A 288,358-nucleotide genomic window follows, 5' to 3' on the forward strand; every position below is an offset into this window, starting at 1 on the left:
CTAGGGAGATGAGATACTAGTAGTTTTCACCTCTATGCAGCGGGCCGACGACCAAATGAATGTTCGAGCGGGTTTGTGTGTCTGTGTGTGTACGTGTGTAGTTATGTGGTGCACAGCAGAGTGAGAGGAGCATCTAGCACCGATAACTACACAAGCAGTCAGACGCACGTACGTTGACGTGACAGTACACCCGTGTAGTGCAACAATAAGACTAGCTACACCGACATACAAACGTACAGCTAAACAGAGGCACAGCACAGCAGCAATGCTTAGCACACTGGATCATGCAAACGTACATTATATGTACGCAGAGCGAGCTAGCTAGAGAGCTGTGTAGAGTCGCGGCAGCAGATGTATCTTATTGCGGAGCTGGAGGAAGGGGCAACTCTCAACCAAGATTACAGCGCATGAAATGTCGGATATTCTGACTCAAATCAGCTTGGGTCAAAACAGCTCAAAATTTTCCGGCGGAGTGGTGTGCTTCAACTAGATCAAGAAAGGAGTAAACAGACAACGAACAGTATGTTAGTTAGCCCCTCTCAGCTCAGACTTCAGGAGCCTAAAACATCATAACAATGCACCAGTAGCGTAGGCCTACGTACAGACACGGTGTGTATCCAGACTCCCGCCCGAGCGAGTGCTAGGATAAGGGATGGATGTGTGATGATATTGAATTTATGCGGATGGACATTTGCATTTTCTCCTGCTTCCAAGAGCTGCCTGCTCTCTTGATGGTACCAGAAACCAGAAGAGAACTGACGAGTTCATGCTGGAAGCTGATGTTGTTGTGTGTGCAGATAGTCTATGCTATGGGTATGCAACCATAAAGTTGATACCGATACCGCTGGCGATACACCATCAGTCATCACGCCACACCAGTCCAGTGCAGTGAACTTTTGCTTGCTGGGTCCACGGACCGAACTGCAGTCAAGCAAAGTGTCTAACAGTGAGTTAGATATAGAAACATCTCAAGACGAGACAAGTGGGCATTTTGGAGTGAGTGAACTGAAGGTAGACTACGAAAGAAAGCACCTCCAAAAACAGCGTAAAGAAAAGTCGGTCAGATCCAGCCAGCTAATTTGTAAATTGCACCACACCTAGATCACTCTTTAGCTAGCTAGCCAGTCCAGTTCAAATATGGATGAAGACGAAGGCTTCATGATGGGTGAGGAAGATGAGCTTGAATACGATGATGATGATGATGATGCAGGATCCAGTGACTTTGGTGACCACTTTGAAATGGAGGAGGATGATGCCTCCTACAGCAGAGAGAGAGAAGAGGAGGACGATTTTCAGTATCAGGTTTTAACACCAGATGACATTGTGCAGCTGATGGTAGACACTATACGTGAAGTCAACAATGTAGTGAAGGTAAATGTGGGCGCTGATAATGTACGGTTGTATTCATGGAGATGTCTTAAATTCTACTTTTACAAGACAAAATTGCACCAAAAAGCACAGGAAATACTTCAGAGCTTATTTCCAGTCTCTCTGGTAAATCTTAACCAAGATTGTTACCAATTGCCATTGCGGGCTTTGATTATTGATGTTGACTTGCGTATCGTCACTCAAAACGACTCGCTCTTTTGGAGCTTTGCTGTGTATGCTCGCTGCTGCTGGAAATAAGGCAAGCTCTTGTATTTCCTGTGCTTTGGGTGCAATTCTGTCACTGCAGAATTCAAGATATCTGTTAAAAGGATGGTATTACAGTAGAATCTGGTGGAGGCGAGGATTGGGCTTTTAACTTTTTGTGAGATACCCAAGAAACCACTTATGAAATAGTGCAGAGGGTTCTCCCCCTTCCCCCCCCCCCCCCCCCCCCCCCCAGTGCAGAGCACACCATTCTAAAACTCAAAAGATAAGTTCAAAGTTTATTTGATGAAGATTGGTTTTGGAATGGCTGAGACATCCAAAAACAAAGTAAAATAAAGCGATCTTAATGAAAGCTGGGTCCCACCTTTTATTAGGATTACTCTGTTTTGGGTATCTCCCTCAGCCATTTCAAAACCAATTTTCATCAAATGAACGTTGAGTGCCTCTTGGAATTACATGATCTTTCATATTTCATGGGAGGTTTCTCATTATCTCACCCAAAACTGTGAGAAACCTGAAGTTAGGTCTCTACCAAAACTATATGATCCCTTTAATGAAGCCATTAAATACAAAAGTACATTCATGGCACCAAAATGTATGGAATTACATGTAGACGTTGCCTACAGTATGCCATTTAGTAGATAAGCAGGTCCTTCACTGTATATTCCCTATACTATAGGGCTTTCAAAGTACCATCTGTGATATACTGTAGTGATCAAGAATCATTGCAGGTAATGTACAATGTATTGTACAAAGTCATTTGTAAATGGTTAGTACTTCCACAGGAAAGATAGAAAATCTATACTTGTACATGTGTACATTTTTTTTTTTTTCAGGATTTAATTTCAAACGTAGACTTGTTATTGAATGTCAATTCAGTAGAGGAAGGAAAAGCTAAGAAAAATGCAGCACAACAGATGGGGCCTGTTTTTCCATTTTTTACTAGTCCATTCCTGAAAAAGTTACTGGTCCAACAGTGATTTTTACTGGTCAGGGGCCATCGGACCAGTGCCAGTGTGCAGCCTTGACTAAACCAAAATAGAATAGAAAAAAACAAACAAACAATGATACTGTACATGTAGAAGGCAATGTGATACAATGTGCAGTACACATGCTTACAAAAATCAAATTAATGTTATTTGTATTGCCACAGGGGGTCAATTTCAGTTACCATAATAGACTGTTGACCTCTTGTTGATTCTGATGTGCATTGTGCAATGTACATTGTACATGATGAATAGTATGATGGGCATGTTACAATGTTGTATGCCTGTGTTTACAGAGTATACATCTGTACTTTCATGACTCATCAATGGTACCAGTATTATTAGAGCTAGTTATGTACACATTTTGTACATTGTATGGTAGACTTGCAGTACTGCAGACCATTTACAAAATTGTAGATCTGGTGTAGGCCCTACACAGTTTACACTGTACAGTTTTATGCAATTTTACATGGACTGTACACTGCATGATGAATGTCTCCATCCTTCGAATGCACACATTGTTGCTATGGACATACTGTTGCATGTTTGTCTGACATCCATATTGTGTATGTACAGTACTGTATACTACCCGCTGAGTCAAGAAGTGCTATAAAATACAATGTTCAATAGAATTTTAGAGCTGCTACATTCTGTATGATCTTTTCTTATCAATATTATGCCATTTGGTCAAAAAAGAGCAAAGTGTCAGTGAGAATTCATTACTTTACCGTCATGTACATTGTACATGTATGTTATTACAGTACGTGTATTTCGATGTCTGTCCAGCATTCCATACGTTGCACTAAAATTTTTCATTTTGGCAAATATTCTAATAGATTGCTTCTTTGAAGCAATTTTGGGGACAAAATTATATTTCATTAAAGTGTTCTAAAAGATGGTATTACAAGTATAATGGGGGTTAATGCACATTGGAAACAGAAAATAAAGCAACATCCCTGAAATGTACTCTTTTACTATGGAATTACAACTGTACATGTACCATGTACAATGTAGATTGACTCAAGATGCATTCAAACTGTACTCATACACAGTTTATTGTTTACAATGCTTGAATAACATAGAAATGAGGGCACTTTATTTGTTTTTATGTCTGTGAGACTGTACAATGTTGTACATGACTTGATGTGGGTTTAGTAACTAGAAGACATTTCCATAAATGCAATCGATCTTTGCAAAATATAGCCTATATACAATGTATAATCATTCTGTAACATCTCAAATGGCCTGTAAACCAAAACTGTTGTTGGCAGATACCAGCACTTTCGAGTTGGACAGTTTTAAACTTCATGTACATTATACATCCTATGTTGTGCTTAAAGTGCTCCTACATATGTAAAGCTCCAGAATGTGCATTGCAGAAATTTATGGTCATATGAGATTTTATGACAGAAAAGTCAAGTATGTATACCATGTTATGTGAATTTTGAAAGGAGGAATATTTACACTTGTACCAAAGTGAAGGTGATATGATTACTGAAAACCTGTTGACACGAAAGAACTATCACATACAACTGTAGGAATACATACTTGTATGTACTTGTAGTACAATACAATACAATGTATGAACTCTACATGCACAACGTGTTGTATGTCACAGAATGGTGTGCATGCTCTGATGTTCCAACTGACAGTGTAACTGTTTTGTGGTTTTCTTTTGTTCGTTCACAAAGATCCCAGCCACTGTCACCAGGATACTCCTCAACCACTTCAAATGGGATAAGGAGAAGCTCATGGATAGACTGTATGGGGGTGACCCAGATGCGGTATTCACCGAGGCTCATGTCATCAGCCCCTACAGGAAAAACCATGCCAAACAACCCAAGGTATCACAATGGCATGGCAATTAACAATCCTCTACAACTTGAGGGGAACCTGCCCCAAATGTCTAGTAAATTTAAAGATTTTTTTTTTCTGAATAAAAGAAAAGAAAATGAGAAATTTTGTGTGTGTGCTTGAAGTCATGAGCTACTAATGTAACTTCTTTTTCTTTATTTTTATGCAAAAATAGTGACAATTTAATGTGCAAAAACAGATGAAGACTTTTGTCCTAAAAATTACTTCACAGTCACATGGCCCAAAACATTAATGTTGAAATACATACATTAATGTAGTACATTGTACCCGAAGAAAAGAACTGCAGAGCAGATGTAAATCCTTTCACATTAAAATTGTCATTACTGTTTTGATATAATTTGTTACAATTTTCTCTAATGTATTAATGTTGCATCTTTTTTTTTCTTTTCTTTTTTTGCCTCTCTGCTAGTACAACAATACAATGTACAATATGTTATTTGTGATTATTAAATCCTGTCACTCATCATGTGAACTACGTAATATACACAAAACAGTATTGTTTACTATCATAGTGAACTTATATGATATACAGTACATTTACTTTTAGTAGTACAGTTGTAGTTAATCCCCTTAATTTTTCAGTCCATGCAGAAAAAGGGTTAGTTCATCAACATATTTCAAAGTCTTTCACAAGCAGTCATCACAGATTGTAGTTAATGAAGGATAAAATGTGAAATGTTTTACTATAGATTAGATCTGCCAAGAAGAGTACAATGTACTCTGTATGCACGTGTAGTCTAGAAGCACATGTTTGCTTTGTGCTCAAAACAAATTCTGCATGAATTAAATGTACATGCATGCATGTACAAACTGTATGTACATTGTAATGTCACACTGGTTCTGTTATTTCAGAGCACACAAAATGTTGTAAGAGCATGAAAATAACGGTGCACTGTTCTTTGTATTACGCTGTAACTGTTGCAATGAGAATTACAGCTAGAGAGAAGACCAGTGAAATACCGTACACTGTACGTTGTACTGTATGTGTAGATATCAACATTGTATAGTACCCTATGCCTATTTCATTACAAGTACAGTACCCAAGTGTCAACATGAATGATTGCACAGTGAATTTAAAGTACATGTATCTATTCATCAGCAGACTTCATACATGTAAATGCTTGTTTTATATTTGGCTGGCATGCTGCGAGTTTGTGTGGTTTGTGTTTGGATTATAATGTCACTTGTTCTGATTCCCATTTCCAGTATCATGCACCTGTAGCATTGCCACCTTTGATAGCTCATACCACTTTCGTATGTTATCAATTTTCAAGAAATAGTGCAGTGCCATTATGATCTTTGTACGTAATTGTGTGTAATTCACTGTGACATTCCATAATCGCAATACCGACATGTACATGTATAGAGGTTTGATGAAATTGGTCAATAATTACACTGTTTACAGTGTATGTCAGATACATATTTTTGTATAGTGTATGTTATACAGTGTATGTCAAAATGTGAAGGGGTCATGTTATCAAGTACCAATCTATACAATACAGAGTGGGTATTAAGCAGGATGTGATACACAGTAAATTGATTTTGAAATTTTATATTGTATTAAAGCTTTGTCTAATGACGTTCCACTCTGTAAATATTCTTGAAATATTTATGTCCATTGTCACTGCAGAGTGGAACACTATTAGACAAAGCTTTGTACAAAGTGGCAATGGACATTAACATTACAAGAATATTTGCAAGCATGTACAATTTGTAGATGCCTCCTTTATTATCCTGCTTAGTGGTTATAGCAATTTCAGTAATAGTGATCAAATTGTAATGTACCCAATATGCAAAGTGAAGAACATTTATAGGGACAGCATACCGCTTCTTTACTGTACATTGCAACATAAAGCACTTTGCATCCCGAAGCCTCTGAGAAAAAAAGATGACAGTGTTTGGGGTGGTGTTTATTGTTGTTGTTGTTGTTGTTGTTGTTGTTGTTGTTGTTGTTTTTTGTATTTGCACTGAAAGTTACCATGAATGCATTTTGTTGGTATGCACTAACAGCATTAAAATTACATGTACGTTGATAGTGCATTCGACAGCTTTCTGTCATAAACCTCCAAAGGCTACACAACCCATGTACATTGTACAAGTACATTGTAGGTGTGGCTTGAATGATGAACAACTACTGTAAAAGTGGATATTTTCGCGCGACTAATTTTTTGCGCTCAGCGGGGTTAGAATAGTTTTGCGTGTTTTTAATTCCGCGGAATCAAGTCATCAACTGCTGGAACATATGGCAAACAAAAATATTCGCGTGCTTTTATTTTCGTGCTAGTTTCGGGTTGCGCGAAATGCACGAAAATTTCAACACCATGAAAATTTCCACTTTTACAGTAATGAAGCCTATTGTATGTACTTGTGCATCCATCTTCCATCAAAGTGAATGACATCGAACAGATGAATATATCCATCTCGTATGTAAATATTGATCTCTGTTGATATTGGTGGTTTCCATTCACTAGTAATTGGTGTTGCGTGATATACATGTACAGTTGATTTTTACTGTGTATCTATGCATACTGTGTGTGTATTATGTAAATAATACACACACACGTAATTTCACCTTCACTTCCATGAATAGTGCCAGATCTCAGATATTTGTGTACATGTCAATCATGTACATTGTACATTCATTGGAAGTTACCTGATATTCAGTATGCACAGCCATTTCCAGTGTACCCGTAGGTGGTATGGGAGAATTTGCAGCATGTGTACTGGGTGCAATATACAGGTACTGTACACACACACACACACACACACACACACACACGCACAACACAGGAGCTGCAAATAATGCAATGCACGCATAATGTCCTTCAAGCTGAATGATTAAATTGTATATTCCCTCTAAGTGTTATGATGCTGAAAGTATGTCAATCACAGGCTTCATTATGGTTGCACTTTGTAAGCATTCTGCATAATGTTTCTGTTCTGTCTCTTGTATGCAGGCATCTACAAGATCATCACAAGCAGTGATGGATTACTGTGAAATCTGCTTCAGGACCGTTCTAGGAACGGTAAGTGTTTTTATCAGCGAAAGCTAGGCAGAGAGGGGCCAGGGTAGATGCAGCTTTTATACAATATACAGTCATTCAAAATGGCAGAAATTATTCACAGCATAGAAAGGAACCAAAAGCACTGCAAATATCAAATGCAAGAGTTGTGCCTTCATCCTTTGAATGCTTTGTGAATATTAGTGTGATATAATTATGGCAAGGTGATGTTGGATAGTGTGATTCCCTTGCATTTGTTGTAGTACGACTGTAAGTTTAGGAAATTGATGTCATGAAAAGATTTAGCTGCCTTTGGATGTTCAATCAAGATAGAATTACACAGGTTGGATGCCCTTTTTACCCACACATACATGTACAATGTAGGCTGCTACACATAATCTCTCCATTTCTCTAGCGCTCTCTACAATGTATCTATGGGCAAGTCCAAGATAATGCGCGCGTTACGTATGGGACATTCAGAGACTTTTATGACCTGAAAAATAGTGTTAATGGCCTTTGATCATATTGAACTTCATCATGGTGATTGATATCTAGGAGAAGTATAAACATGTAAAAAATTGAGAAAAATGACCTTGACAATTATATTCTAGAAGAGAAAATATGTGCCGTTACGTATGGGACCAGAAAACTTTTGTTTTTTTGAACATTTTTTTCAACCTCAAAACTCTCTGAAAGGATTTCATTCTATAACTTATAACTCACTGTGATGAAAGTCACAACACTCAAGATTATCACAGGTAAGTTTCATGTCATTAGGCAAAAAGCTCTAATTACAGGTTCTAATTAAAGACAGACATGACGTGTTACGTATGGGACAGTTACGTATGGGACAGTTTGTCCCCCATTCATTTAGTGTGTGAAGAACCATGTTTATGGGTATTTTGCATAATTATTGTAGTAAAATCAGTTGAAACTACTCAAATACTGATCCAGATTGTCAAGGAAACATTATTCCCCGAATATTCACCATCATAATCATATTCAATCATATCTTTATATTTTTATGACCAACCTGAGTATGCATGCCCTTTGTCCCCCATTCATTTAGTGTGTGGAGAGCCAAGTTTATATGGGTATTTTGCAAAATAATTTTGCAAAATACCCATAAACAAATTTTTGCATAATGATTGAGGTAGAATCAGTTGAAATTACTCAAATGCTGTTCCAGATTGACAAGGGAACAATATTCCCCGTATATTTACCATCATAATCATATTTAATCATATTCTATATTTTTTATGACAAACCTGAGTATGTATGCCCTATTTTTATCAGGATAGTTACTACTGAAAAATTGAATAGTTTAAAGTGTTTACTTCCATTGATGAAGGGCAGTTTGCCATTTAGTTTCAACAAAAAATGACTTGACACAAGAAATATTAATTTTAATAAATAAGCAATACCTGCTGCGTGGAACCCCAGTGATGGAGTAGATATATGATGTCTGTCTAGCAGTCAGGTCATTGATTCGTGTCACACCTCGGTATGTATACCCATGAATTTTGTCGTGGCTACTATTGAAACTGAATAAGGACAATTTGTGTATCGCTTGCAATAAAAAGGAATCATTTTACTTTATATATTTTTTTGTATATATATCACAACCATTTCAAATTGGATCTCCATCACATAAACTTTGGAATCCTCTAGTCTTAGGATTGTATGCTCTTTAGTAATTCATATAATTGGTTTCCAATCATCTCATTAAATGTTGAAAACTGAATCCCCATTTCTACAAAAACTATACCATCCCTTTAATGCTGATTTTTCATTGTGTATTTTGCCATTTTCCCCTCCCCCTTTCTGAAAATTGTTCAGTCAAGTACATGCATTGTTTCAAGTGTCTAAAACTCAAAAAGTAGCTACAATGTTGGGATGCTTTCTTCAGGATGATTGACCATTTGTGTACTGAGAGACCTTCCCAGCTAGCTACATGCATTCACATGCAATATGTATGAGGATGTCCCATACGTAACGCATTTGTCCCATACGTAACATTATTTTAATGCCTAATAGAATATATTTCTTTTACTGTTTTTTTCTTTTTTCTATGGTATTTAGTTTCTCTAAACAATAAATTAGAACTTTCCAAAAGGGCATTAAAATATCCATAGCAATTTCAGAAAAAACCTAAAAAAATGACCTCAATTTGTTACGTATGGGACATCTCATGATAAGACACGAGCTAATTTGCATAATCATTTGCATAATCCCTAAATTTTTATACCAAGTTAAACTATTTGATGAACTTCTTATGTCCACATATTAATCAAATATCATTTGCTTTCCTTTGAATTAATATGAATTTTTATAAATGTCCCATACGTAACGCTGTGTTTCACATTTATGCAAATGAAGCCCTTGAAATTTGCATAAACTTACATAATATCATTTTTTCCTCCATGGAAATCAAAACTTCAACTCATAAGCTTCAAAATGATACCAAACACGTCAATATTGAGCAAAGATGAAATTTTGCCTTCTGAGGGGACCTTATCTTGGACTTGCCCCTTGATCCATCTCTATCTCTGCACATGTACAGTGTGTATGTATCCATCTCCCTCTCTCCATATCAACATAAAAGATGAGATTACTGCAGTAGAAATGATAAGAAAGAGACAGCAGAGTGACACAATGCACTGTGGTGCCCAGTAGATGTACTGTAAGAATTCTTTTATTGTCCATTCATTTCAAGTATCTAGATACCTTTGTGATATTAGCAGGCCTCCACCTTTTGATGACAATCTCTGGTAAATGTGGTATGATATGCTTTTCTGATATGTTTGGCCAACCAAACAGCTGAGTACATTGTAAATAAGATCCAGATCATTGACTTAAATTATCATTTTCGACCCGTTTGCATCTCATGTGTAGCACTTTTAACGTTTTGTGGAGTGAATTCCACCAGCATTATTTTTGTTGCCATTAATGGAATACCACTTGCCCGGTTGGGCAAGCAGATTTTCAAATTGTTGCCCGAACTTGCTGGAATATGAATTTTGCTTGCGTAAAAGAAAGTCTGAAAAATATAAGAAAATTATTTTTAAAAGGGCTTTCATCAAAGTCAAGGGCTTAAAAGAAACACAATTATTTGAATTTAATATGTTACCATTGATTCACAAGCTTCAGTTGCTAAAATGAAATTAAAGTATGTTGCATCACTGTAGTCATTATCTCTGGGCTTCTGTATTGTTGACTTCATGGATTTGAAGGGGGCTTCAAAAAGGTGGCTTCAAAACTGTTTTGCTTGCTCAATTCAGGCAAGCATTTTTTTTTTTTTCATTGTTCCAAAACACTGGCCCGACTTTGACTTTCACCTGCCCTGGGCAATCCCATCTGCATGTATGGATACATGTGTCTAATCCTTTGTTCATATACCTAGTTTGTGGAGGATCATAGGGCATTTACATTGTACAATATTCTCAACTAAAATATTTCAACAGAGTCATGTTTATAGTAATGATTTCATCCTCATTGTGATGCATTGTTTTTAATTTCTTGCCTTTGATCATCAGAAATTGCTGCATTTCATCATTTCTCCTGTGTGTCTCTCAATCTTTTCCTCTCTTGCTGAGCTTTTCCTCTCTCCTTGTGTTTAATACCGAACCCAGCATTTGTGTTGAACAAGTATACTGCAGGGAAATGTGTTTTCTGTAAATGTCATGATTTATATTTTGTACCGATAGTCCTCGAACAAGGTATCCAGTGAGCACAGAAGTGCTCCTGGTGATCATGCAACTAGTGTACATATTGTGTGTTGTCACTCAATGTAAAACTCCTTTCTCTAGCTGCATGTAAACTGACAATGATGTGACAATTTCTTGGTAGACCTGCAACTTTGTATGTTCTTCATAAGTCTGCACAAGAAATGCTTCAAATATTACACTTTATGCAAGGTGGTCCACAACTTGAAATTTTAGCGTGTTGCAAGCTCAGAATCTGAGAATATAGCAGAAATTGAATATGCGCGGAGCGCACACGATGAGTACGTAGTATGCAATATTTTGCTGCTTATCTCTCCTTGTGCTGCTTACATTCAATGTTCTCTCTCATGTTTTGCACACAAATATCTAAAGTACCTGGTAGTTTGATGTTTCTTATGTTATGCACATGTTTTGCACATTTTTGAATACTTTTACTTTGAGCTTGTTACAAATTCTTGAGGATGTTGCATAGCAAGTTGCTGGCTTTTTAGGATGTTGCACAAGAATTTTAGCATGTTGCAGCGACATGCTAAAACCCCTCATGGACCACCCTGTTATGTTGAATTGTAGGTTTTTAAGAATCTGTTGAAATTGATTCCTTCTAACAGTTTCAAGAGGGATCATATATTTCTCTCTTTAATGCGCAATCAAAAAGAAAAAAAAAATCTGTGCAAGCAAAACCATTGTCATGTGACCATGACAGCAAATTTGAGGGTCCCATATGCCATTCTATCAGTTGGCTTCCTACACATGTGTGTACCTTTAACACTGTCTTACCTTTTATTTATACAATATAGTCTGATTCCACTTGTTATATCACAGATCTGTAGCCTCAATTCAACTGATCTCATTTGAGCAACTCTCATTTGGATGATTTTCTATGCAATGGAGAGAGGGTGTTTTGGATTTCTCCCTACAGCCACACACAAAACGTGCTGCTAACTACCCAAACAATGTTATGGTAAAGCTGTGGGTTACATGAGCAGACTGCAGTGCCAATTTCGCATGCAGATTATGGTAGTAATCACTCGCAATATTTCTACCTTGATTATTTCCCAATGCTGTTCGAATGGTTACAATTTTTTGCAATGAAAGTGGGTGCAGGGACACGCAGGCAGTCTGTATTTTACTTTAAATAGGTGTAGAGGTGTAAAGCATCTGCATATGTGCCCCATTGATATGGTCTGTGAAGGATGCCCTGCTGTACTGTCCTTTCTGCCTTTTTCCCCCACAGTCCATGACGGGTATTGAGTGCAACCACAAATTTTGCGCCGACTGCTGGACGGAATATCTCACCACCAAGATAATGGAGGAGGGCATGGGTCAGGTACGACATAGAGCAAAAATATTCCAAGTCTTCTCGGTCACATGAGATTATACACATCCATACAATTGTAGATATTCTTGCATGATTGTGGGCAGTTTATGATTGTTGTGAATATGATTCAGATGTGTTAATTCATATTGTCATGTTTAGTTTTAATCTTTTCTTTCTTCTTGTTTCATTATTTGTTCAGTCATTTGTTCCTATGAAGATGTATAATTTCAGAGGTCTGTTTTAAAAGGCCAATATCAGTATTAAAATATTAACTGATTCTATATGCATTTAGCTGTCAAATTAGATCATGGCTTGAGCTCAGGCATGATATTCCATTGTCATCTATATAGAAACTTGAATACTGACTGAGAAACTGTTTATAGAAATGAATGAGAGATCATGTTCTTATTCCTACATCATGCCTGACAGTTAATAGGCTTTTGTATTCAAAATCTCTCACAGGCTCTATTGCATTCCAAGTTGATATGAATGAAAATTGATACATGTGTACATTTGTTTGTGTAGATGAGGGTTTTACCTTTAGGTAAACTTCGCCTGGATATCATATTCATACATATGTGCTCTTGTTAGCTTTTGTCGCATTATCTACAGCTGTATACACTAACAGTGTACAATGAAGCAATGTTAAACCTCTCCTTGTTCATGTACCCAAGTCATGGGTTTATAGGCTCAGTAAACAACACTAAGAACACAAGTTCTGTCTAGAGTTAAGTAAACATACAACATGCAAATTGTATGCTGCACTGTGACAGAGCTGATGAAAACTCTGCCCAGAAGCAATACACATCTAGACATGTTAATGACGACCTTCAAACATACTGCTAACATTTAGATTGTATTAAAAACTTTACCAAAATCAGAAGGCGAAATATTCAACCTGAGATGATATTACCTCACACACCGTACACAAGACTGTTTACCATGGTAGTCACATTCTTTACTTACAGCTTGTATACGTACCCCCTTCAAGCAGTCAAGCATTCTACAGTGTACAACGTACCTGACTCCAGTACCAGTACCTTCTTCTGTTTTTTGGTGTGTGTTGGTTTTTTTTTTTAGTGATTCTTGGATAATCTCAGCCTTTTGTGCATGGACAGTAAAGGACATCCTTGGTTCATGTATGTCCATGGTTACCTCATTGAATACTTTGCATAGAAACAACTGTAGGTACATTTCCAAATATAGTACAGTGGTCACCGCTTAATCGAGAGGGATCTCAATTAAATGTTCTCCCATTTAAAGTGGCGCTCCCACTTAAGCGGTGGCTGGTATTGACCTCTGCGAACCACACAACATGAATCCCAATATGTGGGTATTACACTAAAACATGCACAGTTATCAAACTCACTGATAACCACAGCAACAAGTACACACGCGCTATGACACGCAGGCACAAAATGGCGATGAAAAAAAAACAGCAGTCTCATAATTTTGACAGAGGCATCATCGGAACAAACATTCATTCATTGAATTTATGATATAACCCTTTGTAGAGTTCTTAGTAGACCTATATATCAAGTCACGATGCCTATCAACCTGTCAATGCCAGAGAAAGAGACAGCACTAATAACTTTAATATGTTAACAACATGAACATTACGACACTGATTGCAACGAACACATTTTTCTCATATCCATGCCTCTTTCTTATGCTGTCACTCACACACAAACACACACACTACATGTATACTATGCACAAACAAGGAGAGTATGGGCCGCACATGGAGAGAGTGACTTTCCATATTGCACTGAAGGGGTGGTAAAGTGCATGAGTAGAAGCTGGCGATACTCATTATGACCACCTCCACTACATCCTACTGCGCATCAGCAAATGTTTTGACTGTGCAATCGGCATAACCTATCTGGAGTTTGTTAGAAAATATCCCTCCTGGTAGGGAAATGAAATCCCTGTGATTATTTCTAAGGCTTTTTCTTATAATTTTAGGCATCAATAGTGAACAGTGGAAGTGTTTCAGCCAGAATTTACCCGATAAAGTGATTTACAAAGTGTATGGTTCCGATTAAGCGGTGGAAATTACATGTGAAAATTATGTAACATCAAGTTTTGTTGCACTTAAGCGGAGTTCCCGCCATAGCGGGTTTCCATTTATGGGTGAGCACTGTATATTAAATGTGTGTGCTTTGGAATTCATTATTGTACCAAGGACATGAATGAGTGATGGAAAAGCATTACAGCATAGTACATTCTGTAGCTCACAAGAATGTGAGGATGAATATATTCAGATCATGCCCACTTACGAATGTTTTCACCTACACAGTGTAGTTGAATGTTTTTGTCCCTTTTTTTGGGGGGGGGGGGGGGGGTCTCTTTTCCTCATGACTTTTATTTAAAACACATTCCTGCCTTAAACATAAAAGATGTGAAACAAAAAAATCATCAAAGTCTCTTTAATAAGTACACAATAAACAGATCCAAAGACAAAAACTAAAACCCTATCACCCCCTCAAGTGCCAGTCACAGGAACCCAAAGCATCAATGTGAATCACATTTGGATGCGGGGTATACAATTTGTGGATGGGTCTGTTCAAAAAGTTGGGACCCAGGGTTTTTGAGGCACAGACTCAACATGCCCAACATTTTGTGTCTCAGTGCTCTGTTCTTACAGAACTTTTTTTTCATTGAGTATAAATGTTATAGGAGGGCTTATACCATGAAATACTAAACATGCTTCCCCTGTTGGTCATTTGGTCAGTTGGTCAGTTGGTCACTGTCATTTCAGCCTCTTTTTTGGGGGGAAAATTTAAGCAGGGTGTTGTGATGACAGAGTATTGAGCACATTGTCCGAGTTACTAGCAGTTCTGCAATAATCTTTAGAAGCAAACACCATTGCTTGGCTAATTTCTCCCACAAAATAATTCATACCGAACAAAAACATTTTTTTTTAGATATGTCTTAAAATTGTCAATACCGATGTTACATGTGGTGTCCAATGATAAAAAAAGGATGTAACGATGGTATTCTGCTACATATATTTATTTCAGCTGTAAGAAGGGCCAAAGTGGTTATAAATTCAAAGAATTTCTTCATTTTTGACACTAAATACATCTATTATGAAAGCAAGAAAGTCCGAGTATTTCCACACTTCGTGTTCAAACTCTGCTGTGTCAGGATGGTGTCCAGCGTAACGACAGTATTTTTGGGATCCATTTTGATAACTGTCAATTTTTTAATGGGGCAGCTTCTCCCAATCTGTTTGTAACAATATCTGTATGTATTGATTAATTACTTGTATGCAATTCTTCTGGCATTCAACAGTAACAGTTTTCATCAGGCATTGACTTTTTCTTATGACACCGTCTGTAACGCCGGTATGGCTTGTATTGGCCAAAGTGTCATAGAAATCTATAATTTCCCGTTGAATTGTTCCCAATTATATGTTTGTAGAGAGGTTTTACATTTATCTATCATGTTAGAAATAATCACTAAAGGTAGATGTCAATAAAAGCTGTAACTGCACAAAACTTGTCATTTGGCAAGTACCGAGGTTACATGGACACGGTGTCCATGTAACATGGTATATTTTTGCAGAATTATGCTACACACAATTTCAGAGACTTATAATGATAATACATATTCCTTGAGTAAGGGTCGCTTAGCATCCAAGGTAAAAACTCTTCTACATCTTCAAGAAAATAAACTTTTTGGAGATGATACATAGTACATGTGCCAGTGTTACATGGACACCATGTCCTCTGTGTAACACTGGTATGAAAGGGGTACAGAAAATTGTATGAGATGTCATTGAATAATTCTGTTTTTGGCTCAAATACTTTATATCAACATGGTATATTATGAACATATCTTTAAAATAATCCTTTTGTTTTAAAAAGGCCCCCTTTTCTGCTTTTGAAATTAAGACACGGTGTCCATGTAACATCGGTAGATCACTCTACTACTGGAGCCACACAAAAAAACACACAAGAAATTTGCTGTTACTTGGTGCAGGAATGTAGAGTTCACCATAACCTACATGTATTACCACTGTATCACATTATCAGATAGCATAGGACTGTCTTGCCTTATAAGAAAAAAATATTTTTGTAACGGCAGTATTTTTACACATTCTTTGAGTAATAGATCAAATTTTCCCTAAAAACGATAATTGAGGACATGAGCATTTGATTCTTGGTTCATTGTGTGGATGGTATTCATTTGTGATATTACTACTATTAAATTAAAGTTCTCATGCCATTTCTTGGAGAAAAGGAGAAAGATACAAAATATTTTCAATGTGGTGTCCATGTAACATTGGTATTTACAATAAATCTCATTCTCATCCAAGAAAATTATATTTGATTTTCAAGCAAATCATATATGGAATATATTATAGTATGGCTAGTCTATGTAACTATAAATGTCAGTCATTTTCATTAATTTGATGTTTAATTTTGGACCTATGTGTCAAATTTTGGGTCCCAACTTTTTGAACAAACCCATATAAGAAACAGTTACATTAAAGCTTTATTTAGGTGCAAATTTGATGTTTGCTGAAAGCAGGTCGTACAGTACAGTACACGCAGGTCATGTCCCAGATCGCTTTGTGTACCGTCTATCAAGCAGAGAAAAAAAGGAAGATGACTGTGCTACATACACACATCCCTGTCATTACTCATAGTTAACCTTTGTTCATTAGTAGACAATATGCATATTAAGGTGTGTGTGTGTGTGTGTGTGCATGTGTGTGCATGTGTGCATATGATGGTAATGGTGTGGGTGTGTGGTGTGGTAGTGTAAGCACGTATGGGGATAATGATCTCATCACATTATTGCCCAGTTTATCCTACAATACAATGTATGTCTCTCCCTGCATTCTATGGGCAGTGTCCATACATATTAGCTGTAGGACAGTATTGAAGTACATTGTATGATATTCTCTCTAGTAACACCTCCCTGCTATCAGGTAGGGGGTATGCAGGATCAAGTTTGTGCTTTGATACATCTCCCTAACCCTTCAAATCTTGAACCTGTGGCACAGCTCTTTGTTTAATTGATATCCGTACGGAGTCTGTCAATGTCAGCATCAGAAAAGGCAGGTTTAGATGTGTGAGGGCAAGCCACAAAGGCAAAAGAGTGGTCCCCCCCCCCCATGTCAGACACGCAAATGGGTCACCCTTGAGCCAGACAAATATGGATGTCATTGAGAGAACATGATCATAATGGCTCATGTTTAGTCATATTATTAGTGTAGACTAGTACCCTTTTGCTGTCAGCACTCATACACTGTATGCACAGGTACTTGGCAGATGTGTGATTATGGGCTCTATGGTTCTTGCATTGTAGTGCTGAATGAAAAGAAGCAACTCAAAACATTCGCAATCTGTTTTCATTCATGAAGTACTATACTTGTACATGTTGTCAGAATGGGTTTTTAGTTTAGGTTGTTTACTAGTTGTAGTTTAAAGTGGTACAAGTGTATATGTGATCACAGTGGCAAATCTTTATCAGGATACGTTACGATCCTTAGCAATCCAAACGCTTCTACATTTGTACAAGACTTGTGTAAGATTTGCCTTTAGAACCAATAGGTTTCTAATAAATAGGGTTCTGTCCCACATGTCACTTTTTTTTTGTGCTGTAAGTTTTGTGCTTGTGTTTTGTGTGTGCACAGAGTTAGAGTTATCATTTTTACATTTCCTTGTATGCCTCATAATTGTTATTCTTCGAAAGTGCATATTGCACGTTAGAAACTTTCTATCAGATAAGATACATGTAGACGTCACAGTCAGCACTCTGCCCAGACTCTCAAGGGTCCCAAGGTACACAGTATCATATCGACAATGAATGCGCACTTGCGTAGTAACCTCAGTATGATTCATTAGGATTCAAACTACATTGTACAAGGTCACAGTGTAACATGTAATCCACAATGTAGATTACTTTGTCCCTTCACAGTGATGCCAACTTGAATTTGTTAAATTGAAGCAGAATCCCGAAATGCCTCTACTTATATTTCTTACAGCAGGAGTAAAGGTTGGTAATATTTCAAATGCTACATGGTAATTTTTGCTATTTTCATGCCACTTGCTATCTTTACATTAAACTTTGTTAGAATGGGAGACAGCAAAAGTACAGACCTTTGACCTTTAATATACCCTTACTGTTTTATGAAAATCATTGTCTTTATACATATTTTTAAAGGTAACATTACTACTTGATGTGCCTAGATGAAGTAGTTGCTGAAAAGTATAACCTTTCACCTTGAGGGATTTGCCCAAGTCTAACCAGCCCATCTACACTTCGTGTAGCATATTTGGGACAGGTACTATAGGAAGAAATTCTATGGAGCAGTTTTCTTAAACAGAGATAACAAAATTTAGAACAGATGATTAGACTACCCAAAAACAGTTATGCCTCCAGCACCCTTCAGAGTGGAAGCATATCAGGAATATATATAAACATATACAATGTACAGTAGGCCTATAGTTGAATAGCTTCTTCCTTTATAGCTGTCACTCTAGACATTTTTAGAGCTGATTTTATATTTGCAAAAATGCACGTGTATACTAGATTTTCAGTTTAAAGTGACCTTCACATCCCTAACTTAGGAATTATTCCTTGAAATGGTAAGTTTGTAGTTTTCCCTTCAAAGAAGAAAATAAAAAGTGTTAAAAGATAAGGGGATCTATTATCTGAAAGGAAAATATTGCATATTTCCACTTTATGAACCAGATAAAACCTTTGCTGTACATTCAACGTGTACATGCATACTTTTAATGATAAACACTAGTACATGTACATACAGTTGAACCTCTCTTATCCGGCCTCCCTTTATCCGGATCTCTCTATTATACGGACGCATTCTCGCCGTGATTTTTTTTTTTTTTTTGATAATTATGGGAGGAAAGGGGGATTCCCAACTCCTTGAGAACTCCTACACAAACACACATGAATTACATATTACTTCCAACATACATTACATCAAATTTCCTTCCAAATTGCTTACCTTCAGACATTTTAACATCCCCAAACATCCCCAAATCATCGCAAGAACATGGACACAAGATTATGCGCTTGAGTCCTCTCACATGTATTAAACAATGAAAAGGTTGCAGTATACACATTACTACATGTGGTACTACAATGGGCTACATCAGTACATGTGTATGTATATGCACATGTATAAAGCATTGAGTCTCCCGTATCCGGCCAAATCCCTTATCCGGATGAGCCCCGGTCCCGACTTGTCCGGATACGAGAGGTTCAACTGTATGTGTACGTATAGCAGTAAGTTCTTAGTGTACCAGTTGAAGTTGTGTGCTCTTGCAGAGTGCTGGTAAACCTGTTGTATGCTATCGACAATGACTGAAATGTAGCGCATTTTGGAGTTGTGCTCAGTTTTGTTTTGTTTTTGCTTTGTACGTGGACCTCAAAACATATCCTATGATACAAAACTTGGCAAGGGGTTTCATGATTTCATAAGAGGCAAGTAGGCCACTTTATGAAGTTTGAAGTGTGAATTCAATAGCGTGATATCTCACAGGTTTGCTTGTGTGACACGGCAACACTTTCTGTTCACCCGCATAAAGTTGCATTTCAAGGCACATACGAGCCACTCATTGCCACCGGTCGTTTGTCATGCTCCACTCACAACGAGGAAATTTGAGCAGCAAGCTCAAGACGGGCAGAACGAGTCCTCTGCACAAGCACAGTAATGTGTACGTGAGCAAGGAGCAAGTGGGTAGGACAACAAAAGAGTAGATTCTCATCTGTTTAATTCTCGGGGTGTTTATAAGCGAGAAAAGGCATTTTGAGTTAAGCCCACAATCCTGTACACTGAAGTGAAGAGTCGCAACTCGTGGATATCGCTTCAGATTATCTAAAGTGCAGCTCCACTCCATGTTGGGGTCAGTTTTCAGACAGAGGCCGCGTTCATGCGAATTTCGTAGCCAGAATCACAAACATGAATCATGATTCAAAACGTTCATGCGGGCTTTCGCAATGCTGATTCTGGCTCAGCTCATCATTTGCCATTGCGCAGCGCACTGCGCAGTTTGACCTTGTCTCTGCAACTCGAGCCAGACCTCCTTATTCCAGCTGTACAGGCCTTTACGTTTTTATTTCGGTGAATACTTTCCGATTAGCTGTGGCATTCAGGCTCTGCCCACAGATCGAGGAACAGATCGAGGAATAATCCTAATTCTTCGTCTCTCCAATTGTTTCCCTTGGTAGACACAGCGCTGCAGCTATTACTTTTATCAACTCAATCGGAGAGTAATTACATGTATTATTATGTTAAACAGTTAACGTTAGATACTAGCATAGAATCGGTGTATGGCGTTGATGTAAACAAACAAGTGCAAGTATGGTACCAAAACACATGATTCATAAGACGTACACAAGCGCGCGAACAGAACTAGAAGCTGTACATGGGATACCCCATGAGACACGCATGCGCACAGCGCATAATGACGTCATAGAATCATGATTGAAATCACGGTTGCGTTCATGCGGTTTCTGCGATCGTGATTCTGGCAGAATCATGATTCAAAACGCCCTTTTTTCCGCGTTTCAGATCGGCGTTTTGAAACGCGTTTAAATGGAAAAATCGCATGAACGCAACGCAACTAAACACGTTTAGCGACTAAACGTGTTTAGAAACGCAATTCTAGTTTCGCATGAACGCAGCCAGAGTGAAATCTAACAAACAGAATAGTAGAAGAATCATTAAGATTGGATAATATGAAAGAGGTGAGACTTCAAAGTTTCACATGATTCCAGAAAACTCCCAGATTGTAGTCTCAGCCACATCTAAGAAAGTCAAATGAGGTGTACTGATGATGTCATTACCTCATAAGTGTCCTGCATGAAGCAAAATACAACATTTCTTGTGTTTTTATTAATTCATAAGCTGACAAGGATTTATTATAGGAAGAAGGGGTTGTAGTTTCTGAGGTATTGAGCAATATCAATATGAAAAAGAGAAGGTAATTATGCACAAGCCATTGCAGAGGTAATTGCATCATCACCTAACATAACTTGTACATGATCATAAAATGTTGCTGCAGCCAAGGTAAACACATGATCTACCATTCTAGAGATTTGATGTCACTTTCTGTATGAAATTCAATGTGAAAAAGGAGAGTGGCTTTGCACTTTTATTCAATGCATCACTTCTCAAATATGCCAGGCAAGTACGTACATTGTATTGGGAGAAAAAAGAAAAACACCCATGAAGGTTTTTTTAATTCATTTATTCAAGTATTACATGTAAGTGGCAAATGTGTACATGCATTTTATCCTCAAAACCAAGCTAGTGTACATGTACTGTCCATATTTGGTATGGAGGATTTTGACACTTCGCGGTAGTCACCTTTCATTAATCATATTCTTAACCACCGGTGAACAAGCACTTATTCTATCATGACTTCTTCATGGAATTAAAGGGAAACTTATCCCATTGAAACAGATAGTGAGTGCAGAAATATTAGTATGTCCACATTCAATAGTGCAGTTGGTGGATAATAGGACAATCCCTTCAAAAGTTATGAAATTTTGAATTATTTGGTGCCGCCATCACTACAGAAGAAGACTGCAATTATTTGTGATGTCACAGTAGGGCAACGATTCTAGAACTAATCTAAAGAGAATTTAACATATTTTCATTTTTCTGGCATAATGAAAGAACGCTTGACTTTTTCATCTTTCAGAAGGCAAAGGGAGTTGAATACCATTGATAACATTGTGTCATTAAAGAATGTATACTTTTCAACAACAAAAAAAGATGATTTAATAATTTTCAGCCTGGCTTGTTATCGAGAGCAATGACAGCGCATGGATTTACACTATCCCAAAATTTGAAAATTCATAACTTTTTAATGGACTGTCCCAGTTTCCACAAACTTCATTTACATGTATGTGTACTACTACAATGTAGTACTTCTGCATTCACCATACCTCCACATGTATATTTATGGTAAATTACCCTCCCATTCAATCTGGGTGGATCCTACACTTTTGGTATTATCTGCTCTGGAAGTTGTGCAATGTGTGGAAGTAACGAGTCACATTTTTGCTCTTTCAGGCACAAGCTCTGACACAAAACCAAACACAGGCACACAAACAGACAACGGTCGGTCGCAGACTTGACGGCATTAGCAACTAACCACAAAATGTTTCCTCTTTCTCCTTTCAGACCATCACATGTGCAGCCCATGGGTGTGATATCCTGGTTGATGACATCACTGTGATGTAAGTATTTCTTAAGACTGGCCTGGACTTTCATTGCTGTGAATCACCCCCCTTCTTGTGTTGTTTGTTGGTGTGGTTTTTTTTTTCCCCTTTTGCTCTGATTTGTCTCTTTCTTTCTGTCTTTCTCCCCCCCCCCCCCCCCCCCCCCCCCCCCACTGGAGGAGAAGGAGGAAGAGGATTTATTGTGTTTTGAAAGAAGAAATTGTATCTTTCTTTTACTTCAGCAGGCCAATGAAGTGAGGAGATACAACTCAAACTTAGTGAATTGTTACTGAAATAGAAGTTGTTTTCCATCACTTGTATTTGACTGCTTGACTTGTTTGTGTTCCACATGGAAATAAACAGGCATAGCTTTTATAAACACAGTTGTGCAGTGGTATCAATTACAGGAGGTATGCATGCATTGAGTATATGCTTTTCAAGCACAGATTCAATGAAGGATATGTTTTGCTAGTTTGAGAGATGGACATGTCAATGTTTTCATAACAAATTTGCGATGTAAATATGAGTATCATATAAGAGCTGTATACTAGATGAAGCATGCACATATGTCAAATATTTAAGGACATATAACTGCATTCAGTGCTGTGAATTTACTTCTCGTTGTTCAATAACAAATCTGCATCATTCATTTTTGTTTGTTTATTTAGTACGTGAATTATAGGAATTCAATTTTACTTCATACTCTAATTAAGTTTTTGCATTGAAAAAAATTAGACATTTTGACTAAGTTTGATTTAGTTTCTATAGCCGTAAGGGTATCATCTTTTCAACTTTTGTCAACTCTAAATGTAAACAAGTGATTGATTTATTTGTTTATTGCCATGAAATGAACAACATGACTTCTTTGCCACTATTAGTGACAATTTGTCCCTTCAATGAACCTCTGCTCTATTTAAGGCCTCTCAAAATGAATTTAGAGCAAGCAAGGACTTGCATGATATAGTGCTGCTACTTTGCAGTCTTACGGTGACCAATAAAGTGGTGCAATGTACAGTCTTTTTGTTCCCACAGTGTATTTGTTTGTACAGGACATGACTCAGAGGTCGCACATACAATTGTTATTGGTAAAGCTATCCCTACTTGAGCAAAGCCTACACCATTCATAGGGAGAAAGACACATCGCTCCATCTGTGTTGGTTCAAATATAGTCATTGTCCTCTGTAATACATTCATCAGAGAGAGTTGTATCATGTTCTTTTGTTTCTGTTATGAGTTTAGTTTGTTTGTTTTTGTATGTATGTTTGTTTGTTTGTTTGTTTGTTTGTTTGTTTCTCTTTAGTTGTTCAGGTTGTAAATAATTAGGGTCAGTAATTACAGCTGTAATTGTACCATTGGTACTCAGAGCAATCAAAGAATTTTCAAGCTTTGATGCAGGCCTCATGGTGTGTATACTGTGTCCAATCAATTTAAAGCCTTGATATGATAAAGTGAAAGGTACAATGATAGACTCATGCTACTAGGTGTGTAGTGACATTGTATAAGAGCTACAAAGTAAAACTAAATGTTGAACTTTAGCTATAGAATTTGTGAAAGGCAGGTCAACAAGAATCTTAATACATTTGTGTATCACACAACTTTCATCGGTCAGAAGTAGCTAGTAGTCCATCAGCCAGTACAAAAGTTCCAAATTCCAACTTGAACTCAAGTGATGCCAACAAATTCAATTTCTTCTAGTTTTGTCTGAATAAATGCACATAAGTCTGCCTCCTGGGCAGATACGAAACATGTTCAACCAGCATCTGCTAGTATGCTATTATTGCACTGTGTTTGTCCTATCGTGACATTGTCAGTCACCTGCCAACATATCGGTATCATTACCATAAAACATATTGTCATTTACAATGTACATTCTGTGAGGTATTAGCATTCTTGCTGGGTAGTGTATTTTCTGAAAGGTTGATAACTTCATGTTGTTTTTACAGCAATTTGTGTTTGTGCCAAAATTTTGGATATGATATTAAATAATGTCCTGCTGTACGGATATTGAACTAAGTGTATTTTGTGAAAGGTTATTAACTTATGTTGTTTTTACAGCAATTTGTGTGTGTGTGCCAAAATTTTGGATACTAACATAATAATGTTCTGCTGTATGGATATTAAGCTTAGATAGGAAAGAATGGCGGGGGGGGGGGGGGGGGGGGGGGGGGAGAAACAGTCCCTGAACACTGGTGACAAACTGGCATAGGTTGCTACTTAAAACCAGGATTGCTTGATTTGAAAGTAGCATTGATGAAATAAGTTCCAGATAGGGAACAGAGTCATTTTTCTAAGGTACAATAATAAAGATGCTACACTGTATTAACTGTTTTACACAAGAAGTTGTTACACTGTACATACTTATGTATAAGTGAATTTGTGAAAAATTAATGTTGTCATGACATTTTGGCATAATACATATAATTTGAATAGCAACTGAACCACAGGCAAGAATATGGTTCATCAAAATCGAGGTGAACTTTGATGACATTTAGATTCCTTTGATGATGTTGGGATGACTTCTTTTGGGGGGAGGGGGGGGGAGGGCAGTTTTATGTGATGTGCAAGTTCAGTTGAAATGATATACTGGTACAGACTACGGTCCGCACAATTCAGGCTATGAGTTTTTAAACTTTTTTTTTTGGTGACAGTAGTTTTGCGTAGCAAATTTTTTGTGAGAGTTTTCTGATGTCCTTAAACTTTACAAAGAAATGATTGCTGTAGATAAAAAAAAAAGAATGTTTTGTGAATCAATATTTCAAGGATCTCTTTTTTAACATAATGTAATACACCATGTCCGTGTTCATGGCTAATTGTGGGAAGCTCATTTGATATGAATATGATCAGTTTAGAAAATTGAGTTTGTATGATTCAGATGAAATAATGCACCTGTCACGCAACATGACACGGCAAGATGAATCAAGGGGAGTGAGAGAAGCCCTCAATAGACACGTTTGACATTAGCACTCTGTCAAATCAGGGCAGATAACACAGAGGCTCACGGGAAGTCATGCCAGAAGAGCGTTGCCTTGAATTTACAGTATGTTTTCAAGGAAATACCTCCAAAACTCATCCTTTCCGATATCTCTGTGTCCCTCCTGTTGCTCCCGCGCATTGCAGGAAGCTGGTGAAAGAGGCCAAAGTGAAGCTGAAATACCAGCATCTGATCACCAACAGCTTTGTGGAATGCAATCGACTCATGCGGTGGTGCCCCGCCCCGGATTGCCCCAACGCATTCAAGGCCAACCATGTAGAACCTCGTCCCGTTACCTGCATCTGTTCAAATACATGCTGGTAAGTACCATTTCAAACTGTAGGTTTGTAATTCATTGATTGTCAAAATCATCATCTGTTTTATGCAAAATACATCATAAACCATTCTTGGCACCTGTAATACCTTCTTTACTACAAATTGTCTTCTTTACATTTCTGCCACATTTGGTTTATTGTGTACTGGGCAATTGTATTAGAAGGTGAGGAAAGAGAAGAGAAATTATGCATGCTGGACTGTGTTTGCAGATATTTGATGTAGGAAGTTTTTATCCCGTAAAAGCATATCATGATGATATTTGTTTCTTTTTTAAAGATGAAATGGGAAGCTATTCAGTTTTATTGTAGTGAAATGAAAATGTATATGATATTGTAATGGGATCCAATGTATTGAAAGCATAACAGTTTGCTGCTAGTGCCATTTAGGATTTGAGATCTCATAAAGGGTTCTTCCTTTAAAAGTTTGTTTTCATCCTTTCGAGTTGTATATTGGCACTGTACTTCTTCTCTACTTTTTAGTTTTTGTCTTCTTCTTTTTTTGCAAAAAAAAAAAATGTTTTTCCTGGAAATATCTGTATACCCGGATCTTATGAAATTACCACACATTTCTGGCTGTTGTTTCTTTCTTACCGAGACCACTGATCTCTATACAGTCGTAAAAGTCTCTTCTTTCCCTCAATTGGATGGATCTACCGCTTGGTGCAGACCGTGCCTAGCGAGCTAGAAGCAAGGAGCTTCAAGCTCCTTGCTAGAAGAGGTCAATCAATGGCAGTCTTTTATGGATGTTGCGTGATCACTCTGATGGCTGCACCACAAATTGTGACCGTGCATCACAAAACCAACAAAAAGTTGCACCCTTTGATTTTATATGAGGACTCAAAAAAGGTGAAATGGGTCAACCGAGTCAATCTTGAGTTTTCCATATTTTCTGAAAGCTATCCTTCTACGTTATTCTTTAGTTGGGATCATAACATGAATGGGAAAGTGTGTATTCAGCAGTTTTTCTACAATCCTTTTTTGGGGGAGAGTAGAATGATCAGGTATGTCTTAGAGGCCCAGTCTTGAAATCCTTTGCACACTCTTCACTTTCAAGTCTAATAACTTTTGAAAGGATGATGCTACTGCTTTGAAAGTTGGCATTAATCATTGACAGAATGTGTTAATAGAACATGCTTGAATACAGCTTAATCTGACAATCCCTTTTTTGTTGTTGCTCCAGTGGTTTACATCCTGTGCTTTGTCCCTTTCATCGCACAGCTAGCATGGCTTGGTAAAAAATAACCCATTGAGGAGGGACTGATAGTGCTACAACATGCATTTTCCATAGACCCCTGCCCGAGTATACCCGGGACTCGTCCTCAACAGGTTAAGCGCTTGAATAGACCCTGTACTTCAGAACCTCTTTCCTCAGTTCACACTTTTCCAGAGTGTGTGCTTTCTTTTCAGTATTTAGATAGGTTAGGGGAGTCCATTTGAATCGAGTTAAACATCATTTTAAAGCCTATAGTCTGCTCTTTCAGAATCTGCCCTTAACTAAAAATCCATGTGTGGCGACTTTTTATTGGTTTTGTGATGCAGGGTCACAAATGGTCTGTTGGATGGACTGTGCAGAATTGATTGGTTTTATTGTACCACATGTCCTATCAATGTGAGATAGGGTATATTCTCTTCAAGAACCATTGTGGACTTAAGTATGGTGCAAAAGGAACAGAAAACAAAATGTCATTCAGAGATTTATTTTCGCAAAAGGATAAACAGGACGATGTATTTATTATGGACATCACAGTGTGATCACTCTGCCTGTAGTCTTATATGCTCACCTGTGTATACAGTATACTTTGCTGGACTTTTTGAAGTAAGGAGTAGTGCACAATGTTTTCAACCGGATACACTGGCATTGAATGCTATGCTGTGTTCTCTAAATGGAACTATACTGTAGTTTTGTTTGGAAAGTATACCTTGTGATCTACAACTCAATGAAATCCTAGTATCTCTGGGTTTGTCAGTCTTGCCAGTGAGTTCAGTTTTGCCACAAAGTTTGCGTTGATATTGATGTGGTTTCTCACACTCATCAGTGTGGCCTGTTCTTTTGCTTTGCTGTGGCATTGTGCCAAGTTGTGAATCCATCACATTGTTCACCCTCAAATTTCCAGTGCAGGGAATAATTTTCCAACTCAAATTTTATTAGCAACTTCAGCTGATGAACAATATTTCAAATGGTATCCTGTACACTTCTATGAAAGAAAACTGCTACACAAAAGTTAGTTTGTGTAGCATTGGTGTAAAAATGCATGGCAAATCATGATGCAATACCAGGAAAATTATTCCCTGCAGTATAAATGGACTTTTGTTGAGAGAGTGCTAATTGTTGGACTTTGTGTACTTGAAACGAAATGTGTCACTAAAGCTCATATTGCTTTTGATAAATAGGGGAAAGTTGCAGAAACAGAATGATACAAGTTTCACTGAAATTGAATCTTATGCAAATGAGAAAGGGGTGTTATTCTAAGGTAAGGCATGTTTCTAGAACAGTGATGTTGGTCATAGTCACATGCATATTTTATGAGATGATAATGGTTTCCTGGCTTCACAAATTGTCCTTTGATTGGCACAGTGATCTTCACAGAATTTCCTGTTTTGTAGTTAAATAACAGGGAGTAAAATACCTCATAGTCCTATGCATCATTTTTTTTAAGGCATAGAAAAATAACTTAGCACCGATGACTTTTATGGGAGGAGCTGAAGTGCTAGATTTTTTAAGTAGAAATTAGAATTGTCATAATGTTTTTGTGTGCAAACCATTTTGAGTGTCATTTCACAATGTCATCATCACATTATATAATTTACATTACATATATTGTAACATAATAGACAAATTGGGAGCTTTGAAATTCCAAGACTATCTTGGTTTATATGTTTTTGGTAGTGATTTTTTTTCTGTTTTGTTTGTACTTTCAGTTGTTATATAAAAATGGACTCAAACATGGAGTGGTAGACCTACATCAAGCTGTAGCATGGAGTTTAGGCTGTAGTGCTTTGAAAACCAAATTGAAGTATTTCCTCAAGAGCAATCTACATTGTATGAAGATATTTGTCTCACAAATCTCAGCTCCCCACTCAAAAGTAAATCTTTGTGCTAACAAACCTCAAACAACAGGTAACCAGAGTGTCATCTTTGAAATCATGGAAGTTTCAGTTGCTCTATGACATTACAAATTGATTCTTTCACACTCATAGCTTTACCAAACATAGCATTGCTATGACCTTCTTGTGTATGTTTGATGAATGACTAAAAGATATTAGTTTTGTGTTTTTGTTTTTATTCTATTTTTGCTTCCTCAAACAGCTTTGTCTGTGGCGAGAACTGGCATGATCCAGTGAAATGCATGGTGAGTCTCTTTGATCTTTCTTCTCTGGACTTTGTGAGCTGGTTATTATTATTATTATTATTTATTCGGCCTTCAAAACAAGCATCATATTACACTTCTCGAAATCAAAACGTACACTGGAGTGGTAAGGGTGCACCAGGTTGGGCAGCCTGAGTCTGGAATGAGCCATCTAAATGACTTGGGGCCCTCAGGCCATCCTCCCCAACCCACCTGGTGCACCCAAAACAGTCTGTCTACAATATATAAAAAAAAAGGCTGGTCGCATAAAGTATGTGAAATGCAATGGTGTTTGTTTCTTGGATTATCTGTTCTGTTTTGGTAAAGGATTATGGAAGCATTACTATTAACTTTGTCATAATCCTTCCAGAGTGTACTACCCCCATGTCCAGGTATTCAGCCATTTTATACATGTCTTTATTCACAAAGATGCAGGTGATATTTAGCTTGCTGACTTCTGTAGTGTTTGTGTGATACTTTACTTTGAAGTATGCTCCTACAAGTTGTACTTTGATAAACTGTGTCAGTTTGTACATGTGCGGGGGGGGGGGGGGGGGGGGGGGGGGGGGAAGCTGCTGAAAACTGCCTGTAATGACCACTAATTGTTAGTCAGTAGAATTACATTGAGTCAAAAGAGGCCTATTAAAGCTCAGGCACATCATACATGTACTACAGAATAATTAAGTTTGATAAGGACCAAAATGCGTCAAAACTGCAGACTACTTCAGACTACAACCCAATTATAACAATACATAGAATACCGTCTTCGTATCTCATCAATGATTAGAAGTCTAATATAAAGCGGCATGGGTTCTTATTTTCTACACAGTGGCTCAAGAAGTGGATCAAGAAATGTGACGACGACAGTGAAACATCAAACTGGATAGCTGCCAACACGAAGGAATGTCCCAAGTGTCACGTGACCATCGAGAAAGATGGCGGGTGCAATCATATGGTCTGCCGCAACCAGAACTGCAAGGTAGGACAGTCCCACCCCTTCTTCAGCCACTTGGCAGGAGCTTGACCACTAGGCTGGTGTCCGTAGTGTTCTTACACACAGACAATGGCTGACCTTCAGTATTATCACCAAGAAAAGAAAAACAGGAACAGTGTCTTGTCAGACAGAATGATATTTCTGCTGCTGGCACGCATATTATCATTTTTCGACTGTGCTAGCCGAATGATATGTCTTTAAAGGACTCCCCTTTCTTTGCACTGTCTACAGTTAAGTGTGAGTTTGTTTGCCTTTCCAATGATTGGTATTATCAGGTCATGGTAGCCTCTGCCATGGTTTTGGCAGTGTCAGTATTATCCTTGGATGCTATGAATGTTTGGATTGAGGAAGTCAGCAAACAACAGGATATTGAAGGAAAAGCATGACCACTCTTGTCAATATATTATTTCCCCTACTGCTTGCAGCATAAGTCATAGCACAACTCTTCTTAGGTAAAGCTTGTGGTGTATGCCATGTCATTTTGTGATTTATTAGTTGTTTGTAGTTTTGATTTCATCTTGATTCCCATGTTCACGAGGATTCTGTGTCTCTACTCGCCTATAGATTCCATTCTGTTTTCTCTGCTTTTAGGGGCTTACTTTTGTAGTCTGAAATATGTGTAGAATGCTGCATATAGTCTGTGCACAGTATGATGCTCTGTAAATGCTGAGTGTCAGGATGCCTTTATTGCTACATGGTAGAATAATGTTTTCTATGATGTGGTACAAAATTGTATGTTAAATACAGTATAAAAAAGTCTGGAGTTGAACATCCCTACATAATTAACATTTTTCTCACTTGTTTCAGGCTGACTTCTGCTGGGTGTGCTTAGGTCCGTGGGAGCCCCATGGGTCTTCATGGTGAGTCATGTTACCATGCTAGACTGAGAAAACAATTGTTCAAGTTGTATTGTTCGTTACAGAAGTTTACAAGACAGGTCAGGAATGTGGCCATTAGCCAGTGTGTATTCAGGTCACATAATGTGCCATTTGCGTTACTTTTCAAAATGTGCACTTACTGCAGGTATTATGCAAATATGCGAGGCAGCCATGAATACCATGTACATTGGAGGGCTTGATTCAATCACAACATGTTACATTGCATAAAATGTCGTGTTCAATTTTCTCATGTGTAATCTCACTGCAATTGGTTGACATCGACCCCATTTACAGTGCAGGGCTGGGCTGAGCCCGGTGGGCGGTACTCGGCCCCACAATTCTGTCCATTTACAGTGGAGGGCTCGGCCCAGGCTTTCAATTCAAACCTTTCAATATTTTGTCGTAGTGGCACTCTGCTTGTAAACAAACGATTATTATTGGGAATGTGCCAGTCACAATTTGGTACCGCATTTGGCCCAGTTTGCGTTTACAGTGAGAAAAGGCCAGGCCGAGACTACCTCCAGAGCTTGGCCAAATGCACAGCAGTTTTTGGTACCGCATTTGGCCTTTTGAGCGTTTACAGTAAAAGGAAGGCCGGGCTGAGCCCAGCCTTGTCACTCGCTGTTAACGGGGTCATAGACCACAATGTTACAGTAGTGTTAAAGTGGACATGTTCGTGCATTTCAGTCAATTAAAAACTAGCCCGAAAATAAAAGCACACAAATGATTTTGCTGGACCTACGTTCCAGAAGTTAATGTCTGGATTCTGCGGAATTAAAAGCACACAAAATTCATCTTACGTGGCCAAGCATGAAGAATTACTCATGCGAAAGTATCAACTTTTAGAGTACTTGATTTTGGTGCATTAGATGTACAGCAAAATTTGATTGATTGACATCTATTACATTTCAAAGCTGAGAGAAATTCTAGTACAGTAGACCTGTCTTATACATCAAATAACCCACAGCTTTATGTTCGTGGTGTCAAGGCGACTCAGTGCACTATTAGATTGTGTACATTGACGCAAGGCACAGTTTGCAGACTGATTTTTTGCACCAGCCTGTTACCTGTTGTAAATAGCTCTACACATGCGCAGTGTAACCCCAACACACTCACAATGAAACATAATTTGCATGACAATGCACCACCACCATCACATGAAGGTCATGAGGTACAGCAGAATATGAATAAATGCAAGCAATTCAAAAAAAAAAAAAAAAAAGATCATTTACCAGAGCTGCTACTGCTGCTCCTATTTATGCCGCAAATAGGAAACTGGCTTCTGACACAAAAACAAAGACATACTTGGATACATACAGACATACAGCCCATGTAGGTGGTAGGTATGTCTGTCTCCTTGCAAGTAGAATTTTGTTTGTTTGTTCGTCTGTCTGTTTTACCTTGAGCTCTCCTTTAGTAAATAAAACAGAAAATTATAATTGTGGTGATAATCCTTCTCTACTGCGTATTTGTTTGTATTGATCTGTGCATGCTTTTACTTGATTGCTCACTTTACTTGCATTCTACAGGTATAACTGCAATAGGTATGATGAGGATGATGCAAGGAAAGCAAGAAACAACCAAGCGGTAAGCTGCAAATATTTTTGGAGAATGAACAAAAATTGCTGCAAATTCCAGATTTTATGCATGAAGAGAATAACCTCATCCTTTTTTTAAAGATGTGTGATAATTTTTTTTTCTTTTGTGTTTTTGTTTTTGTTTCTCTTCATCTTGAGGATAGATTCTACAGAGATTATTTGTAATTGTCTACATTATATGTGTGTGTGTGGAGGGGGGGGGGGGGAATGGGTAGTTTTTTTTATTTTTTTTTTTTTCAGGAATAAGACTGGCTAGGATTTAGGCAGCTCATAATTGATTTCTTTGAATTGACCAGCGGTGTAACATTACTTGAAAATGCATGTAGTCCATGTAGTTTTCATGATATGGAAAAGGATTTGTGTAATTCAAATACTGAGGGGTACATTTAGTTGTACATTATCAACTCTTCTTCCTCGAGTAAGATGTTAAAATCAGTGTTATACAAAGTTTATATTTGCACTTGCATCATAGAGTCTACAGCTTCTACTTCTTTTCCTCTTTTTGTTGTCGAGCCCTCCGGAGATGCGGGGAGACGAAAGGGATTGCCTGTGGCGTCTGTCCGTCCGTCGTCCGTCTGTCCGTGACGCTACAAAAACTTGAATAACTCTCTACTGAGGACTTCAATTTCAATCAAACTTGGAAGGAAGAGTGGTTATACAAAGTTAGAGATTTTACCAAACATGAAGGTCACCTCAAGATCAAAGGTCACAAGCAGGGTCAATGAACCTTAGGGCCCAATGTTAAGTTTTTTCGGCGCGTTTCGATTATGGCTCATAACTTTTAATGTATATATATCAGTTTGTGACCAAACTTGGATGGTAGATGTCCCTTGGAGAGTTGAAGGTCACCACAAGGTCAAAGGTCACAGACAGGGGTCAACAAACTTTCAGGGCCCAATGTTAAGTTTTTACGTTGCATTTCGATTATGGCTCATAACTTTTGATCCCTATGTCCGTTTATGAACAAACTTGGATGGTAGATGTCCCTTGTGGAGTTGAAGATCATCACAAGGTCAAAGGTCACAGACAGGGGTCAACGAACTTTTAGGGCCCAATGTTGGGTTTTTACGGCGCATTTCGATTATGACTCATAACTTTTGATCCATATGTTTGTTTGTGATGAAACTTGGCTGGTAAATGTCCCTTGGGGAGTTTAAGGTCACCACAAGGTCAAAGGTCATAGGCAGGGTCAATTAACTTCCGGGAGTTAGAAAAACATTAATTTTTTTACGCGAATGGGCAAGACACAATTTGGCACTTGCCTTGTTTTTGGCAGAGGGGGCAACCTTTATGTATCTTTGTGTGCATACATTCTATGCATACATAGTACGGTGTTGTGCGACTGCTAGCCGGTATATGATATCAAACATTTGTCTGATAGTGTGTTCCCATGTCTCCACTCTATCCACAGAGATCGAGACAGGCTCTGGAAAGGTACCTGTTCTACTGCAACCGCTACATGAACCACATGCAGAGTTTACGCTTTGAAAACAAGGTGAGTCTCTCTGGCCATACCATCTTGGCTAGCCAGTGTTCTCATTTGAGACAAATGTAACCGCCCAGCTCAAAACCCACAAAAAGTCGCAGATAAGGATTCTCTGTAATGGACCAAAATTTGGGTTGACCAACTCAAATTTTAAAGTTTGTCCTACCTGAGAGAGTAATCTTTTCTCTACCTACTGTCAAGAGACAAAGAGAACTAAATGTGCAGGAAAACATGTGGCTTATAGTTTTTTTGTGTTTGTTTGTTTTGGGTTTTTTTTCGGGTGGGGTTGGATGTGTTGTTGCTGAGATTTGTGAGTTATGCTAACATGTGGACACCACCCTCACTCTGACATCCTGGCAACTCATCACTTAAATTCATTCTCATGATTTTCAATTGCCCCACACACATAGCTGTACGCCCAGATCAAGCGCAAGATGGAGGAGATGCAGCAGCACAACATGTCGTGGATCGAGGTGCAGTTCCTAAAGAAGGCCGTTGACGTGCTCTGCCAGTGCCGCAGCACCCTCATGTACACCTACGTCTTTGCCTTCTACCTGAAGAAGAACAACCAGTCCCTCATCTTCGAGGTAGGCGTGGCAGCTTCTCAGAGGCTCCGTAGGAGCACTGATGCTCAATACTGGTGTCAGTGCCCAATCTTTTATTTCAGAAGTTAATAGTTTCATTATTACCTTCCTGCTGATGGTATTTTTATCCCTCTCTCCAGAATGATGCTCAATGCTGCTTTGTCCTTTGTTGTGAAAATGCTGATTGTTCTGTAAATGGGAGAAAGCAATACTGAATATATTAAGAACAAAGAATATGATATGTATGGTGAAAAGGAGAACAGTTTTTTAGACACAGCATTTTCGTCTTTAAGAAAAGAAACATGGCCACAAACAAGGCATATCACAGATTTTAGAAACTGTTAAAATCTTCTCTTGTTCAGTTTTTCTGTTGTGCCTTAATGCATTATCTTGGTTTCTGGCATATTATTATTGAATCATGGATTGAGTTTTCTGTTAAGATTTCTTTTCTTTTCTTTTTTTTTTGGGGGGGGGAGGGGGGAGGGGGAGGGGAGATGAAGATATCTTCAGTGTTCACTTTTTGTTGATGTCTGACATGCCATAAAAACCCCAAGCCATGATTAATGACAAGCTTCAGGGCAAATTTCATCTGCAGTTGTCTATCGTTTAAAAACTGTGTATGAGATTACATGTCTCAATTTCATCCCATCTACAGGAGAATCAGAAGGACTTGGAAAATGCCACCGAGACCCTCTCCGAGTACCTGGAACGAGACATCACCTCAGACGCCCTAGCTGAGATCAAACAGAAGGTGCAGGATAAGTCAAGGTGTGTTGAAGTCTGTGTGTGCTTCTATGTAGATTTTCTGTGAGCAAGCATTGTTTCCCTGAACTTCAGACTCACTGTATTACCAAGACGTCAGGGTAACCTGTCAGGATTTTGCAGTGCTCTATAAAATGTTTCTAAGCACTTTGATTTTGAAAGGGAAATTCTACTTCTTTTCAAGAAGTCGACTGACATAAAAAGAATCAAATGTATTAAGAACTTAAAGCGGTAGTGGACTGTCGTCGAAACAAAAGTTCTACGGAATGGTACAATTTCATTTGTCGTCTTCACCAAAGAGCAATATCAGTGACAATCACATTTACATCTTAGATGGAGAGCTGATGCCATGACCTTACAACTCTCCCAAAAAGTTATATATGAAAAAGATGTACACCTACATTATATCCCTTCTTTTTTTTCTCTTTTTTTTTCAAATTGCCTATTATTGCTACATCAATTCTGATGCTGTAATTCTTTCCAAAAACATCTTTTTAAAAAAAGGAAATATAGTGAGGACTAGTATTCAATGCAGGGCAATGAAGAAATTGTATGTGACCATCCAGCTCAAAACTTACAAAAAGTTGGATATTAGGATTCTCTATAAAGGACCAAAATAGTCAATTGTGTTGTTTGTGTTGATCGACTCAAATTTGTAAAGTTTGTCTTACCCTGAAGAATGATCTCTTCTCTACCTATTGTCAAAATTTGGCAGCTTAAAACAAGACCACAGTTGAGATATTAATAGGTTTTCTGGACCATACTTTTTCAGACATGTGCTGCTTTCACTGTGATTTTCAGCAATACTTCTGCAGAGAACACCCGAGTGACCCTAATCTTGAAATCCTCTTTTCTCCCATTTCTGTGAAACCACATCTTTTCTCCCATTTCTGTGAAACCACGCCTCTCGCTTTCTTATTTTAATTACTTTTTAAATGGGTTGGGATTGCCCAAATTTAAAATAAAAAATTGAACAAGTTATTTGTCATTTTAAAGCTTAAAGGGTGTGTACAGTTCTGGTCGAGGTGAAGATTTAGCTTTTAACGTTTTGTGAGATATTCAGAAACCATTCTATGAGATGTCAAAGAGCATGCGATTCTAAGGGGTATCAAAAGTTTATTCGATGAAAATCGGTTTTGAAATGGCTGAGATATCCAAAAACAAGGTGAAACAAAGAGTTACTAATAAAGTTGGGGCATGTCGCCTTTTATTATTAGCACTTTTTTGGATATCTCAGCCATTTGAAAACCAATTTTCATCAAATAAACGTTGAATCCTTCTTAAAATTACACGCTCTTTCATATTTCATGAGAGGCTTTTCATTATCTCACTTAGGAATGTTCAAAACATGAATCCCTACCTCAACCAGTACTGTACAGTCCCTTTAACCCTAAAAAGACTGGGCTATTTTGGTAGCTCGAAAGACTGGGGGGGGGGGGGGGGGGGGCCTAAAGGGCCCCCCCTTAAGATCTCGGCCGTGGATCGCGCGATCGCCGCGGAAATTTGCACAATGGTAGTGTGCGATGTAATCTACAAGATCGTATATTTGAATTTTCCAAAATAGTCTTCTTTTATTTTATTTTGATTAATTATGCTAATTTATGCGAGAAATCAGACTTTTTTATCTAAATCAGTAAATAAAGCTCTAAAAGTGCTCATTTTTGGTCTAGATATTCTTTGTAGCATTCTTAGCAAATGTACTTGAAAAAAAATTCGGTATCAAAATTAATTTCTTATTTATTTTATTGTTTTATGAATTTCTTATGTATTTCTTTGTTTTTTCGACATTTTGTTTTTGTTGTTTTTTTCAGCAAAATTTGTGGCAGACCCTTTTTGAAGCATAATACTACTAAGACAAATTGATTTTAGCCATTGAGAGTAAAAATAAGCATATTTTTATGAACCATGTGATAAAACTCAATTTGTATTGACTTTGTACACAAAATCACATTTTGGAGCCATTTTCGGTCTCACGTGCATATACAAAAAGTTATGTAACTTCAGAACCGTACCCCCGGGCGTCACAAATTTGGTGTCAAAATGTGCGGGAAACTCGAAAGAAAAAAGTCATAGAGCATCGCGGCGAGAGCATTGCGTGTTGCTGAGTAATCGCGCGAAATGTCAAGGGGGGGGCCTTTTAGGCCCCCCCCCCCCCCCCCCCCCAGTCTTTTTAGGGTTAAAGATTGCTCTTTCAAACTATGTAGAAATGTTAAATTTCATTTTTGCCTACATGTACAAAATGTACTTTTTTTTGGCTTTTTAGGCGGGCAATCACATTTTTTTATTTATTTTTTTTTTTTTTGCAATGTAATGTATATGTAGATTTTTTTTTCATTGTATCGCCACACAAACACCTGATAGCAATTAAATGGACTTACCAAAATGGTGAGTAGCTGCTGGTAGTGGGAAAAAAAAAGAGAAAAGAAAAAAGAAAACATATCCTTGTTTCTCAGCGCAAGACAAATGAGGGTAGAATTCTTCATCTCATTTCATTTGGCACGCAGGTACTGCGAGAGCCGGAGGAAAGTGCTACTAGCGCATGTCCATGAGGGCTATGAAAAGGACCTGTGGGAGTACTACGATCAATGAACAACGAGAAGGAGCGGGATTCAGTCAGTAGACAGTAGAAGCAGCAACAAAAAAAAAAGAAAAGAAGAAGAAGAAGAAGAAGAAGAAGAAGGAGAAGATGACAACTTTTGATAACTTCCATCTAAACTTTCCAAACAGTGTTTTGTTTTTGTCCCAAACACTCACCTTCTCTTATTCATTTAGATAATTACCTGTTTATGTTGTCCTCTCATGTTTTTGTTTCGAATCAAGTTTCATGCTAATGTTTTAATATTTGTGTCTGTATTATTCTTAGAAGCAAAAGAGGAAATAAAAAAGGAAGACTGTGTTTATTTTGGCAGAATGGACACATATTTATGAATCATGATGATGATATATATATGAATATATATACATATATAAACTTATGAACAGTGAAAAGATCAACATTTTCTTTTTTTGATGTGTTCTCATGTATGTACAAATAAGGTCGTAAAACACCTGCCCTATACTCCTGTTTTTGAGATAAGGGATTGGGCATGAGGTGGCATAATCCTCGAACACCAGCAAAACTGAATGGGGAATGGACTGTGTTTGTAAGCAAGTATGCTTGCTTAAAAATGAAGGGAAAAAAAGGATAAAATGTAGGGAGGTTTGGGAAGGGGTAGAGTATGTGGCTACATTTACAGCTGGAGGGTGTGAAGGAATTACTTCCCATGGCATGTCACTTTCAAACTCAAGGCAAAGACATGCCGATGTGTTTCCGATAGTGAAGTCACATTTTATGGATTTCCCTGGATCTAGTGGGTGTAAATCTTCTATATCGTCGTGCAGTTTTGTGATAAGATCAGGGAAGAATTGATTGCTATGAACATTAACATGGCATTACTTGTGCATGTATCAGTGTAGTAGGGAATCCGTATAATGAGACACTTGGGACTGCATGAGCTTTTCTTGTTATAGCAAAATATTTTTAAATCAAACGGAGATGTGTTTGCCTACATATAGGAAGGTAAATCAATGTTATATGGTAAGCCCCACTGAAAAAAAGTGGAATTATCATGTTTGTTACTAAGTAGTATCTTACCCATAAAATGTGTAATTTTGTGTATTGGATTAACTCACATTGGAGAAACACATATCGAAGTCGACCAACTTTACAGTGTCAAAAATTTGTGTGTATGCCTTCCACAAGGGATGCAAAGCATAGCCTGTCCACATACTCTTTTTCACAACTAAGCAATGCGCCGATTGTAGCCAAATTAATGACTGGTCACATACAGCTGTGCTCGATAATGGTAGACACACTCTCTTCTCCACGCTACTGTAGTGAAGCTAGCACCCTGGTACAGTACACTGCCAGTGTCTCGTCCCAGCCTCTCCATGTGTGGTGAACACCCACGCAACACACGCCACATATTTGTGGTTATGCAATGTGTACGAGATCTGTGCCTGATGGTGAATCCTCACAGGATGGGTACGAAATCAGGCATTTGCAATGTGCGCCTTGTGGTAGTTTTTTGTGATGGTAGCGGAATTTTCTGACTCGTGTTGGGAAGATTATTTTCTCTCCCTTCTCAAAGAAAATTGTGACTGTTCCTATCATTAAACACCCAAGCAGTCACGGCATCTCTCTATGTGTTCCATAAATAGGGCCATGTGGATAGGCATGTTAAAGAGTCTGAATAGGTGAATGCTTCTTGCTACAATTGAATCTTTTTTAAACTGTATTCTTTATAACAGGGTTCCCCTGTAATAGTAACAACAGAAAGATGATGATAATTGTGACAGTGATGATGATCTTGATGATTATATTGTGACAATGATGATGATAATTGTAGTGATGACAGTAATTGGGAAGTAGAATGTAATATATTAAACTTACTATGAAAGTATGACTGAATGGGATGTGATGCACCCTGCCCAAGATGCGCTTCATGACAGGAACCAGTCTCACAAACTGAGCATGGGAAAAGCTTGATTATGAATGAAAAGTTCTAGAGTTACATACAAGCAGACCTCATTGTTATGCTTACGACACAATGCATGTTTGCATGGCTCAAATGATTGTGATATCTGTTGATACGGAAATGAGACACTTTCACTGATCCAGGTCTTGTGCTGTACTAGCTGATTTGTGTGCCTCAGTAGTGGAGCTACCTTTCACAGAGAAACCTACTGACTGTATGTATGAAACAGGCTGAGATAATGTCTTTGGCATAGTTGCAATAATTCATCTGATCTGTAGTGACAAAAGTTTGTTGTGTAACTTTGTTTGTGATGTTAGACAAATGGCTCTACTTTTGAACCTTTTTGTTAGCCTGGAGAAAGGGACTCGTGGCTGCTTCAGTGCACTGCAATAGTTGCGGTTAGTGCACCTGGAGCATATATTAGGGGGCATGTGAGTGAAGAGACTGCACTCTGCAAGCATACAGTAGGCATGAGGTGACACTTCGTGAAGCCTATTGGGTATGCAAGGCCCTACTGGTCTCATGGGATGTAGTCCAAAATTATGCTTGCAAAGCTGTATGAGGGAGCTTGGTCGTAGTACTCAGCAACTGTGAACTGGTATTTGTGTAGACTTGGCATGGCACAGGGGCGCAGCTGCTGTAAAAGTCTATCCCCTCTGTGGGTAGATGCTCAGTTGGCGACAGGAATGGACACAAGATCTTAAACAGTGAAACTACCAATGCGAGGAGTCTCTGCAGATGAATAGTGAGAATAGCGAGCAGATTTGCAATTGTCAGCGAGTCAAAGTGCTGCAGTATTACACCGTTCACAGGCTGGAGAAAGAATCTGGACTCACTATTGTATTTACACACATGCACAGCGAGGAGCCAAGCTGAAGAACTTGTCCATCAGCTGGCATGTTTCACAAAGGATATATTGACTGAATAGGAAGTCCACTGCCCTTTTCCTTGGCACTTCTTGACCATCAATATGTGATTTGAAGTTAATCTGTAGCATGTGGCTGCTAGACAGTGTCGTGATGAATAAAGGAAATGAAACTTTGGTTTTTATGGCTTTTGAGTCAGGAAAGGAAGTATGACAGTGATTTTGCTGCATTTTACAATCATTTTAAACATGGTCCCACCTTACCCATTGTCATACGGTATCTGCATATTGTCCTCAGTGTAGAGAAATTTTGGAGCATGGCAAATATATTTCACTTCAGCAAACACTGTAAAACATACCACTGACTGCTATGTTGGTCATGCGTTACAGGGCTTATGCAGACACTTTAACTTTAATCCCCAATGTACTGCATTATTTAGCCTTGATGTGGGCATTGCGCCTGGTTGTGAATCCACCGAATTGTACATATTGTTAGTCAAGGAATAGCCGTTTCATATCTGGTCAGTTAGTGCACAGGTTATGAAGTCGTTGCTTTTTTCCCCTCGAAGGGGATTAAAGGAGGTCTCGTGATTTTATTAGCATATATTGCTGCAGAAAGAGACAAAGGTACACTTGTAATTAATTTTGTGTAACTTGCCCAAAAGCTAGACGATACTATAACGAAGGGATTTTAATGGTGCTTGCAGGCCTGGTAAATTCAAATGATGGATTGCGTTGACTGCCAAACTTCAGTTCTTCACCTGTACAATAGACCTGTAGGTGTAACCTTTCACTATTCTGTTTCGTCTCCTCCTTTTGTGCTCTCCAACTACTCATGTAAATTCATTCCTAATTCTTTGTCTTTTAATAAGCAAACATTCATCTTTATTTTTCACTGAGCTGGAAAAGGAAGGTGGTAACGTTCTAAATTTTAGAAATAAAGAAATATAGAAAAGAGAGCAGAAAGTGTGTTGCCTATGTTATGATATTGTTTTCTGATTTAATACAGACTTGACAGGAACAGATATGAAGATTGTGCTGTTGCTTTATTTTTCAATGCCATGAACCCATCTTTCCCATATCAGAAAACTTTTCTTGTAGGCATTCTTGTAGAGAGAGAGAAAGAGACAGGAGAGTGAAAAGGGAGAAAAGTAGCAAAACATGGAGAGACATCGACAGATGCATGTACATGTACATACACATCCACATATATACACACACATCCGTTCAAATGTGTCCTGCTTTTACTCTCAGCACCAAAATCAGAAATGAACACATAGATGCAAACTTTGGGATGCAAATATGATCTGAAATAACAATGTAAAATGAAGAGCTGAATTCTCCACAAAGTGATCTGTATTCTTTGCTGCTGAACTGGTACTGAAAAAAAAAAAAGGAAAATAGGGGAGGTGGAAAAAAAGAAAATTTCCTGTAAAGTGTGCATGTTGTCAAATAAATGTGCATATTCTATTCTGTCATGTGTTTCTAATCAGAGATTAAATACTGTATAAGATAATCAGAGCATTAGACAAATGTGCCATATTATTTCTGCCTCTTATCACTGTTCTTCCATTCACAGGAGGTGAATTTCAAACTGTAAGGCCCCATTTTGCAAAGGTAGTCCAAGTCCAGTCTATCCATGAGGCAAAATTTTGACCACATTATTATGCTGAATATGCATGTGATGTGCAAACAAGAGGTCCAATTATGAATGCATGTGGACAGGTACATTAGGGAGGTATGCTCATTTTACTCTTGATTTAGTCCATTGACTAAATTTTTACCATGGATTTGATTTATACAATCTTGGTACATGTACATTTGGGTAAAAGATTCATGGGCTCTGGGCGTTATGCTGCATTCTTAATATTTGAGCATAAGTCAAAGGTGATATCAGTTCATATACTAGCTGCTTCTTATGAGGGTACCTAAATAACTCTTGAGGGGGAAAAAGATAAATAGATACAAAATTACAATTTCATGTATTCTTTGGAAGGATAACAGATACTTTACACAGATTTGCAAGCCATTTCAATAAAACTGGTACAAAATTTATCAGGCATACATCATTAATCCAAATTTGTAATTTACATGCAAAACTAACAACTATTTAGATTAATTTTTTGTTTGTGTCACTATAATATTTCAAATGATCTTCATAACAAGTGCACCAGTGGTATTGGGCCCATGTCTCCATTCTGTAACGTTGGACTTCTCATTGTCTATTGCTGGATATGCTACATAGGGAAAATATATTGTGTCATTGAAGTATAATAGAGGGAATATAGAGGGAAATTTTCAGCCAGATAAAAATAAAAGATTGATTGATTGTGTGTTTCCTGTGACAATATCACATGACTGTGAGCATTATGTGCCTCATATCCCACCATGTGATGTTCCCTTCATCCACAGACAAGAATGAATACATTGCTTTAGAGGCAGACATGCCCTGTGTCCTTCCCACTCGATTATGGCACAGACAAGTATTGCACTCTGTATAGTGCAGTGCTAGGATATATGTACTGTTTTACTTCTGGAGTCCCCCGAAAGAGACTACATTGAGAGACTCGCTCTATACTGTTACCTTTTAGTGATGGTGACTTCTGTAATCTGATTGGTCAATCAACCACAAAATATTTCCTATATTTCTTGAATGAAATCATTGCTCCCATTGTATTTCATGTTTTGCATTGTTCATTTGCGCACATCAAAGCTGCGCACACTTGAATTGTATGATTTGCTACAAGTGTGAAGAAGGGGTCCATCTTTATGGTTTTGTGGTTTCATTAATATTATTGCATTCTAATGAATGGTAACCCATTTCTCTTTGGTCACATCATACAGTGGCGGATCCAGAGGGGGGCGCAACCGGCGCACGCCCCCCCCCCCTTTAATTTTCGTTAAAAACAAAGAAAATAAAAAGAAAAAAATGAAATGAAACCCGGAAGTGGCACCAGAAATATTAGTCACGCCCCCCCCCCCCCCCCCCCTTTACAGAATTCCTGGATCCGCCCCTGCATCATAGCAGTTCATTCAAAAGGAGTAAACATAGATATTATGACTGCTATACCGATTAACCCACAGTCAAGGCAGTATGTGAATGGTTTCACTGACTGAATAGCTCAGATGCCAAAAATTGAAGGATGTATGGGGACAGGAAATTGAATGTGACCAACATTTGAAGGTGAAGACCCGTGTCCTGTGCCGGTGCTTTCTCTTCTAACACAGAGTGACTTGGTGCGGTACTCTCTGCTGATTATAACGTAAGTGTGACTTAGAAAGTCTGATGGCATTATTCCATTGGTCAGCTGGTCATAGTGATTGTTTCTTGAGTCGGGATGTATGTTTCGTCATTAGTTCTGTCAATCATAATTAGTGGTCATCTGAAAAGTAATTCCAGATATTGTGACACTTTTTTCTTTATTTAGGTAAATGTGTGATTAGCGTGGAACCAGAAAGATAGCACAGTGCTCTTCAAGTGATGATATTCAGTATGTGAGACTAACTGCCATCCTACAATTGTACATCCTCTGTCTGCATATGTACTGGTAGATAGGAAACCAAGTTAGTCCTATTTCACATTTTGAAATCAATTGATGAAATCTGAAATGTTTATGGATTTTTTTTTTCTTTTATGTCATATCTCATGCCAGTTTTGCAGTCTGAAGAACTGAATGTCTTTGGATTTCCTGTGCATTGCAGAAAATTACACTTACCTTTTTTTTTTTTTAGGTGTGTGACCCTGTGTTGCTTGGAAGGCAGTGAACATATTGACCAATGACTTTGGGATGTTTTGTGGAAGCCGTGTTCCAAAAGGAGTTGTGTGAGATAATTGTTTATATAGAAAGCGAGGTCACATGTATGCAACAGGCCAAAGTTTTACTGTCATGTAATTTTTGTCTCTAGGATCAGGTTAGCCTGTATTTCAAACATGTTTTCATCTCTGATGTAGCAGTTAGACGACAGTAAATAATCTGTTAGGGGAAAATACCTGCATGAGTTGAGTTATTTGGCAGAGTTTTCCACTTGCCTGCAGATGCTGTTAAAAGAAAAAAGAGAGAGAAAAAAAATGTGTAAATCACCAGCTGTAGAGATAGCCAAACTTAGCAAATAATAGACTTCTAGTGTGTGCATACGTTTATGGGCTCTGTTTACTACCAAATTTGTGTTGCGTGCGTGTGTGCACATGTGTTTTGCAAGATAAACCACGTTGCAGATTCATGCATTGTAATAAAAATGAAACTTAGACATTTCAACCGATCATTTGTGTTGTGTTGTGAGTTATTTCTTTGTAGACCCATGTGTGATTGCATTGTAGCTGTCAGCCAGCTTGGATGTAGTGAAAGTATTACTTTTTAAACAATAAACAAGATTGTTTTACTTTAACTAAATGTTAGCACGGTGTGATATGACATCAAATGTCATTTTAAAAAGAAAACCCAAAAGCAGTTGTAGTAACGAAGGTATCAATGCAGACAAGATCCTAGGTGGAGGGTGACTTGCTGTATCATTAACTAAAAGAGGGATTTTAAAATCATTTTTCATTTCAATGGAATCCAGAGGGAGAGTAGTTAGATAATAACATGAGCACCTGGTCTAGTTTGCATGCATGTGATGCATTATTTTAAGTAGCTCTTTACAATATTCTTAAAGTGCAAACCAATGAGACAGAAGGCAATGAGATCAACAGTTCGTATGATCTGCATATCGGTTTGTTGTTTTGTCTCATTTTGGAAACCGAGTTTCAAGAAGGAGAAATGTAAAGTAATGATGATGATGATGATGATGATGATGACGGTGATGACGGTGATGACGGTGATGACGGTGATGACGGTGATGACGGTGATGACGGTGATGATAATGATGATGGTGGTGATGATGGTGATGATGGTGATGATGGTGATGATGGTGATGGTGATGATGGTGGTGATGGTGATGATGGTGATGATGGTGATGATGGTGATGATGGTGATGATGGTGATGATGGTGATGATGGTGATGATGGTGGTGATGGTGATGATGGTGGTGATGGTGATGATGGTGATGATGGTGATGATGATGATGGTGGTGATGAAAATGAAACCGCTACGCCTATAGCACTTGAAGAGTTTGTTTGCAAACACCAATAAGTCCATATTTGTCAAATGGAGATATTTGCGATTAAAGGTCAAGAAAAATAAAGAGAATAATAAGGAAAATTTTGCTTCTTTTGACCATAACTTCAAAAATATACCTTTATATGTAGTGACCGATATATCATTTAAAAGGTATTACTTGGTACTTTAGGACAGAGACCGTACTTCAAAATCTTCAAAAATGGACTTATCGGTTTTTGCAAACAAACTCTTCACTTGCTACTAAATAGTAACAACAATGAAAAGAAGGAGGGAGAGAAGGGGAAGTCAGGCAGTCTTAAACATGTGCAGTGGCGGATCTACGGGGGGGGGGGGGGGGGGGTTTAGGGGGTTTAAAACCCCCCCCCCCCCCCCTTGGGCTGCCAAGTAAAAAATATAATGTGCATAGGAAAACGCCACTATAATGTCCAGACGCATACAATTTAATTTCCAAAGCGAAAGATATAGCTACAAACGGGAGTTTTTGGACTGTAACATGTCAAAATTTTCAAGCTCGCTCGCTTCGCTCGCTCGCATCGAATCGTTATGCCACTCTCCTAACGTTACTGCCAGTAATTGCCAGCAGTTGCGCCCGATGCCCCCCCCCCCCCTTAATTTCCAAAGCGAAAGATATAGCTACAAACGGGAGTTTTGGGACTGTAAAATGTCAAAATTCTCATGTCCAGACGCATACAATTTAATTTCCAAAGCGAAAGATATAGCTACAAATGGGAGTTTTTGGACTGTAACATGTCAAAATTTTCAAGCTCGCTCGCTTTGCTCGCTCGCATTGAATCGTTATGCCATTCTCCTAATGTTGCTGCCAGTAATTGCCAGCAGTTGCGCCCGATGCGCCGCCCCATTAATTTCCAAAGTGAAAGATATACTGTAGCTACAAACCCCCTTTTGGGACTGTAGAATGTCAAAATTTTCAAGCTTGCTCGCTTCGCTCGCTCGCATTGAATCGTTATGCCATTCTCCTAATGTTGCTGCCAATAATTGCCAGCAGTTGCGCCCGATGCGCTCCCATTTATTTCCAAAACGAAATATATAGCTACAAAACTCCAGTTTTGGAACTGCAGAATATCAAAATTTTCAAGCTCGCTCGCTTCGCTCGCTCGCATTTTATTGTTATGCCATTCACCTTATGTTGCTGACAGTATATAATTTGTCGATCATTTCACACCGTCATTCCATAATCCATAAGGAAAACGTACAATGTTCCTCAATGACTGCGTTGTTGAATGTATCACATTCCGTAATGTATTGTAGTCCCATTATTGCTCACGCACACACGCACAAGCATCACAGACCGTCAAAATTACTTTATGGTTCCCCCATGTTTCGACCCACCGTATGCCACTTTACATATATATATATATATATAATATATATATGTGTGCGTGTGCGTGTGTGTGTGTGTGTATGTGTATATTGTGTAACATATGCATGGTCTAATCTTGAGCCCCCCCAATGTTTGCCCCCCCCCCCCCAATCCAAAACTGCTTCCGGCGCGCCTGTTTTAAACTGTTATTTGATCTTATTCTAATAAGACGTAATATCATGGACTGCTTTTTATGTTCTCCATTACGTTAGTAGATGCCAGGAAAACATCACTTACGGGGTTCAAATAGCTAAAAGAAAAAAAAAAAAAAAAAAATCGGCGCGACGCCACGCGGCTCCACGCGGCTCACAGACATCGCCTTGTGGACGATGCTCTGCATCGCCATTGGGACATCACAAACCCAGGGACCGCGGAGCCAGGGTCGGCAAAAAAGATAAAAAAATAGAGCATGCAAGTATGCTTAAAATCGCAAGCTGGCAACCCTAAAAATGAAAAATCTCCCTACTGTGGGAGGGGGGATACCCCCCTCCCACACCCTCCCCCCTCGCTCGCTTCGCTCGCTCGGGCTTGGTCGCTACGCTCCCTCGCAATACCCAAACTCAGCCCCTCAACCCCCCCCCCCCCCCCCCCCCCCTTGGAAAAAAGCTAGATCCGCCCCTGATGTGCCTTTAAGTACTGCCAAGAATGAAGTAATGTTTACTTTAATTAATATATAAATTTGAACAAACCAGTATGAGACGAGTGCTGCAAAATATAGACATACCCAAACATCAGCATTAGTTAATGTTCATAATCATTTCATTAATCAAATAAATCTACCTTGAAAAAGTATTCTTTGTTTGAGTTTGTGCTGGTAATTTCTTTTTTTTTTCTTCTTCTTCTTCATTAGGGATATTCATTAGGGATATTTTCATAATATCTCTATTATACCAGTTCACTCGAGTAACAAGACTTCCATCACATAATCCCTCCCTTCAAAACTTTGCCATAGTTGTCGCTGCATTACTATTCTTAGCCATGACTACGTTGCATGCTGCAGATTTTTCTTCCTGAATACAAGAATGTCAGGATGTCTATTTACTTGTCATTGTTGTCCCATTTCTTCTACCTCTTCTGACTAAAGGGCTCGATCACACTTGAAACACTATCGATCATCAGTTGTGTGATATCGATCAAAGAACCGTGGATTCCGATTAATCTTAGGTGAGGTCAAAGGTTGTGTGCTTCCATGTCTAGAAAATCTGTTTGCACGTCGGTGCCAGCACAAAATTGCCATCGGTTTTAGTGACCCTGTTTCGTTGTTTTCTGCAACTATGTTTCGCCAAATCACATGCAGAATAGCTGGCTTAGCAAGATCTGCAGTGCTACCGAAGCAGATGCACCAACCTCTTGGTAAGTTGACGAAAAACGGTGATTGTTTTACATGTTCTACATCAAAAAATGCCGGTAGCCGGAATCTTCCATTGGCCTCCGTATTAGCGTACTAGCTTCTTTCTGCACATTGCGTAGGGCGTGCGGGGGCGATGAGCCTCGCGTAGTCAGAGCAACAATGGTCCCAGCATATAGATTTTTGTGTAGTGGAATTTGTTGAGACGGTCGTTCGCCGGGGCGCGTTTTTTTGGTGTCGGTCGATCGTTTTTCAAATCAATGTAGATTTCTATCTTTCAGTCTTATGAATATCTTATCTTAATAAAAGTAACCAAGAGGGCTAGACCTACTTACTTGAATTTATTATATTGCTATTGAACTCATAAACCCAGGATTGCCAAAAAGATTCCTCCAGACAGACAGATTTTTCTGTCATTGCTGTAATCAAACTTTTAGAACCTCAATTGGTGGGTGCTAACTCCGTTAGACCCAATAAAATTTTAAGTGTAGCAGAGACTCCAACTCTCCCGTTTTCGACGGGAGATCTCCCGCCGAAAACCCATTTTTGCAAAATCTCCCGTTCACCCGTTTGAGATTTAATTTCTCCCGCCCTGGCTCTTTGTCTCCCGTTGGAAAGGATTTCTTACATATTTCTATCGTATGTTGAAAAAATAAGCCTTAGATAGCACCAGAGAACATCTAGAACCCTGGGAATTTCGCGCTTCGCACATATCAACTTTGAGTCTCCCGTTTGCTAGGGGTTTAAGGCGGGAGAATCTCCAGATCAGAAGGTACTTTGGGTTGGAGTCTCTGGTGTAGGCCTAGACCTAAATTTAAATTACTTTCGGACCTCCTCGTCAATCGATCTCCAAACATGCACAAAGCTAAAGTCACTCTAGAAATATCCAACAACCATGAATATTTGCATCTGAGTGAGACCCAAGTCCAGTAGAAATTGAATTTTTCTCATTTTGACACTTTAACGTTTGTCAGAATATGTCGATCGCACTCGCATCTACTTACTTAGTTCGCTGTGCAATAACTGTGTTGCATAGGAGCAGATGGCGCAGCATGGTATCCAAAAATAGGTTCACTGCATGGCAGCGAGTACAGCGATTAGTCTAAATGTAGCGATCTCATAATAAATTTTACTTCAAGTTCAAAGCAATCGATATCACCGCAAGTTCTTCTACTATGGTATCTTTGAAAAAAAAAATAACTTTTTATCGCCTTTTCCTCAGCTTGTACGAAGTCTTGCAGTTTTAGTAGCAATTGATTTGGGTTCTTGTTCATGCTGTACAGTTGTATGTGTATGTGTGTGTGGGGGGGGGGGGGTTGTTGCCGTGTGTGAGGGTGCGTGTGTGAATCAAAGAAGATTGTGCAAAATGTGGTTATGTGACAAGGATGAAAGAAAATAAAGAGGAAGGATAAGAAAATAAAGAGGAAGGATAAGAAAAGAGGGGCCAGGAAATGAATGAAAAGATACTAAAAAGGTAAACCAGGAAAAAATGAAACAAAAGGTATAAAAAATAGAAAGTACACTTAAGATAAAAACAAAAGATAATGGAAGGAAAGAAAGACAAGAAACTGTCATTGTAAAGGAAAGCAAGGGAAAGATGGATATAATGTTTGGAAAGAAAAGAAGAAAGCAAAAAATAATTAAAGATTGGAAATGAAAAGCACTAAGTACAATAATAAAATGAGAGATGAATCAAAACTGGATGAAAGCAAAGATGAACAGGAAGGAAAGAAAGAATTATTTAGGTTGAAAAGGAAATAAAGAAAAGGATATTGTACATCAGAATGAAACATAAGATAAGGATATGGGAGAGTAAAGAAAGGAATGGTAGATGGAAGAAAAGATAACTCATGAAGGAAACAAAAAATACCAGTAATAGGCAGAAGATTGCATAGGAAATTGAGAAAGTTAGACAAGAGGAGACCCACAAAGAAATTAAATTAATAGGAAGGGAAGAGAAAGTTAGGAATACCTGAAAATGAAAGAAGAAAAGATAGAAAAGAAAGAGCAAGATAAGAGGCTGCACCCATGCACGCTCAACCATTTTGTATAGAAGCTATAACCACTACCGCAAGACTAGGCTGACGAAAAGGGACAAAAATTGTAAGCTTTTCAAAGACACCGTAGAAAAAGCCATTGTGATTGCTACATTCAGGTCAAATGATGAGCATAATGGTACTGTTCTGATTGCTTGTGTACAGAGCAGCATGTCAAGTGATTAGTTTTCTGACACTTGTAAAAGTGTTAAAAACTTCTATTTGACTTTGGAGGTACTCAGATGCAATTTGTTTAGGTTACTGAATAACTAGGGTGAGTTTGTGCATGTTTCGAAATGATTTGACGAGGAGGTGCGAAAGTACACTGGCGCCGATGTGGCCGCAATGGCGGATAAGCCGCCCGCATTCCAACTTTGTTGATGAAAAGCAGGGGAAAGAATAATAAATCTGAGGGATTTGTTCTGATCGAAAGCTTCATTACTTTCCTACATTATTTTTTATAAGAAACCGTGTTATTTCAACATGTTTGACTTTCCAGAAGTTTCCCAACAATACTTTTTCATGTTTGTTTCATCTTAAGTTTTTCCCACTGCTGCAAATTGTGTGTCAGGATTTTGAATGATATTTCTTTGTGTACCTGTAGGACCCTAATGTGAAGAATGACTGAGCGTGTGTCTTTAAATTCGCGAATAGCTCCTTACTCGCGAAATTCGCGAAAATAGAAATGTCGCGAATTATTCGGCGTATACATTGTACAGTATTCAATAGCCGAGTCCTGTTGTGTCTGCATCCCTGCAAATTTCAAAACAAGATATTTTGTATATTTCCCTATCTGCTTCAATTTATTGAAATGTATTATTTTGCAGCTGCCACACAAGTCAGGGGTTACTCTGCCAAAGTTGAAGAAACCGACGAACAGTTTGATGCCAGATGGGAGGCCTACTTTGAACGAACAGACATCGATGACTGGGAATTGCGCCGGGGTCTCAATGAGCTCCATGGTCATGACTTAGTGCCAGAACCAAAGATCGTGGCAGCCGCCCTGAGGGCGTGTCGCAGACTGAATGACCTCGCCATGGCAATCCGTATCCTTGAAGCAATCAAGGTTAGTTTACTCTGTGCTATGACCCTGGCCGCAGTAAAGCCATTGCAGAAAGAGACAAGAAATTATTTTTCTACGCAGTGCCTTGTGGACTAATAACTTGTAGGGACATAATGTTTAAGATGAAGACAACATGACATTAGTAATGAATGACAGTGCCAGTTGATTTGATGTAGAATAAAATTGTAGATATTTAGTCGCAAACTACATGGTGTATGCTGATTCGAATGTGAGGTTTCAATATTCATACCTCTAAGTTTGCTGTACACAGTGATTTGGATTTCAAATACTTGAAAATGATGCGTTTACCTCTGCAAGTTCATCTCTTACAGTAATTTAACTATTTAAAATTTCCAATGCAGGGTCTGGGTGCCATTAACAAACTTTTAGTTGAGTGTCTAAAGACAAGAAGGCATTTCTGTGTTCATTACTTTGGCTGCTTACCTTAAAGTCCAAGTTTGAAAGTGAGAAAACATACATTACATGTTGTTTTCTAATGCCCTGCTTCATTATTTCACAGGACAAAGCTGGAAGCCACAAAAACATCTACCCATACATCGTGCAGGAGATCACACCCACACTCAAGGAGCTAGGCATCAGCACGCCGGAAGAGTTGGGCCTTGACAAACCAGAGGAAGACAAGATTCTATAGGTGAGGAGCTTATGAATATCAGACAGGCGTTTGAATGCTTCATCCATGGCATTTAGACAAACAGATCATTTGCTGTTCAAAACATAACTAAGTAATGTTGAAAGAAACAAACCATAATGTATCGCCATGAAAACATGTATTCTTGCGTGTATGTCATGGGTACACGAGTATTTTGTGACCATTATTTTGAATTTGACTACTTTTTGTGTGTGTTTATTCTGTATTCTCTCAACAACAGTTAATAATGAAATTACTCGGGGTCTCTCAAGTAACCGTCCTTGTCAAAGTTCCTTAATTCCTTCAATTAATTTTATAAAGTTTGATGCAAGTGTGTATTGTAGTATCTGTGGGGTGCAAGAGTAATTTCTCTCCTTTACCCCAGTACTCTTAAAAAAATCTTTTTGTTAAAAGCTCTGTGTGTATCATGTGTTGTATTTATTTCTTATTTTTATGTGTAGTGTCGAGGGAAGTGAGAAGAGAAGTGAGAGCAAATAATTCAAACTTCTTGTGGCATCCTGCATTAGTTGATAGTAACATCATCATCCCGAGATTAACTTTGTTCTTTTCACATTACAAAAACGATGCACTCCAGTATTCACAATGCAGATCTCAGGCACAACAAGAATTGAAAATTTGTGCAACCCTGTGCTTTTTAAAAATGTCTTTGGCCCTGTCATGCTCGATTTCTGCCGAAATGCTGATGCCAACTTGTCACCCTTGATCTGTTAACAAGGGCATTATTCAGTGATAAAGAGAGTCTAAAGAACTCTTCTCTCCCACCCCTCCTTCCTATTTCTTTCTGACCGTTTCTCTATGACCGTTTCTCTCTTTCCTCCACCTTCCCCACAGATACCCACCGAGCTTCAATGTTGCTGATATCTCTCAGGACTTGCAGCTCCGGCAAGATTATTTGAGATGTGTTTCATAGTGAAATAGAATTCACGGTGTGTTTTATGTATACAAGATTACAGTCCAAGCATAACTATTCTTGTATTGTACAGCAGAAATTGATTCCAGGCAATTCCTGACAAAGTGATTGTGCAGGGAGTTGAATCTTTCAAATTTGATGGAAAGCAGGAATAGATATTTATGAAATTGTAAAAGCAAATATATGTGTGCAGCTTTGAGTTACAACACTGCAAACTGCAAGTATACAAAACAGATTCTGTGTCACAAAAAAAAACTGAAGAGGCATGGGCAACAACCATGTACGGTTGTAAATTATCCAAAGTTTTAAATCAAGAGTCAAGAAATGCACATATTTCGGTTTGTTTGTGTAGTGATGAACTGAGCTTGACTTGACCTGTTTCTCTGTATAAATGTTTGCTCTTTTCTTGTGAAGACTGATGTGTCAGATACTGCAAGAAATTGTTGCCGTCAGAAAATACATTGAAATAAATGTGTGAAAAATAAACAATGCCACTGATGTCTTACTTCATATTGGTTCAAGTTATGAAGGGATAATCTGGTACATGAAATAGTGCCATGAAGCATATGAGGAAGAATGTATCAGGGAGAGAGAGTCCCCAGGCATTGAATTGAAGAATCAGTATAATTTTGGCAATATTATGGAAGTACATGTACGTGTGCTGTTTAAAGTTAATATAATTACAGCATGTATAGGGCACAACTCAACTACATTGTTTACCTCCATTATATAGGCTCTGTGGTCAAGTGCCCATGAATACTCTAGCTCAGTGCTCTGCACAAGTGCTGAACAGCTGGTCTCCCATATTGATCTCAGCAGAAACAGATCATTCAAGTAACCTGTTCCAAGATATTTGTAAGTTTTCTTTAAAGACAGAAAGTCATGTCCTCCCAGCAAACAACAGACAAATCATATTTTAGTTCTGTGTTTACCCAACGCTGAGCACTGGCACTGGACTGATGGTCCGAGACCGGTAAAAATCACTGTCGGACCAGCAAATTTTCAGGTACTGCTAGATTTACTGGTCCGACATGGCAAATGAAATAACAAAAATGACATTGTAGGGATAAGTTGAAAAAAAGAAATACAGAACAAATAAATTTAATGTTCTGACAAGTAGGGAAAATGGGTATTTGCACAGCGCCAACCAGCCAAAAAGGTAAGACTTGAAAGACGTTAATAATTTTCAGAACAGAACCTTTTCACGTGAAGTGACAGTGCACCTAATTGACTAATCTGGCATGAACTTGATAGCTTCAAATTGCGAGGCATCATCATACAGAGCATAAAAATTGCTTTACCGAACTTATTTTAAAAGTTGAGAGAGTGGTTTATGGAGCTGTTAAGAAAGTGTAGAACTGAGGGGTTGTGCATTTTTTTTTCTTTTATTGTGTGTGTGTAATTGTTTCCATGCAATTAGCCAGCATTGTTAATCCTCATTATTTCATGAAATACACATTTCAGATGCCCTCATCCATCTAGGCTGAAAACACACTGCACGCAGATGGGACTGTTTGAAATGATTGCACAACATTCATCAAGTTCAATATCACTGTGCACATCTGTTGAGAAAAGAGTGGCAAAACACTCAGTCTTCATTCCACAACATTGCATCCAACAGTGATACTGTATGAGCTGTTATTTTCGCATACAGATATTTTTGCGAATGAGGAGATCATAGACATTTTCGCAAGATGTTGTTTCGCGAATTGGCACCGACGCTAACATTAATGCATTATCACCCAAGGGCATTGAGACATAATAAACCCTTGCGAAAATAACAGCTTGTACAGTATTTAACATTACTTAAAACTATGTGGCGATACGGTTTGTACCAGCTGTCTTTACAACTGTGTTGCCAACTCAACTGGGTGCAAAGACCTTACCTCTCTGTGCTTTATGGCATGTGCCCAGGAGTTTTGAATCCACCATACTCTGAGAGGACTTCATAACGAAGAAGCAGATATGAAGAAAAAAAATAGGTTTGTTTGTTGTTGGTGGTCTTGCTTTTATTGATCATTTCATAATGCATGATGCAGATAGGCGTTGACAACCCCAAGAATTCAAATCATCTATTACAGAGATGTGATGGTTTATTCATGTATTAGAGTACAACGTATGTGGATTAGACACACCATAGTACACAGAGGCCTCTGACTCAGCAGTGTTACAGTAAGTCAAATTGGCTGTGTGTTGGGCTATTTCTTAAAAACAAACAAACAAACATGTTCAGTGTACCGAGAAATACTGTATACGCCGAATGTTTTGCGAGGTTTTTTATATTTTGCGAATTTCGCGAGTCAGGTGCTATTCGCAAAATTAAAGACATGCAAAAATATTGACTCTGATCCCGATATGAATGTGTACATTTCTCCGTTCAGTACAGGACTCCATGATTGCGAAATTAACCAGTAAGTCCCGATTCGAGAAAATTTAGACTCGCTAAAAATATGGCGTATACAGTATTTGGAAAACATACTGTTTGCTTTTCTCTGCCAAGACAGTGCAGTACACAGACAAAATTTGTGTGTAACAGTACATTGCATTCCTCTTATAACCCACACTGTTATACATGTATAAGGAAATTTCCGATACAGCGAAGTAAAATTCAGGGTCCAAAATTATAATCTAGATATGTTTATACCTTTTATGTGTACTGATATAATGAAATTTCCATATAGCCAAAGAAAACTGCCGGTCCTGATGACTTCATTATTAACGGTAGTCACCTGTATTTACAACAAAAATACTTATGGAACTCACATCATTTCAGTACATTGAAGCACATATCCCAAGTCAGTTAATATTGATTAATATGCTTAACAGTCACGATGTGTACAAGTGCAACAACAACAAAATGTCTAGTAGTCCAGTCAATCTAGCGATTTTTAGGGGGTAACCCACCACTAATTGCAACAGTAGGAATTTCACTGCAGAGCAAGTCGTTGAGGCCTCCTGAACACCATACTAAAAGTCCCAAAAAATCCAGCGGGGCAAAATAGTAAAATTTGCATAATATGCAAATTAGCACCTGAAATGAGAGGAAATTGACAGATCTCAGCTTCCCGTTATCCAATTTTAAAGATTTAAATGTATAAACTTATATTTTGTAGGACAATGAACACGATAGATGCCTTTTCGAATTGGTAGTACAAAAATAATTTACATAAAATGCAAATTAACGGTAACTGTAAGAGTACATCCATAACAACAGTACTCACGTTGGCATAATGCACGTTTTGCATATGGGGACGCGGGGTTGAGGGGGTAACTTTGGGCGCCTCCCAAGGGGCCGCTTTAAATGTGCACCACTTTTTACTAAATAAGTATTGTAAAGCAATGTCTCCTGTATTGATTACATTGCATTTCTTGAAAACAAAAATACCCTTGCTATAAGGCACGATCGAATTTTGACAGTATTTACTTTTGGAACATATATATTCGCGTTATATGATATTATAATTATGTTTTCTATATTGCCAAGAGGATAAAGGGCATTTCGGGGGCACACGTCACAGGGTCGCCCTTCTATAAGCACCCTCTTTATTGTGTAGATCTTGTAAAGCAAATCTTCTTCTATCATAATTATTCATGACTTTTCATTTATATAAGAGTGTATTTGCTGTATTGCTGGACCTACATTTAAAACCATTCACGCTAGAACAACTGCATTTGCGTTGCTAATATCCGTATCTTGTCACAAAGGGCGTGAGCGTAGGTGTAAATTTAGACACCTCCCCAGGGATTACCTTTGCATGTCCACCTTTTTGACAATGTAGTTATTGTAGAGCAATTTTTCCTCTACTAATTAGTTGCATTTTTTTGGGGAAACAAAAGTGCCTTTGCTATACGGCACGATGGACTTTCGAAAACATGTACGTTTGGAACATATATATTCGCGTTATATGATATTATATGTTTTCTATATTGCCGTGAGGGTGGAGTATTTTTGGCACATCCCACAGGGTTGCCATTTGATGCGCACCCTCTTAAGTGTATAGATCTTGTAAAGTTAAGTTTCTTCTATCATTTTCATAAATTGTCATCGATGAAAATTGTATTTGATGTATTGCCGGAACTACTTTTACAACCATTCACGCTAGAACAACGGTATTTGCGTTGCTAATATGTGTGTTTTGTAATAAGGGGGCGTGAGCGTAGATGTGAATTTGGACACTTCCCAAGGGATTACTTTTGAATGTTCACCCTTTTGACAATATAGTTATTGTAGAGCAATGTCTCCTCTATTAATTAGTTGCATTTCTTTGAGACAAAAGTGCCTTTGCTATTCAGCACGATGGAATTTTGAAAACATGTACGTTTGGAACATATATATATATTCGCGTTGTATGATATTATATGTGTTCTAAGTTGCCATGAGGGTTGAATATTTTTAGCACATCTCACAGGGTTGCCATTTAATGTGCATCCTCTTCACTGTATAGATCTTGTAAAGTTAAGCCTCTTCTATCATTTCCATGACTTTTCATTGATAAATAGTGTATTTGCTGTATTGCCGGGACTACTTTTAAAACCATCCACGCTAGAACAACGGTGTTTGCGTTGCTGATATCTGTGTTTTGTCTTAAGGGCGCGTGAGCGTAGGTGTAATTTTGGACCATTCCCAAGGGATTGTCCTTTAATTTTCACCCTTTTGGCAATATGGATATCGTTAAGGGATGTCTCCTCTATTAACTACAATGTATTTTTGAAAACAAAAGTGCCCATGCTGCATGGCATGATCGAATTTTGAAACATGTACGTTTGGAACATGTAGTATATTCGCGTTAATGATATTCAATGTTTTCTATATTGCCGTGAGGGTGGGGTACTTTGGGGCACATCCCACAGGATTGGAATTTAATGTGCATCCTCTCACTGAATAGATATTGTGAAGCAATGCTTCTTCTATCATTTCCACGACGTTCATCGATATAAAAGTGTGTAGCTGTATTGCCGGAACTACTTCTAAGACAATGCACCAAAGAACGTCAGTATTTGCGTTCATAGTATCCGTGTGTTGAGCGGAGGTGTAATTTTGGACACTTCCCAAGGGATTGCTTTGAAATGTTCACCCTTTTGACAATAAAGTTAAGGTAGAGTATTGTTTTCTTCTTTTAATTATATTGCATTTCTTGAAAACAATAGGGCACTTGCTGTACAACCGTTGGAAAATTGGAAAATATTCGTGCTAAATGATAGTGCATGTTTCCTATATTGCCCTGGGGGTTGGATGATTTGAACACATCCCACTCGGTGGCCTTTGATTGTGCACCCCTATATGAATATTGTAAAGCAGTGTCTCTACCATTTAAAAATCATGAAAAGTAAAGTGTTTTTATTTACAACCCGGCAAAACGACTTTCTACGTGCATGTACAACTGAATTTGCTTTGGCATATAATGCATGTTTTAATGCAGGTTAACCTGTTTTGGGACCACGAAGGTCAAGGTATGGGTGATTTGGGCACTTCCCAAGGGCTTGCGTTTGAATGTCCAACTTTTTGACAATATAGATATTGTAAAGCAACGTCTCCTGTATTCCCTGAATTGCATTTTACGAAAATAAAAGAGTATGTGCTAGACAGGCGGAAAAACTTTTCAGAGGCATGTACCCATGGAACATTTTTTTTTTTCGCTGTTGTATATACTGCATGTTTTTCATTGCCTTTAGGATTTCACCTTTTCATCTTATAGATATCGTAGAACAATAATTCTTCTATAACTTCCACTGAAATTTAATGGAAATGAAACGAAAAGGACGTTATAGAGGGTTGTTTGTTTGTTTGTTTGTTTCGCTTCAAACAGCTGTATTCACGTGTATATACTGTGTTTTGTACCGGGCTGTGACGGTATAGGGATAAATTCGGGTACCTCCCTCCGAGTCGCTTTGACTCATGTGCACCACTTTTTAAAGGTACTACTTTCATGGAAATAGTCTTTGCTAGACGGCCAAACGACTTTAATAAAAAAAAAAAAATCTTGTACGCTTAGAACAACGGAAATCGCGTTGGTTGATGCATGTTTTGCAAATGGCCGTGGGGATATGATCGATAGGGGTAACTTTGGTCACTACCCACAGAGTTTCCTTTGACTGTGCTATCTTCAATATCTCAAAACCCTCAAGGGTGCAAGAGCTGAATCATCCAGGTTCGAATAAGCAACTCTCCAAATAGAGTTCATTAATTACAAAATTGGACAAGTTATAGATGTTGACAGTTGTTTATATTCGTACTTTGATTCTACGTAATTAATGGATAAGCTAGCATTATCTGTCTGATAACAAACTATTATTCGCTTAAAATTATTCATGCTAGGTTTCTAATGCTGAAAAGTTTGTTTTTGGTGAAGAGAAACTGAAATATCACATTTGAACACTCTTGATATGCTCATATCGGGCACTTTGGTGCATTTGAATATTCCGTTGGCTCGGTACCCTTTGCATATTATGCAAATGAGGCCCAGATTATGTACATGGAATTGTTTGCATCGCACTAAGTGACATTGCAAACATATGTTTCAACACTTTCGGTGTTCCAATCTGAAACCTAGAAGCATAGTTTTCATGGAAACACTGTATTTTTATCATTGTTGGAGCTAATTTGCATATTATGCAAATGAGGCCCAGAATATGTACATGGAAATGTTTGCATCGCACTAACTTACAGTGCAAACATATGTTTCAGCACTTTGGGTGTTCCAATCTGAAACCTAGAAGCATAGTTTTCATGGAAACACTGTATTTTTTATCATTATTGGAGCTAATTTGCATATTATTCAAATGAGGCCTAGAATATGTACATGGACATGTTTGCATCGCACTCACTGACATTGAAAACATAAGTTTCAACACTTTCGGTGTTCCAATCTGAAACCTAGAAGCATAGTTTTCATGGAAACACTGTATTTTTTATCATTATGGGAGCTAATTTGCATATTATGCAAATTTAGCCACTTTACCCCATTGGATTTCTTGGGACTTTTAGTATGGTGTTTAGGAGCCCATAACAAGTTGCACTGCAGTGGAATTCGTACTGTTGCAATTAGTGGTGGGTGAAACCCTATTTTGACTGGACTATAGTGTTCATGAGTATTTTGTTCTCCTTTCCCCTCCCCCACCACCAAACACACACAAAGTGTGTATGAATTCACAATGCAGTTAAGCCTTGCATGCTACGCATTGATATTGAACTTTCGTACCACTATAATTATGATGCTCTTTGGACACTGCCGACCTTTGAAATAACAACGCATTCTTTAATGCACACACCCGTCTTCAATCAGTACAATCTGTGCTACATGGTGCACATGCATTTTCAAAGCCTAACAAAGCCATAAACATGCACAGATGTCGCTATTCGAAACATATTCAGCAGCAAGCACACAGCATACTGTCCAGAATAAGCAGACTTGTTGAAGGAATTAATGGATTTTCTAGAGATGGGACAAAGTTACTAGTTGGTGCAAATTTCTTCCAGCAAGAGGGCCTGAAAACTGGAGAATTTTGTAGTATATATTCATTCTAGTGTATATGTCCCTGTGTGTGCATGTGTGTATGTGTTTGTGTGTGTGTGTGTGTGCACTTACCCATGGTGGAAAACGAGGACACACACACAACTTTACATTTAAACTAAAGACACACAGAGAACCAAGGATGTCCTCGGTTCGCATACCATTCCACACGGTCTGCTTGTGCATGTAGGGGGTGTACATGTTTGTAGGTCGTCGATTAGCATTATTGTAATAAGTCCTTAGTTGTATGGTAATACATGTATACGAATGAGTCCTCGGTTGACAAGAGTCCTACTTACACACAGGCCCTTGGTTATGTGGTAAAATACTTGTGGATAAAACAGGTCGTGTGTGTGTGTGTGTGTGTGTGTGTGTGTGTGTGTGTGTGTGTGTGTAAGTCTCCATGACTAGCTGTGTCTGTTAATTTCTCACAATTTGCTGCATGTCCACTTATGCAAAATACTGTATCACTGCATTCATGTGTGGAGGTCTAGTCTTCCTTGTTCTATCTCGGATCTCTTAGAAACTACGTAAATACCCCCCCCCCCCCCCCCCACACACACACACACACACTCACAAACAAACACATACATACATACACAGACAAGGTGCCTACTTTCTCTGACCATTTTCTGTTGTAAATACTGCACAAGTGTCACATACTCATCCCCAACATAACAAACATGAACCTCCTCCTGTAACTTCCCTTTCAAATACCACATTCACCCTGCCTGTGGGGTGTCGGTATATTCTAATGCCTGGAATCCAGCTTGTATGGAATAGTTGTTGCCTTGGTCCGTCATGTCTTGAGCAATCCTCATGGCTATTGGGGACAACCGTCATCTTAAAGGTACACATTAATCACCTATGGTACTACTAAGCTGGCATATTTTACTTTATCTCAATTTAAAAAGAAAAAAAAAGTCACTGTGAGACATTGAAATTCACATTAAAGGCTGCCTATTCATTTTTTTTTTTTTATAATTTATACATGTACCTTCAAAGATGGAGAAAATCATAAACTTCATCATGTCAATTAGAATAACATCATTCATGTTGTTCAGTCATTATGAGTACACGTACAAAGCAAGAGAGATCTACTCTTGTGCTGCATGAAAGACATGACAGTTTTAGAGGACCACAACATTCATTTTAAGCAGCTGTCACTTTGGCCTATTTGCTGAAATACAGTGTACTCTCATAAAATAAATATGTCTTTTTGTATACAATTTGCCTAATTTTGCTCTGCTTTTTCACTGATAGGCTGCTTTTTGCAGGACGGTCTCAATTGATCAGTTCATGACATCTATCACATTTTTGACATACACGTACACATGTAACTTGAATAAAGGCTTATCCCTGATGAGAAAGCTTGCCTGAGTATGGCCCAACATCGAAACAGCTGATCCATTAGTCTAGGTAATATAAGGTAATAAATAATCAGACACAATGAATTTAAGTACTTTCACAAAGAATTGCTTTACTATGCCATTTGGTAATGGACAATGACATACACTTTTCAAAATGACTGTACTCATTTCAGTATAAAAAAAAATGACATGATAAAACATTTCATTAAGAAGTTGCTTTACAATAATATATGTATAATACATGTACATTTCATAGGGATAATATTATGTCTGGACTCTTGGGTATGTGACAAGAGCCTATACAAAATAAATTCAAAGACTACACATGACTTGTAACACAACTCAAATGTTTTGAAATACTCCAATAATTTAGAAGCTGTTGTACATCAGTGGGCAAGACCATAGACTTCCAATTGTGAGGTCCCTGGTTCAAGTCCCCTGGCTGCAGTGGTTGTGTCCCTCGGCAAGGCACATTATACTCATTACCCGGTCTTTTGGAGGGGACTTTTAGCCATAAGACCCTCGGTTGATTGCTTACTAGTCTAGCTCTGGACCCTTTTTATTGATTCTTTTTTTCACCTACTATAAGCGTTATTCAAAGCCGAGTGATGGCGCTATCCCGAAAACTGCTGTTCTCAGGGGCAGCAGTTATCGGGATCGCGCCATCACTCGGCTTAAAGTCGGACGATCGTCACCCCTAATGGTACGTTATTGTGTATCTCCTCCGAACGAATGAAATTTGTGCATGCAATTGCGCAATGCCAGACTGCAGTGCTATCCATAAACGTGTGGGACAATGCTGCCACTGAGACATGTGTGTGTGTGTGTGTGTGTGTGTGTGTGTGTGTGTGTACACATCATACACAAACATTGTGACCGCGATCTGCAGTGATTGGAGGAGAGAGGCCAGAAGACGCTTGCCTATTTTGGCCTCTCTTCATGCGCATGCGCACTGTGAGTGTGCGTCCATTCAGATCCCTTCGGAAGCTTGCGTGGCTCGGACAGCCATTTTGGGTCAGGTGATTTTGAGACCAGTGTGTGTTCGCTGACCCATTGAGCCAGCGCTATTCTCATTCGGTGTCATGACATTTGATACAGAATGGGGGGAGGCAGCGTGTTGCGTTCGTCTCCGTGCCGCACAAACCACTCGCCACGATTGTAAGGCTTTAACACTGAAAAAAGAATCGATAAATAAGGTCCACAGCTAGACTAATTGCTTACAAGCATTGGTACTGCTTCCTTAGAGAACACATACAAATGATAAAGTCACTTAAATTGAATTCAGTTCAATTCAGTTCTTACAGTGCATGCCTCATCATATCTGTTGATTTGCTTTTTTCCAGGGTGGTTTATGATTAATTTGGAATCAGTGACCAATGTCATACAAAGGCATGTTATGAGAAGCTTTTTGGTTCAATTTTTACAACTTGCTACCTCCGGGAGGTAGAAACCCTCAATTCATGAGTCTCGTACACAGAACAATGAGATGCGGTTACATTCAATAATAGCTTGTGAAAATGTCAGAATGCTTTCCAGCCCATTCATCATTCACATAGATATCTTTGCTCTTTTATTACAAGTGTACAGACCTTACAGTATACACTATTTCAGTCAAAACACTAACAGTTTTCCAAAGGTGCAGAAGCAAGTGCTGACGAATTCAAATTCAGCTATCCATGAAAACTGACTGTGGTTGTACATACAAGTATTTTAGTTCATGTATCCTCTCTGCATGTCGAAAACAGATTTCTACACACACACCTCTGCAATACATGGAATTGTAAAATATTTTAGACACAGCTCATTATTATACAGTAGTACATGAACTCAGAATAAAGTCACACCAGTAGTACACTTCCAACCCAAATTGTCCCAGTTCAATGCACACGGGTCACTTAGAGGGTGAGTTGTCATAATGCATAAATTGCAAGAGATTCAGTCTTTTTTATAAACTTTACAAAGTATCAATGGCTATAAAGTCTGGCATATGATATAATCACACTAATTTGGGGGCCCATCCTGAAATAGCCATGATGCTCACATTTTTCCTTTTCACCTGTAATTCATATATGCTCATATTCTTCAGGAAGACAGAGCAAAAAAAGTAGGTAAAGACCGATTGGCATATCGTACGCTAGCGGCTGATGTGCAGTCAGTATCTCACCAAGCTTCTCTCAAGAATAATTTGACACTTCATGCATCTTCATGCCATGCTCTGCATAGATTTTGAACAAAATACTGACTCAAAAATTCATTTCTAATGAAGCAATACACTAGTAAGTCAGAGGGAGAATCTCCACAAACATTATACAGTCACCACCATTTGATTGGGACTACTCAGGATGAGAGTATTACTGTAAAAGTGGATATTTTCGCGCGAGTAATTTTTCACGCCTGGCCGGGTAAGATGGATTTCGCGTGTTTTTAATTCTAATTTTAATTTAATGCGCGAAAATTTCCACTTTTACAGTATTCTAATTCAGCAACTGTCCATTCAGATTATTAAAAAGATGTCAGATATTGAAAGATCTAAAACCATATACTTCACAAAACTCAATATATGGGCCTACACATGACACCATAACCTGCGCACACTTGGATATCTCTATCAAACTGGCTTGCATTTACCCGTATACATTTATCGAGACTAGTTTTCAGCAATTTTGACAGCAGAGTTTGTCGTGATACACTTGTAACGGGAATGGACATGTATGGATGTAAACAATAGAAACATATTTTATCAACATTTCTTACAAAATGTGATTGCCTCTTAAACCAGTACATAAAGAAGGTTCATGGTTGTGTTATTTGTTCCTTCAATAGTGTTTATCAATGCAACACACTAAATGTTGAATGCATCATCAGTCTGCTAGTGCTCTGAAAATACACCTACTGTTTAACTTTGGATTTCACACCATTATGTGGCGAGCTGGAGTTGGAGCCACGGTGGCCTCATCATGCATAAATATCAAGTTCAAAATGGCGACTGACTGCTACAAAGCACAACCCTACCAATGCGCATGCGTGCAAGTGGGATCTCATATTAACAAACTACGGAGATTACGAAAAATAATAATGTGCCTTGGAAATCTTCTGCAGGTTTTTCTTGTTTATCCAATTCCTGATTGACTGGTGGCCATTGTTTACGTGGAATCAGCAAATGAAAAAGATTTGTGAAACACTCCATAGAAATTCAAGGAAAAATAGACAATTCAGTTATGTACTGTATCTTTGAAGTTTTGGTTTAAGCACATACACTGTCATCTCTACATAACTCTGCAATGATTCATGATGTCACAATAGTAAAACTAAATAAAGAAAATAAAAAAGGAATTATCACACAAATCTTCATTTCGTAGAAGGTACACTTTCTTGTGACTAGGCTTTGACTGACAATGTGAGAACAAATATACCTTTTTATGTCTCTGGAGAAGTAATATCAAATGCTCTTTTAATTTCCAAGAATTCTTGTGTTTGTTCGTTTTTGTTTTTTGTGAAACCTTGTATATTATTACCTCCGCCAAGGGAGGAGGTTGTGTTTTCATTGGCATTGGTTTGTTTGTTAGTTTGTTTGTTTGTGTGCTATATTTTGGCAGGAAGGGTCAATGAACTCGGGAGTTCAAGCAGCGCGTATTTGAGGTTTGCATGCACGCTCTAAAGTGCATGCTCTCATTTCTGCTAGGGCGAGGCCCCACGCAGCTGAAAGTTGATGACGTAACAAAAGGCTTCTATATTGGTAGAGTGGGCTATTTTCAGCATGCATGGTATTCACTGATCTATATGGAAGAACAAGATCAGTGGTGAAAAAACCTGCTTGGCGGAGGTCTGCACGCTCAGAGTGCTTTTCTAGTTAGGTTTTTGTTTTGGTTGTTTGTTTGGATTTTTTTTGAGGGAGGGTGGTTTTCTTTGTTTTTTTGTTGGGGGGAGGGAAGGAGATCTGGCATACATGCATAACAGCATTACATACCACACATCTGTCCTCAAAAATGTATAGTACAAAATCCTAGAAAATGAGGACAGTTTAGGTATTAACATGTCAGAAAAGTCAGATACACCAAATTATTGAAGCATTCTCTGCATGATAATGACATTGGACTTGCTAATACAGCCATCTCCAATCTCATTATTAGGCTCTTCTCTGTTAACTTTGGAAAGTTGCTCCTGAATGCAATGTACCCTTTAAATGTCAAGTATTAAGGCTACATCTTAGACTCATGGTACGATAAAAATACACATCTCCACCCATTCATGTTTTCTTTACTTAGTCTTCTGCAAGAGCCAAGCATAATTATGTCTTCATATTGTCGTTTAATTTTTCCCATAATATTGTACAGTGCACTCCCGTTATAACGAAATGCTCGGGACCGGCTGTTTTCTTTCGTTATAACCGAACAAATGCAATATATAACAAAAACAAGCAAACCACTCATATATCATATTCTGTTTGTTGAATACTCATCATACAGTGGAAAGCTATATGAAATGGGATGGTACCTTTTTGATTTTATTTGGATATTACATTTAAAAGAGAGCATAAAGTTGTTTGTTGTCCCACAATAAGTCGAATAGAAAATGATGGTTTAGGATTCCGTTACAATTCGTTATTCCAAAGATTCGTTTTTCACTAAAGTTCGTTACTCCGAAAGACTCTTTGTTTCGAAGTTTCGCCATTCGCGGGAATCCGAAGGTTTGTTCGTTATTTTGAAGCTTCGCTCTTCCGATGATTCGTTATTCCGAAAGTTCATGATTTAGTTATAAATATATTGTTCGTTTTCCGATGGCTCGTTTATCGGAAAATGAAATGAGTTCGTCATTCCGAAGGTTTGTAAATGAAAAAAATGAGAAAGGTTCACTGTTCCAAAGGTTTTTTAATCCGACAATGAAATAAGGTTTGTTATTCCTCCGAAGGTTTGTAAATCAAAAAAAAAAGAAAAAAAAGAAGAAGAAAAAAGAAAAGAAGGTTCGGTTATCTTAAGACGATTATGAGGTTTGCAATTCCCACGTTTTGTTAGTGGGCACACCTTTTTCACCTTTGGATTAACGAAACTTTTTTTTAATGTTCCGATTAACGAAAGTTTAGAATTCCTGTCATTTTCTGACTAACGAACCGTCGTAATAAGAACCATATCTCATTGTCGGTTTAACGAACTTTAGTGATAACAAACTGTTTGAATAACTCCAAAATGTTCGTAATAACAAACCCTATTCCATTTCCGAACCAACGGACATTTAGTTGTATAAGAATCTGTGTGTTTTGTGATAAAGTACCTTCGGAACAATGAAACAAACCTTGTTTAATTTCAGATTATTGTATTACAATAATGCAAGTTTCCCTCGGAAACTGTGCAGGACACAAGGAGCGAACACGTACACGGTGATGAGAAGCGTTCGCCCATGCAGAGACGCTATAAATGCTTGTTCCGCTACATATTTTCGGAAGCGATTCGCATTTCGTTATAACGGAGCACATTTCTTTTGTTTTTCTTTGTCAGTGGTGCTCAGAAAATACTTCGTTATAACGAGAATTTCGCTATAACCGTGTTCGTTATAAGCGAATTTTCTACCATAGACTTCAATGGCGATAATTTTGGGACCAGAAGTTTTACTTCGTTATAACGAAATTTCGTTATAACCGTGTTCGTTATAACGGGAGTACACTGTATACAATACAAGGTATACATTAAATTGTATACACTACAATGAACTGCTCCTTTCAGAACATCAATGATCATATCTAATTGATTATAATTAATGATAATCCTGTAACATCATAGTTTCATCATAAAATTACTTTTGAATGTCAAAAATCTTTATTCTAGGATCCTCTATGATGCAAGCACATCATAATAATACTTCGCAGGATTGATATAAGATGTAGATGTAGATTGACATAACAGCAGTCACAATCAAATGTTCACCATGAACTCCATATCTTTCCCCACGCAGGTGGAACGTACTTCAGACTTTCAGATATTGGTAACAAACTATGGGTTTCCTCCCATTCTCCTCTCTTCCGAAGCGGAATATTCTCACCAGATGCAGTATGTTTGTCTGCTGAGCAGCAGATCTCGCCAAACAAAGAAATGAGGAGTACCCCCGGGGCGAATGGTTTCACAAATGCAACCACCTATCCTCCAGAGCCTTAATGCGCTTCATCCCTGGGAATGGAGAGCATCTGACCATTGCACTGAATGGACTTCATCTCATCTGATTCCTGCAGTATGCGTGAGATCTCTCTGTTCACGTTCTGTCGAAGGAATGATCGACACTCTTATACTGCAGTGCCAGTGTTCCTCACAGTCATCAGTAGTCCTCTATGCTGACACATTTTTCCACAAGTTTCCTGAGATTTGGATTCTCCATGGCAGCTGCAATTCTTTCCTTGTCATTTATCTGCTTGTTAACTGGAAGGAAAAGGGGAAAAGTATGTTAAAGGCAACATCCTACGAATTGACAGTTTACTAGTATCTTCAGGCAGTGATAGTGGTCTTTGATCCCTTCACCTTTATTTTTTCTCTGTACATCACAAAAATAAGTACAAAAAGTTATTGCAAATGGGGGGGGGGGGGAGATACAAAACTGCAACAAATCTGAAGTCCCACATGTATAACTTTGTGCAGGTCTTTGTAATGATTTTATTAAACCAAGGGGGAAAATAAAAACTGTGTATTACAAAAGACAAATTTGTTTTTCCATCCTTTGCATCCTATTACAGCAGACCATCTGTCATCAACTTCACACCATGCAGCTTATATAACAGGTCTATTCGACAGGTATGTTACGATGCCAGTCTATTTGGAAATAAAGGGCTCCATCTATATGTTCTTCAAACTATGTGGAGCCCACAAATGACAGTGTTCGGGTCCCTACACTTATATCTCCCCTGGATGGGTCTATACTTACTCTCGTCTTCTGTTGCATGAGTTCCTTTCTTCACCACGATATCAATCTGTGTATGGCCATAGCAGAAACAAGGGAACATGACACGAACAGCTCCAGAGCAATACAAATGTAAGAGCGAAAAGGCTGCACACATTCAATCAAATACAGTGCAATACCAAAAGAACTTTCCACTAAGTTAAGCTGTATGTAAGTGTGTCATACATGTAATTCAAATAATGCACACATAGTACAGGGACCTCAACTACTTGAAAAATAAAATTTTCTCAATTCTCAGCTTACAAGTTAATTAATCTGGTTGAACAGTGAGCCGTCCACTGAGCATTCAATCAAAAACAATGGCTAGAAATTTAATCATCATTTGCCTATAAAGAAAAAGTAATGAAAAGATTTGAGTGATGTATCACATTATGACAGCTTTTTAACATCTGTATGGAGGCAATGAAAGCTACAAATATACAATCATTCACTTTGTGTGGGATGATAAGGAAAATATGGCTGTATTTTGTAATTTTAGTCAAATGTCTTTCACATGCTAATTTTTTCCCCTACAATTCCTTCTGATAATTAATAATTTACTTATACCTCTCAATAATATCTCAACTGACTAATATGAATAAGCTCATGTACAAATTATAATTTACTGAGGGCAATACAATGCATAACAATACCACATAAAACAAAACAAATACACACACAATCCTAGGAAAGAATATCTAAGAGCATCACATAGCAAGATAATGAAATCAAGTCAAACAGATTTTTTGTTGTCCATGTGTTGCCTTATTACATATCTTTCTCTTTGTGTGTTTAATTTCCAAAGACTTATACATACCTTATGCTTGTTTGGAAGACTTCTGTCTAGCCTGACACGTAAACACAGCCCTGCAAAGATGAAGCAATCCAGGAATTTCACAGGGGATTTGAACTTAATCTTTTGTATAATTATGTACTTCAATTCTTCTTCAGCTGTTTGTTTTAGTTACATGGATGACATCTCAAGTTTGGTCTACAGAACTTCAATATTCAAGTCTAAAGTTAATCTACTGTTCAGAAAAAGATATCAAAATGAACACAACTATGTTTGTTGTAGGGGTTTGAGTTGTGCAGTTTCATTTGTTTGGGGTTTTTTAGAAGCTGGTTGGTTGGCTTCATATTTGTTATGTTACACAAAGGAAAGCTCTAGAATTATGTGCTGACCAAACCAAGGAAATAGAATGATGGATGATAAATGACATGACAAAAAGATATTCAGCAAATAAAGGTCACTACACTTAAGTCACCTTGTCAAGGTTTGTGTTTGTGGTCAACCAAACAAACTTGGTCCTTGATGGGATATTCAATTTACCTATCAATGTTGCTAGGGAGCAGTGTGGTACAGTTGGGGTGAACTCGATATTGATCATGTGACCCTGCTCTTCCGTCTCAAGGGCAGAAACTATGACGCCATCTTCGTAGACTACCTCCAGCTCTTCCAGAGAGTTTGGTTTTTCAGGATCTCTGATGTCTCGAATCAAATCTTTGGAAACAAAAGGGAGTAACTTCTCACTAAATGCACCCTGTTTGAAATTTCAAAAAGTATAAACGAAGGTAATACTGTTTGGTAATACCGTTTGAACAAACAAGTTGAGTAAAACATTCCAAATATGTATACATAGCCATTCTACAAATATGAATTCCCTATCCATTTGTTGGCAGCAACAGAGTAACACACTTTCGGGTGGATTTCATGTCATTTGGTTTTCTGACAACTTCGATTAGCAGAAGGCAAAAAAAAAAAAAAAAATGGCTAGGGCACAGAATCCACACACGGGTATCACTTCACTTCATTTCTTAAACTTATGCATGTTTGCCACGTAAATATGTTCAAAGTGCTTTCCTCTGAAAAAAGAAAAAGAAAAAAATACATATATTTATATTTACACTATGTAAACTCTCAGAGCATCAGGAAATTACTATAACCCTCTGTCATTACACTAGTAAGACAATCTATCATATCAAAAACGTTATTTTTTGGAGGAAACTTATCAGAGTACTCTTGAAAAGATTTTGAGATATGCTGTATCAGGGTGCAGTATTTTATTTCACTCATACTACGTATCAATATTAATGTCAACCTACCAACCTGCATGAGTGGTAATGAATCAACTTGCTGCTTCACCACTCAACCTCTGACCAATAAGGATGTGTGTAATGGTACACAATCACATCAGTTCATTGATATTTTTTCAGTAGAGTGAAAAAGAAATACATCATTGGTGAAGATGTAATTTCTTATGAGAGAAATTACTTTCTTTTATCATTTCATTTCTTAATCCTGTACATCAAGAATCATGATGAGAGATTGGTGCTTAAATCTTGTTGATTGTAGCCTGGGAGATACACCCACCAACAGGATGTGCATAAATTACTGTAAAACACAATATTTTTGTGGCATGGAATTTTCACAAATTGGAGCAGACAGCCTTTTTTCGCAGCATGAAATTTTTGCGAGTTGCCTCAAACATTCGATGCGTATAGCAAAGTATAGCGTAGGCAAGAATTTTCATGTGCATTTTAATTTTGTGAATCCTGGCTCTCGCAAAATTCGCAAAATCAAAATGCACGCGAACATTCCTTGTTTTATAGTATGTCGCCTGCATAATCTGTAGATATTACTTGTCAGTGTCAAGGTGTGTCTGCTTTTGACGTAAGTTTTCCAAAACCTGTCTGTAAGCATCACAAGTAACAGATACATTTGATGTTCCAAGTGAACAGATCAACTTGACAGAAAATACTTCCTCACACTGAAAGTGGGATTGAAGCACTGGCATTAATGCAGTTGCACTCTTCCTATACTATTATCTCATAGTATATTGTTCTGCATGTATGCACCTCCCAGCTGAGTCCTAGGAGTAAGGGTTAGGGTTAGGGTAAAAGGGTTTGTTGTGGCATGATTAAAGGAGTACAAAATTGCATGCAGCATTTGATAAGCACAGAAGCACTCACCATACACTGCCCCTGCCATTTCGTCCAGTTCTTCCTGTGTGGTCCAGTCTGGGCAGGGTGACGGCACACTGTTTGGGACACTTTCCGTTTCATCCATTTGAACCGTCCCGGCCACCCCAGGCCCATTCCCCTCTTCTTTGACTGCAGTTTCACCAAGACGTCCTTGAAGGAACATCTTAGCCGCATACAGGGTGGTCAAGAGAGTCATCAGCATTGGGTTAGGCTGGTTTTGATGCCCTCTGCAGTGATGAGAAACCAGCAGGTAAAAACTTTGATTCTCTTGAAGTAAAATAATCATTAATCTAAATAGAATCTAGAGTGAACCCAGACATTAAATGGTAAAATCCGGAAGTGAGTTCCTCATCTTGACGTTGGGACATATCCTAGGAGGAGGAGCATGCCCTACAGGGCGGGCGGGACCAGAGGGGTTGGGTGGTGGGGAGGCTCAGCCCCCCCCCCCCCCCCCCAATTTTTTTTTTTTTTTTAAACCCCGGAAGTGACACTACTGACTACAGTACTAGAAAAAGAAAAAAAGAAAATGAAACCTTTGAGCATAGTAAGGCGTTTGCTTTTGCACTGGAGACCTCTTTTTTTTTTCATATCTTCTTCTTCTTCTTCTTCTTCTTTTGCTTGTCAGCTGAAGAAACCCGAAATGGAATGAGAAAGATGAGCTGAAGACTTTCTTGGGGCACTTGTGAATGTTAGCTATAAATTTAAGTCAATAACCCTGAAAAAGGCCCCTATCCCACTTTTGAAAACGTGGCACTGGCCATGCTCATGCTCTCAGTTATATGTGCTGCTGTTAGTGTTAACTTCTCTGATTCGTCTGAACTGATCCCCGACAAGAGTTATTTTATTGACCAGTGTTTTGTCAAATTTGTAGGGTAAAAATGGTCTTAAAATCTTTAAAATTTGGGTCTAGTATTTAGCAAGCACTTTTCGCTTATTTTCACTCTCAAATTCTATGCAACAATTATATTTACGGGAAAAAGTGTTAAACATGAAATGAGTGAAATCTACAGTACAAAATGTTGCAAATGTAGATATAAACATACCTCTCCTGGAAGTTGAATTGAATTTAATTCGGCATTTAATTCAACAATTTCGTACTGGCAGGCAACGAATAATCACACGTGTGGGACTTAACCGACGCAACAACGTTACTACACGTTTAGTTTGGCTGCTTCACTGTAATCATACGTAACTTTGAGAAAATATAAATACACAACTGCATTACACAGCTCTGAATGTGAATATACAGGTTGAAAAAAAAAACAACAACACATAATCAAAGAAGTTTCGTATAACTACCATCACGAAGCAGAGGAAGAAATCACATATCGCCTACCGATGTTTACTACACCACCGATCCCATAACTTGGCCCAGAACGCATTTATATGCATGCCTAGCGCATACTGCTAGTGGGTAAGCATCGCATAAAGTGGCACAGAACTCGTTCTGTGATAAGTGGTGGTCCGATGGTTCCGTGTGGCTGCTCTTTCTGCTGGTGACTTTAGCGCCATCTATCGCCGTGCGACAGCCGACAGCGTAACTGTACCGCCGTTGACGGTCAGGGAATTTCGAAAAACGTTTGCATTTAACATGATATTTTGTTGCCCCGGTATCAGATTGTCAGGGATATTTTTGGTTACACAAATAATTGAAGAAGGGAGAAGGGAGGGGAGGCTGTTTTGAAGGGAAAAAATGAATAATGCAAATTGTTATTATTGCTATTCTCTTGTATACAACAATTAAGGGACCTGTTCCACGAAAAACACGTCAAGCTTTACTGAAACTTTTTAATTTTCTCATGTCCGTTAAAAAACAGTTTAAGCCATTCTGTTTGTTTTATCTTATTATTTCTGTTGAAGAAAAACAGGCTTCATCCACAACGATGGTCTAAATATTCCTTTCTGGCGACGGCATGGCAAGTAACTTGGAACTAAAGCAGTGTATTACCTTGACAAGGAAGGTGCATGGCGGACATTTCTTTGATATGCAAATCTGCTTTCGCTTCTCTTGATGTAGGGGCAAGCATGGTGTCACCGGACACCATGGTATTACCGGACACGCACATTTTTGCGTACTAATGACATTCTGTACGCGCGAGACTTCGTAGATTAGCCTCAGAGAACTTTGTGTGGACCGAAATCGCAAAAAACGCCACATAAAAATGTAAAAACACGAAAAAATTCACATTTTACCTCAAATTTATAGTTGAGTGACCCGCACCTCGTTTATAGTTAATATTTATGCATGTTTGAATCACATTTCGCGACTGAAATTCCATGAAATCCCACTCACATACAGGAAAAATGCTGAAGATTCTATTAGAACCAAAAGTTCACTGATCAATATCGGAAAAATTGTAGCTATCGTCCTCAAACGCGAACGATGCGGAATAGTTGTGCGCTAAGGGGCACGCAACTCATCACCCGCGCGTGCAGCTCCCATAGACAAAGCACGTATACTCTAACCAGTTGTCGATTTCTCACAAGGTTTTATTGCGTGAACTGTTCGAAATGGTCAAGACAGACATTTTACTGTAAAATACGAAATTTGAGCTTCATTTGCAGATTTTTTGTGTGTGTCATCCGCTCGGTGAGAATGTGTACGGTGATTTGTGGGATGAATTGTGATTCTGGTGCAAGGATTAGGTGCGAAAGACCTCGATTATTCGATTACGAAAATAGCGTCCGGTAACACAATGCGATTTTGCACCGCGCAAAAAACCACTATTTTTAGAGGGGTATGTTTGAAGCATATTTTCTAAAAACTGGAACGAAGAAATGACGTAAGTTGGCTGAATTCGTAATTTCCATGAGTCTGTGAATAAGTGGTGTTGTTTTTAGCCGAAATTTCATTCTATGAGTACGGAATTCAAAGCCACAAAGAAAAGCGTCCGGTAATAGGATGTTCCACCCTACAAAAGAGATTCGGACTGATATATCATGTTTAATACCAGGCCTATATAAAAGGTTTGTACTCCGTTCTTTACAGTCCTTATCAGGACTTTTGAGTTACGGAGGGGGCCTTTGAAATTTAAATTTAAATATTTTAGAAAGAGCTAGGTAAGAAATTACTGAATACCTTTTTCATTGAGTTCGCTTGCTTGCGCGTCTTATACTATCCTATTCCCGTGATCTTTTTGTTCTTGGTAATGTTGTTTTATTTATGACCGTTGTGAAGACGTAAATGAGATCCTCCTTGCTATCAGGGCCTGATACAATTTCATTTTATCATCTTCATCCAGCCCTGGGACTCGACTGTATCGCCAGGCGAAGTTTTATCCATTATTTTTATGCCGCTGATGTAATAATAATAGTTATGAGCAGTAACTTGTACCCAGGGTTTGCAAAACGAGGTGTCTTTTGTTGCTTCCTTTAGGCCTTACCATTTTAATACTACCAGTACCATCCGCGTCTGGTATGAAAAGGTACTGATATTCTTCTTCTTTTCCTTCTATTTCTTCTTCTTCTTTCTTCTTCTTCTTTTCTTCTCTTCTTCTTTTTCTTTTCTTCTTCTTCTTCCTTACTTTGTTTTGTTTTGTTTTGTTTTGTTTTGTTCTATTTCGTTTTCAGGTTTTTATTTTTGTTTTTGGGGTTTTTTTTTTGTTGTTGTTGTTGTTGTTTTTTGGTGTTTTTTTTTTGGGGGGGGGGGGTCGTGCACAGGTCCATATTGCCCTGTGACGGGTCAGAATCTTGACTCCTTAAGTCAAACCGCAAAGTTACTACAAGCTGCAGCTGCAGCACCGCGGCAGAGCGTTTGCGACCGCAAATCAAGATCATGCTAGACAGTGCGCCAGCTTGTCACGAAATGGCGTTCAAGTTCATGTTCCCGCTTACAGCCGCCACTGAGCCTAACTCTCTCTCTCACTCTCCCTCTCCTACATCATCGACTGCGGCAAATAGAAGAATGAAGGATTGAGAAACTTTTCTGAAAACCAAACACGCTTTTATATTCTTCATATCTTGTGATTATTTTATCTTCATCAACATTGTGTGTGATGTTTCACTGTGTTTATACGTTATGTAAAATTCTTCATGTGCTATCATATTTTTTCATATCTCTAAATGTTTCACATTTCTGAGTTGGTCAGTGACATTTCATTTTGATGTAATCTAATTTCATCTTATTTTATTTTTTAAATCTGTACAATTTTAAGGGCCTTTGCTACTTTTTTCCCCGCGATATTCCAAGAAGACTGATAATGATTTTCCATGCATGGTAGATCATAATAATAATAATAATAATAATATATATATATATATATATATATATATATATACATATATATATATATATACATATATATATATATACATATATATATATATATATGTATTATATATATGTACATATATGTATATATATGTGATATGAGTGCGTGTGTGCGTGTATACAGGTAATAACATAATAATCATTATGATGGGTATCATGATATTATGATATAAATACAAAAACTTTGCGTTGAGAGTTTCTGCGTAGTTAAAACTATCATTGGTAGAGATGACTCTTAACTATTAGAGGCACCGAGGCCCATAGGCCCATATGTAGTTTTAGCCAGAAACTCGAAATTAGACAGAATACTGTATATTTGCATTATATTTTTGACTGATAATAGTAAAACAAAAGATGGGAGAAATGAGGCGAAATGTCCTGTGATGGATGCCATGTTGTGGAGGGATCCTATATGACCGTAACAAGCAGGGGTGAGATGTCAGACACGATGCAGCGCGCGGTGTCTCAAATTCTTTGCGATGTCACTTGTGCTTTGGGACAACATTTCACAGATAATCATGGAGTGTTAAACATGCCAACATTATAAAATAACCGAAATAAGCATAATCTCGTGAAGCTCTTTCCTCGAATCATTGGGGTAATGTTTTTTTATCCAAAAAATAATATCATATTATGCTATGTTATATTATATCACATTATATTACATTATATTATATCGTATTAAATCATATTATATTGTTATATCATATTGTATTATATTATACTATATTATATCATATTATATCATATCATGTTGATGATGATCTACAGGTAGTCAAATGTGGCTTGATCTATATCATAGTGTATAGCCGTATTCACATATTTTCCTAATTTACCTAGGGGATAGGTAATAATTATGATATTGACTGGCCTTGAGGGAGATACCAGATAAATATTGCCCAAACTGAAAGAATATTGCCCTCGTCTTCGACTCGGGCAATATTCTTTCAGTGCGGGCAATATTTTCTGGTATTTCCCTCGAGGCCAGTCAATACTATATAAATATTATATCATCTTGTATTATATTATATTATATTATATCATATCATGTTATATCATATCACATCATGTTACATTGTATTATATCATATTTTATTTTGGATCAAAAACATATTATCCTATAGTAATTGGTTGAAAGACCTTCATGTGGTTATAGATTCTATGTTTCAGCTATGTCAGAATATTGACATACTTGACACTCCATGCGTACGCCTACTACTAGTATTTGCAAAATAACGTCACTTTTTATTACATTTTACAAATAATATACTACGTCTATTGTGAAATGATGTCCCAAGACAATTGTGACATCACAAAGCAATTCTGACATCGCGCGCTGCTTCGTACCGTCACTCTCTGAAATTATTACAATTCTTAACAATACAACTCTGACATCACAAAGCAATTCTGACATCGCGCACTGCTTCATCCCGTATACTGGACGTCGCTCTGTGAAATGTAACAATTTCCAACAAAACAATTGTGACATCACAAAGCAATTCTGTATCAATTATTAGCCAAAGGTTAGGTGTTGGCGTTGCAAGCCTCCCCTCCCGCAACCCATCATTCCGGTTCCCCGTGGCCCCTGGCATTAGTGATATTAGTAGTGTATAGTAAGTGTAGTGGTAATAGTAGTAGTAGTAGTAGTAGTAGTAGTAGTAGCAGCAGCAGCAGTATAGTAGTAGTATAGTAGTAGTAGTATAGTAGTAGTAGTAGTAGTAGTAGTAGTAATTAGTAGTAGTAGTAATAGTAATAATAGTAGTAGTAGTAGTAGTAGTAGTAGTAGTAGTAATTAGTAGTAGTAGTAATAGTAATAGTAGTAGTAGTAGTAGTAGTAGTAGTAGTAGTATGTCATGCAACAAATCTATTGGAGCACAAATTAATTCGTATATAGTTGCCAGTCATCGCGATTAGTTCAAGCATGTGCTTATGGCAATTAGTTATGACAGGGTTATTTATGGAAAGTGTGAGAGTATTCGCAACAACCGAAAATGAAATGAGATGTTGCGATATTTCTGTAACGTGTCCGGGTCACGGACGGTTCAAGTTTGGACGTTTATCACTGGCATACTATCATCCGTAATTAGACTTCATTATCCACAATGAGGATTGTGTTTGTTTGACCACTAGTTCAAAAAGCCGTAAGCTAACTACATGTCAACAATGAATTGAGTTAATGGCAAGATTCAACCGAGGAGGTTTACCTCTTTGATTCATCCAAACTGGAGGAAGGTGGCAATTTCTTGAGAGATATGAAGAGGTATCATAATATTGAAGCCGATTGGCCAAGAGTGTTGAATGTGGTAGGTGCCTATATATTACATGGCGGATCTTGTCACCAGTGTAACGGTTAACTCTCGATACATGGCAGAACAGCTTGATTGATGACTGCTTGACAATAATTTTAGTGGTACATGGTCCATCTTTCCTGTAACAAATTGGTATACGTATGAATGTGCGTGATTCGCGATGTCCGCTTTCTAAAGTCAAGTTTTGTCTTAAAAGCGCGTGCCGAACTGTTGTGCCAGTATGCTATCATCGTTGTCGAATCCGTGTAATTTTTGCCTGGTGGTTTCTACTAAATTAGAGAGCAAAAGTGGGCTATTGATTCATTAGAATTGATTGTTCTTTAATTTTCCTTAATCTTCCCACCCGACCACACGAAATAAAGGATGAAAAACAAAGGCCACGAGCCATTAAAGGGATGGCATAGTTTTGATTGAGATGGGGATTCAGGTTTTAACTTTTTGAGAGATAATAATATTCGAAAACACTTCAATGAAATATTAAAAAGCATCCAATCATCAGAGGAATTCAAACTTTACTATATAGATGAAAATCGGTTTTGAAATGGCTCAGATATCCAAATACAAAGTTGTCCTAATAAAAGATGGGTCCCATGCACCTTTTATTAGGACAACTTTGTTTTACTTTGTTTGTGGATATCTCAGCCTTTTCAAAACTGATTTTTATCAAATTAAGTTTTAATACCTCTTAATTGTATGCTCTTAAGTATTTCATATAAGTGGTTTCAAATTATCTCTCAAAAATTAAAACTTGAATTCCCATCTCAACCAAAACTACATCCCTTATTAAAGTGTTAAGGGGATGGTATAATTTTTGGTTGAGATGAGGATTCAGGTTTTAACTCTTTGCGATATACATTTTAATTAGAAAGCACTTAGATGAAATATTAAAGAGCACATCATTCCAAGGGGTTCGAAGACGAATTAAAATAATGTTTATTCGATGAAAATCGTTTTGAAATGGTAGAGATATCAAAAAACAAAATGATCCTATAATAGGGGATTGCCACCTTTTATTTAGATCACTTTGTTTCAGGTCTACTTTCTTTTTGGATATCTCAGCCTTTTCAAAACATCGAATAGACTTTTAATCCCTCTTATGGTATACTCTATGATATTTCATCCAAGTTGTTTCAAATTATCTCGTAAAAAGTTAAAATCTGAATCCCCATCTCAATCGAAACTATACTATCCCTTTAAGAAATGGAGTCAAGAAGCGATTCATTCTTGAGAGGACCGTATAATTGCTGATTTTTTTTTTCAATTGCTGTCTTTTCGTCGACAATTCTTCTTCGCTCCTCATGACCGGGGGTAGGAAGGGGATGAATAATACGTTTCCCCCACTAAAAACAATGTGTCCCTGCCCTGTACGTCTTCTGGTTACAAGTCAAGGGCCGCGAAACTCGGGGGGGGGGGGGGGGGGGGCTGGGAGGGGCTGCAGCCCCCCTCCCCGTACACATCACACCACACACTTTTTTGGCTCGTGTTAAAAAAGAAAAGCAAATAGAAATCTAGAGATTGTAATTTGTCATCACTGACAAATTAAGGTGATCCGATTTTTTTTTATCAATGATTCGAGTCCTGATCGCAATAGGCATGACCATACAAGTTTCATCTCTGTTTAGAGACATTGGCCGTGTGATGTTTGCATTCTCATTTAGAAAAGGGAGTCATATCTGCCATCTTTGGTACCAAATTCTGTATACACTGAATAACGAAGATACAGCAATGAATACATATGACCTTTGACCCACCTTTGCACTCCCAAGATTGCATCTGATGAAATAGTGGTTATTTTGTGAAATGATTCTCGCGACATCGTCTATACGTGTGAAAAATATGGGAAAGATAGGACAGGTATTCACTAAGATACAAGAGGAAACATTTATGACCTTTGACCCTAATTTACATACCCAAGATGTTGTCCGATCTAGTAGTTGTTATTTTATGAAATAATGTACGAGACATGAACTAAATATGTGCAAAATATGGGGGTGATAGGGCGTGTTTTTCTTGAGTTATTGCAAAGAAAGTTGCAGAAAGAAAGAAATATCTCAATACATAGAAGATAAGCTTTAATTTCAACCAATTTTTTATCGTCATCCCGACATCGTATGAAAAAACAAAGGAGACAAAACGATAGCGCAAAGTCTCAGCTACAACATATTAAAATCTGGGAGAAATTCACCGAAGGGTAAGTGAGCTAGTGCTCGATAAAGACAATCATGTCAATTTTCACATTAAAGAAAATTCCCTCCCATAGAGATAACACGTCATAACGAAGATACAAAAAGAAGTACATATGACCTTTGACCCCACTTTGCAGACAAGATGGCATCTGAGCAAAAAGTGGTTATTTTATGAAATGATCCCTGTAACACGGTCTTTACGTGTGCAAAATATGGGAAAGATAGGACAAGTATTCACCAAGATACAGGATGAAACATCTATGACCTTTGACCCTAATTTACATACCCAAGATGGCGTCTGATCAAGTAGTTGTTATTTTATGAAATAATGTTCGTGACATGAACTAAACATGTGCAAAATATGGTGGTGATAGGGTATGTTTTTCTTGAGTTATTGCACATAAAGTTGTAAAAAGAAAGAAATATTACAATACATCGAAGATAAGCTTTAATTTCAACCAAGTTTTTTCACGTGATTCCGACAACGTATGAAAAAACAAAAGGCACATCTACGATAGCCCTACGTCTCAGCTACAACATATTAAAATCTTAGAGAAATTCACCGAAGCATAAGTGAGCTAGTGCTCGATAAAGATAGTCATGTCAATTTTCATTTCCAGAAAAACTGCACTCCCATAGAGATAACACGTAAACTGGTCAAATTTGACAAGATTACTTTTAATCCATTTTTACGAGGTGATACCGTTATCCAATCAAAATATTGTAATTTAATGTTTGAAAGAACATTAAATAAGCTACATCATACTGAAATCTGGGTGAAAATTGACAAAAGACTAGTGAGATATGCTCGAATGAACTTGAAATTTGATGACGTCATTTTGAAAATTTACTTTTTTTACTTTATTAAGAAATTTGATATCTTTTAATCATTTTGTCAGCATTGCCACCCCATGAAATGACATGTACAACTCATCAGCTTTCAAAATATGTACAGAAAATTGGGGGTCACCGTCCATCCTGACGAGTAAAATCGGATTTAAAATTGGCAGTTTTTTGGCATAGTTGCACTGTATATCGCCATTGACGCGCGCGCGGAATTTCAACTTTGACGGGCCCGTATGACGTCATATTGAGTCGGATTGATTTGAAACTTGGTATAAATATTCCTTAACATTTCAGACATCCGATCAAAGTGAAAAAACTGGAAATTTCAATTGCACATGAGCTGTGCGTGCGTATATGCGCGCGCGCGTACGCGTCCGTCCGATTTTTTCAATTTTTCAAAAAATGCTCCAAATGGTCTGAAACGTGTGCAAAAAAATTTTGAGCTCGATTGGAGCATACAAATATTTCAACGCGCGCGTACGCGCACGTTTTAAGAGAAAATATGAATTTTGAGAACATGAGTAGAATGCGCATAATTTGAAATATATGTGACGTAAATTTCATTGAAAAATTTCATTCCATTAATGAGATATGATTGAGAATGTGTTTTCATATAATGACGTCATAGTGACGTCACGGTCCACTGATCACAATGATACATTAGATTTGTCGTCTTTGGGACATGATGCATACATGGTATAATTTTGAAATTGATAGGCAGCGGACTTTCTGAGCTAACCTCTGCACAACTTTTGCGGAGAAATAAAGAAACAAAGAAGACTAGAGATTGTAATTTGTCATCACTGACAAATTAAGGTGATCCGATTTTTTTTTATCAATGATTCGAGTCCTGATCGCAATAGGCATGACCATACAAGTTTCATCTGTGTTTAGAGACATTGGCCGTGTGATGTTTGCATTCTCATTTAGAAAAGGGAGTCATATCTGCCATCTTTGGTACCAAATTCTGTATACACTGAATAACGAAGATACAGCAATGAATACATATGACCTTTGACCCACCTTTGCACTAGTCCCAAGATTGCATCTGATGAAATAGTGGTTATTTTGTGAAATGATTCTCGCGACATCGTTTATACGTGTGAAAAATATGGGAAAGATAGGACAGGTATTCACTAAGATACAAGATGAAACATTTATGACCTTTGACCCTAATTTACATACCCAAGATGTTGTCCGATCTAGTAGTTGTTATTTTATGAAATAATGTACGAGACATGAACTAAACATGTGCAAAATATGGGGGTGATAGGGCGTTTTTTTCTTGAGTTATTGCAAAGAAAGTTGCAGAAAAAAAGAAATATCTCAATACATAGAAGATAAGCTTTAATTTCAACCAATTTTTTATCGTAATTCCGACATCGTATGAAAAAACGTGGGAAATGAAACGATAGCGCAAAGTCTCAGCTACAATATATTAAAATCTGGGAGAAATTCACCGAAGGGTAAGTGAGCTAGTGCTCGATAAAGACAATCATGTCAATTTTCACATTAAAGAAAAATTCTCTCCCATAGAGATAACACGTCATAACGAAGATACAAAAAGAAGTACATATGACCTTTGACCTCAATTTGCACAGACAAGATGGCATCTGAGTAAAAAGTGATTATTTTGTGAAATGATCCTTGTAACATGGTCTTTGCGTGTGCAAAATATGGGAAAGATTGGACATGTATTCACTAAGATACAGGGTGAAACACCTATGACCTTTGACCCTAATTTACATACCCAAGATGGTGTCCGATCAAGTAGCTGTTATTTTATGAAATAATTCACGTGACATGAACTAAACATGTGCAAAATATAGAAGTGATAGAGGCCGTTTTTCTTGAGTTATTGCAAAGAAAGTTGCAGAAAGAAAGAAATATCTCAATACATCGAAGATAAGCCTGAATTTCAACCCAATTTTTTGACGTGATTTTGACATCGTATGAAAAAACAAAGGGCACACTTACGGTAGCGTAAAGTCTCAGCTACAACATATTAAAATCTGGGAGAAATTTACCGAAGCTTAAGTGAGCTAGTGCTCGATAAAGATAGTCATGTCAATTTTCATTTCCAGAAAAACTGCACTCCCATAGAGATAACACGTAAACTGGTCAAATTTGACAAGATTACTTTTAATCCATTTTTACGAGGTGATACCGTTATCCAATCAGAACACTGTAATTTTATGTTTGAAAGAACATTAAATAAGCTACATCATACTGAAATCTGGGTGAAAATTGACAAAGGACTAGTGAGATACGCTCGAATGAACTTGAAATTTGATGACGTCATTTTGAAAATTTACTTTTTTTACTTTATTAAGAAATTTGATATCTTTTAATCATTTTGTCAGCGTTGCCAACCCATGAAATGACATGTACAACTCATCAGTTTTCAAAATATGTATAGAAAATGGGGGGTCACCGTCCATCCTGACGAGTAAAATCGGATTTAAAATTGGCAGTTTTTTGGCATAGTTGTACTGCATATCGCCATTGACGCGCGCGCGGAATTTCAACTTTGACGGGCCCGTATGACGTCATATTGAGTCGGATTGACTTGAAACTTGGTAGAAATATTCCTTGACATTTCAGGCAGCCGATACGTGTGAAAAAACGGGAAATTTCTATTGCATATAAGCTGTGCGTGCGTATATGCGCGCGCGCGTACGCGTCCGTCCGATTTTTTCAATTTTTCAAAAAATGCTCCAAATGGTCTGAAACGTGTGCAAAAAAAATTTGAGCTCGATTTGAGCATACAAATATTTCAACGCGCGCGTACGCGCACGTACCAAGAGAAAATGTGAATTTTGAGAATATGAGTAGAATGCGCATAACTTGAAATATATGTGACGTAAATTTCATTGAAAAACTTCATTCCATTAATGAGATATGACTGAAAATGTGTTTTCATATAATGACGTCATAGTGACGTCACGGTCGCCTGATCACTTTGATTTTAGTTCGATTGCCGTCTTTGGGACACGATACATACATGGTATAAGTTTGAAATTGATAGGCAGAGTACTTTCTGAGCTAACCTCTGCACAACTTTTGGGGAGAAATAAAGAAAGAAAGAAGAAGAAAGAATCCGTACAGATACAATAGGTGATCCGAGAGGATACTCGGATCACCTAAAGAAAGAATCCGTACAGATACAGAAGGTGATCCGAAGGATACTCGGATCACCTAAAAAAATCGGCACGAATTTGCGAAGGTTCCGTCTTTTTTAGGTGATCCGAGTATCCTCTCGGATCACCTTCTGTATCTGTACGGATTCTTTCTTCTTCTTCTTCTTTCTTTATTAGGTGATCCGAGTATCCTCTCGGATCACCTTCTGTATCTGTACGGATTCTTTCTTCTTTTTTAGGTGATCCGAGTATCCTTCGGATCACCTTCTGTATCTGTACGGATTCTTTCTTCTTCTTTGTTTCTTTATTTCTCCGCAAAAGTTGTGCAGAGGTTAGCTCAGAAAGTCCGCTGCCTATCAATTTCAAAATTATACCATGTATGCATCATGTCCCAAAGACGACAAATCTAATGTATCATTGTGATCAGTCGACCGTGACGTCACTATGACGTCATTATATGAAAACACATTCTCAATCATATCTCATTAATGGAATGAAATTTTTCAATGAAATTTACGTCACATATATTTCAAATTATGCGCATTCTACTCATGTTCTCAAAATTCATATTTTCTCTTAAAACGTGCGCGTACGCGCGCGTTGAAATATTTGTATGCTTTAATCGAGCTCAAAATTTTTTTGCACACGTTTCAGACCATTTGGAGCATTTTTTGAAAAATTGAAAAAATCGGACGGACGCGTACGCGCGCGCGCATATACGCACGCACAGGTCATGTACAATTGAAATTTCCAGTTTTTTCACTTTGATCGGATGTCTGAAATGTTAAGGAATATTTATACCAAGTTTCAAATCAATGCGACTCAATATGACGTCATACGGGCCCGTCAAAGTTGAAATTCTGTGCGCGCGTCAATGGCGATATACAGTGCAACTATGCCAAAAAACTGCTAATTTTAAATTCGATTTTACTCGTCAGGATGGACGGTGACCCCCCATTTTCTTTACATATTCTGAAAGCTGATGAGTTGTTCATGTCATTTCATGCGGTGGCAATGCTGACAAAATGATTAAAAGATAGCAAATTTCTTAATAAAGTAAAAAAAGTAAATTTTCAAAATGACGTCATCAAATTTCAAGTTCATTCGAGCGTATCTCACTAGTCCTTTGTCAATTTTCACCCAGATTTCAGTATATTGTAGCTTATTTAATGTTCTTTCAAACATAAAATTACAATATTTTGATTGGATAACGGTATCACCTCGTAAAAATGGATTGAAAGTAACCTTGTCAAATTTGACCAGTTTACGTGTTATCTCTATGGGAGTGCAGTTTTTCTGGAAATGAAAATTGACATGACTATCTTTATCGAGCACTAGCTCACTTACCCTTCGGTAAATTTCTCCCAGATTTTGATATGTTGTAGCTGAGACCTTACGCTACCGTAAGTGTGCCCTTCGTTTTTTCATACGATGTCGGGATCACGTCAAAAATTTTGGTTGAAATTCAGACTTATCTTCGATGTATTGAGATATTTCTTTCTTTCTGCAACTTTCTTTGCAATAACTCAAGAAAAACACGCCCTATCACTTCTATATTTTGCACATGTTTAGTTCATGTCACGTACATTATTTCACAAAATAACAACTACTTGATCTGACACCATCTTGGGTATGTAAATTAGGGTCAAAGGTCATAAGTGTTTCATCCTGTATCTTAGTGAATACATGTTGTATCTTTCCCATATTTTGCACACGCAAAGACCATATTACAAGGATCATTTCACAAAATAACCACTTTTTACTCAGATGCCATCTTGTCTGTGCAAATTGAGGTCAAAGGTCATATGTACTTCTTTTTGTATCTTCGTTATGACGTGTTATCTCTATGGGAGGGAATTTTTTTAAATGTGAAAATTGACATGATTGTCTTTATCGAACACTAGCTCACTTACCCTTTGGTGAATTTCTCCCAGATTTTAATATGTTGTAGCTGAGACTTTACGCTACCGCTAATGTGCCCTTCGTTTTTTCATACGTTGTCGGCATCACGATAAAAAAACTTGGTTGAAATTAAAGCTTATCTTCTATGTATTGAGATATTTCTTTCTTTCTGCAACTTTCTTTGCAATAACTCAAGAAAAACACGCCCTATCACCCCCATATTTTGCACATGTTTAGTTCATGTCACGTACATTATTTTATGAAATAACAACTACTAGATCGGACAACATCTTGGATATGTAAATTAGGGTCAAAGGTCATAAATGTTTCATCTTGTATCTTGGTGAATACCTGTCCTATCTTTCCCATATTTTTCACACGTATAGACGATGTCGCGAGAATCATTTCACAAAATAACCACTATTTCATCAGATGCAATCTTGGGAGTGCAAAGGTGGGTCAAAGGTCATATGTACTTGTTGCTGTTTCTTCGTTATAGTATATGCAGAATTTGGTACCAAACATGGCAGATATGACTCCCTTTGCTAAATGAGAATGCAAACATCACACGGCCAATGTCTCTAAACACAGATGGAACTTGTATGGTCATGCCTATTGCAATAAGGACTCGAATCATTGATAAAAAAAATCGGATCACCTTAATTTGTCAGTGATGACAAATTACAATCTCTAGTTAGGTGATCCGAGTATCCTTCGGATCACCTTCTGTATCTGTACGGATTCTTTCTTCTTCTTTGTTTCTTTATTTCTCCGCAAAAGTTGTGCAGAGGTTAGCTCAGAAAGTCCGCTGCCTATCAATTTCAAAATTATACCATGTATGCATCATGTCCCAAAGACGACAAATCTAATGTATCATTGTGATCAGTCGACCGTGACGTCACTATGACGTCATTATATGAAAACACATTCTCAATCATATCTCATTAATGGAATGAAATTTTTCAATGAAATTTACGTCACATATATTTCAAATTATACGCATTCTACTCATGTTCTCAAAATTCATATTTTCTCTTAAAACGTGCGCGTACGCGCGCGTTGAAATATTTGTATGCTCCAATCGAGCTCAAAATTTTTTTGCACACGTTTCAGACCATTTGAAGCATTTTTTGAAAAATTGAAAAAATCGGACGGACGCGTACGCGCGCGCGCATATACGCACGCACAGCTCATGTGCAATTGAAATTTCCAGTTTTTTCACTTTTATCGGATGTCTGAAATGTTAAGGAATATTTATACCAAGTTTCAAATCAATGCGACTCAATATGACGTCATACGGGCCCGTCAAAGTTGAAATTCCGCGCGCGCGTCAATGGCGATATACAGTGCAACTATGCCAAAAAACTGCTAATTTTAAATTCGATTTTACTCGTCAGGATGGACGGTGACCCCCCATTTTCTTTACATATTTTAAAACCTGATGAGTTGTACATGTCATTTCATGGGGTGGCAATGCTGACAAAATGATTAAAAGATAGCAAATTTCTTAATAAAGTAAAAAAAGTAAATTTTCAAAATGACGTCATCAAATTTCAAGTTCATTCGAGCGTATCTCACTAGTCCTTTGTCAATTTTCACCCAGATTTCAGTATGATGTAGCTTATTTAATGTTCTTTCAAACATAACAGAATTAAATTTTGATTGGATAACGGTATCACCTCGTAAAAATGGATTGAAAGTAACCTTGTCAAATTTGACCAGTTTACGTGTTATCTCTATGGGAGTGCAGTTTTTCTGGAAATGAAAATTGACATGACTATCTTTATCGAGCACTAGCTCACTTACCCTTCGGTAAATTTCTCCCAGATTTTGATATGTTGTAGCTGAGACTTTACGCTACCGTAAGTGTGCCCTTCGTTTTTTCATACGATGTCGGGATCACGTCAAAAATTTTGGTTGAAATTCAGGCTTATCTTCGATGTATTGAGATAGTTCTTTCTTTCTGCAACTTTCTTTGCAATAACTCAAGAAAAACACGCCCTATCACTTTTATATTTCGCACATGTTTAGTTCATGTCACGTACATTATTTCATAAAATAACAACTACTTGATCGGACACCATCTTGGGTATGTAAATTAGGGTCAAAGGTCATAAGTGTTTCATCCTGTATCTTAGTGAATACATGTCCTATCTTTCCCATATTTTGCAAACGCAAAGACCATGTTACAAGGATCATTTCACAAAATAACCACTTTTTACTCAGATGCCATCTTGTCTGTGCAAATTGAGGTCAAAGGTCATATGTACTTCTTTTTGTATCTTCGTTATGACGTGTTATCTCTATGGGAGGGAATTTTTTTTAATGTGAAAATTGACATGATTGTCTTTATCGAGCACTAGCTCACTTACCCTTTGGTGAATTTCTCCCAGATTTTAATATGTTGTAGCTGAGACTTTGCGCTATCGTTAAATTTGATTTTGATTTTTCATACGATGTCGGGATCACGATAAAAAACTTGGTTGAAATTAAAGCTTATCTTCTATGTATTGAGATATTTCTTTCTTTCTGCAACTTTCTTTGCAATAACTCAAGAAAAACACGCCCTATCACCCCCATATTCTGCACATGTTTAGTTCATGTCACGTACATTATTTCATAAAATAACAACTACTTGATCGGACAACATCTTGGGTATGTAAATTAGGGTCAAAGGTCATAAATGTTTCATCTTGTATCTTGGCGAATACCTGTCCTATCTTTCCCATATTTTGCACACGTATAGACGATGTCGCAAGAATCGTTTCACAAAATAACCACTTTTTCCTCAGATGCCATCTTGGGAGTGTAAAGGTGGGTCAAAGGTCATATGTATTTGTTGTTGTATCTTCGTTATCTAGTGTATACGGAATTTGGTACCAAAGATGGCAGATATGACTCCCTTTTCTAAACGAGAATTCAAACATCTCACGGCCAACGTTTTTAACAACAGACGAAACCGGCAGCTGTATGGTCATGCCTATTGCGATCAGGACTCGAATCATTGATGAAAAAAAAAAAATCGGATCACCTTAATTTGTCAGTAATGACAAATTACAATCTCTAGTTAGGTGATCCGAGTATCCTTCGGATCACCTATTGTATCTGTACTGATTCTTTATTTCTGGACAAAAGTTGTGCAGAGATTAACTCAGAAAGTCCTCTGCCTATCAATTTCAAAATTATACCATATATGTATCATGTCACAAAGACGACAGATTTTGTAAAATCATTGTGATCAATGGACCGTGACGTCACTATGACGTCATTATATGAAAACACATTTTCATTAATATCTCATTAATGGAAAGGAATTTTTCCATGAAATTTACGTCACATATAGTTCAAATCAAGCGCATTCTACACATTTTCTCACATTTCAGTTTACACTCAAACCGTGCGCGTACGCGCGCGTTAAAATGTTGACATGCTCCAATCGTGCTCAAATTTTTTTTGCACACGTTTCAGGTCATTTGGAGCATTTTTTGAAAAATTGAAAAAATTGGACGGACGCGTACGCGCGCGCACATATACGCACGCACAGCTCATATGCAATAGAAATTTCCCGTTTTTTCACACTTATCAGCTGTCTGAAATGTCAAGGAATATTTCTACCAAGTTTCAAGTCAATCCGACTCAATATGACGTCATACGGGCCCGTCAAAGTTGAAATTCCGCGCGCGCGTCAATGGCGATATACAGTGCAACTATGCCAAAAAACCGCCAATTTTAAATCCGATTTTACTCGTCAGGATGGACGGTGACCCCCCATTTTCTGTACATATTTTGAAAGCTGATGAGTTGTACATGTCATTTCATGGGGTGGCAATGCTGACAAAATGATTAAAAGATATCAAATTTCTTAATAAAATAAAAAAAGTAAATTTTCAAAATGACGTCATCAAATTTCAAGTTCATTCGAGCGTATCTCACTAGTCCTTTGTCAATTTTCACCCAGATTTCAGTATGATGTAGCTTATTTAATGTTCTTTCAAACATAAATAACAAAATTTTGATTGGATAACGGTATCACCTCGTAAAAATGGATTGAAAGTAATCTTGTCAAATTTGACCAGTTTACGTGTTATCTCTATGGGAGTGCAGTTTTTCTGGAAATGAAAATTGACATTACTATCTTTATCGAGCATTAGCTCACTTAAGCTTCGGTAAATTTCTCCCAGATTTTAATATGATGTAGCTGAGACTTTACGCTACCGTAAGTGTGCCTTTTGTTTTTTCATACGATGTCAGAATCACGTCAAAAAATTGGGTTGAAATTCAGGCTTATCTTCGATGTATTGAGATATTTCTTTCTTTCTGCAACTTTCTTTGCAATAACTCAAGAAAACCGGCCTCTATCACTTCCATATTTTGCACATGTTTAGTTCATGTCACGTGAATTATTTCATAAAATAACAACTGCTTGATCGGACACCATCTTGGGTATGTAAATTAGGGTCAAAGGTCATAAGTGTTTCACCCTGTATCTTAGTTAATACCTGTCCTATCTTTCCCATATTTTGCACACGCAAAGACCATGTTACAAGGATCATTACACAAAATAACCACTTTTTACTCAGATGCCATCTTGTCTGTGCAAATTGAGGTCAAAGGTCATATGTACTTCTTTTTGTATCTTCGTTATGACGTGTTATCTCTATGGGAGGGAATTTTTTTAAATGTGAAAATTGACATGATTGTCTTTATCGAGCACTAGCTCACTTACCCTTCGGTGAAGTTCTCCCAGATTTTAATATGTTGTAGCTGAGACTTTGCGCTATCGTTATGTGCCATTCGTTTTTTTCATACGATGTCGGAATTACGATAAAAAAATTTGGTTGAAATTAAAGCTTATCTTCTATGTATTGAGATATTTCTTTCTTTCTGCAACTTTCTTTGCAATAACTCAAGAAAAACACGCCCTATCACCCCCATATTTTGCACATGTTTAGTTCATGTCTCGTACATTATTTCGTAAAATAACAACTACTAGATCGGACAACATCTTGGGTATGTAAATTAGGGTCAAAGGTCATAAATGTTTCATCTTGTATCTTAGTGAATACCTGTCCTATCTTTCCCATATTTTTCACACGTATAGACGATGTCGCGAGAATCATTTCACAAAATAACCACTATTTCATCAGATGCAATCTTAGGAGTGCAAAGGTGGGTCAAAGGTCATATGTACTTGTTGCTGTTTCTTCGTTATAGTGTATACAGAATTTGGTACCTAACATGGCAGATATGACTCCCTTTGCTAAATGAGAATGCAAACATCACACGGCCAATGTCTCTAAACACAGATGAAACTTGTATGGTCATGCCTATTGCGATCAGGACTCGAATCATTGATAAAAAAAAAATCGGATCACCTTAATTTGTCAGTGATGACAAATTACAATCTCTAGTTAGGTGATCCGAGTATCCTCTCGGATCACCTATTGTATCTGTACGGATTCTTTCTTCTTCTTTCTTTCTTTATTTCTCCCCAAAAGTTGTGCAGAGGTTAGCTCAGAAAGTACTCTGCCTATCAATTTCAAACTTATACCATGTATGTATCGTGTCCCAAAGACGGCAATCGAACTAAAATCAAAGTGATCAGTCGACCGTGACGTCACTATGACGTCATTATATGAAAACACATTTTCAGTCATATCTCATTAATGGAATGAAGTTTTTCAATGAAATTCACGTCACATATATTTCAAGTTATGCACATTCTACTCATATTCTCAAAATTTACATTTTCTCTTAGTACGTGCGCGTACGCGCGCGTTGAAATATTTGTATGCTCAAATCGAGCTCAAATTTTTTTTGCACACGTTTCAGACCATTTGGAGCATTTTTTGAAAAATTGAAAAAATCGGACGGACGCGTACGCGCGCGCGCATATACGCACGCACAGCTTATATGCAATAGAAATTTCCCGTTTTTTCACACGTATCGGCTGCCTGAAATGTCAAGGAATATTTCTACCAAGTTTCAAGTCAATCCGACTCAATATGACGTCATACGGGCCCGTCAAAGTTGAAATTCCGCGCGCGCGTCAATGGCGATATACAGTACAACTATGCCAAAAAACTGCCAATTTTGAATCCGATTTTACTCGTTAGGATGGACGGTGACCCCCCATTTTCTATACATATTTTGAAAACTGATGAGTTGTACATGTCATTTCATGGGTTGGCAACGCTGACAAAATGATTAAAAGATATCAAATTTCTTAATAAAGTAAAAAAAGTAAATTTTCAAAATGACGTCATCAAATTTCAAGTTCATTCGAGCGTATCTCACTAGTCCTTTGTCAATTTTCACCCAGATTTCAGTATGATGTAGCTTATTTAATGTTCTTTCAAACATAAAATTACAGTGTTCTGATTGGATAACAGTATCACCTCGTAAAAATGGATTAAAAGTAATCTTGTCAAATTTGACCAGTTTACGTGTTATCTCTATGGGAGTGCAGTTTTTCTGGAAATGAAAATTGACATGACTATCTTTATCGAGCACTAGCTCACTTAAGCTTCGGTAAATTTCACCCAGATTTTAATATGTTGTAGCTGAGACTTTACGCTACCGTAAGTGTGCCCTTTGTTTTTTCATACGATGTCAAAATCACGTCAAAAAATTGGGTTGAAATTCAGGCTTATCTTCGATGTATTGAGATATTTCTTTCTTTCTGCAACTTTCTTTGCAATAACTCAAGAAAAACGGCCTCTATCACTTCTATATTTTGCTCATGTTTAGTTCATGTCACGTGAATTATTTCATAAAATAACAGCTACTTGATCGGACACCATCTTGGGTATGTAAATTAGGGTCAAAGGTCATAGGTGTTTCACCCTGTATCTTAGTGAATACATGTCTTATCTTTCCCATATTTTGCACACGCAAAGACCATGTTACAAGGATCATTTCACAAAATAATCACTATTTACTCAGATGCCATCTTGTCTGTGCAAATTGAGGTCAAAGGTCATATGTACTTCTTTCTGTATCTTCGTTATGACGTGTTATCTCTATGGGAGGGAATTTTCTTTAATGTGAAAATTGACATGATTGTCTCTATCGAGCACTAGCTCACTTACCCTTCGGTGAATTTCTCCCAGATTTTAATATATTGTAGCTGAGACTTTGCGCTATCGTTTTATTTAATTCGTTTTTTCATACGATGTCGGAATTACGATAAAAAATTGGTTGAAATTAAAGCTTATCTTCTATGTATTGAGATATTTCTTTCTTTCTGCAACTTTCTTTGCAATAACTCAAGAAAAACACGCCCTATCACCCCCATATTTTGCACATGTTTAGTTCATGTCTCGTACATTATTTCATAAAATAACAACTACTAGATCGGACAACATCTTGGGTATGTAAATTAGGGTCAAAGGTCATAAATGTTTCATCTTGTATCTTAGTGAATACCTGTCCTATCTTTCCCATATTTTTCACACGTATAGACGATGTCGCGAGAATCATTTCACAAAATAACCACTATTTCATCAGATGTAATCTTGGGAGTGCAAAGGTGGGTCAAAGGTCATATGTATTCATTGCTGTATCTTCGTTATTCAGTGTATACAGAATTTGGTACCAAAGATGGCAGATATGACTCCCTTTTCTAAATGAGAATGCAAACATCACACGGCCAATGTCTCTAAACACAGATGAAACTTGTATGGTCATGCCTATTGCGATCAGGACTCGAATCATTGATAAAAAAAAATCGGATCACCTTAATTTGTCAGTGATGACAAATTACAATCTCTAGTTCTTCTTCTTCTTCTTCTTCTTTATTTCTCCTCAAAAGTTGTGCAGAGGTTAGCTCAGAAAGTGCATTGCCTCTCAATGTCAGACTTATACCATATATGTATCATGTCGCAAAGACGACAGCGCAAGTAAAATCATAGTGATCAGTCGACCGTGACGTCACTATGACGTCATTATATGAAAACACATTTTCATGCATATCTCATTAATGGAATGGAATATTTCAATGAAATTTACGTCACATATATTTCAAGTCAAGCGCATTCTACTCATATTCTCAAAATTCATTTTTATCTCAAAACGCGCGCGTACGCGCGCGTTGAAATATTTGTATGCTCAAATCCAGCTCAAATTTTTTTTGCACACGTTTCAGACCATTTGGAGCATTTTTTGAAAAATTGAAAAAATTGGACGGACGCGTACGCGCGCGCACATATACGCACGCACAGCTAATATGAAATAGAAATTTTCAATTTTTTCACACGGATCGGATGTCCGAAATTTCAAGGAATATTTCTACCAAGTTTCAAGTCGATCCGACTCAATATGACGTCATACGGGCCCGTCAAATTTAAAATTCCGCGCGTGCGTCAATGGGGATACACAGTGCAACTATGCCAAAAAACCGCCAATTTTAAATCGGATTTTACTCATCAGGATGGACGGTGACCCCCCATTTTCTTTACATATTCTGAAAGGTGATGAGTTGTACATGTCATTTCATGGGCTGGCTATGCTGATAAAATGATTAAAAGATATCAAATTTCTTAATAAAGTAAAAAAAGTAAATTTTCAAAATGACGTCATCAAATTTCAAGTTTACTCGAGCGTATCTCACTAATCCTTTGCCAATTTTCACCCAAATTTCAATATGTTGTAGCTTATGAAATGCTCTTTCATAAATGTAATTAAACAATTTTGATTTGATGACGACATCACCTCGAAAAAATGGATTGAAGGTAACCTTGTCAAATTTGACTAGTTTACGTGTAATCTCTATGGGAGTGCAATTTTTATGGAAATGAAAATTGACATGACTATCTTTATCGAGCACTAGCTCACTTATGCTTCGGTGAATTTCTCTAAGATTTTAATATGTTGTAGCTGAGATGTAGGGCTATCGTAATTGTGCCCTTCGTTTTTTCATACGTTGTCGGGATCACGTTAAAAAACTTGGTTGAAATTAAAGTTTATCTTCGATGTATTGAAATATTTCTGTCTTTCTGCAACTTTCTTTGCAATAACTCAAGAAAAACAGCCCCTATCACCTTCATATTTTGCACATGTTTAGTTCATGTCACGAAAATTATTTCATAAAATTACAACTACTTGATCAGACGCCATCTTGGGTATGTAAATTAGGGTCAAAGGTCATAGATGTTTCATCCTGTATCTTGGTGAATACATGTCTTATCTTTCCCATATTTTGCACACGTAAAGACCATGTTACAGGGATCATTTCATAAAATAACCACTTTTTGCTCAGATGCCATCTTGTCTGTGCAAAGTGGGGTCAAAGGTCATATGTACTTCTTTTTCTATCTTTGCTATGACGTGTTATCTCTATGGGAGGGAATTTTTTAGATGTGAAAATTGACATGACTCTCTTTATCGAGCACTATCTTACTTATGCTCCGGTGAATTTCTCTCAGATTTTAATATGTTGTAGCTGAGACTTTGCAGTATCAGGACTCGAATCATTGATTAAAAAAAAGATCGGATCACCTTAATTTGTCAGTGATGACAAATTACAATCTCTAGTTAGGTGATCCGAGTATCCTTCGGATCACCTTCTGTATCTGTACGGATTCTTTCTTCTTCTTTATTTCTTTATTTCTCCGCAAAAGTTGTGCAGAGGTTAGCTCAGAAAGTCCGCTGCCTATCAATTTCAAAATTATACCATGTATGCATCATGTCCCAAAGACGACAAATCTAATGTATCATTGTGATCAGTGGACCGTGACGTCACTATGACGTCATTATATGAAAACACATTCTCAATCATATCTCATTAATGGAATGAAATTTTTCAATGAAATTTACGTCACATATATTTCAAATTATGCGCATTCTACTCATGTTCTCAAAATTCATATTTTCTCTTAAAACGTGCGCGTACGCGCGCGTTGAAATATTTGTATGCTCCAATCGAGCTCAAAATTTTTTTGCACACGTTTCAGACCATTTGGAGCATTTTTTGAAAAATTGAAAAAATCGGACGGACGCGTACGCGCGCGCGCATATACGCACGCACAGCTCATGTGCAATTGAAATTTCCAGTTTTTTCACTTTGATCGGATGTCTGAAATGTTAAGGAATATTTATACCAAGTTTCAAATCAATCCGACTCAATATGACGTCATACGGGCCCGTCAAAGTTGAAATTCCGCGCGCGCGTCAATGGCGATATACAGTGCAACTATGCCAAAAAACTGCCAATTTTAAATCCGATTTTACTCGTCAGGATGGACGGTGACCCCCCATTTTCTGTACATATTTTGAAAGCTGATGAGTTGTACATGTCATTTCATGGGGTGGCAATGCTGACAAAATGATTAAAAGATATCAAATTTCTTATTAAAGTAAAAAAAGTAAATTTTCAAAATGACGTCATCAAATTTCAAGTTCATTCGAGCATATCTCACTAGTCCTTTGTCAATTTTCACCCAGATTTCAGTATGATGTAGCTTATTTAATGTTCTTTCAAACATAAAATTACAATATTTTGATTGGATAACGGTATCACCTCGTAAAAATGGATTAAAAGTAATCTTGTCAAATTTGACCAGTTTACGTGTTATCTCTATGGGAGTGCAGTTTTTCTGGAAATGAAAATTGACATGACTATCTTTATCGAGCACTAGCTCACTTAAGCTTCGGTAAATTTCTCCCAGATTTTAATATGTTGTAGCTGAGACTTTACGCTACCGTAAGTGTGCCCTTTGTTTTTTCATACGATGTCAGAATCACGTCAAAAAATTGGGTTGAAATTCAGGCTTATCTTCGATGTATTGAGATATTTCTTTCTTTCTGCAACTTTCTTTGCAATAACTCAAGAAAAACGGCCTCTATCACTTCCATATTTTGCACATGTTTAGTTCATGTCACGTGAATTATTTCATAAAATAACAACTACTTGATCAGACACCATCTTGGGTATGTAAATTAGGGTCAAAGGTCATAAGTGTTTCACCCTGTATCTTAGTGAATACATGTCCTATCTTTCCCATATTTTGCATACGCAAAGACCATGTTACAAGGATCATTTCACAAAATAACCACTTTTTACTCAGATGCCATCTTGTCTGTACAAATTGAGGTCAAAGGTCATATGTACTTCTTTTTGTATCTTCGTTATGACGTGTTATCTCTATGGGAGGGAATTTTCTTTAATGTGAAAATTGACATGATTGTCTTTATCGAGCACTAGCTCACTTACCCTTCGGTGAATTTCTCCCAGATTTTAATATGTTGTAGCTGAGACTTTGCGCTATCGTTTTGTTTCCTTTGTTTTTTCATACGATGTCGGGATGACGATAAAAAATTGGTTGAAATTAAAGCTTATCTTCTATGTATTGAGATATTTCTTTCTTTCTGCAACTTTCTTTGCAATAACTCAAGAAAAACACGCCCTATCACCCCCATATTTTGCACATGTTTAGTTCATGTCTCGTACATTATTTCATAAAATAACAACTACTAGATCGGATAACATCTTGGGTATGTAAATTAGGGTCAAAGGTCATAAATGTTTCATCTTGTATCTTAGTGAATACCTGTCCTATCTTTCCCATATTTTTCACACGTATAGACGATGTCGCGAGAATCATTTCACAAAATAACCACTATTTCATCAGATGCAATCTTGGGAGTGCAAAGGTGGGTCAAAGGTCATATGTATTCATTGCTGTATCTTCGTTATTCAGTGTATACAGAATTTGGTACCAAAGATGGCAGATATGACTCCCTTTTCTAAATGAGAATGCAAACATCACACGGCCAATGTCTCTAAACAGAGATGAAACTTGTATGGTCATGCCTATTGCGATCAGGACTCGAATCATTGATAAAAAAAATCGGATCACCTTAATTTGTCAGTGATGACAAATTACAATCTCTAGTTTTCTTTATTTCTCCCCAAAAGTTGTGCAGAGGTTAGCTCAGAAAGTGCATTGCCTATCAATGTCAAACTTATAGCATATATGTATGGTGACCCAAAGACGACAAATCTTGTAAAATCATTGTGATCAGTCGACCGTGACGTCACTATGACGTCATTATATGAAAACACATTTTCATTCATATCTCATTAATGGAAAGGAATTTTTCAATCAAATTTACGTCACATATAGTTCAAGTCAAGCGCATTCTACTCACATTCTCAAAATTCATCTATATTTTAAAACGTGCGCGTACGCGCGCGTTGAAATATTTGTATGCTCAAATCGAGCTCAAATTTTTTTTGCACACGTTTCAGACCATTTGGAGCATTTTTTGAAAAATTGAAAAAATTGGACGGACGCGTACGCGCGCGCTCATATACGCACGCACAGCTCATATGCAATAGAAATTTCCCGTTTTTTCACACTTATCGGCTTCCTGAAATGTCAAGGAATATTTCTACCAAGTTTCAAGTCAATCCAACTCAATATGAGGTCATACGGGCCCGTCAAAGTTGAAATTCCGCGCGCGCGTCAATGGCGATATACAGTACAACTATGCCAAAAAACTGTCAATTTTAAATCCGATTTTACTCGTCAGGATGGACGGTGACCCTCCATTTTCTGTACATATTTTGAAAGCTGATGAGTTGTACATGTCATTTCATGGGGTGGCAATGCTGACAAAATGATTAAAAGATATCAAATTTCTTAATAAAGTAAAAAAAGTAAATTTTCAAAATGACGTCATCAAATTTCAAGTTCATTCGAGCGTATCTCACTAGTACTTTGTCAATTTTCACCCAGATTTCAGTATGATGTAGCTTATTTAATGTTCTTTCAAACATAAAATTACAATATTTTGATTGGATAACGGTATCACCTCGTAAAAATGGATTAAAAGTAATCTTGTCAAATTTGACCAGTTTACGTGTTATCTCTATGGGAGTGCAGTTTTTCTGGAAATGAAAATTGACATGACTATCTTTATCGAGCACTAGCTCACTTAAGCTTCGGTAAATTTCTCCCAGATTTTAATATGTTGTAGCTGAGACTTTACCCTACCGTAAGTGTGCCCTTTGTTTTTTCATACGATGTCGGAATCACGTCAAAAAATTGGGTTGAAATTCAGGCTTATCTTCGATGTATTGAGATATTTCTTTCTTTCTGCAACTTTCTTTGCAATAACTCAAGAAAAACGGCCTCTATCACTTCTATATTTTGCACATGTTTAGTTCATGTCACGTACATTATTTCATAAAATAACAACTACTTGATCGGACACCATCTTGGGTATGTAAAGTAGGGTCAAAGGTCATAAGTGTTTCACCCTGTATCTTAGTGAATACATGTCCTATCTTTCCCATATTTTGCACACGCAAAGACCATGTTACAAGGATCATTTCACAAAATAACCACTTTTTACTCAGATGCCATCTTGTCGTTGCAAATTGAGGTCAAAGGTCATATGTACTTCTTTTTGTATCTTCGTTATGACGTGTTATCTCTATGGGAGGGAATTTTCTTTAATGTGAAAATTGACATGATTGTCTTTATCGAGCACTAGCTCACTTACCCTTCGGTGAATTTCTCCCAGATTTTAATATGTTGTAGCTGAGACTTTGCGCTATCGTTAAATTTGATTTTGTTTTTTCATACGATGTCGGGATTACGATAAAAAATTGGTTGAAATTAAAGCTTATCTTCTATGTAATGAGATATTTCTTTCTTTCTGCAACTCTCTTTGCAATAACTCAAGAAAAACGCGCCCTATCACCCCCATATTTTGCACATGTTTAGTTCATGTCTCGTACATTATTTCATAAAATAACAACTACTAGATCAGACAACATCTTGGGTATGTAAATTAGGGTCAAAGGTCATAAATGTTTCATCTTGTATCTTAGTGAATACCTGTCCTATCTTTCCCATATTTTCCACACGTATAGACGATATCGCGAGAATCATTTCACAAAATAACCACTATTTCATCAGATGCAATCTTGGGAGTGCAAAGGTGGGTCAAAGGTCATATGTATTCATTGCTGTATCTTCGTTATTCAGTGTATACAGAATTTGGTACCAAAGATGGCAGATATGACTCCCTTTTCTAAATGAGAATGCAAACATCACACGGCCAATGTCTCTAAACACAGATGAAACTTGTATGGTCATGCCTATTGCGATCAGGACTCGAATCATTGATAAAAAAAAAAATCGGATCACCTTAATTTGTCAGTGATGACAAATTACAATCTCTAGTTTCTCCCCAAAAGTTGTGCAGAGGTTAGCTCAGAAAGTGCTATGCCTATCAAGTTCAAACTTACACCATGTATGTATCGTGTCCCAAAGACGGCAATCGAACTAAAATCAAAGTGATCAGTTGACCGTGACGTCACTATGACGTCATTATATGAAAACACATTCTCAATCATATCTCATTAATGGAATGGAGTTTTTCAATGAAATTTACATCACATAAAGTTCAAATCAAACGCATTCTGCTCATATTCTCAAAATTCATCTATACCTTAAAACGTGCGCGTACGCGCGCGTTGAAATATTTGTATGCTCAAATCGAGCTCAAAATTTTTTTGCACACGTTTCAGACCATTTGGAGCATTTTTTGAAAAATTGAAAAAATCGGACGGACGCGTACGCGCGCGCGCATATACGCACGCAAAGCTCATATGCAATAGAAATTTCCAATTTTTTTCACACGGATCGGATGTCTGAAATGTCAAGGTGTATTTCTACCAAGTTTCAAGTCAATCCGACTCAATATGACGTCATACAGGCCCGTCAAAGTTGAAATTCCGCGCGCGCGTCAATGGCGATATACAGTGCAACTATGCCAAAAAACCGATGATTTTAAATCCGATTTTACTCGTCAGGATGAACGGTGACCCCCCATTTTCTTCACATATTTTGAAAGCTGATGAGTTGTACATGTCATTTCATGGGCTGGCTATGCTGACAAAATTATTAAAAGATATCAAATTTCTTCATAAAGTAAAAAAAGTAAATTGTCTAAATGACGTCATCAAATTTCAAATTCACTCGAGCGTATCTCACTTTAATTTCGCCAATTTTCACCCAGATTTCAGTATGTTGTAGCTTATGAAATGTTCTTTCATTAATGTAAAAACAACATTTTGATTGGATAACGTCATCACCTCGTAAAAATGGATTGAAAGTATCCTTGTAAAATTTGACCAGTTTACGTGTTATCTCTATGGGAGAGCAGTTTTTCTGGCAGTGAAAATTGACATGACTCTCTTTTTCGAGCACTAGCTCACTTATGCTTCCGTGAATTCTTCCCAGATTTTAGTATGTTGTAGCTGAGACTTTGGGCTATCGTAAGTGTGCCCTCCATTTTTCCATACAACGTCGGCATTACGTCGAAAAACTTGATTGAAAAATGGCACGTGGCTTCGATGTAACGTCATTTTGCTTAATACACAGGGCCTATGGAGCATGAAATAGGTCATTGCATAGCGCATCCGACTCGTAATCCTAAGGTCCCTGGTTCGAGGCTCACCCCTGCCAATATTTTTTTTTAATTTTTTAAACACTTTTTCTTCTTCTTTTTCTTTAGATAGTCTTAATCTCCTTTCCTAACTTTATCTTTTTCTGATTTTTTCATGCTTCTCCTTCAAATTTCTATAACAATAACATAATTTTTTCTTTATTTTTCTTTCTTTCTAATACTTTCTGTGCAATAGACGAACAGCAACAATGACTATTAATCCCATATTTTGCACATGTTTTGTTCATGTCACGTACATTATTTCATAAGATAACAATTACTTGATCGGACACCATCTTGGGTATGTAAATTAGGGTCAAAGGTCATAAATGTTTCATCCTGTATCTTGGTGAATACATGTCCTATCTCTCCCATATTTTGCACACGCAAAGACCATGTTATAAGAATCATTTCACAAAATAATCACTTTTTGCTCAGATGCCATCTTGTCTGTGCAAATTGGGGTCAAAGGTCATATGTACTTCTTTCTTCATCTTCGTTATGACGTGTTATCTCTATGGGAGGGAATTTTTTTAAATGTGACAATTCACATGATTGTCTTTATCGAGCACTAGCTCACTTACCCTTCAGTGAATTTCTCCCAGATTTTTATATGTTGTAGCTGAGACTTTACGCTATCGAGAATGAGCCTTTGATTTTTCATACAATGTCGGGATCATGTTAAAAACTTGGTTGAAATTAAAGCTTATCTTCGATGTATTGAGATATTTCTTTCTTTGTGCAACTTTCTTTGCAATAACTCAAGAAAAACAGCCCCTACCACCTCCATGTTTTGCACCTGTTTAGTTCATGTCACGTACATTATTTCATAAAATTACAACTACTTGATCGGACACCATCTTGGGTATGTAAAATAGGGTCAAAGGTCATAAATGTTTCATCTTGTATCTTGGTGAATACATGTCCTATCTTTCCCATATTTTGCACACGCAAAGACCATATTGTGAGAATCATTTCACAAATAACCACTTTTTCCTCAGATGTCATCTTGGGAGTGTAAAGGTGGGTCAAAGGTCATATGTATTTGTTGCTGTATCTTCGTTATCTAGTGTATACAGAATTAGTACCAAAGACGGCAGACATGACTCCCTTTTCTAAATGAGAATCCAAACATGACACGGCCAATGTCTCTAAACACAGATGAAACTTGTATGGTCATGCCTATTGCGATCATGATTCGAATCATTGATTAAAAAAAAAAATCGGATCACCTTAATTTGTCAGTAATGACAAATTACAATCTCTAGTTTAAATTCTCCCCATAAGCGGAGGGGAGGGGGCGTAACCATTGACCTTGACTCCCCCTTCCCCGTCCCGCAGCCCCTCACTCTGAAAAACGTTCCTCGGCACCTCGAGCTGCTAATTGTGAACTCCATCTAAAGTTTTAGGACGCAGGGTGTCTTATCATCAGTAACTGTTTCTTCTTTTGTGGGTCAAGTTATACATTATTTTTCATTCAAATTTGAAGAAGTGAGTATACCAGTATGTGGAAACAGTCCTCCTTGGTACATTATACTTTCTATTTATGGCATTATAGGAGGGAAAACACACTCAAAATAGAAAGATTGTCTTGTTGCGATTCCACATCGAATGACCCTAGTTAGAATTGTCCACGTTCCACTATCGATTGGGATTAATACGGAGTTTGATTGCAACGAACCCGGGCTATCAACACTCATCGAAGTCTAATTGCTCCCCGCATATTTCGCACTTGTTCTCGGGCTGCAAGACACGTCACCGTGATCAATCATAATGTAAATACTATCAGGGAGGCTCGCAGATGGCTGGACAAGGGGACGGGAGCCGTGTCTGCCAATAACCCCTCCTCATCATCTATATTAAACATCTCATGAAGACATAGCACAGTACTGCATGCTAAAGTCATGACACAGCTGATAACCACAACAACAACAACAACATCCGAATATTACAATAAACATCAACGACAACATGCCTTGACTACCACGGAACCTATACCCTGCATGTATATATAAATACTACCCCATGCCTTACGTGCCAATGACACGTGTTGGAGTAATCATAATTCTGCGATATTGTTTGGATTACCTGTGCATGGCAAACATAACGTGGTTATCAAATTAGATTAAAAATAGCCCAATAATGCGAGATGCAAGAACACAAAGAAAGTAGCGAAGGGATGGGGGTCCCCTCTGACGTCAATGTTGAGGTGATGAAGTTTCTCACTCCCTTTCTTACAACGTTTGTGTGTGTACACGTGCGCGCGTGTGTTCATGTTTGTCTGTCTGTGTGTCTGTCTGTGCGTGTGTGCGTGAGACACAGAGAGATGGAGAGAGAGAGAGAGAGAGAGAGAGAGAGAGAGAGAGGGAAAGATAGTTCGCAGTTCGGATGACCGTTTGATGAATATCTTTCATTTGAATAGAGCATGTCCTGAAATTGAAGAGTGCAGAATTATACCTTTTCCCCATTTCATAAAACACCTGACAGTGTTTAACATCAACACGCATTTAAAAAAATTCTGCTCTACAGAAATCCTATACAGTCAAAAAGATACCATTGCGTCGATGCATCTGTACACATTCCTTTAATTATTACTTGTGGGGAAACAGAAATAAATCGAAAACAGGTGTGCGATTATCATGCTAAAGAAAACAGTTCTGCACATTATTGTGGATAGATCTCTTAAAGCGATTCTCCCAGCACATTTTCCCCTTTTATTCCCGGTTTTACGTTCTCCATGCCAAGAAACTGGTCGTCGTTTTATCATAATACTTCGTCGGCGTCTCAGTACATAGAGAGGAAGAAGAAAACAATAGATCCAAGTCGTTAAATTAGATTCACCCACCATTATTTCTAACGTAACATGATACCTAATTCAGTCGTATATCAGTTCCAAGTAAACAAAGTTTGTGATAGTATGGTCACCACAGTCGTCTTTTGCTCTCCTTGACATTAAATAATAATAATAAAAAAAAACCCTATAGTTTTGTGTATGATGAACTCTCAAAAGTGCTTATTACACTTATTCTTGGGCAGGTATTCTAGGCATGTGTCTTTTTGAAATAAAAATAATACAAAATGTGGTTTCCATTAAGTTTTAGGCAAGGTTCATATTAAATAGATACGGGGCACTTTTACTGTAACTCCTTTATATTGAATTGTTACAGGTAATAGACAGTCGTCACATATCTATTGTGCATGGCAATCTCCAATTTTGCGGAGATGTGTCAAGCTTGAACAAGTAAAAGTCAACCGATCCCTGTTGTTGTCATTATGGATCAGTCCCCCAAGTCTTGTTTGTTTTAACTTTTTGCTAAGTTATATAGGGGGCCTTATAGTAATGGCTCATACTAATCTTTTTCCAGAGGCCAGAATTAACAAACAGCAGGTGGGCTGCATGCACATCCGAGTGGATGGTTTTAGGGAAGTTTAACAAAACAAATAAACAAAAAACATTTAGGCCTAATCAGTGTACACATACGTCTAATTTAACCGATTGACGAAATAATTCTGTAGAACGCGTTATGTTTTATTCTGATAAGATTGGCGCATAAAAACAACAGAAATGGCGAAATTATACAGATATTTTCTCGTCAGAGCTTGTCCGCTAACATTGAGTCATCCATTTCAGTGCAGAAATCTACTACCGGAGAAGATATCCACCAACGCATGCCCGATTACGGGCGGATCGTATAGGGGCGATCACACATCGCCGGTTTAGATGGCGGTTCATGGCGGTTCTCAAACCGCTGTGAACCGTGTCCCAACAATGGCGGAAAGCACTAAAACGCGATGTGACTACGTTCTCAACACGTTTTGAACGCGTCGCCAACGCGATTGGCGCGGTCTAGTAACACGGATATCCCCGAAAGGTGGAGGAGTCCATACCAAGCCCCTGTGATAGTTCGATGTAATCAGAGTTTGGCCAACTTGTCTGCACTGGGTTACAACAACGAGGGTATTGCTTTGTTAGGTAAACACAATTAAAAAAAAAATGCGAAACGTTGTAACCCCGGTGCCCTGTGTATTCACAGATTGACATAAGTGATGTAATAAGCAATATAATGATATTATCATAAGTATGATAAGTCTTCAAATTTCAACATGCTTCTCTCTCTCTCTCTCTCTCTCTCTCTTAACTTTTAAGATATCTTTAACTGTCATTAAAAAGACATACATGTCAAAGCAGAATCCAACATAGTTTACGAAGTTTCCTGTTCATTTGCAGGTTTATATATCAAGTGGTGTACAAGTATACTTGCATGTTTCAACATCCCTTTTTTCTCTTTCTTATAATGAAGTTTTTACATATCTCTAACAACAGTCAATAAAAAGACATACATGTCAAAGAAGAATACAATATATCTACATAGTTTCCGGTTTATTTACGGGTTCACGTAACATAATAATGGAGTAATTTTTTTTTAAGTTTCAACATCGCTTTTCCCTCTACTCTCTTAAGTTTCAACTTATCTGTATCAATATGCAGTCTTACAAAAAGGCATACATAATCACGAAAGCAGAACCTATATATTTACATAAGTCTTCTGTGTATAACTTACAGGTTCACGTAGCTGTCCATTGCAAAATTACGAACGCACATTTTGATATAACTGATGTAGGCCTACTATTCAACATACATACCAACTTTTTGAACATTAAACTTTCTTTGTTACTCTATGTGTTAAAGTTAAAAAAAAAAATAGTGAAACTTTAGCCTTCAATGTGGATTATTTACCCGATCTTATACTGTGGGTTCATCTTTGCTTTTTTCCCCCCATTTTTTTATTGCTCCGCCACGATGTGTCCGCGCCGGAGGCATTATTCTCTTTTAAGTTCAACATTAGTCGTTTTTGCAAGAAAACTTATGGCGGTGTCAACACGGTATTATCACGGATCTTGCGGTGCAAACACCGTTGCCGTTCTTCACATGGTGAACTTGGTTTTGAACACGGTCCATTTCAAACCGCCAAGACCGCCACGAAAAATTGAACATGTTTGATTTTTCTGGCGGTTCCCCGCGGTTCTTGGGGTTTATAGCGGATGAGTGACGGATGACCAGGGTTTGTGTACGGTGTGAACACGGTCTTTGGCGGAGCACGGCGAATTGCCGAACCGCCATGAACCGCCATCTAAACCGGCGATCATGGATTGTGATCGCCAGTACCTGGCGCACAATGGAAAATAGTCACATACAAATGCGGTAACCTGCATTATAGCAACACAACTCTTACATAAAAAGCAATCACTGATATTACAAACATTCTGAGACTCATTTTACAACTTTGAGATGGCCTCTTGCATTTTTCAACTTCAGACTTCATTTACCCCTTTCTAATATACAGTACTCTCTAAAAAAAAAAATCGAGTGAAAATATTCACTCTTAAAGGAGTGAATACAAAAAAAGAGTGAATTTCACTCGTTTTGGAGTGACGTCAGGGATCACTCCTAAATCTTCGAGTGATCCCTGAGGTCACTCCATAACGAGTGAAAATGAACATTTTCACTCAAAATTCATTCCAATTTCACTCTGAATTCACTCTCTTTTGTATTCACTCCTTTAAGAGTGAATATTTTCACTCGATTTTTTTTTTAGAGAGTAGACTTGAACATTAACTCATGAAGTGATTATCCCTTTCAGCAGCCCCTTGGAACTATCCCGGGGTGGTAAACTAATTTATATACCCTGTGCTCGATGTGCAATGTATCGATTTGTGCTGTTGTATACAATAACTGTTGCTAATGGGAATAACTTCCTTCGTATTAGCTATCGTATATAACAATCATATTCACAATAAAAACAATATGGGGATAATTGCAATATATATATATACCAACGATATCGACCGATTTAGGGGTATACAAAAGATTTACAAAAATACCGGAAAAGTATAAGTGAAAGAATAACAAAAAATTGTGTCATTACGAAAAGCGAACGATCATCTATCCAAAGTTTGACACCTCTCTCCCTCTCCCTCTCTTTCCTTAAAAAAAAAAAAAGTTTTCGTCGAATTAGAATCATATCAGTAGTCATATCAGTAATTTTGCTATGAAATCCCTATATGATAATATGACAGTCTTCCAGTGATGAGTTTTGCCGTTGTTGTTTAACACGCATATTGCAGAGGACAGTGAAAGGAGATATAAAAAGAGGGTAGAAGTTAGTGAGTGAGTGAGGGGGGGGGGGGGGGGGGAGTGCACAAGTTGTAAGTGTTTAGTAATGACATAGGTCTTCATCGCAGAAGAACGTCTTGGAAGATCAAAACATCCAGGAAGGCGTGCATGTCTGCGCCTATATCAGGTGCGTGTGTCAATCGGCGAAGCGCAGAGCCTATGGGGCATAAAATTCGGTGACCCCCTGACCCTCGCCGTCAACTTGAGCCGATGTTATGCCGGTCCCTGGATGTCATTATACGCCAAATGAGTTCGCCAAGAGGAGTCAATCGACTTCCATGGTATATCTACAGTTCGGTGTCGACCTCCTGCTGACGCGTTCCTCTCAAATTATGGAGTAGTTTCATCCAACCTTTTTTCGATAGAATACTGGTACTACAGGATATAAGAGGTGCATTTCTTTTCTTTTTTTTAAAGAAAAAAAAAACACCCACTGCAGTTACATTTTTTTTTTCATTTTTGACAAATGTCTGTCTTTTCATATCCAAACTGTCTGAATATAGAAATTCACGAGTTAAAGAGTGAAATTAATCATCATTTAGGTGGGATTCAGATAGCTACAGGCGAGCATTCTATTATCACTTGAACAGTCTCTCTACGGTTAATTCTGAAGGTCATGCATTTTCCATTCGATACCTGTATAAAATGTCTTCTTTTTTTTTCAAAGCGGATGGAACTCTAAGCCATGCTTGTATACATTATTCTCGGTGATTAGCTGATATCTGAGAAATAAAAACGATATCATCTTGATATTACGACAAATGAATTAATAGCAAACTAGAAAGGACTGGACCGCGAGAGGCGATTTCCCCGTTTTATCCTGTCCGTCCCCCTTTTGAAAAGACAACACCTTCAGGCGATACCCAAACACGATGAGCTCAAAAGAATAACACACATACACAACTTTAAGGCCGACTCCTTCCTTTTTTTTTACTTGTGCGCATCAATACTTCAGGACACAGCTTATTATAATGGAAAATGGCCAAACGATAGTACTCTTCACAGTCTTGAGTTCCGCCTTCGAAGTTTCACTTGACTGTTCTAATGGCGCTTTCCAAATATGGGTCATCCGACGTCACCGCCGTAACTAATGACGTCAATCGGTTGCTAGCCTGGCAGATTTTCCTCGGGAACCCCGTGAAGCCTCGTTTTGCCAATCTTTGGAGCTGAGGATCCACATGGCCTGGCCTGAACGTACGGAAAAGCAGTTTACCACCATATCTGGATATTAAAACCTGTGTTATAAACGTATGAGCGCATTCGATTCTATAACAGCCTTTTGGATCATAAACAAATACACGTGTGACACTGCGTACACATTTTGTATGTACGCAACGAACCGACGGGGAAACCACCTCCTCAAAATAGCACTAGTTTGTGTGTGACTGATAGCAGCCATATTCTGACGCAAGTGGTGGTATAAGGTATGTAGTTCGAATTAGTATATCATTATAAAACCATAGTGAAATCGAAATAGTTTGTTATACATTCCAAATTGATGATTTTTAATAATTCACTCTAAGCACAGACGAGAAAGTGAGCTTTTTTGTGTATTTTAGGGGAACTCGTGCGACGTGCGTAGGGATATCATGACGTAATGTAAGTGTTAGTCGGTCGCTGGCTGGGCATACCAGAGGAAAGCTCGGTTCCTCCTAAAAATAGCTCGACCACTCGGGGAAAACATCTCGCCAAAGCCGTGCTTCTGAAATTGGTCGGTGAGTAAAAATAGATATGTGCCGTTGACTGCTGTCTAGCGGTATGGTTGATTATTAGAGAAGGATATGTTGGCTCTCATGGCCTCAACAGAAGCTATCAACTTCATGCTGTGCTTTCCCGTCACAGTGTCTATCGTGCTTGTTTCGTTTATGTTACAGTTCCACGGGTCCATTTTACGTAGATGTAACACCAATGCAATGGCTAATACAAGTGCTCTGTTCACTGTGTCTTGTACAGCATAAATCGCAGTAGGAGAGAACGTACGTCGTGCAGTGGACTGTGAACGGCACTGTGTGAGGATCGTAAACATACATGCGATCGTGATTAGATTAGATCCTGACTGGATCGGAGACGCAATTCACGTTTCCCAGTGAAGCGCAATATTTGAATTGTTCGGACATAGCCTCACGTAACGTTGACGAAAGGAGTAGAATTTTTCAAGGTCAATAAGAGCAGTCGTGTTTTGTCGACATGTTAGAAAGTATTAAATTAATATTTTATAGTTATTTGTCCAATGAGAGACTATTTAATAGCAACACAGTTGTCAAGCAATTAACCTTAAAAATTAAAAATCGCGCACCAAGGTTCTACCTCCCATGCCAAATTCGATGTTGCGCAAAAGCATCTTCTAACATTGTTAGACCTCGGGTTTCACATGTAACCGATAGTCGAATTCTGGACAGCGTTATGGGCGAATTTTAAAGGGCGGCGTGCTTTACCAAAAAGAGTGCCTTTTCAAAAAGGTTTAACTTCTTCTTCTTCTTCTTCTTTGTTTGAATTCCTCCAGTCAGGAGAACTGCTAAAGTTGCAGAGTGAGGTCGAGAATGAATAGTCACAAGGTCATAGGATAACAACAGGCTAACAACGGGATAACAGTTAATAGAACTACATAGCTGTGCGTTTGTTATGTATGTCGAAAAGAAAGCTCAGAGATGCATTATGAAACAGAGAGGGGTTTTTCCAGTCAGAGAGGGAGATAGTGGAGTTGCAGCAGGATCCAAGAAGAGTGAGTCTGGTGAAGCATTCGGGTGGTGTTGCAGTTTTGGTGAGGTGTGTTTTCCATTGCTTTGGCCACTTGGTGAGGAAGCTGTCTCTAAGGGTTTGGTACAGTGAGCATTTGCCCACCAGGTGGGTCACTGTTTCATCAGTGTAGCCACAGAGGCATCCTGGGCTTGTTTTGCTCCTTATGGTGTGAAGGCGAGAGTTGGTTGGGTATACCCCGCTGAGCAGTTGGGCTTTGACTGGTATTGCTGGTCGGAGATGTTGTGAGGGAATGATGGAGGGAAGGAGATTGTGTTCATGACTCAGGACAGTAGAGAGTAGGTGTAGTGATGGTATCTAACATTATGTCGTTAAGTCATTATTGTAGATTTGTACATTGTGTGTAAGACACTAATGTATTTTCATGAAATAGAATCCAGAGGACCTACTATCTAAAAAATTCCAGTCACTGAACCAAATTGCACCAAAATCATTGGATATAGATCTGTTTTAGCATATTTCCAATTGCGTAATGTAAATTTGAACCAAACCAGTTGTCATGTGAGAAAGGGTCAATATCAACATCAACTTTCAAATCATCACCTGGAACAATTTAAGCTCTTGTGATGCTGCCTGCACATTCTAGAGTAGAACTGAAGTACAGTGTGTAGCTGCCTAATGTTAATGCAAACAAAACTCAGTGCAGCAAGAGCTGAAAAAATTGCAGCAAGTTGAAAGAAGCTGGTTATTGAGAAATGCATGTGTGTAGGCCTATACTAATGTGTGTGTTTGTGTGCCTGTCTGTCTTTTTACGTCTGTCTGTGTTTGGTCTTGTGCAGTCTAGGAACTGCATATCTTCATCCAACATGAATCATTTGTGTTGATTTTTTTTTGATTTTTTTGCTCCCGGTTAAAGATTTGTAGATGGCTATCTCCAGTTTTAGATTGTGCAGGCAGCGTACTCACATTTAACTCACATTAGGTCCTACATGCAATTACAAAGAGTGAGTTGTTTTGAGCGATGACATGAAAGTTGACATCGATATTGATGCTTCCACTTGACTGATTTGGTTCAACTTTATGTGAGTGATTGGAAATTTGCTATTTAGTATCATATGTGATTTTGGTGCAGTTTAGGTTGCCGGAATTTAAGATATCTAACATGGATGCAAAAGTACATTTACATACATGTAGAAGTGCTGTATAGTACCCACTGGTTTCAGTAGAAAAGAGGTCATACCAAAGTTGTTCTACTGTAACATATGAAAATGATGAACGTCTGATTCTGATGCTCTGATATGAATTTACTGATACTATGCTCTGATATGAATTTACCTGATGTAGATCTAGAATTGTCGTCCACCATCAAAGAATTTCCCAGAGAATAAGTAGTTTTGTGACATAGGAAACAACAGTCATAAAGACTGTTTTTGTAGATCATGCATTATGTTACAAATATAGACAAATCTATTTTGACTCCATGAGCTATTGAGGCATGGCCAGTGGGGTGATTGAAGAATATTTTCTGAGTTCTGTTGATATACTCGCGGAAGAGGCCAGTTGACACTAATGGCAAATAAAACTGATATAGCGTGAGATGAGAAAATGAGAAGCATTTGATAAGTGAGGAGGATTTATACTTGATATATTATGCCCTGTAGAGCATAAGATTGTAATGTCTTGCATTAATGTTGAGATTCTAGTATAGTAGTCACATAAATGTGTAGATTTACTTCTACAAGTAACTCTAGACAGTTGACTGAGCTCATAGTACGTATATCTTACATTATATAAGTTTGTTTGTTTGTTTGTTTGCTTGTATGTTTGTTTGTTTGTTTTTTTGCATATGATTGATAATACGGTATGTCCATGTGTAATGAATATAGTGGATCACTTGCCATGCTAATGATTATTTGGTCATTTGGTACAAACACATACTGAAATAATGGCTGGACTAGGATTATTTAACCTGGCTTGATGAATTAACTGGCATTTGTACAAATTATGGGAATACATTGTATACAGTGTGCCATTGATGGATTTCTCAGCTCCTGATATATTATTTTAAATCCTGAAGCTAAAATAGTCTGTGTATTCCTACTGTATGATAACAAAAGTCATCATCTTTCATATTATATGGCTGAGTGAAAGTAACTTTAGAAAATTGTGCATACACTCTACCTTGGACTTTATAGTGAATTTCATGTGTGGGTTGTTCACTGCTCTGTCATCAATAACCCCTCAGCGTGTGGTCTTGCTGTATAGCATGTTACTGTATGCAGAGCTTCATTTTGCATCTCATGTCTGAACTGAACACCCCAACTGTACATCCTATTAAAGTGATATTAAAGAATGATGCTTGTCTCACATCTCCTAAGGGAAAGCCATTAGAATTATTATCAAGTGAGTGTGTTACAAGTATGTAATACATTAACTTCCTTCTTTTAAAACTTGAAAATATGAACAACTGTTGCCCTTGAAAATAGTGGAAGGAGAAAGACTACACGATAGTGTAGTCTGTGCATTGTGAAATATTACTGGTAATGAGATATTGTAGGTTTGAAGCAAACATTACCTACAAATATGTAGCATATTGATTTGAATGTACAGTATTGACACCACTATTTGGTGGAATCTGCTTTTGCAAACACCACATGATTTGAGGTCATGTACTGCTGACCATTATTTTGGCATTTCAGTTTTCAGACCTTTCTCCTAAGTGCAATCAAGATTGTCAGTAAAATTTGAATTATTGACTTGATAAAAAAAATAATGAATGGGTACGAATCAATTTATAAAATTTGAAATTTAGAAACCTGCCAGATCAGTACATTTTCGCTTAAATCTCGCAGGATGGCGATTTTTATCTATTCAGTGGTAGGATTCTTGACAAGATTATGTGTTGTTTTCTTTGATAAGATCTGAATTTAAAAAAAGAAAAAGGTTTCACAAGATGTGTAAAATCAAAATAAACAAGCAAAGTTAACTGAAATTGGCCCAGCACAACAGTGGTTCAAAAGTCTCTACTTACTGCAATCAAATTACAAGGTTCACCTCACTTGGTTTTTATGGCCCGAATTCATGAAGGTGGTACAATTGAAACCATGGTTTAGGCAAATTTCTTCTGTGTAAATACGATTGACAGATTGTGTGCGCCAACAGACGTCCTGTAGCAAACGCGCATTGATACGCGCATGTCAAAGGTATGCCTCTTTCACGCTTATATTAGACCATGGTCTAAGTTTAAACCACCTTCATGAATTCGGGCCTATACATTTCATGTTGATGTGATGTACATGTACCAACAAGGATTCAAACTGTATAGTATGGTGGGCTAATGTAATACAAAATTTAATGTACGAATATGTCAAAAATTTGATTAATAGGATTTGGTCATATTGATCTCTCCTATAATGTATTATAGTTAATAATTTCATGTGGACATTTTGATATTCTCTTTAGTTTATTGTTGTCATGATTGCTATGGAAATGCAGTTTCTCCAATAATGGTCAGTTCCCAAAGTTTTGACAAACAAATTAACAGCAAGAATTTTATACACCCAAACTATATTTGTGATACCCACCCCTACATTCTCACATCCAAATTGATATAGTTTTCTGCATTAAGTCCCGTTATTAATTCTTTTACATTTCTTCGCATCTGTGTGCAGTAGGGTGTATCAGTGCATGTCATCAAATATTACATTTATGTGATGACTAGTCAACCAATCAGATTTTGAGATTTGAGAATATTAAGTGTCTCCTACCTTTTATTTCCATCATCAGTAGGGAAGGCGTCAACATAAGCTGATTAAGTGCTTTTGAATAAGTGCAGACATTACAATTAGAATGCCGTGATGTGATAAAAGGAGATGTTCATTGTTTAGTAATACATGAAGGCTGAATAAGGACTTACATTCTGGCATTTGTGTGAATCAATAATTGCTATGATATGCTTAAAATCTGCCATCCGCTTGTCATTCAAGAAGAAATAAAGAGTCACAACACTGCTTGAATAGTTTTGTCCCCATGACAAGTACATTTGAAAAGTGATAAACCACTACTGTGTGAAGTGTAGAAGTACTGTAAAGCCAAGGTGATAAAAAGTGGTATGGAGTTATGACTTTAATATGGAATAGGATACTGTGTCTGAACATTTTTTCTTACCAGCAGACTGACACAAGTGCTTACTACTAAGCATTACTGCTGCCTTTACGTGCCTACAGCGTTGTACATTGTATGGTTAGCTTGTTATGAAAATTTTGTAGCACTGTCTGTGATCAGAGAACAGTGAACCAGAGAATCATACCATTATTCTTGGAAAGTGCACCTGAAACTGGATGTTTGAAGCCCCAGTAACTTTCTTGTCAAGATCCATCCCAAGAGAAACTGGCCAAACTACACCAGTGTATAAATTGTGAATTGTTCATTACACACTCTGTTGATGTTGCTTATACTGAAAAATGGGGGGGGGGGGGGGGGGGGAGCTATTTACACCAATATTCAGGGAACATGGAGACCAATTGAGATTTTGTCTGCAAACGGGAACATGTACAAAATGTGTTCATGTACAAATTTTGTACATGTTCTTGTTTGCAGACAAAATGTCATATGGTCTCCATGTTCCCCGGTGATGTTGTTGCCTTGACTGTCAAAATTTAGGTCTTGGTAGTTTTGTTAGGAAAACTATTCGCCTACACGTTCTGTCCATGTCAAGTGACGTGTGAAGAAGGGTGATGCAAAAAGTATACATAACTGGTCAGTATTTATGTACATTGTAGGTTGACCCTCTGCTGTGTGTGATAAAACCAGGTTTTTGTGTTTCAGGAACAACAGTGTACTGTAACTCAGTCATACAAAATACATGTACATGTGTGATTTCCATTATCATTTACTGGGTATTCTGTTTTGTATCAAAACTTGGTATCTCAGTTTTGTCATGCTTTGTTTCATGTGTGTAGACAAACAATTTTGTAGTACCATTCCAACTCTGGAAAACAACATTTACTGTAGATAATATGTACAAATGAAGTTATTTTGTACACACAATTTAGAAAGATGTGTGAGGGAAAAACTCCAAACAAGTGCATCTGAAGCTTTATTTCATATCTTATATCTTCTGACTGATTTCATTTTTAGTTGATAAGATTGAGTCTGACCTTCCAGAGGCCCTAGACATGATGAAATTTGATTTGCCGAAATTTTGAAAGCATTAGGTCCTGGTCATGAGACAATGTTTGCAGTCAGCTTTATTGATAGATCTTTTGTGAAGGACAGAGATATTAAAGCTTTTCTTATGATTAGTAATTGGTTGATTTTGAAGCAATCAATGATACTTCATGATGTTATTGACACTATTGTCAATAGACACCTGTAGCATCAGTGTGGAGGTACCACTGGAAATATTAGTGCTTTACATATTTATACATGTAGATCCTTATGTGTGTGGTGGTTTGCCCTTTGTCTATGTGTCTGTTCTTCTATGCATTATATCATCTTAAGAGAATGATGTGTAGTGTTTGTGGAATCTGATACATGTGGATTGAATACAAATGTTGGGTCATGACCACACATTGATGAAGTCAGTGGACTGAAAGGTCATAATATGAGGTCAAATTTGGGTAATGATAGTTAAAGCCTTAGATTTTTCTGTCCCCCCCCCCCCCCCCTTTTCACACTACAACAAGGGTTCACAATATACTTGTTATTTCCCACAAGGAAGTTTAGTTGAACTTTGTGCAAGGATGCCATTTCAGGGCAAGTCTCTCTTACATTTGTATGACATCGAGGTCAGGGTCAAGTCCTAAGCCCTATTTTAACAAAGCTTTTCCAACTAGATTTACCATGGCAACGCCTGGGTAGCGTCAGGGTAATCTTTTTCCACCCTGCGTGATAATAATGGTCCCTGCAGAACGTTGCTTGGATGTTGTCACAGTAACTTTTGCTAAATTCTACCCTAGCATTACCCTGACATTTCCGCGACACTACCCTGGAAACCCTTTAGAACGCAACTGTGGTAACATCCGTTTGATACCCTCAACCCCTTATGCACAACATTGCAGACAGAATATGATTGACACGCCGATCACGTGCATGGATTGTATAAACCACTCTTCTCTAGTTGAGATCAGTGATTGTGGATGTGCACAATCTAGAACAATCTATAGGCGGTGCTGGCCAGTAGGCGTGCTAGTCGCATCAATGGACACACCCCCTTGTGGAAGCCTACCCGGGTAAGCTTTTTTGTGTGTGTCTGTTAAAATGGTACCCCTTGCTCTCCTGCGATTTTATTGAAATTTTACAGGAATTTTGTTCTCCGGTCATTATCATGACGTTGCCACGGTAAGGTCCGTAAAAACAGGGCTTTAGATGTTAGTCTATATTTGTAATTACCATCATGACATTTGTTACTTGCTGTATTTCCTGTCAGTAATTCCTGGGCTTTATAGTTATGCACCTGCATTTTTAAGAACCCCTGATCTATGATGCACCAATCAAAAGAGCAAGTGGTTTGTTTTTGATGAAATCAAATCAAACCTAGCACAAGCATAAACTGTCATAAGGTTATTGAAAAGATCGCAGTATACAAATACAATGAAGGTCGAACCAAGAAGGGTACAGTTGTAGGTCAAATTCTGTTCGAGTGATATTGCTTGATATGAGATAATGCCGGGAACATATGAATTTCAATCATCCTCGGCACTCCGACAAACTGACGAGTGAATTGCCATTGATAAGATTTTCAGATTGCTGCACAACAGGGTCAAATGCCCAGATAACACATGTAAAGTCTGTGTACATTTGTAGCAAGTAACTATGAAGTCGGCTCCAATTCGCGAAAATTTCATGCTGCGAATATATCATGTTTTACAGTAATGTAGACCTGTGAAAAACCCTGGAGGAAAAATCCACTCCCCCTATAAGGGAAACTCGCAAGAAATTTATTTTAGAGGTCAAACTTAAATAATTTTATGTCACTACAAATAGTGACATTAATACTTGAGTATCAGACTCTTCTCGATACTACAAGTGAAACAAAAGTAGCAGATCTGAATAAAAACTTTGAGCCAATAGAACACTCTGAATAAAGGTTATGACCATCTGAAAGGAAGTCATCCAAGATCAAATACTGTGATGACTTTGGATCATGTGGTTGTGATATCAACCATGTGATAACTCCTTTGTTTTGAGTTTTATCTGTCAGTGGTTTCACATACAGTGGGGAGACATGTGTTAATCCAGACTGTAGTGTAAACTTTCTTATTCATCTTCCAAGAGAGAGAAAGAGGATTGATACAGGAATAAAGCATTGTTATGTGTTGTGTGGACAAGACCACCACTTGAAAGCCATTAGAGGATGCCGCAGGTGATTTCACCACGACACTGAAACTGTCAAAACTCTTACAATGCGTGTTACTTTCATTTCCAAACACAGTAACTTTTTTACTTATATCCTTGTAACTAGACTATGTATACTATAATATTTCAAACCTTTCATACAAGTGTAAATTTGAATTGCCTGTCTATCATTGGCCCTATCATTGTGCGTGTATTTCAACAGGTAAGACAAATACATGAAATCAGGACCCTATTCCATATACCTTCATATTCTTATCACTAATTATGCATTTATGATACATGTAGCTTATTAAAAATGCAAACTTTTAAAATCTATACCTCTTGACTGGATTATAGAAAAGTGCTTTGTAAAATTGTTTTATTTTGGAGATTTTATGTGAAGGTCCTATATAATTTGCATTTAACACTCACAGTGAATAGAGATTTCTATTCATGGAAACCCCTCAATACTTTTCTGTTATTCCAGAATTACATACAGTACAATGTATGTGAGTTTAGTTTCCTGTACTCAGTAGAAAATAGAATCGCTGTCTCGCCAAGTGAGGGTGTGCAAGTGAGGCATCATCAATGCTCAGGTGGAAGAGTACACAGAAGTGCACTCCCCAAATTGAGTGAGAGTGTCTAATCAATCTGTAAACAATAGAGTGCCCAATGGAAAGTCACTTCCAGTGTACACCAACTTGGCGCTGAGTAAGGTCACTGTGCGGAGCTTCCTTCCCTCTTTTACTGTAGTCCAGATAGGCCGGATGGCTTCATAGTGGAGATCTTTCACTTCCTGGTGTGTCACAGTTCTATGGCAGGTTCTGTCAAGATTTAGGAGGTCCTCCTTAAGTGCAAGACCTAATTTACAGTGTGAAGACAAAACAGTACCGGTACATATTAAACAGGATATGGGGAAATCATGAAACCAGGATGAAATTGGATTGACAAATGATGGGCCCTTCATTTAATGTTGGGTACTTTGCATTTCTGTGCTTTCTATTTTGCCTTGTAAAACATAGTCCCTTTGTACATGTAGCAAGACTGAAGCCTCTTGCATTGACATGGTGACATTGACAAGTACAATATGTGCCTCAAATGTAGCAATGGAATTTTTTATTGGTATGCCAATCATTTGGATTTGAGCTGCTCTCCTCTGTCATCACAGACAACACTTCGTGGACATTTGCAGGACATGACAATTGATCACTTTTATTGTCCCCGCCGAACGAGTTCGAGCAGGGGACTATGAAACGGGCTCCGTACGTGTGTGTGTCCGTGTGTCCGTGTGTCCGTCCGTCCGTGTGTCCGTCCGTGTGTGCGTCCGTGTGTGATCAAAATGTTCAATTTGCTACTTCTCTGTCATTTTTGAGCCAATTTTGATTCTGTTTGCTTTATATGATAGCACTACATGGGAGCTTTGAAACTCTACACAGAATTTCAGTCGTGACCTTTGACCTTGACCTTTGACCTATATTGTACATTTTGCTACAAAATGCTACTCCTTCGCCATTTCTAACCCAATTTCGATTCCGTTTGCTTTATGTGATGGCACTAGGTGAGGGCTTCAAAACTTCTACACAGAATTTTGACCTTTGACTTCTTTGACCTTTGACCTTGATTTTTGACCCATTATTGTACATTTTGCTACAAAATGCTACTCCTTCGCCATTTCTTCCCCGATTTCGATTCTGTTTGCTTTATGTGATGACACTAGGTGAGGGCTTCAAAACTTCTACACAGAATTTTGACCTTTGACTTATTTGACCTTTGACCTTGATTTTTGACCTGTATTGTACATTTTGCTACAAAATGCTACTCCTTCGCCATTTCTTACCATGATTTCGATTCCGTTTGCTTTATGTGATGGCACTAGGTGAGGGCTTCAAAACTTCTACACAGAATTTTGACCTTTGACTTCTTTGACCTTTGACCTTGATTTTTGACCCATATTGTACATTGGCTACAAAATGCTACTCCTTCGCCATTTCTTCCCCGATTTCGATTCTGTTTGCTTTATGTGATGGCACTAGGTGAGGGCTTCAAAACTTCTACACAGAATTTTGACCTTTGACTTCTTTGACCTTTGACCTGAATTTTTGACCAACATTTTGTTGTACATTTTGCTACAAAATGCTACTCCTTCGCCATTTCTAACCCGATTTCGATTCCGTTTGCTTTATGTGATGGCACTAGGTGAGGGCTTCAAAACTTCTTCACAGAATTTTGACCTTTGACTTCTTTGACCTTTGACCTTGATTTTTGACCTATATTGTACATTTTGCTACAAAATGCTACTTTCGGCGGGGACATATATTACGCACCGCGTAATTTCTACTTTTCCTTGTTCAATTTCATACATTGTAGAGCTGAATTCTTTCAAAATGTTCTAGATTATGAAACTGTTGGCAGATCATCAGTTGTATACTGTATATGAATAATAGAAAAGTGTAAGAAGACAGCAAAATTAATATCAGAACAACTGACAAATACTACATGCATGTACCATGAGACAGTGTTGGGAACACCACTGCATGTAGATCAAATTTTAAATGCAAAATGCATTGCACACTTTGATCTCTTGATCATGATCACTATGATGTAAAAATGATTTAATTGAAAGGAAGTGAAGGAAGTACTTTATCTCCTTGATGTAATATGTTGATAATTTGCAGTCTTCATCATCTCAAATTCCAACAAAGTTTATTGATTAAATATTCGAATGGAATATTGGCTAAAACCCCATATGGTATTTTGTGTTTTACTTGACCTCTTCAAGTACAGTAGTTGATTAGTGGTAAGAGTAAACCCCGTAAACATATGAGAGTTTATGAAACAATTTCTTTCTGTGAGGAAATTACACAACTGCAGATTACAAACATTTTTATCAGTGATCACTTGCACCTCAAAATACAAATTGTAGGGCAATCATATGTACAAAGATGTAGATTTTGATTTTGTTCCTACAAATTTTTCCAGGAAAGCTTAATTGCAGCATTGTCAGTAGTTATGGTATCTAATTTGACTTGGCAGTGGAGACTGTTTGTGGTTTAACATAGTATGTTTCTACTGGATTACTTTCTAAAGAAACTGGCTAGCAAGGAGTCCAAAAAAGCATTCATGCACGCAAGCAGACATGCAATAAAACAACTAACAACCCCCCCCCCCCCCCAATTCATCCATTGACCATTCTGCCGTATTACAGTATAGATGTGAAGTAACAAAAGTGAAAAACAAATTGAGATGGCATGATAATGTGAATGAGGGGTATCAGACTTCCTTAATTGCCCCAAGCCTGTATCAATTTAAGGGATGCGTGAGGGGAAGGCATCATCTGCCATTCGCTATCCAACATCTTTGTTGATTTGTCACTTCACCTACATTTCCAAACTTGTATTAGTGTCCTCATAATTCATTTGTATGATGCATGGTTACGTTGCTTCCCTCATTGGGCAGCCAGAGGTGTTGCCAGACCCTAATGTTATCTTTTGCACTCCTCCACAAACGAATGTCTCAAGTAGTGCATGTTGATAACTGTTGATGTCTTTAAGGGGGGCAAAATATAGAAGTCAGGGATGCTATTTTAGGGGGTGTCTGTGGAATTAAGAGTCTAAAAATAGTATCAAGCCAGTAGCCTTGCTATATTTGGTTGCATCCTTGGTTGGGCAGGAACAGCCTGATTATGTACAGACGTCATAATGGTAGTGCTTGCCTAGCAACAGGAAGTAGAGCAGAGCCTTGCGCGTGCGAGAGAGAGAGAGAGAGAAAGAGAAGGAGGGAGAGATGGAAAGAGGAGGGCATTGCATGTATAGGATGTGTGTGTTGAAGTGCTGCTCACGTATCAGTGTGTATCTGTGAGGAGCATATATGCCTGCGTCATGCACGCATCACTCTTTCGCATTATTGTGGCTGAGGACTGGCCTTAGAAGGTCCTTGCACTACGCTGGACCCTCCCGAAAGCCTCACTGCTGTCACTGTGCTACGCCCGGCTACGGGAATCCAGACATGAGAATTTGATACTTGATTAGTTTTCCTGATAAAATTGTGCCTTGTCACATCGTATAATTGCAAGAATTCTACATCAAGTGCCAGCATCCCCATTATGTGTTTGCTATATAATGTTGATGTGAGGCATGGAGATGTCCCATGAATATCATTTTCTCACAGTTTCTGACTCCCAATTGATGCTTTATAAAAGCTGCGTCTTTAAGGTACTTGAACTAGTCATCATCTCAGACAGTGACTACATGCTGGATGGTCTAAATTTACCTGTTACATGCTGTATATTCCTCTCGTTAAACTTTGTGTGTGCACATGCTTACTCAGTTATATTGGTACATCGTATGTACTTCCGTGGAAATTGAAAGTGAAATTTTTCATTTACTTCCTTCTTGTAGGCAGAGCTTCATTCATGGGAAGTGAAATGCTACGGTCTAATTATAGTTTCTGAGTAGGTCTCGAAAGGAAGTTTTTGAAAGCTGCACTGAGTGGGTGGAAACGTCCGTCTGTGTAGTGTTGTGGTCATCATGGCTGTGATGAGTTCTCTGTTGAAACCTATCGCAACTTAGCACTCAAATACTGATGTTGCGCAACCATGCATACAGTGTATTATACATATAGGCCTACCAAGTTTCAAAGTATCGACTTTTATCTCCCATGCCAGAAATTTATTCATTATCAACAAAGTGCATTCAGTTTTACATTGTCATATACTTTCAGCTATTAAACATGTACAATGTAGATAAGAAGTAGGCACCCCTACTGTAAAACGAAAAACGTTTGCATGCCTTGATTTTGCAAATTTGGCAAGAGCCAAGATTCGTGAAATGAAATTGCACATGAAAGTTCTTGTCTGCAATACAAATATGCATTGAATATCAATGACAATTCGCGAAAATTTCATGCTGCGAAAATATCTTGCTTTACAGTATGTGTAGGCCATCATTAATCAAGCATCATCGATATGATGATGAGTAGAGACATGAACAGAAAATTGGGTGGACTAAAAGGGAGATACTGTACAGATGGTTGCAGACTTACAGTGTTTGTGAAGTTTGGGTAGTTGTGCTATTAAAACCATAGATGGTATTCGCAACCACTGCAAAAGGGATTGCACATTGCACACCTGAAATTGTTTTCCTTTTATACAAAGCACTGTATGAAAACGGTTCATTCACAGTTGCAGCTTGAGATTCAAGTATTGTAAATATGGCTTTTTTTAACTCATGAGGAAACAGACTGCTTTTTACTGCACAGTAAAATGTACTTACATTGTACTGTAGTTCACTGTACACTGTGAAATGAAAAAATGTGTCTATTTTGCTAGCTGTTTTTCATTGTGGTCTTGTCAATATGAAATAATTTATGAAAGAGGAGCTTGTATCCAAGGCAATGCTAGTTGATCACAAATTGACACTATTTGAACACGTAGCAACAAAGTCTTGCATAGTTTACGTTATATTGACATTCAATGTGAATTGTAGCAAGGAATGAAAAACTGTTAGAAGCTAAATGTGTAGCCAATTGATCTCCTAAAATAGAACAATTCTGGTAGAGGTATACCCATATCATTTGAGGACTGTTTCAATTATTCTCCTGATTAAAGATATAAAAAGGCATTGCAAATTTTTGTCTTTTACATTGTAGCTACAAGATATTAGTCATTGAGTGTAGTGATGACCAAACAGCATGGATAAAGAATGAAGCATACGAGGAATTTGATGAAAACAGCAGCACACTGTTGTTATGGATCCGGCAAGCCTCTTGTCGATACCAGTGGTATTTTACTACCTGTTTGCGGTTTTTAATTCATCATCCATTAATGTCTTATTAGCAGAGTAGTGTAAAGCATCCCTTTGCCGGCTGCCTTGTGGTTTGTTTGTTCCAGGCTGATAATTTGATTATCTGATTAATTGATGTATCAACAATCCAACATGGACTTTATGACCTATGTACTCTGTAGGGATAGGGCTTTGAGAAGTGATGCGAACCGCGACTACCCATGCCATGCACCTGTATTTGCACGCTAGTTGGCTTCAGATTTTGCCCTATAACTGCTTGTTGCAAGACATTGCATTAGAGGTGTTAGGCATACATACAAATGTGAGCCATCCGAGGAATAGGGGAATGATTTTCATCATTTTCACATGTTTCAATGTGGAAATCATAGCATTGATGGCTAAAGAAAATATGCAGTGGTAATGTTCTCAACTTGCATTGCATGCAAAAAGTTTGCTGCCTAATAATGATCAGCTTGTGGTGTATTCTGTTTTTTACATTTCAAAGCATGATTTCTTCCAGGCCTCTTAATCAACACCTTCAGTATTTCCTAGGGCATACAAAACTTCTTAGCTGTCAGTGTCAAGTGATTTAGATAGATCTGACAAAATGATGAAAAGTGCTAGGGGTGGGGGGGGGGGGGGGTTCAGAGAATACACTGTACATTTTTTTTAAATGGGGAAAAAATTGATGATGTCACATAAAGAAACCATGCATTCATAATGAGACACTTTCTTATAAATCATACAGAATTCTGTATGTTCCACGATTAAAGAATCACCCGATAGATTTGCACCGAAATTGTGAGCAGTGGTTCATCAAAGATTAAAACAAGCTCCAGTTGTACTCATACATATAACAGTAAGCTATTAAACTTCTTTCCATGTTGCTAGGCTGATATAACTGTGTCCTGTTAATCTCTCATTTGTTTACATTCCTCTTAACTGGCTACAGTTGGTCATTCAGTTGGCCATGGCTCCAATCCATAGTTTGCTCAACTTGCGCACCCATTGTGAGCTCATGAGTGAGGTCAGGGGGCTTTTTGTTAACTGATGTTTAAGAACATACACTACCCACAGAAGTGTTATCCAACTTCTTGTTTTTATTTTCTTATTTGATAAGCTATATGATATGCAGTAGGCCTACAAATGCATACAGGCAGAGAAACAGAGAAAAATACACCAGTATCGAAGTTTACTTTGCACTAAAAACAACATCCTCACTATGATTGTCCTGTGTATGTTGCTAAACACCATACATTAATTATGATGTTTAAACTATTTTAAGTATATATTTCCATCCTTTGCCTTATAAGTGAATATTAAATTTCCTGTAGACTTCCTGGACCAAAATTAGTGTTTGTTCTGATGACATCGTCTTCCAAGGATTTTTGCTTCAGCATGCACTTATTTTTGGTACTTGCATGCAGCACACAAACTTTAAAGTTAAGCTCTCTTGTATGTGAAATAATGTTCAATGTGTCTTCTGTTGCTAGCACTTGTTTCAGTGTACAAGTAGTTTACTCATGTCATCTGGGGATTACCATTAGGATATGTAGGATTCAAAGGAGAGCAAAATTATTACAAAAAAGAGGGGAGGAAATTAATAATGTGAAAAATTAATGCAGTTTTTACATGTCATTGAGGTTGCTGTAAACCTCATAACATAGAGGAGGCTCAGTGTAGGAACAAGTGGGAACATGAAGGAACTGATTCTGACGATGACTTTTTTGGAAAAAAAAATGGTGGTACATTGTAATTCTTTCTTATCATTATAATGCTATATCCACTTGTAACTCTGGATTGTTTGTTCGAGGAGAAAAAAAAAAGCAATACACAAAATTTACATTAAATCTCATGAGCAAAGGCATGATACTATAAAACATAAAGCACTGCCTCTTGCTTCTAAACAGAAATGAAGGAAATTTAAATCAGGGAAGGAAAAGTGAAAGGCAGAGAGAGAGAAGAGCCACAGCACCAGGGCTTGCTGTACCCCTTGCTCAAAGGAGGAAAGCCTGTCTCGCTAATGCACATCCAGAGAGCATCAAGGAGTTGGGCCTGTCTTGCCTTTCATGCAGGAAGACAGACTGGCGTTGCATTTCCTGCACGCCCCCCTGTGCCACCTTCTTGCCCTGCTACGTGGAACTGGCCATGAGCCACATGGCTTTGCATTTACATGTCTGCCACTGCAAGGGAGTGGAAAGGGGAAAAATGAGAGAAAGAATAGAGATGAGAATAAGGATTCATCAGGTAGAAGAGCTCATTGTGATAGTGATTTCTGTTTTTTTTTTAAATATATTTTCTTTTGTAAAGCAAAATGATTGTCTATCAACATTTCATAAAGCAAGATTGCCATTTCTTTCCTCCCCCCCCCCCACCCCCACCCCCAAACTGCATAGTGTGAGTGGACTTGTGAACTTATGGAATTATTTTGTGCAAAGTTAGCCGACACAATGCTAGACAGAAAAGGAGCCGAAAACAAAAGAAATGCATGATCTAGGCAGTTGTTCCAGATCACTGGTTATGGTATTGTGACTGGGAGTCTTTATGTGAACTCTTTATAGTCGGGAGGTACATGTATAGCTGGCTTAAAAGCATGTGGAGGGTGTTCTGGTCCATGTCATCTGAAAAGGCTCTTTGTTTCAGCTAGCCTTCTCACGTAACGCTCTTCAGAGTTGAATTTCCCAGCTCACTAGGCAACCAATCTCACCGAAGTTTGTATGTGTTGTTGGTTTTGAGGGAGAATTTTAAGGGTAGAATCCCTTTCTCAGAAAAAAAAAAAAAAAAATGGGGGGGGGGATAATGAATTGACCAAGCAGCAGTGGTAAGTGTTACTGTCCATCACTTTCTTTTTATGTTCTTTAGACCACATAGTGACATACAGTAACAGAGACCATCTTCCAGTTGACTTGAGATAAAAAGGATGTGTAGGCCTACTTTATGAGAAACTAAATTTAGCAATTATCATTTCTGTGTGCACCACTTATGTTAACTGAATCAACCAATATTTATTCAAAAACTGAGGGTTCTCTCAAAGCATAATTCAGAAATAAACACTCATGGGAAATTATTCTGGAAAAGGTTTTCATTTTCATTGCATACAAACTGTTTGTAGTTCTTTATTGTCATTTTTGTAGGCCACCATCTACTTTCTCAATTTTTCCACAGTATGCAGATGCATGAAAGCAAAAATGTAAACTTTTTCAAATCTATGTGATTAATCATTCGCTTGTCTTGATCAAGCTTTCTCACCTGTTCGACAAGGGATGCAAAGGGATGAGATTTATTTTGTAGTTTGCAACGTGAAGCCTGTTTTAACAGAGCCTTCCTGCAGTAACGTCCGGGTAATGTCAGGGTAATCTTTGTTCACCCTGTCCCCGCAAAATGTTACTCGGACATTGTCACGGTAAATTTTGCCAAATTCTACCCTAGCATTACCCTGCCGGTCCTTTGATACACTCAACCCGCATGTGCAACATTGCAGACAGAGAATAATTGACACGCCACACGCCAATCATGTGCATGGATTTTAACAACTGATCTCTATGTAGTTAAGAGCAGTGATTGTACATTGTATGTGCAGAATCTAGAACAATAGGCGGCGCTGGCTGGTAGGCATGGTAGTCACATCAGTAGACACACCCGCTTTGTGGAAACCCACCCGAGTAAGGTTTTTGGTGTGTGTTTGTTAAAACGGTACCCTCGCTCTCTTCTGTGGTTTTATCGGAATTTTAGAGAAATTTTATTCTGCGGATGTTGTCGTGACATTGCCGCGGTAAGGTCTCGACATAATAGTATTGAGCCAAGAAATAAAAAGACATGGCCATCCAGATAATCTTTTCTCTGTTGTTGTCACAGCAGATCTTGGTGTTCATACGTTATACCTACTGCCCGTAGACTTTAAAAATCAACTTGCTTTCCGGAATTATTACCGCAGTGGAATATTACGGAAGGGGGAGGTGCCGATTAGTTGTCTTGCGTTCCATTACCAGACACTTGCTTGCCAAATTAACTTTGACAGATGCTAAGTATTCACAATCCTCCTGAGATAATTTGCAGAAAATGGCCCACAATCCCCTTAATCCTGCTCGTGTCCTGTCCTTTTTGTTCCCCTGAATAAATCCTCACTAGTATGAATTCACTCAATTCCCAAGATGGTGTTATGATTTTCTTTGAGATAATGCCTACATCCAAGTTGAAATGACATTCCTTGTCAAATATTAGGATGATGGAAAAGCCATGAGGGCCTTCAGTTTTTGCAAACCACAGGAAGTAAATGTTCCGTACCCTTTAATTATGTCATAATTGTTTACCCGAAGGCATTAAGAAATAATAATATCAAAGTTAAGGTTATGATGTTAAAAAAGTTTAGGAAAAAAAAGAAAAGATGATAATCTAATTACAGAAATGTAACAACCACATTATGCACTAGAAGTCATATTTTTTCCCTATTACCCTTGTAATACAGTTTTAGAAAGGTTGGGGGATATTGTCTTTGCCGAATTTTATTACCACTTTGAGATTAATATTCACTGATATTAACAAACCTCAAAAAAACTGACAGTTCACATCAGCTTCCTTTGCAGTTATTCAAAGGAAAGTGAAATTCTTATCAACTCCTTCCCTAACTATCAGAGTACAACGTACAATATACACATTGTTAAAAGTAAAACATAGTTCTGGTATGCCTGCGGAATTGTCAAATTTTGCTTAAAAATACATGTGTATGCATAAGAATTGTGTGAAATAATGCGGTAATAACAAGATATTCATTGAGTAATGACAAAAATGCGAAATATCAACCAAAACTCGGAACTTACCCGATTGGGGTCAGGCTAACTCGGACTCGGGGACAACTCGGCCTCGCTTCAACGGTGGGCTGAGTTGTCCCTGTGAATTTCACAGTGGTGAGTAATATGGGAGCGCGTCGCGTTATGGTTTGTCGCAGTTACGGGCCGAGTTGATTCAACTCGTGCATCAAAGAACCTCTTTGGCGCGCCTGCAAAATGAACATGTGCCTATGTTATAAAATATGGCGATCACGAACTACGTGTGAATTGTCTGAATAGGGAGATGAGACTCGCCTCCCTGGTCTGAAATAGGACCGAGTTGTCCCTGAGACCGAGTTAGCCTGGATCTTTCTGGAATAAAAGCCAGTATACAGACTTTTATTTTTGATCTCCAAATACTCCAAAACAGCTCATCATCCCGGCAAATCATCTCAGCCAGGTAAGTTTCTTAGCAGACTCTTGATGTATTGCAAGCAAATATGAAATGATGCAAGACGGGTTCTCAAGCCCTTACCAGAACTATGTTTTCACTTTAACACTTAATGATAAAGAACTTTACAAACTGTAGTATGAGCAATACAGTGTACAACTTTGGTCTTTTGGATGTATCAACAAATCAGCAAATTATCATCTATATACACACACACACACACACACACACACACACACACACACACACACACACACACTATACCCGCAAAGCAATTAACAATGCTTGAACAACAGTGGTGATTTTCAGCATGTACAGGGTGCATGTACACAGAGACTCCAACTCTCCCGCTTTCGACGGGAGATCTCCTGCCGAAAGCCCATTTTTGCAAAATCTCCCGTTCTCCTGCTTGAGATTTAATTTCTCCCGCCCTGGCTCTGTATCTCCCGCTTGAAATGATTTCTTATAATTGTACTTTAATAGTGTCATCGTATGTAGACAACTAAGCCTTAGATACACTTGTAGCACGAGAGAGCATCTAGAACCCTAGAGCTTCCAGGGCCCTTAAGCGGGCCCTGGACCCCGGCCGCAATGAACTTCGTGCTCGTGACGTGCACTTCGAGCACATCACAGAGACTCCAACTCTCCCGCTTTCGACGGGAGATCTCCTGCCGAAAGCCCATTTTTGCAAAATCTCCCGTTCTCCTGCTTGAGATTTAATTTCTCCCGCCCTGGCTCTGTATCTCCCGCTTGAAATGATTTCTTATAATTGTACTTTAATAGTGTCATCGTATGTAGACAACTAAGCCTTAGATACACTTGTAGCACGAGAGAGCATCTACAAATGTAGAACCCTAGAGCTTCCAGGGCCCTTAAGCGGGCCCTGGACCCCGGCCGCAATGAACTTCGCGCTCGTGACGTGCACTTCGAGCACATCAAATTGGAGTCTCCCATTTGCTAGGGGTTTCAGGCGGGAGAATCTCCAGATCAGAAGGTCCCTGGGGTTGGAGTCTCTGTGTGCAAGTCCCGTCAGTGTGTAAAGAGAGCCGAACAAGTAGGGGTATATAGAGAGGGATCACAATGACAGAATACGTTGCCTCCGCACTCCAGCAAGAGGCCCATCAATAGCAGTATAGAGACAGATACATTGTGCATGCGCTAGAACACATTGTTGGATCTTTAATTTGCCATTGCCTTGACTCCCTCTTGTGTGCTGCTTATAAGATGCTCTCGTCTCCTTGATGAGACATACAGTGATCTGTGGGCGGATGAATCACCATGGGAACGTGGGATTGATGGACAAGGAGGGGAACCGGGCAGAGCTCCGGGGAACATGGCCAAAGTGGTTGACCGGATGCACATTAGACGAGGGGGGGAATTTCCTGCTGCAAGGAATGCCCGAAGACTCCACTCTGGCCAGTAACTGACACACTGAGCCTGGGTGCAGTGCACTCCATGCTGCTTTTCCTATTGGACTCACAGCCGCACCTTGCATTCAGGCACAAGCGTATAGTCTGCCGTTAGTGATCTCTGTTTGAATTTTGATGTTCAATGTCCTTTTTTCCATTCATTTCTAAAATCTATGGATTGAACAATGCACTTGTCAATGTAATGACTCACCCCACTACCCCCGGACATGGGTGCGTCATTTCCTCGTTTGGTCCGTCAAATTTGTGACCCAGGTGTTCGTCATTTTACCAGCTTTGTCCGTCAAATTTTTGACCGAGGGGTGCGTCAAAATCCCATCATTGTCGGTCAAAATTTTGACCGAGGGGTGCGTCATGGTACGTCACTTGGCTATGGAAAATAACACGCATTTTTGCACGCTGGATACACGTACCGCGAGTGAAATTACAGTGAGCGCTTTCCCGCGGCAAGTGAAAATCAAAGTCGGGAAGCGTTTTGGAATAAGAGGAAAAAATGCTTGCCAGAATCTGGCAAGCAAAGAATTTAAAAGCCACCCTTTCTCCTTACATTTTCCCTCCAACAAACCCATGAAATCATGCATACTCAATCTCAAACCAGGGACTGTTCAGCGATGTAACAACTTAGTTAAATCTTTCCTGTCGAAACGGCAGCAGAAGAACTGCTTGCCGCATGCCATTTTCTGCTCGCGGGATAGCCCGACCAGCTGGCCAGACGCGCGCGCGACGCTGTTAGCTGTGCGAATCTCTACGTACCGCGACTTGGCTGTAGTTACGCAGTACTCGAGCGGGAATATGAATGCCGTGGCGTGGTGTGTACCTACCTGCGCTGCAGCAGTATGCATCCACCGCACTAGCAATGGCCGCGCACACACAGCGCATTCTGCACACATGTGATTGTCATGTATGGATTGCATGCACAGAATACATACTACTGCACGGAATATCGTAGCAGCAGCGTGATGTACGGTGAATGACAATACGGTGCTTACATGGTAAGGGAAACTTGCCGAAACTTTTACAAATTATGTGTACGAACCAAAAGAAAATGAAATTGCTTGAATAAAACGTATGCAAAAATCGTTTCAGTATTTACGGGGGTGCGTCAAATGTACCAAGGATGTCCGTCACAAAAGTGACCGAGGTGTGCGTCACTTTCAACGTGTTGTCCGTCAAAAAAGTGACTGTGGTGTTCGTCACTTGCAGCGTTATGTCCGTCAAAAAAGTGACTGTGGTGTCCGTCAAAAACCCCGTGTGGTTAGTCAAAAAATGACCATGACGCACCCATGTCCGGGGGTAGTGGGGTGCGTCATTACATTGACAAGTGCATAAGAGACGGAGCCTCTCAAGTCAACATTGATTTTTCATAGGAAACAGGCAGGTTCTGTCAAAGAGGGACAAGAACCATCATGGTTGCTGTTATCTATGTTGCATATATGGTAATGCAGACCTTTGGAATGGACAAGCAGTCAGACAGACTTGAAAACTAATGCACATGGGTTGTGCTTAAAGAAATGGACAGAATCATGTATCTAGAGTTGAGAAGGAAAGTTGTGAGCTGAGTGCATAAGCCAATGAAACAAAGAAAGAGAATTGTTCAGATTTCAGTGGCCTGGGCTAATGTTGAGCCCTGTGATATGGGGGTGCATATGAGGGCCCAAGAAATAAGATAATGTTTGTTTTCAGTGAAGTGTGTTGATGTATCCTCAGCCTGTGCTCATGTGATTAATACTAGTTTATTTCTTGCAATGATGACTCTCAAAGCAATTCATTGTAGTGTTTTTGTGGTCACTTGCAAGGAAACATTCATGCTCAAAAAATCAGTTTTATGAGAAGGAGTGGACTCTAGCAAATTCACTTCTAAATGAACTGTACAATGTAGGAAAGGTATTGCAATGTTCCTTGTCTACAAATATATATCTTTCATAAGTGAATATGATAAACAGCACCATAAAATTGTGTATGTGCCAGCCCAAGTACAGTTGGCTTTTATAACTACCTGTACAAAATGTGTTTACTGACATCAGGAAGGTTGATGCTTATTTCCATGAGTTTATATGTGTCATAATAAGTTTGCCGTTTTTATTCTAAAATTGCACTTATTAAGAATTTGCATATATATACACAGTTAACAGCAGTTTGTTTGCATTCTAGCACAAATTGTGTGTGAAAAGCTCGTAAAATGCAAGATGCGATTAGAAATCAGATCTCCTGTCCATTGCACCTTTGCTGTTCTACGTTGGCTGAAAGCGTGTTTTCTTTGATTTTTTATGGTGAGGATCAAATGATGTTCATTTTAGCAATATTTTATTATTCCCAGTACTCAATTTTTAGTATCAATAAACACAATGGGAAGAGTTCAGTTTGCTGTCATTTCACCATGCAATTCTTTGTTTGTGGAACGAAGAGATTTCAAGAAGTTCAAGGTTATAACACTGTATAGCCCATATATTCAGTTTTCCAAAGGTCTGAAGGAAAGGATTGCTTGCATGCAGGCATCTTGTCAAGGTTATAACACTGTATGCTTTCACGTCGAACTCGCTACTGTCAGTGCAGTGCTATCTCTGCATACCATGAACTTTGGAGCTAGTTGCTTTACCTCGAGGTTTCGCCTGAAGATGCAGCAGACATTTTGATGCCATTGTAGAGACTGCAGGTGATATACACTGCAAGTGATTTTATCACTCCTGTGTGATGGGTGGCACCAGGGCTTTATTGGAGTGAATACATACTCTTGCACATCTTGGTCACAGAATACAGAATTTTGTTCTCGATGGTATGGATGATATCCAGTGTGAATTCCTCGATTTATGTACAGGTAAGGGAACAGTTTCTGGGAGTAAAGGCAAAAAAAAAAAAACGATGCTTCCTGAGATGCCTGATAATATTGTATTTTGATCATAAATGTATGCCAGCAATTTCTGAAAGTTTTCCATGTCTTGAAACAAGCATTGATTTTTCGTACTTGAGGGCAGTGTGTGGATGTATCAGACATTTGATTTACAAAAAGGATGTACAGAGTATGGTCTGAGCAGGGAGGTCTTCCACCTCCCTGGTCTGAGTGATTGTGTGAAGTTGTTGTTCAGCATTCTTTATTATATCAATAAACAATGTAACATGAAAGGCCTAGGTTGTCTCCTGGATTGAACAGGAGGCATAAGGCAAAGACAAAGGACAATACAGAAAAACATGTAAATGGGTAATTCCGTAAAGTTGGGGCACAAAGTGTGACATTTTAGCATAACTCAATACTAATTATGCTATACATATATTGTTTATAGGCTTTACATTTGTATTGAGACCATACATTTTCCTGGAAATTTTGTGCCATTCAGACTCAATTTTGATGAAGTTATCAAAAAAAATATGTAACGGTGTCCTGTAGCATCGTGACGTGTCCATGTAGCATCGTGATAGTTAAAATCTGGTCCTAAAAGACAAATTAATGCAATTAGCTTGACCAAAATTTGATATAATATGCATAGGCCTAATTACTAGTAATAGGCAGATAGCTAAATATCTTAACTCTCCTTTCCACAGTTTTACTTTTACAAGAAAATTACACAATGTGTCACTATGCTACGCGGTGTCCACCAAATGTCACAAAAAAGGACGCCGCGTAGCATCGTGATACATTTTGTAATTTTCTTTTAAAATTAAAACTGTGCACAGGAAATTTGAGATATTTAGCGATCTCATTCATATCTTGTAAATATGCATATTGCATCAAATTTTGGTCAAGCTAATTGCCATAATTTGTCTCTTAGGACCAAATTTTAAAATATCACGATGCTACATGGACACGTCACGATGCTACAGGACACTGTTACATATTGTTTAATAACTTCATCAAAATTGAGTCTGAATGGCACAAAATATCCAGGAAAATGTGTGGGCTCAATGCAAATGTAAAGCCTACAAACAATAAATGTATAGCATGATTAATATTGAGTTATGCTGAAATGTATTTTTTAAATATCACGATGCTACATGGACACTGCCCCAACTTTATGGAATTACCCAAATACATCATACATTGTAAAAAAAACCACACTCAGTTACAGTTACGTACTCACTTAACAAATTTACCAAAGATACATTTATTCACAAACAAATTAAAATAATACAATACATGTACTCAGTAATGTCCATATTATGCTTAGGGTGGGGATGATGTACAAGTGTAGGGGACCGGGCATTATTTCATGCTAAGCGGCCATTCGGTGTTTGTAGGCCACTCAAGAGGTAGTGACAACAGGCCATGCTGTGATAGATTGATCAATCAAAATAAGAATTGTATGTCCCTAACACCTGTGCTGTGTTGTAAAGTATGAATTCTTCTTCCAGGCCTCTCCCTGGTACTGTTTACTTGCATCTGGATTCAATTGACCTACCTGTACTGTCATCCTGTGTACAGGACATAGTGAACCAACTCTTTGACAAGTTATTTAAAGCATTTTTTACCATTTGCAGATGAAACAAAACTATAGTGCTTCAAAATAGTTCTGAAATGTGAGTTAGGGATAGAAACAACCTATGTATAGAATGTTTACCCAGTTTAATCAATGTTAAATATTGCTTTGTACAGGCACACTTGTATAGAGTAAATGAAATGATTATGGGACTTCAGTCTGTGTTTTTTTTTTAGCAGTGCTGCTGAACTTGATTGCAGGGATTATAGTTTTTGTTATTATACTGTATCAACTATACACAAAACAAAGATTTTTCTAGAGTGTGTGAACTCAAAATTCTCAGATTGTATGGAAAGAAATGTGTGTTAGACACAAGATTTCAGAGATGAAGAAATGATAAGAGGCTTCTTCATTGCAGTACTTCTAGTTCTACAACTATAATCATGAACAGATTATGGCAGAACTTTACGGCCTCTCGTTAAAATAACTGCCTATGGGTATTAGCTTTCAAATTTCAATCTAAGAAATGCTCGTTACAGGTAGATATGTTTTCTGGTCCTACAGATAATATGTGAAACGTGACTGTTACTCTACCTGTATGATTTTACGTGATTTTTGATATATGATGGTTAAAGTGAAATTAAATCTGCTCTGTATCTTTTAGCTGTCTGAATAACCCAGCTGTTGTGGGGTGACTTTTATTTCAGCTTCAAGCTTGAATGAGGCAAAGTTTATGTAATATGCATGGTAATGCTGGAAATAATTCATGTCTGCAGCAATTCATTAGACTGTGTCCCAACACAACAGAGGCTGCAGCTATTTCAGTTACTGCTTTAGAAAGTCAGTGGAGCAAGATAGTACCAAATTGCAACAGTTGAAAAGCATTGTGCACAGATTTGGTTAAAATAATTCTTACAATCTAAAGTTGGAGTAATCCAAAGATTCCACGTAAATTTAGGAGACAGCAAATATCAACAGTGTGAGGCAAAATCCAGTTAACAAAAAAAAAAAAGTTCCCAAAAGTATTTTGTGTGTAGGCTTATGTACATGATAGCCTTACCAATTACAAATGTTAAAGTTAATTTCTTAGTCACAGTTTATGCTGCAAATAAGCTGTGGAGCAAAAAAAAAAAAATGAATAAAAAAAAAATTGAAAATGTAGTGATAGTTAAGTCACATTGCACCTGAAATTAAAAAGCCAAGACACAAGCAATAGACTAAGTTACATACTGTAAAACAAGGAATGTTCGCTCACATTTCAATTTCGCAAGAGCCAAGATTTGCAAAATTTAGATGCACGCGAAAGTTCTTGTCTGCACTATATGCATTGAATGCCAATGACAATTTGTGAAAATCTTGTGCTGCGAAAAAGGCTGTTGGCTCCAGTTTGCAAAAAAAAAAAAATCATTTCACGAAAACATCTTGCTTTACAGTACACTCGTAAACTTGATACACAGCTGAACTCTTATGATAGGAATTGCTAAAGCTTTCTTCATAGGAGGGTTGCCCTGCGTTGCAGTTGTTGACAGGTGGAGTGAGTTTGCTAGGAAAATGGTTTCAGAGCAGTGAACAAATTACTGAGTAAAACATGACATTGCCTCTGTTTACTGCATCTGCTGCAATATATTTCCAGGCAGTTAACCTTTTACACTCAATACTGTTGCAAGAGAGAGAGAGAGAGAGAGAATTAGCATACATGCAGGGCCAGGGGTACGGTACATTCTCTTAAATAACAAGAGTACAAAACATTGTATGTACATTGTAATGCTGCATTAGGGCTACTTGCAAAGAGAATTGGTTGCATTGCATGGTTGCATCAATCCATAAAGCACAGGCTACTAAAGCTGTACCCATCGTGGAATTGTGGTCAGTACCCAAGGCAATTACAGCTGACCGATGTAACAGTCTTTTAAAACAAACAAGCAAACAAACAACAGCAACAACAAAAACCTGCATTTAAGTACATTATGTACTTGTAGAATGTATCCAAATTATGTCATGCATTGATAACCAGTAGGCCTATATATTTTGCATACACAACTTCTGCAAATTGTGCTTCATGTGCAGGCATGATTTGTATACAAAATTAATTAGTGTATAAATGTATATTGTCAAGTACCATAATGTTCATTGATTTTTACAGAAATCTGTCTTTTTCCGTGAAACTCGATAATAACTGCAGAAATTGTGCAGTTTACGTAGAAACTACTTGTACCAGGATGTACAACATGTACTAATGTCCATTATGTAGCCTGTAGTTCATGGGACAATATCCTAGTTTGCCCACTGACTCTCCCACCCCCACTCTTCCCACTATTCAACAAAACTGCAGAAATGCATCGGTTTCAATTTCCACTTTAGATTTGTGCACTTCACTTCCTAAATCTTCAGTGTATGTTGCTGTAAATTGAGGGAAATACATCATTTTGTGGTTATGAAAATGAGAGGTGAAGTCAAAGGAAAGTAATTCACATTCGAGTGGCTGCTGGGGCGTTGCATTTAACATTTTGTGATTAATGACTTGTTCTTTTTTTCCATAATTATTGCACTCGAGAAGAGAGTTCAAGATATTGTATCATGACCAGGAGATGATGTCATGTCGTGAGACAGATTTCAGTCATTTTCCATTGTTTGGTTTTCTGACACTGTACACCATGCAACAGGTTAAAGCATGATGCAGACTTTTCAACACATTAACACAACAGGAAGCAGTGTTCCATACATCCTTACTCAGTGTTTTGTTGTTGTTGTATTTTCATTTAAAGTTGCCTTTTAGTTCCTCTTGTAAGAGAGGAAATCCAACAAAAAAAAAAACCTTAAACTTATCCTCATCCTCCTCTCTTCTTTCTTCAAGGCATTTCATAGAAAATTCTGTATTGATGTTGAGTTTGACAGTCCAAGTTGCCAAGGGATTGGTCTAAAAGACTGCCCCAATAGGCACTGATTATGCCCACTCTGTCACCAGGTATGGTACATACAGAGTAGCATCTGATTTCTGTTACCATAGTGCAGCTTTATAATGAGGAATTGCGTGGCACGTACTGGTAGTCCTTTCACGGCAACTGACAGAAGTCCTAGGGCAAGTGAAGGAATTGAAAAGACATTCGTGGAATATTTTTATTGTATCTGAATCCCAAGCCAGGAGTATGTCTGAGCTATAGTTCAGCACACATTGATTTTAATGCCATTGCAATCTTCAGGTTAGAATCAGCTGAAATTGTAAAGCCTTGTACAAATCTTGAGTGGACTGGTAGTACACTGACAAGTAGACCAAATGCTGGAGGTTTTCTTTAACCTGTTGAGGACGAGTCTCAGGTTATACTAGGACAAGTATCAGTGGGAAATGCATGTGTTGTAGCAAAACCAGCCTGTCCTCTAGGGGTTGAAGGTACTATATTGCTTGCATACTGTACCAGACCTAAAAGGGGAACAGTTTCTCTGAATAAACGCTCCTAGATTTTAAAACTTCAATTCTAGTTTCGGAATCGTAAAAACAAGCCCTTGCAACTTTGCACAGTATGCAGTAAGGCCCACTCAGCATATTGGAGTTTTAGGATAGCATTATCTGCCACTGTTTCTTGGGGGGGGGGGGGGGGGGGGGGGGGGGGGTCAGGAAGAAGCATTACTGCTTCTTTGTTGTCCATAGCCAATTTACATGTTTTTATTCTATAAATGCATTTACTATCCTTATTCCTTTAACAGTTTTAGTACTGATATGGTTCTCAGGAAGGACAAATTTTTTCGATGAAGACTAACAGGTTTCCACTGTATTTTATGTTTCTTATTTTAGAATTGTTTGGCACTTACTTTTCAATTAAAGTGGTGTTAGTGTCTGAAATCAGACCACTTGAAGAAATTATGCGTTCCAGATGATCAAAACTTACCTGCACAGGTAAAAGACATTCTTCACTCTTTTTGCAATGGCAATTAGACTGGTCTTTGCAGCTCTTTCTGTGGTTGCATTTGTGATGATGTCATTATACTCTGCACGCAGTATGTTTTATAGAGCCGTGTGTGTGTGTGTTTATTTCTTTTATTAGATAAGAACTATGCTGCTCTTTTGCAGGTATGTCACAGACTGTATCTGTGATTTGCTGGTAACTTTGCACTGTGCACCCATAAAATATGATGCTGTAAGAGATGATAATGAAATGACATACTTTTGTGTTACATACATGTACTCCAGTCCATTCAGATGGATGATTTGAAAATATACCCTTGAAGATAATGTATTGTATGAAGATGTTCCTGAAGAAAGAATAATGTTTGATAGCTGTTTGAGAATTGTATTAATTAGCAATCACAGTACAAAGATGAAATATATTTTGTAATTTTGATAATATTAGTAAACACTGGAGTGTTGACATTATGAAGGATAAAGATTGAAATTATCATAGATTTGAGTGAGATTTGATATTTCTTTTTTTTTAGAAGAAACAATTAATATTATGCTCTTTGTAATTGATGACATACTATGTGAGACAGTTATTTTCTAACACATTATTATGATCTTGTTAGACTTAGATATTGATTTGTACTCAGCTCTGGAATAGTAGTTAGTTCACCACGTAAAATACACTGTAATTCATGAGTGTTCAGTGGTATTTGGATGTTGAAATATTTCTTGAGTGTTTTACAAGTGTTATTTGGATATTATTCTGTTAAAAGATGAAGAACCAACCACAGTCACAGTCACAGTAGGAAACACTCAGTAACATGTGGTTTAAATGGTTTGTATCTTTATTCCTACCCTATTACATTGATCTCAATCATTCAGCATGCTCTGATGTATGCCCATGCTGCAAAACCAAGGCATATGACCTCATTATCTATGCAGTAATTGCCTGAAGCTGGAAGGAAGTTGTTGAAAAACTAACTCTCGCCATGACGCTTGTCTGGTTGGTCCCGAAGCTATGTTCACTACACACATGCACAATGTAAACACGTTACTGGAAGCCAGACACTGCCACGGAGGAAAAGACATTACCTTCCTGCCTCCACACAGATACAAGCCAGGCCGCACACAGTTTGCCATTGCCTGTCACTAGCAGGAGGTTGGTTCATGAATTCACTGCAGTGAAGCGTCATCACTGGATTTTTCATACTCCCTGCTTGGGGTGCGATCATTCGCAGAGCTTTGTTTTGGGTGATCAGCCATGCAATCAGTGACGCAAGAGCAGACTTCTGCATGTGTGCTGGGTCCGTGCTCTCTCTCTCTCTCCACATTAGTGTCAGAAGTGATTAATGTTTTATCCGCCAGGAAAGTGTGATTCTTACACTTGCTATCAGAATTGTCTCTTTCTTCTTCTCTTTTTTTTTTTTAAACAAAAAGAACAGAAAGAAGAACTTTGTGCAGGAGTAGATCCGTGTCGACACTGTTTTCACCCAATGAGATCGTTGCTATCAGAATAAGCAGTTATCCGATTTTTGGATTCCGAATGTGGTCTGGTGCTGTGAAATCCATTCCAGTAGCATCATTGCCATGCTGTAGACCAAAACCTGGAGTGTCAGCATGCACACCAACATCGTTGACGTCATCAATGGTGAAGGAAGAAAAACAGAACTTGCAATAAAAACGAAGGTAAAACGTTGACCTTCCATTCGTTCTTTCTGTCTGCACCCCGTACGTGTACAGGTGAATGCCAATCAGCCAGAATGTTCCAAATATAGTCGAGTTACATTATTGTCTCTCAAAATTCCACCACCCTTGGCATTTCCTTGGTCAGTTTTTCTTCCAGGTTGCATAGGAAGAAAGAGAGAGAGATAGAGACAACATCTTGAGATGGCCGCCATCAAACTTCTCTGACTGAAGTCCCTTTCTGCACTTCGAGTTTCCATGGAGATGTGACTTCATTCATGCAGCCTAAATGTCGTGATGCTCAGGCTGAATCTTAAATGACGGGGAAGAAGGATGCAGCGTCATTTTTATGGAGCAACACCATTACGCATGTGTAATATTGGGAATGAGGATCTATTTGTGGCACCAAAAAACTATATATAATCTCATTTATTATGCCACATTTGATTGATTGTTTTTGCGTGGTTTTGCCACTTACTGTATGTTCCTTTATGTAGCTTAGTCACAAAACTTATGCAGCTTTTATGTTGGCAGTGACGAACTACGCCAACGACATCTGCATTCAGTGCTCATGTGCACTGTGCTATAAACTCAAAATCGTGGAGAGAGTATTGGCTGTCCAGTCTGTATCATGCACTTGTCAAGCGACAATATGAGATAAACACGAGTTGAAAAGAAATAGAATAAGAGTAAAATCTCTGCTCCACATGTTATATGTGTTTGTGCAGAGCTCACTGTGATGTACACAGATACACATGCAGGCAAATGCATTGCACAAACACACAACTATGTATAGGCATTCAAAATCTTCAAAGTCAAGTCCAAGAAATGGCTGCAGTATGTTTAAAACAAAACAGTCTTGCTTGTCACGGGCTCCATTGTTGCCTCTTTGGAATAGGCCCTAGATAAATTCCAAAGTAGATGAGAATGCACCTCAAGCCTTACATCATAATTTAAAAAAAAAAAAAGATAAACCAATGTAGTGAGTGATTTATCTATTCATAACAAGAATATTGATACTGTATATGATTTTTTTTTTTTGCATTCTCTTTATGGTGATTATAGATTTTTCAAGTAGCATTTGATACTAGCAATATTCATCATGAATGATTATTTTGTACGATTTTTTGCATTCTTCTCATGATGATTTGTTATAGATTTTTCAAGAAGCATTGATTGAACGCTGTTAGTATTCATTATTTGTTTATCCAGCTGAATTACCACGTGTATGGACAATATGCTTTCACTCTGTTCAGGAAAATCATCATTTAGCATTGAAGAATTGTCTCAATTGAAGACTGTGTTTCTTCTTGAGCTGAACTCTGCATCCAAATCACCCTCCATTGTGTTAACTGATTGTACATTTTATGCGCTTGAGGAGGTTGATTGTACCATCATCATCATCTAGATTTTACAAGGGCTTGATGGTGTAACTGGGTATTCAAGGCATAATTTACCGTTTGCAGATGAAACAAAAACCCAGCATTAGTGCTTTTAAAATAGTTCTAAAATGTGAGTTTGGGATAGAAACAACCACTGTAAAAATTTGAATCCGTATAATCAATGTTAAGTGTTGTTAAATCCACAAAATGTGAACAATAGTTATAATAAAAATGTTTCCAGACTAAACCATCTACAGTTACAGTTTATTGGGAAAAACACTGATATCACCTTATATCTTGGGCCTTTTTGCGAAAATTTTATATGTAGGATGTTTTGTGATAACAACAGACCTACACATATGCATCAAATGTGATATCTTGAACATTTTTTAAAACACTGCTCACAAAGGTAAACAGGACCTTTAAAGTAATTTGAGGGGTTCCTCTAAGACATCAGATGCAAGGGGCATCAAGAAACCAACTCAGCGAAATGGCCAGGCACAAGTCCAGTGGGATATATAGGGTTCTATGATTGAAAAATAATTGTATGTTTTTGCTAGTGTTGCCGTATATATGGCAAGTCGGAATTATGGGTTTGCCTGGTGTTATCAGCTATTTACAATGCCTTTATGTGTTTTGTTATAAAATGGTTATTTTTTGTTCTCCCTCATGAAACTAGAAGCTGTGGGGGGGGGGGGGAGAAGCTGTTATTTTTCACTTGAGAAACTGTGTTATTTGATCACAAAGTATATGGGGAGGGGGGACCAAGTTGTAATGTTTTACATGTATATGTGGAAGGAATGGTTTATGCTTAAAGATTTTGTGCCATTGTGCCATATAGGGCTTTCAGGGTACATGTGCAGATGTGTTGTGGGATATTCATTGTTACAAACCATGGGTGCATCATTCATGTATACATGCATGCATCTTGGCCTCAAATAGAAGTATAATGATTTGTAGAGGAAGTTCAAACAATGATTTTACAAGGTCATACACACTTAAATCCCTATCAACTACCCAATTTCCACAAATTTCTGTACAGCCAGGTTTATCTAATGATGAGAGGTGTGTGAAGTAAACGTAATTTAAAAATCAGTGACGGGATAGCAATTGTCATATTGGTGCACAAAATGAGGTTGATATTAGTGCCACACCTGGCTTAAAGCACACAGTTACAGTTGAAAATGAAGTGATCACAGTAGAAGATTGCATGTACAGCATGCTGTGGTAAAATGGCTTATTGCTCTTGAATTGTCCCCAAGGGTGCTACGAACCCACATTTATACTAGCTTACCAGTCACAACTAAAACGCACTGTTTTGTGCAGTGCTGTCATCTTGCAGATCACATGTACTGAAGTGCAGATATTGAAATAGCCAGTGGATCTAATAAGATTGTGAATGTTTGTTCAGTATGAATTGTCAACCCTTTTCATCAGATTTTAAAGCATCAAGTTATCACACAATTGCAAAGTGCAGGATAAAAACAAATAACAAAAGTAATGTTCTGGTCTGGAAGATTTCAAGCCCATGTGAACGCACCTATTATAAACAATGTGACCAAGGGGAGGAGGACTGTGTGGTCATGTGAAATATGAACAGGTGAAGCAGAGTGATATTTGAGGTGATAATCTTTGTGAACCCAAACATGCCATTATTTGAGTGAAATTGGTAGAGAGCCCAGCCTTCACCTTGGGTGCATAAGTGAAATTCCCCGCATTGCTGTGCCCCACAGCCCCTCACTGGTGCCTGATGTTAAAAAGCATATCCATTCCTGTGTCCCAAGTCTCTGCAATGTTACATTATAGCTGTTTTGTTATGTCTACTCTTTACCATTGATTTTCATTGTAAAACTGCTTCAGTATTCTTATCTCGTGCATCAAACTTTTGCCAACTTTTTCCAGACAAAGGGGGGAAAAAATGTACAGACAGAAAAAAAGAGATCTAGGGCCATTTGTTGAGATGTGGGGGTAAATGTACTTACACACATACACACATACACACACACACACATACACACACACACACACACACACACACACACACACACACACTCACACTCACACACAGTGTACATACGTGTACAAACCAGGGGTAATGCTATTAGCGATTGGGGGCAGTAATGCTTTTAAAGATACCAAGATGATCAAATCTGTGGTGTGTAGCTTAGTAATAGTAACTAGATTTTCATTTAGTTTTATTCATTTAACTACTAATCTGACAACTTATTTATCCAGTAGTCATGTATCATCTATATATCAATATCTATTGTATTTTGTGGCTTCTCTTTTGACTGGTAATTCTCATTTCATATCGTATAAACCTTTTTTTAAATGATTTTAGATGTTGTGAAAGAATAGCTTCAATTCAAGCAAAAATACTCATACATTTATGCTCGATAAGGATACTTCATCTTAATATGGGAACTGTTATACAAGAAGACAAAAATGGAAAAAAAAAGCAAGCAGTACATTTGTACCTCTGAGAATATGAATATAATCTAGGCCTATATATCAAATGCCACTTCATTATTTAATAAATACAATGTACATGCCGTTTACATTGAAAGGAAAAGTCCCAGGGGGTAATGAAGACGTTTAGGCACAGGTGTGCCGATGTACCAATATGCAAATCCTGCTCACTAGAGGAAATATTGGTAGAGGATACAGTATGTGTTAACAGTTTAGTGTTGTTTTGTTGCATTTGTTGATGATGGAGGTGCTCATTAAAGGACAAGTTCACCTTCATAAACATAAGGATTGAGAAAATGCAACAATATTAGTAGAACACATCAGTGAAAGTTTGAGGAAAATTGGACAATCGATGCAGAAGTTATGATTTTTTTGAATTTTTGTGTTGGAACCGCTGGATGAGGAGACTACCACAGCTTGTGAGTCATATGCGTACAACAGTATAAAGAAAATGTAAAAGGAAATTCAACATATTTTCACTTTTTTCGCATAATAAAAGAGCACTTGACTTGCCTCTTTCTAAAGGCAGGGGGAATAATATTACCCATAACATTTGTCGGTAACGAGTCAGGGGAATGTGTACTTTTTTCAAAAGATGGAATTTTGTGAAATTCTCTTTATATTTTCCTTATATTGTTGTACGCATGTGACATCTAAGTTATTCATACACTGCAGTAGTCTTCTCATCCAGCGGGTACTGCACAAAAACTTCAAAAATTCATAACTTTTGAACGGATTGTCTGATTTTCCTCAAACTTTCAATGATGTGTTCTACTAATATTGCTACATTCTCTCAATCCTTATGTTTATGAAGGTGAACTTGTCCTTTAAGGTTATGGTTTGCTTCATACACTTTCTTGACAGCATTGCTATAATTCTTTTTCTTTTAATTCTTTGTTGTTTGTCCACTCTTAGTAGTTTATTATTCTCCTGTTGCTTTGGATTTGTTTTGAGATTTTGTACTTTCTTTCGGCTGCTGCTCCCGGCAGGGTGAACTACTTGAACGACTTACAGGGATTTACTTGCCATTTTACGAATTTGCTGGGACAGAGAGTGAGAAAAGCCAGAGATTTTTTTTTATCTTTCTTTCTTTTTTTGGGTGCATTTTTACATTTTTATAGCAACCTGTGACCCTTCAAAGTTTTTGTTATCATTTCAACCATGCCACCTGGGGGACAGTACCTAGCATTGATTGTTTTTTTCGCTGCTCTCCTGGCATTATTGCATATCATGCAGTATCAAATGTATTTCCCTGGTTGATGCTTGGTCTCCTGCAGTAGGAGCAGCCTACCTCCCCCAATGGTTTGGCGGAGCCAGGACTGCAGCAGCAGTGCTTATTCAATTTGAAGTTCGCTCGCTTTTTCGTGCTAGGGCTCTGCGAGTGCACGATATTTATTGGGTTAGTCAGAAAGGTCAGCAGCGGAATGAACTGTGCTGATCCACGTTGGCCTGAAGAAGTGTGCTGTGGAGACTGTTTGTTTGCAGAAATGTCAGAATACAGACAAGTGTAAGTGGGCCAGGTCTTTAAAGGCATTTCACCATCATTTCCCCCCCCCCCCAAAAAAAAAAAAAAAAAAAAGATATGTTAAGATTTGAGGGATATAGTTATACATTAACAAGAGCAAGAAAAAAAAAATGTAAGAGGTCTATAGTCCCTAAACTAATTGAAGTGCATATCGATGTTAATTGAAGTGCATATCGATGTTTACTGTAATGTAGTACTGCTAAGCATAATTTTACTGGCTAAATCGGATAAAGGGAGTTTATATACTGGTACTCTCTCACCAATCCACAGATGAGGAAGACAATTGTATTTGCTGTATTTATCTAAAACAACCTTAGAGTTGTCAGATAGAACATCAAATTAAGTTAGTATATTTTTAGCATTTAGCTGGGTGCAAGGTGTGACGACTGACCATGCTATTAAAATTAATCATGACTCCATTCAAAGATTTGCATGGATTGTTGCCCAAATTTACACAAATGTGCTTTCTTTGTTGGTGCTTTTTTTTTACGCAGTCAGTCTCTCTCGGGGGAGTTGATTCTTTATATAAAAGAGGGCTCTACTGTATGTCTTTTGTATGATGTCTCCTTGACAGTGCAGTAAGTACATGTATACGCTGTAACCATCTAAAGCTCAGAGGCTGATTGTGACTCTACTATGGCGAGTGATAAGAGTTGTTGTTACTTTCACTCTACAAGCCTAGAAGGGGTTAAGGGGGGGGGGGGGGAGGGGACCCAAGATGCCTATAGATTCAGAATAATGCAAAGATGCAGACGCTGTGCATGCACCATGGATTTGATTGGAAAACTGTTTTCCATCAAATGAGGATCGCTGGATTTGGGTTTGGATGGAACATGCCTCGCGCACCAGAAATCATTCCCTCCCCTATGCTGGAAAATCAATGACTGTCAATTTGTGTTCATTTCAACCATGCAAATGGATGATCAATACTGGCCATAGGCTTCCTTGAAATTTTGTGTTACTTAGAAAAACTTGACCCCCCCCCCCCCCCTTTTCAGTCGATGTCCCTTGGGAGGCTGTTTTTATTGATTGTGATTGAACATACACACACGGTTTCAAGAATCTCCTTGTATCATGTTGGAGTTGCCTGTACAATGTGTATGAGTTAATGAGGAGAATGTGGTATGCAATTTCTGTGAACAGTTGATAGTATAATTGTGTCATATCAGTTTGTTCGTGGACAGTCTGCTGTCGCTTAGCTTAGATTGCAGTTTGCCGTGAAACCAGCAGTGCAACAGCTAACTACCATTGGACTGCCTGTAAAATCTCTGGTTGTCTAAGAAAAGCAGTGTTTAGAAGTGCTTTGATCAAGAGGAAACAAAGTTGTCTTTACAATTTCAGACCATTTTGCTCTCTCCATCTTCATTACTGCAGACAAGCACCATAGAGACTGCAACCATATCTCCGGGCATGTCTGAATGACCACGACATGGCCCTCATAGATCTGTTATGAAAGGATTACTTCATGATGCTAATATTTGCCTTTGCCCTAAGCCTCTTACGGAGTTTAAGTATTGAAGTAGTTGTCGTATTTCCCATGCTAGAGTTAAAGTGACAGTTGTGTTGTCCAATTGCCATTGAGGAGTGCTCTATTCAGATATTCAGATATGATTATTTCCTCTTTCTTCCTTCTCAGCCTGTGTGATGTTCTCCTAATTTGATATTAGTGCTCTTGTGCATAATTTCAAGATTTGTGTATGCACTTCCTCTCGAAGAAAAACAAAAATCAATCTGTATTTTATTGTCAAAATACAAAATAGGTGGAGGTTTCATGAAAGGGACATGTACATGTAGGTGTGCAAGAAATATGATTTGGAGATTAAGAAAGTCATCGTAGTGATTGATAGTCTCTCAAGAAGAATACTGTCGATTTTGGAATGATTTTACCCAGATGAACAATTTAAGAAATTTAGATGGTTTTGTATGTACAACTGCCCCAAAAAAAGTTTGTTCAGCTGTATTTTGCATAAAATACTGGGCAATAATTTCAGAAGGTACCCAAGTATTTCTTTATAGTGGTTTGGCAGTAATTGATACGGCTGGTTTCATGCTTTATCAGAGAACATTAGAATTAATTCAATTAGATACAAATTTGGGATTCATTGTATTGGTGGAAATGTCTATCAGCAGCTGCTGATAGCGCCTTCGATTATTGGGTCATGCAGCCATCTAAGGAATTGATCAGAGAAGATGTATACAGAAATTGAGAAGCAGTGCAGAGGAAAGCAGAAGTAGATAGGTTAGGACACCTCAAGCTGTGGACTCATGCGGTAGGTTGACAATGCCTGGATTTTCTTCATTACCGCAGCCCCACAGTGGAGTGGGGAGAGCCGCCTAGGAGGGAGAAAGCTGGTATGATTGATTGGCTCTGAAGGTTCGCCAAGGAGCTCATTGTTTGGATGCTGACAAGATGATAATACACAAACAACAGGATACTTCAGTGGGATTCAGGCCTTTGTACTATGCCCTTTCACAGAGGCTTGAATGGAGTTAGGGAGAACAATCAATAGGATCAGGGAAGATCGCTGAAGCGGAGCAACCGCTTTGCCAGAAACAAGTTGATTCGCAGCTTGTCCTGGCAAATGTCCTGTCAACCCCCCTGGAATGGAAAATATACAATATGAATGACAGAGACGATGTGTCTTCCAAGAGATATCTGTCACAGCTCAAACAGGCAGGACTTGAGGCTGCAAGATTGCTTTGATGATATTTGGGCAGTTGGGTCAAGATGAAAATTACTAGGTGGTAAAGAGAGCCTGGGTTAGAAGACTAAACGAAGCATGTACACATACCCTGGAAGTAAGGTAAAGGAGGAGAGGAATCAGTTCTGGCTGATCAAACAAGCTTTGTTTACAAGACAATCTTGTCTCCTGACAGTGCAGTGACTGTTGCCCAGTGGCTACCTGACTACAAATTTTCTCAATTGTTTACAGACCGGTGAGAACTGCTGGGGTGCAGTCTACTACCTACCGTACACACAACCCATGCTTTGGTACTGATAAGGCATCTTTGACTTTTGATGAAAAACTTTCCCTTCCCATTGTTGGAGATACATTGTCAATAGAGAGGTCGACATGCTTGTTTAGGAAGTTACTGCGACTTTTGTGAGAATCATTTGATGCTAGGGGTTGTCTTTTCGTGCACATCTGGTCATGCTGTTACACCTGCAGCTCCGAAAGAATTTGACATTGAGTATGCCATCAGGAACAGCCAAATGAAACTGGCATACATGTGCAAAGGACACATGTCGAAGACAGTCATTTCAGCATCAGGATTAATGCCATACACTCGGTAAATAATATTGATTCTTCTTATTTTTTTTTAATAAACCTGTTTCTCATGTGTTTGCCCATCCATAATCTGATGTTTAGTCAAGCTGCAGTATTGGTGCCGTGACCAGTCCCAATATTCCTTATTTTGAAACCGTGGTATTCATCAGAGTCTGTCCCAACATCTGGAGGGCTGATTCTGCAGTGCTTCCATCGTTACTTTAGATAATAATTGTATGTTTGGATGCTCCAGTTATTGTACAGGTGCACGGTTGTACTACATGGCCCTAGTTCTGTGGATGATGACCATTGTATGATGCTGCAGATGACAAGTCTGTTGTCCTCAGGTAGTCCCTTCCTTTCCTTCTTGTAGAATATCCAAATCTTGATCACCAAGTTGTGGGCATCCTGGATGATGCAGTTTCAATCACCTGGATGTTCTGCATTCATATTTATTTTCTGCTGCCTCAGTTGTTTAATTCCATTATAGTCACAGTTCTTGGATTCCCAGACATTGTAGCCAGTGGTTTCTGTCTTTCTTTCTTTCTTGTATAACTTTCATTGCTGAGAAGATTAATATTGCTTCTTTTTCTCTTCATCATTCTTTTCATTTTTTCATGTCACATAGTTTTTACAGTTGCAAAAGTTATGAAAACATGCACATGTATGTTTTCAAAACCAATGGTGTGAAATTCAACATGGGCTGCCTCCAGAACATGGTAAATCTTATCACCCGTGCTATCTGCTTGTCAGTGGGGGTAACAGTAATGATCTCTGTTGAAAGTGGGTGCATGCACGCCCCTGTCCAGACTCTGTGTAGGGGATTTTCTGAGCGGGAGAGCCAGAGGGTCACATGGCATTTGTAAACAAGTCACATTATCTTCATCGTAGATCTTTGTCAATGTAGTTTGCCACTATCTAGCAGAATCCAAAGTGTGGAATGATGTGTATGACACAAATCAACATTGGGTCAGTGCCCCAGCCTCTGTTTGCGTCTTATATCTTTGAAGTACTGTCATTCATACAGTAATACCTTTGCCTTGTCAATTTGTTTTGCTTCATTTTGCTGTGTTTTTTTTTAGGGTTAAAACACACATCAAACCTCATAAACAGTGAGTAAAGTCACCCGGGTTTCATTTTTCAGAATACAACATGCACAGAGTACAATAGTTATGGTATGTTACACTCATAGGGCCTACATGATTACATGTGATCACACTCGATGTGTATTGAACCTTTGGCCATATCATTTCTGCTTTCTCACAATGGATTGTGCATGGTGCAAGGGAACAGCTTTTTACTCCAGTGGAATTTAGGTAAACGTAAATCTCTTATTTCAAGCCAATCGGAGAAAACAGACTCTGCCTGAGACACAGCTTGAGAGAGAAGGGCAGAGAAAACATTTCCATTCCAGCCATTCTTTTCAGTATTCATTTTCACATCATCCATTGTCTGTGTGTATAACAGGCGTCAATTGCTCACACTGTTTTAATCTTACAAAATGCTCCGCTGCAGTCAAGCTTGACTGCAACACATTGTTGATGATTTTTCTTTCCTCTGTTGGTCCACTAAAAGGCTTCTCAGCTTTCTGTGCTCTATTTCCAAGGACATCCAAGACATTGCTGAACAGTCCTTGAATATAGTGGAATGCAGAGAAGACTTGAAAAGAGCTTATTATTCGAACATGCTCAGTGTTTAACTGTATCTCCCAAATAGGCACCTACTACGTATTGTACAAAAAAATATCCAAAATTGATATGTAACTTGTGATGTAAGAGAAAAAAAAAAGAATGAGTGACTTTACATAGGGCCTACCCTATTATTAAGTAAGAAAAGTGTGTGCAATAAAAACATCTATGAAAAATTTTAGAAACAAAAACGGCAGAAGATATCAGCTACAACAATTGTCTAGCATATTGGTTGATCTACTTCTCAGAAAATCTCTAGGAGTTCTCCCATCCATTGTAAGATCTGAGCACTGTGGACAGAAGAAATAAGCCACTATTGGGTATTTCTGTCTTTTAGGTTTATCTTTACAATCCATGTATTTAAAGCTAACAAAGGTTTTTGTCCAGGCGCAAATGCATGAGTTTATGTTATGACTGTGTCATGAGCAATGCTTTAGAAGTGGATGCATTTCGACGAAGTTAAATATTTCCATTTTAAGTACACCGACTGGTCAGCTGCCAAAGTCATCTTGCTAGTGGATTTTTGAGAGTTTAGTTGTGTCGTGCCATTCTGCAAAATGACAGCACCTCTTTTCGCTTCTTCATAAGGGAGGAGGGAACACGCATCCATTTATGCAACAATGAACAGGTGAAGTTCAAACCACTCAAACTGAGCCTATTTCCTGCGAGAATGTCACGACGCTTTGTCATCCCCAAACCACCATGAATGAATGGGGAGAATGTGTCCACATGAAAACAAAACATTTCCTGGAAATGCTGTCACCTGTTATAAATGGTCAAAGTCCTCATTTGCAAATCATAGGCAAGTTTACTTTTGTGTTCAAGTTCCTAGAAATTTTTGTCTCTGAGGGCCGAGTTCTATGCATCTATAGGCGTTTTCACATCAGCCCGATGTTTCGAAATAGCGCGCTATTTTCTGACTTGGGAAATTTTCCCGATAGCGAAGTAGCGCGCTATTTGATAATGTGAACACAAATTAACGCGCTAATTGTATCGCTCTGAAAATTTCTCGAGTCCAACTCGGGAAATTTCTGAAATAGCGGGATAGTAGCCCGCTGTTTGATAATGTGAAAACGACTTGAGAAATTAGCGCGATGCATCTATTATGCCTAGCGTTTGTGACCCGATCGATCGACGCAAACTGCACACAAATCACGAGGAATTTTTGAGAGGGCACACACATTACTTATGCTGTTTGTACATACTCAGCTGTCGAATTAGCTCGAAAAAAATGCGGGCAAATTCTCTTCGGGCTGATGTGAATAAGAAATGTAATACCTAGCGCACTAATTCGCAATCGCGAAAAATATCTCGAGCTTGGATTTTTATTGGGCTGATGTGAAAACGCCTTATGAAATAACTAAATGCATTTCCATTCTTGGGATCAAGTTTGCATGTTTTGCATTAGTTGTTGCTTTGTCCCGTGAGCCTCAGGCAAACTTTCTGGTTGTGGTGAACAGCTTATGTTGTATACATACAATGTAGGTATGCATAAAACTTGGAATGTATTCAGCAGACTGGCCTGTTGAGGCTTGCTGGCTGAGAATATATAGTGTAATCGCTGAGATAGAGTGAAAATGGTGATTTGTAGACCATAGATTGTACACAACATTCACTTCCTGTTTAATAGTAGAGTTCGCCCAGCAAGAACATTAGCAAGACTGTTTCATGCGAAGAGGTCTTGCTGTGTGTGTCTAAGGAGAAAATAAATGGAGGAAATGCTGCTCAACCTGTGAGTGCCAAGAGCCATGATTTAGTGGCATAGATGTGCTGTGATGCCAAGTGCTATCTTGGAGTAAACAATGGCAGAGATCTCACTGTACGAAGGAAAAACATGAGGACTGCTACCCCAAACTCCTGTGCATTTTTAAGCTTTTCATTTTGTGTTTTTTCCCCAAGAGCAGTCTCTTAAGGGAGTCTCTGTAATTGCCATGGCCACACTTACCCTACCCATTCCCTTCATAAATGCGCTGCTCATCCTCCCAGTATGATAGGCAACCTACAAGTTTTGTACTTGTAGGCAATGTCAGTTGCATTATGTGTAGGTGTCCTTGGAGGTTTAAAGCTATGCCTAGTATCCAGGCATAACTGAAGAGTTGAAATTTTGCCTTTTGCTTCTGTCAGACCAGACTAACTAGAAGCTATTCATGAAGTATGCATGTTTGCCTCCACATACATTCAGTGTAGTGGTCAGTTGATTGTTATACCATACTGACGTGCTTTCAGTTCTGTGGTCAAAGAAGAATTTGACACTAAAGGAGGAAAATAGGGTTGAAAAAAGCATTCAAAGTTACAGCTTCCAGTGAAAATCCCTGTAGAATTCATTAACTGAATAAGCCTTATGACCATTTGTGAATGTCAGTTTGTCAACAAACGTGGAATATTATGGGAATCTCAAAATATCTGTCACAGTCGCAGTTATGATGTCTGTCATTGCATGCTCATTTACTTGATTTTAGTTTGTTTGTTTTATCTCGCCCAGATCACACTTATTTGCTGTTCACTGTGCATGAAGATACTATGAAAGTAAAATTCAAGAGCTCCAAGTTACAATGTAATTTTAAATTACATTGTACCTAGCACACCACTTTCAATTCTGTTCGTGCATTGTGTTGTTAAATTCAAGCCAATACATGTCACGATAATATGTTCCATGTACAGAGAATCCTGCTTACAAAAGCCACATGAAAGGAGGCAGAAAGAGTGGTCTTTATGTGTAGGTGGTCCCTATGGACAAGTTCATCAATGTGTAAATCATTGTGAAAAGAAACAACTTAGGTGGTCTGTATGGACAAATTGTCCTCACAGATAGGATGTTGGTGAAGCAGTTTCAGGGCGTAAATCTCATACCAAAACTGTTTATGATGTAAAGTTGGACTGAAATTTAGTGAAGCTATATGATGCCGTAGATCTCATTGCCTGTGTATATGCTGTTCAAAATGAAACGTCATTTCTAATGAAGTACATAAAACTTTTCTTTTTTTCTCTAGATAATCTACCAAGCATGAAGAGATAGCTGATGTGTGATTGCAGCCTTCCTGCCTGTATTGTGGACCCAAGGAAATCTTTGCCTCTCACCACCATCCTGAGGTGCTATCGTTTGAAAATTCATTAAGTACACTTCTCTATCCTGGCGAAAGGAGCCAGCAGAAACATCCTTTTGCTTGCCGTGAGTAGTTGAGCATCGTTGGTCTGACAGACGAAGATCGGCACCCCCCAGCAAGTCATAAATAGCTCTGGCCGGACTGCAGCACCCGCACAGAATGGGGCGCAAAAAGATTCAGATATCAAGGATCAATGATGAAAGGAATCGGCAGGTGGGTGCTATCGCTATTGCTCGTGCTGCCATAACCCATACATGACTATTTGTTAATTTTTTCATGGTAACTTGCTAATTTTGTACATTGTGATCCTCTCACAGTCTTTCGTAGAAGCTGCAACAGGTGGTTATGAAATATCCATAAAGTTTGGAAGAGAACACGCACACTGCCAGTGTCATATATATATGCATTTTGTACAATGTAATGACTGCCACCAATCATGGGGATTCATATCAATGGATCTACAGTAAGTTCTGCACAACATGAATGACCAAAAAAGAAAGAAGGAAATTTGTTCAATGTACACCTTTATTATCATGGAGAAAGTTCATCCCAATGTTCTTGTAATCCTTAAGTGAAGGTGTAATGCATACACTTGGGTAATCCACAGTTTTGAGAATTTTCTGTTCATTTATTCCATTAATTAGTACTATAAATACAATTTGTATTGCAGATGAATGAATGTCAATGCACAGACTGTGTGGCTGTATTGAATGATTCAACTTCAGTGCATTAAAAAGCAAAAAGTGTAGGCCTCACTGCGAACATATGGACAGACTTGAATCAGTATTAAGGATGACTTTCAAAAGCATTTGAAACAAATGTATGAAATGCTTCATCCTTGTATGATGTGTGGGGCAAATCTTTGACTTGCAAGGAGTAATTATGCATTTTCTGCAGCAGGCATACATGCTTATCAATTTTTGTGCCATTATGGTCATCCAGTCTAAAAACTAGCGTGAAACACAAGAGAACCCACAAAAATAAATGGTTGTGCCATTCAGTGAGTAAGCACCCAGGCATGGAAGTCAACCCAGCAGGTAAGACTCAACCACACCAAGCAGACTGTGGCGTGTGGGTGTGTATCCATCACCCAGCCCTACTGACTCTCTGCCCCTGTCTGATGCAGCCACAGTGGGTGATATTCCAACAATCCCTGAACCCTGCGTACCTGCTGTGTCCCGATGAGGTGGACTCGTTTCTCCGAACACAGATGACCTGTTCCAGATTTTGTGTGCATTCCACCCCGAACAATTTTTTGCCGAAGACTCTATTACTTGATTGAATTATCTCTAGGATGTTTTCACATCGAGCCAGTTTCTGAGAAACACCATCCTGCCATCCAATATTGGCTTTCTCTCACAATAGATGTTTATTCCCGACGTTGTTTGTCAAAGGCATATTGTTTATAGACAAGTACACAAGCAAATATTTCAAATGTAAAATCTAGAATTTAAAATCAGTATCATAGCAACAGGTTGCTGGAAAATCAGGACAATTTTGGTTGCTGTGATAGTAACACTATCAATAAAGTGAAGATAATGGGACTTCAATGTAGTTATTCGTGTCACTACCTCTTGAAAATCAAGTGCTAACATACAAAAAGCTCTTGGACATCAAACATACTTATTAGCAATTTGCTTTAATTGCTTCCAAGCATATGTTGCAAATCATTACAGCAGTGAAGTGATTTGATGATGGCCAGATGTTTGTTCCATCAGTTGTAAATTACCTTGCTGATAAGGTGATTAATAGCTTTGCTCTGAATCTGATATTCTGTAAATAGAATAATCATTCAGGCTTTTCAAAGAGTACCATTCTGTTAAATTTCCAGGGACTTTTTCCTCTAGTTTGAAAGCAGTCCATGTGGTTATGGAATGAAGAGATTACAATGAAATACATTGATTACTATAGGAATTATTTCCAAGATGTATTTAGTGTAGTATGCATGGTGTATGACATAGTCTGTATGTTTTCTTCTTTGATACTACTTGAATATGTTCTTTTCTTAATACTGTTATCTCTTTTAGGTGACATTCACAAAGCGCAAATTTGGTCTTATGAAGAAGGCCTATGAGTTTGAGTGTCCTGTGTGACTGTGAAATAGCTCTAATCATCTTCAACAGTGGCAACAAACTCTTCCAGTATGCCAGCACAGACATGGACAAGGTACTACTCAAGTACACAGAGTACAGTGAGCCGCACGAGAGCAGGACCAACTCAGACATCATCGAGGTAAGGCAGCTCCAAGACCCTTGGCCAACTCGATCAAGTTTATTTGATTCCTGCATCGAATGGACCACTTATATCCCAAAGAGGGGTGTGTTATGGCCCTAGCATATGAGCCATAGACCAAGTAAACATATAGTGTAGTCCTGTGTAAGGATGTACAGGGGAAGGGAGCTGACCGGTCAATTTCGTACGGTCACCATGTTGATTAACATACCAGTGTCCCATATACTGCCATACATTCGTGATAATCTGAAGAGAGCTAACATTAATCCTATTTTACAGATATTAACTTTTTCTGAATTATGCCATGCTTTGGGTCGTGTAGAACTTTCATTTCTACTCAGAACTTCATAGGAAGAACTGCACTAGTTTTCTTTTTCATGCTATAAAGTTAGTCAACATTCAAGAAACTTTCCGTGCCATACATGATAAAGTAGGAATTATCACTTGTTTTTTGAACAAAAAGAGGTCTAGAGGTTTCTCTAAACAAGCTTTTGTTGGTTGCTTGTCATCCTTTGGTATTTCGAATGCAGCTTTTCTTAATGAGAGCTGTTCCTGTTGCGATGAAAGTGCAACAATTAACCGACCATACGTGTTGGGCGATACCCGATGCTCTCATATGTGGTCATGTTGTGTTACACTGCATTATCAAACTGTTGGACTGATAAGTATAGGTTGATACAGCCTCCTGAATGTTGTTTTGATTACCATGGGATAGGTTACAGGAAGTAAGCGAACTACACATGTTAGGCATTGGAGGGCACTGACGGAGACTGTATTGTTATTTTGTGATGATAAGGCTCACAGAGTGCCAAGGTTACTGACATTGTCCAACCGCTGCACTCCGTTATCATCAAAGTTTGAGCTGAATGGAAATCATCTTCAAAAATTATCCCCCAGTTGTTTTATTTTTCTTTGTGTAGATCAGAAAGCGGTCTAAGAAAACACACAAAGTAAAGATAAAGTTTTCACACAGTTTACATTTAGCTGAAATGTGTATAGCTTTTCTTAATTTCATGTACAGAGAATGAGTTTTCTCATAGTGCTAACATATAGTCAACAGTAATTCAGACATTAATGATACAAAAACATCCTTGGGTATTTGGCAGGGCAACAGGATATATAAGTTTTGTAAAATTCTAGAGACAGATTTGAAAAAAAAAATGTAAGAACTGTATTTTATAGAAATCATTCAGTAGAATAGGTGCAAAGTTGTGCCATGTCAGACCTGCGTAATGTGCAGTACTTTCTTTGACAGCCCTCCACTAAATAGTGATGATGTGATCGATAGCTTTCATTGCATGCTTCCCAGGATGTTAGGCAGCAAAATAATGAGCTCCTAAGCTGAATGTGATGGCAAGTAGTAACACACACACAAAAAACAAAATCTTATTCATGTACACGTATGCGCTCTTGGGAATCAGAATTTTGCTTTAGTTAAAAGTCCAGATCAAAAGATGCGTGAGGAAGAAAACAAAGCAAAAGCGGGTAGGTAAAAAACATGGCAGATGAGTTACTCCCACCAGATACAAATGTCATATCGAAATCCTTTTAATGAATTCCTATTCAGCAAAGGAAAAATGGGGGTGGGAGGGAGATTTCATTAATTATGCATTTTTCATTCAGAGCAATGATAATTTGCTTTGCAAACATGGCTTGTATAATTCATCGAAGGTACATACATAGATGGTTAGCAGAGTAGGTGTCAAAACATGTTTGTGAATTTCTGTGGCTTTACAGGATTCAGAACGCTGGATGACAGGAAAGCAGTGCACAGTGCACAGTCTTCCCATTCTAACCTGAAGCCTTATGGAATCTGCTGGACTTGCTTGGCAAGCTCACTGCAGGCGACAAACTAGGGAATGCTTTGCCGGTGTGTCTTTTGTTTCGTTTGGCTGCTGTTTATTGCCTTTGTTGAAATATTTGTGGGGAAGGATTGATGTAGACGTAAAACTGACTAGATGTGTTACATTCTAATTTCGCATGCATAAGCTATCCCAAGTAAGTGTTTCTGTTCATTTTCCAATTTCTTATGGTATATTATTCATCCTTGGCGTGTGGTACGTCACTACTTCTCCACCTGTCCGTGCTTAGGCACCTTAATTCCAGTCCTCTCCATGTGTTTAATACCCTATGACTTTGCATTGAGATGCAGCTTGTTTTGGAGCAAGCGGCCGTGTCTCTGCTCATTAAATCACTGTGGCAACCATATTGCCGCGAGATCATTAGGGGCATCATTAGGCAGGCAAACCACAGCAGCTTCCACGTCACCAGTTTCCGTGTTTACATGCGGATGCTGCTGATGAGATGCAGATAGTACCACTGGGAGTTTGGAGACAGACTGATTATCTGGTGCTGTCAAGAACCCACCTGCATACCAATATCCATTCTCATGTCTCCAACCTGAAGAGTGCTGGAAGCGCATAAGGTTTTGAGGTTGTCCGTTCTTCTGTCTCTCTGTCTCTTTGGGCAAATTCATTCATCCATCATAGCTTCATTGATCTTTCCTGCATTATAACTTGAATTCAGAGTGCAGTCGGCAGCAACTCTTGATATATTTACGCCTATTCTCTATTTATAAATCATTCTTTCAAATTTGTGAACAGGTAAGGATGCATTCACAAACTTTCCGTGTTCATTAAGTAAACCACAGGCTGTGACGCAAATTGAAACATACGACAACAGCATATATGATAAGGCAAGTCACTTGTATTTTGAGCTTGACTTCCGCATGTCAGCAATCTGTTATCATTACCGCTCTGTTCTGCTCATGTATTAATGAAACAGAAATATCGAGCAGAATGAGAATGAAAAGGACCACTTTACATTCAAACTTTATACATACTCTTTGTAACAAAAGCTGTTCTTGGCCACCAGAAAGCTTGCTAAAAGGTTTTTGTTACTTAGCAATAATTAATGCATCCAAACAAATTTCCAAGTATTGGAATGCATTGAGCACATACAGGTGCATTTAATATAATGTACCTTTTTATTTGTCACTCGGAGGAAAAAAATCCTCTTAAATATATGACTAAACCACAAAGTAGTTTTGTTTATGTAAAAAGTTGTACAGTTTGTAAATTAACTTGCAGGGGATGAGTAGATGAATCTTGAAGGCCAGCTGTCTTTTTGATACTTTCATTCATTATTTTAAGAGTTTCAAGTCGTAAGGCTATGAGCAAACTTTCTATTTAGGGGAAAGCAAAGCTGTTTTATGAAATAGCAAGTCACGAATGCACACATGTATATATGCCTTAGCTTATCACTTGAATGTATCAGAGCTTCTATTAAAATGGTCACACGATTTAATATTCAAGATTAGTAGTACATGTATTTGATCATCTCTTTTTGCCTCTACTGGAATTCAAAAAGATGAATGTTTTCCTAAAACCTAGTAATGTGTCCTACATAAGACATCATAGTGTGTGCTCCTGAAAAGTAAGCTTGAGATGAGAATTTTCAATGTTGTTCCAAAGCCTGTAATGTGAAAGAATATATTTGCACTGCACTCTCTTTTGCTCAGAACAAGTACATTGTATGATGTCAGCTTGGATCAAAAACAGTCCCATAACTTGATATATCAAAATAAACCTCGGAGACCTTTATAGAATTCAGAAAAATTAAGCAGAAATTTCTGTTTTCCAAACAACTATCACAACTGTTAGAAGTCAAGTTCTCGTTTCCAAGAAGTGGAGGTCATTTGTTTCAAGGCTTCCTAAATGTATAATTCCTCTCCTCCACCCCCCCCCCCCCCCCTCCTCCCCGTTGCAAAGATCATGATAATGATGAATTATTGTATGTATAGATATCCTCAAAGACTCAAAATACCCCTTTCTGCCCCAACTCCATCTTTTAAGGTGATAAGCGAAAAGAGACAAATGTTTCTAATGTGATCTGATAAGTGATAGCGTGTGCCCTAGGGAATCATAAAAAGTCACAAATCTTCTACTTGTCATCAGTATTATTCATTTGATATGTGTCCGTCTGTATATAATGTGCTTTATAGGAGAAATCATTTTTTCAGGGCTTGCAGTTTTAAGAACTCAGGTGTGCCACAGTCTTATCTTAAATGGAGTGATGCTTTTGTATATATCATGACATGAATGTTATGAATTATTCTTAGGGGACATAAAGTCTCTACTCAAATACATTGCAGGTCATCAGTGGTACCTGCAGTCTATGTATGCCCTGCTGCCAGAAATATGGGAAACATGCTGGCCGGTACTTGTATGTATGTGTGAACACATCCTCCATGCTCAGTAACAGCGATGCGTTGGTGAGTCACGTCTGTGAACTCTCTCTGCACAGGAAGCTGGTGATATGCTTGCCAGTGGCTGCCAAAGCCCTCATGAGGCAATTGGAATGGAGGGGAAACATGGACAAGCAGAAGAAACTTAGCTAGGGCATTTTATTGCTGGGGTTGGAAACACTGTGGCTCAACCAATGTATACAGTTCACCGCTTGACACACACTGTGAAATGGCTACTGTGTTGCAAACCAGAATTTTGTACTTATGTACATTTCCTCGCATTTCCAATATGTGATATCAGAGGTGGCTTCCAAATACAGTAGAGACTCTTCGCATCTGTACAAACCCCTTTTTTTTTTCCAGTGTATGTTGTCCAAAGTTGTAACTCATTAGTGGCAATAAAGTGTCCTTCAGTAATCTCTGCCATCTTCCTCTGCTTAAGTATGTGCTGGTCTGGAAAGACCACAGTTGCGAAAGCTTTATGCTGTAGGGCGACCTCGACTCGGAGTAATATGAAACCTACCATTTAAATACAGCTGCTGCTTGACACAATTCAGTCTAACAGAGCTTTGTGCATCATTTATGATAATGTTGTTCCCCTTTTCCTTCAGAGTGTTTGATTCGTGTGTGTGCCCTTCTTTCTTTTCTCTCTCTGTCTCTTTTTTTTTTTTTTTTTTTAATGGAAGGTGGCATTCTTGTTCCAAACCTTTTCTTGTTATGCTATCAGTGAATTGATTTCTACACAGGTGATGGCTATCGTGTGGGGAGACGTGTGTGAACGTGCCCATTCCCAAATCTCCCTCGAGCTTACGTGGGGCTGGCAGCTGGATTGTGCTCTCAGGAGCACCAGGATGCTGTGAAATTAGCAGGAAACCAAGTCCTGGCCTGCCCTCTGTCAGGTCCCCTTGTCTCGCAGAGCCCTTGCGGGTGGGACCTGTCATTGACTCCTGACACCCCTCCCGCTGTCCCTTGGGTGACACACCAGACTACCTTGCACCCCTCCCTGTCCTACAGTACTTTGACATGGGTGGTGATAATCCTTCCCCACATTGAATAACTGAAGACTTCTCACTTACTGCTACCCTCTATGCAGCTTAATGGGTCATATGAAATAAGATTATATTTTCATTGACATACATTTATTTTTATTCTTGGAGCCAAGGTTTAACAAGAGCTGTAGCAGTCTCATAGCTTTTTTTTTTTCTTTTTTGCACACCAATTTCATAAATATATCTGAATAGTTGACTTTATCTTTATCATTGATAATAATGGAAAATATAAACTCATGTGATTTGACAGCGGGGCCACTGGTCACTGTAGGTGATGTTTAACTTTTGCCACGTACAGTACCTTGTACAGTGTAGTTGCACTGAAGCTTGAAAGTTTTAAACATCTGAAGTCGAACATGAGGAAAAGGTATAGGCTGTTTGTCACCTGTTTATCAGCAATTTTATGTAAGAAAGCCATTGCACTTTATACTTGATTAAAGGAAATAGCAGTCATGATGAGACTCTAAGTGTTGCCCTTTGGTTGGCTGTTAGTCCAACTGTGCATAGACTATAACTTAGAGCTCATAAATGTATGTTCTTCGAGATTTGTGGTGCAAACAAGATTGTTTCAGAAGAAAATTGAATGTCTGTTTGATAATCGTGCCAGTTACGGAGGAAATTTGTAAATTGGGTTGCCTGGCAACGGGTGATCACGTTTGTCAAGGGCAGGCAGGTGACATGGTAGCAGTAGAGAGGTAGAGTCCCTCCCACCTACAGTTCATGAATCATGCATGAGATCCCCCTTCCCCAATCTCTGTTCAGACACCCCACTCCAGGGAGCACCCCTTTGTAGTAGAGAAGGCCCAACTCTGGTCCCGTGTGCAATTTGTAGTTCTGTAAGTGCAATGATGGCCAATGGCTACGACAGATTTCTCTCAGAGCCATTAAGCTGTGGTGGCGAGTAGGACAGCTAAAAAAGAAGAAGGAAAAAAAATCGCGAAATTTTCACAAAATAACATCAGTGTTTATATCAAATAATAGAGCAACGTTGTTTTGGTTTGTACATTAATAATTGTAGTGTTTTTCTACTCGAATCAGTGTTCATGATATATATTCATAAATTATATGGATATTTTTTGATATATGCCAAGTGAGATAGTAGGTCTTGTCACCAGACGATAAGTGACATAAAAACATGAGAATAGTCCAATATTTAGGATTTAGGATCTAAGACCCTGTTTACAGTGCAGGACTGGGCCGAGCCGCGGCCAAGCCCGGCCTCAATTGCGGTACTCGGCCCCCCAATTTTGTCTGTTTACAGTGCTGGGCTCAGCCCGGGCTTTTAATTCAAACCTTTCAATATTTTGTCGTAGTGGTGCTCTGCTTGTAAACAAACGATTATTGTTGGGAGCACGCCGGTCGCAATTTATACCACATTTGGCCCAGTTTGTGTTTACAGTGAGAAAAGGCCGGGCTATTATTGGGAGCGTGCCGGTCGCAGTTTGGTACCACATTTGGCCCAGTTTGCGTTTACAGTGAGAAATGGCTGGGCTCGGCCACGGCCGAGCCCAGCCCTTGCACTCACTGTAAACGGGGTCTAGGATTTAGTCAATCAAACACAATGCTGCACTTCTGTACAGCCCCTTCAATGCATCTGTGGGATATCACACAATTTCAAAGAAGTCTGACAGTTGCATTCAATTATTGCACATAATGTCTTTTATACTTTAAATTAGTATGTTCATGTTCACTGATTACTGCTGCAAACCCATTAATCCACATGGACATGAGACAAAAGTGTAACCTCCATTGTGATTGTGTTGGGAAATATTCATTTACAACATTGTACAGTACTTTCTAAGAGATTGATGGTAGCCTTTGTAAATGTAGCATTAACAATCAAGCACTTTGGAATGATTCTTAACTGAAATCTGATACTCTCCTATCTCTCTTAGCATCAAGTGTCCCATATGTACACAAGCATTCAGGGAGTGTGTTTTTTCTTCTGTACTGCAATTAAATGCTACAAATTCTGTCAAACAATGAAATTGATACTAGCTCTTCCTGTCTGAGATTTCAAAATATTATCTCTTTCAGTTGGAATTACAGTTGCACGTTGAACAGAGAAAAACTCTGTATAATGTTCTCAAACTGGTGAAGGAAAACCTGATCTGCTTTCATATGCTACAAGTATAAGTGATCACATGGTTCATCAAAAGAAAAGAAAAGAAAAGAAGAAAAGGGGTAGAAGTGAAAGTGCTAGTACATGATTATAAACCCTCCTTCTGGAAAACATATAATCAATATTTTTTCTTTCATGTTTGATTTCTATAGCATGCTAAGCTCTCAGATACTGTGTACAAGAGTAGATTTATTTGAGGTAAATTTACATGAGAATATGATTAGCACCTATGCAGGCATTTTTTCCTTTCCAGAGATATCAATGTACTATGTAGACGTCAGCATAATAAACTTTGAGGATGCAATAAACTCTCAACAAAATGTATTGGGGAGCCTTATTGTGCTGCACTCTGTAGATGGAATTTTAAGACTACTCATTCATGGAGGATATGTGGAGAAAAATAGAATGAACTGAATGCATATTAGGGGAGAGAATGAAGCTAGGGAGGTGGGAGGGGGGATGCACCATTGCAGAAAAAAAAAAATCATGAATGGATAGAGGAGATGTAGAATGGAAAAGGCAACACTGGAATGTAATATTTGAACCAGGTAATTTCAGATAAACAGGAAGAATTACATGTGAAGATTAAAATCACTTATGCATGCCAACCTCACTGTGCGTGAATGAGTAAAGGATGTAGTATACGCAATATACATGTACACGAAGCAGGGCCATCTGCCGGTAAAAAGGTGATAAAAGTTACTCACCCTTGATAATTTGGTGGAAATTCTGTATGACAAAGGAATGTATCTGAATGTTCATAGCAAAGCATATATTATGAAGATATCTGAGTGCCTTAAAATAGCTCATTTGTTCCCTAGACTGTGACGCTTTTGTGCATAATACAATGTCTTCTTCAATCTCTTTGTTAAAAATAGTTCCAAAGTCTGATTTTTGATGTTTTTTATGCACTTCTCTCTCTTCGAGGACATTTATTCAATAAGTGTGTTTAACCCATTGAGGACGGGCTGATTTTGCTGCAACACGCATTTCCCATAGACACCTGCCCGAGTATGTACTCAGGACTCGTCCCCAACAGGTTAATTACCACCATATGTACCTTGAGAAGGGTCTGAGGTTAGGTTGCTCTTTGTAAAATTTGAATTTTCTGATGTGTGGTACATAAACCAGAATGAAGAGTTTCAATGTGAATCCAGGTGACATGTCTTGCTGATATTCAAATAGTCCAAACTTGTGTAGCTTCTGTCCGGATTTCTTTGACCTCTTGCTTTTGCTTTTCACAGGTTTCATTGAAAATAACTTCATGATATTGAAAAATTCTCCAAGACAACAGAAAAAGAAATATGTAAAAGTACTGTACAACATGAGAAAGTGATGACAGCTTATCTCAGACATGTACATCTGTACATTATATATGATAATATCTAGAGACATGAAAAGCAAAAGATTGAGATTCATATTTACATCGCTCTTTGCACACGATTACTGGATCAATATATGATAAATGTCGCAGAGTGCATTTATCAACCATTTCAGAGACTTGCATAGGCAGTCAGGGAAATAAAGAAGCAGTCTGGCTTGTGGCAGTATTAGTTTTCACTTGATACCATTGAGGAAAAGTAAAGGATGTATTCCTTAATTAACATAAACTCTAAGTTGGAGTCTTGTTTTGGCAGTCCCAACTGCTGATACGTTCGAAAAGTTGCTGGTCTGGGCCAGGGTAATTCCCACATATATAAAGAAATAAGTTTGTGGACCCATCACACTCTGTTTAATACTATGATGCCTTTAATAGGCTACATTGCACATTTATTCATAGTGTGGATTACAAGGGAATATTGATTCTCAAGCGTACCCGTAGCATATCATATTCAGACAATAAAACCAGTGATGCCATATGAATCATGCTTTGAAGATGTACAGTATTTGAACCTCCTGTGATGGACATAAGGTGGCTATTGTTTCAATGTTGTAAGATTTTTTGTGGGCCTGCTGCACACAAATGAAGTACGGAAGTACTAGCGAGTGTCCTACTGATTTGACGCTGCTGTACTGTAACCATGGAGATGAAATGGATGTAGTCTTCAAGAAATCGCCCCGCTTCAACACTCGGGATTCTTCACAAAGCACTAAGACCTGGGGCATGCACCATGCAGTATGTACCCGACGGTCTCGTTTTGTGCTGTTTAAAAGAGAGAGAGAAAAGAAATGAAGACATTACAGCTCAATCAGAGTATCAGGCTTATATTCGAGCATGGCTTCATCTCAGTGTACACTGTCAACTACACTTGTTCCCTGTTATTGCTGTTCACACCCTTCTGCATGTCATAACCATTCCGCGTGGATTGAAAATCTTCAGACAAATTATTCAAGGCCATGGCAAAACTATACAGAGTGATATCCATAATATCTTGATTAAAATACACCCATGCACCCACCATTCCAAGAGATGAAATAGCTACTTATCTGTTTCACATTTTCAAAATGTTATGTGTGTGTGTTTATGTGTGTGTCCCATTTACCCCTACCAAGATACAACTAAAATATGTGTTATCAAATTGTTTTCTGAATGGCATACATGTACATTTGTCATGTCAATGCATAGAGAACCCAATACTTGATTTTTCAATACCATAGTAACAACTCTGATGGAGTTAATCTGGAAAAAAAAAGACCACCTAACGACTGCAAAAGACCACCTTACCTTGTGAAGTGGGGGCGAGAAGAAGCCTCTCTCAAAACAGTCCATCAGGTGTAAAGGTCAGTCTTTTACACCTCGTTGAGTTTGAAGGCGTTGTGAAGTGACATGAATACAACTGCGATAACTTTAACTCTCATTGATGCAGTGGTTGAAAGCTTGACATTTGATGCCTCCATATTTTCACCAAGGACCTTCAAAGGGCATTTATGGGGGATTCACAACACCAGTTCCATGGAATTGTGGAAAATACATTGACGATTGTGAGCAGGAGTACCCTCAACATATAGTCAGCTGCGAATTCAGCATACTGTACCTCAGCATCATTTCATTGCAAACATCAGCTTGATTGGATTTATAATTCAGAGCCCAAAAAAAAGAACAATTGGAACTGCATGTATGAACATTTCTTATGAAAGATGTATATTGTATGACTTTATTCCTGCATTTATACTGATATGAATAAAACAAATGAAAGATGCCTTCGTTCATTCAAAGAGAAATTGCCTAGGAAACTTTATGAATTTGGTAGATTGCCACTGCTAGACAGCTTGTTATATTTTATAGAAATGTTGCACAAGCTGTCGTAGCAAGCAATGCGAAAATTTGTGCAGGCAGTGCAAGGGCCTACAAGCGATAGCTTCTGTCCCTTTCATCCTCATCTCATCCCATTCTTGTGTCCTCTGCTCATCTTTCTCCTTGCCTCCATCCCTCTCTCCTCTGCTCCTGGAGAAACCTCAAGGGAAGGGGAATTGGTGTTTGAATAATTCACTGACGTCAGCTGCACAGGTTTAGGGTTCACTGCGGATCTCGTACACCCTCACCACATAAATATGTTCATCGGACTGCATTGCTGGAATATCAGATGAATGAAATGTATTGCATGGTGTATTACTGCTCTGACTACTACAGCCGTCCTAGAGTAGCTGCAAAAAGTTTCCGATCTGCTTGTTTTGCTCTAACATTGTCATTTGTGTCATGTTTGGCATCCATTATCTTCATAAAAAGCACTGTTGCAGTGTAACAGAACTTTTAAGAAAAATTTGCTGTTGAAAATGGTAAATTGTTCAAAGTCTGAGGTGGTTTTACCAGATTGAACTTGATGATAATGCAAAATTTCTTAGGTATATTTAGTGTACTTATCATCATTACCTTGTACACTTATTCATTTATTTCCATTCTTTATCTTTGTGTTATTTTTGAATTTCCTAAGACTATACCCAATAAAAAATGTGTTGTACAGATGAGTATGGGGGGGGGGGGGTTCAAGATATTTGTTTCCTTCATTATTTCAATTCATCTGATAGCCCAAATTCGGTATCTTTGTTGTATTTATTGTGTAATCTGAATGGAGCATTCATTTGAGCTTTTGTCATATGATTTGAACGAGAAGGAATCTCTGCAGTATTCTCTATAACAGGGCCCAGAAGTTCAAGAAGTGCTGTGTGTGTTGTACAACATTGCAATGTTTGTACCATATTGTAGATTGCATTATCAAGAACACTTTTTTTAAAATTTCGGCATCTTTGCAAAAGCATATTCTGATGTAATTTTTTTTTTGTAACATTGGGTCAGAGAATCCTTTGAAAATCTGATTTATGGTGTGTGTTTGTGTGTGTGTGTGTGTGTGTGTGTTTAGAATTGCTAGTCCTTCAGTTGGGATACGCAATTTTTCATTTACATCTAGGAATCTTTTTTACTGCACTGTCTTTAGCCCCTAGGATTTCATTTGGAGCATGGCACCATGCCATCTGTGCAGCATTTTGTGTTTCTGTGGACAAGTGTATACCAATTCAGATGGTAGCATCAATATGCCGTATGATACGGGCAGCAAAAAAAGGCACTCAAATGGGTAGAAGAGAATGACCTTTTCATTACTGTACCAACTCTTTCAGCCATGTACCAGTGGCTCATAAGTAAGAGTCTTTGCCTGAATGGCCGCCCATTCATTGCTTTGGATGCACTGGCTTTCAATTTGACTGAATACCTGTTAACATGCGGTACCCTGTGCAGTGGCTGTATTTTGACATTATCATGGTGCTTCTGATTAACATTTTTGTTTGATGTTGATTGTCAAATCAGACAAGCGGAGTCATGGCATTCAAAATTTTAGTGGCCCAAGAGGAAAGGATTGTTGCATCCTTCTCCCCTCCCCCCCCCCCCCACAAAAAAAACAACAACTAAAGAATTTAATAGTAAATGCAATCCACATACAGTATGGACTCTGGAAGCTGTTTCCAGCTTTTCCCCTGCTAAGAAAAGCTTACAGTAATAAAGGAAAAATCCCTGTACATGCTGCTCTTGAGATGTCTCCATGGTAGGAGCAATGCTGTGATGAAAATAGAATGTTTTCATTTCAGCCATGTTTAATAGTTTGCTGATGAGTATAAAATCTTTGTTTGTGTACATTTCAATCCCATTCTGCTTGGGCCACTGCAGTGACACCAAGCTTAGATAAAACAACAACAACAACAACAACAGAAAAACAAACAAACTTGTGAGGGAAGGTTGTGGAGTAGCCTGCAGACTGAACACGCAAACTGGGACACAATTTTGTAGCTATTTCTGCAGTGTTCAGACGTGGGAAAAGAGTTCTGGCTTGTGGGTTCCCCTTGCCCATGATGCAAAAACTGATGAATGGAATTTAGATCCTCATTTGAAAGTCTAAGAAAGAATGCATTTATTTATGTCCTATATCAAGTTCTTGTATTGTCACCCGCCACATTTTATGTTATATAACATGTGTGTATGCTTTTGAATTGACCAAAACAATAGGGGAAAAAAATGATTGGAAATCTGAGCACAGGTAATGCCCTCCTTTCTCATTGGAAGTGCTCTGAAGTCCTCCACATTAAGTTGATCAGGGTACCATGTTTATTCTTACTCCAGTCGGGCGCCTGTGAATATCCCTGCACTCTCTTGTCATGCCACTGACACCTGATACATACTGCTCATCTCCTCTTACAGGGCGCAAATAGTTCATACTGAGAGGCTGAAGGGGGGGGGGGAGAGAAAATCATGATGTCTATATAGTTTATGGTATTGGTCATCATGCAAGTCCAGAAATACACAGTTCACAGGCACAGTGTGAGCATTTCGCATCTAAATTATAAGAAATTGAAAGTGTTGACTAAGTGTAAGTGATGCCGCTAGCAGTATAGAAAACATGATTCATCCTACTAGAAACAGGAACTGTAAGCACATGCTCGCTTCAAGTATATATTGTGGTTTTCATTGACATCACTTCTTTGTGGTCTATTACTCTCATTCTCTGATATGTGCCACTAACATTATTCTTGCTCTCACTCTCTCTCTCTCTCTCTTTCCTCATATACTTCTCTCATTTGGTTGTATATCACATTGAAGTGTCATTCATTGTTTTAATTGATCCCAATATGCAGTCATGCAAGTATGACATTATGCAGTATCAGATACTTGTACACATCTTCCAGTGATGTCAGGCTTTTGTTTGCATTCATCATCTCAGGTGGGAGTAAGCATGGAAAGCCAAAGGAGATGTACATTATTGTTCTCTAAGATGTAACTTTCTATTCATGATCATAAGGACATCATATCCTGTTTTAAATCTATCTTCCTCCCCTGCCACCCCCATCCTCCCCCTCCCCCCCCCCCCCTTCATGATGTATTTTATTTGTTATGGTACACTTGCACGTAGTAATGCTCAAGGTGCTCAAAATGTATTTTAGGTTGCTGTGTCAAACTGGACCCACTGCCATGCTCTCAACACTCTCTTTAATAGTTTTCAATGAAGAGAATATATTGAAGACAGCAAGTTGTTAGTGTGGGATGTCATTTTCATATTAAACATTAATAGCAAAGCACAAGAATCAAAGACATTCTTAAAACTCATATGCCGATATTGGTGGATTGTTATGCAACCTTTTCTGTTATGTGAATGATTCACTAAAAATATAGTTATAAAGTTTATGAGAATCAAGAGAAGTTATGAAAGACAGCAAGTTGTTAGTGTGGGATGTTGTTTCCGTATTAAACATTATTAACAAAGCACAAGAAATAAAGACATTCTTACTGATATGCGGATATTGGTGGCTTGTTATGCAACCTGTTCTGTTGTCTGACTGATTCACTGAAAAAATATATCCAAAATGTAGGTTGGCACTAATTTATGAGAATCCCATCTTCTGTAAACATACACTTTAGGCCCCACTATACAGTAGAGTGGTCTCATACCTGTATTTTTGTGTACATTTATCAGTATGCCACTTTGAATGGAGAAAAATTTGCTGTTGTGCTGCTTGTGAGACAAGGAGAGCAGTGATTTTTCTTTTAATATTCGTGTATGTCACAGGTTCACTTTGTGTCAAATTGCATATCAGTTACAACCAAATACTTGCAAATTTAATGTTATGAGTCTTGAAATTATACAAATATTGACCGCTTGCTAAATATAGCAACTCTCGCTGAACATAGCAACTCCAACCCTACATGAAAGCATAATGCCAGTAGAATTGCGTGGTGTTCTTGAAATCTATTTTTTGCTGGTCAACCGAGAAAGGGACAGTCCCATGTAAGTTAAATGTCGCGTGAAGCTTAAAAGTGAATTCTCCTCAGGGGGTGTAAAGGATTGGTGAAATCAATTGGTCAGTGTGATAAATGAGTAAAGGTAAGTTTAAAACAGCTAGGACTGTCAAATCATCTAGAGGGGTATTTGAGTGGAATGTTGGCATAGCAGCTTGAGCTAGAACTTTTTTTTTAATGTTTATCTTAGCAAAGAATGTTTGTTTGCTGAGGTGACCAGAACATGATTTTTCTTGGATAATGTTAAAGACTCAACTGTCCTTTTTTGCCAAGGACGTGTGAACGGAGTGAATGTGATAACTTTATGCATTGACCCTACAAAGAATATCAAGCCCTTGTCATCTCACACTCAAGACTTATATTGAATGGTGTGAAAGGGACTTAAGCATTTTGCAACCAAAAAGGACTATATCAGGATACCTGATAAATAACATGTTGGATGACCTGCAGAAATCAGAATGGGTTCAACTTGTGTGGTGTATAAATACTGTCATTCTCATTTATCTGTTTATTTGTGGATGTGTACCTGTGACATTGAAATGTGGCCTTGTGCATTTTCCCTTTAAATTCCTTGACGGTAACACTAAAGTGATATCATAGCAACCTCGCAAAGTGCCATTTATATCCTGGCATACTGGCTAGCTGGTCATATAACGGCATTGGGCAATTGGCTTGTTTGCTCGCCTCTTTGCCCTTGCTAGTAGCTTGAAGGTAGATCTTCTTTCATTCATCATTCCCACCTCATCTTGATACACTTTTTCTTTTGCTCCTTGTCATTCAAGTGCTCAGTCTTGAGGCTGAAACGTGAATTAGGTTTTTGGTCATTTACCCAAAACATCATTTTACCTGAAACACATTTCAGGGCAATGCTGTCAGAAACTACCACAAGGTATAGTCATAAAAAGAAAAGCAAATGTTTGCAGTTAAATGAACGAAGGCGTTACATGACATGGTGTAGTGTGGAAAACTATCACGGAAAAGTTGCACTATTACGCAGCAGGGTACCTGAATGAGCTGTGGAAGTGCTGTAACATTCATCCTGCCCAGAAATCATTGAGGTTTCAGGTGAAAAAAGGAAATGGTCACAGCTATCTGTGTTTACGCCCATGAGATGATAATGGCTCGTTGTGGAAAAGCTCTGCAGGGAGGCCAAAGCACCAAACCATCCCTGGTTAATGAACCCGGCAGGGGCTAATCCAAACGGGCTAACCCAACTCCGGCTTTAACCCCACAGGGGCTAACCCGCAAGGGCAAAACCCTGCAGGGCAGGACAAAGTCTCCTCAGTTGACCCCCATCCAGGTTGTCCAAATCATAGCTCTGTTCGCCATGCCCCATGCAGAGTCAACAATCATTTCCACAAAGCTATTTTGAGAAGGGTGGAAGTGAATTGGTCTTATTTTGTCACAACTGTTTTACCCAGTTGTGCATCAACAGTCATGATCAGCGATATAACGCTGTACTGTTGTTCCGAGTGGTATCCATCTTTGTTTTTGAACGATGGTATCAATTACTTCCTCTTCCTGGTTGACCCTCTGCTTTCCGCTCCATTCGACTTTTCTCCCTCCGAGCATATGAAGTCGTCAGAGTTGAGATGAACATCAGCCATTTGCATCAATATGACAGGTGAGGGCGCTTTCCTAAGCTCAGCATAGGATTAGAACTTTGATTCGATTTAATTCAATTATGTTATTTGCCTAGTTTTCTATAGAGGCCATTTTTTGAAGACGTTACAATGGTGGATTAAATCAATCACTGGGCAAACAACAAACATTGCACTTTGTGTTTCATCTTTCAGCGTTGATGCTGAATTCCATGCTCCATGCTGGAAGCATTTTTAGTTGGTCAGGTAAACATTGCATTCCCAGCTTTAACTGGATTTTGCAATATGTGGTATAGAAAATGGAATTAGACAAGCAATGTCTTCTGTGACCTGATAGGGGTGAAATGTTAAGGTTAAAGGTCACTGCACTTTGGCAAAAAAAAAAAGAAGAAGTCATTTCTTCAACTACAGTTGTCCATCATTGACAATGGACCCATTGGCAATAGACAATCAGCAATGATGGGGTTAAAAGGAAAGAAAGTAATTTACATTTTGTTGCCTTAAGTGAGAGTGATGAAGAATGAACTGCTACCAAAACAAAGCAAAATAGTAATTTTCTTGCCGTAAATTCTACTGGGTATAAAGTCCAGTTATAAAATCTGTTGGTGTTATAGTGTGATTTGAATTTGAAACAATTTCCTTTATGCAGAGAGGGTTAGAGGTCAATCCCTGGATGGTGTTGGTAGTCAAGATCAGTGAGCTTCATCAGATGTAGATGGAGAGCCAAACACTTATAACCCTGTCAATGCTTTGAGTGCAGATTGGCACAGAAAACCCCATGGCATTGTATACACTGTCCAAAGTCCCTGGCACATAAAGGGTTAAACAGTGAATTTGATACCGATGTATGTATGATGAAGACAGATCAATGAATCTGACAGAAGAGTTGCTCATCCAGCTTTAGACCTGTACCCGTGGGCAAATAGTACAAATAAATATTTGCCGGATTGCCAAACTATTCCTTGTCCAAACAGATACCAGTCGAGTGCCACAAATTTCTTCATTCATGTATCATATGATTGTTGAGTCACCCATTTTAGATTGTATGTCACCTGCTAATCACTTCTAGAGGCACAAGGGAAGTGTCTACTATCGTGGAGGTTGTAAAAGTGATACTGAGAGTTTTGTTTTGTTTTGTTTTTAATCCTGGATTGGTCACTTTTATTGATTGCGTTAGGTCTCCACCCACATGTAACTCACAAGACATCCATTCATACTTAGCTCTGTCGTCACCAGTGCCTACTTATTTGCTGTCAATGTCACATTGATGTTTTGAGATGGTGGCTGTACAGGGGGGTTAGTCATCTGCACCAAGAATAGTTTAAAAAAAGTTAAAATAGCTTCCACTCTGCCTCTTTGCCCTTTTTGTGTGAAAGGACAACATTGTCGATTTGTTATGACCCTTTACCTACATGTACCCCCCCCCCTTCTTTTTAGAGGAAATCAAAGCCTAAATATCAATGTAGATTGAGTGAAAGCAGAGGTTCGTATAATGCATCAGTGACAGTTTGAGGAAAACCAGACAATCAATTCATAAGATATAAATTTTAAAAGTTTTTGTGCCGTCATTGCTTGATGAGAAGATGATGATTGCTAGATAAGAAGACAGTTGATGAAGTAATTTTGGACAACTTCACATGAAGAACATACAGTTTGTATAAGAATTCCACAAAACCTTATTTTTCATGAAAAGTACACATTCCATGGACTTGTTACTGACAGATGGTAAGGGTAATATTATTCCCCTGCTTTCTGAAAGAGGTATAGTCAGGTGCTCTTTCATTGTGCTAGGAAAATAAAAATATGTTGAATTTTCTTTATATTTTCTGTATATTGTTGCCAATTATGACATGAAGTGTAGTAGTCTTCTTATCTAGCGATTACGGCACCAAAACTTCATAAAACTTATGATAACAATTCTATTCATAAAGATTTATATTTTTGTTTCGATTGCCTGATCCTCAAACTTTCAGTTATTTTTTTTTAATTTTAATTTTTTTTTGTTTACCAATGTTGCTGCTTTCACTCAATCCACATTCATATTGGACTTTGGTATAAGAAAGTCTGAAAAATTTATACAGTTGCTCACAAGGAGCTAGGTTTTGGCCCATATTTTGCTCTGCATTAATATGATCATTGCATAGCAGTCAGCATATTAACTTGCCTTTTCATCCATATCAATTTCTTTTGCTCCACTGTCCACTCTGTAGCTAGCATATAGTGGTAGTCATCCGTATGAAGGATATGGTTTAATTACTGTTGGTCTGTAATTGGAATACTTTTCTTTATGGATTAAACACATGTTCTTTTCTTTCTTCACCAGACATTGGTAAATTAGAATAGTAGCATAAAACATTTGCAGGGGAAATTGTTTTCAACAACAGAATTTAATTTCAGAAACTGTAAATAGAAGGAAAAAATCTTTGTATAAGGATTTTTATTAATAAGATACATTGTTTAGATTGACATGAAAAAAAGTGTGATGATCAAGTGTAGGCTAAACAGATAAATATTCTTTCTCTTGCATAAATGAAGGGTTTTACATCGTATGCCAAACTTTGTATTTAACTTTTTCTTTTTTTTGTTGTTGTTGTTTTTGTTTTCTTTTCTTTCTTGTGAAACTTTTTCCTCATGTTTCTAGGATTGCTTTTCCAAAGATGTTACCTTAAAGACAAACCTTGTGGCCAGTAAATGTATGATGGCATCTATGGAGGATTGTACCTTGTATGACTGATTTAGTTGTTTGTGTGTTTAAGGTGTATTTTGTGTGGCGTGATATGGACAGGAAGTTGTCATTCAAGTTTACCAATTGCTGTGTGGTGAAAAGTACACAGGTCTAGGGGATGAACCTAGTCTCGGCTCTTGTAGATCATCGTAAAAGTCTTGCATTTTCTCTTACGTACCCTGTTCCATCCCTTCTTCGGCTGTTAGTAAGGATCCAGCAAGCTTTACTCTGAGATGTCATTTGTGGTGTACATGTCAAGGCAAATCCTCCATTAATTTAGTAAATTCTGCCAGTAGATGCTGTTTCCCGTCCTCGTGTGTAGAGAGTGAAAAGAATTCCCATGTGCTCATGTAAGTGGTATTGATCAGGAATCACATTATGTAAATTAGATGAGATGATGTCATCAGTTTCCCCATTGTCCTCCATGCATCTCTGTGGATTTCCTTCTGGAAATAAATTCACAAGGAGGATGTTGACCCCTAACATTAAGACTTTCTGTGGTTGAAATGAGTTAGAAATTATGACTTTTGCAGGCAAAGGTGTTGCTGACCACAACAATATGTGATAGTTATAATGATTGTTGGTATTTTGAGTATTTATAAACTAGTGTGAAGAGTATGAGATGTCTGATAGTGACATTGTGTCATCTTGTTTACATGTGATCATGAGTGATATCATTTTATGAACACATAAAAACTGTAATGTGCTCTAACTTTATTGCTCTTTGTTCAGTCATTTGTAGTAACACAACTGTCTTGGTAATATTTATCTGTTTTTGTTTGTTGTTCTTAAACGTGTAGTGGAGTTTCCCTTAAAGGAAATGTCAGATGAACCAAACTATCCAATAAAAGTGGGATATATCTGTGGACATATCATATGCATAAAATAAAACATTTGAGAACTATGACCGAGGAAGAAGTGTGCCAGCAGCTGTGTTGATAAACATGAAATAGAACATTTCTACATGAGTATTATCGGATGTCAGTGGTGGGATGATGTTGAGTGTTACAGTGGCAATTGCATATTCAGCATATTCACAAAATACAACAAGATTGTGTGTATATAGGCATAGTACAGTAGAGGTCTGCCTTTTGACTCTCTGTAGTGTTTAGACAAGGGTAACTGAGTACATCAGTTGGTATCGGAGATCCATCAGTTGTGATGGCTGTGTGTAAATAATGGAACTACAAATGTATTGTATGAGGCCATCACAAATGGATTAACAGCTGTCTGAAGTTCAGTTCCAAAGTCTTCTAATGTAAGCCTGTGGTCCAATCTTGCATTTCTTATAAGTAGCTGTATTGTATTTTCCTTTCTTCTTTTTTTTTTTTTTTTTTGAGGTTTGGAAAAACAAATGCAAATTAGAGAGATACAATTCCTATTGATACTTGTGAAGCTTTAAAGGAAATCCTCCAGATAGAGGGGAAAAAGACCCAAAGGTTTAATCTTGTTTGCCATCATCACGCAAATTGCGTAATTGCTGTTAATTGAAAACATCTTTCTTTGCCAAATAAATGTCAAGCTTACATGATAGAGCATTTGTGCCTAAGAGCTCACTCTTCCTAGCTCATGTACTCAAACACACACACACACACACACACACACATACGCACACATGCACAGGTATATTAACCCATTAGTCACTGAAAAGCCCAAAACCACCCATCTCATTACTCCCTGAAACGCCTGAAAGCACCCATCAGTTTTTTTTGTTAATAGTTTAATGCTGATTTTTTGTTTTCATATAGAATATTTAACATAGTTATGTAATTTGAAAAAGGTCAAAGGTCAACAAATGTATGTCGGAATTACAGTACCTCTGCGCTGCGACACACTACTCCTCCCTTGGTAAAGTCTTAGGCTTTCAAATAAACATAACTCATGATAGACAAAAGGAAACATGTAGTGAGCTATTTCATATAAACATTGTCAAAATGAGAGCAGCATTTGTGTACCTTCCAGTGAACCATAGGTCATTATGTGCAGAATCTTCAGTGGCTAAAGGGTTAAAGTATAATTATGTTATCATTCCAGATGAGGGCACAATATTAGTTTGATGCCACAATGCTTTGATGAAAGGATGATGCTCACTTTCAGTATGTTTTGGAAGATACCCAATGTTGCATACTGTACTTTATTATAAATGCAGAATGGAGAAGTGTTGTTACTTGTTCCCTGCACAATGATTACAGAATCTTCCTTCCTCTTCCAACCTCCCCCCCCCCCCCTTCATCATTTGATAATGATCGTTGAATCTGTGTGGATCTCTTGTCTCCGTAGATTACCTTTCCTGCACTATCTCGCGTTGATTCCTCTTGTGTCAGCTGTAATGATCACGTGTTGCTATGCTGCAATACTTGAGCGCGTGTCTGTGATTCATACCATAACATCCTGTCTTGCCTGGCTTTAAACGGGCCAGTCTGGCCTCACTCGGGACAGATTTCGCACATCACAGATGTCGGGGTGCTTCGGGGTAGATTAATATTTTTTTGCATTCATGTCCAAAAAGACTGGCTGGTCCTTGAATCAAATCGAGAGGGCATTCAGGTGTAGCTTTAACATCATTATCTATCATGCCTGGAAGTATCCTGATATGAACATATATAGCACTGCCAGTAGGATAAATTTATAGTCGTTTGGTCTACTAGTACTCCAACATGTATGTTTCATCATATGCGATCGAGTTGGCAGGAAGGAATGACCTATAGTTGTACTCTGAAGCTTTGTTGCCATATATCTATCATGTGTTTTTTCTTTAAAAGCTAAATGATATCTCATTGTTTTAATCACAGCAGGCTAGGAACTTGTTTGGTTACTGTAAATCATGCTTCTACTATCTAAACACAAGGAAGGAAAGATGTGTCTGCTACCTAGAAATGCCACAGATTTTTTGGTCAGAATTTGTTCGGATATCTTTAATAGCTTAGGCATGTTACATTTTCATTTTTAGCCTCTGAAAAACATGCGTACATAAAGTATACATGTATGTAGTCTGTTTTAAAGCTGGCAGTTTAACAAAATGCAAGATCATTAATATCCTCCACACCTTATAAGGCCTCTGTGTATTATTGCACCCCAAACAAAATAACCAAAGTTGTTTAATTATATTGAATGTAATGCTTAGATTTAGAGATGCTGACAATTTGACTTGTATGTGTAGACATATTTGCATCTATACGGTCATAATGATTGTGCAGTAACTGAGGATATCACAGACCTATATGATGGACTTGAATCTTACTTGCAAAAAAATATCAAAGAACAAAAACAGAACAAGACAATGATTATGAAACCTCGTTTGTAGCCAATGCAGAGCAGGGCATGAGTGCCCCATGTAGGACCACATATGGTGAATGCAGATTTGATTTTGTGTAGATGTGTATGGAAAATACAATGTATTTTTAATCACTTGGTAAGTGATAAGCTGGCCTTTATAGATATGTTTTAAAGGGAGAAGTGAAATATTTTGGTGTTGTGTTTACTATCTCTTATACAAATTTGTACTTCTTTCAGCTTTCTACACTGATTTTCATTTTTGCTGTCCAGCAGATTATTTGCTGTATGGTATTGATAATCTTACACTGTTTGAGGATGCTGTTGAATCTGTCTTCTGAGAAGGGTTAAGTAAACTACAACAACTTGTAACTGCCATATCAGGCACTTTTGAGAAGGCAAAATAGTCTTGAAATGTGTGTCATCTCATACCTTGTTCTGTGCAAATAGACACATAGTTAATTATTATTCCAGTTGTGGCTAACTATAGCGCCAGAAGTCCTAAAAATATCACAGTACAATTCAAAATAGTTTTGTATATCAAGTGGACATCATTGTATAAATATAAAATGCAACTCTTTCTGATAACCGGAAGAACAGCAACATTGGCTCTGCGCCATATTGTACGCGGTCACATTTGCCTGAGTACTGGCTTTGCCTGCCTATCTCTTTGGCACTTATCGATATACTTCTTGTAAACATCTGATATTCTTGAGCGATCACGCCAGCGCCCCCTAAACATCTGTGCGTGAAGCATGTCACATAATTTTGTAGTGCTAGTTGCTACGGTGTAGCGAGGGCCTTCCGTGAACACAACTCTGGACATTCAGCTTGTTTGTTGACGACCTGCGACAACTGTTGGGTGGTTTTTTTAGGTGTCAGAGCACAAAACGCACCGCGCACCCGCTAGGATGGCGGATAAAAATGCTACTTCCGTTAACATTGTGGTGGCAAGCATTTGAGTTGTTGCTGAATCACGGGTTTGCACAGCCAAACGTGACACAGCCAATTAATTCGTTTGTGCTGTGTTGTGCAGTCCCAGGAAATGCCATTAGTATGAAGCGCCCTCGATGCCAGATTTGCGAGTGCTTCAGAAAAATAGTTTGTTTATGCAGACCCCTTTTTCTGTTTTGATATCCTTGTATGAGGTTTATCTTGACTTAATTTAGACAGTTTGCGTGAGTCTCAATTAACAGTGCAATAATGAATTAATTGCCAACTTGAATATTTATTACGTAAAAAATGCTGTCATTTCCCTCTGAATGAACAATCAAATTCTTTGTTTAGAGACTGAAAATTGAGGTATCTGCACCAATGCATTGTATGCTTGGCACACAGACTTTGCCCACGTAAATTATGATGGTTGCCATCAACTGTGACATGACATTCTTTTGTCATTGATATATCATGTATTCATGTCTTTTCTAATTGAATAGACCCGTAAGAATTGTGATAGGTGAGCGTTGATGTTCTAGCACTTAGCCTCAATCGTGTTACCTGATATTAAGGTTTTTATTATAATGTCATCGGGGGCTGAATTTGCATCAAACTTGTTTTTCTTTTTAGTCATTTTTTTTCTTATATTCGAGTCCTGCAGGTTCTACGTGAATACATCTGGCATTATCTAACACTGAAAGCATCACAGAGGACATAAATGGCAATTCTGATTTAGGCTAATGTGAAATACACTTTAATTTTCAAATAAACAGACCAAGAAACATCCCCTCATTCTCTGCTGTTCTGAAACCCAGTGAAATGACATCTTTATCCCACTTATCATGTTTTAGATTAGGATGGTAAATTCTTGAGAGACATAGTGTTTGTATGTGAGAAATGAAGGCATTGCCTTTCAAAAGCTGACTATGTGGTCTCCCCATCTGCGCTGCAGTTTTATTGAAATATTTATCTCATGCAATTGTTCAGTCTTGTGTGCTTTTCACTAGTTTTGACAAATTATAGGGATTTACAAAAACAACACCTAATCTGTATAAACGTTAGACTGTTTCTCCTGATTTGAATTACTACTGCTTGTGTAAAACTTATGAGGGAGTTTAAAAAGATGATGTGGAGGTGTATATTAACTATGATTTGAGTAATGCAGGAGATACAAGGTATGCCAACATTGTGGCAAAATATGAAGCAAACATGGATTATTTAATTATGTTTGAGGAGAGGGTGCACATGTCACATTCTATTAGCTTCTCTTGGCGTCATTCAGAGCACCAAAATACTCACTGTGCAGATTTAAAGTCTACACTATATTAATCATGTTTGATACTTTCCTTACAGTGTGTATATGCATCTTGTAGAAAGGAAGTTTGAGGTGTTGGTTTGTTTGTTTGTTTTCATCCCTCACTTTATTTTTTCTTTCTTTCTTTTTTTTTTTTTTGGGGGGGTATTCATTGTAGAATAGATACATACACAAACCTTTATATTTATGCACAATATAGGTAGAATTTAGGATAAGAGTGATAAAAATGTGAGTAGATGGAGATTTACCGATTGTATACAGTTTGTGTGTGCGTATTTATCTATATATACATATACACACATTTATATTTCCATTTTAAAGAAAACGCATGGGTACATTAAAGTGATACATGCTACTGCCCTGCTGTAGCAGAGTGCATATCAGGGCTGTGAGATAGACCAGTAGACTGGCAAACCACTACCACATGACTCAAGGGAAGTACAGACCGGCAGAGCTTGCTCTGTCTGTGTGTATGTGTGTGGTGGAGCGGCTGCCTACTGGTGCAGCTGCCAGTATTTGTTCACCTTTCTTCTCGCAGCCATGTGATTTCAAAACTTCCAACACAACATGGCTCTTTTTTTTTTCTTCAAAATATTCCAGACCTATTATGTACACCACCCCCTCCCCATACTGATAATGTGTGTCTACACCAAAGGTATATGTTTTTGCTAAGCATTTTTCTTATTGTTTCTTTGTTTTAATTATGAGATGCAACTATAATCATGTGAATCCACTATTTGTTGTCCCCGCCGAACGAGTTCGAGCAGGGGACTATGAAACGGGCTCCGTACGTGTGTGCGTCCGTGTGTGCGTCCGTGTGTGATCAAAATCTTCAATTTACTACTTCTCTGTCATTTATGAGCCAATTTTGATTCTGTTTGCTTTATATGATAGCACTACATGGGAGCTTTGAAACTACTACACAGAATTTCAGTCGTGACCTTTGACCTTGACCTTTGACCTATATTGTACATTTTGCTACAAAATGCTACTCCTTCGCCATTTCTAACCCGATTTCGATTCCGTTTGCTTTATGTGATGGCACTAGGTGAGGGCTTCAAAACTTCTACACAGAATTTTGACCTTTGACTTCTTTGACCTTTGACCTTGACCTGTGACCTGTATTCATGGCTACAAAATGCTACTCCTTCGCCATTTCTAACCCGATTTCGATTCCGTTTGCTTTATGTGATGGCACTAGGTGAGGGCTTCAAAACTTCTACACAGAATTTTGACCTTTGACTTCTTTGACCTTTGACCTTGACCTTTGACCTATATTGTACATTTTGCTACAAAATGCTACTCCTTCGCCATTTCTAACCCGATTTCGATTCCGTTTGCTTTATGTGATGGCACTAGGTGAGGGCTTCAAAACTCCTACACAGAATTTTGACCTTTGACTTCTTTGACCTTTGACCTTGATTTTTGACCTGTATTGTACATTTGGCTACAAAATGCTACTCCTTCGCCATTTCTAACCCGATTTCGATTCCGTTTGCTTTATGTGATGGCACTAGGTGAGGGCTTCAAAACTTCTACACAGAATTTTGACCTTTGACTTCTTTGACCTTTGACCTTGATTTTTTGACCTGTATTGTACATTTGGCTACAAAATGCTACTCCTTCGCCATTTCTAACCCGATTTCGATTCCGTTTGCTTTATGTGATGGCACTAGGTGAGGGCTTCAAAACTTCTACACAGAATTTTGACCTTTGACTTCTTTGACCTTTGACCTTGACCTTTGACCTATATTGTACATTTTGCTACAAAATGCAACTCCTTCGCCATTTCTAACCCGATTTCGATTCCGTTTGCTTTATGTGATGGCACTAGGTGAGGGCTTCAAAACTTCTACACAGAATTTTGACCTTTGACTTCTTTGACCTTTGACCTTGATTTTTTTGACCTGTATTGTACATTTTGTTACAAAATGCTACTTCCGGCGGGGACATATATTACGCACCGCGTAATTTCTACTTTTCCTTGTTTTTCTTTGCTAGTGTTTTCATTTGAAAAAAGCTATCACATAGAGTATGTGGATATAACTCCTAATAAATGCCCACATCTGATAACTACATTCTACACATTGTATTTAGAAATATGTGTAGTACTGATTAACAAATCATATGAGTAACTTACAGTTGATTGCAAGTAATTCTTAATTTTCTGCAATTTCATTTCTTTTTCTCCCTTATGCTTTATGTGTGGCTACAGATTCTGAATAAGAAGGAGAACAAGGGTTGCGACAGTCCCGAGCAGGATTCCGAACCATTCATCCTCACACCTCGCACTGAGGCCAAGTACCAGAAGATCAATGAAGAGTTTGACAGAATGATGAATGGAGGTGGAGGGTCAATGCAGAGGGTAATGGTTCTTTTTTTCCCCTTCCTCTTCCTCCTCCCCCTCCTGTTTCTTTTTCTCTTTTTCTTATTCTTTCTTGTTTTTTTTTTTTTTTGTTTCTTTCTTCATCTTCCTCTTCCTCTTCTCTACCTTTTTTTTTTTGGGGGGGGGGGGTAGTGGTGAGACAGAGATTCTTGTGCATACCTTGTGGAATTACTAACGGCTACCAATATCCCTCCTGTTTTTATCCTCTTTGGTAACCAAATCCTCAATACCAAGATGAGAATATGCTTGAAAGAAGGAGTGGTCTTAAAGAAGTCAATAAAACAAAGAATGAGGTCTGAACCCCCCTTTAAAAAAAAAGAAGAAAAACTTTGTAAGAAACAGGCAAATCGAGGCCCGGAAGCCTTTCAAAAAAGTCATTCATTTTAACTGTCACACCCCTTGGGCAACTCTAAATAAGCTTTCATATCTTGGCATGTTCATTGTTATGTATTGAATTCAAAAGTAAGAGTGGTTGATCATTGGTAACCATTTTGCAGGAGTCGAGTAAAGAGATGAATCCTTCAGTAACATACAGTTTCAGTACGTGATTGATATCAAGAAATGGATCATAAAGTGGGATAGTGCAGTACTTGGATTCATGGCTTTTAGGAGAAGGCCCGTTACGAGTTGTAACGTAATATGGCCGTAAAATTGATAACTGATCACAACTTTACCAGAATCAGAAGCATACATTAATATGTTTGCGCAGACCAAACTAATTCCGGAGAGCAGGTCTCCGCTGGCATACCTTCTCAGCCCATTGGTATTCACATGCACACCCTGAAATTGACACCGTGTCGTATCTAAGTTTTACCAGATTTGCAAGAAGAGTTCCCCGTCCCTCTGCCTATGGTGGTTTCGATATATAACCGAACCAGATTGTACACCAAGTGGACTAGATCAAACCAATAGCAGGCCGAGAATTTTTAGTTGCTACCACCCCCTGTAACTTTAGCAACATATCCTGCACACGACACCAATTGCACCCTCTTTTGCCACTTGTGATAAGCGCAGTGAAGCAGAGCACATGTGGAGATATTCTTGTGCGGCATTTTCTTTTTTCAAGCACTTCCGAGTGGACAGGAGTCATGTTGTTCTTCACTACTTTTATGTTTTGATTTTTAATAGCCAAGTGTTTTTAGTCTTGTTTTTGTCCTTTTCTACAGTCTCCTCTTTGATCTTTTTTTCTTCAATCTTTTTGATTGGAGAGGGGATGTGAGAAAGTGACGCATTGTGTAGGAAGAACTGATTCATTCATTCACTCTATCTATTGGCACGTGTCCAAGTGAGCAATAGCCTATACTGCATACTGTACGGACATGAATAGTTTTAGCAGTAGAAAAAGTAGTAAGTAATGGTACAGGAACACTCACACACCAGGTAAAACAATACAGTGTTGTATACATATCACACATTGAATACAACATGATAGAGGAACTGAAAATTTCTTCACGATGTGAACCGTCTTTGATTCTATGTCTACCGAAGACATAAAACAAATCTGCAGGCAATAGTTCTTTATTGTTTGAAATGAAACGTAGCAATATTTATATGGTCATATATACGCTTGGCCATTATTACACAGTCCATCTTCTTCAAATATTGCTGATCCAGATATTGTATATATATGTATGTAGTGAGAACTGAAGAGGCATGCTCATTGTTACACAGCAAGTTGAAGATATTGTATGCAGTTTATTATGATGAGCTTTCAGCTGTTGGGATATGTTCTTAAGCCCTCTGAAGTTTATTTTGGCATGCAAGTCACAGAATTAAAATGCATTCAAAATGCTCTTATTGTAACAGACTCCTTTTACAGGACTCCTGTTTTCATGCTGAATTGAGAAAATAGCTTCATTTGAAAAAAAGAATGACACTAATTCGGGAAATATTTTCACATTCATGCCATACCTACATCTGCTGGTTCTCTGACCAATTGAGTGCCTGTATTCTATCTGTTTTCCCCCCAAGAAATTAAAGATTTAGCAGCCTTTGTTCATGTATCACATGTTCAGCACTGTGCTTCTTAATGTTTACTTTTTTTTTTTTGCATTTTATTCCTCTATTCCTTTATTAGTAAGGACTTCAGCATTAGTGAGATTGTATATTTGGCAATAGTCAAGATCATGAATTATGAATATTAAAAGGTCATTGGTATTTATCATTTGTATGTGATTTTGTGTATGTTTGTGTGTGTTTGGGTTTTTTTTTCAGCCTCAAATTCCTCCCGAGTACCCAGCTTCCATGCCAGTCTCCGTCCCACAGACCTCTACCAGCCTGGGTGCCTACAATGGCGGTCACCACCCACACCCGTCTCACAGCCAGCCCAGCCCCAACAGCAACCACAGCCAACAGCAACAGCAGCAGCAGCAGCAACAGCAGCAGCAACAGACGCATCCCAACCTCATGCACCCGCCAGCTCCCCCGCGTAACAGCCTCAGCCCCCAGCCGCACATGCTGGGCCGGACGAGCCTCAGCCCGGGGCCAGGGCCCATGCGGAACAGCCTGAGCCCGCAGCCGCAGCTCACGCGGAGCACTCTTAGTCCACAGCCGCCCAGACCAGCCAGTACAGGTAAGCCCATCATAGCATGAACCCTAATGACCTAAGAGAGATCTTGATGAAAAGACTTGATTTGCTTTTTCTCCCCACAATCCTTCACCTTACTGTAAAACGAGGAATGTTCGAGTGCATATTAATTTCGCGAATTTTGCGATCGCCAAGATTTGCGAAATTAAAATGCACGCGAAAATTCTTGTCTACACTATATGCATTGAATGCCAGTGGCATTTCGCGAAAATTTCATGCCGCAAAAAAAGCCATCGGCTCCAATTTGCGAAAAATTCATGCCGCGAATATATCATGTTTTACAGTATTTCAGACCAAGCAAGTCATTAACTGTAAAAGTGGATATTTTCGCACGAGCAATTTTTCACACCCGGGCGGGTAAGATGAGTTTCGCATGTTTTTAATTCCGCAGAATCAAGACATCAACTACTGAACATATGGCAAGCAAAAATATTCACCTGCTTTTATTTTCATGCTAGTTTCTGGTTGCGCAGAATGTGCAAAAATTTCAACACTGCAGAAATGTCCACTTTCACAGTACTAGATGAGTATCAACTCCACCCAGCCATTAATGCAGTGACGTGATCCTCACAGCAGAAGGACTTGTGTCTTGTTGCAATCAACAACAATACATGTGACCAGCCAAAGTGGCTCCTGGTTGTTCAAGCTTGCTGATATGTGCACATTTCTCTCTCTTTAATTTCATGCATTTTCTTGACACAATATTGGTGGTTTGTGCCAGTGTGGTGCAATTCTCACGAGGACGCAAACCAAAGGCAGAAGTGGATCACATATCTTCAGTAAAACTGTGTCATTTGGCTATGAAAGCAGTCTTTTATTCCTTTCCATTGATATTGTATTGATATGTGTATAGGCTCTCGATGGTCGTCCTCACCCAAGATCAGCTGGCTCTATTTACATTACAGCCACTTGTGGCATGCATGTCTGATAAACAACCTTGCCTTGCGGTTCAATCCTGTTCAATCCTATTCAAAGCAGAGCCCAAGCCGTGCCAAGAAAAAAATTAATTCCACTTCGCCAACCCCTCCAACACCTTAGAGAAAGATATGAGATGAAGTCATCTCGTTTTGGCAGGTTGATGTACACGCTGTGCCGCTCTCACACGAACGTGGGCTGTAGGTTATCCAGGAATGGAACACCAACTCAAAAAAAGATGAAGACAGACATTGTATTTCCTGGAGGAATTAAAAAAAAATCCTTTGCTCATCTGCTTCTTAGAGTTTTCATTCAGCTTAATCATCTGAACACATGGTTAGAGAGAGAGAGAGAGAGGAAAAAAGACCAAAACAAAAAACAAAAAACAAAACAAGAAGAGTACTCCCCTGCCCTTCATATTCATACTCTCGGCGAATCGTATAAATAGAAATCGACATGCTATTCGATTTCCAGGTCTTGCAGCCCACATCCAACGTGTTTGATTTCTCTATGTCAAAAAGGTCTGGATGATGCTAAATATAATCCATGCCCTCCTCCCCCTTCCTTCCCGTCGTCACGGTGTTCTCACAGACCCAAAGCCAGCATCTCTCCTCACCTTCTCAAGTTCCTGCCGGCACATGGGTATTTTGTTGTCGATTTCGGGAGGGAAGAAAAAAAAATTGAAAAGAGACTCGAAGTTTGCCTTCGCAGTTTGGTTTTCATCTGCAATCACTTAAAAGACTTTGGAAAAGTCATCATAAAAACGACTCATTTTTCTCCCTTCCCTTTTCTGAATCGACAAGAGTGCGTGTTGGGATAGCGACGTTTGCCTGGCAGCCATAGCGGATGCAACAAGGCTTTGTTGGAGGAGTGCGTCCGTCACGGCGAAAGGTTTTGTGGTCACCGTGACAACGCGGGTTGTATGAGTTTGACCCTGCCTCCTCGCCTCGCCAGCTGCCAATTTGGGAACGTGTCTTTCTTTGTTTTTGTTTTTTTTCCCCTATTTACACTGTACTTTTTTTTTTTGTCTGTGGGTCATCATCGGCTCAGGAAGAGATGGAGACAGGAGAGAGAAAGAGAACAGTTCTCTGTCACGCAGTTCTCATAGACCCACGTTGTGTGCTCATGCCAACAGGGCATGGCAGGAAGCGGCCTCAGTCTGTCAGCCCTTGTAATTTCCAGAAATTCCATCTGCCGTTGACATTTTCGTGTCAGGAGAACGTGAACACCATGTCATATTTTGCGATATATTTTAGCAGTAGGTGCAGAAGTTGTACCATTAAATTTCATCCTTTCTGTTTTTTTTCATGGACTGTGTTTTGCTGTGAACAATCGAGATACCTGACTTCCCTTACAAAATAAAAAGCGATGTGTTTCTTCACAAAACATTGCATTATGATGAATAATGCCATTGAACATGACTATTGTAGGAATATAATGTAAACAAAGAAACAACAATGAAAGGATATCAGCATGAAAAAACATTTAACCTCTGAAATTTGAGATGAACAAATTTCAGCATCTGCAGCCCAGTTTAAAGAATACAACAGGTGCAGTATGATGCAAATTAGTGACATCTCCATTTGTTAATGGAAATGTGTTAATGACATTTGGTTGATTTTGCTCTTTGTTCTGCATACAATGTATTCCCCAATTTCTTAGATATTTTCTAGTGCTGCAACTGTGTTATTAATAACAATATCTTGTGTACATACTGGTTACAAAAACTACAGAAAGAAATTTGTGAAGACCAAGCATTAGTGCACAAGACCTTGAAGACCCTTTTTATTCTGCAGTTTGTGGCAACATCAGAGAAATTATATACGAAGCATGTTATGCTCAGTTGACCTGCTTGATAATCATAGTATCCTTTCGTACGAGGTATGTGAATGAACCTTTGAGAGACATTAGCATATTGTGTTTAGGAAATTGCTGCATATGAGATATTTGATGTATTACACACTTCTGACCTCCCTGCATATGTGACGTATTGCATACTTCTGCTGGGTATGAGAATGACATTTGAAGGTCTGCCTTCAGTGGTTATTTCTTTGTTCAATAAAACATATGATGGATAAGACAGAATGAGATCCTGAAGACTGCTGTGATGGAAAACACTTGTTGACCAGCAATGTTCACGCTCATAGACATTATTTGTGTTATGCAGAGTCTTGTACTATGAATGTGCTTTATTTTCTGTCCTGTGCCTGTTATGTTTGGTGCATTTGAGTTAAATTTGTGTTCTTTGCTTTACTTTTGCTTTACTGTGCGTTATTTGTTTATGTGCATTGTTCCCTCCCACTCCCCTTGGCCCCGTGGTCCTCACCTCCCCCCCCCCCCCTCCAAACTGGCAACATCAACTGCCACTATCACACATTGGTATCATCCTCCCTGCATGTGTCACCTGCATGCACCCGCCTCACTGATCGCACTCGCACTCCCCTGCCTGGCCTGAAAGCAGGAGGGCGTGTCACATCGCCAGACGTCAGGGAAGAGGGGAAGTCCCTTGGCTCGGAGTCCGATGGAGTTGCAGGTAATGAGATGAACAGAGAAATCCAGAGTGCCAGGGATATTAGACATTCTTCCTTTGCAGTGCCTACCTAATCCCCTACTTACACATTACCATCCCAATCGGCTTAAGTGACAAACCACCGTATGTGATGCTCCTCTGCAGTCCCAGATATTTGTGAGATATCAATACCAATGAAATGATTTCAAAGAAAAGGATCATAAGATCTGTTGAGGTCATAGATCTGTTTGAGGTGACTTCAGCACAGAATGGGGTTGGCAGACCCGTGATAAAATTCGGCAACAAATTTGGGAGAAGAAAGTTGCATGTATGAGACAAGAGGTTTATGGTTAAAAGTTAACATAATGTAAGATTTATTTTACATTCCATGTATGGAGATTCTTGGGAGTTTGTAGTAATCATGTCATGAAAATATTTTGGAAAATGAAATCAAGAACACATGCAAGCCAGAACAGAATGTGAATCTCCATTGATTCTGTTGGAAACATTATGCATGTTGTAGAGTGTTTTTAATAGAAGATGAAAATTCAGGGTAGACTACAAAAAATTATTATTATCATTTTTGTACATGTAGACATGATTGAATTCTAGCTTGCAGTATGCCAGGGCCGTGCCCTGGTCATTAGCCTGCAACCCCCCCCCCCCCCCCCCATGTTCATTACCTTGTGCATTGTCCAGTCCACCAGTGATGACGTTCACAGGCCATCTCTTCCCTCTCCTCCCTGGGCACACACCCATGACAGTGGCCGCTTCATTTAACAGCTCCCAATCATTGGGTTCATCTACACGCTATCTATTAACACCCACCCACCCCACAGCATGCATGTGCACGCGGGAGCGTTCCATCAGTTAGCGACTTGTCATTACCATCACACATGTGTCTGTGTCTGTGTCTGTGTCTGTGTGTACGCGCACACCCGCTCAGCATATCACTGCTGCTGGCCGCTCTCGCCAGCCCTTAAATTATTCCGCATGAAGTGATCCTTCCCAATGGGCCGAGCCATGAGAGAATGGGGAATAATAACGAGAATCATATGCAAAAAATCACGGCCAGTCAGATCACTGATAAACGTGTGTAGGATAGACGGCCTTGTGTTGACTGTGTTTTTAAAGCAGAGTATGATTATATAAAAATATGGCACAATGGATTTTAGAAGAAAAAAAACTTATGTACATGTGTGTATGATTTTAATACTGCAAAAAATGCAAAGTTTTGATCATGTGTGGGCCATGAAATGAAAATGAAATGACAAAAAGAGGTGAATGACTGTTGTAAAACCAGGAATTTGTATGAATGAAACTTGTGCGAATTTTATGAGGAGTTGAGAGCAAAATACACATTCAAGTTTTGCTTTGTTTTTCTACCCTATGCATGGAATGCCAGTGGCAATTTGTGAAAGTTTCATGCGGCGAAAAAGGTTGTCAGCTCCAATTCGCCAAAGTTTCATACTGCAAAAATTACTGGTTGTACAGTTTGTCATCATGTACATGTATTTGATGAGAAGGGGAGGGGGCAGTGCCTTGATCTTTGTAGGTTCAAAACATTTTTTAATATTCTGATTTAAATGACTTTAGTGCGTGTATTGAGGGGAAAAGAAAGGGTTAGGGAGTAAGTGACAACCTTCCTGCCCTGCACCGTTTGAACAGGAAACCCTGTTTTACTGTCAGCATGTGCACAGTGGCACTGCAAAGTGCACACTGTTTTGAACCATGCCAGTGGAGATAAAGTAATGCTTTCGAATAAAGTTTTAGAGTACTTGAAGTTCTTTTCAGGCTCATGATTTGTGCATATGGAAAGGGGCAGTGTCGTCCTTTTAGCTAGATTAAAGTTTGTACTCTAGCCAGACCACATAATGGTTCTGTACAGGGGAAAAGAGAATACCAACATTTTAGCCTGTGGACCTGACACCTGACATTTAAGAGACCCAGTGGGTTGTGAACAAATGGTGTTTACATGAGGGTTATCAAGTACATTGTTGGAGTGTAACAATCTGCAACATTTTGCTGGAGTGATCATCATTTCACTTTATTTTATTTATTTCATTTTGTCTTATTCACAAGGAACCCACTTGTTCACACAGCGTTCAAGTTGACATTTAGTAATGGAGAAAGATCATGCAAAACAGAATTGAAAAGGTTTCATAGAAGTCGGACACAAAATAAGACTCTTCTGAGTAATGCACGAAGTAAGAGAGCTAAGATAGCAGGAAAAACCAAATTGTATAGAATGCATTTTAATTAGAGCAACTAGGAAATAAAAAACAAATGCATGCGTATCTCTGAAACATAAAATTAATGCATGCACACATTGCAGCGACCAATGAAGCAAAGTGGATTTTATGCACACGAATAAATGTAGTTAGAGTAGTGTAATTTGAAAAGCTTGTCATCAGGCAGTGAAGCAAGAAAACTCAGCTGTACATGTGAGAAATGAGTGGTTTCAGAATAAGAAGAAATTATTAAAAAAGAATATTAAAAAAAGATCCAGGACACACTGATTAGTAGGACAAAAGATAATGATGAGCCATTCAATCATATGTATATGAAGAGTTTGTTCACAAAAACTGATAAGTCCATATTTGCCAAATGGAGATATTGCATTAAAGGTCAAGAAAAATAAAGAAAATAATAAGAAATATTTGCTTCTTTTGACCATAACTTCAAAACTGTACCTTTATATGTAGTGACCAATATGTCATTTAAAAGGTATTATTTTGTACTTTATGACAGACACTGTACTTCAAGATCTTCAAAAATGGACATATTGGTTTTTGCGAACAAACTCTTCATATACATATATATATATATTTTTTTTTTTGGGGGGGGGGTCATTTTTGTATTTTCCTTTTCTTTACATTCATCTTTCTGGACTTTAACATTCCCTGTTGCTTTTCTCTCTCTCTGTAATATGCATACACACATATTATGTCTAATGCATTCATGGCACTCAGCATCTCAAGAAGTCAATTCTTTGACTTTCATTTCATTATTGTCGACAGTAAATCTGGTATTAAAAAAATATGATTGCTTCCTGTCCCCTGGGGGATAATAAATGTGCCTTTTGCAATTTCATTTTGACTTGTCTTCAAGGCAAGATTCTACACATATAGGTTTTCAAGTATTCTGACACTCAGGGAAGGATTTAAGAACACAACAAATACAAATTGTACATATATATCCATGCAGCCTTTTTGTCTTAACATGGCCAATCCATGTGTATTTTTCTCAACTGATCAGTGCCTATATTATGTTTATGTATTTTACATCCCTCATTGTTTCTGGAGTAATCATCTCATTTTTCTCATCATTCAAGTGTTTTCAAACCTTATTGTGTACGTGTGTGCTTTCCATTTTCTTTCTCTCTGGCTCTAACCCTAGGCCCGTGCTCTGATGTCTATTTTCTTTGTTCTTGTTTCTATTTCTGTCCAGCGAGCACTTGGTTATGTAACTTCATCTTGATGAGCAGAGAGTGTAGTGTAGCAGTTCTCTGCAAGGCATCAGTAAAACCCTTATAAGTTATGATATGTGTCGTAAGTCATATCACTACAAACAGCTAGGAAAAAGATATCACATGCGATGGACTACACAAAGAAAGCTTGATTGTAATGAGGTGCTATTTTATTATGTAAGATGCCATTTTAAAATATGTTCATCAAAAGTTTTTAAATCAATATGTTGATAATACTGGATTTGCAGTCTCAATATACACAAGTGCTAAAGCTCAGTGTGTTTCTTATTTTTTTTTTCTTCTTTTTTATACTACTTCCCAGTAGTAGTCGCTACAAGAAGGGTGCTCATGGTCTTTTCTTCTTCCATTCTTTGAGTTCAACACAACCATGTAGGTTTTGTCACTGTGCGCAGTGCGTAATTACTTCCTATATTGCGGTATTCCGCAAAGCCCAATCATCGTAAGCCTGTTCGTTGTGTAATTATCACGCTGGCCTTACCTCAATCTCCGCAATTGTCGTTATACAGGAAACACGTACTTTCATGTGCCGACTTCGAACATGAACCCGGTGTCGCCCAACGGGGCCGGGGGAGGGGGCAACAACAACCACCTCCCGCTCAAGGCCATGTCCAAGCAGCAGACGCAACGGCCCAGCCTCAAAGTTGTCATACCCAACTCGAGAGGGAGCCTGCCAAACGTAAGTCACGAGACTTGGCGTATTTCTCCCCGCTCTTCCCTCCCTCCCAATTCTCGTGATTTGGGGGGGAGGGTTCAAGGATATTCATACACGAAAATACAACCAGAAATGTCTGCCCCGTCCAAGTCATGTGATTTTTTTTTTATTTATTTATCTTTGTCCCATTCTGTAAAGTTGCCCGCTGTTGCATGCTTTATCCAGCATTTCCTCTCGGTGTGTTTGTGATGGCCCTATTGTTAGCTGCCAAAATGCTCGGAGAGGGGCAAGGAGAAGCAATTAAAAATCTTCACTGCCAGCTCGAAAGCGATATGGTAATTTCACTCTTCCTGGCTGCGGAGTGACACGTCAAAGTCTCTTGAGGTTTTTTGCACCTTGATGCGTGATATTCCTGTTTAATCCCCCCTTCCCGTGGCACAGGTTTTTGTTTGCTCTTAGCATGCCCCCTGTCCAGACAAGACATGAGGTATTCCATGTCCATTGTCAATTGAGAGGGATTTGCTTAACACGGGCTGAAGAGTGAAGGTCAAGGGGGCAAGGGAGGGAAGGTCACGACAAGAAAGTTCTCATATTTTTTTTTTTTTTAGTGTTGGCATTAAGTCACTTAACTTGTATATCATTTCAGAAAGTGAGTTATTAGAAATCTTCAAATCATGCAAATTTTGAGGTTGTATTTTCCCATCTCCTCGTAAGAATAGAATTTAGATTATTTTTGTGCCTTTGTTCAGGACAAGACTTTTGCTAGAGGAAGAAAAAAAAAAGTTGAGGGAGTGCATTACTAGAAGTCATGCAGTAAACATGTGATCCTGGGGAGTGCAAAGGTAGAACACACAATCTCAAGGAGCCTATGGGTTAGTTGTGAATTATTCATTCAATACATAAAAAACAACCAAGATATAGTTCTTTTTATGCATCATGAGGCCTAGGAAGGTCCTGATTTTTATTCGGTTCATCTAAGAAATCATGGTAGTCAATCATTGACAAGGCATATAGTGGAGAGGGTCAGCTTCCCCATCTGAAGCATCAGTTAAAACTGCTTTTCATCTGGTAAAGGATGTTGCAGTGTGCAGTTGAGATTTGTCTCCAGGTTTCGTGCAGGATCTCCCCAGTCTAACCACCCCATAGGAGCCCCCCTTGTCCCACCCACTCACTGTGACATATCGTGGCAACCCTCAATCATAGCCACCCCTGTTAGTTTTCCTTCAGGCACATGGCTGCTAGTTGTTAGTCGGGGCTTTTCCAGACCCAATACTCGCACACACCGCAATACACACTTCCCACTTCCCTCCGTGAAAACTGTACACTCAACTGACCCCATTCTCCTTGTTAATCTTGTGTTGATGATTGGCATGTACAGTAAGCCTTCAGAACTCAACATCTGTGTGGATGACCGTGAGCCTTGAAGCTCAGGATCTTACCTCATTGAAAAATGACTCAATAAGATTTAGTAACCTACTTCATACCTAAACGTCAGAATTGTTACAGCTCTTCTTTTTTTTTTTCTTTTTTTTTTTTATTTCAGATTTCACTTGTGGGCTTCAGATTAGTAACAATAATACAAGAGTACTGGGTAATGTGTCTGTATGTTATCAGATAAGCTTTCTTCATGATCAGTTTCATAGAAAACAGAAGAAAAATGCCCTACCACACTTACGCCATGAACTGGTCTAATAGCCACATCGAGTATTCAACTGCCCTCTGTAACAGAGGGAATAATTGTGAGGTTTAGAAGGCTTTCTTTCTCTAGAACAATCATTTTCTTTTCGCTCGTGTGCAGACTTGCCCCGTCGCTATGCATTGTGAAATGTGGCAGATAAATGGAATATTGACCCTGAGGAGGGGAAGGTCCCCAGCTTTCTATGAATGGGTGATCAGGGATCGCAATTAGTGACCCGGTGGTTACGTCGTCTTTGCCGAGTGATGTTTTGTTGTATTACTAATGATGTCTCTCTCCGTCTGTTTTCCAAACATTGAACCCACAGCATGCTGCAGCAGCTCAGTTAGCTAACCAGCCGTTAGCAACGCCGGCAGTCTCCTTGGCAACTCCCAGCAACCCACAGGGTCTATCAAATTATCCATCAGCATTACATACATCATACCATACAGGTAAGCACTGAAGGCACACAAAAGATGTACTAATCCGATGTCATTTCTTTCTGTTAATTTAATGGCCCTGTACACTTTCAGGGAATAATATCTAATGAAGTAAATGTGAAAAATGACTTGTAGCAAATGTTTATGACTCTGCTATGTTAACCAGAATTGTACTTGAATCTTGTATTATGGTGGCACACACAGATGCAGGTAACTGTAATGCATGCAGTTGTACATATTTCCAAAACTAGAGACATTTGTATAGTCTGAAGGGGAAAAAAAATGAAGTGAGAGCCATTCTGGCACTACTTTCTGGCTCTTGATTAAAGGGTGTGTACAGTTCTGGCGAGGCGAGAATTTAGCTTTTTACGTTTTGCGAGATATTCAGAAACCACTCTATGAGATGTCAAAGAGCATGCGATTCTAATGGGAATCAAAAGTTTATTTGATGAAAATCGGTTTTGAAATGGCTGAGTTATCCATAAACAAGGTGAAACAAAGAGGTCCTAATAAAGTTGGGGCATGTCGCCTTTTAATATTATCACTTTTTTGGATATCTCAGCCATTTCAAAACCGATTTTCATCAAATAAACGTTGAATCCTTCTTAAAATTACATGCTCTTTCATATTTCACATGAGGTTTCTCATTATCTCACTTAAGAATGTTCAAAACATGAACCCCCACCTCAATCATTACTGTACAGTCCCTTTAAATTATTCAGACCATGAGGAGGGCTTGATGAAGAATCCTGCAATTGTCGGCTTGGTGAAGAATCCTGCAGTTGTCACCTTGATCTCAAAGATGGTTGTCTTGGCCATTCCGTGCCTTAGAAATCTGACCATGTGAGCGTGCACTGCAGTGCCTGCTCAATTTGAGTGCAATTCAGTGACTTGTCCCGCTTAACTACATTTTGGGGTATTTTGTTTCTTTGTTTGTTTTTGTTTTTGTTTTTACTCTTCCTGCCTTTGTCATAAAAGAAGCCATCTACACAGTCATATAACATGTGCAGAGACTCATTGCTTTGCTGCTGAGTGTAGTGTGAATGCAGAGTGTGGAAATGATTGATAACAGAGCAAAGGTTGTATGAAAATTCAGTCATCATGGGGAAAGGGGAAGGTCACATGCAGTCATACAAATATTGGAAGCCGTACACAATTTGAGCCTTTCCTCTCTCTCTCTCTCTCTCTCTCTCTCCTTATCCCTCAAGCTTTTACTCTCTAGTCCTCTTTGTTATACATTGTATCAAGATCATTTTTTTTTTTTTTTACTTTTGACATTGTGTGGCTTCCCCCAGCCATGAAAGGGGAGATGTATGGTAGTTTCAAATGTCCACTCTGTGTCATATCTTGGATATTGTCAATGTCTTGGAAGATGCAAAAATTGCCCTTGTCCAAACTTATTGTGATCGACTGGTAGACATTTAACTGACCATGTCTGCAAGAATACTGCACATTTATTTCATCCTTCTAGTTTCATAATTTTGCTCCTGAAATAAATGTATGTGAGTTTGAGTTTATTAACAACAATAAAGAATATTTACATGAGTACATAACATACATATTTGTATGAGTATGCAAGTATGACCGTATCTACGTGAATACAATAAACAAAGATCTGTACAGATATACATGTAGATTTATGCATGCATAATGTAATTCATGTGTACATTTCTACCTAATCGCATTGATAAATCTTGATTTTGGTAAGAAAATCACTCAAGTTAATTAAAATATGCATGATACTAATTTTGGAAAAAAGAAAGCATTTGAACAAAAACCAAAAATTAGTACATGTGCTAGTCAAAAATGGTTCTTCCATAATTTCCTACATAAGAAAGAAAAAGATCACAACATAGTATAGAACTGCAAGTTTAGGTCATAATACACTTATTCTTTATCATCAACCTTTGTTGACAAATGAAATTTTAGGTTTGTATAAAAGGAAAACCTTGGTCTTTCCTCTGGAATACTCGGAGGCAAACAATTCCAAAACTTACTTAGGGAACCTGTGGAACATGTAGGAAGAAAAATGATTTAGTATTTTATGTATCTATCCTTAAATAATGTATGTATGCTTGAATATGTACACAAACACATACACATGCACACTGATATGTATTATATAACTTGTGTAAGGTATAGTTATGATAAGTCTTTATTTCATCATAGAAATTTTATTTCTAACATACTTAGTTGTGTGCAAACACACAAAGTTGCAAAGTATGCAATGTGCCTATGTCATATCTTTGTTGTTGATGTTTGTTTGTTTGCCTTTCTGCTCTGTCTGTTTCCTGTATTGTGTGAGGGGGTGTAAACAAGAGAAAGGTCACAATGACAATACAGGTACACAGTCAGCAATAGAGAGCCAGAGAGGGGAAGACGCAACTCCCGGACATTTGACATGTTATTGTAGAGGGAGCGACGCGCTGTTATACCCTGCTTCCCCTCCCATAATGGGGCTATCCTTCCTCTTAGACCCACGCGCATTTCTCGGTGCTGCCGCGGCCTACATGAGTCACACGCAGTGGCGTGCACGCCTGCTTGCCTTCCCATGGGTGGGTGCTGCATCCAGAGCACAACAGGAAAAAGGGAGGGTTTGCCGAACCTCCTGCATAAGATGAGGATTGCCCTTTTGTAAGGCTATCTGTTTTCTGGGAAAAAGTACAAAAAAAAGAAATTAAATCAATTATCAAAATGATTGGCTACTTTTACAGGTAATGTACCCAAAACCAAATTTTCCATGAAGTAATATCCCAACAAAGATAATAAAACAAAAGTTCCAGAATAAAGGCAATATGTATTTGTGACAAGACATGCAAAACTACACATGCGATGTTCCAGTGCCTCATGAAAGTAGGCAAGTCGTCTAACACCACTTGAATAAGCACTTTGAAATGGCTCTTTTTTTATTTTCACGAAGCGTCAAGTGACATGACTTTGATGCAGTGGTGAATCGGTCAGGAGTGATGTCATTCACCCTGTGCTCTGTTTTAAGGCATGTTTTTGTCAGAGGTATACCGTAGATACTCCTAACAATTTCATGTTACTAATCTTATATTCAAAGATATGAGAAGATGATTCCCAGATGCATACTTCCAGAAGAATCACACATTGTGGTCATTCTGTGTGTCATGAATATAGTTGCAAAATCTATGCATCCAACAACATGGCGGCGTGACCAAGATGGGAGTGGCTTTTATGTTTGTGTGTGTGTGTGTGTGTGTGTGTGTGTGTTTCTCCCTTTTTTCCCCCAAAGAAGCCATGTTAGAAACTTCGCTGACATTTTAAAGATTTGTTTGTGTAACGTTTGTGAGATGCAACTATCTGTGGCTGTGTACCCATTTTCATTCTCAACTTTCGTCTCAAGGTGAATTCGTTGTCTTCTCAGTCATCTCAGTAAAGATTCTTGCCACGGCACTCTCTGAGAAAAAAAAAAAACAATCAAGCCAGCTTTCGCATGACTGCTTGAGGTGCATATAGGCGACTTCTCTCATTGTCATCTTGTTTCCCCATGCAGGGGGAGAGTTCCCTTTGACCAGTGCAGACCTGAGCCAGCTGACCAACTACAGCTCTCCGCTGGTGTCCGGGTGGAGCCACGTCCAGCATGGGCCCCTAACAGCTGCCATCCAAGCTGCCGGAATAGGGGACCACAACCTGTAAGTTCACGCAGAAGGTCACCCTGAATTATCCCTGAGATGTACATTGATGTTCACATTGATCTATAAAGACCAAAAAAAAAAAGTCTCAGTTCATCTACTTCCACCATCCACTTTCGGTCCATAATTCATAACCTCATCCAGTTTGATTGCAGGCTGAATGTAGAGGCTTTACAGTATGTACAATCTTGGGAGGGAGAAAGAAGTTTATGTAGAAACAACATTCTCTTTGCAAAGAAGATGGAAACAAATAATAAAGGCTGCTGCTATGCACAAATCCCCCCCTCCTCCCCCCCCCCCCCCCCAAAAAAAAAAAAAAATGAGAAAGATCTTTTTTAAATCTCCTTCATCTTTTGCCATTTTGTTTTGCCCCTGTGTGAGACAGCATTGTCTGCAATTGTGGAGCTTGATCGCAGAAGAAGTTAAGCCCATTCATGTTAAGTTGAGATATTTGCGATGGAAGCTGCTAAAGAGCAGAGAAAATACGAAGAAAATACAGGATATCTTTAATCATATCTTTTAGATTAATCCTAGTTATGTGACAAGTGAATGAAAGGTTTTGTTTTGCTCTATCTGATAATGAACTTACTTAGTGTTTAAAAATGGTGCTTAGCCCATTTTGCAGTCACACTCCTCAATTGTAGATGTTCCCTGCACATGGCAATACATGTAGTGAAGTCCTCTAACCCTTCATTCTGTATGGCTTCCACCTTGGTTGTTTCTTCTTCTTCTTCTTCTTCTTCTTCTTCTTCTTCTTCTTCTTCTTCTTCTTCTTCTTCTTCTTCTTCTTTTTCTTCTTCTCCTTCTTCTTCTCCTTCTTCTTCTTCTTCTTCTTCTTCTTCTCCTCCTCCTTCTTCTTCTCCTTCTTCTTCTTCTTCTTCGTCTCCTCCTTCTTTTTCTTCTCCTTCTTCTTCTTCTTCTTCTTCTTCTTCTTCTTCTTCTTCTTCTTCTCCTTCTTCTTCTCTTGTCATCCATTCACAAGGCCCAAAATATGTTTGCTTCTCTACCACTTCAAATTTGCAAACCTCTGAAAAGAAAGATCATCTCACTTTTCACCAGAAGGAAGAACATTCAATGACAACTTGGCCTAATTCTTGTCTGTTGCCCTGGGAAAGCGAAACAGCTACACATCATGATGTACATTATGTTCATGTTTTAAATTTGTCCACACAGAAAAAAAAAAAAGAACCCTCATGAACAGTAAGAATATTTCTAAGTGAGCGAAATAAGTATAGGGCTTCTCTCCGCCAGAAATAACTTACTGAATAAAATATTGCCTGTGTAGTGCATGATCATTATGATGCATCGTGTCAGTTCAGATTTGAAAATGAAAGCCACATGTCTACCATTATCGTAGTGATGAGGAGTCCCCCCCCCCCCCCCTTTTTTTTTTTTTACAGTAACTATCTTTACTTTGGAAGCAGCCATTTTCGTACATGTAAATATTTCTTTTTAATATTGTCAGGTAGTTCTAAATATTCTATTACTTTATTATCTTAAGCACGCTCTGGGATTATTCAAGAGTCATCCATGCAATTTCTGCAAGAAAAACAGTGGGAGAGCATTTGCAGTAATTTTAGCCACATAGCAGGTTGTCATGACAACTGTAGATTTGTGACGTAAAATGAATCATTAAGATAACAAGCTGACCTCGCCTTGTTGGTTTTAAAGAGTCCTGAATTTAGAGGCAGAGAATGTTGTTGTTACTACTAACAATCAAAACATGTCATATTTTCTTTTTCTTCCAAAATCCACATCTTCATGTGTCATTGCAACATGGTATAATTTTTTTTTTCTTGCAAACTCCATGTTCTTCATATTTTACACCTTCTCTAAATATCTTGATTAGTTTATCCTCCATATATTGTTTCATGTGCAAATAGTCATAATTGTAGGGCAGTGCCCAGTGTGGCACCTAACCTGTGTTCCTTAGACTGATGGGGTATTTGTTTACTGATAGCATAGTTTGCTTTGAAGGTTTAAACAGTATCCGCTATGATATGTACCAAATGTCTGTCAATGCATTATACCAAGATTGGGCATGACAAAGGTGAGAGACAAGCAGCAAAGACCGTGTTCACACTACTCTGTTTCTTTCGTTTTAATAAATATGATTACTTCTGAGTGAGTTGTTATTTGTATGGCAAAAAAAGGACATTGTATTGACCATACGTAATTGTCAGATGTGTTTAAAAACATTTTAAATTGATAATGGTCCATGTAATGCATTGATATGAAGTGTTACAGTGTTCATGTTACATCATGGGACATAGCACTGGTCTCAGACTTTAAAATGCCAAGGAGCATATTCAGAAATGTTATGTTCTCCTTTAGACATTTACAAGCTCTGTGTAATGTGGACATGTGACAAAAGGGGGAAAGAGACTCAGTGGAAACAGAAATATGGAATAGGAGAAAGTTTTATGTCGTCCCTGCAGCACTGTAATGATGATGTGTGCATTGAGTTCCAGTTGCCTCATGTTTGCCTGGTTCACAGCGGAATGTGACCTTTAATGTTGCTGTCATGGACTGTTTATTGGTTGCAGTAGGATGTCATAGATGCTTTTGCCTGGAGAAACCCTAAGAATTGGATGTTAACCAAGTATGTGTGGATAGCAAGCAAGATATGGCATAGAGCCTTCTGTAAGGGGAGGGGGGGGGGTTATTTGGTAACTGTCTGGTGTAAACAGATATCTTGCACTGAGATTGACCAGGCAGCAGCGCTTCATCGTGTGTAACAGTTCACAGCATGATATTGTGATGTGAAATTTGTGAAGAGGCGGTCCAGTGACATGGATATCATGCTATTTTCTTCTCATGGTTTGCTTCTCTATGTGACCAGGACTCCCTCCACCTCCATGCCACATCACCATCACCACCAGCAGGAGCCTGGCATGGACATCGACCATGCCATCAACCCCCAAATCAAGTGTGAGCCGGTCTCACCACCCAAGGACAAGAAGTTGGCTCACCCGCACCCCATGGGCCAGCACCAGGGAGGCGCCTCCCTCAGCTACGCCAACGCCGACGACATCAGGAAAGACCTGCCGCCCAGCAAGAGACCCCGCATGAACGAGGCCTGGGCGGGAGTATCATAAGGCTCGGCCCCGGAGAGGGTTGGATGATACGGGGTACTTAGCAAACCGGCCCATCTTGAGTAGATGATGATGCCATGTATAGAGTTTAATTGGGATGGGGGGGGGGGGGGGAATGGGAAATGAGGAGGCAGGGGAGAGAATGTTGGAAATTGACTCATTTGTGTCTGTGTGTATGCATCTGGGTGTCTGTGTCTGCATGTGTAGCCAATCTCTCTGTAACAGAGAAAGACAATATGTCTGCCCCATTTTTCATGTCACATTTTGTGTCTTATTTTGTGTTGTTTTGGTTTCTTTTTCCTGCTCACGCGTGGGAGAATGTTACATTTTTAGACATTGTTTGGACTATGATTCTCCAAATACCGGATGCGCCAGTATATTGAGAGGTCATTCACAATATTTCTTCCACTCTCACACTCAAACACTAACAAGAAGAAAAAAAATAAGTTGGAATTTGGAATCTAGAACTGGCAAAGCTCTGAGGAGTGATAAGACCTATCTGATTGGGTGCTATGCAAATTTTCTGATTCATCCAGCTGAAGAAGATGTTATATATTGTCAGACATTCACTAAACTGATATGCTGCATTGTTTAAATGGAATGACAAACATAGATTTGACCATCAGTCATGGCATGAGACCTATCTCCACCCCCATTGAAAAGAAAAAAAAGAGAAAAAGATGATGTATTGTACTGATCATATTGCAGATACAAATATACATCAACATAAACAATGTTTTACCGCCACCAGAAGTGATATTGAGCAAATCGTGGAATTAGAAATATGTATATAAATAATATATGTAGCTACCAGTACATATGATATACATACACACTGAAAGAAATTACTGAAAAGCAGAAAATATCATTTGGTTAGACTGTACACGTGGCCTGATACTAAATATATTGTCTTCCAAAAGTTAAAATAGCATCATACTTTGTGTCCCCCCTCAGTTCCCTTTCAGAAAGAAAAACAAAAGCAAAAACAAGAAGAATAGTAAAGAGAAATTGTAAGACGGTATGAAGGTGTGTGCCAATTTTCATTAAGATTTAGTTATAAGATAGGTGTGAGATAGCTAAGCAGGAGCTTGTCCAGCCTGAGAATAAGCAGTGCTCATCACAATCTTTTCAGACATGAACAAGGCCCCTCTTTCCCCACTACCTTGATAAGAAAGAATAGTGAGTACAAGTCTCGGATGTAGCTGCTATTTACGAAAATATTGAATGAGACCGTTTTCCACAGCAGATACAATTGTAAATGCTAAGCTTTCCTCTGGAAGAAAGGCCCTCATCTAAACAGCACTGTTTGAGCCCTGATCGAGCCAAAAGAAAACGTCACTCTTGGTTGAAATGACAAATCGTCAATGCGAGGTAAATTTCACAACAGTATTTGATTCTCATGTCTGAAAGTGGCACTTTTGTAAACATGAGCATTTTATTTTTCTTTTTTCTTTTTTTGTGGTATAGTTTATTTGGAATGATAAAAGCCTGTGGAGAAATACATAGAGAACAGTCCAGTAATATGTTTATTCTTCATTGCTGCATACTGACTAGGGAGTTAGATTGAATCGACACACTTTGCTGATGCTAATTTTTCATCCACGAAGGGACTTTGACGGAGGGACACTGCCGATTAAGTTCATCTTTCAATAGATGTCGGGTTTAGTGAATGCGCAGTACATCGACACAGATAGAAAGGTACCAGTGACACCTTCTAAAATTTCATCAAAGAACAAAGGGTGATCATTCAGAGAGAACTCTGCCTATGGCAACGTATGTGAGAAGTCATTGCACAAAACAAAAAGAATGGAAAATGGGGCAGAAATTCACATGAAAAATATGAGGTAAATGCTTTATATTATATATTTTGATATGAAAATATATATGAATATATATATATATATACATACATATATATATATTGTGTCACTGTTGGATATTTTGTTGTTTTGATCAGAAAATGCACTGTGGTATTAAGCAAGAAAGAATTGCTCAGGTCGGACAGTCGTGTAGGGAGTAAAGATGGTTGGGACAGTATGAGCTGATGTGAACTTGTCCTGATCACTTGTATTTGTGATTGTCGTTGCGGTATTTTACCCAGTGCATTTCCTGTGAACTGTCGGTGTCTGATGTGTGTGTGTGTTTGTGTGTGTGTGTCAGGCTTTCTGTATGTGAGTATGTGTTTGCGTGTGGTTCTTATTCTGAGCATCTCTCTGAGCATTGTTCTCAATTGTGTAAAGTAGCTGGACCTTGTCAATAGAGGGGCAAGTCAGTGGAACGAACCTTTTAACTGTTGACCAGTGTTTGATGTGTTCGTCTTGTATATTGATGAAAAAATAACAACGAAGTATATCTTGTGTGATTTGCAATGTATTAAAATGGATTTGAGGGAAAAAAGTCATTTAAGAAAGGAGGTCCTAGGCAAATTTTTGCCTACGATCTCTCTCGTACCTTTTGCACTTGCATCTTTTCTGAATGCCAGCAAAACTATGTTTGCTACCACAACGCATGTATATAAAATAAGCATCTCTTTGAACAGCAAGAATCCAACTGTTTCTCCAAACATTAGAATTAGATGTCTTCTCTCTAGTCTCTCTCTCTAGTCTCTTTTTTTTCTGTTTGATATTGACAATTTAGCTCCTAGTGACACAAAGAGAGAAAGAAAATTCTTGATACTTTGCCGCACAGCTCACAAGTGATTGTATGTGTTTATAGATTGCAGCTGGGATTGGAAGTATTATTCACATGAGAGTTTGTGATTCTGCATTGCTCTGCTAGCACGCCTCGGCTCAAGAGAAACCGGGCGGTCGAGCAAAAAACTGAGCTATTGTGATCTCTTTTTTTTTCTTTTCTTTTGTTTTGCTTTTGATTGCAAAAGAGGACTGAAATATGCCGCTGTGTAAAGGATAATTTATGTTGTTTTCATACGATATTCATAGAATAAATAAAATGATCGGAAGTGTTGTGTAAATGCATTGGGAAGAAAAAAAAAGAATATTGAGATAACTACCTGTTTTGTAGATTACCACGGTTACCAAAGTGAGTATGAAGACTGGAAGAGAGAGGGCAATGAGAGAGAGCGGTTGAAAAAGAGTGATGCGAGAGTGAGAGACTGATAGTGAGTGGTAGAGAGATAGCGAGAGCAAGAGAGGAAAAACTGCTTTGTGTATAGCAGAACAGAACTATATGATTAGAAGTAGTTGGAATGGTTTTATCACAGTGTAAAAAATTTAAGGGATGGAAAGAATCTAGACATCTATATTTTCTTCTGTCTTCAAGTTGGATGAGCAGATTTATCTATGTAAATACTATCTTGACTAATGCAAAGAGCGTTATCTTTGGAGAGCTTTTGTTTTTGTTTCATTCTTTAAGAGAATATGAATGAGAGTTTAAAATGTACAGTGTATACAGAGATTTATCCTACAATCACATTTTCAGTCACCTGTGAAAAAAGAGAAGGTTGTATATCACAAGTGGTAAATTGTAGTTAACAGTCATGATTTTGTGTTCATTGGCATGTGTATGCTGTATTTCTATGACAATATATTTCTCCTTTGGTTGGTCTGTGTCACACTTACCTTGTAGAAGTGAGCACCTGTGTTGGTTTGCTTAAGAGTCATGATTCTCTTTCTTTGGTAACAGTTTGTGGTTTCTCTCTTTTTTATTCTTTATTTTTTTGTGTCTGATTTGGAAGGAGTCGTTCGTACCTTCTCGTATATAGCTATGTTATTCAGATGTAGTGGGTGATGTTGTTTTATTCACCTCTCTCAAATGCACTCGTCTCTTTTGTGTATGCTACCAGTATTTGTTCTCCCTCTGTCTCTCTCTCTTTCTCTTTTATATTCATCTTTTTCTACCTCATGTGTTCATACAAATGTGTTTCCTTTCCTTAATGGACAACAACAACAACAGCAACAACAAAAAAAGAAAAGGGGCGTGTATCCAAATTCCGTCACTCTCCCAACTCTATGTGTCGTATTTACTCGAGTAGCATGCATGGTGTAAATCAGGAGCATGCGTAGTTTTTGTACATGTGGGACACACATGCTCACGCATACGTACACACCACAAACATTCACACATGGATGAAATCAACCAAAAATTATGCCCACATCACATGGGTTTGGACTGTCCTAAATGCCACGTTTTGGAGGTTCGTACAGTTTTGATGAATTTATATTACATGATTATGTACAGGAAATTAACAGTTACCATTCCATGTGCTCACTTGAGGCCATCACCGGCGTTCAAGTATTGTTGGTTTTGTTTTTCTCACATCGGTTCAAATTACAGTGAAGAACAACAACAAAAAAAGTTTGATTATTTCTTCTGGGCATAAAACAAGCATTGAAAAATTTTGGTCATTTTAAAGTGGTAGCTGGTAGTCCTAATTTTAAAAACATGCTGGGGAGGGGGTTGTCCATAATGGACCAATGGTTGCCTTACTTGGTTACTCTTCAATTTTGAAGAATGCCTCTTTCCTATTTCTAATTCTGTCTTCTTCTTTTTCACTTCTCATGTAGATAAAGACTTCATTGTTGTAGTTGATGTTCCGCCTGAGCAAAATATTTGGATACCCAGGAAATTGAAAGAGAGAGAGAAAAAAAATAATTGTGAGCTCAAATCAAATGGCATTAAATTGATTGAAACAAGAATGGTATATCTTTTCAGCTACTTCATTTAATCTATTTAAAGTTCCATCATGTTCTAAGTATTGAATGAACAAATACGTGATGAGAAACGATGAGTATGTTGTCTTCTTGCTATAATTTTTGCCCTTTTTTTCATAAATTTTCTGCATGCGGCATGAAAATTGAAGTAGTTGTGTCCACAGGGTCAAGATTAACATTGGGATGTGGTTACAGGAAGTCTGAGATGTGGAAACGTTTACCGAGTTGAATGTAGAAGAAATTTATAGGGGTTGTGCTGCACTCTAACAATATAAATCATCTTGGGGACCGAGAATTCTTTAGAAAATTTCTGTCCATCGTATTTGTCTCTTTGTACTAAATCACAAAAGTCCAAGGGGGGAGGGGGAGGGGAGACATACCCTTGCTTTTTGCACTTGTGGTAGCTGAAGTCTCACACAGATCACGCACTTGTCCATCGTCTTGCACTGGTCGTAGTACATTTGAGAATCACTGAATCTGGCCGTTGTCAAATGTGTCGTGAAGTACCAACACGTCTGTGCCTTACATGTTGTAGATAAAGACACCTCTCGAAACTTGTGCCAGCGTGTGCTGTGAATCGCTGAGTAAGCTTGTTGGCTTCTGTAGGAGAATAGTATATTGGCAATGGCATGGTTTTGTTTGAAAGCACCGAGGATGGGGAGTTATGTCTGAAAGAAGTGCTCACTTTCACAGGTATAAAGCCCTGTGCGATTTGAACCCTAAAGTACATTTTCTGCAATACAGGCTGCATTTACATCGAGAAAGGATGTACGTGACAACTATTTTCAAACCGAGTACACCCTGGTTATTGTCAATTCACTCTTTATTCAGTGCTGGTCACAAACTCAAAAACGGCTCTGATGACATAGTTGAGCAAAAATCCCTTCCCGTCTACGGTCATGGAGCAAGTAGCATATCTAGCAGCACAGCAAACAAAGACAAGTCTGATAATACCCCCAGTGGACTGCACACCTGACCCATCATGTACAGATAATTGCAATTGTTGTGAATTGCAGTAGTTACAGGTACTTTTGCTCACGGTTGTTTCCCGCCTGCTACAGCGGGAAGTGCAGCTGTTGCCATGTGCGATAACTGCAAACCTCTTGTAAGTGAATCGACCACAGAAGAGTTTGTGAATCTTGAAAGTCTGTAGATGGTGTGTTGCCCCTACCCAACATCGCCCTCCCTCCCTCACCCCAAACCTTCATGGAGAGGAGAGAAAGTCAATCATGTAGTGTGACCCCAGTTTGACCCTTGTAGAAAGCTTCTTGGAACCAACAATAGTTCAAAGCTTGTGTGTTGTTGGTGTTCACTCTGTTGGAAAACTATGTCATAATTTCTGTCGAATTTTGTAAGTTGATGTTGAACTGCTTCTTCTTTTTTTTTCTTGTATTTGTCATTTCTTAAGAGAAGGTTGATGCATAAACTGTCCATGAGCTTTTTACAGTTTGACCTTGGTGGGTTTTTTTTTTTTAAACAGGTTATCTTTATTTGTTATTTGCTTTGATGTTTGTAGCTCATCCACACATTGTCATTACGAGTGAATTTTCATGAATTATTGAAAGATTAGTGCCATGGACCAATATTCACCCAATTCTATAGTTACATTTGGCACATTTGCATATTCCCCTCATTCTGTCTGTCTCATCTCTCTGTCTCTCATTTTTCTCTAGTCCTATATTAGAGTAACAACAATATGTGCGCTCATAACTAAACATTGTTTGAAGGATGTTCTCGTTCGTGAAAGTGTTCCTTCTGAAGGATCTTTTAGCATGATTGAATTTAAAAGACATTTTTATATAATTTTTTATATTGATGCATAATATAAGGTGGATATATGGTATTACTCTTTTTAATTCTGTTCTGCAGAAATAACTTTTGATATCATGTTTTCAGTATTTCAAGGGAAGAAAATGTTACATAGTGTATTAAAATTCTTTTTGAACAATCCATAGATGTAGTCAGCAAAGAAAATTAATGACTTTAAACGTTTGAGCAGCCTACAAAGACTGGAACTATTAGATAGAATACTAAAAGTACACTAGCCTTTTGACGGCAAAGTAGACTGAATCACTTGAATTAATATGCACCGTGTTTTATGGAGTCATGCAGGCACTAGGTAAGAAATAATGTTTTGTGCTGCGATGAAGCTCTTGCAAAAGTATGAACATTTAATTCATCAAGTGTGCATGGTGTTGAGTGCACTTGGCGAAATGAACTATCTGTGCTAATAAGTTGGCTGTCTTTTTACTAGATGGAAGTCACTGTTGTATGCAGATCATCATTTTGTTAGTAGTGACTTTAAGTTGTTGCAGAAATTATCTAGACATAAAACCTGTAGGGACATGTAGAATTATGGTATTACACTATCTGTGTACTAGTAAAGTGGAAATATATATTTTTGTTGACTGTACAAATGAAATAAAGAAAATATGCACACTGGCTCTGTATGAACAGTGTCTTCTCAGATTTTAATGAAAAAAAAAATATCACAAAATTATTGAGTGCAGATAGTTTTATGTATGTTTCACAGCCTTTGTATATGTACATGATTAATCAGTCGTGGAATTACTATTAAAAAAAAAGAGATGATTTATCTTGAAATCCAGTTCAATTGTGTTTTGTAAGTGAAGGGAGGTGAAAATGTCTTATTTGTTGATGGGTGTGTATGCTCAAGTTCATGTTCCAGTCAATGTGTGTGTGTGTGTGTGTGTGAGAGTGTGTGTGTACGTGTGTGTGTGTGTGTGTGTGTGTGTGTGATCGACAAAAACAAAAAGATTTACAGAAACAAAAAAGTGTGTGTGTGGTGTGTGTACACTCCTTTCTGTCAAACACATGACAAATGATCCTTGGATATCTCTGTGTGCTACAACGAAAGCAGTCAAATTCAGGAAAATATATGTTTTTTAAGAGTTCTGAGATGTGTAAAGCTGACCAAACCTCCTGCCCATGCCAAAAATTTAAAAGGAAAAAAAAAAGACAAATGATGGAGAGGTGGATATGAAGGGAGGGACAAAAGAACAACAATAACAAAAGTGTATAACCACTTCCTATATAGATCAAAATCTTACTCGGCCAACCTGTATGAGATTCAGATCACAGGTGTCAGGGGCGGATCCACACGAGTCCAGTCCGACTTGATCACAACTCTTGGGCAAAATAACAGGCCCTTTAGAAGATGAATACACCCTTAAAGGGAGATGAAGTGTGAAACATCAGGGACGTAGTATACCGTCTTTTGACAAGGGGGAAGTCTCAAAATTGAACTCGGGGGAAGTGATGACTATTTCATTGTCACTTGATTGTCCTCAGTGTAGGCTGGGTATTGGTCACTTGAATGTTAAATCATTTGGTTGGTGATCATGAATCTCTGATATCTTTTCTTCTTCTCTTTTTTTCTAAACCATGCAATTAAAGCACAAGGATATATTCCCTTCCAGTGTTTTTTTATGCAGGAAATTACTTCCTCTGTCATTGGAATATGTTCCAAGAATAATCATGGTGTCCTTGTCACTTTCACACACAATATCAGTCATAAGGGAAGTAGTATTTCCTCAAAAGATTCATTGCCTTCCATTCATGACAAAGGAGATAATGAATAGGAGACAATCTCGTGAACATGACAGTTCTTTTGATTTCCCAATAAAACTTCTTTTTAAAGGACTTGCATATTGGGCTTGCATATACTGGTAATTCAATATTAACTTCCTCAACCTGTGTCCAATTATCACACCCTCATTATCACGCATTTTGGTCCTTTCTCACTCTAAAACTTTATTTCATTTGCATGCATTTCTATTGATGTCACTTATTTTGACTCCTAAATTATAGCAATGGCCTATGGGAGTCTCACTCTCAACTAGTTTCCAGTGTTGGCAGCCCTGCAATGGTACATCATGATAGATGTAAATGTATCACACATTAAAGGGTATCGTATGTACAGTTCTGGTTTAGGTGAGGATTTTGCTTTTAACGTTTTGCGAGATATTCAGAAACCGCTAAAAGAGATGTCAAAGAGCATGCAATTCTAAGGGGTATCAAAAGTTCGTTCGATGAATATCGGTTTTGAAATGGCGGAGATATTCAAAAACAATTGAGGTAAACAAAGAGATCCTAATAAAAAGCGTGGCCTGTCGCTTTTTATCATTATCACTTTTTTGGATATCCCAGCCATTTGAAAACCAATATTCATCAAATAAACATGGAATCCTTCCTAGAATTACATGCTCGTTCGTATTTCATAAGAGGTTTCTCATTATAAAGAGGAATGTTCAAAACATGAACTGGCCCACTTCTACCAGTACCGTACTGTTTATGTACAGTCCCTTTAACAACACACACAATTACAACCGTATAACGCGTAAAAAGAGGAGCACAATGGCGACGCCCTCAGCACTTCTTGTGTCTTGCTCTTCAAGTGTTGATGGACACAGTATCATGAAACGTGAGTAACGCCAGTCGACGGGACACCTATTTTGGCTCATATTTTGCTTTTCGATGATCTGAATGAGTCAGTTGTGTGTATTTACACAATTCTGGCATTTCTCTTGCGCGAGACAATTATGATATGCAGTCCCACCCGTTCACATTCATGTTGGTTCCTTTCATCTGTTCATGATTACCACTGCCTTGCCTGGCTGTGCGGTGAATTCCTCTGTCTCGTTGCGTAATTGCCCTAAGGATCTGACCCAGCTAGGGTACTAAGTATCCTTTTGCATGCATTAGCATATTATTATATCACGGTATTCTCGGTAAAGTGAACTTATGTGTGTAACTGTGTATACGGAGCGTCCATTCAGGGTGATTAGATTGGTAGGTGCCTAGTCCACTGAATTAATAATATTACCATAATATTAAAACTAAAAGAACCTGCTCTTTGGTTTGCTGCAAATGCTGGTCAGTGACCACATATGCACCATCAAGGCATCATTGATCAGGATCATAAGATTCTATGTTCACCAACGTTAGCTCTAAAGTAAATTTCATTCAAGATGACACCATCCTTTTCTATAGACTCTGTAGGAAAGAAACTTATCATGAATCATTAGTATGTGCACTTTTATGGTGAATTAATGATCTAAATTCTTCTTCTGGTTAAGTCTGCCTCCTTCAATTCTTAAGATTCTTGCAGACTGTGTTATTTACATTACAATACAGTTTATTTACAGATATTTACAAGCACAGGTAACAAATATGAATAACAAGACTAGCCACTGTGATCAACCGTTAGTCGGCTATGGAATGTTTCCACAGCAGATGGCGCTGCAACAATATCTGACGACGGGGAATTCCAGCTCCTTACTGTTCTCGGAAAGAACGAATGGCGATGCGATTCAGTTCTTGAGTATCTGTTTATGATGGAATGTATTTTGACCTCCTGTTGGAGTTTTAACACCTATATTTGGATTGCTGGCACCTTTAGTAATAGAACTGAAGCTACTGCACTGCAAGAAAACATGATGGAGAGACTCCAACTCTCCCGCTTTTAGAACATTTTCCCAAACTCTTCGCTCTCCCGCTTGAGTTTGAATTTCTCATGCTCTAAGATGTATTTTCCCCCATCTTAAGTGAAGATTTAACTTTCTCCCACCAAGTTTATTTTTGTAATATTTGCTTTAAAAAGATAATGATAAAATATTAAAGGCTTAGATAGCCCAGGAAGAATTATAGAGTTTTCAGTGGAAGTAAATTCAAATCAATCATTCAATTAATCAATTGATTGTTGATACTTAATTGAAATGAAATATTTTGTATTCTCGATACATATTAAATGTTGTTGTTTCTTCGTGCCAGGTTAAAGGGACTGTACAGTACTGGTTGAGGTAAGGGATTCATGTTTTGAACATTTCTAAGTGAGATAATGAGAAACTTCTTATGAAATATGAAAGAGCATGTAATTTTAAGAAGGATTCAACGTTTATTTGATGAAAATTGGATTTGACATGGCTGAGATATACGAAAAAGTGATAATAATAAAAGGCGACATGCCACAACTTTATTAGGATCTCTTTGTTTCACCTTGTTTTTGGATATCTCAGCCATTTCAAGACCAATTTTCATCAAATGAACGTTGAATCCTTCTTAAAATTACATGCTCTTTGACATCTCATAGAGTGGTTTCTGAATATCTCGCAAAATGTTAAAAGCTAATCCTCACCTCGACCAGAACTGTACACACCCTTTAACCTGTTTATTTTGAAATTCCTGCTCTTTTGGTCTTTGTGACAGATATTTTATAGTTTATAGCTTGTATTCATACTATGCATTGCCACAAGAGGTAAAGAGAAAGATTTTACTTCTTAAGTAGAAGTGACGTGAAAAGAATAGTGCAAAGGAAATCTTCAGCTTCCCCCTTAGCTCAAAAAGGGAGGTTCTTCATCTTTTTAAAGGGGGATGAATCTGAATTTTCCGGATTTGCATGCCTAAATCTATTCACATTTTCCTGATTTTGTCCAATCACTTCTGATTTGTAGCTCCGTTCTCATCAACCACTCTAATTTTTTAGCTCACCTGAGCCAAAGGTTCAAGTGAGCTATTGCGACCGCTCTTCGTCCGTCGTCCGTCGTGCGGAAACTTTTACATTTTCATCTTCTTCTTGAGAACCCCTTGACCGATTTTCAACAAACTTGGCAGGTAGCATCCCTAGGGGGATAGGATCTCAATTTGTTCAAATGGGCACCATACTCCACCTGGGGGGCCCCCAGAGGGGCCCAAACCCCCCAAAATTAAGGAATGTTAAAAAAATCTTCTTCTCTAGAGCCAGAAGTGATAGAGCTTAGTTAATACTATGAATTAGTACATTGATGACTGTAGTTTCAGATTTGTTCATGGCGGAATCAGGGGTGCCCCCCTTGGGACCCAGGGGAGGGGGTGGGGAGGGTCCTAATGGGGCCCAAATTATACATTTTCATCTTTTTCTTGAAAATGCCATTATGAATTTTCACCAAAGTTGGCAGGTAGCATCCCTAGGGGGAAAAATCTCATTCCCATCAAATGGGCACCATGCTCCACCTGGGGGGGGGGGGGGGGGGGGGGGGGCCCAGGGGGCCTAAACTTGGACCGAAATTGTAAATTTTCATCTTTTTCTTAAACCCTATCAATAATTTTCACCAAACTTGGCAGGTAGCATCCCTAGGGGGATAGAATCTCAATTCCATCAAATCGGCACAATGCCCCACCTGGGGGCCCCAGGGGTCCCCCCCCCCCCTTCCCTCCTGTAAGGAATCTTTACAGATTTTCTCTAGAACTTGAAGTGATTGAGCTATAAAGTTAATACAATGAGTCAGTATATTGATGACTGTTGTTTCAAGTTTGTTCATGGGAGAATCAGGGGTGCCCTCCCCCCCCCCCCCCCCCCCCACCCCATTGGGACCCAAGGAAGTGGGATGGGATGGGGGGATGTCCAAATGCTGGCCTAAATTTTCATCTTCTTGCTGAAAACAACGAAATGGATTTTCACCAAATTTGTCAAGTAGCATTCCCATAGGGATAAGATCTCATAGTGTTTGAATGGACCCCATTCTTTCCTTGGGGGCTGCAGGGGTCCAAACCTCCTAAATTAATGAATATTAAATAATATTTTTCTCTAATTCTAATAAAAAATGATAATGCTTTAAGTCTTTTTTCCCAAGCTGCATAATCCAATATTCTATAAAGTACAGTGTACTTGGCAGGTATTTTTACCAGTGCGATGGAATATGTATTGCCCCCATTCTCAGAGCTACCCCCACCACAAGTTTCCAATGTTCTCAGGTAAGAGTCTGCAAGAATGCATGGAAGGTGAACTTGCGATACTCAGGTGAGCGCGTGACCCCCGGGTCTCTTGTTTAATTTCATCAGGATGATGTGTGTAAATACCATTGAACTATTTGCTTACCTGTGTCCAAGAATGATGCCCATTTAAAAGTGTAAACTTGGATTTTATGAAGCAGCAATGTGCCGCAAAGAATGTTAGACTTGTACATGGCTCAAACAAAATGTTTTTCCTTGTTGATGCAGAGATCACAAAGCATGATGACAAGTCTCCCCACAGTCCCATTGCTGAAGATGTCTGCGGGTACCCGTGGCAGGTGAACAACAAGTACTACAAGGCAGACATCCTGGTCTGTGTTGCCGAGCCCTGCATCATGGGATCACTGAGCCTTGGAGACTCAATGGAGGGCATCATCTTAATCATGGACGATTCAGTGAGTCTCAACAGAGAGAGAATCAATGTCTAGAATTCTTTGTTTGCTCTCCTTCCAGCAATCACATTTGATTTTTCTCATGCACATTTACATGTATGTGTGTTAACCCGTAGAGGACGAGGCCTGAGTATACTCGGGCAGGGGCTATGGGAAATGCGTGTCGTAGCAAAATCAGCTCATCCTCAATGGGTTAACGTGATTCAAAGACGTAGAAAATTTATATCATGTTCTTTGTTATTAATCAAAGGTATGTGGTCTTTGCAAGTTAGGTAGGCATCCTCTTGTTGATGTTAAGCACATCGAGGCATCATGATTTGATCTAGACACAGAGTGTTAAATGTGGTGTTTCCCTCCATTTATGAACAAAATTCTTTTGATTGTCTTTTTGTACCTATCCGAAAGTCCTCTTTTGGAGCAAATATTTGGATAGTAATATGTTGTGGATGTCAAAAGCAAGTGTTGAATACTGTTGCAACATCCACATGATGAGAAAATCATAGAAATCTTGCTGCCACATTTACATTTCACGCAGAGTGACTAAAACTAGCTAATAAAAGATGAAAGGAGGACTGCAGAATAAACATTCCAATGTGGCATTCATGTTCCTCCTCTGGCTATCAAGATAAGGAGAGTGGTAAGACAGTATGATATTGAAGAATGCCATAAGAATGTGGGAAGAGATATGGCAGGGGATGCACAAAATATCAATGGCAAGAGAGAAAAGAAAGTGAAATTAAACATAATCTGTTTGATATTCTTTTTGAACTCCTTTGTCCTCTAGGAGCAGAGCTTCAAGACAGTTAAGTCACAGTGGTCAACAGTGAAGGAAATGAACCCTGAGGTTAGGATCCTTGCCTGCAAGCAATTCACCAAGAATCCTGGTAAATGTCCTCCAAAATTTTCCACATAATGTGACCCTGCATCACAAAATTAACAAAAAGTCCCTACACTTGTAGATATGGATTTTTAGTTAAAGGGAACCCAAACCCAAAGAGCAATGTGGTTTGAGTGAAAGCAGCAACATTAAGTGGAACACATCGGTAAAAGGTTGAGGAAAATCAGACAATCGATGCAAAAGTTATGAATTTTTAAAGTTTTGGTGTTGGAACTGCTGGATGAGGAGACTAATAGAGGTTATGACGTATGAGTGGACAACATATAAAGAAAATATAAAGTGAATTCTACAGAAATTCACTATTCTAGCATAATGAAAGAGTACTTGGCTAACCGCTTTTAGAAAGCAGGGAGAATAATAGCTACCCTTAACATATATGTCAGTATCAAGTTGATTGGATGTGTAATTTTCATGAAAAATGAATTTTTGTGGAATTTTCTTTTTCTTTTTGGTCAAATTTTTCATATTTCATATCTTGGGTGGGAAATCACTAATTTTTCTCTTGAAAAGTGATGCTGGTAATACTTTTGTCTTTTTCAATCAATGTGGTTCTTGATTGTAAAATTCAACCCTCACAAAACTGTCTTGCTCATCTCAATTGGTGATTGCCCCCTCCCCCCCCAAAAAAAAAAAAAAAAAATATATATATATATATTTATATATATTGTCATCATATTTATTGACCTTGAGCAAGATATTTTATCCTCACGCTGCCAAATCCTATAGCTTTCAGTTTCATATTTGTTCACCTAGGAGCATATAATTGCTTTCCTTTAGTGTCCATCTTAAATATGTCCACTTTTGGACTCCAAATTTAGTTCATTTCCCATTTTTTCCCTCCTGGTACTGTGATGCTGTTTTTAGCAATGAAGTGTAATCCTTTCTTGGTTTGGTTTCTATCCACCCCCACACACAATCTATCAGGAGTTGGCAAGCAGGATGTACTGGGGTGGTGCCTCGATAACACATTCGAGCTGGTGGAACTGGAGAAGCCCGAGGATGAGGATGAAGAGGAGGAAGACGGATTCGGTAAAAATAATCGACTGAAACATTGAGTCATTAAATTTGCCACGAGTAGCCTTTGAACAAGCGTCATTAACACTGGCACTCTCCCTTACGAGGAATGAGCAGATTCAGCGGTGCAACTGTGAAGCGCCAAGTATAGTTGGGTTCACTTCTCTTGAGGAATTACAAAATCAAAACAGAAACTACTGGATGTGCTCTAGTCATTTTACTGGGGGACTGGCCAATTGACTAGTTTACCATCAAGTGGCATGAAAAAAGTCAGTGAAAGTTTTGCATTGAAAAAAAGTATGATTTCATTTCATTCATTTATTTTCATTTATGTCATGAAGTTACAAATTCACGAATTACATCATAGTATATATCTACAAATCAAACTTACGTACAATAGTAATAAAAATTCCATGTGTTGACATTGACCTTTACATCATAATTAAAGTTACACCATACACTTTAAAAAGTTTACAGATTTCGTCGTATTCATATTTCGAACTAGAGAAGCACTCTGAGAGTGCAGACCTCTGCCAAGCAGCTCATTTCCATCACGGATATTGTTCTTCCATCAAGATCAGTGATTTCCACCTATACATATGCATGCTGAAAATCGCCCAATTTCCCAAAATAGAAGCCTTTTGTTGATACGTTATCAACTTCCAGCTGTGCGGCACACCTCGCCCTAGTAGAAACTAGAGCATGCACTTTACGTGCGCGGATGAAAACCTAAAAAATGCGCAGCTTGAACTCCCAAGTACATTGACCTTACCTGCCAAAATATCGAAAATCCTTCATAAAATTTGGAAAAATTTCTGAATCACTACCAAAATTTAATCATCTATTCCTTGTGTCATTCTCAACCTTTCCTGCAAGTTTCATCCAAATCCGTTCCTAACTTTTTGTGTTATTTTGCACACATGCAAACAAACCAACGGTAATGAAAACATAACCTCCCCCCTTGGTGGAGGTACATTGTAATTAAAGTAATGTGTGGGGGTACCTACAGAAGAGTAGTCTGATGTGCTCATCTCGTTGGCTTTCTCTCTCAACATGAAGGAAACATGTTGTGTTATTTGCCATGTCACAGCATGCTGCTATTAATTCCTTGATGTTAATTCTTGTTTCATTCGCAGGAGCAGACCCATACGGTGTGAAGCGGATAATCTCCGCCCTTCATGCACACACATGGTCTAACCTGGAAATGAAAGGTAGGGCTTATCAATAGGATTCAGAATCAGATTGTGCTGATGTGAACTTTTTCTTTCCTTTCTACCACCCCCTTTGTTGTTGATTGGGGAGGCCTCTCACTGCACAGGGGCTGTGGACAGGGGGGTGGGGGCACACTTTTGAGCGTGTAATAAAGATTTGGGGGGGGGGGGGAAGGGGGTGAAAATAGAAAAAGAAAACACAACATCCATGACTTTCCAAAGGTTCTATCCTTAGATTCAATTCGAATAACTCATGTTGATTTTGTCGGTTGAGAATGATAAGGGTGTTAAGTTGCCTCTAAAGTCATAGTCTTCGAGACAAATTAACGCCCTTCTCATTCTCACCCGACGATTTGGTATCATGCAGTATCATAATTTCTGTGTATCTTCAGTAGTGAAATCAAAGAATCTCAAGGATTCTTAGTATTTGAATTGATGTGTCCAGGGGCAGACAAGACAAATTTAAGATGAGAATTTAGGAAATGAAAGCAAGGATAAAAAAGCAATGACATGAAGGAAAGGAATAATAGTGTTACTATGCGACATTTTACTCTGTCAGCCATACACAAAACAATGTTCCACCCAGGGTTGATGTATAAATTTGTGCTGAAATATCATGTAATGCTGGATTATTGCTTACCATGTTCAGCTGGGTCTGCCTGTATGAGGGCGCTGTTTATTGTGAGCTTAAAATTGCTCACAGAGAGTGTGTGTGTGTGTACATACATTGTAATGTGTGTATATGACATCTTCACTCCAGTCACATACTTGTGCCAGAGTTCAGTGAACTGGAGCCGCTGTAGTGTTTGCTAATGTATCAAGAACTGAGGGACTTGTCCTATTTGGAAGATATAATTATGTTACTTGTACTTACATTAGCATGGACTGACTTCATCATGTTTTGTGTGTTCTGTATGTGTGTCATTCAATGAACGTGCGTACATGTAGTAACTGAACTGAGTGTTGTGGCAACTTGTGCAAAAAATCTGCATCATACACTGTAGAACTGGGTGTGTGTGTGTGCGTGTGTGTGTGTGTGTGTTTGTGTGTATCTGTGCATGTTTTTTGCATGCTTTTAATAGTGCATGTTGGCAAAGGAGATGAGTGTCAGAATTTTCCTTGACAGTGATCACATAAAATTTAGTTCTAACCAAAGTGAAAAGGATCAGTGTCTAATAAGTCACTTTGGAATACAATATTCTTTGCAAGAAGGAGAAGCAGTCATTCTTTCTTACCATCGATACCTAAACAATGGGATATATTTTATCTCAGAAAGGCAGCGCATTGTCTTCATTTTATGATATTCAGCAGTATGATAGAAAGTATGATTACCGGGTTAGGACTGCAGGTTTGTTAGTTGTATTGAAATGGCATCTCTGTTTCCTTCACATTTTCCCCCTCTCTGTGTTGTTATCATTAGTTGATTTTCAGTCTTCAGGTTCCTGGGGTAGGTTTTACGCACTCTCTGTGATGCCTTTCACATTGATTAGAATCAAGATGTCATAATTTGGTTCTTTATTCATCTTTTTCTTTTTTTTTTTTTCTTTTTTTTTTGGTGTTGTTGCTGTTGTTGTTGTTGTACTTACTAAGTAAAAAATTATCTTACAGACAAGGTAGTGTAGTGGTGCCTTCATACTGTTAGAGACTATCATCCCATCCTTTGATAGAGTGTTCCTTGTTGACTGCTATTTTCAAGCCTGTGTCTCCTTGATACCATCTCATATGTTCTTCATAGCACTGGAATACTTTGCTCTTGCAACATTCTAGTGTCACATAGAAACAGCAACAAGTGCTTGGTGGTTGTTTGAAGAAGTGTTATCCCCCACTATTTTTGAGCAATTCATTTCCCTGTGGACAAATAATTCCTGTGTTGTAATGTTTGAAATTGCAGTTTTGATCCAGTATCCTATGATTTTAACAGACAGCAAAACAAAATACCCATGGTAGGCTCAGTCGGCCCTTCAAGATGAACCTTTGAAGTACCTAATTAGAATTCAGTGGCAATTGTTCAGATAGGCTTTGCAGGTATCCAAAAAAAAAAAGAAAGTTTGTTTGTTAAATGCATAACTGTGTGATAAGTATAATGTGTCTCGTTGAGTGTATTTAAGTGTGCAATTAGCAAGTTCATTTAAAGGCTATTGACCCGTGCAACAGTGAAGATTTCTCATCACTGTTTATGAATCTACTACCAGTTGAAAAGTTTGTACCAAGTTTAATACTTGGAGGCAACTTTTAATGGTCATTATGTGAGACAAGTTGGTAGTTTGGTTGAACCTGGGAAGTGGCGATTATAAGTTGAAGGATTGTTGTGTGTTGGAATGACTCCTCATTGTGTGTTTCTCACTTGTGAATATAGATTGATGTATGCATGGCAGATACATATATATTCATTTGTCAAACATGTCATTATATCCATCTGTTCAGTCTTTTTTCTTGTATTTGTTGTATGATTTGTAAATGATTTCAGAGCTACATTGAGATAATTGGCATTAAAAACTTGCCTCAACCCCCAAACCCTCCCCCACCAACACACATATGCTCAGTGCTTGCAAAAATATTTTACTACATTTAACTGCATCAAAATGTACCAGTCTGTAGGACTGTTGAGATTTCCAAGGCTTTTCAAGGCTTTCAAGATGTAGTCCTTTCAAGATTAAACAAAAAATCAAAGAACAACAGCACACAAACAAAAACATTGACGTTTGACAAGTACTGGATATTAATGTTCTCGGAGTCATTAGTAGAGTGATCGTGGTACATGTACCACGATCAGAGGTGAAGAATTGAATCTTTCAAGGCTGTCCCTCAAATGTTTTTATCACATTAAGAGTGGATAATCTTTTTATCTTCTTTTTTTCTTTCTTTCTTTTTTAACAAGCTGTTCCCACCATCGTAGGGAGGTGGGGTAGTGTTATCTTCATTATTACTTTGATACTTTGGCAAAAGGCACAAACAAATGCTCAGTATTATTGTTTTCAGTGGTAGTACAAGTAGTAGTACTAAAGAATTGAGATGCCTGCCAGATTTGAGACAAGGCTGATTATTTATTTGAACTTTATGAGTTCACTAAAGCAGTGTTATTGGTGTTGTGCCGCGTCACAGCCCATTACAGTATTTACTAATTTCCACTATGATGGCTCAGTTTTGTTTGATGAATCGTGGTGTCTATGAGTTCTTTCACCCGATAATGGGGCAAAACATTCGACAATTAGCTGCTAATGATCCATGGCGTACGATTGACCCGAGGGCCCATACATATTTCTGGAGCTGGTGAGGGCTGCCGTCAGTTGGAGTCAGCCGCGAAGGTTAACTTTGATGTTTGCACCGCCCACTTCATATCAAATGACATTCCATTTCTTAATGATATGTGCATTGTCTTAATCTATGCAATCATGGACAGATTTGTAGGGGCAGCATCCGATTACAGTTGAACCTGATGGACTGGGTCAACAAGCCCACCATGATGCAGATCAGACAGGTTTTCTGTTATGTGTCTGGAGACCTTGTGTTCCCTGGCACTGATTGCATTCATTTCCTGTGGTGCTGTTTAACAGAATGCTGTGAAATCAGAAATTTTGTGTGCATGAAACTTTCGTGAATTTCACAAGGAGCCAAGATTCACAAAAATAAAATGTATGCAAAAGTGCTTGTATTACACACATCTCACTGAATGCCAGCGGCAATTTGTGAAAGTTTCATGCCTTGAAAAAAAAGGCCATCAGGTCCAATTCGCGAAAGTTTTGTGCTGCAAATTTTTCTTGTTTTTCAATATGCTCTAGTACATGTACCTATACAGTAACCATAATTATGTGGTATTTCTTTGAATTCACAGTACACCAAGGTTTTACCATACCGTGTGTATACATGTATAGCAATCCAGCCATCCTTTGACAACTATAAAGCTCAGCACAGTTGTTTAAGAAATATGTGAAGTCTTATTTCATTGCTGCATCATAATTAAAGTGTATATCCTAGTGCACTAAGTTTTGCTATGTAGTATCTTCTTGTGACATCGTTTAAGGCACATGTAGGAAACAAGCATGTTAGACACGATTTACCCTATAGCTATTTTTATCAGTGATACGATATAATTTTTTTTTCTACAATGTATTTGCAAGCAGAGATCTGCGAGTGGGTGTGTGTGTTTTTGTGTGTGCAAGACCACATGGAATATACAACAGCATTGTAATGTAATGTAAAGAGGGAGAGTAGGGGAGGTGAAGAATTTATTTGGACTGATGATCTATATGTCATAAGGGATTTGGGGTGAGTGAAAGAATGTCAAATTGTATGGACTTTACATTACATGCGCTCTCCAAGGTATTTGTGACTTGGCGTCTGAAAATTTATCTGATATCTTATCTACTATGTTTTATTTTCAGTTCACCTTGTCACTCTTCTGATTGCATACTGTTGCTTTTGAACAATTCATGCATCTTATCATCCCTCCAGATGACGATGGGTCGCACATTCTGCGTCTCCAGGAAAAGTTTGCGGCGAGCGACGGTCAGAGCGGCAGGGAAGATGACGTCGCATCGGACATGCAGCCTCCGAACGGATACATGCCTCTTGGAAGCGAGGATGAAAATTTGGCGTCGGAGAGGACTGAATCCACTGAGCAATATTCCGAGAATGCGAGAGCAGAACCCTCAAAAGAAAGGAGTGGTGGAGGCCAAGAGGTGATCAAACAGAATGCCGAAAGTGCGAGGACTTTTGAAGTGCATAGTGACAGCAGCAGGACTGATAGTGGTTGTCAAGGAAACAAGGATGTTTTGGCTCCGTCGGGTGAAGCAAGTGGTGTCAAGCAAAGTTCAGAGGCAGCGGGGGAAGATTCAAAGAAGAGTAGCGCATCTTCCAAACCTGACAAGATAGGTTTGTTAATCTTGTGTGTTCCATTCCTCTTCTTTCTTTGCATGGTCAATAATAATTATGATGTTTGCTTTCTCAAGCATTTTGTGCAATCCATGAATTGCCAATATGTTGCTGTATGTTGCTAGAATTCATAGGTACAGCTAGACGACTACAAACTTGGCTCATCTTTGATTTGATGCTTTGTTAGATGTCTCAGTGCAAGGTAAATAGTGCAGCTGTACCTGTGTTTATTCAGACATTAATGATAGGTGATTAAAAGTATGCTCTATTACAATGTGTACCGAGTCCTGCTCATATTGACATATAGCCTGATACTTGTAGTCACATGGTTTCATTTTGAGAGTGTTAGGTGGGAACATGTAAAGCATTTATAAGCAAACAAGGAAACATTTTATGCCCCAAATTTATCGCTTCTTTTTTTTTTTTTTGTAATGCCAGAGAAGAAAAGTCAAGCAAGTCAAACAAAAACGTAAGATGTCTGAATATCATGATATCTTATGATTATGGCAGCATATAGAACTCCAAATAACCTCTCAATTATGTGACTGTGTTGTCACTTGTTGGCTTCCCCCCACCCCCATGTCAATGAGACATATTTTCTACAGAGAGAATTTTTTCAACTCTACAGTATGTCCCCCAAAAAATTACAATCAAATTTTCGCATTGATAACACCCAATATGATTAAACTGTCTAAATGCTACTTCAGAGTCTTAAAATATATCATCTTAGCTCTATTTTGCAGAAACCCCCATTCATAGAAATTCAGAGAAATGTGAAAAGTTGTAAAGCATGTCATGTGTCTGATTCTTCCAAGTTTAACACTTCGATGCTTTTGTGTGTGAATACAATAGACAGAACTTGGAGGGAAGAGATTCTTGACATCCTTTACAAAATTCCTCATTTCTCTTTGACCACTGAAGCAAATTGAATGGGGTTTTCTGTAAGATGTGGGCAATGAGTTATAGTTTCATACCCTGAATTTGTATTTCGATTGATTCACTATTTTTAAAGATATCATTGCGGAGGGTCCCGTTGTAATTTTTTGGGGGGACATACGGTACACAAGTACCCCCACACATTATAGGCAATGGAAGCAACATACATACATGTACATACATACATACATACATACGTATTTACACACACACACACAGACATTTATATGCATAATGGGTACAGACAAATACAGACTAAAAGACAGATAAAGGAAGGGGTAGATAGATAGATCAGTAGACAGTGAGGAAGGTAGATCTAGAGATAGACAGATACATGTAGATAGATAGATAGATAGATAGATAGATAGATAGATAGATAGATAGATAGATAGATAGTTAGATAGATAGATGTGCAACACTGTAACTTTGAATGCTAGTGCTTCTATTAACATGGTCTGAGTCAAATGGCCCTTGACAGAGTGAGCCATTGTGAGTGTTCAATGACGGTTGTCCAGCATACTTTGTGCGTTAACTGTTGTGCATTGTGGGTCATACGTAAACTTTTTTACATTCTCATCTTCTCGTTGAAAGCTGTCGGCTGTTTTTTTTTTACCAGACTTGGCAGGAATCATCAGTTGGGGGAAAAGACTCATCATGATTTTTGCAAATGATGGTGGGGCTCTATTAGGGGCCATAGGGTGGGGCTCAAATACCCAAAGTTTTAAGTCGTCATTTTTAAACATAGGGCCCAAATTCACGAAGGTGGTACAATCTTTGTCCATGGTTTAAACTATGTACAAACGTATGGGGCGCCAAGTGTCGCATGGCCTATTTCATTACGAAATCAGTCATTTCGTCGCATTTCGTCGACGAAATGACTGATTTCATATTAAAATGGGCCATGCGACACTTTGCACCCCATACAAAACTACGGTTTTTGTCCAGGGTTGAAACCATGGACAAAGATTGTACCACCTTCATGAATTCGGGCCAAGGAGACAATGGTAACACGATATTTCTCTGATTTTGACAAAATGATCAATGTCTTTTGTTGCAAGGACCTTGTAAATTTAGTTTAGCATCATTCAGCAGAGCTGCTGGGAGAAATATTTTCATGAGAGAATGTGAAACGGGTGAAATTTCCACATAAATACTCAATGATGATGGCAAAGAAAGCAATGAATGTATAGTTATGAGACTTTCCTATCCAACTATCCTATTGATAAGGGATACTTATGCTGCTACACCTATGAAAGGCAGTTCTCATCAGCCCAACCCAGTGCTTCAGACGAAGATGAAGATCTGATTTTATCGCAAATGTCTTGCAGTTGTATGTCTGCAACTCTTTGAAGTATATATGCAAAACGTCTTGGCAGACTGGAGTTGCCAAGTTGGGTGGCATTTTAGTAGTGATCATTTCTGCCTCAAGAAAGCTGCATATGGAATTGGCATTGAAGAGCATTAATATCATCAGTGCCATCATCTCATCCCCTTTTGTTTGTTCGTTTGTTTGGGTTTTCTTTTGTTTTTTCTCAGATGCCATGCTGAGCGAGGACATGAAGCTGTTTGAAGCCCTGGCAACGAAGACCCTCAAAGTGAATCTTTTGAGCAGCTCTTTGCCAAGATGGCATACATGAAGGGTAAGTCCTGTGGTCTTGCATTAAAGAGGAAATCCAGTCCAAATACATGTATAAGTTAGTGTGATAAAAAAGAGTAAAATTTTATGAATTCCATGTTTAAAATTTGACTGAAATCGGATGAAAAATAAGGAAGGTATGAAATTTTGAAGTTTTGATAATTTCTCCAAAACTGTTCTTGTACAGTGGGTATGAATATATGCAAATGATTGAGCTAACCATGTCATATCCTCACAATTTTGCATTGATCGTGTACAAAAAAAAAAAAAATGATGAAAATTCAATGTTTCTGTCATTGAAGTCTGAAACATCACGTTATACCTGGTTGAATAACTTCAGAATAGTGATCATTTAGATATATGAGGATTTGAGCCTTGGGCACAATTGCATTTGAATGAAAAACAGGAAATTCCAAAATTTTATGTACAAACTATTACATGGTAAGTTGTGAGGGAATGACGTGCTCACTTTTCCATTTGCATATTCATATTGACTGTCCAAGAACTGTTTCCCCTCCCCCCCCCCCCAAAAAAAAAAGAAATAGCGAAACTCCAAAATGTCATAACTTCCTTATTTTTCATCCGATTTCGATCAAATTTATACCGTTGAACTCGTAATATTTTGCTCTTTCTTATCAGACTAACTTATGTTTAGACTGGATTTCCTCTTTAAGTTTATGTCAGTCAGGTACGTGTAATGTATGTGCATTTGTATGTGTTCTGTGTTTGTGTGCATATCCAGCTGCAGCTGGGAGCGAAAAGTATGTTTTCAGAGAAACTATCATATTGATTTCTACCTGAGAAAAAGTAATTCACACTATTAACCCATTGGCCGATATTCATGAAGGCAGTTTAAGTCAAAACCATGGTTTAAATTTCAGTCCATGGATTAAAACAAGCATGAAAAGGCATACTTACTTATGCGAGTATCAATGCGCGGATGTCATTGGATATCTGTTGGTATACGTGATCTGTCTTGGACATTTACGCAGAAGAAATTTGCATAAACCATGGACTAGAGTTAACCCACATTCGTGAATATGGGCCATTATGTCCCAGAAAACAACAGTTCTCATGTTTGCTGCTGTATCCTCTTGTCATGGTATTTTCTTTTTGTTTTTAGTGGTTCTGAAAGTGGAGAAGAAAGGTCATTAACATTTGAGTCTCTTGTGCATTATGATAGTTTCTGTGGAAGAATTTTCAAAAGCCACCTTCTTCCTACCTTTTCACATAAAATTTGAGTTGGCAACACATTTGAGGAGATTAAGTGTCCCTTTTTTTCTGCCTGAAATTGGCCACTTTTTGTGAATTTCCAGTTTTGCTATAATAGTAATATGTAGATTCAATGCAAATAACCAGTTCCATTTAACTTTATGCAACGAATTTAAAAGATATGCAGCAAAATGCACAGATGCCAATTAATTGCTATTGCAATTCAGGATTAAAATTTCTGCCCAAAACTTCTACAATGAAATACTCTCTAGGACTTTATGGATCAAGTTGTAAAGATTTATGACCACCAAATGTAACTTTGTGGGGGAAAAAAGGGAAAATAAGGAAACTTTAGGAACTGATATGAACCAATGTGTTCCTAGCTGTGTACAAACCACCAAACTGAATGAGCGTTGCTCATTGTCAGTTTAGACTGAATTCTGGGACTTTTTGATTATCAAATTTTACCAATCGTAAGGGCCTCTTATGCTCTGTGTTCCTATTGTAGTGGAATTCTATTGTACGACAAATTCATCCTGTGTCATATGGTGGTAATAGCCCCATGACATATCCCTTGCTATGAAACAAACTATGAAATAAACCATGAAATAAATAATGCTGGGGGGGGGGAAAAAAAGGCAAGCAACAAAGAGAGAAATAGAAAATCTCGAAACATTTATTTAAATCTCGTTTGCTTTGCAGCTTGTTTTTGTGAGACAAATTGTTTGTGCTCAGTTGTCTTTATTTTCTTGTTTTCTCTTTTTTTTGTGAGCCCAAGCGAAGTAATTATGCACAGAGAGAGAGAGAGGGAGAGGGTGAGCAAGGAAAAGTGGGGCAGGGGGGAAACATGTACAAATGTACACTGTATGTTGTATTGCATCACCTCTGAAGATAGCCCAGTTTAAAATAGCATCAGGCCATATATGTAGTGTCATATCAGTCCATCAGCCTCCGTATACTTTGCCTACTGCATTTATTTTTTGAATCCTATATAATGATGATAATCGCGAATTGGAGCCGACAGCCTTTTTCGTGGCATAGCGAGCCACCCATCATGTTGTGAAAACTTTTGTGCTGGCGTCACATGCACCATTCCTCGTTTTACAGTAATGTAATGTACATGAGTGTTTGTTGTCACAAGGAAATGTTGTTGTAACGAAATCCACAATGTGATGAATAACGGATGAAGATTTTCAGAATTTGGTCACGAATGTCTGCTGAAGCCAGCAGAGTTACAAAAATTCTGCTGAGTTGTTCCAAACCTAGCTGTCGTGTCATTCCGGCATTCTGTGCTGAAAGGAGTCTTTGTTCTTGTCAGATTTTATGAGGTCCAAGGGGTGTGATCACCACGACCAATTATCTCTCTAAGGCAGCCTTCTGCATGATACAGCTTGTCACTGTGTACAGACATATATATGTGCACGGGTCGAAGGACCAATAAATTCCTTCTCGTGAGAGCATCATAGCATTTAATGGTATAATCCATTTTTATGTGCCCTCTCGATTGTTTTGAGGTGATATTCAGAACAAAGTGCAACATAAAGGGGCAAATTTCAGTTCAAGGGCCTGTACATTTTTGCAAAATAAAGTGGAAGTAGTACTCTGGAATGATCTATTTCCCCCCCCCCCCCCCCCCCCCATCTTTCTGAAATGATTAGTTGATGCAAATTCAAGCTCTGCCTGTAGATGAAAGGATCTACTTTACTACGGTAGCACCGTGGTGTACCGAATGAGGCTTTGGACTTGGAGTCCTAAAACTTGCCCAGTGCGTACCTCCTTGGGCGCAATGTTTTGCCCATGATATCCTGTTTGGCCCTGATGTATGCATGTTAGATGAGTACCAGCCTGTGCTGGGGTGGTGATTCATAATAACAAACCATATAATATTTATATAAGTGCATATTACTAGAGATTGATCTCTTTATGCACATTGAGGGACAGAAAAATGAAGGAAAATAGACATGAGAGAGTGAAGATGAAACTATGCGAGATGAAAAGTGACAAAATTTTTATATTTTTTTATTAGGCAGGACCATTTGGTAGAATAGTGCAAAAACTAAAGAGGCCCACATTATTATTATTATTATATTTTTTTATTGGGCAGGATCATCTGGTACTGTGGTAGAAAAGTGCAAAAACTGAAGAGGCCCACATTATTATTATTATTATTATTATTATTATTATTGTTATTATTATTATTATTATTATTATTATTATTATTATTATTATTATTATTATTGTTATTATTATCATTATTATCATTATTATTATTATTATTATCATCATCATCATCATCATCACCACCATCATCATCATCATCATTAGCAATGTCATTGTTTTGTATCATTATTTTATCAGATATTATGTTACATCGTTAACTACTACTTCAGTGATGTGACATTGTCGCCCACACACGCCATCAGAGAAGATATCTATGAGGACATTAACTCCCTTCACACTCTTCATTTTGTGATGTACAGTATAGGGCATGATTAACCTTCCTTTAGAATGTCAAATCTCTGTTTGTATTGCATCCATGACATAAGTTTATCCTTTTTTGTTTGGAGATATGGCTATGAGAAATCTAATATTTCACCACATATTGATTCTCTCTATAAAGTTGTTTTTTGTTTGCATGGATCATGGTACTGCATGTCACCATGATGTTGAATATGAAGTCGGCACTACGCTTGTAGCCCTGTGTAGGTATATTTGCTTGTTTGCACTGGAAGTGGAGTTCTTTCCAGCTGACCAGTCTGTGTCAGGACGACATTGTCGTTTATGAGTCTATTAAATTTGATGAAGGAATGGCAGTGTCAGTAGGTAAAGCAAGAAATCAAAGTTCATTTCAGGTATTCTGTAAGTGCCTGTGGGTAGGTGTGATGTGGTAGGCAAGTCTTTCAGTAGGTCATACAATTTGATAAGGATGTTAGATATGACAATGATTAATGTAGTCTTTTTTATTATTTCTATTATCATCTTTGTTCAATTCCTTTATTAGTATTGTTTTCATATTTTATAATTGAAATCACCATTGTCATTAAAATCATTAGATCATAACAGATTCTTGTAAATTGAATTATCAATGAGCTTTACATATGGGAATAATCAATCAAGATGATAATCATTTCTATTATCATCTTTTTTCAATTCCTTTATTAGTATTGTTTTCATATTTTATAATTGAAATCATCACTGTCATTAAAATCATTAGATCATAACTGATTCTTGTAAATTGAATTATCAATGAGCTTTACATATGGGAATAATCAATCAAGATGATAATCATTTCTATTATCATCTTTTTTCAATTCCTTTATTAGTATTGTTTTCATATTTTATAATTGAAATCATCACTGTCATTAAAATCATTAGATCATAACTGATTCTTGTAAATTGAATTGTCAGTGAGCTTTACATACGGGAATAATCAATCAAGATGATAATCAGATGAAAGTGAACAAAATTGTTCAAAAAAAGTAAACTGGCAAGCAAGATGCATCTGCCAACCAAGATGAATGGGAGTGAAGCTGACATGTGATTTGTGCTCTTCCTGTCACATTCTGTCTCTCACTTTGCTGTGCTCCATGCATCAGTCAGAGCAGCCATTGACTTGGTGTGCTACTCTAAAAGTGGATATTTTTGTGCGACTAATTTTTTGCACTTCGCCAGGTAAGAAGAGTTTCGCGTGTTTTTAATTCCGCGGAATCAAGACATCACGCACAGGAACATATGGCAAGCAAAAATATTCGCGTGCTTTTATTTTCGCGCTACTTTCTGGTTGCGCGAAATGCGCGAAAATGTCAACACCGCAAAAATTTCCACTTTTACAGTACCGTATGTGAATCGACTGGCACGGATCTCATCATGGTAATCGTCCATGGATCGCAACGTGTGTAAATCCTCGTAATTTCTAAATTGCTCCATGTTGCCCTTCACTGTGGGGCTACTGCCGTTTAAAGTGAAGTTACGGCACAACAAAGTTTTGAGGGAAATTGATTCAGTGCAGATAAGATAGCCTGACAAGTCTATGCTGGATAGATATTAGGGGTCGTGATGCCAGTACACTGTTACATTGAGTTGATATGGAGGTGTTGCATGGCTAGACTTGCAGCAATTTTCACTTTCATATTCAGCTGCAGAAAGAGAGCTGTGAATGTCGATCTTATGTCAAGCATTTGTCTAAGGATAAATTATGAAATCTCACGCATCTTTATTTCTTATGTGCAATGTTTGTGGCAGTGTTATAAATGCAGAGCAGTTAACAATACAAGGAAAAACTATCACCTATAAATTCTGCTGTTGCTGAGGGAAATGATAAAACTGATGCATTTGATACTGATGCTGATTGTGTCATTCAAACATTCCATGTTGGTGTAAGAAATTTCAGAATGATTTTCTTTTCCTCCCTGAAAACTTAAAACTCAACAACAACAACATTCTTCCTCATCAATTTTTGACATTGTCCTCTTTGGAATGATCTCTATCTCTCTCTCTCTCTCTCTCTCTCTCTCTCTCTCTCTCTCTCTCTCTCTCTCTGTCTATCTCTCTCCCCCTCTCTTGCTTTCTCTCTCTGTTTGTACTTTTTTTATGAAAACACTTTTTTTTTGAGGCAACTGCATTCAGTGTAAATTACATCTTTTACATACCATTTATAGTGAAATGAACCTAAATTCTAATCAGATCCATGGGGATTTAGACTGTCTTTGATTTTACAAAAGAAAATAATAAAGAAATCAAAATGATATAATGTCAGGAAACAATTTGATATGAAAGCTATGAATTATTTTGTATGTGTTTTTTTTTGTAAATGTTGCAGAAAAGGCAAACTCGCTGGAGGGAGAGGAGAGGCGGCGTTACGCGGAGAAAGTGGCCATCGCCTTCTGGCGGGCCGTGGGCGGGGACCAAGAGGAAATCGACGGCCTGGATGATGACGACAGTGACTGACCCTTTGTGCGTGACCTTCCAAGGTCATTAAAGGACTCTCAGTGAGTGTGGTCTGAGCTCACTGGCCAGATGCTCTCAGGCTCTCACACAGAGGGCGCTATACGGGAAATCAATTATTGCAGGAATCAGGCAGTCAGTATTGAATGCGCAGGCGCTTATTGCAAAAGATCTGTGTAATTCTTATTTTTAATAATCAGATATTTTCTTACTAGCAGACTGATCAGTGCGGTACGACTTTTGCATCTGCTACCAGAATTTGACACACTTGTGATCGCTGAATGAAAGTATTCTCATGTGTAGACCAGATTCTGCATGTATATTGTTGTGATTGGCACTATATGTAACATCAGTGGTAGACATTTTATCAAGTCTGTGTGGAAATCATATGAGAAACTCTATGTGCAACATTCACGTGGGATACATGACTTGGATTTGTCCGTACAAGGTCACACATACATGTATACATTTTCATGCCAAACATCATGGCTAGGTCATGGCACTATCCACCCAGTTGATTGCCCTTTCAGCTGAATACAGCTTCCTGTTACTGTCGGTAACATACACAACTGTGGGACTAATACGCAGAGCTCAAAGAAATGTGAAATGTGTGAGTTGACCATGCAAGAATGGACTGATTTGACACAGGCTTTTGAAGCTGAGGATAAAGGTCATGTTGTAGAGGTCAAATGCAAAATGTTGTTTTCAAGTAAGGATTCAATTATGACATTGGTGCAAGTCAGTCATACATGGCTCTCACAGGCAAGTTTCATTGAAGCATCATTGCGCATCTTGACTTTCAAATGGATCTGTGTAAAGTTGAAGTTCAGGGTTCAATTTTGAAATTGTAAGAGCTCTGCTACAAGTCTTAAATATCTTAATAGCTGTCAGTGGAATTCAGTGCACAGGAACAAGGCAACTGTGTAGCTGTATAACACAAGAAAACATGAAGTTTTTCAGAAACAGGATTTGAACTGATCTATTATGTTTTTCTTTTTAATCACAAATAATTTTTTAACCCAAGATGCCAAATTCTTTACAACAATACAAATTCTCTGTCGTGTGATCCTTTCTGAAAAACTTCAATTTGGAATCAATTGAATTGAGAGAGAGGCAGTGAGAAGCATATCTGTTAACATATTTGTATTAAAGCTCTATATTTACTGGTATGAAATGTCTGCAATGAAGTGTACTGACCAAAATGTACAGAATTTTTTATACTTTGCCATGTAAACTGCCATTTGATTGTTGTGAGGTGCTCGTGTTCAGAAAATAACGAGGGTCAAAATGTCTCTTCATTTATTGAACTCTCAGCTCACCTTTTTGCCTGTGAAATCTTGCAATCTGTGGTTTTAAACCTTTGTGTGCTTAGAGCACCAAATAGGGAGCTTTAGATTTTCACAACGGGGACGTTCAGAGGAAAAAGACATGTTCTGAGCATGTGCAAAACTGCGCGTCAAGTCGATCTATTTATAGCTTGCATCCTCTGAGTTTTTCACTACGCGTTCTGGGCTATTTTTACGTCCGCTCAATTCACGACGTAGAGAGCTACTTCATGCCCCCACCATATGGAGGCGCATTTTATTTTTTATACGTTGTGTCCCAGCGTAATCTAAAGCTACTTTTCAGCGTGACGCAGGGGGAGAGGAGAACGTCCACCGCAGTCATCGTCTCAAACGTCCACGCCGCAAATCTAAAGCTCCCTATTGACACAGAAAACCCCATAGCCTTGTACACACTATCCCTGGCACAAAAAGGGTGAAGGTGGAGTTTTGGGTCAGAAAGAATTCCCACAGTGTGCAATGCAACTCTATGCTCAAATTTACTCTGATATTTGGAGATTTTTTTTTTTCATTTTTTGTCGTAATGAAATGCAGAAAGAAGCAAATCAGGAATTCAGAAATTTCACACATTTTCACAATCACAATATTAGTGGCAGTCTTGTGTGCCAGTTAGATGGAGGTTCTGTTTTTTGTTGCCGCCCATCGATTTTTGCACGAGTCCTCTCTGAGTTCTGAGTTTTCTCCCAGTTTGAAATGGAATAAAAAAGAATTGATTAAAGCCTTCACATGAAATCATCCCTAAGTTGCAATAAATGACAGATGCCTGGCACAATGAGGAAAGAAATGGGCTATGCTTGATTAATTCTTGACCAAAAGTTTGACTATTGTTATATGTATATATACCTGTATGAAGAGTTTGATTGTAAAACATGTTAAGTCCCAATATCAAACATTTTCAAGTACACACTTGTAAGTCTACCACCAGATAGAACAAACTGAAACCTTTGGAATGATACCTTGCCATAACAAGGAATATTTTTTTGAAGCCATGATTGATTGAAAATCGCCCATATTTCCCTATTATTTTCTTTGAGTTGTTTGGGTTTTTTTTTAGCATGTTTAATCGTATATATCTCAAATTTACAAGAATGGAGTTAACTCACTTTGCAATTCTCGGTATCGCCAATACCTAGGTGCTGTGCGCAGAGCAGCATTTTTGATGCATTATGGGATAGCTCAGGGGACAAACTTGCCCCAGTTTTTGGCTGCATATGCGCTCGGGTCACATTCTGTCTTTATCCAGGGGTATTTTTTGTTGAAGATTTCTTCGTTATCCATCATGTCAACAGCACATTGCAGCCTAGCAGTAGTGAACCATGACTCTAGTGAACGCAAATCAGTAAATAAATAGAAACTTTCAACTCTTTTAAAGCTAAATTTTAGCCAAGAAAAAAAGGAGTAACAATGTAAAAGCAGACAAATAACTCCATTGAATCGTATGGGAACTGCGATACGTGCGAGACAACCAGAAGCGACAATGGCACCGAGGAATCCCACAGTATCTGTGACAGGGCTCTTCAGCTTGCGCAGAAGTTTTCTGCGCATTGGCGATACCGAGAATTCAACTCTTCAGACACAAATACTTGCATAAATGTATATGCAAACCAGCTGGAGAGTTGAAAAGTAACGACATGACTGCCAGAATTCAAGAAGTACATTATGAGTATCAGGAACTCACGCATGTAAAAGATCCCACTTCATTCATTCATCGCAAAGAGCTGGATGCCAACCCGGTGAAGTGGTCCCCCTACCCACCAACACAAGAAAAACAACTGGATGATGCTGACCCCTCGTGGTTCATCCCAGATAACTAGCAGTAGTCAGCAAACAGTATCAACCAGGCACATTGTACCATAAACTAAGAGAAGAAGAAGGAAATTGGTTCGTGTTGAGTATACTGTAATAAATGACCCCTTGGCGGACATTCATATTTTTGTACCACAGTCAAATGTCTGTGCCCCAAAAGCACTGTACAAGCTCAAGCACAAGCAAGCAATATTGCTCATATGAACAAAAAAGAATAGGCATGTTTTACATGAATTTCAATAAAGATGTGACAAGAAAAAAAACAGTTCTGCTTGTGCCAGCCTCATCTATTTAAAAGAATATGCCAATTCAATACTTTCTTATTATCATAAGTAAACAAACTGACAGAGAATCTAATTGCAGCACCTTTTGATACATCAAGTACCAGTAATATTGATTCTAATGTACCTTTCCTTTTAGTGATAGCAACGTAACTGGATGCTTTATATGCTGCTTGTGGGGAAAAAAAAAAACAAAACAAAACAAAATTCATGCATTAATGCACCCTCCCCCAAACCCATATGATTTAATGTTAAACAATGGAAGCTCCCTGTAAAGTAAGAATTTTTCTCAATTTGTGGTACAATGTAGCAAGGTAATCCATCATCAACACATTTGTCCAGTCCAGACCACTTTGTTTCATTACAAAAAAAAAGAACACAGAGGTGATCATGACAGTATGTTTGTATGATTGTTTGATTGCTTGTAGTGGAGAAGAATTGTTGAGTGGAAGTGACTGACTATAGATAGACTTGTTTGCTTTTTAGAGGAACGTTTCAATGATTTCAGAATACTGAACGAAATGCTTGGGAGAATGTTCACATGAAAATGAGATACCCACTCCCCCTCCCCCCCCCCCCCCCCAAAAAAAAAATGATATTGGTAGACAGCAATCTGTTCATTCAGCAAGAACACTCCATTGATAATAGAAAATAAAATGACTGAAGAAAAGTGGGTCAAACAAATATAATGTTCCATAATGGCCAAATGGCCCCTCCCCCTTCAACATTGTTGTGACAGATCATAAATGGATGTAGCAAATGTTCTTTCTTTTTATCTCTTCAGCCCACCTCCTCCACTCTCGAGTAAAAAGGACAAAATAACAGTGGTGGATCCGGGGGGAGGAGGGAGCACTGGGGGCACGCTGCCCTTTAATTTTTGGAAGATAATAGAAATAAAAAGAGAAAAATATGAAAGGGGTGTGTGCGCCCCCTTTCATTTCTTAAAGAAACCATCTTTGTCAGCCGATTGTAGTAGCACCAGAAAATTGCGCTGCAGCCTTGTCAGCTGATTAAACCTTGAAGAGGCATCATATTTTTTTTTTTGCCCCCTCCCCCTTTATGGAATTCCTGGATACGCCACAGCATAAGCATAACATAAACAAACTTCATTGAACATGGGCTAAAGACGATTAGACTTTGGATGTGGCAGGTTACTCAAATGCCATATTCTACGTCGTGTGTTTGCATATAAATACTTATATAACTTATATAAACACTTAAGTATATAAGTACACCACTACATGTCAAAAGAAAGGCTATTCCATTCGGTGTAGTGCTTTGGCCGCCATTTTTTTTTTTTTTTTTTTTTTTTTTTGCTCTCCTGAACATTTTACATTTTGTAGATACGAGGTCTTGTCACCCCAGCAACGATATATATATGTATGTGTGTATATATATATATATATATATATATATATATATATATATATATATATATATTTATATATACGTGTGTGTGTGTGTCAATATGTAAATAAGTAGATGTTAATGCGTGTGTTAATGTTTGGCAACGAGTGAGGAAGGGGCGAGAGTGCTGGAATAGTGATTTAATTAGGAGAGCTGAGAAGTCGCTGTGCACATTGCCCGTGTCTATTTAGAGGGGTTTTAATGAGACACAGAGAGAGAGAGAGAGAGAGAGAGAGAGAGAGAGAGAGAGAAAAGAAAACTATGGACAAGCTGTGGTTCACTCTCAAATCTGTTTTAATTGGCTTTCTGACACATCAAGGCTGGGAGGACTTGAAACTTTATCTCTAATTACAACATTTCCCAAGAATAACTCTGGCGGTAAAGTTTTCATGTACTGTGGACATGATGTACATGTACATAATATAGATGACTCAATGGCCAAGGGGAGACTCCATGTACATTTTGCAAAGCTCGAGTATTTGTAATCAGTTTTGCTACTTTTTGACCATGCAAAATTTCAGACACTCCACAGCCTTAATAGACGAATTTCACCAAGACCCAACCTGAGTTGAAAATCTTTTTTTTTTTTTTCGAGTTAAACAAATATTGAGAATATTGAATAAAGAATGCAAGTAATGTAGAAGAATTCAAGTTTATTAACTTTCGGCTCCCATTTTGATTTTTCTTTTCTTTTCTTTTTACTTTTTCTGCCAGAGCTGTCTCCTGCTGTCGTCAAACCTTAAACTTTACAAAGTGTTGAAAAGAAATCAAATACATTAGCGTGATATCTCAAAATTTTACAACTGTAATAGCGGTTCTTATCTTTATGAACATTTATAGCACTATTGTGTTCAGTCAGGTCTACCAATAAAGTCAGTCTTTGAACCATGTCCGAACAAAGTGATTTTAGTCTTATTAGTATAGTGTAACTCGGTAATAAAACAGACTGAAAAAATGACAAATTTTGCATTTCAAGAATTTCATACATGCTGTCTCAAACGAAAAAAAAAATGTTTACAAGGGTGTTATATGCAAAAGTTTAAAAAGAATCCAAATGTTTAGCTTTGAATATAGAATTCAGGCTTTCCCCTTTCTCAGATTGATAAAAGAATATAGGTATAAGGAAAGTTGTCTTTTTTATTGAAAAAATTATCTGTTGCACATCATTATTTCTTGTGTGACAAACGATATTATGTCTGCCTACTAAAACATTAGAACCAAGGAGTGCAGACCAACATGAATAAGTTTTAACAGCCCACAAAACTAGGAGTAATCTAAAACAACAATACTGTCTTTTCAAAACACACACACACACACACATACACACACACACACACACGCACGCACGCACACACACACACACACACACACACACACACACGTTTATATACGCATGATTATATACATGCTACACACACGCGCATGGAGTCCTATAACAAAATCGCAAACATGAATTTTTGCGATACGTTTGGAGGGGTGAAATCTCAAACTAAATCAGTAGGAAGCCCACAATGTACTTATTCATCAACGTATATGATTTATCGTTTCATTAACTTGACTGTACTTTCACTATACATACATAGACAGACTATACTTCCAATGTGTTTACTAATAACTTATGTTTGTTTGTGTGTGTGTGTGTATGTGTGTGTGTGTTCGCAAGTAGGCCTAAACGTAGAGTCCCAAACATACAATATCTGTTGTGCGGCTATGAAATGATTTCACTTGCTACTGTTTTGTCCATTTTTTTTTTTCTTATTCGGTATTTCTTTGACAAATTAGTTATTAGGGATAATTCTACTTTCCCCATATTCTTTTCCTCTCTATGACATTTAATCTTTGCTTAAACATATATATTTTCTTTTCCTTCTTTTTAGTTTCGTCTTTCTTCCTTCTTATATACCTATGATTATTTTTCTTCTTTTTTGTCCTTGATTTAATTATCTAACAATGAAAGATATTCTGCTGTTCGGGTTTTTTTTTTTCAATTTGATGTGCTCTCCACATCATGTTCATCAAGAACAACTATTTCGTTTGTGATCGTGTATTGTCATTCTATGTGTGCGTGTGCGTACGTGCGCTTGATTTCGTAAACAGAACAATGCTCTATTTGTTATATACCAATCAAATAGCGTTGATCTGTAAATCCTCAGCAATACCACATGGAATTCAAAGTACATGCCATTTACAACAGGACGAAAGAGACGCCAGCAGTGCGAAAATGTCTCGCAAATAGACACCGCCAGTGATAAATTGTATATGACATCTTCGGTCGAGAAATGTATAAAGAATATTGAAAAATGATCAGAAATATCAGAAACACTGCATGTCTCGTCAGATGTTGAGTAGTGATTGACTGATCACAGTTTATATAAAACGTAACCACGCTTCACAGTCACCGCATATCATGTCTCAACTCACCCCTGAAACACATTAAGATCCCCTGGATCCCGAGTTTATGTAATATTGTCCCGGTTCATACCCTTTCTGGCCAGTCACAATCACAGATTCCGCGCGCACATGGATTAAAGTGGTGTGCAGAGGAATTTTATCCACAATGCATCGATTTTCACATAATCGAAGTAAAGAAATATAGAGATTTGTTGTGTCATTTAGATGTCAGAATACAAGGACATTAATCAGATGCGTTGTACTGAAGTGCTACCTAAAAGCAAGAATATAAGAAAAGAAAGACAATTAACTGAGACATGAAATAAAGTTTATTACTGATTTACTGCATTTCTTACAGGGAAAAATCGGGACCAGTTAAAGCTTAAAGTCTGAAAAGAAAGACTAAAGTTTTATACTGCGATCAAAATCGGATAAAGTTGCGGTAAGTTATGAAATTATGAAGTTTCGCCCATTGTTGCAAACAGTTCTTTGACAGCTATATAAATATGCCACTGAGAGAGCAGATGACGTCACTCCTCACAATTTCCCACTGATCGTGTACAAAACAGCAAGAAAAAATATATAAAGGCGTATAGTGACTTCAGTTTTTCTGCTATAAATGCATTACAAAATATATTCTTGGCTGAATAACTTTAAGATAATGAAAAAAAAGTGTGAGAATTGGGCCCTTATTGCATTAAAACAAAGGGAAAAACTAGAAAGTTCAAGATTTTTAAAACAAAATATATGACAAGGTATGAGGTAATGACATTCTCAACTCAGTCATTTGAATATTCATATGTATATTCATAGTGTTTTGTGAAAAATATAAAGAAACTTCACAATTTCATGACTTCCTTATTTTTTTTTCCGATTTTGATGGAATATTCTCTGTTGTCCAGATGGTTGTCCTTATAAAATTTCATTCCTTCGTATCAGACTAACTTTAGATTGGTCCGAAGTTCTCCTTAAAGTGCCTGACAGATAGTTATTGATTGATAAAATATTCTCTCCCTCGTTATCTAGTGATTCGGATGATTGGGCTCTTTAATCCATGCAACTATCGCATAGTGCTTACTTATAGTTCATAAAATAGCTTTGTGCTGATGTGCTACGCAGAATTCAATCAATGATAATGACCATCCAATGATATTTTTCCCATTTAGTCAAGCCACCGTTATATTACTAGTTCACCCAAGTATATTATGTGTGGATTGAGTGAATTCAGCAATATTAGTAGAACACATCAGTTGAAGTTCGACGAAAATTGGACAATCCGATTTATAATTTGATCGAATAAAAATTTGATCCAAGTTCTAAAATTTTAAAGTTTCTGTGCATCCATCTCTGGGTTAGAAGGCTTATACATGTATACAGTGGCGGATCCAGGGAGGACCGCAACCGGCGCACGCCCCCCCCCCCCCTTTATTTTTTGTTGAAACAAAAGAAACAAAAAGAAAAAATGGGGGAGGGGTGCGTGCGCCGCCCCCCCCCCCCCCTTTAATTTTGTAAACGCGCCCCATCTTTACGGAATTCCTGGATCCGCCCCTGGTATAGCTACAGTTTTTGTGATGTCGCGTATGTAAAGTGCTCCTTCATTTTGCCCAGAAATGTAACAATACGTTGAATTCTGTTCATATTTTCTTTACATCGCTGTCCTGCATGATGCAGTGACCTCACAATCTGTTGCAGTCTTCTCGTCCACCGATGGCGGCATTGAACATTTGCTGAAACTTTAAACATTCATAACTTTTGATCGGATTGTCCGATTTCCCTCAATCTTTCACCGATGTGTTCTAATATGGCTGCATTTACTCAATCTTTGAGCACTTTTCATATTATTTTAACCAAGGAGAAACTCACATGCACAATATTTAGCAAAAGTTGAAGATTTGTTAACGAAATACTTATGAAGAGTGTTTTTGATTTTCACAAGTTTAGTTGACAAAGTATTATTTCTGTTCTTGCAAGATTTTCTTTTTTCGTAGAACGGACATGAACGAGAATGTCTCAAATTACAGATTACAAGGAATATTCTGACTAACCTCTACAGTGTCCGAAACGTGCTCCCATCCATCGTCTGAATACAGGAATATGTTTTGTGGTTATTGACAAATATGTATATCTTCCCATCAATTCGCTGTCCGCTAAAGCGTAAGTCATGATTATTATTACGGAATAATAAGCGTATACAATTTTAACATTTTTTCTTTTTTAAACTAAGCTACATTGAAAAAAAAAGCCTCACTATAGAGTCTCTTTGTATCATCTTAACTGCCAGACACTGACACTAAAATGTCCTAAGTAACTTGCAGTCCATGTTATTTGTTGTTTGGATAGCTGTAAGTTATAAGAGGGAAAATGTAGTAAACAAGTCCTTTGGACCTTCATTTACTTCTTCGAAAAACGCCGATAGGAAAGTTAGCTGCGGGCAACATCCTTCGCAACGAAATAACTAAACTCATCTCTTGTGCTATAGTTTGGTCTTCACCTTAGAGAAAGAAAAACAAACCAAAAACAAACAGAAGAGTTTATCGCCGTGTAACCTCCCATAGAATTAAGTTTATCTTCCGTTTATTACTTTATGGGTATACCGTCGACCCGCCGGATTTGCATAAATCTCTGCCCACGATTGCGGAAAAAATCTCGTGACGTGCAATTCCATCCGAGGAAATCATTTGGGCCTCGGACGCTGGATGCAATTGGATCATCATGGCGGCTATCTGGACTACATTGAGGCTGACTGTCTTGGCCAGCGTGTTCCTTATAGGATCACTTTTATGTGAGTCTTATTCTTCGTGTCAGAAAGTTCTTACAAAAGATTTATTAATATGAGCATACAGAGCCGAAGATGATTTTTTTTTTCACTCGTAACTTTAAAGTGATATGATAATAAATGTACTTTTTTTTTTTCTTCCCAGCAGTTTCATTAGTAAGTTCTTATGATTTAGATACCAAGAGATAACACCAACTTTTGACATTCCGTCAATTAGGATATCGTGACGGACGGCACAACTTTTTGATTTCAGTTTTAAAACGGAAATGTACCCCGAATTAAAGATTTTGTAGCATACTATAACCAAATTTAGCATGAATTTTGAAAGACTTCAAGACTCAGGCGCCATAATTTTGAGCGATGAGATAATCATTCAGTTTCACAAAGTGCAGCGATATGCTGGAATCAACTGAGAATTCTTTAGTTGTTACATGGAACGTAACAATTTTTGTAGGCGAAAACTCAATAAAGACGTGTTAGTCAAATCCAGGTAGATAAAAAAATACAGAGGAAAAATAAAGGATATCGAAAAATAAGTGGAAAGGAAGACGATTTTTTTTTTCCTGAAAGAGAAAAAGATCGAAAGTGAGGAGGAAAAACAAAATATTAATTTGAAAAACAATAAACAACACGGAATTAATCAGATTATACAATTCTGGAATGGCATGTACATGCGTATTTAGGAAACAAACAGCACTTAGACATAAAATTATATAATTACCATTCGAAGTCACTGCGTTGTAACCCAGTATTTCAAAGTGCTATACTTCTACCCGCTGAACTCCAATGATAGATACAGAAACAAACATAATATACTCGTTTATTCTGTAGTTTATTCTGTATTCATGTTAATACGGATACAACATTGATATGTGTGGATATGTTTGTTCGGGTGATGTTCGTCATGCCGAAGGTTAGTTACATAGTTATCTGAAAACAAAACAAGGTTCGTTATTCCTAAAAACACACCTGAAGATGTCCATTAATCAGAAAGTGAAATAGAGCGTTATTCTGAAGGTGTGTTATATTCCGAAGGTTGGCTAATTCGAAAATGAAAAGAAGATGAGCACTAACAAACTTTCGGAAAAAAAAGAACATTTGTATTACGCTCTCGGATTGACGAACCTTCGGAATAATTAACATTTTTCATTTCTGGATTAACGAACCTTCGGAATAGCAAGTCTTATGTCATTTTCTGATTAGCGAAAGATATCTCATGGTGGCGAGATTAAAAAAAAATAACCCTTGTAAAAAAAGAGTAGCTATTATCAAGGAGGAGCAAGAGCCTGATAGAATTTAATTATGCTGCAGTAAAATGAAGCGTTATAATAGTAAGATGGTTAAATCTACCGTGGAACCTAGCTCCATCATAGTCAAGCATGTCACGTGGCAGGTGTTCTTTGATTAGAACTCTATAGCCCTCTTGGATCAGATGACTTCACAAACTATTATAAGAGAATGTGTGCTATGCGACTTGGGTATCATAATTCAGCGAATGACGGTGCATCTGGGCAAAAATCATCAACATCACATGACTACCCATTTCCGATTTTGCTATTAAAAAGCATGCCTTGAACGGACAAATTATTGATTTCAACACTAACATTTACGTAAGTGATGTTTTTGTTAAATCTTTGTGATATTCAACTTCTTCTTTCACTATATCTATCGATTTTGTTTTCTCTCTTGTCAACCTTATTATTACGATTATTATACAATTATGATTATTATTATTTTTATTATTATTATTATTATTATTATTATTATTATCATTATTATTATTATTATTATATTATCATTATCATCATCATCATCATCATAAAGAGAATTCTCATCGCTATAAATCAGTGCTAATACCAGTTAGCAATGGTCGCGATACAAAAAACAAAAACAAAAAATCCGAAAGCAATATGTATGCTTAGAAGTGTAAAATTTAGCGCTATCAATATTTGTCCCTTTGTCATTCCCACTGTCGCGCGACGATTTGACTGTTAACGTCTGCGACGAACAGCTTCTTGCCTGGCGGCTACCACTTCGTCCCCTTACGCCGACTCGTATGCCTGCACATACGAAATCACCATCGCCCATCCACTGTGCGACATGACACAGGATACAACGGACAATTTTGATTGGCTGAGAAAGACGAGCGACGACGACACCTTCACTGATCCCGAACCGCTGGTTGACCACACCTACGAGGTCACCCATGGTAAGTCTGCGACCAAACTGAGCAAGATATGGTTGTTGTGACAGTGGTGGTAGTATTGGTGTGTGAGGCCTATGAAGGGCACTCCCCCTATATGGATCACAGTGGTTATGGATCATTCACTTCTTTCTCTGTAACAAGAGCACCATTACAAAGTGCCACCTCATTGATCCAGTAAAGAGAGGAAAGCTACCCATGACAGCTTTGAAAAATATAAGTTGTCGATTTCAAGACCGAGTGATAATTATCCATTTTAAGGCTTTGAAAAGCCCTGGAAAGTGATAAGTAGAGATTCATGCCTAAAATTTGAGCAGGAAAAACTTCTTCGATAAGTTAACTACTAGAATAATTCAGTCAAAATATCCTTGTCTTTACTCTTCTCATGATTCTCACAACTATTATGATTAGAATAATACGACTTCTCGCACAGCTACTCATGTCTTCTCTTTCACTAATACCGGATCCGCATGTATCACTTGTAGTCACTGAAACTTCCATGAAACTCCTGTTATAACAGACACTGATTATCTGAAAACTTTAAGATATGCATCGTAAAGCTGCAATATGAACTCCATAAGTCCATGCCTAATATGGAAATACATCGCAACGACATGCAGAGTGGCAACAAAAGGAGACATACACACACACACACCTACACACACACACACACACACACACCTACACACACACACACACACACACTCACACACACACACACAATGTCATGTTTATAATTTTATATAGAATCTTTATATATGCGTGTTTATACATATGCCTATATCATATTGTGGTATAGATGGTGATATACGTACCATACGCTTTTGTCATAACATATTATTTCATATTTTGCTCAATATTTTCTATCCAATGCACACACCTCGGTTTATTGTCATTTCTTTATGACACCATGTTTGTGTGTAAAAACAGACAATATTTACTAGGTGAAGAAGACCAAATGTCGAAAGTTTCTACCAATCCAGATGGCATCCTTCGACATCCCCTGTTTCCATTTGTCGCGATTAATGTTAGTATGTTCCTTTTGTTGATTATTCATATGCAGATATAAGATCTAAACTCTGACAAACTAAAGACTTTCTTACATATTCCGCTAACAGGCCATTACCTCTATGCCCAGACGGGCATTCAGACCACCGGCGCCACCGGACGCCTGCTGCTGCCGACGCTGCAGCAAAACAGTCAGAGTCAATGCCTGCAGTTTTTCTACCAGATCGGGGGCGACAACGCCGGTAATTTAAACATGTACCAGTACACGACGTCGGCCGGACGGCCATCGACGGCCACGTGGTCGATGACGGAAGACACCGAATCTCAGTGGATCCGAGGGCTATACACCATCTCACCTCAGTCCGATTCGTACATGGTAATGTTAATGAATAAATTTAGCGATTGATCGATTGTTTGGTATTCATTTATTTATTGATGCATTCTGATTTCTTTCTTCACTTAGGCCACCTTATACCTGTCACTAACCCATATTTCCGTCTAGAGTATAAAGTCTATGAAAACACTGAAAATATTTCATATACTTGGACACTAATTGTTTTTAGTGGTGTAAATGTACAATATATACAGTATATCCTATTTGACCACTGTTCTATTCACCCTCAAGTAGAGAAACAAAAAATCAAAATATAAGAAAAAACAAACCGCGATCACTATCACTCAGGCAATACTCAAAATACAATGTAAGTTCATCTCCAAACTTGGTTCTAATCTCAATATAAGAATAAATAAAAATTGTCACGTCTAAGCGAAGAATCGCATAACTTTGAATAAAGTGTAGAATGATTACTACCGACTTCTCGACGAAGCACTGTTTTATGACGTTTTATGGCATAGGGGTGTTGAAGTGCCCCTTGCGCGGGGTGCCACGAAATAGCTACCGTTTGATTTGTGACATACTAAGTATCCTTGCTTCCTCTTAATGACGTTTACTTTGCTCGCTCAAACAGTAAAGGTGGGGAGTCGTTAGACGAGCCGTATCGGTGGGTGAGTGCTAAACTGGCGGTAATTAGGTGAGAATAGTTGTGGTAAATGGTGCAAATACCCCACATAACTACCGCAAGGAGGTAGCAAAAACCGAATTCTTTATCAAATGGTGTTTGAAGCTTTATTGAACCGGGTTTGTTCACATCACTCCATCCCTTGGCGCAGACAAAGTGGGTTTGTTGTTGTTAATGCCGTTTCATTGTCATTTAAGACGATTGTCGACCGACTGCCTTCTGCAAAATCCTTGACTTGTCCTGGCTTAATTAAGAAAAAAAAATCACATATGGAATTTCACATCCAACAAGTACTTGAATGTTCAACGGGCAAAATTGAAAGCCACGAGGACGGGCAAAATGCCACCTGAGACCTTATGCTCGAGCAGTATCATAAGTTTATCAAAGTCCTAGTCACTGTATAATCTTCGAACGTACATTTTCAACTCAGCAAAACAGGAGAACCCTTGGACCCAAATTTCACTAATCACACACAGACACATGCAGTCTCTCTCTCTCACACTCACAAACAAACATACACACACATGCACACACGCACACACACACACACATGCACATGCGCATACAGGCCAACTTTTGTAACATACTTATATCCATACACGTTTATCTTCAGATTATTTACAATTATCTCACGTCAAGCTAATTTGATCGCATATGCAAGTACATGTACACCGGTAACTCGCTCGCTTGCGCGATCCCTTTTCCGCGCAAGCCAAGGGACACACCCCTTTTTTCTTCTCTTATATTTTATTTTTGCTTCCTTCTTATCATCGTAGCCCAGTTTTTGACAGTGATCTGTGTGTGTGTGTGCAAGTGAGTGTGTGTGCTTGTGTATCTAAATGGTTGTTTCTTGTAAACTCTAGTTTTGTGCATTTATGAGTGATAAAATTGTCATTTATCAGATTACTATATTTCCCATCATAGGATGCACATTCAAACCATCTATGCAAACGTAATAGGTTGCTGTGTAATGTATTTCACTGTTGTAGAGGTTACACAGACTTCGATGTGAAGTCAAGTCCATTCTATTCTTCATTACGTTGCTGAAGATGGTAACTTCAAAGATGACGCAAAAACTGAGCTGTAAATGTGCTGTAAATAATAGCTTCTTTAAGACTAAAATAAAAGAGTTTAAATGCACATTGGCGACTTTAAACTTATCTCTCATTTTTTACACTAAAATGAATATTTCATTGACACTTTTGGACGTAAAGGCATTAAACAACACGTTTTCATTTATCATTGTTGGGGGATAACTGTTTATCATTCCATATCTTCTTGTGGTTGTGATGAAATACACACAAGCGTGTTAGCACTGCATGGTCTACAGTAACACACATGACAAGACATAGTATTGTGTAACTGTATTGTGTAAGTCAAGTTCATGTGGCATAGTTCGACAAAATTTCAAAAATGTGATCTGTCTGTCGGTCTGTCTCTAATTCTTCTATGTCCTTCCAAGTTGTTAAAAAGACGTGCTTTCGATAGATTTATAAAACATAATCTACCGAACCCGACATGATATGTGTTTAATTGTATATATTACAACGAACATCATATCTGATAATACAGTACCTCATCACTTGGATGAGGTATATTAATGGGTGCATGTCACGAGTGCAACACCCATGCACGAGTCATAGCCCAGGAGTCACGAGTCGTACAAGCCACGAGACATTCAGCACGTGAGCTTGGCACTAGGCAAATAAGGCCCATGAGTCCGACACTTGGCAAACAAGGCTGACGAGTCTGACATGTCTGATACACGTACGTTATAAACATCACGGGGCTTAATGTACGCAGAGTCGGTCTCATGGGCTTTTTTTTCCCCCCAGTGTCGGTCTCATGGACCTTATTTGCGTAGTGTCAAGCTTATGGGCCGTATGACTTGTAAGTGTCGGACTCTTGGGATGACCCCGTATGAATCTCTCTCCCCACACACACGCAGGTGGTCTTCGAAGCCGTAGCAGGTACTGCACAAAAGACATACTTTGCCCTGGATGACGTCACAGTATCTGATGGAGAATGTCCATTCTGTAAGTCAAACACTCGGAACGTAAACGAAAAATATCAGGCCTAACTGAGCACAACAATTGCAACAACTTGTGCCATTTTGAGGTCCTGTCTTTATTCTTTAATTGTCCGTATTATACTGGAAGTATGTTTGTTTTTATCGCGTTTTGTTTCGTAACGTATCAGCACAAAAAACAGAAAATTACATTAGTATTACAAATTATGAGTTTTTGATTGGTGTTGTCATTTCTGTCGTTATTGTTTACGTTGGGGCTATTACTTCATTCCCTACCAGGAATGTTGATACTAAACTTTTTGTTTTTGATCTTGCTTGGCTTGTTCAATGATATTGAATTCCGATACGATAAAGGATTAGGCGTTTGTTAATATAGTGAACTACCCGTTGTAATGAAACTCGTATCTGACTTTCCTTCTCGTTTGATTATGCGCTTTCTAGTAAAGTTGAACTAGTTGAACTTGAACTAGGATTAGCATCGTACTTTACGTATACTGTATATGTGTTAATGTAAAAACACATAAGTTTATATATATATATATATATATATATATATATATATATATATATATATATTATATCCGAAAGCTCGGGGAATAAAGGCAAGACTGAACATCACTGCAACATCTATACTGCAAGTTTTCCTTTCGTCACACATATATATATATAAAATATAATATATATCTATATATATATATATTAGTCAAATTCACAAGCTACAAGCCCAGGCACAACATGATCACCCGTAGGAGAAACTTGAAGAAAACTGGCATCAGTATAAGTGAAGACCTCACTACATCCAAACTCCAGCTCCTCAAGTCTACCATAGCACATCCAGCAGTTGATCAGGCATGGACAGCAGACGGCAGGATCATTGCTCTCCTGAAGACAAATACTGGTCACAAAATCACCAAACTCATTGCAACAATTCAAGACCTGAACAACCTTCCCAGCCCAAGTAACAATAGATGACGACAGTAATGCTTATCATTACATGCAGCAACATTTTTTTTCTTCCTCTTCTTCATGCTGACCTACTTCTGTGAATGGTTTTTCATTGTCTCACACAGTGAAAGTGAGGCATAGTCTATGACCACAAAAGTTACACCACCGAAACAGGGCTACATAAGCGCTGTACACATTTTGTAGTACAGGTTCTTGTCAGTCAACAGAGATGAAATTTGTAAATTCCTGGTGAGTTGATCTAGCTCACTCATAGTGTATATCTTCCCTATGATCAGTTTTTCTTTGTTATATGTACATGTTGATCTTTTTTATGTAATTTCGAATAGTGTTAACCCGTCAAAACTTTTCTGTCATTACATTTTACATTTTGAGCTTACAATTTTATACGTACCTTATGAATCATCAGATGTCAGGTTCTTTCACGTAATGTCGACCTTTACCCACAAGTATGGATACTGGTAATCAATATAGCATCACTGAATTCAGCGAACTGTCTAAGTCACATCCAAATACATTATTTTCTTTATTGCACATTAATTGTAGAAGTTTGAATAGGAACTACAATGAGATTGAAGCTACATTGAGTCAGATTGACTGTCCATTCAAGGTTATAGCACTTACAGAAACTTGGCTTAGTGACAATGCTCTACCTCCTCATATGTTCCATGGTTATACATTTGTTGGATCAGAACGTGAGCATAAAAGAGGAGGGGGTGTTGGATTATGTGTTAATAATCAATTGTTTTTTAAAGTCAGACAAGATTTAAGTATATTTGGAAATGTATGTGAATCGCTTTTTATTGAAATACCAAAACCAAATAAAAGTTTGCTTGTAGGGGTTTGTTATCGGCCTCCTAATCAATCTGTATCAGAATTTAATGAAAAATTAGGAGAGTCTCTGAATATTGATAAAGAGGGAAAAGATTGTGTTATACTTGGTGATTTCAATGTTGACTTAAATAAAGTTGATAGTTGTAATATTGCAAGTGAATTTTTAGAAATATTAGTATCATATTCATATGAACCTCTGATTGAAAGTTCGACAAGAATTACAGAAACTTCCAAAAGTTTGATTGATAATATTTTTGTGAATAGCGTATGTAATGTATCATCTGGTTCTATTGTCTGTGACATTTCAGATCATTTTCCTGTATTTTGTTTTCTAAATTACTCATTTGTATTGCAGAGGAAATCAAGTTATATTAATAAACGTATCATAAATGAAGATAATATTTGTTTATTCTTGGAGAAAATAGATAAAGCTGATTTTAAAATTTTATCTGATGCTGATAAGATATCTTCTACATGTTCTGATCCAAATGTTCTGTATGATATGTTTGTCGATATTGTTTTGAACATATACAATCAGTGTTTTCCATATAAGAAAGTTTGCATTAAGAGCAATAAAAATGAATGGTTCGATGAAAATCTTAGAAAAATGTATCGAAAGAAGAATATATTATACAGGAAATTTGTAAATAATCCAACTGAATATCGTAAAAATGTTTATGTGACTTACATGAACAAGTATACAAATGCCGTTAGAAATACCAAGAAAAGATTTTATACTAAAAAGTTTTTGAATGTGAAAGGAAATAGTACTGGAACATGGAAATTAATTAACAACATACTTGCTAAGAAAAAAGCTACAGTATCTGAAGATGTTGAATTCAAAGATGACTCTGGTATGATTTATAGTCAAGAGGAAATTGCTTAAAAATTTAATCAATATTTTGTGAATATAGGTAAAAAATTATCACTTAGTTTTGCAAATACTGATTTATCTGTTCATTCTTACCTCAAAGGTTCATATATTAGGTCACTTTTTCTGAAGCCAGTAACAGAAAAGGAGATTATTGATATTGTATTAAGTTTTAAAAATGGTAAATCTCCTGGTTATGATTTTATAGATATCAAAGTTATTAAAAGAGCAATTCATGTTTTATGTAAACCTTTGAGTATTTTGATTAATTATTGTTTTGAAAAAGGGGTCTTTCCTAATGCAGGCAAGGTATCAAAAGTTATTCCTGTATATAAAAGTGGTGCAAAAGATGATTTTACCAACTATCGTCCAATTTCATTGTTAACATGTTTTGCTAAAATTTTTGAAAAATGTATAAGTGTGCGATTATTGCAATTTTTAGATAAAAATGATGTTCTGTTTAAGAAGCAATTTGGTTTTAGAGAAAAACACTCTACTCTTTTAGCAGCTTGTGATTTTTTATGTAATTTAAATCTTGCCTTAGAACAGAAAGAATCTTTATTGGGGGTATTTTTAGACCTTAAAAAGGCATTTGACAGTATTGATCATGAAATTTTGTTGTGTAAGTTTTATTTTTACGATATAAGGGGGTCACCATTACAGCTGATGAAAAGTTATTTAGAAAACAGACAACAATTTACTACCTATAATTCATATTCTTCGCAAATGCAAACAATATCTTGCGGTGTTCCGCAGGGTTCAATTTTGGGCCCTATTTTATTTCTCATTTATATAAATGATTTGCCTGCTGCCTCATCTGTATTGCAATTTTTGATGTTTGCTGATGATACCAACATATTTTTGAAGCATAAAGATATTAATCAAGCGGAAGATTTGATGAATATTGAATTGGCTAAAGTTAATGATTGGTTTTCTGTAAATAAATTAGTTTTGAATGTTACTAAAACACATTTTATGAAATTCGATAATAGTAATTCAATTAATGTTGACACAGACTTATATATTAATGATACAAAGATAGAACACGTGAGGTCTGTAAAGTTCTTGGGAATTTTTCTTGATGAAGAAATGAAATGGAAAAGCCATGTTGCTCAAATTCTTAGCAAGGTTTCAAGAAATGTTGGTATCATGGGCAAGTTGAGAGATTGTCTACCTCAAAATATATTATTGTTGCTGTATAACACATTGGTACTCCCTCATCTTAATTACTGTATTGTACTTTGGGGTCAGTGCAATAAGTATCTCTTAAAGCGATTACATAAGCTGCAAAAAAGAGCTGTTAGAGTAATAACAAAGTCATCATTTCTGTCTCATTCTAGACCATTGTTTATTAGATTGAATATTTTACCAATATATCAACTCTATGAGTATAATCGTGCCATATTTATGTTTTTATATAGCAAAGAATTATTACCAGAGTTATTTAGTTCATTATTTGTAAAGAATATTGATATTCATAATTATAATACAAGATCAAAATTTCATATTCGAGTTCCATATGGACGAACTAAATTTTCACATTCATTCATAACTTATCAAGGACCAAAATTGTGGAATGATTTACCAAGTAGTATAAAAGATTGTTTAACGTTGAATTCATTTAAAAGAAAATTGAAAAAGAACCTGTTGACCAAAATTTCATAGAATCTGTAGAGTTTTCTGTATCTGTAATGATATTTTAATTTGTTTGATTTTTCAAGTGTATCCGGTTAAATGACATTTAGATACCCCCCTACACATACACACACACACACACACACACACACTGTAATACTCTCTTTTATTTCTGTACTCATTGGGGATCTTACTTATACGTTTTATGGAAACTCCATAAAAACTTCTCATGATCCCTCCACAAATCATTCATCGCGTTGTTATTTCCTTTCTTTGTAATTCACTTTGTGTTTGTTGAAACACCTTTTGGTGAATATGGTATCTTATGTGTATTGTTCTTTTACTTTGTATATTCCAATTGATGTTTATTATATCACATTTTATGTATCCTTTGTATCCTTTTAATGATTATGTGGAAATAAAGTTGAATTGAATTGAATATATACATACATGCATAATACTGAAATGTTGATATGTACGTTGTGTTCATGTAGGCCCTATGTGTTTTATATTCGATGAAGTCTTCATATACAATAACTCTCACTTACTCCACGTATTCAGTTGATTTCAACTGCACATTCGAGAGTGACGAGTGTAACTTCGTGCAGACTTTGGCGCCGGGGGACAACCAAAATTGGTACAGGGGTAAGGGCTCGACATCGAGTACGTACACCGGTCCATCCATCGACCACACCACAGGCACAGCAGACGGTAAGACATATTGATCAACCTTAAATCCATCATTCGGACGCCTAGCTCCACACAGGCAATATACAAAATTTATATAGGCAGCTATACAGTATGCCCCTTCCCCCTCCCCCCCCCCCCAAAAAAAAAATACAATCGGATTTCGGCGTTGATAACTTTCAATATCATTTTGACTGTCTGAATGGTATTAGGGTCTAAGAATATAACATATTACCTGTATTTTGCAGAAACCCCCAATTCAATTTGATTAAGTGGTCACAGAGAAATGTGGGTAGTTGTTGGGTCTGTTGAGTCTGTTTCTTTCGAGTTTAGCACTTGGATGCTCTTGGAGCAGCGAGTGTAAAAAGCTGAAAAAATTGGTACGGGACTAACGATAGTCCTGGGTCAGAGAAAGTACAGAGTTAAGAAACACAAGTGTAAAAAGGGCTAATATGTAAACACAAAGGGCAGAACTTGAGGAAAGGGATTCCAGGCATGCTCTACAAAGATCCTCATTTCTCTTTGACCACTGAAGCAAATCGGATGGTGTTTTAGTAAGATGTGGGCAATAAGTTATACTTTTATACCCTGAAATTGTATATGGATTACTTTACTATTTTTGAAGTTATCGTTGCGGAGGGTCCCATCGTATTTTTTTTTTTGGGGGGGGGGGGTACATACGGTATAATTCATTTAGTCCTATGCTATACACAAGAACAATTTATACATACACATACACAGGGTTCGACGTAAGCGGTGGCCACGTGGCTCGAAGCCACTCAAAATCAAAGATGTCTGGTCACCAAATTTCCTAAAACGTTATTCTTTTTTTCGTGGCCCGATCAGGCAGCTAACGTTCAACATAAAATTTCATATTTCCTTTTATTTCGGACCACTACGTTTCAAATAGCCAAAGTATAAGATAGATCAACCATGGGGACCATGATTCAACGTTGCACTTTGCCGTAAAAATGTCAATTGCTTCAGTTGCTCATTGATATAAAATGTGTGGGTCTTCTCTTTGATGCACGTAGCCTGTGTCTCAGAACAGTATGGTTTAATAACATTCTGTATCTTCATTTTGCCTATCTGTCTGTCATTTTGTCTATCTGAGTTGTAAGGCGTATAATGCTTGCCCCACCCTATATACATCCTCTTAATGATGTCGACGCCAAAGGGGTGGTTCTCTATAAAGAAAAATGCCGCCACTCCTTTGCGTTTAGACACAATATTGTACATAACACATGTCGATAGAGGTTATGCTGCGTTCACACCATGCAACCACACCAGCAACGTTTCAGGCCACCGTGGACAAAACGGGATGGACGTGAAACAACGCGGTGAGACGGGATAGGCAAACGTGACAGGCCGTAATTGCCGTGGATGGCGTGTCAGATTTTTAAAACTGTCAAAAAATTTACTACGGCAGTCCCGGTGCTAATGAGAAATGTTGTATGCCGTGATAAAACGGGACGAACGCAACGAATCACGACGACACGTAATAGGCCGTAACAAAACTTGGAGGCGGTTCGTAGCGGGGCGCGACGGAAAATATTGATAGTCTAGCCTGACCAGACGCTGTGAGAACAGCGTCTGATAACTAGAAAGTTCGACGGGGCAGGGACGAACAAGACTAGAACGCGAAGGGGGGAGTGGGGAGGAGAATGTCTCATCTACCCACGGCGCACTACGTTTCGGGCAAATGGGGCTGCCGTGGCCGCCGGGAACATATGGTGTAAACGCAGCTTTATTGGCGTTCCTTGCCGGGGTAATGGTCTTTGTCGCAGGCAGATAGTCGGTCCAAAATCCCTCTAAAGGCAAGTCATGGGAAGCCGTTCATCAGCTACTTAGGATATTGCCTTTGAGGAAGACATTGACGTAACACCGAACAGCGGCAGAATTCTGGTTCCTGATCCTTAGCGATACCTATTACAGAAATGCTTTCTCTGAACTTGACTCTATGCTAGACAATCGGATGGGTCGCTCTCAGAGTTCTCCGAAAGTTTGCGGAGTTAAACATTCTGCAATAGGCCATTCTTTCTTAGAATAATGTTGATCCTGATGGATCGAGGATTCGTTGAGTGTGTTAAATCTGAACAACCACATTGAGAACCGGTTATGCAATGTGCAGCTAGACGCCTCTTTTGTTCGTAGCCATGTTTCAACAGGCCTACTGCGAAGATCGAAATGCTAAACTTGAATCCTTCATGGTGTTCTGGAGGGTTGTTGAAGTTATTTTATCACTCTCTCATTTATGACGTCTCTTGAAAACTTAATCACGTTGAATAATTTGGGTGGGAAGCCAATCCTTGGAACAAAAAACCATTTAGAAAGAACGCCGTCCTTGTTGATAGAGTCGAATACCTCTCTTGGATAAATTGATTCAGTAATTCTTGCAGCTTTTTATGTGCTTTATCCGGAGCTCAGAAAAAGGTGAAATCACGGGTAATCTACATACCATTCATTATTAATGTAAGAATTAAACAGAATTCATTTCTGCAAAACCCGCTATCGAGGATTCACCAATCCCTTCTATCGGTGACATTGTCGCAAACTGTGCTGCTGAAGACTTCCCTCTCTCACGTGTCCTTGTACTCCTTCCTTTCAGATTACAATAAGCAGCAAGTAAATGATTCAGCAGCATTTTGATCCATACTTCACGAGAAATACTTTGTAACATTCAGCTTGTCTCTGCTGTCAGCACTAAACCTCACCTATCCGCTTTCGTCAAGCACTCGATTGCGTCGGGAGCTACGTTTGCACGAGTAAAGTGTCTTCTCTCGAGCACTTCGAAGTCTGGAGAATGTCCTATACTTACCAATTTGTCCGTTTTCGGTCATTGTCAGTGAAAATCCTGTCCCAGTAGGGAACTTTCGAAGAGAGGGATTCCTTGAAAGTGAATCCCCTGTTCTTTCTCATGGTGTAACTTCTTTTGCTGCAGTCCTGTCTTGTCGTAGAAAGTGAACTGCAAAGGGGCGTTGCGGCCGCTCTCTATAGAAGATTCTAATGGACTCCATCTGAGTATCTTCAGGAACTTTTCTTTTTCTTGAGACTCTGGAAAGGTAGTTTCCGCGTTGGTTTATAGAAGCAAGGCCTCATGAACGGTGAACACCACTATACTATGATAACAACAGATTGAATTTGAGACTGTGTTTTTCCAATTTATTATTATCATTGTTTTGTTTTGTTTTTTGTAACTGTGTGATTTTCCCTTTTTCTGACTCATTCATCATAATTGTTGATATTGCTTCATCAACATAGACATTTTAACGGATTTTGCTTCCCCGCAGGTTATTACATGTACATAGAAGCATCCTACATGAGTGTAGGACACACCGCGGACATGACGTCACCGGTCATGGCGGGTACGTACGACACGAACACTGCCGCTTGCCTCGTCTTCTTCTACCACATGTACGGTGACACCATCGGCACTCTTGAGGTGTACATGCGCGCCGCCTCAGAGACAAACCTTGGCGACCCTGTGTGGTCAATGACGGGCAATCGTGGTGACAGGTGGAGGGGAGCGGAAGTTGACGTGACGATAGACATGGACTTTGTTGTGAGTATTCATCTCATGTGCGCACATTCAGTGCGATCTTGACCCTCAGTTATTATTTTCTCCGTGATAAGCAGGAATTTTTCTTCATTTTTCTATTTAGGATTTTTGTCAGAGCTATCGTCCAGTTAAATATCCGCGGCGATAGCGTATAGGGGTTCATGGGTGATCAGGTTCATTCGCTGCCCACTGGGGTACTTTCGAAAATATCGAATAGCACTACCGGTCTGCGAATATGTGCATCAAAGCGTACCCTTTCGGTAACGGTCGACCCCATGATTTTATGCAGTCGGGAATCTTCAGTTATGTCTGTACTTCCATAGAGGCAAGTAATGGCCGCACATAATTTGTTATGGGGATTCTCTAATATATCCGAGTCGGGCCAATGGTATCCGCAGACTACAGGTGTTTTTTTTTAAATAATCTTCTATTAAACCTGTAAACCCAGTCAACAATTCATACATGATTGAACGAAAAGTGCCGGCTATAGGGATCGTATTTTTAGGTAAGAGTCTCCTTTCGCACCTCTAATCCAGTAGATTCATCGCAACAGTCGGCAAAACGTTTGCTCAGTCTCATTTGACTTTTCTGTGTAAGGAGATATTATTTGTCCGATGTAAGAAATGCACCGCCGTCAATCATGATTTATTAAGACCCTGAGGTCGCCTTAGATTAAACAGCAAGGTAGAGAAAAGCTAATGATCTGACTTGACCTTGTCCATGCTTCATCAGGTCTTGTTTCGGGGCATTCGAGGCGCGAGTTATGACGGAGATATTGCTCTGGATGACATCACTGTGTCTCGAGGAGAGCAGTGTCCTGGCAATCGTAAGTGACATGGAGAGTCGTTCTTCTATTAAACTTTAGAGGGAAAATTGAGTTTCTATTTCTCTTTCTGTCATCATTCGGTAGGTCTGCTCTATAAGAATAAAAGTCACATTGAAATGATATCTAAATGTTGCCTCAGATGAAACTGTGACGTCATGTACACGCAATAATAACATTGTTGTGCAGATCTGCTTTCACATGCACTTGACGCTTTTCACGCTGCTTTTTCATCGTTTTTGTCAGTGATAGTCTTGTTGGAATTGTATATTTTCAGATTTAGAGCTAGTCTTTTTTTTTTTCGCTAATGTTAAGTTACCCCTCCACCTACCTGTAAGTTCTGCGATGCATGATATTTTGTAATGAAAACATTCTACCGGAATGAATGTTCCTTTCAACAATCCGTGCAGATAAGCCGCCCCCAGGCGATCTACAGGGTACATGCGATTTTGAAGAGATCGACATCTGCGCGTACACACAGGACGATACTGATGACGCCGACTGGCTCTGGCAAAATCGCGCCAACCAGTATGTCGACTTTGGTCCCCTGGTCGACCATACCACCAACTCTGAGTTTGGTAAGGAACGACAAAAGCTTGCAGGGATTCATGGAGGAGTAGGATATATACCTCTAATGTATTGCTTTTGTTTTTGCATGCATTGACAACCGTGCAATCGTTCAGTGTTGTTTTAATCATGGACGCACGCACATGATCTATACAAGCAGGAATAATTGCATACATGTATATGTACATGTTATGAATAATCTGTATGTTTATCCATCACTTACTATGATTTTATCGGTATGTTGTGATAAAGTGTATTCGTAGGTAAAATCATTGTTTGCTGAAAAAAAGTGAAGAAGAAGACGCAAACATTTTACCCAGAATGTATAAACATTGAAGGGTTCAACGTATTGGCGACGATAAGGTCTCGATTGGAAATTTTCTGTAAGTTCTTAAAGGGAAGGTAAACCCAAAGAACAATGTGGATTGAGTGAAAGCAGCAATATTAGTAGAACACATCAGTGAAAGTTTGAGGAAAATCGGACAATCGATGCAAAAGTTATGAATTTTTAAAGTTTTGGTGTTGGAACCGCTGGATGAGGAGACTACTAGAGGATATGACGTATGAGTGGACAACAATACAAAGAAAATATAAAAGAAATTCAACAAAAATTCATTTTTCTAGAATTATGAAAGAGCAATGGACCAACCGCTTTCAGAAAGCAGGGGGAATAATTGCTACCCTTAACATATGTCAATATGAAGTTGATGGAATTTGTAATTTTCATGAAAAATTGATTTTTGCAGAATTTTCTTTATATTTTCTTGGTATTGTTGTCCACTCATACGTCATAACCTCTAGTAGTCTCCTCATCCAGCGGTTCCAACATCAAAACTTAAAAAATTAATAACTTTTGCATCGATTGTCCGATTTTCCTCAAACTTTCACTGATATGTTCTACTAATGCTGCTGCTTTCACTCAATCCACATTGCTCTTGGGGTTTATCTTCCCTTTAAATACGCCACGTCTTCTATGCATGAATATATCTATTTATTTCATTCATGCATTTTTTTTTCATGCCTGTCTGTCCATGTCCTTTCCCGCTCTTCTTTTCCCTCACCCCCCCCCCCCCCCCCACTACCACGATATTTGTGCCGCAGGTTTTTACCTTTTCCTCTACGGCGATGTGGGACACCGGAGGACAGCCCGTATGATCTCACCGTCCGTAGGGCAGCAAACCAGTCATTCCTGTCTGCAGTTCTGGTTCCACAGCTACGGCAATGACGAGCAGCGCCTCAACGTCTATTGCGTGTCGAACCCGACCTCGATCACAGATGAAGACCTCTTGGTTTATTACGAGGGAAACTGGGGGGATAGATGGGTACAAAGCCGGGTCAATATCCCTACAGAGTCTACCCCATGCCAGGTAAGGCGTTTTGGCATTCATTTTGTCATTATCTCGACCATGCCCCATCAGAAGAAGAGACGAAGAGAGAGGTAGAGATGGGGGGGGGGGGGGGGAGATAGAAGAAAAGCCAGTGCTCAAAATACTATCACTAATTAATAAATTCCAGACATGCTTGAAATCCTCAGTCTATATAAAAACATGTCTTCGTGGGAGGCCTCCAACCGTTTTGTTTGGGCCTAAAGACTTCTCAGGTAATCGACAAGTTTCTCATCAGCGAAGAACTGGATGTACACATCCCTGTTGCGATCGCCGAAGACGTCGAGCAACATCGCAGCAAACGGGAGAGAGAATTATTTCAGGTCGGGTCAAGAACACAACATTTTGTTTTATTACATTGCTCGTCTCGAATAGATCGGAGGCGTGGCCGTTCTCTTTGTCTCTAGCCGGCTCCCAAGTGGTCATGGAAAGAAGCGATCAGTTCTTTACTGATCGATCGCTTTGCAGCTGCCTGCAAACGGTTCGGGCTGCCGAGCAGTCGTGGAAACACTTGAGCCATTTTTTAGCCCTCACCACCACAGGCTACCAACGCACCACGGCCTCTCCCTATCATCATCAACAACCCAGATATTGATATCGTGAAAATAGTTCGGCTACGTCGATAGCATCTTTACATATAGCGGATCCCTGGATGCTGAGGTGATGCAGCGCACTGGAAAGGCTAGCGCGGCGCCGCTGACCGACTGACAAAGAGACTCTAGCAAGTCCACGACATCCTTCTCTCCACCAAGATTGACGTGCACAGAGCCTTGGTCCTGAGAGCACTGCTCTATTGTTGAGAGATGTGGACCACTTATCGCCGGCAAATCCCCCTGTTCAAGCTGCTGGAACAATTTCACCATCCCAGCGATGTCTGTGGAGGACGTAATTGCAACATCAGGATAGCGTGGACAGAGTGGACAGGACAGAGTGACCGGACAGAGCGTCCAACCTCCGGGTTCTGGAACAGTGTGGCCTCCCCAGCATCGATTGCTTGATCATCACGTGCCATCTGAGATGGACAAGACGTATTGTTCATATAGAAGACGACATGATTCCAAAGATGCTACTTTACGAAAAGTTGAAACAGGGGCACCACGTTCAGGGAAGACCCCCAAGAGATACAAAGACACTCTACAAGAGCAAACCTTAAGAACGTCACTTCACGGTGAACTCTTGCCAGGAAGCAACTGCTTACGACAGAGCTCTTTTGGAAGTTCCTACGAACGCAAGACACAGATGCTTTTGAAACCAACAGAGCAATCGCAATTCAGTCATAGAGGAGATAAGGAAGTAGGGATCCACTTATTAAATCCCCTTCCTTGTAGCAACTATGACCTATAGTGTGCGTCACGAGTTGGACTCCATTCTACAATAGAGGGCCCACCTCGCCAAACGTCTTATCGCTCTACTCACCTGAAACATTCGATCATGATATGAAATCATTACGAACCTACTTTCTGTTCCTTCTTTTGTTCTCATTCTACTCGATATATTAATTACAGTCATCTTACAATGATGTGGATTCGAGCTTTACATGTCCAGATCACGCATCGAAAGCGAATGATACTTAAGTTAAGATACGAGTTTGGATTCTTTTTATGTGATAATCTACTTCAACTGCTGTCGACTAACAGTTTTCTGTTTTGATTTTACCTGTGAATGCTTTAAATGAGCATGCTGTAAACATTTAGATAATCACAATCACTTCCACTGTATATAATGTTAACATCATACTTGGAGAATGGTGTATTGGTTCTGTCCCTCACGAGAGAAGCCGTTTAGAAATGACTTAATGTGCATCCATATCTCCCTCTCTTGCGCTCCTTGTCTTGATTATTTTTCATTCTTTTCTCTCTCAAAATCGTATCAATCTGTTCTAATCTTCTCTGCCTCTTTCGCTTTCTCTTCTTGACAGATCATATTCGAAGGAAAGACCGGTATCCACTCTCGTGACGATTTGGCCATTGATGACGTCGATGTGTACCATAGTCAACAGTGTCCAACCTGTATGTGTGGATTGAGATAGTATAGCACACTACTTTAATGGATAGTGGAAATGACAATGCCGTTAGTGTGTTCTCTTTTCGCACGAAGCAGCTCGGGGTTACCCAACGTATCTTATTCTTGTAGTTGAGTTTATGAAGTGCGTCATTCACATTTGAATAGTTGCGCATTTATCTTTATCATATCAAATACTTTGCATAAGAATAATAACTGGAAAAATATTTATACTTTGCAGTTACATTTCTGCGTAGGGAGCAGTCTGCTCTCGTACGGTCAGGGCAGATAAGACCTAGTGTATGATGATGAAAAAATCTGTCATCCCGACTCGTACTCTTAGCAGACTTCTTAAGTATGATATGCACAGCCTTTTCAAATGCTCTCTTAGCTTTCTCTATTGCAAGCACTGAAAATCGTGAGCGAAAGGCTAGGGAGCCGATGCTGGGTGCGATGCGATTGTGATATCTTATCATGACCACGGGAAAGCCTGACCTGCGCACCGCTCCTATAAATCATTGAATGACTCAGTCACTTTGACAATCTAAACTGAGTGCATTGTAATTGCTATCAATATGATTTTTTTCAGGAGCTTCTTTGGACAGCTACCAAACGCGGGTAGTAAAATTCAGGAATCATAAAGGCGTAAAGTCGTAGAAATAGCAGCCAGAATTCCGAAATGACTGGCTCCGGGGACGGGCTCCGGGGACTGGCTCCGGGGACGGGCTCCGGGGACTGGCTCCGGGGACTGGCTCCGGGGACTGGCTCCGGGGATTGGCTCCGGGGACTGGCTCCGGGGACTGGCTCCGGGGACTGGCTCTTGGCTCTCACTGATGTCTCCACTAGTCTCTTTTTAACGGCCTGCTGATTGTTCCCTGTAGCGAACGCTCTAGCAAAGCGGGTCTGGGAAAATTGAATGCACGATGTTGCCTGCGTCTGCACATACTGAGTACAGAGGCTTGTGTCTCGACATTGCATGCCATGCTCCCACTAGCGATCATGCACATCCTTAGATTTCTTATCCTTTTTGTCTCCATTTTGTGACGATTTGTTTGTGTATTTATATATCATTATCACCATTGTTATTATTATTATTATCATTATTATTATTATCATTATTATTATCATCATCATCATCATTACTGTTATCATCATAATCATAATCATCACCATTTGCACCCCTATCAAGTTCCATCTGTCATGCCGGAAACGACCACCCCGCCGACAACGAACAGCATCACCTGCGACTTTGAAAATGACGATAACGCATTGTGCGGCTGGTCGCAGGGTGACAGGGACAACTTCGACTGGACTCGCATTAAAGGTCCCAGTCCAGAGTACAGCAGCGGCCCCGAAGTCGACCACACCACTGGAACCGCGGGTAAGCAATTATACGTTCTGATAAAGTGACATTATGTCTTGAAATATACCTTTGTCCTTCAACCCCATGCTAATTTTGACAGTAGGGCCTATGTATTCTACAGCGCTCTCGCTGAAAACTATGGAATTTGGCAGTAATTGGCACCAAGTCTGCATCCGTAGCCTACCTTCTAAAATCAAAATTATGCTTTGACTTTTAACTTCTATTCAGTTTATTTATTCATTACCTCATTACTTCAATGCAATTGGAAAGGTGTGTTTCATATATACATCAAGTAAATAATGCATTATTAGAATACATCGAAATCAAATATGGCATAAATATAGGGCCATAATATAGTAAATGAAGTCCTTCAATCAATGGCAAGGGGCAAATGGTTCACTTACTAGTCTTCTCATCTTTCTGTGTCTGCGTAATGTCTTTTATCGTGAGCAAACGAAAGCGTGAACACTTTAAGACAAACGTTTCTTTCATACCACTCCCTTCAATCAAACCTTTCCTCCCCCTCCCCCCCCCCCCCCCACCTTCTGGCTGTAGATGGATATTATATGCTTATCGACACCTACGAAAACCTTCCGTCGAACGGCCGAGGGGAACTCAGGTCAGCGCTCGTCGCGCCGTCAGGTAGCGACCGCTGTTTCCATTTCTGGTACTACATGTACGGCAACAACATCAATTTTCTGAACATTTACCTCGTCGAATATGGCAACACAATCCCGATTGATCCTCAAGTGCAATTGTACGGCAACATTGGGCAGGCCTGGCTGGAAGGCCTTCTCGACATACCAGCGTCAACACGAAGCTTTAACGTACGTACGAAGCCGAAATTCACACCCCGTACAATTATATGCAATACTGACAATGCCTACAATGGTTATGAAAGTGAATACGCTAATTAGGTTGATGATAATTATGTTACCGTAATTACAGGTCTAGTGTCAGTAGTAACAATATTGATTCTGAAAATATATGTCAATGTTCAATATTTTTTCGTTTCGTGCAGTATTGTTTTATTTTGATTTTTACTAGTCATTGCTAGTCTCATTCTAATCTTTCATGTCAGCCGCGTGCTTTTCATATCTGTCGTAGTTTCTCTCGGTTGAAGACTTTCACAAAAAAAATAAAAATCTTCTGTGCTAGCTTTATGATCAAATTATCTAAATGAAATACAATGTAGAAAGCTCACGTTCCTGTTTCTTTTCCATATCAGCATAATGTATATATTTTTGTATGTTTCTTTCTGAGTCTGTACAAATTTGATAAACGTAACCAGCTCCATCAAAATCCTTGTCGCATGTGTAATGTGCAGTGAAATTCAATAGAGAAAATCTAATGGGGACAAGATGACATTTTTTTTTCTGGGACTTAATGAATTAAAGTAAGAGAGCATTGTCCAAAAAGTCATAAGAGGTGACGGGTTCCGCTCACTTGAGGTGGCCATTAGGTATTCGTCTTTACGTTATGCAGTTAGACAATTTTGAATTAATTGTAAACCCGAAACGCTAGTATACACTGTTTATTTTTCCACGGCTGACTGCGTTTGGCTGCTTTTTAGATTCAGCTCTTCTGCAACATCAATGCAATGGAAGATTATTTTGTTAACTCTGTTTTGATGTCTATTCCTTCAACTTAAAAGTGAGGTATAGATTTAGTAGAAATAGCCCATGGTTTATGTAAAACGTAATTTATCATACAGTCGTTTTTTTTTTGTTTTTTTTTTTAATGGGGGTCTGGTTGAAGCGGGTTGGTAATCATGCAAGAGATTGCCATTTGTAATATCTCTATGAACCCTTCTCGTTCAATGGCAGCTACAGCCACTTATTGTATTGGTAAGAATTAAACGGTGCTAATAAAGACTCGGTCATCCTCTACTTGCTTCCATGCCAAATTGCATGATTACAGTTTGACGGAAGTTGTACTCCTAAATCAAAAAATTCATGTAGGATCGTAGAATTTGATGTTGTTTTTTTTTACATTGAAATAGTCCTTCCTGATAAAGGTCACACACCCGACGGGTGCTAAAGATAAAGAAAAAGATTAAATCATAAGAAAACAAATCAGCTTGAATACACCAGGGCATATAGCCGTAACTAATGATAATGACTTCCTCTGTTACGAAAAAGACAACAAAACCCACACAAAAACAAGCAAACATGAAATAACACAGAATCTGGAGACTTAAATTACTTACCGTTAAAGTAAACTGCCCTATTTTCGTTGATCAAACACAAAGTACTCTTTGTCCAGTTTGCAATAATCAGATAATAGATAAAATAACTATGATCATCGTTTCGTGATGGAATTGAATCTTAAAAGAGGTTAATAACATTAATTCACGGAAGAAAGTTGTGCTTGCCAAAAGTCCGTGCGGAATTCTTGGGTTTAGTGCCAATACTATCCAATCTAGTCGAATTTTGTATCCCCTCACTCTTTACTCTTAACTATTTAGATTATCGTCGAAGGAACAGTCGGAGCATCATCGTACGGAGCTGACATAGCCATTGACGATGTTAGCCTCGAAGGCGGCAAGTGCGTTGGTAAGAATAAACAACTTGATGTTAGGAAAAACGACAACAAAAAAGCATAAAAACAAACAAACTAACTAACTAACTAACTAACTAACTAACTACATGTGTAACTAACCATCTTCTTTCCAAAATCAATAACTTCGTGTCATGTTCGTGATTTGACGCTTAGCCTTTCCCCGGGCCTTTTCATCGTTTTCTAATTTCATTTTCCACTCTTGTTTATGGAGTATTTATATCATTATATATCTATAGCATTCCCGCATATTGTCAGACCATATTTACGAATGCTTTGTCATGACTTTTTGTGATACTTTTTTTGTTATTTTTAATGAAAAATATATGAAACTATATTGCACTAAACCTAAAAAGTTATTAAGAATAGTTATAATGATAATATTATGTTTATGATGATGATGATGATAAAAGAATGATAGTATTAACTATGACATTATCATTATTATTATCAATTGATTATTATCATTACTGCTACTTCTACTGCTACTACTTGACTACTCCTACTTCTGCTATTACGACTACTTGTTACTGCAATTATTACTACAGTGTATTACTATAACTATTACTATGCTACTGATACTATCAACACAATTGTTACTCAGGTACAGGTCAAATAAACACTTGACACGCTGAGTGGCAATAATGCTACAGCGCAGACCATTATGATTTCTCATCCGTGACTCCGTTACCTTACAATATTATTCAATCTGCCGTGCCCTCTAGATTCTTAGATTTAGGCTGTACAGCAGTTATATTCTATGCAAAATCGACAGTTGAGTTCCAGGATTTGCAACATCATAAATTTTGTATAGCGTGTCTTCACTCGGATTCCAATATCGACGGAAATAGAATGTTTTCTACGAACATGAAGATGTACATTGATTAATATTGACATATTATTGGGAATGTCTCAGATTATGGATCTTGTTTTTCTTCCCCCCCCCCCCCCCCCCACTCCACCCCACCTAGCCTCAGGGCCAACGATTTATCTACCAACTGTAGCAACCTGCGATTTCGACACAAATATGTGTGGCTACACTCAGTCCGATGATAACGACTTTGAATGGTTCAGGAACGCCGGACCGACTGGTACGGACGGAACAGGGCCGATGGCAGATCATACGACGGGTACTGACCAGGGTGAGTTTTGCTTTTATTTGTTTGTTTGTTTGTTGTGTTGCTGTTGCTGTTGTTGTTGTTGTTTGTGTGTTTTTTTTTAAATAAATCTCCGATGCCGTAGCTACTATACACTAACGAAAATACCAGGAGCAACAACCATAACTACCACTACTGATAATTCCCCCGGAATAATTATTCTACATCAAACATATATTCATCTGAACACATAATAGATCATGATATTTCACATGAAATACATAGAAAAATAAACAATGAGATATCCTGACTCACTCCATCACAATACATATCAAGAGAACTGGGGACCGTTTCATGAAACTTTTTGTCGGTGATTTACACTGACAACTGTTAAAAGCTACTGAAATCCTTGTGTCTGATTGGCTGATAGCAAATTTGTCGGTGAAAACCTCCGACGAACTCGTTGATGAAACGCCCCCAGGGGTCTAAACAGACACCATTTTAGGTGATAATTATTTCGTGACTGATAATTATTTCATGACTACTCGATGCTTCAACTACTACTACTACTACTACTACTACCAATTCTTCTTATTCTTCTTTCTCTTCTTCTTCTCATTCTTTTTACTTCTGCGATACTACTGCTGTTGCGCGCTACTGCATGCTACTACCACTACTGCTGCTGCTGCTACTACTACTACTACTACAACTACTACAACAACAACAACAACAACTACTACTACTACTACTACTACTGCTACTACTGCTACCATCATTCTACTACTGCTGCCAGTACTACATTCTTAATTGTTTGCAATATTGATAGCTGTATTCATGGTACAAAATTATATGATTGCTGCTACTATTGTAATAGTTATCAACATCATCACTTATTTCGTGTGGATCCTCACCCTTTCAACATGTGTCCATAATTACCTCAGGGTTCTACATGTACGCTGAAACTTCTCAACCCCGCTCACCCGGAGACAAGGCCCGAATCGACTCGCCTGTCATCAACTACTTCAACGACACTTACTGCATGGAGTTCTACTACCACATGAGCGGGCTCGACACCGCTACGCTGGTTGTGTACGAGAGCGGCGACTACTACCCCGACAACGAGCTCGCTCGTTTGACGGGGTACACGACGGCCGTATGGAATCCGTACAACGTCAATATCCCCAAGAAATATGGACCCCTCATGGTAAGACCAATAAGAACCATCGCCATCAATGACAACAACAAGAATGGAATAATTGTGGAAACAAGTACATTGGATAACAATGGGCTGCTTCCGAACTTTAAAATTTCAAGCCAGCTCCGTTGTTTCCATTGACGTTTAACCCTAACTCACCTGGGGGGGGGGGGGGGGCATAATGGCCCCCCTCGACACTTCGCGCGACATCTCCGCAACGCGAGAACGCATCCACATGGCGATTCATGACAATTTACCTTGAAGCCTTGCGCAACTTTTAAGACCAAATTTGCGACGTCCGGGTACGCGGTTTCGAAGTTACGCAACATTATGTAAGTGCATGTCAGACTGAAAATTGCTCAAAAACGTGATTTTGTGTACAAAACCAATGCAAATCAGGTTTCTATCTGAAATTCGTAATTGTATTATTATTTTCACTTTTCGTGATTAAAAACAATTAATTGTATGTTTCTTATGATTGAAATAGTGTTGCGAATGATTCCCATTAAAAACAATAAAAAAACCCAAAAAGTACAAAACAAGGAAATACATAAGAAATTATAAAAACAATAAAATGCATAAGAAATTAAAATTGAAACCAATTTTTTTTTGACCTAGATTAAATCAGAATTCACCAAAGAGTCCTCAAGCAAAAAAAAAAAAGAAGTTTGGAGGCTTTATTTAATGATTTGCAGCCAAATTCTAATTTTATGCATAAATCAATAGAATTACACCATGTAATTCATATAAAATACTAGTAGAATAAAGCGATTTATTGAAATTTGATAACACAGCCCTATAGACTGCATCATGAGTAACGTGTGTGTCAATTTTTGTAACGAACGCGCGAATCGCGACTGAGATCATGGGGGTGCCCCCCCCCCCCCCCCCCTCTCGGGACTTTAGGCTCACAAAATAGCCCAGGTAAGTTAGGGTTAAGTCGAGTACAATTAAACAGGCAGAACTGTAAAACTTTTATCATAATCAGACGTGAAATTATATTTCTATGGAGTTTAACCGGAAGTTAAACATGCTTTCACGAAATAGACTTATTCAGGACAGTATATGCAAATCAAAAAGCATCACCTGACCGTAATCGCCTTCACACCCACCGTTGACCTTCACCCATATACTCACTAGATCGGATTTGTTTTTGACGCGAAGTAAAAAAAAAAAAGAAAATGATATGTCTTATTCTTGCATTAAGCACTCACAAAGTCGTAACAATAGCATAAATATATAAATCAGCAATATCTTGTAAGAAGAGGTCATTAAAATCATTATGCTCAGTCATGAAGTACTGAACATATTTTTCTATTTTACATACGAACTAGTGGCAAAGACGCTACATTTATAAATGTATCGTCATTGCTACTAACTTCTTGTGATCTATTGACATTGTCGTGATTTAGTAGCAAAACGCATTAATCGTAGCATTACAACGCACAAACATGCGCGTGGAAATTATACACTCGTGCAATTCCGAAACTGGCCATTAGATAATGTTTCTTAAGTTTCTCTTCACAAAAATCATAGCTATCAAATCATGCTGTTTAAAGATATCTCATCGAAAATTAAAAAGAAAACAAATCATCTTCTTTGCTCTGGAGGTAGCCTTTTCAGGTAATGGTGTCATGGCATATTCTTCACATCGGAGCTGCATGGCTTAAAGCGATTCGATGACACAAGCACACACACACACACAATGACACATCGACCCACACACTTGCACACGCACACGCACACACACTCACACTCACAATTGTATCAGAGGGTACTCAGTACTCGTTCAGATGCACACACAGATCTGTACACAATAAAAGAGCACTTTTGAATAGCATTTAAGAATATCCCGGTAAGTTCCGTCGAATCTCCCGCCAAATTTCAAAGCGCAATATCATATACCTATAAACATTTATCTTTTGCATCACTCGTGTCCAGATCTCTTTTGAAGCGACCGTGGGCAGCAGTTACCGGGGAGATATCGCAATCGATGACGTCGTCCTCATGGCCGGACCCTGCAGCGGCTACCCCATGGAAACCATGTGCAACTTCGAGTTCGGCTACATGGACTGCAGCTTCGAACAAGACGACACCGACGACGCTGATTGGATGTGGTTCGATGCGCTGACCACCGAATTGCCCCCAATCAAAATGCCAGGTAACGGCTGGCAGGGTTATTGCTCTCTCAAAATTATAAGATTAGGCAGCACCTCGAACGGGGATACCCAGCAAACATGAAAGGACATGCATGATCCTCACATTTTGTCCCCCGCAATGTATATCGACTTAATGCCTTGATAAGTGATTATGTAAAGTTATGCAAACACTGGCAAATAGAAAGAGAGATAAGGTGTGTGTGTGTGTGTGTGTGTGTGTGTGTGTGTATGTGTGTGTATGTGTGTGTGTGAGTAAATGTGAGGGAGAGAGAGAGTTTGCGTGTGCGATAATACCATCTACCCTCTATATGCAGCATCACTGTACGGCAAGAAAAATCGTTCTAAAGCCAAATTGAAATAAAAGCATAATGTACATGCGCTGTACATGTATATTGATTGTCCGTACAGCTAAAATTCAAGTAGAATATAATCTTCTCTCTCGCCGAGAGCACGATGAAACTTTGGGCAAGTTGTCCGTTCACACATGAATTATTTTGAACAAGGGGACATCGAGACAAATCTTAACCCCCCCCCCCCTTAATTTTGTATAGGCGCCTCCCCTTTACAGAATTCCTGAATCCGCCGTGGCTATAGAGGGCAACAATCATTTATCGGGCTCTAAAGTTTGGCAAATGAGAACGATACCATGCCATTGATCGCACGATGGATACGGGATCGTTTCGAACCGTTCTGGACCATCTTTTTCGGCAGACTCGTAGGCTGCATTCCGGATGATTTTATACGTGTCAACCTTTCTGTCTTTTGGATGCTTGTATCAACAGGTCTTGGATCATTCATGTACTTTAGCGGAAATAATTTGACCGCCGGCTCTGTGGCCATCTTGAAGACCCCAATCTTGACACTTCGATACAACGACCACTGTCTCATTGTCAACTACGCCGCAGAGGAAGCCATGGAGCTGAACATCGTGTCCGAGGGTCTCAGCGGGGAACGGACCATCCTGAAGTCGGTTAAAAAGACGCAAACGCTCTCCACCTTAGAGTACACGCTGACAGCAGATAATCACGCCAATAATTACAGGGTGAGGGCACACACAAACACACACACACACCACCACCACCACCACCGCCCCACCATCGCCGTCTTTCTTATAGAAATTTTGATTTTAATTTTGAGCGGAGGGGAGAAATTAAAAAAGAGCGACTTCAAACTTTTTTTTATTATTCGATCGCAAAAACAACAACAAACAAACAAACATGAGAATAAGAAGAGGTTCTTCAATTTCAAAGGCTGAAATTCGAGACCTCAAGTTATGATGCCTGTTAACGAAATGTATACCTGCATTGTCTAAAACCTATAAGAATAGCCCATACGTGAATATTATTTGTACGAACATCAAGATCATTACAATGAAGACTCAATTTATCTCACATCTTATGATGATAAAGGACATTATCATCATCATTTGCCCTGGGTAATATGTTCAGAGTTAGCACTACTCTTCCAGAGGACCACACCATTGGCATTTACCCAGTATTGCCCCCCGCGCACTTTTTGGTTGGTAAAAAAAAAAATCCTGTCTATATTTGACAGTCACTGGCCCTATCCAGTATATCGCAGCCCTTCTGGAAGTGGGCAGTTAAATCAAAAGTTGCATTCGTCACCATGACGTAATAATACTAATTGAAGTCGCAGTATCAACCCATCATTAAGATATAGCAGTAGACCTTAAACAGAGATAGAGGAGCATGAATAAAATTTACTCCTTGATGTGGTATTCGTAAATTGTCAACTAAAACTGCACTTTGTAGAGAGAACTTTAATTCTGCACTGTGCTTTTGCTCCTTTTTTTTTGCCTCGTTCCCTCTTACTAAAAAAAAACTGTCAATGGGGATATTTTGGTGCTACCTTTATTAATCTCAATTTTATATCAATCTTAAAAGCCCACCTCATCTCGTTAACCAAATACGCAAATTCCAGTCATTGCCGATACTCCTTTTTATCAATGTTAAGAGCCAACCTCATCTCAAATACGAGAAATCCAGTCATTGCCGATTTTCCATTTTCTCCTCCAGATTGTCCTAGAAGCAACAGTTGGTACAGACAACAAGGGCATGGCAGCTATCGACAATGTCTACGTCGTCTTTGGTTACTGCGGACAGTGTAAGTGTATGACCCTTTTTTAGACAATGATCTGTATTTCTCGCGTAGTCGGCAGCCACATTCCAGGCCGCTTTGTTCTGCTACAAATCGCTGAATGTCTTAGCAGTTGTCTGTAACGTCTTCGTCCTAGAAGTAAGATTGATTTTCTAGACGAATGATAGGGCGCACATCATTACGGATTCTCATTTTCTTTGGAGCTCTCTCTCCCTCGTGTAAATGTAGGTATATATATATATATATATATATATATATATGTGTGTGTGTGTGTGTGTGTGTGTGTACGATTTCTGTTTTCATTTGACAGACAATGTCGTGACAAAGTACCTGTTTTCATTTTTCTTTGAAATATAAATAGGACAATCGTGAACCGCACATCTGTGAACATTCGAGGAAGGGAGTTTTCTTAAAAAATATGTGGCAGTATGTCAGTAAATTCAATTGACTTGAATTGAAACAGGACCTTTACTACTATCCCCATCGTATTGTTGATAAAGTCATCACACCGTTAGAGATGAATACAACCAAAGAGTTTTCTTTTCTTAGACCTTTGTGTGTTCTTTCTTATTTGTTTCTGTTTCGCGTGCTTTGCTTTCTTATTTGTTCTTGTTTTATCAATATCAGTCACCGGCGGGCAACAAGGGTCCTCGACTGATTCAGGAACAACCGCCGCCATCGTCCTCGGCATTCTCGTAGGCGTAGCCTTACTCGTGTTCGTCGCCCTGGGTATTCTCCACTACCGCAAGCAAAGAGCCGAAGCCTTTCCGCCAGCCGCGATGTCGTACAAAAATGGCGGCAACATCGATCCGGTATCGTCCATGTCCAAGGAGCCCGGCATTGACAATCCAAACTACGCAACGGCCAAGATAAGCTCCGAGGCATAGGCAGTGTTTTGATAAAACCGAACAAAAACATAACTTTAATGCTAATATTACATGACTTAAAGGGCCCAGTCAATGTAACTATACGTCATTAAAATCACCACTTTAAAAAACGACGTAAACGTCCATAAGAATTTTTAACAAGTGCTTGATTGCTTTAAGCAAAATTAGACCTAGCAGCTACAAAGCTCTCTAGATTCAATTTTCTACTGGTAACGCTCTGTCTTAAATTGAGTCCACCATCGTATAAACTTTATGAACAGCTCTTATGAAACCTTTTCATGTATTCTACAAACTAACATCATTGATGTCAGCATAAAAACAATTCTTGTACGTCGTTCGACTCTGCAATCAATCCGTATAAATGTTATATACAGTTGTATTCTATATAATGAATCACTTTAGAAATTGCTTCGTTTTATTAAAGTACGTCTCTTTTCATACGCCAAGACAGAGAGACAAATTCCACACAGCAATCAAATAATGACAATATGATTTAAACATTCCAAATTCGGCTGTGTTTTCCTGTGACGTCACTTAAGTAGAGTTCCTAATAAGTTTTTAACATAACAAGCTTTTTACTTCCGTTATGGTTATGCTGGTTATGGCGTCGTGAGATTACACTTATCTTGTAGGCAGACAGTGATTGTAGGAGTCAATTTCTCCTCACTAATTAAAAAAACTCAGAGATTATGCCTTCTTTCAAATCATAGAACTGCTGAATGCGTGAGGTAAGATTACAACAAATCTTAAGGATGATATTGAATAATTATGATAAGACTATACCTACTGCCAATTTTGGGGTTCTGCATTTAACTTTGTGGACGACATGTTCTCAATGAGTGTTTCAGCTAAACACTAAATTTTATACATAGCTCTTGGTATAATTCAAGTAACATATATATATAAGCCTTATTTGGTTGTGCCATTTTATCAGTATAAGAATGCACAATGCAGGTACATGTACAACGTACTTTCACCATTTCACCACCGTCTGACGTTCATTCATTCTTTCCTCGATCCCCCCCCCCCTCCTCAAAAAAAGTGTCAGCACATTAATTGGACTGATGGTTATCAATAGCTTCCGACTGATATATTTTCCCCAGTTAAGAAATGGAACTGGCATTTCGATTTGTTCCATGCGAAAGACAATCGTAATTCGAAATCGAAGCAAAGTTTAAGATTATGTTTCTACCTATACAGTTTTCACATGATATGTACATAGTTATTATTTTCTGACTGATGATATTCAATTTTCAATATTATTCTGCCTCCTCGTCTGCTTCATGGTTCTTATATTAACTAATTAATAATTTTAGTATAAGTTTTCATTCATATTTTGACTCTTCTCCAGAAGAAGTTGTTTTGTATACCACTTGAGATTTAAGTGACTTGTAACTGCATGTATATTGTCTAACCCTATCACCGTGACAAATATTACCATAACAACAATGAACACAATGTAAAGAAACAAGTTTGCAATGCAGCATTGTTGTTAATGAAATCATTACATTAAATTTACCGTTCAAATGTTTATACTTGAGCGAGTATAGCCATATGCCATTGCTTAAGAAGTAACTATGGCTAAGGTAATGCCAGTCTGTATTTTTGCCAGTTTTTAATCATATCATGTTTTTAATCATATCATTATTGATGTTGTATGTGACTGCTTGCGCGTGTGTGTTGTTGCTGCTGCTGCCACACTGGCTGCTGCTGTTGCTGCTGTTGCTGTGTATGTTTTGAGTACGAGAGTATCATGCATGTAATGTACTCGTGCTGTAAAGCCATTATCGGTGCACAGAAATTCAACAGTTACAAATTAAAAGAATCCTACTTTTCCAATTGATGCATATTGAGTATAGCATCCAATCATCACTCCAAAATGATCCTCGTTCCACTTTCCATACCTTGAACAAAATATATCTTGAATTCCCGACACTGACATGACTCGGTTTGATTTTGATTTGATAATTCAATGTGTTCATGCCAATATGACAATGATTTGATACACCAATGATTTTGCTTTATGTATTGTGTTATCGTAACGATTAATGTTCAAGATATCGCTGCCATTGCTATTTGTTGCTGACACCTTTTCTTTCTGTCTCTCTCTTTCTATAGCACACACAAACTAACGTTCTAGTGAACAACACATCTCCACGTAGATGTGCCCTTACATGGGGTGTAGTGGCGGATCTACAGGGGTTAAACCCCACACCCTTTGGGCTGCCAATTCGTAAAGTGAAAATGTGATTTGCCCAGAAAGTGCCATCATGTGTGTGTAGACTTATACACAGTATGTTCCTAGCACTCTGTCTCAGGTTCTTCCTAACGATAATATATATATATATATATATATATATATATATATATATATATATATATATAGGCGTACCTGTGTTTTGGTGCTATGTCTGCTACCGGCGGTTTCACGCTGTCGCGATCTTCAGGCACACTGACAAAGTGGTGTGTTTCTGTGTTCATGTGGCGCGGTGGATCGGTTTGACGCATGGATGGTTTTTCTTTTCCGGTGTCTGCATTTGGATATAAGTTCGGACCTTTTATTGAGTGCTTTTTTGTTTCTGATGATGATGGCCTTCTCATCGAGGCAGAGGTTGCACATGCCACTCCTTCTTAGAGTTAAGTTTGACTTTTTTGGATGTCCCATGTCAGTGTGAAGGCTCCAGATGTATTTTGAGAGTTGGGTTTCGTTTTGGTATATATATATATATATATATATACATATATATATATATATATACATATAGTTATACATATATATATTTATATATGTATATATATATATATATATATATATATATATATATATATATATATATACATATATACACGATGTAAAGACATTGTTCTTTCTTTTGCTTGTCATTGGGAACCCCCCTTGGGGGAAAAGTAGCGGATCAAAACTATATATCTTGAATTCATATTTACTTGTTTCTGCTGATGCATTATTCAACCAAGTCGACTCGGTAATTTCTCCATATCTGGCATTTTGTGCACTAACGAAACTAGTTTTTGATCTTTCTCCTGATGACTATCAGAATCCTGATTGGAATTTTATCAAAAAAGTAGATATATCATCATTTTTAATTATGACAGACTATAGAAAATGAAAATAAGTGAATAAATAAACAGGGTTTAGAATAGGTCTGTAATCATTCCGGGGAAAAATATTTCATTTCATATTCATTCGCTATAATTCTCGGCGCATAAAACACACACACACACACACACAATAGCTACAACTTCTAGACTATGTAACAACGGTTATACTAAAAAGGGTAATCATTATACGCAAAGGAGGGGTCATGCGCATGCGTCTTTCTCGGCTGTTAAATATTATTGTTCAGTGAGTGCTGAAGTGAGTGCCCTATTGTCAAGATGAGTAATTGACCGGAGTATCTTCTCATTGGCCATTTGGCGTACAATGATGAAATGACATGCCGCTTGTGAAGTGGTCACAGGGCTCCCATTACTTTGCTCGGTTGTTATCGATTTATTGATTACAAATATGAATGCTATCAATCAGGATATTGTGAGTGCGGATGAATAAATAATTATTATACCTCATTACCGAGGCGGACAACTCGACAAGGTCTGACTTCCTTTTTGACAGTACAGTCATTGCAAAGTAGCACGAAAATAGAACAATAAGAAATTACGTTTTACTATATTCGATTTGATTGATATATCAATTAAAATTTAATCATCAAACCATACAACATAATATTATCATCAAAGGGGAATTCCGAATCTATTAGAAGTTAATCTGATGAGAAAGAGTTAAACTTTATCAGCACGACAGTGAAAATTGGATCAAAATCTGATAAAGTTCAGGAAGTTATGAACAAAACAGATCTTAAAGGGAATTCAAACACAAAGAGCAATGTGGATTGAGTGAAAGCAGCAACATTAGTAAAACACATCAGTGAAATTTGGATGAAAATCGGTCAATCGATGCAAAAGTTATGAATTTTTAAAGCTTTGGTGTTGGAACCGCTGGATGAGGAGACTACTAGAGAATATGACGTATGAGAGGACAACAATATAAAGGAAATATGAAGAAAATTCCACACACACAAATCATTTTTTTATGAAAATTACATTTTCCATCAACTTGACACTGACATATGCTAAGGGTAGCAATTTCCCCTTGCTTTCTGAAAGCTATCAGTCAAGTGCTCTTTTATAATGCTAGAAAAAAAAATTTTGTCGGAATTTCCTTTATATTTTGTTTGTATTGTTGTCCACTCATACGTCATAACCTCTTGTAGTCTCCTCATCCAGCGGTTCCAACACCAAAACTTTAAAAATTCATAACTTTTGTATCGATAGTCCGATTTTCCTCAAGCTTTCACTGATATGTTCTACTAATGTTGCTGCTTTCACTCAATCCACATTGCTCTTTGGGTTTGCCTTCAGTTCCCTTTAAACAGTCAAATTGAATATACATAGAAGAGAGTGGGTTGATGATTCCATTCCTTCACTACTTGCCATATACTTTGTACACAAAATCTTGACATTACCTTTTTTTCATACGCAATTATATACATTTTACTATATACATTGTATACCAATCGTATGCCCCAGTGTAAAGGTGACAACACAAGAAAAGTTAAAAAAGATACAACTAACAGTGACTAGCCATGCTAGCCGTACGGTAAGCATCTCTCTATATAAAAAAAAAGTAAAATAACTTCTGTCATTTCATTTTCCATATGTCTCGGTTATCAAGCAGAGTCCGTTTGTACTAACAAAATTAACTTTGGGTTCTCATCATTCTAATCTCGTCAACTTTTATACGATTTATACAAGGTCAGTTTCAATGGCATTTATTGATCAGCAGTAAACTATATAAAACATACGAGAATAACGTAAGCCTGTTTAAAAAAGGGAAACTTACAAAAATTACACTGGTAGAGAGCTATTCATTACTTGCACATATACCACCTTCCCCCATCCCCAAAATATGATTATTATCATTTAAAGAACGTTGTCTCTCCCAAATGCGAAGAATCTGAATTATTACACAGGCTAGCAATATCAACATCCTGAATACATTGTGATAACAGTATTCTGATATTTTTAAAAAATACATGATAATAATGAGAAAAACTTCTTCTTGTGAAGAGGTAAAACACTTTTAGTGAAATGAATTTCACGTCAAGGCTTTTAAATCACGTTTTAGTCCATCACCGTGGATCCTGGAAGTTCCATCACCATGGTCGTAGTGACGTCATCAGAGGGACACATGTCCTTAAACTGGAGCAGTATGGTGAAGTAAGTAATCAAGGCGCTGATGACCTGCAGCGAAGTGAACGACACAAATTTGTAAAGTTATGCGCATGCGTACAGAAGCTTTTTAGCATTCCTTTTTAGTTCACGCGAATAACAGAGAAACAGAGAATTATTCCTAAAACTTTGTTAAAAGTATATACAAAGTTATTCTTGGTAATGTGCATTTGAGTATTTTACCATAGTAGCTGAGCAATATCATTATTACTATTATTAATATTACTATTACCATCATCATCATCATTAAGGATATGCGTGCAGTTTTGATCCGTGAGTCCACGTGACTTTGTAAAGGGTCGTGTGATATTAAAAGGCTGCATCTGCTTCTCTGTTCATTTCCATAAAATACCTATGAGATAATATTGTCCTGTGGGTGAGTATGAATAAGTTAATGTTCTAACGTAGCTGTTCTGATAGGGGTAGTTGTCCGGGGGTTGTCATCCAGAAGGTAGATGTATATCGAGCTTCATATTCATTCCTATTAAAGTTATGCGAAGATTATGTAAACCCACCTTTTCCTCTCGAATAAAGAACAAAAACAAAACAAAAACAAACAAATAAACAAGTGACCGGGTGGTCTCCTGCTCACCCGAGTATCCCAAGTTCACCTTCCATACATTCTTGGGAACTATTGCCCAAAAGAAGATAGAAAACTTGCATGGGGAGCTTTGGGAGACATCACAGACGAAGGGCATGGCTTCTATATTATGTGTAATACACGTGTACTATTTCTATCAAATTGGCAATAATATCTATCAAGTTTGTAGAAAATTTGACGATGCGTTTTTAAAAAGAAAATCAAAATGTGACCATTATGAGACTATGGAATACTACTTGAACACTTGGCTCGGGTGAGCTAAAAGTCAAAGTAACTACTTCACTATCGACAGTGCGCCCGATGCCCGAGAGGCAAACCGTTGCCTTGTCGCAATTTTTCTTCTCCATAAATGATATTATTTCTGATTTGGTGCAAATACGTCCAACAACAAGGATTTTTCGTACACTTGGTTCGGCAGTTGGATCTTTTGTGTGTTTCCGCCACATAATGTGTTTGCAGTATCATCAAGATCTTTAAGCTAAATAAATAATAATAATAATAACTGCATTTATATGGCGCTTCATACTGACGTTTCTAAGCGCACTTTGCTACTCATACAAATAGACCAGAAAATTAGGAATAAGCTCAGAAAAAGGAAAAATAAAAATACATTCCCCAAGACATTTCAGTGGTTCCCAAATATTGGATAATGTTCTTCAACAGATAGGTAATACACATGGAGATTGTGTGACCAAGGCACATAGCATTTTGTAATACTTCTCACCCTCATAGATGCAAATGTCCACACACTTACCGCTAGAACACGCTCCTTGGTGATGACGAAGCACCCAAGAGCTGTCATACCTATCTCTTGTCCATCCAGCCTGGCCAGAAACAGGAGCTGAGTCTATTTGCAGATCAAGGAATACAATCAGTGTGAAAGAGAAAAATATACATGTAGATAGATAGACAGATAGATAGATGGATGGATAGATAGATGGATGGATAGATGGTAGACATGGAGACAAACAGATAAACACAGCAAGGGAAAGAAAGGAAAGAGCAAGAGACAGATGAATAAAAAAAAAACAAGTGGAAAGCGAGAATTGGTGAATGAGATGCGACTTATCGTTAAGTCATTTCAACTGCATCATGACTATTGTTTATGATTGTAAACTATAACTATAATTCCACGAGAATGTCTCGGGCCGGCTCCGTTTTTGGGTAACTTATTTCGATTTTCGGGCGTTTACATCAAAATTACACGACACTTTGCCAACTGTAAACGAGGTTATGGCTGTATGAGTTCCATCCCAAATTAAACATGACGCGACACTTTGATGAATAATGATTGTCCAATATGTGTAATGTTGTCATAATGTCTTTCAGTGTTCAATGCGAATGGGATAGAGAGTATCTCGAATTAAGAACGTACCTGTGTGAAATTCGTGTCGAGCGGACCTTTCTCTAATTCATGAATATGCCTACGGAGAGCGTGGGCCTGGGGTAAGAAAAAGAAAACGTAACATATAAACTGGTGATATGTTAGACGATGAAACTTACGTGACTCAAAGTTCCTTTAAGTGTTATGTACCCATGTAAGCATAATGTATATAACTTTGTTTTACTTAATATGGAAATAAAATTATTTTGAATTGAATTTGAAATGCATGGAATGTGAGAAAATAATGCAGTAATTCGTACATGAATAAAGTTCCGCACTTTTACATGCCTTTTCATGGACTCTGACAGCCGAAAATGAAACAGCTACAAGGGTGAGGAAAGAAATGAGCACCCAGTAGCATCCAATTTCCTGAATCTTCTTCTCGTATATGACCTGATAGAGCAGAAATATAATGATGGGAATGTTGGTGAGGTAGTTCACGGCTGCGATTGGCGAGAGAGCGGAGTCGGCGGTTTCCAGGGACCGACAAATACTGAGATGCCGGCGACGAAACGAGTCCAGCTGCTTTACATCGACAGCCATCTCGTTTCTTGCGGGCTCACTGAAGTGTCTGACGAAGTCAGAAGTCAGACGATCGAAGTGGCCAGCCAAAATGTCAGAAATGAGCAAGAAGTACCCGATCGACACGATGTGCGCACAGTTGGTGAAGATGAGTATGACGCACATGATGGGACAGGCTACAGTGGTACTCTCGGTGAGCCATGGAAAGCAGCTACAACTCCTCAATACGTTGTCCTCTGGCGGGATGATGAAAATGATGTAGACAAAGATGAACGAGTTGACTCCCATGAATGTTAGACAGATGAGAACGGCAATCACTGATTTCTGCCAGGATTTCTGCCGCGATATCGAGTCATTTTGTGGGCCGGATGCCCCGTGACACGATTCCAGGATTGCGAATACCTCCGTTTCCTTTCCCTTGTGGCACGCGTAAAAGAGAGTGCAGTTGTAGACGGCCACCTGAAAGGTCCAAACAGCAAACACGACCAGATCCGTCACCAAGTCCTGGTCTAACACCGAGAAAGACAAGGGGATAGACACGAGGTATCGCAGCGTATTGAACCACACTACGGTCAAGGTGAACACATGGCATACAATCAGGGCTATGCCGAGGAATCTAGGATGAGATTCCGGTTGACTACTCGTTGGAGTGCTGTTATGGTGCAATCCAAGTGCTGTCATCAAGAACACGAACGGTCCCATGAACTGTTCACGATGTTTTTCGCCAGGAGCACGGTTTGGTGCCATTGTCTTCCAACGTGTAGGGCAAATTACCAGCTGTACCCACGGGAGCAAAAACTTTTCCAAACGTGGCGAATTGACTCTCACTTACTCTCAAAATACCAGTTGATTGGTGGCTTGTTTATAGGTCAAAATATGGTTTTCAAGAATGCCAGAACATAGTTTCCTGCAAGTCGCAATCGGATGTCGTATGCAAGAAAAAGAAATATTAGACCACTTTACCAAAGACCCTCTCCACATACTAATTCACGGATTATCATGTGGTACAACAAGCTGCCAATTTATCATAAATATTTTTCACCCATTCCACCACCATACGCTCTGGAGAGATATCCCGAATGCTTCCGCTCCATTCAAGCCAGGCACTCAATGCAACTTGTGGGACAGCGTGAAAGAAACCAATCCGCCAATAAATCCAATAGTGCGCGGTAAGAGAGGAGAGGCGAGGCGAGGCTGCATTGGTAATTATGTCGTCAGCACCGATGTATCAACGGAAGCATTAACTTTGATTCCACACATGCTGATTGGTTGATATCCCGTGAAAGCGGGGTTTTGTGATGAAAGCTTTTTCTTTCACTCAATTTCAATCAAGTATACATTGTGCCCTGGCAGCAACAAAGCTCCGTTATCCTTCCTTCGCAGGGTTGCCCATTCAATTTCCTATGTCAATGTATGTTGTATTTCATTCCTCTGGCAAGAGGATTGTTATGTCATATAGCAATATAATATATTCCATTTGGGAGTATTATGAAGAATTGTAATCAATCGCACCTATTTACTATTTCACTATACGCATGCAGCAATAAAAAAGTACAATGTCACAGGGCTTTTACAGGTGAAAGAATCGTAAACTTGAGGGAATGTGAATTAATATTAAAAATTTGATGTACCTCTGTGACGGCGCCTGATTCATATGAATGTGTCTAAAGCCAGTCATTCTCTCGAGTCAATTAAACTAATGGCACTTACAGCATTCGCACCAGCTCTGTGATTTGATATTCATGGAAAGATTGCTTCGGGAATTATAGGGAAAATTGAGAAATGTACATGCACATTTCATCGGAGAGCTTATTCGTCAACAGTTGTTGTTTGGTGATATTTTTACGCTGTCACTAATGATGGAACGTATTAAAGATTAAAATCAATCAACCACACTTTCCGTGGCTTTGAGTCCCTTCCACCTAAGGATAAGACTAGAATAAAGTACCTTCCTTCGATCCGACAACCTAAAGACTATATTAGATATCCAAAAACAAGGTAAAACAAAGCGATCCTAGTAAAAGGTTGGTTCCACGTTTTGTTAGGATCCCTTTGTTTTGGAAATCTCAGCCATTTCAAAACCAATTTTCATCAAATAAACTTTGAATCCATCTTAGAATACGTGCCTCTTTCATATTTCACATCATCTAAATATAATAAGCAAACTCTTATAAGAGGTTGCTTATCATCTCACAAAAAAGGCACCCTGGAAATCAAGTCAAGAGTCATTACAACGTGTTTTTACTGGAATATTTGGCTTCTCTAGGCTATATCTTTAGGGCTGTTTTCTCTTTTTATTTTCTTTTGGAACAAATAGTTACATGAATTACACTGTCATTCTGCATTTCAAACACTGTGACAATTACACGTTTCCACGTAATTTGTTTATTTTCATGTTATGTGAGTTAAAGCCTAGGCAACTGGAATGAATTTGCCCTGTTGATTGGTGAAAGGATTCGCTGCACTTTTAATGCTCTTACTATTTATATGGTGTTATATACACCTTACTGTGCTGTGTTCCCCGACTGACGAGCACGCTGAAGTGTTTTCGGAGATTAAAATGTGTGGAAGTTATCTACCAATTGAGGTATAGGTTATGACAGATTGTGTTGTTTGAACACATGAATAAAGATCAGTCTAATTCCTATATTGTGTCGACGTTGCCTTCTTGTTGCACTAAAAACAGTGCTGTCCACGAGTGGTGTTATATATACTTGCATACTAATCTAACACAAGGTCAGGTTTGGTTCAATTACACTCTAAATGCTGACAACAACAAATTGGCTAGTTCAGTTATATAGGCAAGCTTCTACACATGAAGGGTTAAGCAAGGTGGCCGCCGTGTTTTTAAATGCTTTGAAGTCCAGCCGTTATTATTGCCTTATCATTGCATGATATATAATCACTTGAACTCCGAGATGGGTAAAATGGAGGGAGAAAGTAAAACGTACTTGTATCTTGTCCGCGAAGGAGCCATGCAGGATTCGAACACGTGACATCATTCTTAACCCTTTGTTTGCATTGGCTGTCGATTGACACATAAAACCTCATGGCGCTGTACACATTTTCCAAAGTCCCGTTACGGGAAGGTTTTAACATCAACAACTGTAAAAGTGCGTCAGCTGTGGACCTGCTGCTGCACTCCAAACAAATTTGCATGGCGCTATAGATCGAGTGTCACAGGCAATTGGGGAAGTACATTGTAATCTAAGAAAGATGTCAACTCACAATTTGTTCTATACCTAGTATTTCTATTACCACTATTCGAACTACTTTCTATAATATGGAAAATACAAACTGTCCTGGTATTACCGATAATGTCTGCCACAAGACATCATCTTGCATTGCCTGTACATCTTTCATAATGTTCATTATACGTAGCAAGGTAGACTAATTGTCCGTCAGCGACGCCATAGCCACATACGTTATAATGGCGGAATCAAGGAAACTGTTTCTCTTTTGTTACTCCAACAACAGTATACGACCAGTACCAGACAAAGTTGCACAGATTTTCGATTGATCAAATTCAAGGAAATGGTCCTGGAATAAGACTAGTGATACCAAATCTCAACAGCAGCAAGACCTTTTACGAACAAAGCCACAAATTACTAGACCAGTTCATTAGTTTAGGCAAGAACGTGTAAAATGAGAGCGAGTTCAGAAGGTTTTAATTTAACACTTTTGTTATAACAACTGTTTATCTTTTTATATTCAACGATACTTAACATTGATTATTCTGATGATTTCTGTCTACATTGGTCAGTTGTTTCTATCCCTAACTCACATTGCACAACTATTTTGAAGCACTACAGGTTTTTTTTTTCCATCTGAAAGTGGTAAATGATACCGTTAAACAATTTCAGGATAGCCAGTGTTACGTGTCACCTGATCACAGATTTGTTGCGGATGATTATATATATATATATATATATATATATATATATATATATATATATATGTCTTCCCATCCTCATCCTCTCATTCTTGTTCTCTCTCATTCCAAATCTCAGAATACGCTTTCAATTGTGCCTGCAGCATTAAAGCATGAAAAAAAAAATTATGCCAGTGCATTGTAAGATTATAGTTTAATTCAATTTTCTAGTCGCGTTAATGTCGTCAGTTCTCATGGCCTCATGTATTATTGCCACCACTTATTGTAATATCTAGAATGTAATAAAAAAAAAACAAGCAAGCAAGCAAGCACAAACACTCAACACCGAAATGAAGAATAGCAAAATTTACAGCATGGGTATAAAAGCAAAATGGTGAATGTCAACGCACACACACACACGCACCGACACACGCACACACGCCCTCATACACAGGCATATACACGTACACAAAGATCGATTGCTGTTGATATTTGACGGGGACATTACATTGTCTTCATTCAACCAGCATTACAGGTATCTGAGCAAAGGACATTATACCTCGGTCGATGACGGATGAAATTAACTCTCGCATTTGCATGCATTTATTGACACAATAAAGAGGCACTCATATCTCCAGAGTGATTGGACGTAGAAAATGATTAATAAGCAAAGTGGTATCGTGTAATTTCTTCCAGGCAGATCCATTACGTAGAGCGACAATGCACTGTGTCGTCATAAACGTTAATATCGCAATAAAAGCTGCCGCGGCATAAAGAAGAGTGCTCTTAGCGCAAAATGTAATATCCATTGTTCAAGCTACTCGGTATAGGAAAGCTCTCCACGAGATCGACCCATTAGCCCCGTCGAGCGCTGTAATTTCACTTCCAATAATACTTGTCACTCAATCGGGGTACGTCTCGGTGCTCATCTCTGTTTGGGCGCCTTGGTCCTTACCTGCCGGCGACACTATATGTTTCTGATACAACCATAAACTGGTCTTAAGATACTTAAAAAAACCGTTGATCAGTGTTTACACAGGGACAGGAAATTAGAGCCCACAAGTATAACTTTTATCATCATTGTCATTTATCAGTTGCATGATTAATTGCGGAATTAAAACCACTTATCTGTTATAACAATCCATTACCGCACGAAAAAAACAAACAACTTATCATCGTTATTCACTTTAACTGCGCGTTTGTCGGGGAATATTGCTAAGCCACTTCTTCTTATTTATGATATCCACGTCCAGTGGCATTTTACCTTTTCTTTAGATTCTCAAAATGATTATCTCATATACTAAAATACAATTATTATGATATGTTTTCATCATCACTTTAATTACATCTTCTATAAAGTATATATATATATATATATATATATATATATATATATATATATATACAGAGAGAGAGAGAGAGAGAGAGAGAGAGAGAGCAACTTTCGTGTCGTCATATATATTGAGGTGGGAGTTTTCTTCACTTTGTTTTCCTCTGTACAAGTGAAAGTTTGTAAGATTTCAACTCCTGATCTACATTCTTAACTAACATTTCGAAAAAAAAAGGGAGCAATGACGGATTTTTGGAGTTTGAGTATTTGTTCCAAGCTTATCGTGCACGTGCCGGTAACCAGGGATAGCCTGGTGGTAGCGTCGCTGCCCGGAAAGCAAGTACATGACAGGTTCGATCCCCACTGGTTCCTCTTTTTCCGATATGTTTGTTTAGAATGTAAAGTTAAATTAGCAGTTGCGATCTTACAAAATTTCATTTGTACAGAGGGAGACAAAAGTAATAAAGAAAACTCACACCTCAACCTTCACCCCTCTGCTTGATTATCTCTTGCTTTCATCATCAATATTGTTTCTCAGTCCCTAACCGTCGTTAGTAATCAGAATTACTAATGCCAGGTCAGGTCATGCCAGGTCTTATCATTAGCAAGTAACATCATATAGTTTATGCACTCCCTTCCGGTAAGCAAAAGTCTCGTTTTGACCTTCCACCGTTTGCACTTACCCGTTCATGAATCATGACAGCAAAGAAAGATATTAGCCCCATGTGAGCCAAGCCGGCAACGATCCAAAAGGAGATAGTGACATAGTCCATAATGTCGCGTTGATCAAACCACAACTGATACAGTAGGAATATGACATTTGGTATGTTTGTCATGTACGTGATAGCAATAAGAGGTGAAAACATTTGATCGGTCAGTTCGACAGAACGACAGAGAATGTTAAAGCGTTGCCGAAACCACTCCAGCATTCGGGTATCGGGCTGCTTTTTTCCTTTAGCTTCCATGAAATCGTCATAGAGTTGTTGGAGTAGCCCGGCCTGCGTACGACACACGAAAACGAAGAATGTCGGGGCAAATAGCCAGATGGCGTTCGTGTAGACGAGTAGGACCGCGGTTATGATTTGCCCCGGCACATCTGTCCATGGCATGCACATTATCTTGTGATACGATGCAGACTTGTCGAAAACAAAATACAGATTCATAAACAAACCAAGGACTAAGAGGACAATTCCTATGGTCACCGCAACAATCGCATCCGAACGATATCTCATCCAGCTGGATCGCATGTTCCGTCCGTTCGGAGGCTCTTCACCGCACTTCGACTCAAGGCAGAGCTTGGACTGGTTTCGAATGAGTGCCGTCAAGTCTTGCCGGCGACATATTTTGTAGAATACAATACAACTAGTCGCCACTTGAAAGGACCATACGCACAGGCCAACGAGTTCGTGGAACTGTGACGAATGTAAGGTCCAAAAGCTTGTCACATATCGAAAAGAATTCAGAGCCAATCCCATGATGATTGCTATTTGGTAGATCCGTGTACTCTTTAACGATGGGACCTTGTCATACCAGTGCATCGAGTCCGTGGGATGACTTTCATGGTACATGCCGAAAATCGTCATCGTCATCACCAAGGGACGGGATATTTCCCGCCAAAGCAGATCCGCACAACCTCGACTGTTGTGAGAATTCTCACTGCTCTGTTCCGCAACACCGACAACCGCGGAGTCCATATTGGTTTCACACTATCTGTGCTAATTTCGAGAGATGTTTCAAACTCAGAGGCCACAGTGCTTCAATGCACTCATAAAAATGAAATTTTAAAAGGTTGTCTTCTCTCGGTTGTTTGATTTTACGTTTTCTTTTTTTTTGTGTCACACTCAAATTACTGATTCCTGCCCTTCTCGGAAGTCAACGCCGGCTCCATCTGTCCACGGACCTTCATACATCTCCGAATTTGTCTTTAAATGAATCGGTCGACTTCAGACATCGAGAAGACGTAGTGACGTGTATGACCGCGGTAATCATGTTCAGCGGCTGCGCAGCAGTCCTGAGCCTGGGCATTACTCAGGCAGAAAATTGATTTCTTACAGGGTCCTGACAGATGATGCAACGAAAATTGACCACTACACATTGGTCAGACCACTCAATCAGTAGAGTACATGGAAAAGAGTCTTCAAATATTTTGTG

General features: G+C 38.4%; 6 protein-coding genes across 6 annotated transcripts; 5 read left to right on the forward strand and 1 right to left on the reverse strand.

Moving 5' to 3' along the window:
* The first annotated feature begins 338 nt into the window (after positions 1-338).
* On the forward strand, positions 339-34,994 carry LOC139739963 (E3 ubiquitin-protein ligase arih1-like). The gene is made up of 12 exons (XM_071650560.1): positions 339-1,371; positions 4,271-4,423; positions 7,412-7,480; positions 12,416-12,508; positions 22,674-22,729; positions 25,829-26,002; positions 29,325-29,367; positions 30,194-30,343; positions 31,166-31,218; positions 32,766-32,823; positions 34,246-34,329; positions 34,731-34,994. Exons 1-12 carry the CDS (start codon positions 1,138-1,140, stop codon positions 34,992-34,994), a joined length of 1,431 nt encoding a protein of 476 aa, XP_071506661.1. The 5' UTR covers positions 339-1,137.
* Positions 34,995-48,741: 13,747 nt separating this feature from the next.
* On the forward strand, positions 48,742-54,062 carry LOC139739972 (cytochrome c oxidase subunit 5A, mitochondrial-like). Its single transcript, XM_071650569.1, has 4 exons — positions 48,742-48,899; positions 51,758-51,996; positions 52,514-52,645; positions 53,495-54,062. Exons 1-3 carry the CDS (start codon positions 48,821-48,823, stop codon positions 52,643-52,645), a joined length of 450 nt encoding a protein of 149 aa, XP_071506670.1. The 5' UTR covers positions 48,742-48,820; the 3' UTR covers positions 53,495-54,062.
* Positions 54,063-68,704: 14,642 nt separating this feature from the next.
* On the reverse strand, positions 68,705-73,677 carry LOC139739973 (cytosolic iron-sulfur assembly component 2A-like). Its single transcript, XM_071650570.1, has 6 exons — positions 73,654-73,677; positions 72,343-72,581; positions 70,703-70,873; positions 70,190-70,239; positions 69,358-69,403; positions 68,705-68,858 (listed from the first exon to the last, which is right to left on the reverse strand). The coding sequence occupies exons 2-6, from the start codon at positions 72,554-72,556 to the stop codon at positions 68,758-68,760; spliced, it is 582 nt and encodes a 193-aa protein (XP_071506671.1). The 5' UTR covers positions 72,557-72,581; positions 73,654-73,677; the 3' UTR covers positions 68,705-68,757.
* A 36,606-nt stretch (positions 73,678-110,283) lies between these two features.
* On the forward strand, positions 110,284-202,742 carry LOC139739974 (myocyte-specific enhancer factor 2C-like). Its single transcript, XM_071650572.1, is given in 11 exon segments — positions 110,284-110,359; positions 154,414-154,740; positions 156,555-156,602; positions 156,604-156,759; positions 183,461-183,610; positions 185,846-186,203; positions 189,595-189,666; positions 193,639-193,808; positions 195,788-195,911; positions 199,417-199,555; positions 202,398-202,742. Coding segments are annotated over 10 exon segments (1,527 nt in total). The 5' UTR covers positions 110,284-110,359; positions 154,414-154,686; the 3' UTR covers positions 202,654-202,742.
* An 8,926-nt stretch (positions 202,743-211,668) lies between these two features.
* LOC139739964 (alpha- and gamma-adaptin-binding protein p34-like) lies at positions 211,669-232,857 on the forward strand. The gene is made up of 8 exons (XM_071650561.1): positions 211,669-211,764; positions 215,319-215,506; positions 216,288-216,387; positions 217,326-217,430; positions 218,552-218,626; positions 223,079-223,498; positions 226,021-226,074; positions 232,102-232,857. The coding sequence occupies exons 1-8, from the start codon at positions 211,698-211,700 to the stop codon at positions 232,227-232,229; spliced, it is 1,137 nt and encodes a 378-aa protein (XP_071506662.1). The 5' UTR covers positions 211,669-211,697; the 3' UTR covers positions 232,230-232,857.
* A 9,309-nt stretch (positions 232,858-242,166) lies between these two features.
* LOC139739965 (MAM and LDL-receptor class A domain-containing protein 1-like) lies at positions 242,167-273,192 on the forward strand. The gene is made up of 19 exons (XM_071650562.1): positions 242,167-242,236; positions 244,242-244,439; positions 245,552-245,817; positions 248,409-248,496; positions 253,354-253,503; positions 256,770-257,041; positions 257,771-257,864; positions 258,272-258,439; positions 259,530-259,795; positions 261,732-261,822; positions 263,004-263,195; positions 263,733-264,004; positions 265,645-265,732; positions 266,741-266,878; positions 267,775-268,037; positions 269,970-270,189; positions 270,970-271,229; positions 272,224-272,311; positions 272,933-273,192. Exons 1-19 carry the CDS (start codon positions 242,167-242,169, stop codon positions 273,190-273,192), a joined length of 3,444 nt encoding a protein of 1,147 aa, XP_071506663.1.
* Positions 273,193-288,358: the final 15,166 nt, after the last annotated feature.

Source organism: Diadema antillarum, unplaced genomic scaffold (assembly GCF_040938485.1).
Source record: "Diadema antillarum isolate AM-2024a unplaced genomic scaffold, OU_Dant_1.0 seq00000822_RagTag, whole genome shotgun sequence".
In the NCBI taxonomy this organism is placed as follows: Eukaryota; Metazoa; Echinodermata; class Echinoidea; order Diadematoida; family Diadematidae; genus Diadema; species Diadema antillarum.

What these genes read in the sequence shown, in the direction of transcription:
- LOC139739963 (XM_071650560.1), top strand. Translation starts at nt 1,138, where the DNA reads ATGGATGAAGACGAAGGCTTCATGATGGGTGAGGAAGATGAGCTTGAA. An exon ending in TGGAGGAGGGCATGGGTCAG is followed by an intron (nt 12,509 to 22,673) that starts GTACGACATAGA and finishes TTCTCCTTTCAG; the next exon opens with ACCATCACATGTGCAGCCCA. An exon ending in AAGCAAGAAACAACCAAGCG is followed by an intron (nt 32,824 to 34,245) that starts GTAAGCTGCAAA and finishes CTCTATCCACAG; the next exon opens with AGATCGAGACAGGCTCTGGA.
- LOC139739972 (XM_071650569.1), top strand. Translation starts at nt 48,821, where the DNA reads ATGTTTCGCCAAATCACATGCAGAATAGCTGGCTTAGCAAGATCTGCA. An exon ending in GCAGATGCACCAACCTCTTG is followed by an intron (nt 48,900 to 51,757) that starts GTAAGTTGACGA and finishes ATTATTTTGCAG; the next exon opens with CTGCCACACAAGTCAGGGGT. An exon ending in GTATCCTTGAAGCAATCAAG is followed by an intron (nt 51,997 to 52,513) that starts GTTAGTTTACTC and finishes ATTATTTCACAG; the next exon opens with GACAAAGCTGGAAGCCACAA.
- LOC139739973 (XM_071650570.1), bottom strand. Translation starts at nt 72,556, where the DNA reads ATGCTGATGACTCTCTTGACCACCCTGTATGCGGCTAAGATGTTCCTT. An exon ending in AATGGCAGGGGCAGTGTATG is followed by an intron (nt 70,874 to 72,342) that starts GTGAGTGCTTCT and finishes TTGTTTCCAAAG; the next exon opens with ATTTGATTCGAGACATCAGA. An exon ending in GTCTTCCAAACAAGCATAAG is followed by an intron (nt 69,404 to 70,189) that starts GTATGTATAAGT and finishes GGCCATACACAG; the next exon opens with ATTGATATCGTGGTGAAGAA.
- LOC139739964 (XM_071650561.1), top strand. Translation starts at nt 211,698, where the DNA reads ATGGCGACGCCCTCAGCACTTCTTGTGTCTTGCTCTTCAAGTGTTGAT. An exon ending in GCAATTCACCAAGAATCCTG is followed by an intron (nt 216,388 to 217,325) that starts GTAAATGTCCTC and finishes ACAATCTATCAG; the next exon opens with GAGTTGGCAAGCAGGATGTA. An exon ending in GTCTAACCTGGAAATGAAAG is followed by an intron (nt 218,627 to 223,078) that starts GTAGGGCTTATC and finishes TCATCCCTCCAG; the next exon opens with ATGACGATGGGTCGCACATT.
- LOC139739965 (XM_071650562.1), top strand. Translation starts at nt 242,167, where the DNA reads ATGGCGGCTATCTGGACTACATTGAGGCTGACTGTCTTGGCCAGCGTG. An exon ending in GCCCCCAATCAAAATGCCAG is followed by an intron (nt 270,190 to 270,969) that starts GTAACGGCTGGC and finishes TTGTATCAACAG; the next exon opens with GTCTTGGATCATTCATGTAC. An exon ending in ATCACGCCAATAATTACAGG is followed by an intron (nt 271,230 to 272,223) that starts GTGAGGGCACAC and finishes TTTCTCCTCCAG; the next exon opens with ATTGTCCTAGAAGCAACAGT.